The 288,358-nt window shown below is 45.2% G+C and overlaps 6 protein-coding genes across 8 annotated transcripts in view; 1 reads left to right on the top strand and 5 right to left on the bottom strand.

Moving 5' to 3' along the window:
• Positions 1-16,248: 16,248 nt before the first annotated feature.
• Positions 16,249-18,295, bottom strand: LOC311324278 (zinc finger protein 503-like; the record flags this gene model as incomplete). Its single annotated transcript, XM_084456712.1, has 2 exons — positions 16,249-17,676; positions 18,044-18,295. The coding sequence occupies 2 exons, from the start codon at positions 18,293-18,295 to the stop codon at positions 16,249-16,251; spliced, it is 1,680 nt and encodes a 559-aa protein (XP_084312838.1).
• A 109,633-nt stretch (positions 18,296-127,928) lies between these two features.
• LOC311324205 (calcium-activated potassium channel subunit alpha-1a-like) lies at positions 127,929-210,646 on the bottom strand (the record flags this gene model as incomplete). The annotated part of the gene is made up of 30 exons (XM_084456606.1): positions 127,929-128,074; positions 133,070-133,098; positions 134,667-134,888; positions 135,695-135,813; positions 136,510-136,704; positions 137,856-137,986; positions 138,940-139,032; positions 139,654-139,767; positions 140,696-140,888; positions 141,059-141,283; positions 142,556-142,679; positions 147,153-147,246; positions 154,644-154,720; positions 154,830-154,919; positions 156,737-156,805; positions 157,111-157,220; positions 157,371-157,526; positions 157,777-157,846; positions 157,927-158,009; positions 158,223-158,328; positions 158,602-158,712; positions 161,621-161,712; positions 162,985-163,155; positions 163,315-163,390; positions 164,485-164,560; positions 171,184-171,295; positions 171,413-171,506; positions 175,303-175,364; positions 197,577-197,720; positions 210,410-210,646. 30 exons carry the CDS (start codon positions 210,644-210,646, stop codon positions 127,929-127,931), a joined length of 3,621 nt encoding a protein of 1,206 aa, XP_084312732.1.
• Positions 210,647-212,660: 2,014 nt separating this feature from the next.
• On the bottom strand, positions 212,661-249,826 carry LOC311324010 (disks large homolog 5-like). Of its 3 annotated transcripts, XM_084456368.1 has the most exons (34): positions 249,143-249,826; positions 244,433-244,501; positions 242,785-242,950; positions 241,777-241,920; positions 239,393-239,576; positions 237,283-237,539; positions 236,069-236,381; positions 234,460-234,690; positions 232,301-232,485; positions 231,495-231,620; positions 231,085-231,217; positions 230,737-230,864; positions 230,478-230,653; positions 230,033-230,136; positions 229,578-229,670; positions 226,603-227,607; positions 225,710-225,836; positions 225,411-225,558; positions 225,099-225,214; positions 224,904-224,990; positions 224,657-224,798; positions 222,633-222,795; positions 222,387-222,520; positions 221,237-221,401; positions 220,192-220,372; positions 219,041-219,189; positions 218,765-218,935; positions 217,351-217,544; positions 216,807-216,950; positions 216,161-216,288; positions 215,811-215,920; positions 214,151-214,260; positions 213,772-213,921; positions 212,661-213,491 (listed from the first exon to the last, which is right to left on the bottom strand). In XM_084456368.1, the coding sequence occupies exons 1-33, from the start codon at positions 249,438-249,440 to the stop codon at positions 213,818-213,820; spliced, it is 5,985 nt and encodes a 1,994-aa protein (XP_084312494.1). In that variant the 5' UTR covers positions 249,441-249,826; the 3' UTR covers positions 212,661-213,491; positions 213,772-213,817. The 3 variants fall into 3 exon arrangements, with proteins under 3 accessions (XP_084312494.1, XP_084312493.1, XP_084312495.1); XM_084456367.1 differs by having other exon boundaries at positions 212,661-213,921; XM_084456369.1 differs by having other exon boundaries at positions 212,661-213,921; positions 225,099-225,211.
• Positions 249,827-254,071: 4,245 nt separating this feature from the next.
• Positions 254,072-260,830, bottom strand: anxa11b (annexin A11b). Its single transcript, XM_084456673.1, has 15 exons — positions 260,614-260,830; positions 259,030-259,390; positions 258,768-258,811; positions 258,485-258,625; positions 258,252-258,339; positions 257,911-258,005; positions 257,678-257,791; positions 257,286-257,376; positions 257,105-257,184; positions 256,298-256,354; positions 256,103-256,196; positions 255,699-255,794; positions 255,518-255,576; positions 255,237-255,359; positions 254,072-255,054 (listed from the first exon to the last, which is right to left on the bottom strand). The coding sequence occupies exons 2-15, from the start codon at positions 259,379-259,381 to the stop codon at positions 254,995-254,997; spliced, it is 1,494 nt and encodes a 497-aa protein (XP_084312799.1). The 5' UTR covers positions 259,382-259,390; positions 260,614-260,830; the 3' UTR covers positions 254,072-254,994.
• An 11,655-nt stretch (positions 260,831-272,485) lies between these two features.
• Positions 272,486-284,788, top strand: LOC311323552 (zinc finger CCHC domain-containing protein 24-like; the record flags this gene model as incomplete). Its single annotated transcript, XM_084455801.1, has 4 exons — positions 272,486-272,722; positions 274,271-274,471; positions 283,998-284,162; positions 284,675-284,788. 4 exons carry the CDS (start codon positions 272,486-272,488, stop codon positions 284,786-284,788), a joined length of 717 nt encoding a protein of 238 aa, XP_084311927.1.
• A 3,385-nt stretch (positions 284,789-288,173) lies between these two features.
• Positions 288,174-288,358, bottom strand: part of ppifb (peptidylprolyl isomerase Fb) — a 3,234-nt gene continuing 3,049 nt past the window's right edge. The window contains exon 6 of the mRNA XM_084455954.1: positions 288,174-288,358. This exon is cut by the window's right edge and continues 701 nt beyond it. The gene's annotated coding sequence lies outside the window, so the exon portion shown is untranslated.

The following is a 288,358-nucleotide window of genomic DNA, read 5'->3' as shown; positions in this document are numbered from 1 at the left end:
GGAATTGATTTCCTTTACTAATATATGAATCATTGCAGTCATTACTAAGCTGGACTCTTTCATTAAAATGAGTTATCTTCTTATTTTGCTACCAGGCCTTTGGGGAGCCCTGCACTAAGAATATACGTACATCCTACAGAGTAAACCCACTGCAGCCAGCAACATGCCCAGGTAAAGTATTACTTAATTTATCCCACTAATGTATAACATTGATTCTGGGTAAAGAAAATAGGGGACAACACATTCCCAGAGTCTACACCCTTAAGCTTTTAATAATTTAGATGTAGTCGGTGCGATGATAAATATACTGATGAAAGTTAAGTGGGCGTAGGTGACAAATGAAATTAAAAAACCTTGCACTTATCCGAAAGACTAATACAAGCAGCGCTGGGAATTCATTAATATATACATAATGCCATTCCCCACTGTGTTTCCCATAGAGTGCATAATATCTTTACCTTATGTTCGACAGGAGTACTTTCCAAAACACTTCTAATTGAACAGTTGATAACTGATTACCTTACCTAAGCTTGCTCTCACTAGAATATGTCTCTTAGACAGTATTGACTTTTCAAATGAAAATACATTAATGTAGATAACAGCCATTTTGAATCCTCATTAGTCACTGGCAATCTGGAGACATGAGCCATACATTAACAGTGGTGCTCACAGCTAGTCATTAAAGAAGAAATAAAATAGAAAATAAATCCCATCTTGAAGCCGGGATGCCTGCTATTAATCTTATTGGCCCCCATTGGTTGCCTGCTTAACAGTTTTATTTAGTCATTTACAGTATGTCTACTCATGGATAATGCATTTACTCTGAATAATGCCTCCCTTCATTTGCAGAGTGCTGACTTCACAGCATACTCTACTGCCATAAACACTATGAAAAGGAGCCTGACATGAGGCATCCTCTTTTCTACATACTGTACCAGCTGCCTCTCAGTTAACATCACATCTAGCTTTGTTTTGTTATCCACACAAGCAACATTTTACTTAAATTTGATCTCCTGTACTGTACTGTAGTAATCTTGTATTTCTGCCATGTGCAATACTGTATTTCTATGTAAATCATTGTTTCTTAAAAGAGGTTTGTGATGAATTTGACAACAGCAACTAAGGCTACTACACGCATAATGACTAAACAGCAGTTTGAGTCCCTGAAATAGCACACTATGTTGTTGGAGCATAACGTCATGAGATGTGGACATGGGGCCGATAAGCCATGATTAAGCTTTTCCATTGTACTACACCGGGAGGATCACACGCGCGGGCTGTGGAGCCTGTCGGCCTTCCGTGCAGCCGCCTGAAGTGGCTCTGACAGCCAGCCATCGGCACCTCTGGGAGCTGACAAGTGTGTCCCGAGAAGCCAACAGGAATGCCAGGGCCCAGGATTAGCTTCCGCTGTCTGCTCTGAAGAGGCCACAGTGCCACTGATAGGAGTGTCAAAATGCATTCGTTTACTGGGGGAAAGTTCTGGCAGATTTTTTTTACAGCACTTCTGTCAGCAACGTCCTTGCACCCCGTCTTAAGAGTGACTGCAATGAATCACTGATGACAAATGATGTTGACACTCTGGGCTCAGCTCACTGATTAATTGTGTGATAGGGCTTTGCTGAGGACTTGGGGCTTTGCCAAAACACACATAGGGAAATATTCCCGTCCAACACATAGTACAGTAGGGTACTCTATTCTCTATGAGCTACTCAGAAAAAAAGAGAAAAAAAGCAGAGCTGTGAGGCAATACACCCCATATAACTACAGTACCACGCTGTTTAAGAATAATTTACAGCTGGTAAGATTTTTTAAATATATGAATATCTTCCATCTCAGGTTAGCGGTATGCGGCTGTAAATCTAGATAGAGAGCTCACATATTTGTTGGTGAGCGTCTCGGACGACTGCAGTGAAGGTCGTGACTGAAACCTGGAGCCCCATTGCACCGGGCCTCGGTCGTGGCACCTGACCACGTAGAGTTTCTGCTGTCACTGTAAATCACAGATGCACTGAATACAGTACAATCATGCCGGTATCTTGTTTCAGCCTCTCTATTCATCATCTATCCAGCATTTTGGAGCACGCCCAACTGTGCATACAACACTGTGTGTTTGATGGTTGACTGGAGAGGAGTGAGGAATGGAAGGCACATAGACACAGGCTTGTTGCTTGTTTTGTACAGTATGTCTTCCATGTACTCCATGCTTGAAGCTTCAGTGCCAGTAACTCTCTTTGCCTCTTTCTGTGTGTGATCTTCAGTTGAAGTGCAATACCAAAGCATTTAAAAATAGTTTCTAGAATCCCTGTTTAGCCTCTACCTACGTCTTGGATCTGATGCACTGAGAGACACAGTTGCATTTGACAATGAGGATAACATTCAATATGATGCCACTCATCACACAGTACTGTAACAGTGTGTCAAACACATGTAGCCTACTGTATGCCTGTTCTTCAAAGGAAAACGAGCAAACCAGAGCAAAGTCACAAGAGGAAACTCCTGCCGTGCCTATATCTCAGACCCCTAACCTACACGCTGGATAATATTTACTAATTCTTTCAAATTACCCAAACACCATGTAGCCCTTACAATTCAGAGCCCTTTTTAATCTCTGTCTGGATTATTTGCTGTCATATCATGCGGCTAACACTCTTGGGCTCCAACAGCACATTGTCTTTTGATGGGCCATAAAAGGCTTAGTTTGATGGATGATAACTTGGGGCATCTCTCTTTGTTGTGGGATGTGATGACTGAACGGCTGTGCGACAGCGAGCAGAAGATGGCGTGAATGGAAGATGTCACGGATGTCTTGTGCTGCTGACATCAAGGCCCGTCGTGCTAGCTTTGATCACGCTGGGTGACACTGTAGCAAAGCAAACACAGATGAAAGATTCCAGTATATATTTCAATTGAAGAGTAGTAATGATTTGTCTTAAAGATGTTTCATACCAATGGACTTAATTGGAAGGAATGAATATGTAGATTTTTTAATGTCATGTGGAGATAGTTGTGGACTTACTGTAGGAAGAAGCCCCCACCCCCCTGCTCCCATTGTTCTGGACGGTTCGACAGTTAACATGCTGGAGTCATTCAAGTTCCTTGGCACCACGGTATCACAGGATATCAAGAGGAAGTTGAACATCAGCTCCATGACTAAAGAAGGCACAACAGAGCGTGTTCTTCATGCTCACCAGCTGAAGAAATTCGACTTGCCAGCGGTCATGTTCCAGCTCTGCACGTCCATCATTGAGTCCATCCTCACTTCAGCCTGCTTTGGTGCCTCTACCGCCTGTGATGAGCGCAAACTGCCGCACGTCGTTCAGTCAGCAGAGACGGTCATCAGATGCAACCTGCCCACGACCCCTGTATCACCAGGAAGTGAGCAGGAAAGATCATAGGTGACCCCCTCTCACCCTGGTCTCCACATCTTCCAAAATCTCTTGTCTGGCAAAAGGATTTAGATCTATCAAGGCCACATCCTCACACCACTTGGACAGCACAGAGGGCTTTTGCCTCTTGCCAAGTTATAATAAGAAGAATTTGTTCTAAACTAACTTACCTGGTAAAATAAAAGTTAAAAAAAATTGCGCACTCACTAATGTTGCTTGCACTGAATATCTACAGATATCTGGATTGATTATTAACACATTAGCCTTTTAATTCAGGTACTTCTTCTTCGTGTGGGTTTGATGTTATATCCTCTTCCCCCCAGGCTCGGGGCTATCCTTTTACCACCCCGAGCCTGGGTGAGGCTATATATCCAGGCACACCTCCAGGAGCCATGTCGCTAGCTGTGTTCGGAATCGCTCCCTCGTTCCCTCACTCCCTATTCCCTATATAGGGTTCACCATGTAGTGAGCTACCTAGGGAATGGAGAAAATGTAGGGTACATGCACTGTTCCCTGCAAATCAAGGTGAATTGTGGGTAATAAATAGTGGACTATATAGGGAACGAAAATTCCGTGGAGAATTCGGACACCACAAACAAAATGGCTGACGCCCTATATAGTGCACTATATAGTGAATAGGGAGCGATTCCGAACACAGCTGCTGTTTCATCATCCACAACTATCAGGCCATGCATTCCGTTGGGTGTCTGATATTAGGGCGTCATGCAACCCCAAAAAACGAGGGGGCACGAGATAGCGAAGCACGAGTTGTTAATAGCGCGCGCATCGCGCTCGAAATTTAAAATCAGGCCGAAGTTTAAAATCAGGACATAGCACACTACCAGTTGCCACTCAAGCGGTGTGAAATTAAACTTACGGGTAGCGTTCTTTAAAGGACTTTCAAAATAAAAGTAAGGGAAAACAAATCTACTTTTTTTTACTCACTTGGCATTGGTCCGAATGATATACTGTATACTAATGTATGAAGTATATTGAATCTGATATACTGAATAGCCTATTTGGAGGACCTGTTCATCAGTTAAGGACAACCTTAATCTAAATGTATGCAAGCAGACCATGAAAACGTGTTTATCTGAGACGAGGCGAGGGGGGGCTTCCAGGTCCAGTGTTAATTTGGAAGAAACCAAATCCACCAGGAAAGAGAATGTTCGGCTTTTTGAAAGAGGTTATGGTGGCTTTTCGAGGTGGTCTATGACATAATTAAAATAATACATTCAGCTCAGCAGAGAAAATAATCATAGCTCCGCATTGTAAAATGTAATGGTAAACAAACAATAACAGAAATGTAAAAAAATAAATAAAATAACACCCCCAAATCTGAGGGGGCACGTGCCCCCTCAAGTTCTATAGGCATGACGCCTCTGTCTGATATATCAGACAGTCCTGGATGTCTGCGGTGTGTTCCTCAGCGCCACACTCACACGCCGTACAGGATACCAAGACCCATCTGTGCATCGATGAGCGGAAGCATCCAACGCCGGTCCGGAGGCGATTAAGCCTCACCCACACCGGTCTGGGTAAGTCCATCCCGGGAGGGGGAGGACCAGCAGCCGGGATGAAATCACGGACTCTGGAGGCTTTTGCCTCTCACTCCGCACGCCAGATGTAGTCCACCCATCCTGCCTCGCTGATGTTAAGATCTCTGCATTGCTGCAGGATATCCCGTGTGGCAGGCACAAAAGGGTGTCTCGATTTAAGTTCGCTGTTGCGGTGAGCCTGTCGTGGAGCAAGTGGTTAAGCTCCACAGCCCGGCAGGCAAGATATGCTCTGGTTCCTGTGCGGCGGAGGCCAGCGGGCTGGATGCCTGCAAGGATGGGAAGGTTGTCCACAGGAGTGGGAAGCAGGCATCCTGTCACAATGCGCAAGGCTTCGTTGATAGGCGGGTCGATGAGGTGGGTGTGAGCACTGCGACACTGCGACACCAAACCTGTGCACAATATTGACTGGTCAAGTAGACCAGGGCTAGGGCTGCCATACACAGTGTTTTTGCACTGGCGCCCCAGCCTGATTGGACCAGTCGCCTCATCAACGCCACACGAGCTGTTAACTTCTTGAGCAGTGACTCGAGGTGTCTTCGGAACGTGAGCGACCTGTCCAATGTCACGCCGAGATAGGTTGGTTTGGCGCTACATGGCAGGAGTGTTCCAGCGATGTGCACTAGGAGCTCATGTTTGACTTCCTTGTTGTTAAGGTGGAAGGCCGCCGACACTGTCTTTGCCTTGCTGAGCTTCAGTCTCCATTTCCGGAGGTATGATACTAGTGTCTGCATGTCCTGACTCAAGGTCTCCTCCACGGCCTGCCAGTCTCCAGCTGAGTACACCAACACAAGGTCGTCTGCGTAGGCATACTTCCTGTAGACTGTGATTGGCAGGTCGTAGGTGTAGATGTTAGAAAGGAGGGGGGCCAGGACAGATCCGTGGGGGACGCCGTTCTTAAGGCGTCACAACCTGCTTCGCTGTGCGCTACCGGTGGTGAGGGTGAAGCTGCAGTTTCAGACAAGCTCCATGATCATGCTGACCATGTGCCAGGCATGGCGTTATGGGTGGGCCTGACGGTCCTAGGCCCACCCACTTTTCTACAAGCCCACCCTAAACCTTTCCTTAATAAAAGAAAAAATGTTTTTACATATTTTAATTTTGTCATGAATGATTAAAAATCAGCCAATAATCGCATGATTTTGTGGTAAGATCGTTTTTTAAACACGATTTTATATGTTTATGCTTCTATGCAAGCAAGTTCATGAGACACGTACGTGACGTGGGGTTCAGCGACGGCGGGATGAATGAATTTTACCAGTAGGCTAATTCTAGGCTAGCTCCAAGTGCCGCTGCCTGCACTGAAATATCAGCTGCTGCGATGGCGCAACAATCTTTGTTAAGATACCTTAAACCATGCATTAAACGTACACGAGCGGTCTCAGAATTGTCACTGCAACCAGGAGAGGTTGAGCTGGTATCCACAACTCCTTGCTCCTCTTCTCCGCCACCGCAGGATGCAGCAGCAGCGCCGATGCCAGTGCCTCCGACTCGTCGCGAGTGGAGGATTCAGCCCCAGGTCAGTGGTGCAAACATGTCACCTTTAGGTGAAAAGACATTTTTAATACAAAATAGGTAGTTTATTTGATTCGTGTATTGGATCTTTGGCACATTTTACCATGGATTTGCACCCCTGCCAGGAATATTCCTCATGTTATAGGCTACTGGGAAAGACTAGATTTGTTGCTTTTATTTAACCTGGTCAATGTGACCGCTTTTACAGGCCTGTAGGGCCTACTAAATGGAGAGCTGCACTGCGCAGCCTGATATGGTGCGTATTGCGTAATGAAGATTCCAGAGCGCTCCTCTTTGGTCAAAACCATGGAGAGCGACTGCGGGTACCCGGCCTGTTCCTGTGGGAGCAGCAGGTCGATGATTGGTTCAACGCCGGATGAACCAATCATAGATGAGACGCTCAAGGGTCTTGAAAGGGGTATACATAACAGAGAGATGGGGCGGTAACTCTTGGGTTCCCCTTCAGGCTTGTTCGGCTTAGGGATCGCGACAACTAGGGCTCTTCTCCAGATTTTGGGGATCTTGAGTTCCCGCAATCAGGAAGAGAGGAACGCTCTTAACCAGGAACTCAAGGTAGGCGCAGCATGGAGTATAAGCTCCGGGCAGATAGAATCAGGCCCCGGAGCTTTCTCTGGCTTTACATGCTGGAGGGCAGCAGCGAACTCCTCGCCGGAGATGTTACCGCCGCTAGGAGTTGTGGCCTTCCAGAGAAGGCACAGTAGAGACTCTCACACTCCGCATCCCAACATTGTTTGTAGCTATTGCGACGTCTGCGTGGGATGGATTTCTTGGCCGCTTTCACCAGTATGCCGCAAAGTTCCCAGTATGCCTCGGCCATGTTGTTGGTGTTAGGTGGAGGGAGGCACCTTGTGGATCTATGGGTAAGGAGGCGGCAGCATTTCCAGTTGGCCTTTCGGAAGTTCCATCGCTTCACCGGCTCGCTCGGGACAAGGTCCATGAGTTTAGGCATGGACCGCAGGAACTTTCCTAGCACGCGTCTATCATCTATCAACGCCGACACTCGCTAATGCCAAGTCAGGATTTGTCCCAGTTTTCCAGCGACCTGAGACAAAGCTAGCTGCGCCCTTGGGATTGTACAATAGGGCCAGGCTGTTGTTAGCTGCCCAAGCAGCCATGTTTTCTCCGTCGGATGTATTGGTGCTGTACCCCCAATCCTCGTGCTGGCAATTGAAGTCGACAGCATAGAGGCAGGGGTGGGGGAAGACTGGGAGATACGATGGTATGATTCGCGAGGGCGGAGGCTTGTAAATGTTTTTGTAACGATTTTAAAGCCGGCAATGTCCATGCACAACCACTCAATCTCCGAGCCAGTCGGGGATGAGTTGACGAGAGTCCAGTTCAACCTTTGATGGATGAACGTAGCAAGGCCATGCTTCCTGCTTAGGATAAACCCAGCTAGAGTGAAAGTTGGGAGAACTAGCTTATCTGCTGTTACGCAGTCGGTCTCCTGGAGGAGGATGACGAGGGCCTTGGTGGTGCAGGCCAGGTGCTCGATGACATCGATTTTACTGGGGGTGAGCCCTTCAGTGTTCAGCTGCAGAATTCTGGGTTAGGAGCCAGCAGAGCAAGTGGCAGCCGAACACCAGCCCGGGTGGTGGCCCTCAGTTGGCAGACTTACAGTGGTTAATCGCAGCTACTGACGGGGGGCACCATGAGAAGGTATCTTCCTTGCCCCCTGTAAAGTATATAGCCTCACATATAGGTTCAAATTTATTTATAACCATGTACAGCCTCATAATAGCCTCACTGCTTCACTTCTATTCTGTATCTATTTCACATTCTTGTTTCATTGTGCTATGCAAGTCCATCCACTGAATTAAATTCCTCATTTGTGAAAATGTACTTGGCAATTAAACTGGATTCTGATTATGTATGTCATGGCAAGCCCTTTGTTCCATTGGTCAGAGATTAAAATAGCACCTGACTAGTGCCCTGACTTCCTAATTGCTATAGGGTATTATAATACTGTAGTACAGTGGTGATCATGGAAAGATAACCATTGGTATCATTTTTCATAACTTCAGCTCCTTTCATTGATGGGTACTGCCTGGATACTACCAGAAACCTCAGTTCTAAGTTTCCTTAGTATGTATGTACTGTAATAACACTGGGGTGTTGAGAAAGATAAATTATTTGAGTGCAGTTGAGAAGGTTTATTGACAAAAGTTCCTTGGGTGAAACCTTCTTGGACTGGCACCACCGTTCACAGAGAGCCTACCTACACATCTAGAGAATGTGTTAGGTGATACATTAGGCATTTTTACAAAAACATGATTTATTGAGCAGATTGACAAATCTACTCACTGGTCTCTGATCTAGTCCTAACAATTACAGTATTGCATGAGAAGCAGCCGGTCATGTGCGCACAGCTCCCTGCTGCTTTCTCAGCATCTGCTTGGGCAGTTATGTAAGGGATAATCAACGAGGAGCTGTGCATTATACGGTTTTGATGCACGACGCGGAGGTGGATAACAACCCAACGTGAAGCGGGATGAATGGATGATTGGATGATTGGATGAATCTGCACCTTCCTAGGTTGCATTGTGAGCTAGCCATGAACTAATGCTAATGGTAAATGTGATTGGACAGTAGGCCTACAGTATGTTTGGCAAAAGGCTGGTTTGTAAACCAGGCACCTCAATCCCAGAATCAATAACCTCCATTTACATGTTATATGTGTTGTAACGTTAGCTGGCTTATCATTGCTACTTGCCAGACAGCCCGACGTTAACGTTAACGTTAATCGCATTGACCCCGTCTGTCACTCCCTTCACCACTGTAGCTCTCAACATTTTTTCTGTTTTGTGCCTCATGATACTGTCCCATGTGAGCCTGCAGATCTACGTTATACCCGGCAATCTGTATCTAAAGCCATCTGGTTTTCATTTCCTGCGAAGTACAAGATGGTGGGAGAGTTTAAAAAAGAGCCTCGTTTGAACTGGGGGGCTAATGTAGTCAGGATGGAATCTGTCACTCTGACCGTTGCATGTTGATGACTCAGGGCAGTTTCAGCTGTAAGCAGACTCTGATTTATAGTCACCATGTGAACTCTTGCAGGCAAAAGCCAACCAAGAGTTCAGAGCTCAGAGCGGCAACTGGGCCTTATTTTGGGGAGGGGGGGCGGGGGCAGTTTGCCCGCAATACATGCCAAAGTATTTCACACGGCAATTAGCTCTGTCCTCATTTAGTCTAGTCCCCAAGGGTTACGAAAGTCATTCATCATCCTCAGGGCCTCTAATTATGCAGCTCAGTTTCAGGTAGGTTTTGTAAATAGTCAGTGGCCGGCTGGCTTATTTTGCTTCACCAGTGAGTGGAAGATGCAGTGCTTTCCTGGGAGTCTGCCATCTATCCTCTTGTCACACAGCTTTATGCAAGTGTGAGGTAAAAAGGAAATGTAATTTCACATGACTCATTTGTCATACTGTAACAGAACAGTTGGTGTGTATGTTGACATCAGAGGCTGGTTTTTGTGTTTCTGTTGAGGGGGTGGGGTAACTTATTAAAATAATTAAAGTGGAAATACATTGTGGGTGATTTCTGTTTGTGAGATCATTGATAACAAGATTAATAAGAAACCTGGCAACTATCATACAGGTATGATATATAACATAATATAACCTTGTTAAAAGAACATTAAGGCCATTCCATATTTGAACTATGAGGAACCATGTGGCTTTCAAATACCTGAGGGGCATCATTAATGCACATATTTGTGCAGGCTGTAAATAATAAATATGCCTTTTACAGCTAAAAAAAGAGATCCACTGTACTGCTATTGTAAGGCTTATAGCATGGCATGTAATCCCTGGGTCATTCCACAACTTTGGGACTGGTATCCTTATTAATCTGAGATGCAGAATTAAATCACGTCCATTCGTTTTCCTTTCCGTTGCACCGTGAAGTCTCACTGCACTGCAAGCACATGGGCTACTGGGAGTATCTGAGGGGACTAATTGTCAAGGTTATGTCTCGGCACATGATTGATGTCGGACCAGGCTGTTTTTGTCAGCCTGTCAGGTGGCTGGAATGTTTAATGTTCTCATTATTGGTTGCTCTGTTGTGTATATTTCTCTGTCAGCGCCGCGGACCCATCTGAACTGCCAAGGCACTTCAAAGGCCTGCAGGTCGTCCGTCTTCCCTCCTGACGCCCTGAATGTTCAGCCTCAGCTGAGTGGCTGTGATTTGTTATGACTTGAGAGCCAGCTGACAGCCAGGTCTCCTATAAAAGAAGGACTCATTTCCCTTTTCGTCATGCGGTGGAAACATCACCGCTCCCGTGATGGGGTGACAACTGTCACGGTAGACTGGCACCTGACAGTTGTGTTGTCTCGCTAATTTACAGAGTGGATGACTAGAGTTATTTCTGTTGTGTTGAGTGTAGATTTTAAGTTATAGTGTCACGGACACATACAGGTCACCGTTTGCTGCGGAGCACCATGGGTAAGAGTGCTGAAGAAGGGGTCACCATGCCAAGGAACATTTTCATATTGTAGTGTATTCATCAACACAGCCCCAGGATGCCATCTATGTAGTGACACTAAGCAAAGAGAAACAGATGTTGATGGCCACAGTGCCAGGCTTGCTAGGACTCAGGAGTGTGTGTGTGTGTGTGTGTGTGTGTGTGTGTGTGTGTGTGTGTGTGTGAGAGAGAGAGAGAGAGAGAGAGAGAGAGAGAGAGAGGGAGAGGGCGAGGAGAGAGTTGACACTGAAACAAGAGGAAGAGAAATGGAATGTGAATCTAGATTCTTTTCCCAGGCCTTGACAAGATTGATTGTTTTCTGCCGATCTAATTTTGGAGCATGAGAAAATAGTCCATTTGTCTTGAAGAAAAATAATGTGCTGTACAGTGCAGATGGAAATTTCTGAAAGCTGAAAAAGATTAAAGAGAAACTCTCCTCCTTAGACCTAATCACGAGCCGTAGATTATTCTGTCGATGTAACCAGATGGCGGGCTTGGTTTTGCAGCCCCCCTCCTGTATATTAATGGATACCAGTCTGTTATATTTGACTTAGGTAAGTGAAATGTTCATCACCCATAATGGGCTGCCAGCTGGCATTATACAAGTTGTACCACGCTAGACCCAAGCAGCATTTTCCATTCATCAAATTATTGGACAACAGTTTTGTTGTTTACCATTTTCCATCTTTTATGGTAAGCTAAATATTCTTCACCTGGAAGACAGAGGCATGGTTGTGTCCACAGTTAATTCCCCTCTTCCCCCCCATATAGGTCAAGACCATAATTCTGGCACTAAAACCACCACCTTGGAAGGGGTACACGAGTTCGATAGTTACTTGATTAAGTTACGCCCGTCAACATAAGTGCAAACATGGCAGTATGTTAACAAACCTAATTATAGGAGAGGGGGTGATAAAGTGTGTGGGATAGCTACAGCGTCTGTGGTCAGACATGTCTGCAGCAGTAGCACCAGCTCTGTGAGAGAGAGAGGCCCTGATGGAGGAAGTCTGTTGCCCTCCATTCCAGTTATGAATACTGTTCATCTTAAGGTACTGTACTGTTGTGTTTGTGCCTAATAGCTTGTTATTTTTTGCTGTCTCAGACCTGAAGCTGGAAACTCATTTGTCGGTTATATCTGCTACGACCGACCAAGTGTTTGAGATGAATTGTGTGTTTTTAGATCTCAGAAATGTTATGGAGACCAATGCCTTTCCCAAGATATGTTTAAAAGAGTTGCTGAAAACTCCTAAAAGGCAAAAGAGAACACATGCTTGCCAGCCCGCAAGCCAGAACCACCGTGCAGGAATATGCCAAGCCTAATTTTAAAGCAACAGCAGGGGAACTTTGGCTGCAGTTCTAAACCAAGAGCACGAACAGTGAGAGAGCACAATGCCAGTATGTCATACTTTTAAGTACTGTTAAATTAGAGGCTGTTTACTGTTCTCTCAGACCATTCATCTTCCTCAATGTTGGTCTGCTTCTTGCAAATTTGTCAGTAAGAGCTTCCACATGCCAAGATTGTGCGGGAGGAAAGAGTTCAGGTTATCAGTGGAGGTTTTCATAGCGAGTCTTCAGTCAGGCTGCAGTTAATTAGCCGCCTCTGCACAATAAGGCCGTGAGTCATTAATCACTGGCCCTACGAGCAGTCAGCTTGCTGAGAGCAAGACGTTTTGAGACAAAAAGTTTGCTCTCCATGACGGACTTCAAAATGGGCGCTACCAGTAGTGTGTAAATTACAAGGCATGTTGAGTGCTGACAGACAAGGGCCCACTGTTCAACTCACTGTTGCTCTTTCCTTGGATTTCTGTGTTGACAGACTTTCTTCAAGGGAAAATTCCCTCACTGCGTTTACCTCTTGACTTTCAGATGCCTGAATAGACATACGCTTGTTTGCAAATGTGCAGACCACACACAAACACTCCCAACCCTGTTCCGTACCAAGTGATACACATATTATGTTAAGATATGCACAGTGTCATTAATCAAGTCCAAACTCTGTCCATTTTGTCTGAAAACAAATCTTAGATGCAGTGAATGAGGTCGACCTCTGTGGCGCAGAGGCCTGTGGTCCAGGCTCATGTTGGTGATGTAAAACACAGCTTAAACTTAGCATTATCTAAGGTTTACTTTACTTGTCAGGAGGAGGAAGTGATGGAGCAATGATAAATACGAAGCCTGTTTGGAGAAGTAAAGTCATTCTCCAGCAAAAATAAACCAGCGTTTCTTTGGATGATTGAGCACACACTTCTTAGTTGATTGAACATGCGAAAGGTCATCTATTTTTCTTTAGCTTTGTAAACAGTGATCCCGGTCCCTTTCCAGAGTACATAAACCTTGTGGTTTGAATAAACTTTTCACAACGGTTTAGTAACAACTGGGAAACATCTTGATTGGGTCATTAATATGCAGTGAACGGAACTGGAGAAGTGAAATTCATTTATTACTACAGTACCTCCAGTGTTCACAGAACTCACCTTGAATGTCTCCATTTTATAATCTATACACACATATAAAATAGGCCTACCCCCCCAAACCAACATACATACACACACACACATGCACACACTTTTTAAAGTCCAGTGACCTTAGTGTTTGACTCATTGTAGTGTTGCTGACATCCAGTGCCTTCAACAATAACAGGTCCCAGACACTGCAACATATGGCGCGCAGCTGTGCACAGAATTATGGGTATGCCGTAATGTATGAAGTGCACACCGTCCTTAATGTCAGCATTTGTCTGTGATCTGTCATGCTGCAGTGGCGTGCTCCCTCAGTCAAGGGGCCAGAAATCTTCCCCGTGCCGAAGTTCAAAGCAAAACAGGTGGCAGTTACAATGATTCAGCATGGAGTCAGTAACCCACCCACTCTCTCTTTGTCCAGACAATATTTTAGCTCGGAGCATCAGTTAAAACAGATTCTGTCAACGCGGGCGTGATTGAGAGTGCATAGCTTGTCCCTGTGTGAGGGGTGATTGAGGGGCCATAGCCTGTCCTTTGTGAGGGGTGGTGCAGAGGTCATAGAGGACACGGAGGCTGAGACGTCCCTCACGCTTCCCAACTCAGCATGGGGACATGCAGCTCTAGGTCTACTGTAGGTTTCACTTGTTCTTTGTTGTATTTTTTTGTTTTGTTTAGTTGTTTAACATACTATAGTAGTAGTAGTAGTAGAAGTAGTAGTAGTAGTAGTAGTAGTAGTAAAATTATAATGTTACCTTTAGTGTGTTTCAATGCATTATCATTGTGTTGGTGAACTGTTCTCATATTCAAATCCAGCAAATTTGAAGAAAGGAAAATTATTTTACAAATTGTATATTTTTTCCATAAAAATGTGTGATTGGAGAAAAAGAGACACACCATAAAAGTACATAAGAGTACATACTTAATGGCCGTGCAGTTGCAGTGGTGCATTGTGTGCTACAAGCATCATACATCATGGAGGCTATGGGAAGGATTCCTCAGTGAGAGGGGAGGTCAATTTGATAAATATGACATCTGACCATTAATGATGTTTATCCCTGGAGAACAGCATGATTTACTGCGGATGGATAATGAAGTTGTTTGCTTGATGCAGTAGATGTGTTTAAATGAGCTGATTAACTTGTTAGGCCTTGCTTCATTTCATGCCATTGGTTTACAGCTTCATTACTGCAATCACAAAAGCTGTGTGAAAGTGTCCCACATTCAGTGTCACCATAAATCATTGTTCTTTCATGTGTAACATTAGCCTATTCCTTTGTACAAAGTGTAGCCATATCATGACCTCATAATTGAAAATATATGAAGATTATTCTCTTTAAAATCCTGGAAGTAGTGCAGTTAGATCAGCTGGCTATAGCATTGTGTGCAATAATGTTGTAAGGAATATACAAATTCACCCATTTGATTTAAACAGACATCCAAAATATTGTACAGACAGAACGTGGACATACACACACACACACAAAGGCTGGCCTGTCTGTAAGTGTTATAAACATCATGAACTGCAATCTATCAAAATGGTTTGGTATGTAGATATAGGCTACTGTAATAGGTGTGCGCAAATAGGCACTGCTGCTATTGTGAGCTGCTGGAGTTCATGTTTCCAGAAGAAAGAGTCGACTTCCGATTACTGAGAATGGACAGTCATGTCGTTCATTTCGGGAAAACGGTCCAATATCACCTCCAGAATTTATGGATGACATTTATATACTTGCAACTAGGCTATATGAATTAGCTTTATTTTAGAAAATAACTGCACAGCTCAGCAATTTAAAAAGAATCCCCGCAGAAACTGTCTAGGCTCTCGCTAGCACTTTTTTCACACAGCAAAACACAATCAGATTTTCATTGACCACTCAGCTGCGCTTACATAGCCAAGGCTTACAGGTCTACACTGATCAGGTAGGTCCAAAATGATCTATAGAGCCTAGACGAAATATTTTTTTCTGCTTATTTTCTTACCAAGTGTGTCTTCTCCATCAGCACGTGGATGTCTTTAAGTGGAACTAGGAAATGATCGAATAATGAAAATGTATCCCCATTTACTGAATAAATTACCCCCCCCCCTCTTGCAGCCTAGGCTAGCCTACTGACTTGGACGAAAACACGTTTTATTTGAAGAGAGCACTAGGTAGCAATGTATCTGTCTTAGTCTGTAGACAGAGAGCTCCCTTGTGAAAGGGTAACATTATGGTTCAGGTTTTACCAACAGGCTATGGCTGCACATCGAATGCTCAGTAATGCTTAATAAGACAGACCCACGCTGAAGGCAAAAAATAACTTTTCGCAGTTTACTGACAATTCAATTCACTAAATCAATAAGTTCATGTTTTAGACTGTTTATTGGTCATTGGTTAATTAGTAAGCTATTTCCTGCCAAATTAAATAATTCAATTGAAATTATAGCATCCACAGAATATGCCTATGGGCTGTCAATTTAAAAATTTCAACACAAAGGTTTTTATTTGCAATAGGCCTAATAGCCTAATCCATAAAATAACGAATTAATAACAACAACAACAACAAAACAAACTTTAGACAGGGGACAATGAAAAACCTAGGTCTGGTAGGCTACAGTTAATCCGCAAACGAAAATACAGCCTACAGGCCTTGCAACGTGCATAACAGCATTCATGTCAAGCTAAATTGTGAAATAATGCACCTGAGCCTTTTGCAAATTATATTATAATTATTTTATTTTTCATCACGCTTGGAGCTATCGCAAATAAATACATTGAGCCCACATGGATCCCATCCTGCATGAAATACAACCAAATATAAAACTCATTAGGCCTAAAATCTCCTTTATAAATGCAACGTATATTTTTTGCTCTCTACTGATATCCTAACGCTGATGCCGTGGTAAGTCTCTGTCCATACAAAGCATATGGAGAATAATATGGGCCCGTGGCTGCGGGCACCGGCACCGGCGCGCCTGTGGGCAGGGGGCTCTTTGAGTAGGGGTGATAGCGAGTGCTCAGTCCTAGTGGATGGTGCGGACTCCTGAGTGACAGCGTGCCGGGGCTGCCTGGATTCCCGTTGTGGGGCATGTGCATATGACAGGCCATGGCGGCCGCAGCGGCGTTGGCTAGAGACGACGAACCCGGGTATCCTGATATCAACTTCTCCGTCCCCGCAAACGCAGTGTGAGTCCGCAAGTGATTGAGAAGTTCTTCGGAGGAACAAAAACGCTTATCGCAAGGTCCGTTCGCTGAAACCCAATTACAGATATGTGGCATCGGGTCATTTGGAAGCATAAAGCCATAGGGATATAACGGGTGTCCGGTAAAAGATGGCGGCGAAGTATGCACGCCGTGCAAAGGGTGCGTTGGGTACATCAGCTGGTATCCGGTCTTCAGGGCCGCGGCGGCAGCGGACTCGTGCGAACAAGTGACGCTGCCTGCACCGGATAAATGGCTCGCGCAATGGTAACTGAGGCAGTAAGGGTCTCGGCAAAGACTGGCGGACATTAAAGTTGGGGGAGAGGCTCCGGCCAGGGGGCTCGTCCCAGACTTACTGCATCCGAGTTGACTGGCAGCAGCAAATTGTGCGCTTAATAACTGACTGCTCGATTTCGTCGGGTCTAATGTCATTCCATGGGGGAGAAAGGGCTGGTGGTAGCCCGCGTACGCACCTGCTAAACTCCCAGGGTAGGACATGCCAGCAGGGGGTAGGGGGAAAACCGTGTGACCCGGTTTGTATGGCGAAACGGGCGCGACCAGTCCTGACCCTAGAACAGAGGATGCAGAGGTTACAGACGTCGAGTCTGACGTGATAGCCTTTGATCCGGACGTGGTGTCCTGGTGTTGGTTAACTTCGACAATAATCCCGCCACAGCCGACGTTTATCCTGCCGTGGCTGCCGTTACTCTCCGTCGTACTGTTTTTATTGCTATCAGATTCCTTCTTTTCCTCCTTGTCTCCCGGCTTGCCCTCTGATGGCAGAGGAGACACTGAGGTGATGGAGCGGGGGCTGCCTGTCGTTGGGGTGAACGGCTGGCAGGTGGCGCTAGGCACTCGGAAACTAGACTTATCTCCGTTGCTGGACGAGTCCTTCTTCTCCGACGATTTGGAGTAGGGTTTGAAACTAGATTTGTCTTCAGCCCCGATGTCACTCATCTTCAGTGGTCCCGACTTTGTCTCCTTATCGCTAGATCCATTTGATGTTCCAGAGGATAGTTTTGATGAAGAGGGAGGATCTGGTTTACCGATCTGAGAGCATGTTTGCGCCAAAAGAGCCAACGGGCTTTTCTTGGCATCCAACTGGAAAATAAAACAACAGTATTAAACATTTATATTTTTTACTCAATGTTTCACAATGGCATCGCCAAAACTCTTTAATTTGGATCATAATATACTTTAGTCTATAAATGCAACCAAAAGCTCAGTGAAGCTCAGTTTCTGCATGGATAAAACCGCGCTTTACGCACTGCGCTTGTAATAAAACCAGCACATCAAGTTGAAATCGGTGATCACACCAAAAGTGATACAACACAAACCAGATGAAGCAATGTTACTGAACATGTAAAGGCTAATCTAACAAACTAATAGGCTACACACAAAAATCATTTTGAGAATAACAGCCTAGGCTACTCCCGAGTCCGTAATGCGCTATAGGTGCGTAGCCTACCTCGATGGGACTGATGGGAGTTGACGGTAAAGGTTGAAGGTATTCCGGGTGCAAAATGTGTCCTCCTCGTGTGGTGAGCATTTTTAAAATCTTAATGGGAAGACGGTTAGCTTGTCGTGACGGGTCTGCGGGAGAGACGGGGTGGAGGAAAGGCTTGTTGATTTTAGCTGCGCCCTTCTCCCCTGAAGAGCTGCTCTCCCACACTGGATTCGTGCTATTTCTCAGGACAGAGACCGTGGGCGATGTGATCATGACCCAATTCTCATTGAAATGGAAGAAATTACATTTGTAGGCTATTAAGATAAAGAATCAAAGTGTATCTTGATCGCGCCGCTCTTTTAGATAGAAAGCAATAAATAAGATTGGTTTTAATCCTTAACAGAGGCGGTGAAGGCTTGAGCAATATCCGCACATATCGCAGCTGAGACTGTGTGGCTTCATCCTCCGTGTCGCTGTGAGAGTGTGTCTGGAGGTCCGTGCGCTAGCTCTCTCCACGTCGGCTGTAGTAGACAAACACACTCCCCTCAGCAGCGCCTGACTTGGTCCCGAGATTAAAGCCCTTGCCGCCTTCCAATCAAATGGGACCCCGAGGTGATTGGAGGGTCAAGGGAATGTGACGTTAGGCTGCTCCTCAGACGGGTGGATGTTTGTATGTTTTATTCACGCTCGCATATTCATCCATTTATCAGTTTCTTGGCTGACAAACGACATAGCTGTTAGCCTACACGTTTTAGAGAATGAGATCCTGGGGAATAATGTTTTAGTGTGTGAATCTGTTTTATTCGGGTTTTAGGGGATACAGATATAGGCTATTGAATAACTATCAGCATAGTCCAAAGTCCACTTATGTTTTTCAACCCAGTCTCTCACTATAGCCTAAGGGATTGTTTAGACTAGCCTACTTTACGTGTCCCATAAAATGTCAAACAAAAGATAGCCTAAACATTTCAGCAGTCTAGTTTATGGTTAGTGATCCCACTCAAACACAGACGCATCTACGTGCGGTATTCAGCGGCAGTGTGTGCGTGTGTGTGTGTGCGTGCGCGCGCGCGTGCGTGTGTAGTCCTTGATGAAATGTGATAAAACGTATTCCGCGCTCCATCATACACGCTGCATCTGTCAGTCGAGCCTCGCCGCTAGTTATTTGTCAGTTGCCTACGGATTCAGGTCAGCCACAGACAGCAAAGAGAGGAGATGAGAAATGCATGTCTGATGATTCAATGACTCAGTCTATAAAGTAGACGACGTCCCTTGTCGTCATTCACAGACCGGTCCTAACATTGAATGCTAACATGCATGCAGTTAGGCCGATTAGCTCGACAAGTAAAACATTTTTTCTTTCGTCTTAACAGCATTAATTAATAGCATAAATTAACTACGCTTTAGGCTTATATCAGACGTGTGTTTGTGTGTGTACTGAGTGCATAACCAAACATTTCTTATAAATAAAATTTAAACAGGCCTAAATAAATAAATTTTTGCTGAATTTATAAGGGGAATGAGTTGATAGTTGAGAGTTAATAGCCTACATTTACTGTCATATTTTCAAAAGTAGGCTATCCTAAACATGCTCAGCCATATGTTAGGTCTATACTTATGCTATAGGCCTACTTATGTCATTTTATAAACCTCTCAGAAGAAGCTGAAATTTGTTTTCCTTATGACTGAAATTCATTTTGAGTTTGGCCTAGACCCATAGCCTAGCCAAACTAAAACCTTAATAAACTAAACTTATATTTCAGTATCTTGCTGATCAGAGAGAACACATGCAAGGGATATTTTGTGATTGATAACCTGGGTGCTGTTTTCGGCAACGCCTGTCAAACCCTGACACAGCGCTTGAGTTATTAGGGCATAGAAGGGCGACCATAAATTTCTAACGTCAGGCAAAAACTCCCTTTATTGTCCACGTGATGGATGGCCTATTGCACCAGCCACCAGACACCAAATACTCTGCATTATCCTTAAATGGGAACACATTTTTTCGTTGCCATAATTCATGACATTTAAATAGAAAGTTTGAAATCCCTACCATATTTTACATGGTGACATGTTTATTAATCACTCCCTGGATAAAAATATAATTATTTAAAGCACAGTCTCGGTATATTATCGGATACCTTACACCAGTTGCCAGTGGAAGCTCCTGCGAGATCAACTTTGATTCACTGTGTCCTATAGACCTCCTTTTAAAAATAATCCTTTATTATAATTTTTTTAAGCTGCGCTTGACAATTATTGGTTCTATATCAAACTTCAACAAATGTTGATTCTTTCAAGTCTAAATTAGCCTGCTATGAAATTAAATGTTCATAAATATAGCCATCGAGTGAATTTTTGGATTCTCAATTAACAACCTGTTGCACTTAGGAGACATGGACAATTAACTTGTTCATTTACACACGATAGATTTCAACAATTCGTAACAACTGAGGCCATACAGTGGAGAACGAAATTGACAAGTGCTATTATAATGACTGTAGTCTTGCACATGACCCTGTAGACATATGTAGGATGTAGTAGCCTTCAGACTAATGCTTGATTTGTTCTTTAGTTAGCAAGTACCTCAATGTTCTCAATTAGCACCAAACATCTACAGCTGCACTTATGCACACAGGACAGTCAGCATATCACTGTGCTCTGTATTTCTGCTATTGCAATGTAGCCATTTCCTATTTTCTAACGTTTTATGTAGGCCTAATACATGATAATGCCTTTAGTTGATTTACCCCAGACAGTAATCTAACAAATAATAATTATAACTGCTCTTAACTTGTCGACTTTTCAAGGGGTTAGTTCCACACAGTCATTTCATGAGCTGTGGAAATAAGAGAAAAAACATCTCTCAAGCCATTTTATTAATGTAAACAGCGTTTTGCCTGCACTCCCTCCACAATAAAACACAGCTAATAGCCCACTAAAGGTCTTATCTAACATAACCCACTTTTTCCCTGAGAATACTACTTGGCACAATGTAACCATGTACTCAACATGATAGTATCTCACATAACCCATAACCATCACTCAGAAACAATTGTGTATGCATTAACTATGCTCCAGTGTAATGTTGGTGTAATTTGGCTGAAGGAGCTAGGCCATCAAAGAACTGAATGGAACAGAACAGCGGAGCCCCTGCTGGCTTCTGCATGAAGGGATCTGATTGCTAAATGTGACATCATAATGTGGAGCAAATGGAATAAGAAACGCCTTAGACATGACATGAAAATTCATCTTGAGGCATCTGGTACAGTTCACTTCAGCAGGGAGACGGGCACACCTGATCTGCAGGTGAAAAGGAGAGATGATGGTTTAGAAGTTGCTTTTTATTTACCGGTAAGGGCAGGGACAAGGCCCTCTTCGTTGTGTGAAAAACAGCCCTAAAAGGCAATTACTGCATCTGGAGTGGGATAGCGATTGCCATTGTTTAATCACAGAATGTGCTTTGCACTGAAGGCTCACGGGCCTTGTGTGTCACCCAGAATGGTGCGCTTATCAGAAAATTAAGAACCTTAACTAACTGATGTCTCTGGAGCCAGCATAGCACAATCTATCATGCTGCTGATTGCTATAATGTATCCATAACGGATAGAAGGCAGGTGATATAGCAAACCTTTTGCCATAGATGTAAAATAGAAGTTAATATATGAAGCCTTTTACATCTACCATCCATTATCTAGTGGCGTAATCTTGAGCACAATAGTCAGCTGACGAGTAAATGGTGTTGAGTGAACATTGGATTTAGATTGTTCTATCCATTCCTTACAAGACGAGATTGATGAAAATCTCTCTTTGCAGTGTCTCTGAGACTGACTGACTGACTGACTGACTGACTGACTGGCTGGCTAACTGTCTGAGGGACTGAGTAACTGACTGACTGACTGGCTGACTAACTGGCTGGCTGGCTGGCAGACAAAAATTGCCATGATGGTCTTGATGGCATGTTAATGCACTCTGCGGTAGGAATCACTGTCCTTAAGTACTGGAATTAGATTCCTAGTTGAGAGATGCCTTTCAGCTGAAATGACAAGGAAATAGACGGCTTTCTTCAGAACCCACAGAGAGGAAAAAAAAACTCACAGAAAGCTGTCAAGGAAAGGCTGGGAGTACTGTATGTGTCAGAAGGTATTACGGTTATTCGGTTATGCGTTTAGGACAGGACATTTCAGGTGCTTAAGTCATACCTATTCCATTGACCTTAACTACAGTGTACAGTTGTCTTTCTCTGCGAAATGGCAACAGATATGATTTATAAAAACACCAAGCTGACGTGAAGTGAGCCTCAGCGAGTTAGAGGGTGGAGGTGTAGCGTGTCTTCAGCAGAGTTAGAAAAGTTGAGGCGCCACCCAGATCATCCCAGTGAAGGGTCTTTTTCAAGGTGTCTCATCAATTAGCCAAAGCCATGGTCTTGAAAGACTCTGGTGCTAGGGAGTAAAGCCTGAGGAGATTAGGCTGTCGTCCATTTGCCACCAGGTGGGTGAGGAACCTGGCATGCTACAGTCACGCCGCGGAGCGGAGCTGACTTCACCTCCCCTCCCTGTTAGCACTGGAACCAATGGCTACCACAGCCGCCGCATCTCAGTATGACAGCTGCCACATTACAGCCCTCAGAACTTTATGGAAACTTCACGAAGCCTTTAAGACCTCTCTCTTCTCCCTAATAGCCTTAGGAGATGAGAAAATGGAATCAAGTTCTCCTTTAATGACATCAAAGCATGGCACTGGTTGGTTTAAGATGGGCTCCTCAAGGTCCCCAAGGACCGGTCCCCAAGGACATGGAGTCTGAAGGCCATACCGGATGATTCATGAATTTCATTAAACTGTGTAATAGGTGTTAAGAGTAACTGTAAAATGTAACTTCAAAATGTGTAGTTACGTACATCTCAGTGAGATTCAATGTCATATCACCGTGGACTACAAGCAGGCCTACAGTGAAAATGTAAAAAAGTACGGGTGCTAGGGGGCGGATGTGGCTCAGGAGGTAGAGCGGGTTGTCCAATGATCGTAGGGTCAGCGATTCGAATCCTGCCTCCTCCTGTCCACATGTCAAAGTATCCTTGGGCAAGACACTGAACTCCAAATTGCTCCCAAAGAGCAGGCTAATATCTTGCATGGCAGCTGCCGTCACTGATGTGTGAATGGGTGAATGAGAGGCCATAGTAAAGTGCTTTGGATAAAAGAGCTATATAAGTGCAGTCCATTTACCATTTTACCATTTACCATCCTTTACAGATCCGCAATATTTACTCATTTAGATTTAATTCATGAGGTTGAGCTCGGCCTGAAAATGTACAGGTAGCGTGTTATGACAGTGGAAGGAGTGTGCAGGTTGGGATGAATGTCTCTGATAGCTAGATTATTCAGCCTAAAGTAGTCCTAAAGAATGATCTTGTCACATTTCACACGCAGGATTAGGGATAACCAGGAGGAGTGCTTCAGTCAGGCATTAACGTCACCAAAAGCGGACAGGCATGCAAGGTATTTATGACTGCAGGCAGGCTGGGAAGCTTGCAGCAAGTTGTGGGGTTCTATTTTTCTTCCTTGTGATCAAATACCTTGGTCAGCAGTAATATCAGGTCATATTATTAAAATGCAGTATGTATTCAAAATGTATTTTAAATAGTTGAGTTGATGAATCCGTGACCATATCTTTAATATCCTTTGCTGATGAGCAAGTAGAATGTACCTGCATCAATCTATGATGTCTGCGGCCTTGCATTTTAATGAACATATCAAGTATGCTCTCTTGCATTTGAAATGAAAGTGTTTTGTAGGTTCCCGGGCTTCCAGAGAGAGATCTTACCGTCCTGCTAGTAAGAGAACAAACTAGAAGACAAACTAAGAGGTCTGACTGAAGTGACAAATGAAATAAAACCTCACATGACCTGCTATTGGTGTCGGTTGTATTCATATCTAAAATCCATTATGGCGTTGCAGCGCTGCTTGTAGCCTACTTGTCTGTCGTCTCTCGTTCATCTCTGTCTCGACTGTTTCTTTTGGTGTGAGGACTGAGGAGGAGCCTAATTTAACTGACAAATGAGTGACGGGTAGACATGGACCACCGCCGCCTTTATTTTAGTGACAAGAAGACTTGGCCTCAATTTTTAATGAGCTACCATTGGCAGACGCCAGCAGGAGATAGTGGTCTACCTGAGAATGGGAAGTGATGATACCATTGTGAAATCAGTCGTAGGTTCAACCAGGAAAGATTATGATTTTCCTCCAGATCATTCAGGTCCATTTCAAGGTGATTTCCTTTACATGATCAAGACACAGTGGAGTGTGTTCAGAGACCTCATCAGCTGAAACAGCCACATAGAGTATGGTCTGCAAGCCCCAACGACTGGAATTCTTAGAAGTTTATTTAAAAAGGGACAGTGCACATTGATAAACTCTAAAGTAAATGTGACAGATTTAGCCATAACATCTAATTTTCATTTGCAGTCCCTGGGCACGTTGATGGTAAGAAAAACAACTAATTCAACACAATAAACACATACATTCTTACCAGAATGTTGTGTCAATAATTTGTACTTGAAGACTGACTTGTCATTTTACTGTCATGAACATTAGGAAACAAGGCTACTGACAATAGGCTATGTAAGATTTTGTGACTGCAGTTTGCAGTTATTTGACCGTCACTGTTGCCAGATACTGACACCTTTTAGATAGACTGGTGCACTCAATCCACTTGATATTGTGGCCAGCACTCTGAGAATAGCACATTTGTCATTTATGTCAGGCTCACTGCAAATCAGTGGTTTGTCTGTAGCCTAAGATTCAATAGAAGCATTTCATAATCACTATGAATGAGCTTTTATACAGTAGCCCAGTCCAAACACACAGCCCTCACTCTCTAGTGCAGGACAATACAGCATATACTGTATATTGACACTCATGAACAACTAGTATTTACAATTGGAAACACATTTTCTCTATTTTCAGTCATCCTCGGCTCTGCTCAAACCTGATCAGTAGCATGAGAACGTCTGGTGTAGTGTGGTTGGGTTTATGAGACCATTACCGTTTTTTATTGTGTATCGCTGCACTAATGGCCTTCTCTAATCCCAGTGATTTACTGCCTGTCTGCTTTGTGGCTGTCCATTAGACAGGACGGCTGACGCCCAGCCAGTGGTGGGCACACCCACTGCTTGGAATACGGAAGTAAGGTTCCATACTTGGATGCAAACCTCCCCTCGGTGTTCCATGCCATTTTCATGACCAGCTTCTTTAATACTTTTTGGCTTGGTATCTGCCACCCTCTGGCTTCATGGGTGGTTTATTAGACATGTTGGGAAAGATCACAGCTTTCCCGTGGGAAATGATTGAACAGATTGACACTTGACACCAATTAGTATTCCTACAAAGTGGTAGCCTGAAGAAAGCTCTTGAATTTTAAACATGTATAGCCTACTAAGAATTGACATAGCTTCAAGATTTTATGTTTGGAAACAAGTACTCCTTCATAAGGAAATATTTTAATACTTAATCAGTGCTTTATTGCATACACTAAAATGGGTTTTTCTGTGCCTAATTGACTACTTAAACACCCAATTAATAACCTTTGTGTTCCATTAGGAATTTTATTTTCAGCACTCGTTTTGAGATGTGTTTTTACAGGACACCCTATGGCTACATGGTCGTTGCCTTTTCATAGACCAAAGTGATGGTGTGAAGATGTGGGTCTGGTGAGGAAAACAGGGTCGCACCTGGAAACAGGTTCGCACCTGGCCAGCGTCTTCCTCATCTCACAACAGGGGTCAAAAGACCATCCATGCATTCTTTCATGTGATTCTCCAGAGGGGAAGGAATATATTTTTGGACGGGGAACAAGAATAAATCATTTTTATTATGGAATATGTTACGCTGTAAAGTGTTTTGTCTCCCTTTCCCTCGTGTCCCGTCAGCTGAAGTGTCTTCAGAGCGTGAATGAAGTAGCATAGGCTACTGATCATGAACACAACTTCCAGCCAGCCTCCACAATATACAGTACCTGGTGACACATTAGTTTAGAGATTAGATTTGATGTATTCAGGACAGCAGACCATAGAGATCCCTCGACAAGACGTAAGAAAGACATTTTAACGTTGGATCACTCAGCATGCTAAACTGGACACTGAAACTTCAGTAATGTTTCTAACTGAATGGCATGAGCATACAGGAACAGGAAAGAATGTTAATTTAAAGGGGATCTTAAATGGATCAGGATACAAGCAAGGTACCAGAGACTTTTATCTCCGATGGCTTCTCTATGACCTTAAAAACTACATTTTTGCTATTTACAGCAGGACTAACTTGGCCTAAGGCTTGTGCCCTTATTATAGGTAATCTGTGCTTTGAGTTTCACATAAACCTTTCTTTATTAGCTCATACATGAGGATCATCCTTGTAGAATTAGGGCAAAGTTAACTGCAATCTTTTTGAGTTTGCTTTGAAATTCACACAAAGTATGTCCTCTGTCATACATACAGTAGTGATTTGGAATGGGAATTGGTAATGTGCTATCTCAAAGAGGCTATGTTGATGTTTTGGCCACAGCGTTCCTCTGACGTTGGCCACAGCGTCCTTCCTCTGTATGTATTCTTACTGTAGCGTTTTGGCAGAGCCACGGGCAGGCGTTAGCCAGGTGATCCCTGAAGAAGATGGAGCCGGTCCTGCTTCACACAAAATCAATTCTGGCCTTTGGTGTTGGCAAGCCAGCGGGACGGGGGGCGGTGGTGGGGTGGGACACGTGTCTGACACCTCCTGACTGTTTCATGAGGGCTGTTTGAAGTTTTAAAACCCCATAGAGAGTTCTTGGGGCGATGAATATAAAAAGGAGGGGGGGGGGGGGGGGGGTCTCTCGAAGAAATGTGCTACAACATTTGTTATTGGATATGAACAAAGAAAATAGAATGAAGCTATGATAATGGCCAGACATTTGTAATTATAAAAAAATAAAAAAATAAAATAAAGCTCCTTCACTATGTATTTGTCCGTTCTTTGTATAAAAATAAAAAAGTGATTCTTAATCTGTTCTTAAACTGAGAGGATCTACTTAGTTTTGGTTCTCGGGGTAACAGAGGCACCAATGCACAGGAGCATGACCTCAAAGCATCTTTTGTTGCTGAGGCAGCGGAGGGTGGTAGCTGCCTGGGGTCCATCAGCTGGGGAGGAGCCTTAGTGAGAGGGTGGGCTGATGATGACATGCTTGAGCACCAGTAGTCCTGGTGGTCTAGTCTCTCATCCCCTCTTCAAATATTCCCTAGTTCTATGCTGTCGTTATTATATCTGCAGTGTAGGCCTATTAACACTAACATATTCATATCTGTCAGTATTGGACAGTTTTACAATGATTATTTTTACATCTGAAGTCCTGACCGAGCAGAGAGGAAAGAGAGACCCAAAGACAAAGACTTAACTGTGGAGTGCAGGGGGCTTAAAAACCCCAACGATGTTCATTATATTTCTGGATTCGTATAGACTGTAGGGATCTGAGGATTTGGAGATAATACTGCATAGGCTGTTTCATCATAGCAGAAGACATTCCTTGTATGCACTGACAGTAGCTGACTTCCGTCAACAGATGCTGCAGGCCTCATGAAACCGTTATGTCCTGGATCTGGTGGCACACCCTTCTAACTGCTGTATAAATAGATTCCTATGACAGTGTAATTCATCTCCAGCCACCGACACATCAACTTTAAAAGACAGCTCTGCAAGACCCGTGTGCTTGTTAGGGCCAGATCAGCAGTCCAGATGCCTGGGATGTAAACTCATGAAGGGAAGATTAATTTATCTGTCATCTCTGCCTTTGACAGTAGTTATAAATCTGATTTAGCTGTGAGCAGGGGCCAGGGAGAAGGGCAGTCGGACATTAAGATTTCAAAGGAGCGATATGAAGAGGAGTAACTCATGACTCATGGCTCTGCCAGAAATGGGTCAAAAGTTCTTGCAGGATGTATGTGTTGTGTGTGCCGTGTTCGACGAAGAAAGAACCCAGTACCCACCCCCTATACTACCTAACCCCGATTCTACCCACTCTCCATCTCACCTCTTTCTCTGTATGTTATATTCAAAATGGTGGCGGCCATGTAAGGTGCCTTGGAAAGGGAGAACGCAGGGGTGTCAAAGGAGCTATTTACTGGTAGATTGATGGGAACAGCCGATATGAGGTGGGCACATCCCGTGACCTTCTGCAAGGGAGTAATGCTAGCTATTCAGATCGGCCACAGATGCCCCAGCGTAACAGCATATCTTCTGCTCGCTCACAGCTTCTATGCAGATATCCAAAAGCTCTCCAAGAGGTTTAACTGCTAGAGGCCATGGAATGTCAAGTGGCTTGTGATTCGACGGCCAGGAATCAGCATGTTTAGAGGTGCTAACACATTTGAGTAATTCAGCCTTTTTCTGGGACTTGTTAATGTACAGTATTTTTGACAACAGCCATAATGCCAATTTATTTTACCTACGTTTCTGGTCACCACAGGATTTTAGCCTCAAACCCCTTGACAAAAGGTGATTTTCTATATTTGACAATGTTTTATACATTCTTATGAAGGTTCAATGGCTCTGTGCATGACTAAACTGAGGGGTAGAGTCATGTTGCTTACACATTTGCAATAAAGGTTAATCAACATTCATTAATGCATTAGTAAACATTAAAAGTTAGTCAATGTATTTATTAAGCATTTACATCAACTGAGGCACCAATACAGTAGCAGAAACTATTTACTAATATATCAGTTCCTGCTAGTTGATATGTAAACCATTAAGTACACATTCAAACCATATCATTCACACACAAAGCTGTTGATTGTGTTACAGGTGAAGATGCTGTAATGCTAACCAAGCATATTTTTACCGGTACTTGATCATCATCCAAGGTGACATCATCCTATTGAAAAAGGTTTAGGAAGGAGGACAGCCTCCAATGTGTTCATCTTTGTGGGTTATTGTCTTGACACCTAGTACTACTACTGTAGCACTACTACACTGTAGCTATTAGCGCTACTAGGTAATTCATCGGTTAACATTGCTGTGCAACTCAGCATGATCTAACAGTTGTAAAATATTGAATGGAGGTATATCTGACCCTTTACTGTAAAGTGGAACCTATCTGGACAATAAGTAATGCATTATAACCACTTTAAGATAATCAACTGGAACCTATTCCAGAATGATACCTTTAGGGTTAAAAACGTGCCAGTCCTTAAGCACTAAAGAAGAGGTCAGAGGTCAGATGTTCTAAATGTTAAGATTGAAGGCTGTATTGTAAATTAAAATTGTATATTGTATGAATACTACTGAATGAGCAAGTAAAGATGTAAGTCTAGATAAGAAAATGGCTATTGGTCTGTAGGTTGTGTTGTAAAGACAAAGCAGTGAGGTGCAGCTAGAGGGGGACTTCAGATATAACTAACACAATCAACCTTGTACCTGCTTTGTGTGGGAATGAAACATGCCATATGTCAGGGTCAGCTTCTTGCTGGGAGGGAAAATACATATTACGAAGTTTTGAAGAACTCACTCAATATACTACTAATACTCTTCATATGTTAGCAAAGTAGCCTGCCTGTGAGAAGTGTGAACAGCTCTGAATCTTTGAAGCTCTTTTTCTCTGCTTAGCGATTTCACCTGTACCACCATTCACAGAAGCATATATCTTCTTGAAATATTTGCAGATGTCAATGCATGGCACATCATTTGAAAGCTTAGTTCCATAAACTGTAAAAAAAAAAAAACAATAATAATAATAATAATAATAAGGTCGGCATGGAACGTTTTACCAGCACCTGCCACATATGGTTTAAATATGGACTTAACGGTATACCTACAGTATTGACATTAATTAATGCATGAGTCCATTCTTTATTAATACATCTATAAATGGCTTTAGCTAACATTAATAACAGTAATACATTTTTTTGTGAAGACATTTACTGAATGAAAGTTAAGCTTAACCAATGCATTAAATAATGTTAATCAGTGTACCGTTATTGTAATGTTAGGGCCTTAGAGTGTGCTCCAAACATACTGCTTTAAGATTGTTAGGAAGAGGATGAGGTGCCTCTTGCAACATTAAACAGTTTGACATTACCTGACCAAAGGCATCTGTACAGTAGGCATCGGTGCAGATTGGAGGGAGGACATGTGATGATGATGAACCTGTGCCTTTGAAGCCAAGCCACGTCACTGTGTCCAGTTTCCCTTTGCTGAAGTGTAGGTGACCTCATTGTGGTGAAAACAATGTGTGTTCAGTGGTGAGCCGTAGAAGTAACAGGACCCTGGACTGTTCTTGATGCAGAATTGCGGATGCATTGCCATATACTGTATGTATGAATCACATGGAAGGACACTGAATACACTGGGAAGATCTCCCTTTCTTTACTCAGTCAAAGAGTAGTTAAACACCCTTTCTGTCTCCACTCATGACTGCAGTTGCACTTCCACTTCATTACGTTATACTCTCCCTCCTTCACTCTGAATGGTCATATCACTTTTATTAATACAGTATTATACTGCATTAATAAAGTAATTAATACAGTATCAGACTGTATTAATACAGTAACTAATACAGTATCCGACTAGTAATTAGACTGCTTGATGAGTGGTCCTAACTACCTTAACGATGGCCTGATGTAATCTAAAGGCGTGCGGTTTGGTCAACGAGGTGCATTCTCTCAGCACTGTGTAGCAGAGGACAGTGTTTGACATGTCAGAGTGTCTGAGGCCAGGCACTGAATTAATAGCCGGCTGCCTGTGTCCAAGGTCCTTCAGCAGTAATTGCGAGCAGAATCTGACTCTCTGATCTCTGCAGCGGTATGCGCTACGCCAAAACAGCCCGCCTTTGACAGATTGCCTTCCTGCGGTAATAACTTAAGCATGTTCCCTTTTCTCAAACGAGGCCATGCATCCCTCCCACACCACAAAATGGCAGCAATGATTTTTCCCCCATCTCCTACAAAATATATTACAGTATATATATTTTCCTCTTTTTTGACAGATTGCTGTGTTGAAATGATTTTTATTTCATAACACCTGCTTCCTGGCTGTAGTGCCTGAGCTCCGGCCACACAGTTCCAGGAAAGGACTGTATTTTTGCATATTTTTGGTGTCTTGACGAACACCTGGGCTTGATAGTTTCCAATAACTTCTTTAGAGTTCACCGTTTGTATTACAACATGACTCAACTCTGCTTTCTATAAAGCGTAAGTCTTAAGCTAAGCCTTTGAACAAGTGAACAGAGACACCATTTTAGGAGATGCTGTGCAGCCTTTACCCAACGGGAAGTTACCCTGCTGTGCCACTCTCATTCTCCCAGGTGATAGTCTGATCCGTCTCTGGACAGAGGGTCTCCTGTGTGCTGCTCTGTGGTGGTCTGTGTTCTCTGGACCAGGTTAAACCCTGGCAACTCCACCCCGAGACTGTCCAAACAAGGTTCACCCCAGGCGTCCACATCAAACAGAGCCCTACAAAGCCCATTGGAAATTGAACCACAGGGGTGTTGGGCTTATTTATTTATTTTCCACATATAAAAAATGTGTCAGGCAGCAGCTTTTTATTTCTTTTGCAGACATTTGCTCATTACCGGCAGTAATTTATGGGCCTAGGCAGTATTTCAAGGGCCGCTTTACATGGCACCCGTTTCTACTCTGCGTCGCTGTACCAGGCCGGCCCAGAGGTCGGTCTGGGAGGAATAAGGAGAAAAGACAAGCCAATGAAAGATCCTTTCAGTCTACCCTTCTGCAGCGCTCGCAACGGACATGTCAAGGAGCAGAATGAACCTTCCCAGTTATGTGTGTTTTAGAAAGCATGCGACGGGTCACTAATTCATCCCGCCTTGAAATACTTCAGCGTTGGGATGTTCAAGGGTGGACGCTATGTGAAAATGTAAATAAACTTTGGAGGAGCTTGGGGGTCAGCGTGGGATGAAATTTATAGTTCTGGCATTTGCTCTACAGCCATCATTCACCCGCCTGTCGTGGGCCGGGGGGCCTTGATCAGCAGAGCCTCCGTTGGCCCCCGGCTGACCTGCAGCCTATCTGACCAGCTGTGCTTCAGATGCCTCAACAGAGAGACTTTCACATTATGGTAATAACCAGTCTATTAACCCCTACATCACCGTTGACACACTCCACAAGACCTGGCAGGCTGCTTCTTGGCGTTTCATTCAAGCAAGTAAAAGTTTTGAGAAGGGAGAGGTATCGTGACCTTATCCATCCAAACTGAAGAGGAATTTGATATGAACAAGGAATGATGTGCTTAATGTTGCCTGGAATGTAATGGATTTGGCAGCCTTTCAAGAGTCTCTCCTGCTCTCTGCTGGGTATTATAGCGCGATATAACAGAATGTTAAAGCTAAATCAAAACCTAATAAAGGAAATTGTCTCCAAGCAAAGAGACATTTATGTAAAATTGCTCCTTTTAAAGGCAGCAATTACATAATTATGTCGTGTTAGCCTATCTACCATCTGAGCAGTACAAGAGGCAGTGCTACGTTGAACGCTGCTAGCTGTGGTCGTACCAACCCTGTTTTATATTAGGTGTCTGATTCTTTTCTTCTTTTTTTATTTTATTTTTTATTCTCTTTCATTCATACTTGGCTTATTTGGTTTAATACATGTGTTACATGCGATTTTTTGGCATCTTTCACCTCAAGTGATTTCAAAGTGATTTCCTGAAGTCTAGGTGATCTGCTAACTACAGCACCATCAGTCTTTAATGTAAGGAAGTCAGGCGTTTTCACACTTGGAAACCCTTTAATTGAGAGAACAAAGAACAGGAGTTGTTTCCCCTCTTTAACAGGTGAGCGCCCCAGCTATTCATTTGTATAGGGCCACCTGGTTTAATTGGTCTTAATCTGGAATGAGTAGCTTTGATCTCTGTGACAGTTTGACTGCATTAGCACGAGTGTGCTAGCTAATCCTTTGCGTAACTTGTTCTTTTGGCACAGCTAGGGGCCTGTCCAACGCTACTATGTCAGCAGAGGGATAAGCCCTCATCAAACAACCAGGTCTAAGCCTCTGTGAGCCTTGGGTTGAGGCGCCACCATTGGACTACAGCTTCAAGATAAGACGGAGGTGTAGGACTTCCCCAAGGCACTGGTTTGTTTTACATACAGTAGGCTATACATTACTAATGTAGCCTATGCTATATTAGCTTTAGGGGAGGTTATTTTAAGGGTTAGCTGTTGCATCTGCAGGGTTCATGACCCTTCAAAAATAATTGAATGTTCTTGTTTTGCATCATATGACTGCAGTGATCAAGTGTTAAATTGTTTGCTGTGTCCCAGGGTGTTAAAAGGAGTCATTTGTGTTCATCATGTTCTTACACTTAACCACATGTCTGAACAATGGCTTTATCTGTTCAGCATCATCTGATTAGGAAATAAGTGTTTCTGTGCAACGCAAACATCTGTTATGAACTTCAATTGAACTCCCATGAAATATGATAACTATCTCTCTACAACAGTATCTGCTTTCAGCAAAGATAGGAGATAGTGTTGAAAATGAAGGAACATATAGCGTCACTTCTCCAGAGATCATATCTATGAGCTTGTTGACTTACTCTCTCAGGGCTTGTCATGTTGTCTTAGGTTCAAATATTTCACGCTCAGTAGTACCTCTGTTTATGTTCTTTAAAATTTTAACTGTACTGAGCTATGCAAAGCTTGTTCTCTTTGCTGCTGTGTACTCGCGGTCCACAGAACAAAAGAGCACTTTGATCATGCAGCAGAGCTTCTCGTATAGAGAGGTTCATGCTAATCTCTCCATTGAAGATGTCAGGTTACAGTCTCCTGGCAACTGACCAGATATCCCCCACCTCGACGCCTCCATACCCTCAATGCCACCTTTAATTAGTCATGTGGTTTCATTTGTTTTCGAGGCCATTTAGCTGATCATCCATCAGAAAACAGTAAAAAAAAATAAAGAGGTGCTAGGGGATGCTATTGGAAGGTGACTCGCCAGTCACGAACACAAGGTAAAAATGAATCACATTTTCATAGTGCCATCACCAGCTGGCAGCATCGGCCCCTGAGCCTGGGAGTGGGGACGTCCGTAGAGAGGCCTGTGGCACAGCTGAGTTTGTCTTGTAAAAGTGCAGCTGTCCAAAACATGACAGCTACAGCATTAGCGGGGCCATTAAGAGGTGTAGAACATTTCCAGGGAAACGATTTGAAAAATGACAACCCTTGGCTCTGGTGAGATATTAATTATACTCAGCAGCCGTATCAAATAAGCGAAAACGGTCGGGGAGACAAAGAGTCCTTGTTTTCTCTCCGTTCCATCAACCATTTAATATGCAGGGGGGAAAAAACATACAGGAAGAATGTGCAGTGTGTTGCCACCACAGAGACGCTGGAGTGAGGAGGATTGGGAGGGTAGGGTAGTGAATATATGCATAACCAGGTTAGGTACAGGCCTATAGTGGTTCTGACTGAAGTTGTGGAGGCTGCTTCAGACAGCATGCTGTGTTTTACTTACAGGGATTAAATATAAGAGTGACCATGTTCATAGATGAAATAAAGAAAAAGCCTCTGTAATCATTTGTAATAATCAGATAGCACGTATTATCATAAGCATACATCAACTCCTAGTTTCAGGGCTGTTTATAATAAAAAAAACAAGTGCCTATAAGCTGTGCTTGCAGTGACCCAAGCTTCACAAGTAAAGCGTGGTTAAGTGAACCTGAGAACCACAAGAGGCAGACGGCTGGAGATTTACCGTTCACTTTCCAGTGTTCAGTCTGTCAGCTATTGATCCCTTCCTGGCTGCTAATTCCTCTCGCATTATTTGCTGTTCCAGTGTGTGTTAGAAGGCTGGCAGGCTAAATAAAAAGTGCCTGTCATATTTAATTGCTGAAAACTGTTCAGTTGTGCAGGTTGTAAAATTGACTTAGTGCCCAGCTCTGAAAGATGAGCCATCTTATTATAAATTTGCACCATAAAGCTGCCTCCAGAACTCTGTGGGGAGCTGTTAAGGGAGGGGTTGTGGAGGTCAGACCTAGGTTAGGCTAGTGGTAGCCTCGCGGGGGAAGGGTGGACAGGGCAAGCCTCTGCTCCCAACGAAGCCTCACCAGTAGTCCGTATACAAAAGGCCCCAGCCTGTCCCTGTGTGGCACTTTTTGACAGCCCTTTTTTTTTTTTTTAAATGTGCCAATGACTTAATCTCTTCATTAATCTCTTTTTTTAATTGGGAATTAATTTGCAGTGTTTTTATTAAGTCCTTTGTGCTAACTAGAACCCAGCTAGGCCTCTCCTAATTAAAATGGCAGGTTTTTAGAGTGCTATGATATGACCCCCTCCCCCCATGGATATGTGCTATTAATTGGTGAGAGCCAAACTCCATTTGGAGTTGTTTACTGTCACAGGGAGCCTGGTGAGAACAGCTAACACTCAGAGATGGCTGTAACAGAAGGATTGATTATCGTGCACCAGGCTTGTAGGAAGGGGGGAAAAGAAGCGATGATGGCCACATAACGTTTACGAGACTCATAAATAAGGAGTTGCCCCTCGGTGCAAACAGTGTTCATTACAGCGGCATGAACGTCGATGTCGGGCCCCCCCCTGAGTTACTTATGCAGATAAATTCAGCCCCATTTATCATTACCCCTGTTCATAAATACACATAACTCACCTGTCCGTATGGCGGATTAGACCTTGAAGATATGACTTTAGTGCTGGAAGTGCTCAGTTTGTGAAAAACATGAGCAATGACGCTGGTATCTCCACTTCCTCATTCTATCTTATTTTACATGTGATTTTCCTGCTCACCCATCATCTTTGGGGCCCATAAAGAATGTGTGAAGCAGCTTCTCGGCGGTACGCTGACTGGGAGCAGATGAGGTGGGTTTTTTCCTCCAGTAGTGTGCTGGTTTGCAGGGGAAGAGGCTGCGGAGGTGTGGAGACTGGTGAGAAGGGATGATGTATGTAGCGCCTGCGTCCCGGCTCTCCTCTGGCCCTTCGTCATTAATCACGGCCATTAGTCTGTTCTCCCTCCCTCCACCCCCCCCCCCCCCTGTCTGCGCCCGGCCATCAAATCCTCCCTTTTGTCTCATATCCACGAAGGGAAGGGCCTAATGCTCTCACCTCACCTCCCACAGAAGAGGCAGAGGGACACTAGAAAGGACCCTAGCATGTGTTTAGGGGAATTACAGTCGTAATTTATTCCATGATGGTGTGTGTTTGTAAGACCCCCTTTTCCTTCTCGCCTGAATGCAGAACAGCAAAGTTCATTACTAGTGTAAACGGGGTGGAGGGAGTATCATTTCAATGCACACTGTAACTTCCACTGACTCCATTCAGCAAAGGTTGGTCACAATGTGATGATTGAGTATGAACTAGACCCCAGAAGAGGAAAAACATGGTGCATTTCTTTCTGAGAAGTCAATTTTCACCTTATTAACTGGTTGTCTGAGCTCATCCATCCATCCTGTGGGGTACTAGTTAATCAGCAGTCACTACTCAACACTCTGTGCCTTGGTCCTTAGATCATTAACTCCCTCTCTCTTTCCCTTTCCCTCTCTCTCTCCCTCTCTCTCTCCCTCTCAGTCTCTCCCTCTCTCTCTCTCCCTCTCTTCTATGTCATCAAACCCGCGAGGTCTGATATGATAATATGTGCGAACTGAAATGTGAAAGCAATTCATATCACTTTCCGAGGGACTTTGAATGTTTGATTTGCATAACTAGAGAAAATGATATTAGATGGCCATATTGATTTAATTTCATCCTAGAGCGCTGTTAATTATACTATCATAAATGTGTCATCTCTTTATTACGGGTTTCATACTGGGGTTGATGGCTGTATTAGCGAGGTGCTCATGTTACGATGGGGAGGCTAACATAATATGATCACATTGGCTATGTCCAATGATTCTTAGAGATATTGAGTCATAATGTTAGGTACTGTATTAAGTTAGAAGGTTCTCTGGCTGGTGTTAGAATATCATGTGTATATTCTGTTCTCGATGCTAGTGCTCTCACCTGACAACAAGCCATATCTGTTTCTGCTTTAGAGCTGGCCGAGTTCTCAGATATTGGATGAATATTTCTCCTCTATGGCCGTTTATTAATGTTTTGGTTCTGCTATATTGCATGCGTTGTCTCTTGTGGGTCTTTGGCCAGCTTTACCTCAGAGCCTTTAAGAATATTGCATGTCTTACATCATGTGATTCGTATATGAGAATATTTCGCTCTGAACAGGTTGAAGTAAATCAGAAACACATGTCCTCATATAGGGTCTTTGTGAGGGTTTTTCATGTCATAAAGATGGCAACCTGCGTGGGATTATGGTGTATGCCTTTCACATGCACAGCTCTGAAACCAGATCCATTTTAATGAACCCACTTTGAGGATGCTGTGACACAAATGAAGTATCCTCTTATGCCTGCAGTCCAATCCAGATCTTTACAAATGGATTCCTCTAGTGCAATTTATCTAAATGAGCAGTGATCATTATTCCAGATCCCCCCCATCCTTAATGCCAGAGCAGCATTGAGCAGATATCTCTTTAAACGCAGCGAATAGGTGGTCTGAGCTGAAGGAGGACTGAGTGTATTCATTACCCCTTCCCCTCTCTCTTTTCTTCCTGGGAGAAGAACACAAAGCAGTGCATAATGTGCAGTCTGATAAGTGTTCTCGTGTGCGCCAGGGCCCCCCTACCCTGTCCTATACATCACTGCCCGGCTCAGCTGTGGTTTGCGAGAAGTGAACTCTGGGATCGGTGTGGCTGAAGTTGATTAATAGGCCTGCGGGGGTGAGAAACTCCAGGGCCAAGCTGCGGGTCCGTCCCCATGGCATGTGACGCTGATTGGCTTTGTCCTGTGCGGCCGGCTCCGGAGGAGCGGACATTAAGATTAAGTGATGCTGTCGTGTTGGGAAGCAGTGCACTGCATCATCCTAGGGAGGAGACAGCTGCGGTGGTTAATCCTTCATCACCGGGGGAGCTCCGCCAGAGCGCCAGATATACCGCCAAAGATAACCCTCCATAACTTCTGCTAAAGATCAGGAAACTTTGAGTTCGCATCCATCTGCTCCATCTTCACTTAAAAATGAGCAATGAGCCGAGATGTGCTGTAGACATGCCTAGAGAGAGAGAAAAAAAATGGAACAAATGATATCAAGATGAGGACAAATGTTTAGTCAGAGAGGTAATCCTGGTCTGACCGACAAGCGAGGGAGGGGCTGTGCTGCTCATCGGTCACGGCCTCTGTCTGGGACACGGGCAAACAAACACAACCCCATTTATGAAGCCTGCCTGTTTCTTTTGGTTGAACGTCTGAAAGACTGACCTGTACTTCATCACACGTTCTGTGCTGTGGGAATTCCTCCAAAGATGGAAAATCTAGTCGAGAGAGAGAGAGAGAGAGAGAGAGAGCGAGAGAGAGCGAGCAAGAGAGAAAAAAGGTTACAGAGCTGAAGTAGTCTGTATTCATGTGTGTGTAGCCTTCATGGCGTCAGCATATTTTAGACTGCTGGGCTTTGCATGTTTGCCACAGGTTTGATACAGCTGTCAGGGAGTGATGGATGAGCATCATCATGGGCAGCCTGGATGGAAAGGTCTCAGTGCTCGGTGAAAGCAGACATGTTGTCCTGCCATTGCCGGTCCAAGCAGACGTTAGCAGCAGTCTCTTTTCATCAATATCCCCCTCTTTAAACACACTTAAACAGAGACGTTAAAGCCAAGATCTTGAGGTTCTGAAATCCCTTCCACTGTCCATATTATGATCATTTCTCAGAGAGAGACCCAGCAGTGAACCTGGGGGATGATGTGTTTGGTATGGCTGGGGCACACCTGCATAGAGCATTTCTGACAGTGACGTATTAGTTATGGTGTCTCTTGGAATCAGACAACTTCAGATCTGCCATCTTGTTAAGTTTTGATTTATGTGATACCGTTTTCCTAAAGTAATTGGCCTGGCCTGCTGTATAAAAATAATCAGCCTTTCCACAGAACAAATGCCGGGCCGTGCTAACGAGGCAGCTGACATGTTGGGCTGATGGTGCAGAATGACAGTTATTAACGATTGTTATGATACACAGACGAGTGTGGATCAGACAAAAGTCTGGTAAAAAAAAAATGAAGTGACATAAAAAAAATACAGCATATTGAGAAGTACTAATGAAGTAATATAGTGTTATAAAAACAATCATATGGCGTTACAATCATATGCGTTGTCAAGGCTAAGTGTAATTACTGAGCCACCAGGGTTGGCAGGGAGACAGAGGCAGAGCTGAGGAACCTGCTAATGGATGGAACGCTGCTGGCGTGGGGCTGCCGGAGCCGGCCATGACAGAGGACGCCAGATTGATGAATTAATTGGGTCTTTCTTGGGGGACGTAAGGGGAACTGCTGCAGCATATGCTCAGCTTGTTACTTTTAGAGTGTCTGCTGACCCTGAAAGTGAAGTCATCCCATACAGTGAGCCCTGAGTTTTTGTGTGTGTGTGTGTGTGTGTGTGTGTGTGTGTGTGTGTGTGTGTGCGTGTGTGTGAGTGTGAGTGTGTGTGTGCATTATTGCATTGTGGGTATGTTTGTAGGATTTTTGCTATAAGGTGAAGTAGCCTTGTCTTCCTGTGTGATCTCAGCTCTTGAAGTGCCCTGGGACCCTAAAAGAAAGCTTTATAGTAGCTTGTCAGATCTGGGAGTCGACCTGTCAACTCATACATCTTTTAAGGCACGGTGCACCATTCACCTGATGTCTCAAGTCATTTACCAATCAAATAGTAATGCTGCCCACCAAAATGCATAATTATAATTTGCATTAACCTTTATTTAACCAGATTTAGACCCATTTAGATTAAAATATATTTTTTAAGAGTGACCTGGCCAAGAATGGTGGCAGTACAAACCATTTCATACAGTTCACACATTAAAAACAATAGATCAACTAAAAAGTGCCATTCAGTAAAAGTGCAGGGAAGCAATATAATCCTATTTTAATTAAAACAATTACAAGTATCAACGGAGTCAGTTTCTATATATTTCACCATGCCTTTAAATGAATTCAGAATGACTATATCCTGGAGTTTAAGTTATCTGCAGGTTATTCCATGCAGATGGTGCAGAAAACATAAACGCCTTTCCCAATTCAGTCTGAACACTAGAAACAGTCATACTGTAAGCATAGTGTCCTGAGACCATAACCCATAATTGTCATGTTTTCTGGTTAGAAAGACAGATAAATAACAGGGGAGTCTACCCAGAATGCCCTAAAAAAACATACCAATGACTAAGCTGACGTATTGGCAGAGCAGGCCAATTGACTTTGGAATAAAATATACAGTGATGAGTGAACTTCTCTCTCTAGGTCGTCCTCGGACGAGCCCTCCATCAACACTTCCAATGCTGATCCTCCATATATCTGTCTAGCTCGCTGGTACTTTCCGCTCCTGCATCTTTCTTGAGTACATCCACGTATGTTAGTGTGGGACACCCTCGTGATCGATGCCCATGTGTTGTTCAATTTAAACTTTTTCACCAGACTCTGTACAGTATATGAGGTTCAAAACAGAGGTGGTCATCAAGTATTTGCATGTGGATTCCTGTCTCAATTAGTTGATGTTGAGTAGTAACAATGCTATGATTTAACTATCTTCCTAGAGTTGGAAAAGTTTTTTTTTTCAGAGTTTCAGAGTTTGTTTTTTCAGCATTCAGTACAAGCCTCAGTTGCTACAGCTGAGCTTGGACTCTGTTAAAACGATTTTGCAGATACTCAAAAGCTATACAGAGGGTGGCTGCACAACAATAAATAAGTATAGATGCTGCGCAGCACTGACTCGGGGCTGGGCATTTTGAGGAAGAAGACAAAGGACAATTAAAATCTTTAAAATCATGTGTCTCGAATTCACAGCACAATGCCTGAGCAGGCATTAGCATGTTTATTCTACATTACAACTTTGGCAATTCATGATCTTGTTGGGCTACCTGCCAAGTGAGAAGCCATAGATGGCAATCACCAAGTTTGCATGTTGTGCCAACCGAAGGGACAGGGAAGATGACAAATACACATAATGGCAGCGGCACACAGGCAGAGACCAGGGAGACACCTGGCAGTTTGGCCTTTTAATAAAATTTAGGCCCAATCCCAATTCACCCCTTGGCCCTAGCCCTTGGCCCTAACGCTCGGAAATGTGCGTTCACGTTAGGGCTAGGGGTGTCCCAATTCTCTTTGCGTCTAGGGTTAGGGCGAAGTGTCAGGGCTAGATAGCCCTTGAAACAGAGATTTTCGGGACCCACACTTCAGAACGAGGGCTACCCAGAATGCTTTGCAAATCTCCTCTCAAAAATCTGTCGACAAGATGGCGGCGGCCACCGACCGAAAAAATGAAATCCACAAATCTTCGTTAATAGATGTAAACATTGCGATAACCACCGCATTATTATTGTTTTATGTTGTTTCAATGTAGTATATATATATTATTTATAACAAGCATGACACAAAAGATCGCTAGTCTCTAACTTTAACTAGCTAGCTCACCACGTAGTTTACATTACATTAGTCACAGCAGCTTTTTTACTAACGTTATAATATTTAGAACTATAATGTTATACGCAATGTATTTGAGCTAGCTATGTGAACATTGGCTTTGTGAATGTACAGTCTTACTGATGACGTAGCGGTCTTGAAGGGGTGTCCCATTTCTTAGGGACGATTTCTACCCCTTAACCCTTGACACTCCGTTTCGAAGGGCAAGGGCTAGGGCCAAGGGCTAGGGGAAGGCCTAGAAAAGAGAATTGGGATTTGGCCTTAACAGGTTGTACAAAAGAAAGTACTCAAACAAACTCAAATTACCCATGGAGCCACCAGCTGCCTCTTTCCCCGGAGTGGATTTAGCATTAGTATATCTATCTGTCTGTCTGTCTGTCTGTCTGTCTGTCTGTCTGTCTTGCTCCATAAGTGAAAAAAGATGCTCTATTTCCATTGACATCTTGAGCTGTCATGGCTGGGGTTTGAAATGTTTGCTAATTGCATATTAAGTGCAGGTGTGCTCTTCAGAGAAAATGCCAGTGTCAATTTGCAGGTAGTCGTCCTAGGGTTGGGGTTGGGTGGGGTTTTGGGCAGGGTTGCCAACAGCAACAGCTCACTGTAACCATGGAATGAGACATCACTGTTGCACTATACTGTATGATTGTGAGTAGTCTATTTTCTTCTCCATTTGAAAGCAATAGTTGAGGGGACAGAATGAGGACAGAATTCTAAATACTGAAATAAATTCAGTTTTTTAGATAAAATTCTGAAAAAATGTACACTACATTTACAGTACTATGTTATCAAATTGTTGACATTTTTCATGAGCATTGGACAGTTATTGAGTGAGAATGTATTGCATACAGTACTGTTTACAGTAAGACAGTTTACAGTCTGAAGATGCAGTGTAGTAAGTGTGGTGTCAACTGACCCAAAAATGTTGGAGGAGAAAGGTTTAATAGGTTTTACAGTTTTTGAGAAAAACAGAGTGATGGACTTCATAATTCCTGCCAGCTCGAAGCATACGGATGTTTCTGCTCACTTGGGCCTACATTTTGGTGGTGATTGCAAAGTGATAGCACGTACAGCTGATTTGTTATGATTTTCTTTTTGTTTTGAACTTTACACGGTTGCTGTAGCGCCACCATCAGGCCCATTATTGGCCCACAATGCCAGTTGAGGACATTTGGCATAGGACTGGACCTATGTGCTGAGCTGCCCAGCCCCTAAAAGTGACATTTTGAACATTTTCTCCCAAGCAGTTTATATAAATAGTAAATAAAAGTGGGCACAAAACTGAAACCTGAGGGACCCCCTTACACACTATTAGAACTTTAGATGTAAAACCCTCAAAATGGGTAGCCTGGGTCCTCTATAATGTGATTGATTATAGTAAAAAAACAAAATCATAATCATATCAGTATGATATCATATCAATCAGTCATAATCCTCAGATCAACAGACAGGCATGCTTATTACAAAATGCTGAGCTGAAATATGACGTGGGTTGTATGGGGGAACTCTTTGAGATGAGCATCAAAATTGGACCTTACCCTCTTGACTTGACTGAGTGGTTAATCAGTGACGGTTGCCCGAGACCCAGAGGCGAGGTGATACAGTAGGTCCGCACGTAGACGCCAGTTCATCACGGCATTGCGACGCTCCTCTGTCAAACCTCTCAAGTCCCGGGCCGCCACTTACTCCTCCTGACTCCTGCTGAAATTTCACACAGCTGCTGGCTGTCACTGTGGTCCTCCTCCAGCGGGCTCCCACCGGCCTGCGGACCTCTCCCTCTCGCCCATCGCCCGTCAGCCCTCTGCAGTAGGCAGGACTGCAGAGCGTATCAGCCAGCCTCCCCGACCCACAGCGAGTCCCGGGCCCATCAGGGGGAATTAAAGGAGAGGGTCGGTAGTGGCGCTGCTTTCAGTGCCACTGAGCATTAAACTGACACAAATGCTGAGGATCTTTGTCAGCTATTATTTCAATACATGACTGTATGGTGCCTTGTCTGTCCCGCTCCCTTTGAAGCCGGCATATCCTCCCGCTCGCCCCGACATGCCAAGCCTCCTCTCCATCTCCGCCTTTGAAGCGTCGCAACTCGCCCTCAGATCATGTTTGCTTATTTCCACAGTAAGGGACTTAATCTAAAACCTAAATGTGAAAAGAAAAAAATATATCTATGTAATCTACTGTTTATGCACTGTATATATTTACAAGGTGGTGGATAATTGTCATCTATCAATTTATCCTTGTAGCATATTCATTAGTGTTAGATATCCAGCTCCACTCGAAAATGATCTTGCTTATGTAATTAGGGTGTTTAACTAGCTTGTTATTGTTCCAAGCAGCATTGCTGATTTAAAATCTCAGTATCTGATGCCCCTATAGAGGCCCTTACTACTACAGCTCACCCACTTAGGATGGCACACCACAGTGCATCCCCTCCCTGCCCCATGTCCCTCTTTTTCTCTCCCTCTTCTCTGTCTCCCTCTTTGTCTCTCTCTCTCTCCCTCTCCCCCTCTCTCTGTTCCAGTTTTACATTCATCAGAAGAGACAGGTGTGTTAGTGCACGCTCAACTTCAAACCGGCGTAGTTGTTCTTCATACAGAGTCAGAGTCGTGGATAGATGTGGACTGTAGAGGAACAACAGGGCTGATTAGTGAGGGTAAGATTTGCTTGCTGGACCGTTTTGACACCTGTCTCCCTGCTTTCCCCGGAAGCCGGGTCTGATCCCTCTCAACTACCAGTCACACGGACGGAGGGAGCGAGGGAGACGAGAAGAGATAATGGATTGAAATGGAGGGAGGAATGGAAAACTTTACCTCAGACAAGACCTCCTCTTCACCTCTCAAGCTCTCCTCATTCATTGTGTATGCTACCGTGTGTCTGTGTGTGTGTGTGTGTGTGTGTGTGTGTGTGTGCGTGTGTGTGTGTGTGTGTGTGTGTGTGTTTGTGTGTGTGCGCGCGCGTGCGTGAGTGAGCGCATACAGGTAAGCATGTGTATATGGATAGAGATGTTATTGTACACATTTGGAATCTTGGAAGGATAATGTATACAATATTAACGCTGTGAATATGCAAACCATCTGGCTCTATGTTGTTTACAGAACACAGTGCCAGCTTGAGGTTATTAATCATGCGTACACAAGTGTCTTAATTACTCCCTGTGTAGCTGCAGTCTAGAAGTCTGAGGCCGACCTTTTTTTCCAACATTCTTTTTAACCATTAATCATATAAAAATCAACGCCATCCCAAATAACCCCACACACCCAGAGATTGCCTGAATGTCTCACAGAGTCTAGATGCCTAAACCCAGGCACATTTCTAGACACACCACCAAGAAGCCTCAACTTTTTTTGAGTGCAATCCACACCAAGTTACCAACGGCTCCTTTTTCAATATGTGTCATGCTGACTGGCTTGGTTTGCTGGAATTAATTTGCTTCGACGTAGCAGGCAAATAGTTCTCTCTTAAGTACAGGTTGCTGGCTATAAATATGACCTGCAGCAGAGTCATTGCTAAAGTTAACTTGACAGGTATGAGAGGTTAATGTGAGGTCTGTCTGTAGGCCTGGGTCTGGGCGTCCTCCACTGAAAGTCAGTACAATTCACTGAGAAATCCTAACCCAGGCGAAGACTTATTGTTGAGGAAAATGGAAATCTTTTCAGCCAGTTACCATTCACCGCCATGTCCTTGATTGTTTGAATAATGATACTATATGGCCATCTTCTCTGAACCAGAGATGAGGTAGCAACCTTCAGATATACATTAATGGCGAAATAGTAATGAGAGACTTGTGTATATCTGAAGGAATTGTTATGTGTTGAGATAGAAAAGATGATTTCAACTCACAGTGACACAGCAGGAATATTAACAAACTTCCCATGGGAATTAAGAGGAATTAATGGGAATAAATTGGAAAACAGAATTTATTCCTGTTAATTCCCATAAATCTCCAGTGAATTCACGTTAATTCCCATGATATCCCATTGGGAATATTAGGCTGAGTGTCCACCAACGAGCTGTATGTAGCTGAACAGCGCCAAGCTTACAGCTGCGTAGAGTGCACTACAGCTGGAGTTTAGAGCTGGCTAGGCTACCGATGTTTTACAGCTATGTTAGCAACGAGTGTTGTGTTTTTGCAGACTGCAGATTAACTAGCCAAGTTATCGTTACCGTTGTCATTGTCAGAACAGCTGTTTACAGCCTGCGCTCTAGCCCAAAAAGTTAAACTTTTTTCAACTGCAAAAAAGCCTAGAGCTCATGAAGCTGTAGCGCTAAAAAGCGCTTGGAACACAGCTCTTGTCTCTATAGCGCCCTAGAGATCATTACCCATTGTAAACAACGAGAAAACAGCGCCAGCTCTAAAATACAGCTCCCCGGTGGACACGCACCCTTATATATGTTTTTATCCTTATCCTTTTATGAAAAGCACTATGTGCTACATGAATTTGTATGAATGGCGCTATAAATAAAATGACATTGGCCGGGTTTCCCGAACGAGTTAAGAAGCACTTAACTCCAAAGTACTTCTTAACTCCCATGCAAAGGCAAAGGGTTGCTTAAGAAGGGTTCCTTAAGAAGGTTCTTTATCGGGGAAACCCGGCCATTGACATTGATATTGTTGGGAAGTTGTGAATATTCCCAGAATTTTGGAACCCTAATCACAAATGCATTATCAAACTTTAAAGGAACTGAATGGGCCGTCTCTAGGGTCATGTAAATTTTGTCCTCCGTGTTCTGCATGCATTCAAACACATCATTCATCATCACCAACCTTAAACCCAGCAAAGGCTATAGCATTCTACATGACACACATGCTTACCTCTAGTCCGTTATACAGATCAGCTGTAACAGGACTAGGCTGCTGCTGCCATAGCAGATCACACTATATGAGAGTGGAGCCTGACAGAGATTTTATCAGTACACCAATTAACATGATTTACGGTCGGGTGGGGATGGTGTGTGGGGTTGGGAGGGGAGGAAGCTGGTGGGGTGGGGGGTGGACAAGTCTGTCTAAAGGGAGATGATATCAGGTCCTGTTTGTAGCTTCTGCTGTGCTGGCAGAGTCAGCAGGCATTTGTAAATGCTGCTACTGTGCATGGAGGGACTGACCCCCTTCCATCAGCAGGTCAGTAGTTGAAAGACCAGCCTGGAGAGTAGAATTGAGGGGTGCAAACCACCCCCACCCACGTAATGTAAAGGGACAGGGCCTGGAAGACTAGCTCTTATCAGGCTTCTCCCACCCAGCTAGTGGCGTTGCGCCCCCCCAGCCCTGCCCTCTGGATGGGGTGAGGTGTCAGGGGAGTTTGAAGGCGCCGCCTGAGGTCACACAGGGAAATAACACTACAGAGATCTCTGTGGAATGGATGTGAGTTTCTGAATAAGGCCATGTCGCAGTCAAAATGCTGGTAAGCAGTTTTAAAGATACATTATTTCATAAATATGAGTCATGGTTGTCTGAGAAGTATGGGCTTCAGGTTGGACAAACTCCAAAGGTAGCCGTTCAGGTTGTGTGGAATTTTGTCCATTCTTGTTACCAAGGCAGAGATCGGGATGTTTGCCATGGACTCAAATTTACAGTTTGACAGAAACATGTTAATTGGCTGCTGTCTTTTTGCTGATATTTAGAATAATGCACTCAAAAGTACTTTCACATGTACTCTGGCTCAGAGACGTGTGAAGTAGTTGTGGTCCAAAGAACTGAAGAACTTGTCAGAAACTGACAAGAAACGCCATCCTTCAAGTAAATCCAAAATACCCTGTGTGGTTTAGAGTATATTCTCCTGTTATAGCCTATATATTGTTTGTTAAAGTGGATTTATTCTTATATCATTGGCTGTACATTAGCTTGTATATGTATATCATATACATTTGAGGGTGTTTGCTTATTTGCATTATTGAACCACAGCAGTGCTTAATTTGTAAATCAGGTCCTGAACACAGCCTATATATGTGCATGTGCACGTTCACGATCTTTGCGTGCACGCAAACTCCATGAAGCGCGAATCATGCCCACAACAATGTTTTCATGATAGCCACTCATCCATTCACCATTTCACAGGACAAACGTCCACTTGCTTAGCTGTGGGGCTTACAGTAATGGCCTGTACAGACTACATTACATTTTTACATTACAGTCATTTAGCAGACGCTTTTATCCAAAGCGACTAACAATAATTGCATTTAACGTAGGAAGAGCCAATGTACTACTACTTGCCAGAACTCACAAGTGCATCTTCTTTCTAAAACAAACAAGTGACTAAGAGCATAATCTAGTGCTGAAGCAAAGTGCAAGAATCACAATCTAAAGTACAGTGCAATATAATATAATAAGTGCTTAGGTGGGAGGATTGTTGTAGTACTTCTTGAAGAGATGAGTTTTGAGCCTGCGACGAAAGATGGGCAGCGACTCTGCTGTCCTGACATCAGTGGGCAGCTCATTCCACCACTGCGGGGCCAGGACAGAGAAGAGCCGTGACCGTGTCGATCGACCGCAGGAGCCTCGGAGTGACGGGGCAACCAGTCGCCCTGAGGTAGCAGAGCGTAGTGGTCGGGAGGGGTTGTAGGGTTTGACCATGGCCTGGAGGTAGGAGGGGGCTGTTCCTTTCATTGCCCTGTAGGTTAGCGCCAGAGTTTTAAACTGGATGCGAGCCGCTACAGGGAGCCAGTGTAGGGAACGGAGACTACACGAATTCAGGCAGATTTTAGTGTCCAGTGTCGGGCCCTATTATGAACGACGAAAAGCCTTGTAGTGTGACATGATTGAAGATCAGTGATTTGGCGTCTGGGATGCCCTACGACACCCTGACGAAAAATATAGCATGTCAGAATTTTTTGTATTTTCCTGCCTAGTCGGACATCTCCTGTGACCATGCCTACGATGTACCTTGACGTTGACCAATAGGACGACAGTGTTTTTACATGTTAACACATCCGTTACCGCTAGTTCTCCTTGAAGGATAGACAGCCCATACTGTCCTCTTCGAGACACCCAGGAATGGGTCCACAATCGTTTTTGCTTTATTTTATTTTTCTTCTTTGACTGAGCAGCACAGCTTGCACCGAATTCCGACTCTCTGGCAGAATCCCACTCCCCTTCGTGTTTTGTTCGACCTGCGCTCTTCTGACCAAACAAGTGTTTAACGTTTCTACCCCTCGGCAAAGACCAGGACATCACAAGAGGAGCAACTTGTCACAAAAAACGAGGCTATTTAGGTTTTAAGATGACCACATTCAATGCAAACCTATAGCTACCTATAGCTACCACTATAACATGTCCCTCTCGTATTATCCACGATAATACGAGAACATTTGGAATGGGAACGTACATAATAGTTTACAAGTAATAGGCCTACATTCATATTATTTATCCCTCCTCGCATTTATTGTGGTTAGCCTGCATCTCTAAGTCACTGTATGGTAGGCCTACTGAGTTGGTAGATACAAAGGGATGAATCCCAGACGAAAACATAATAATTCAACTGTATCAACTGTAGTTTTAATGAGGCAGATAGCCTAGTCATGGTAGCCTACATGGTAACACTTTACAATAAGTTTTGGCACTCTGTACCTTGAAGAAGGCCTTACATTCTTCAAGGTGCACTCTGCATCTTGAAGAAGGCCTTACAGCTGAAACGTTGTGCTAATAAAACTCACGTTGGGAGCTTTATACAGTGTGCAGACCGTCTTTATTTCTTCAGTCTATTCGTTTGGTCCAGCACCTGCACTTTTTTGATGTGCGCGCGTCTTTTGATCAGGTTACACAGACCTACCTTTGTCTCCGGGAGAAATTCCAGCTGCCTGCAAATCGAGGCTTCCCAGACAATATACCCACGCTACTCTACCTCTGATAGGTGGGATGTATTGGTTCAGATTTGACATGTCGAGGCATAAGATTTTTGTTGATGTAAGCTCAAGTCAATCAGACATGAGTAAATAATAACAATATAATATATAATTGTGTTGTTGTTTTTTTCAAATAAATACAGGCTATATGTGTAATTAATTACAGAATACAAATTACTTTTCAAATTTAAGCTAAATACAAATTACAAAATACTTTAAAGTAATTAAAATACATATTTTAAATACATTTAATTAAAATACTGCCCATCTCTGGCTAGGTGGTGCATTAGTGTGGTGCTAGCTAGGTGGTGCTTTAGCATGGTTCTAGCTAGGTGGTGCTTTAGCATGGTTCTAGCTAGGTGGTGCTTTAGCATTGTGCTAACTAGGTGGTACTTCAGCATGGTGCTAGCTAGGTGGTGCTAACTAGGTGGTGCTTTAGTGGGGTTCTAGCTAGGTGGTGCTTTAGATTGGTGCTAGCTAGGTGGTGCTTTGGCGTGATGCTAGCTAGATGGTGCTTTAGCATGGTGCTAGCTAGATGGTACTTCAGCATGGTGCTAGCTAGGTGGTGCTTTAGCATGGTTCTAGCTAGGTGGTGCTTTAGCATTGTGCTAACTAGGTGGTACTTCAGCATGGTGCTAGCTAGGTGGTGCTAACTAGGTGGAGCTTTAGTGGGGTTCTAGCTAGGTGGTGCTTTAGCGTGGTACTAGCTAGGTGGTGCTTTAGCGTGGTGCTAGCTAGATGGTGCTTTAGTGTGGTGCTAGCTACAGTAGGTGGTGCTTTAGCGTGGTGCTAGCTAGATGGTGCTAGCTAGGTGGTGCTTTACTGTGGTGCTAGCTAGGTTGTGCTATAGCGTGGTGCTTTAGTGTGGTACTGGCAAGGTGGTACTTTAGCGTGGTGCTAGCTAGGTGGTGCTTTAGCATGGTGCTAGCTACAGTAGGTCATGCTTTAGTGTGGTGCTAGCTAGGTGGTGCTTTACTGTGGTGGTAGCTAGGTTGTGCTTTAGCGTGGTGCTTTAGTGTAGTACTAGCAAGGTGGTGCTTTAGCGTGGTGCTACTGTAGCTCCCTACAATCTTGTCAGGCTATAAATGATCACTTTTCCCTGATAGAAATGTGCCTCAGGTGTGGAGGGATGGTTCAAATGGAGCGCCCAATGTTATGAGACAGCAATGATGAGTTTCCTTCTCCTTCACATGGATTGCTGTGATGTACAAATTACAATTAAGCATGGCCTTCTGATTCCATGATTAATGTTTATACAATTCCTAAAGGAATGGCCAGGATATACAATCACATTCCTCACCCTGTTTACAGCCCTCTGTCCATTACCGGGAAGATGGAAAGGACCATTTACAATTCAGTAACCTTTATGACAGTGGACTGTTTCATCAGCATTTTATTTCCTGTGTAACACTCTTAAGTCATCTACAAATGTCAGAATAAAATAGGGCCATGAAATATTCAGGATCATCTTGCAAAGAGACTGATGTCTGTAATTTATGTGACAGCGCTTTCCCTTGCGCACGTGTTTTTTTATGGGAGCTTTTAATTTTTATTGAAGGACAGTGCAAAGTAAATGGTTCCTCATCTAGGAAAGATTAAATAGTCTTACACAATTTACAGAAACATGAGGGGCGCCTTTCCCTGCCCTCTCTGTGCTGCGTTGGGAGGGTGTGGCGTGTTGGGAATGAAGAGGAGAGAGGGGGATGTGTTTCTCTGCAGACACATGTAAATCCATTTGTATTGATCTAAACAATACAGCCAACAGCTCTGCACCTCTATCGATTAAACAATTAGATGACTGCTGGAGCTATCCAAACAGAAAATGATATTTGATGTGGCTAAGGCCTGTCCGTCAGGCATTTTGGTTCTTTGATGTTTTATGGCCCCCAGCCTCTTTTTTAAAACCTTCAGAAGAGAGTGTGTGAGGGGAGGTCCTTCAGATACTCTGGACTACGCTGGAATACTGTCGGTGTTTATTGTTTGTCAAAATGAGGGCCTGATTATTGATTATCTGTGTTGCAGACTGGGCACACTGTGGCTCTTTGTTTACTAAGATCAGATTTAGTGCCCATTTCTGTCATTTGATTCACTGCTCTAGCACTGCCATCTTCTGTCATATCTCAGACATTTTGCTGTCTCTCCACTCCTCTCCCCCGTGCAAAGTTTCAGAGGGCCAGTAAACCGCAGCCTTCAATTCCCCCGCCGCAGTGTTTTCACTCAGCGGCAGGAGTGATGAGCTAAAGGTTTCAGACTCAATCCTTGAGCAAAGGGCTACGCTGACAGGGATTATTATTTATTTGTCATGGTGGATGTAATAAGCTGTAGATACAGGACGGAGGGCCTGTGATTTATTGCTCTGTCGACCGCCACTAGCAGGACGCCCGCTGTAGCGTGCAGGATGAATACCACACTGTCAGCTCTGTCCATCCGTCACCATCGCCCCTCCCTCGCTGCCTTCCTCACAGCACCCTCCCATCTCATGCCAGAATACATAAACAATCTTTCATTATTTTGATGCCTCTCTCTCTCATATTTGTTCTTGGCGTACCGTGGGGCCTGGTTTTTATGTCCTATTATTTTGATCTACCTCTAGGTTGTATTCCCGGAATTGCTGAATTGTGTGTGGGCTCCTATAGTGAACTGACATTAAAGAAATGGTATCCCTTTCCATTCATGTTTTGAAGCAATTTGTTTACACCTTTTATAGTGCAGACTACATTTCTTCACATTGTTTATGTACCTTTCTTATTTTATTAACTAATTCATATAAAATACAAAATAGCCTACATCTTGACAATATCAGAATATTACTTTTTTTCCTTCAAAAATCCCCACATTGCACATACATACATACTGAAGTGGTGAGGTGATGTTGTCATTTTGTAGGCTGAAAAGTTAGCATCGCCGCCATTTGGCTCTGAGTTCTAAATCTCTATGGGGAAAATTTATGGGATTCGCGAAAGATTCCGAGAGTACGGTATGTGTTTAATAGAGACTCCAAGATTAGAGTACATTTTGTTATAAAAGTTAAAATACATAATTGAAGATGGGTTTTGGGGAATTTCGAAGCCTTTAGTTGGCTCTGAGGTCGATGTTGTTGAGATATGCTAACCATTACTGAAATTGTTGAAATGGTTACCATTACTGAAATGGTACATTTGGACTACAGAAATCAAATGGCCGCCATGTTTTTCATAGCTTGAGTTAGCACTAGAGGATGTGAGATCACCCAAACTGAATAAATATCACATATATTAACTCAGAACTGCATTAGCTAGCTCAATCTTGTATCTCTGCTGAATGTTTTTTCCATGGACAGATTTAACTGCAATGAACACGAATGTCACATGCATTTTCAAAGCCCAGTAAAAATGGTGGCATCAGAAAGATATTCGACTCATGTAGTCCAGTTTCAAAAATGTTTAGCATATTTATTGAGAAGAAGAAGGCTTCAATATTCACAAAACCCATCTTCAATTGTGTGTTTTAACTTTTATAACAAAACATGCTCTTGTCTGTTAAACACATGCAGTACCTTTTACCAAATCCCATTCAGTTTTTCCGTGGGGATTTAGAACTCAAAACCATATGGCAGTGATGCTAACTTTTCAGCCTACAAAATTACATCAGACCTCACCACTCTATACACACATACTATACTGTACATCCACATACATACTCAACTATTGGCCAACTATTGTCCATACCAACAATCAATATCTGGTTAAAAACAATAGTATGGGGAACTGTATGAACCTGACCTAATGTAATAACATTTAGCATCTTGTTTTCCAAAGTTTCTCTACAGCCACATAATCCACTAAAACAATTCACTTTTTTTCTTTATCCATTCCTTCTGTAAAAAATGCCAATACATGATTTTACATAAACTTCAATGCCACATTGTTTACACTGTAGAATGGTAGAATAAGTGGCCTTGGAATTAGTTGAGAGCTTTGTTTGGGTCTTATTCAGTCATTCCCCAACCTGAAGAGATCCCCAGGTTTGTTTGGGTTCACTAGCTGCAGCTAAACAAGCACGTCGTCAGTTGTTGATGTTGAAAGGCATTGTGGTACTTGCGGGATGTTATCTTACTATTTGGCCATATTTAGGTTGGGTGGGTGTACCTGTAGCTTCAGCCTAATGTTTATTACCAGGTTCTCACAAGTAACACACAGTGTTCTTTCCCTAGGTCGTGTAATCTCGTTAAAAACAGGCATGCTTTGGGATTATGTTACTGAAGTGTAGCTTAATTGGATAAGCATTTTCTATGGCCAATAAACATACAGCGGCAGTCCTGTTGAGTCTGTGTTGATACTGTTTACATGGTGGGGATTTGCGTAAGTGGAACTGATTCTGTAAACAGGGAGTCGCGCAGGCGGACCTTCTGTGGAAAGCAGCCTGAAAGTGAGGCATCAGGGAAAAACACTTAGTCCACATATTAGGCCCAGCGGACGTGTGCTTGGCAATGGGGAGCAAGCACTGCGGTGACAGCGCTTAATTAATATGAGAGATTGCCTTTGTGTCCGGCTAAATGACTTTAGCATGGCCGCTTTGTTGTTAAAGCCCGCTCAGCTGAGTGTTTGATGGTTTTTTGGTGTTGCATAAACTGTAATCTGTGAATAACATTACACCCCTGCACGTACAGCACTGCACTGTACCACAGCACTGTACTGTAGCACCCCAACGCTCACGGCATGAGGAAAGTCTGATTACTATACACCAGACCTTCCTTTCTTCCCTCTGTCTCTCTCTCTCTGTCTCTCCTTCTCTCTCTCTCTCTCTCTCTCTCTCTCTCTCTCTCTCTCTCTCTCTCTCTCTCTCTCTCTCTCCCTCTCTCTTTACAAACAACAGCCTCTTCCCTATCTCTGCAGGGTCCCGCATGTCATTTGTTGCGGCCCAGCTGGGTATCTATCTCCATTATGGCTTCATTTTTTCCCCTGCAGATTGTTATTTATGGACTTTTGTTTGTTTTTGGCCATCATTACTAACAATACGGTTAATAGCAAACATTTGTTATCCGGCGCTGCCTCTGAAGGCCGGGGACGAGGGCAGCGGAGTGAGAATACTCATCTGGAGGCTGAGGAAAGCCTTGACAGGCCCCATTTATAACGAGATCATTCTGGAATGTCCAGCCTATTAATAACCCTCCATCGCAGTCTAATTAGTGTTCTCTGATGTAAACGACTCCGCCATGGTAGGGCCTATATGGATTTCTCCCTGGGAAATTATTGCTGGTGTCATTGTTGTTTTCTATTTAAGTGGAATTAGATTTTAGGTGCCTCGAAAACAAATTGGACGCAGCGCTCTGCATTACAGTGTATTTGTCTTTATCACTGTCTGTGGGCCAGGGCGTGTTTCATGTTCAGCCGTTAAGACTATTGTCTGAAGTGAGTGCTAAATCTTTAAGACACGCCATCTTGTTACTGCAACAGAAATAAGCCTAACAATATGGATATATTATTTACAGAACAAATGAGATGCTTTAAGGATCCTGAGAGAGCATGTGATTCATTCTCTCTCTCTCTCTCTCTCTCTCTCTCTCTCTCTCTCTCTCTCTCTCTTTCTCTCTCTTTCTCTTCTATCTAAAGTGCAGTTGACACAGAGCTTATCAACCCTTAATTAGTGATACATTTTCTCACTGTGATTTCTATTGATGTATGTGGTGGGAGAGAAGGCAAATTGAGCTGCAGCCTGACCAGTGAGAGAATGATTTTAGAAAATACTCTCCTCCTTACCCTCCTGCCTCCCTCAATCTCACCTCATTCTCTCTCTCTCTCTCTCTCTCTGTCTCTCTCTCTCTCTGTCTCCCTCTCCCCCTCTCCCCTTCCCTGGGCTGCAGAGCGAGAGCCTGGGAGTAGTCTGGAGAAATGAGGTGCAGCATTAGTGGTTTTTGCTTGCCTGTGCAATAGAAAACGCCGCGCGTCAGGGGCCCCGTCAGCAGATCGGGGAGATGCAGATGGGAGGTGAAAAAGCTCCCCAGTGACGGCCGGGCCCTGCTCGGATGTGATTGCAGCCGCCAGGATGAAGTCAGCACTGACAAAGTGCGCCCATTGATGGATGGACAAAGCCAGGAGCTGGATGTGAGAATGGATGGGGGCAGAGTGGGAATTTAACACAGACAAACAAAATGAAAGACAGAGAGGAATTACCTGCTAAAGCATTCCGGCAATACAAATCCCAGAGCAATCTACTTCCTGCTAAGTGAGCACGAGAGGGTTGTTTGCATCAGTACAAGCGGCCCTGACATGGGGAATGGCTTTCACTCAGCCGCCAGGGCAGCTTGATTTCACACTATTGTTTTATGATTGCCTGCTTTTCACATCCATTCACGTTAGGTTTCAGCAGGGCGCACACGCACATACAGTACACCCACGCACACACGCCACGACTGTACATCTAGGTTGTACAACAGAGCTTTAAATCGTCTTAAGTGTTTAAGCACAGGGTTAATTTGCAGTGGCTCAAAGCACACCATAAAACGCGGGATACTTTGGCTACCTGATGGCCGGCGAAGAACTAAGAACCCCCCTGGAACCGACGGCCCAATAACCTTCCCCAACCCCGGGCCTACGTGGGGGGGCACAGTCGACCTCTTCGTCGGAGAATGAATTCTCATTACCATTGCACTAGCACTACATTAAATGTCAGTGGTGGTGGTGGTGGTGGATGGGGTCTGGGAAGATTAAGACTAATGCTGTTGGCCTCAGGAACTCCGATTACAGCCGTTCTCATTAATCAGAGTCTGAGAGATGGAAGCAATTTAAAGCCCCGGTCCACTCAGAGCAAGGGGCAGGGCAGCGCCCTGTCACCGGGCAGGGGGGGAACACACTCACACCCATTCACTATCCCTTCATTACCGTCGCCAAGGACACGTGAAGGCCAGCCACCCCACGCTCCTCACTTCCAATTAATCGGACAGATAAAGTCTCATTGCGTGCTTGGGGGTACTGTCCGTCTTTCAACTTTCATCCTAGCTCATATTTTTCAGAATTGGCACTGAACAGGACTGCTCCTATCTATTCTCCCTCTTTCTATTGGTGTTCAAGGTTACATCCACACTCGAGGGTTAGGAGAGAGAGAGTCCACAGGTTTAAACTGGATGCAGCCAGTGTTTGTTTCTCAATTAGCACCTGTCACTTGAGACGAGTCAGCATGTGAAGTTTCACGGTGACACTCTACGGACATTTCCCACACACACACACACACACACACACACACCCCGATGGCCAGGGAGTGTCCCGGGATTCATCCAGAGTATTCTGTAAACAGAGAGGGAGATGGGGGGGGGGGGGGGGGGGGGGTTGTATCGACCATAAATCTTGGGCCTCACGGTATCATTTCCTTCCCTGGCTGACCTTGGCAAGGTTGCTGGCCGGGGTGTCAGTGGCGTCGGTGGGGAGAAGTGTGAGATGATATATGGGTGAGAGGAGCGGGGTGGGCCATGAATCAGACCAGCCGGTGATTAGCTGTGAAATCCTACACATGTGAACGTCTCTCTCTGCTGCTGGTCACCATCTGCCCTCTTTACCTTTCATCTCAGCAGGGTTTCTGGTGTTTTTTGGGCGGGCCTCATCCATGTATCAACGCCGCCGGCCCACATCTCCAATGGCAACTTAGAATCTGCTGACGGTTCCGTCTAAGAAGCGGGTCGTTCGTTCGTCGCAGTCTCGGTAAATTGATACTTTCTCAGTTTCTCAGTTACAGCTTCATGCTGAGAAAAATGTCTTTCTTTGGCATGTGGTCCATACCATCCACCAGGGTTTTCCTCTTTTCCTATTCTAACAAATAGTTAGCAACAGGCGGTGCAGTAATCAATGAGAATAATCAATCTCTCGGCCTGTCAATATGGTAATCACTCCGCCTCATCGCCATAGCTACACAACCATAAATCACTCCCTTTACCAGAACACTTAGCAGCTGTTGCAACAAACTCTGGGGCTGTTGGAGTAAAATAGGGCCTTCTGTGATTAATGCCCCAGAATTCTGTTGTGCTGCACCTTGATTGTTTTCAGATTTTCAAAAAAAAAGAAAAAAGAAAGCTGGATGGATTGTATATCAATAAAACTATAAGTCAGGGGGTGCGAACAAAAGGGAAGGTTAGGAGTAAATCATGGAGTTTCTACCTACAGTATTCAACGTCACGCTCGGATTATAGAGCAGGGGCTGATGATATGTTAAAGGTGCATTTCACAAGTTTATACTCTGACTAGTGTCTGAGTGATATCAGAAGAAAAAGAGACCCAGAGGAATACCAGTCAGGGCAGTATACTGTAGATGTGCTGCGGTCTGCCGACAGTATATGATGACAGTATAACCTAGCGGAGGTACAGCATGGGTCGGCTTGTGTAACATCTCCAGGGTTGCACGGCCCTGCTGCTTGAGGAGAGGAGTCAAGGCCAGGTTTCTGTTTTGAACATCGTTTGTTTTGGCCTCGTCGGGCCAAGAGGCAGGAAGGAGCAAGCGACTCGGGCTCAGTGAAGGACAATTAAAAACCCATAGCACCCGTCACAGGAGTGTCAACAGCCGCAAGGATGGAAGCAATTTATTGAACAAATTGTCCCGAGTACATGAATCGTGCCGGTGTGTGTGTGTGTGTGTGTGTGTGTGTGTTTGTGTCGCTGCAGTCGGATAGTGGAAATGTTGATAGTTGTTTCCTTCCAATGAATCACTTGAGGCAGCAGGACGCTCGCCAGACGCCCAAATGGATTGCTCAGTGTCCTGATAACAGTTCAGATCCTGTTATGGTTAATGCAGGGTAATGCTGTGGTCAAAATTGAACATGACACTCCAAGCCATTTTATTATCTCTTGTGTTCTTAACCTTGGATATCAGATTGTTTGTCGAACCGTATCCAGTTTTCTAGAAAGTGCACTGTTGATAAAAATCATGAATTTTTCATTATTATGGAGATTGTAGTTGTGTAGTGAGAGATGGAACAGAGTGGAGGGGACGGCGGGCCAATGACAGACGCCTCCACAACCAGAGATGCTTGTAAGCGTGTCGAATCTCTGCCCAGGCCTCTGGTTCCTCTATCAGGAGGATGTAATTTATTTAGTATTCCAGAGGTCATTCTGGGCTGGTGATTCCCTCTCACTAATGTATTATTGTGTTCAATAACACGTGTGCAACTCTGGGGCTTTTTGTCAGATTGAAAACTTGCTGCATTATGCACACGACTGCTAACTCTCTGTCCACACGGTTCCTTGGCCTGTAAGCGTATTGGTCGTGTTGCATTGAAGTGCATTGGAGCGCGCCTGGCTGTGAGACGGCCCCATGTGGACCATGACGCTCTGCAGCTACACTGTCACCGCAAAGTAGGATAAAATATTGTTTATAATCATCTGACCCTCCCTGGTCAAGCCATGCTGTTCTACAGATGTTCACTGCATGATGAGCTTGGCTGTTTACAGCGGATAGCATTCCCTGTTAGGCGGCCAGCACGTACAGTGGCCAAATCATTGTTTACAGTTTCTACTAGAATTGCTGGTGATTTGAAACAGCAAGTGTAGGAGCTACCATTGACAGCACATTAACATCTGATTGGGGATATATGAGCAAATACTCACAGTAGGAGATTAATGTTTTGCTATTGTGTTTTAGTGCTATTCATTTCAATCCAAACGGCTTGAAAGCATGCTGTGAAAGCGGTATATAGACAAAGAGAGGTGATTGTATCAGTGTTGTTGCTTTTATTGTTGCGGTGGTGCAGCACATTGAGCCATTATAATAAATTATAACCAATCAGACCAATTGAAAAACAATACCTTCTTTGATTGTTTGCAGCACCTTATTTTCATATTACACTCGTATTCTCATTACCAAAACTCAATATTTTCAAAGTGAGTGATCAAGAGGTTGCTGGGGCGTGTACATACTGTAAATAGTTTATGCACGTTGTCTAAAGCATTTCCAAATATAAATGGGTGTTGCTGAATCTACACACATTTGACCAGCACCGAGACACACACTCTTTTAACTTCAGAACCCCAACAGGAACAGTTGTGTGTGAGAATATCTTTGCTAACGAAGAGTTCACTGTTCCTCCCCCGTGACCTAGAACTATGTGCCCTCTATCCCTCCCTGCCTTGACCCCTGTACCTGCCCCCTTCAGTCCAGCTGCTGGTCCCAACCCAGCTGGTAATCCTGAGAAATCCAACAACAAATAACCCCAGTCTGTCTTCATTCATTGTTGGTGTTTTCAACCCCCTTCGCCCCCTGTAGAACCACTGACACCGGCCGTGGCCTTTGGTCAGATTTAAGACCCTGGCCTGCAGCTGACCCCAGCCTCCCCTCCTCTGTCTCTGGGTGGGCCTCTGTCTCCTGGCTTCACTGCTCCTCACCACCAGCCTGTGAGGAATGAAATGAACTGGCTAGAGAGGCTTATTCATAGCCTTTGAACAATGTACTATTTGTCATGAGTTTCTTTTTTCTTCTGTCAATCTTTATATTTTTATACTCGGCGTTGCATGAATTAAAATGGGATTTGAAACAAGACGACACGTGAGCAAGTCTGACGCGATTTAACGTGTTCCTTTCTCTGTTTCCGATGCGTTGGTGTGTGGCCGACCTGGGAGTCAGGTCAGCCAGCTGGCATCAGATGGTGCGTTTGATGATTTATGAGTCACCAAATGGACGTCATCAGTCTGGACAAACGAGCGCCCTTTGAGCTTACAACTCAGACATTGATAATAGCCTCTGAAGACAAAGATGTACAGTATGTAAATACATATATTATTTATGTGAGCTTAAGTAAGTGCTGTGGTTGCCTCGGCACATCCGACGGGCCGGGCTGGGGCCACTTCATCACGCCTTTCTCGCTCTCATGCATAATTAAAAACTGAAATTACTCGACATGTACAAAATTCTAATGCTGGGCAAAACTGACTACATGGAAACATATTTTCTTTTCCATGAGACTGACAGGAAATCAATTAATCCTGCTTATTTTATGCAGCATAGGGCTGCGTTATCCAGGAGAGGCAGTATGGAGATTGACTACAGCTGTTCTCATTGGAGAGGCCATATATTATGGCTGGCATGTCTGACAGTTTCTGAGCAAAATGGCTGGAGGGTATCATGCAGGTGACTCATTGTAAAAAATAAAGAAATAAAATATATATGTTTTATATATGTATATATAAACTTAAAGATACAAACTGCTCCCAGGGACTGAAACTTGTGGGGGAGAGGAAGAACAGGGTGGGCAAAGGCATTGCCAGGTTTTTTCATAGTACCTCTTCTCATTATTTATCATGTCTTCCGTGGTGGAACTCATTAGTTTGAGTACACGAGTACTGGCGGTTCCCTCTCTGAAACTCTCTTAAACTATATTGAGCATGATTACAAACCAACAAACCTCCACAGCTGATACAACAACCCTCTGAAGTCACTTTGAATAAGCACAACCCAAAGGTGGTACTGTATGAGCAAAGGCGCCTTTAAATATATTTTATATTCTTGTACCAATTAATTTATGTTGCCATTTTCAGAATATGGGTTTGTCACTAATTATGGCCCCTTCTGGCACTGTTTTCTCCAATGCTGCGCCATAAATTACACCCCATTTATGAACAGATTTCTCCGGTCACCAGGGCCGGTAATCAACAATCACTAAACATCTGTTACAAACTATTAATGAAGCTGAACAGTCAATTTATGGCGGGAACTTGTCTGCATATTAATACACAACCCAAATATTTTCAGCTCAGGGAGGCGGCTACAGCCTGGTGCCTCGTTCTGGAGCTCTTTATGAGGGAGAGGAATGGGGGGGGGGGGCAGCAGACAGCCAAATTAAAAAGGCAAATGACCCCCGCCAGATGGAACGGACCATAACAAATGTACCAAGGTGTTGGGTTGCCAGTTGCACAGCAGCAGATGATTGGTGGATCACATTCAGGGGATTGTTAATGGGTCACTTTTATGAATGAAGAGAGATGCAGCGTCTCCTTGATAGTCCTTGTTTATGGGCGATTGAAATGTGTATTTACTGGACTTTCCGTGTCATCTGCGGAGAAAACACGGCCGTAAATGTCATAGCACACAAGTATTTCAAAAGCAAGTATTGATTGCCTTGTTAGTACCAGTGACACTTTTATTAGTGGATGTGTGCAGCCAGAAATGCAAGCTTTGCATTTTAGCACACACAAAATTAAAGCAGAAATGATGGTGGTTTGAGGGGGCCCTCAACTATATAGGCTATTACGTACTGGCGCATGACAGATTTGGGTTTTTTGGGGGGGGGGGTTTGGGGGGGGGGGTTAGATCGAGCTAATAAATAGTTATCACACCACACTGTAATTTTAAAGTATTTACATTTATAGATGACATTTAATTAAAAGGTGCTTCCACAGTATTTTGTCAGTATATCTCAGTATTTCCGTATTTCTCATTGCCTGAGGTTAAACCCACCCACCAGGACTTCACATATACAATTTGTTGTGAAGATGACAGTCGAGGTGACGCATACTGGATGATAAAACGCAGCCCTGCAGAGGTCAGATAACACTTAGCCAGTGGACTAGACAACCCATAATACTCACAGCCACAATATCAGAGGGGATGAGCACAAAAAAGGAATTGTGAGCCAGTCTGGGAAACTGATGGCAGCTATGGTTGCCTCGGTCCCCCGCCCTCCCCAGGTTCATTCAGGAGATGAAACGGCATGGCATATGATGTGTCGTATATCACAGGCGGGGCATCAGTAATCTTTGCTCAAGGGCATGGATAACAGGCAGATAGACGTGTGACTGAGATGGAGGTGGGGTCTGGGAGCGACTCATCCCTTTCTGCTATCACCACAGAGAAGATAGAGGAAGATTTATGGTTGGGGGCCGGGACCACATACCAGCTTCCTGCCCATCCTCTATCTGCCCCCCCCCCCACACACACACACACCCTCGTTTCCAAAATACAACATATACTGGTGAGCAATCTGCTTGTCCATCAGAGATCTGGAGAGGGAATTGGGTTTCTCATGGCTTTTTTGCTCTGCGGTCGACTGCCCTCTTTATAGACCGTTTGTAATGGGAACCATAAATATGTGTAAAAATGTGTAGCGTTATCAAGGCTTTCATCACCAAAGGGGGCTTTATGCTTTGTGCAATTCCCTCCCACTCTCGAACTGCTGGGCTGCTGATCCCGCCCCTGCCGATGAGCGATTGGAGGCCTGCTATGTCTCGGTTCAATGATTGACACTGATAAGATAGGATGACTGGCTCCTTGTTCAGGCTACATACACCTCTCCCACGCTGGGTTGAGGAAATAAAGGGAGAGTAGTCTTTGAGTTCCTCCTTCTAAAATGAAATATCACAATATCACTTTTTTAAACAAAGAGCAAGCCTTTCAATGTACTGAGAGTACATGTCTGCCCTTCGACACGGCAAATACCATTGACCTTTTATAAACACAGATGGTGTGGACTCTGTCCAGTTTCCTAAGTGTACTGCATCATAATTAAGCATTGTTCGCGACCGCGCAGTCATCCGTTCATCAGTCACGCCGACCCCGCCCTTTCTCACATGCTGCAGTGCCGAGTTGTGGGAACGTCTACCGTTCCGAACATCAGCAAATGAGGATTATTCTGTCATCGTCTAGTCTAATTGTGACAGTGCTTGCCGTTGAAGTGGCATTGCTTTATGACCCGGCGTGACGATGGCGAGGGGCGTGTGAGATGAGTGATGACCCTTCCTCTGAGGACAGGGCCTCACGATACACGTCGCCGTCATGCGATAGCCCGTCATTAAGCCCTTCTTCTTTCTTTTTTTCGGAGGGGAGGAAGCGGAGGAACGAAGAGTCACATCTGCCTAACAGGGCATGGATCATTTCTGAGGAGCACAGCTGGGTCTCTCCCCCAGGAGGACTTTAATTCATTGTGTTCTATCATCAGTCATTTAAAAAGTCCTCGTAAATTACATGTTTAGAGCCCCTCCGGGTCCACGTCCCCCACTACACACTGCGCCGTAGGAACATCCTTCAAGCGAGGGAAGCCATGCTTGTTGGTGGAACTATTACCTTGAGTCTTTATGGCATTTTCAGCAGTAATAATGCTCCACAACTATTGGTATGGCTCTCCAGCCGGTGTACGGTAGTGTTCTCAATGATCCTGAGGTGGTGGGAAACCCTTCCCAGACTATTACCAGTAATGGAAAGCACCGGCACACACAGGCCTATCAGCTTACAGCTTACTGTTACTGTAACGGCTGCTTTCATCATACAGGTTGTGTGAAGATTTGGCCTTACAGTGCAGTTTACACTGAGGTCTCTACCCCTGAAGATATGGAAACGTGGCGTAAACCTTTATTTCGAGTTACAATTATAAGGAGGTGAAGAAGGAGCCAAGATATTTGCTAAACTTGATCTATGTCCTGTTGCATCGCGTGCCTGCCCGTCTGTCCGTCACAGCTGGGCTGCCCTCTGTTTGCCCCTCGTAGGCAGGAAGGGGTAGCTTTCATGTGACTCTGCTAATTGAGTGTGAGGGAACGACTTACAGCGTGAGTGAGGGGCTTGGAGGAATTATAGCATCGACACTAAACCCCAAAGTATTGCACAGCAGGGTTATCCTCAGCGGTGATAACAGGCTGAAATAGGCTCAGAACAAAGCGGAGAGCAGAGACCTGACGGGGATCCGACCGAGGCCCATTGTCGGGGTGTTGTGATCAATCCCGCGCCACATTCCACACTCGGCTGGTAATGTCTATAGCCTTGCGCTGTAAGATGGCAGTCGATAGAGCGCGCGCCCGGGAGGACAAGGAGCGGACGCCGCCTCCCCGCGTATCAGATTGCTTGCCGGGAACTATCGAACCACCCCGGTGGTCATGTGGAGCGCTACAACCGTGAAAGGGGACGGCGGGATCAACTTTTAAAAAGCCAAAACAGACGGTTTGGTCGAGGCTGTGAGACTTCCACATACCTGTCAGTAACTGCGGGGGGGGGGGGGGGAGCGGAGGCACCATGGGCCAGGAGGGGATATCCTCCCTCTCAGTGGCGGCGAGGGGAGACACCCTCCTCCACACAAAGGGCCGCCTCACTTCTTAGGGCTGTTTATTTTTAGTCGCAGAGTCCAGTACAATTGAAAGTGCGGGTCAAGGTGAGGCTAGGACACTTGCGAGCGGGAGGGCTCCTGAGGAACAACAAACAGATGTTCTTTGATGATAATTGCGGCGTGGGGAAAGGGAGTGTGGCGGCCCGAGCTCGTAAAGAGTTCACTTGTTGAGCCCCTCCCTCCCTCCCAAAACCCATCGGCGTTGTGTTGTTTAGCCCCAGGAGTCGGGGAGTACCTGCTGTTGCCATTACCCTTACTTGCCAGCGCCGACATCTGTTCACGGTAGCCGCTGTGAATTTGAATGCCAATATCCTCGCCTTGAACCGACCTGGCGGGGGGTGTGTGGGGGGTGGGGGGCGAGTACGTGTCACTCAGTGACAATCATTCTTCAGCTGAAAGGTTATGGAGCCACGGCCCTTAATCAAGTGTGGCTGTCAGCAGACGCCCTTTTAAAATGGAGCCGTAAAGACAGGCTGCCAGTGGCGCGGCCGATGACTTGAGTGATTGATTTGTGTAAATCATTTTCTCTCTTTTTTTTTTGTCCGGGGCGGGCGCCAGCGGGATGTCGGATGGTGAGGACACCATCATGGGATTAAGTGCGGCTCCTCTAGGCCCGTCCTGGTGATTAATGAGCTGCCACGGCGGTACCCCCCCCCCGCTGTCAGGCGCAGGAGCGCGGGGTTCAGGCCGCGTCTAGACTGCTGCCGCTGCGGTAAAGGAGAGGATAAAAAATGTGTTGTCATTGTGTCATTAGATGTCCTAGACAGAGGTATAATCACGATATAGCAAGTCACCAATCACCCTCAAGGAGGTTCGGTGGCATCGATACTGTGGCATCTCAACTGTACGTAAAGTAATCATTCCTGTATGATTCACGTCATACGCTGAGAAAGTAAGCGCAGGTATGTATATTCATGACTTCAGACCACCCCCTGATAACAACATAGGCATAGTCACTTCCTGGCTCACAACAAAGCCAGTTCAAGCTACGTACAGTGCAACCGTTTGCAGATACACTAGGTTCACATTCTCATTCGTCTCCATTTCCATAATGATCACTGAGGGTCCTTTTATATGATATTGATATACCGTGGATGTTCCTCTCTCCCAGTACTTGGCCGGCTGTCATGTCTGAGTCACTCACTACATCTTGTTCCAAAGATCGTCCGCTGTAATGTCCTGCGACCTTTCCCATTGAACGAGATGCCAGGGCCGCCAAGCTGTTAGCGGAGAGAGAGAGAAAGAAAGGGGGGGGGTGGTCGAGCTGTTCTACATCTATCTCTCCCCAAGGCGTGTCCTGTTTCTCTTTCCACCATTTATTTGAAAGCTATCATTTCCCCAGGATTCATAGCTGAAAAATGGCATTGATTGGGCGAATGATAGATGCTAAGTGTCCCTCTATCGACATGGCTATTGACAGACCTGTGTAAATTCTGCATCTTATTACCCTCCCCCCCCGGATAAGTGATACTGCCCGTAGCTGGGCAGGATGTAGCTGGTTGCTGGCCGTGTCTGTGCGGCCCCCACTGAGCCGGGTGTCACAGCCCAACAGGGTGATTAATGCCGTCAGAGAAGCCCTTATCAGCTCGCCTGTTGAATAATTAAACCTGCTAAGGAGAGCTTGAAGACGTCTGCACTGCTCTGGAGAAGCAGGGTTTGGGGGTATTTGTACACAGAAAGGATTGTATGGTACACTTTGGAAAAATGTAGCTCTGAAGGTGAAATGTTGGGGGTGTAATCTAAAGATGATTGTGAATGCATGACATCCTTATTTTAAAAGTTTGCTATAGCATTAAAATGACTTACGTGGAGCTTTAAAAGTACTGAATGTACCATGGAGGAACTCGTTTCTATTGCTTTGTTTACGGGTATTTTTCTTCGACTTGTTGTCGTTTATTGCATCTTAATCCAACCCTGTTGTACCACTGACTGCAATGACGTTAAATAATGCTCCACTGCCAACGGTTTCCACCATCTCAATTTGTTATATAGTAATACACAATTTAACCTTCAGAATAGCATTTGCAGGTTCATAACATTTGGAACAGGAGTAATTTTTCTAACAAACGGAGTTACAATGTGACCCAATTCATCTCTGTTTGTGGTAATGCATAGCATTAATCTTTGGGCCAGTCATGACCCATTATTCTAGCAGGCCCATAATTCACTCTTATTGTTTCAAATCACACCTGAGCAAAATGTTTCCAATCCAGTCGTACCGAGCGTTAAAGCCAGTCGACGGTGCAGTGAAACCGGAGAGGCTGTTACTCACGGTGGATTTCTTTACACGGGAGCATGTGAACCATCACAGGTTATGGAGAGTGAAATGGGCTTCTGGGCAGTTCGGCCGCCACTTGAACACGAGAGAATTTCCTGTCTTGATTACCCTCAATGGGGTGTGTTTAAGGTTGGTCTTCTGGCTGGTTTCTCTCTCCAGATAGGAAATGGCGGCCAACAATGTGCAGGGTAGAAGCCAGAGCAGTCTGGCGTTTTATCATAGTTAGTTCTGCTCTTCAGAATAACAAATGTTCAGTTAAAACACTGGCATGTGAACACTGCACGGTTTCCACTAACAGTGACCTAGTGTACATTTCTCAGCTATGCAAACAAACTCGGTATGATACTGGAGGTATGAACATGATTAGTCAACAGCGATATTGTTTATTCTTACACCTCTTCAATTAAATCCATCGTGATTTAGGAGTCCAGACAGCTACAGTAGCAGCTACAGAAGCTGTAGCTACAGTAGGCTACCTGTGAAAGTGTCACCTTATCTCACCCCGCTCTGAAACCACCACTCAGGCCTCGAAGCAATCAAGTGTGCCATTTCCAGACCTTGTTCCCAAGATAAATTAGCAGCTTCTAAATAATGCAGTGAACCCTAATTCTCTTTGATTAGTAGTGAGTTAGATGATAGCGACCCACTGAAATTGGTCATCAGCATAAATAATGAGTGAATGAACTGATAAAATGCAAACTCGCCGGCCGTCATAAATCAAACAGAATCCACTCGCCATGGAAGTCACTGGAATTAGAAGTCTGTGCTCCTATTAATTATGTTGCCTTGTGAAGGCGACAGAGTGATAAATCAGCCCTGAAAGGCCCTTCAGTGGCTGAGCCCGAGGAGTTAGACTGCCTGCAAATTGCTTTGTGTATGCTCCTAATTGTTTCTTAAATAACCCACCTTTTTGGAGGCAGATTGGAAAGGTAGACTACCAAGAAGGGTCAGAAATGTCACATCCAATCCTTAAGACAGCGTGATGAACCATCTCTCTTATTCTCTCTCTCTTTCTGCACCCCCCATCTCTCTTTTACTCTCTCTATCTTAATCATAACTTCTCTTCCTCTTGGTCTTTCTATGTCTCTCTTCTTTTCGCTAATTTTAGGAATCGACAAAGTCTACTAGTTTATTCATTGATCCAAAGATATTACGCTTTATGGGTGCAGAACATCTTCTGGTTTTATTCTCCATTCAGACCAAACAGACAGACTGACTGACTGACTGACTGACTGACTGACTGACTGTGTGTACTGTGTAGTATCATTCAGACCAAAACAGACTGACTGTGTGTACTGTGTGTACTTCTATATTCAGACCAAACAGACTGACTGTCTGACTGACTGCCTGTGTGTACTGTGTACTGTCATTCAGACCAAGCAGACTATGTGTACTGTGTGTACTGTGTGTACTACTACATTCAGACCAAACAGACGGACTACAGTGTACTGTGTACTGTCATTCAGACCAAGCAGACAGACTGACTGTGTGTACTGTGTAGTATCATTCAGACCAAACAGACTGACTGACTGTGTGTACTGTCTCGTCTATGGAGCGTGTTTCCCTAAGTGGCTGATTTATTCATTTGCTCTGATCATTACCCAGTTTTATATCTGCTTTTATTAAAGTCCAGTTCTCTGGAGCCGTGCTGCTATTTGCTGCCCTGGTGTGTAATATATCACTGCAATGATTCTTTACCCAAATGAAATAAAATGGGCCAAATTAAATCACTTAAACTTTTGAGGCATGTAATAATGATCAGACCTCTTCAGCAAGAAGTGCATCTAATTAATGAGAATACTGAAGCCGTCATGAGCTACTGCTCATTAAATTAGATTTCCAACTATTAAACTCCTTGGTTTTGGCACATGAACTTAATTTATATTTATTGAGCGGCGAGCATCACCTACCATGAAATGTGGTCTTTCGAGGGTATTTAACATGAATGCGCAGTTAAGTTTAATTTTTGGTGCTTCTTGAAAGGCAAGCGGTCAACAAATGTCAATACATGGCTTTGGGCCCTGGCGTCCTGTCAGCCCATGTGATGAAAGGCCTCTGTGCTGACGGCTTTGATCCATAGACAGCCCTGTGGTGTGGTGGAGGGGGGCTGGGGGGGGGGGCTGGGGGGGTGCGGCACTGCTGCTATTGCTGCTTTGGACAGCCCTGCGGAGAGGTGGGTGGGTAGGGGGAGGGGCACTGGTGCTGGAATGTGATGGGAAAGGTATGTTTATGTTTGTGCGTTTGTGTTTGTGTGTGTGCCTGAGCATGTGTGTGTGTGTGTGTGTGAGTGTGTGCCCTTCTGGTGACATTCAGCCCCCCCATAGATGTTTGACTTTAAGTAATGTTCCTGTGCGGTCTGAGGAGTAATGGTGTGGACTTTCATGACATTGCGTCAGAGCCAAGGTGACTGACTCAGGGACTGATTGCTCCTCTCTCCCTCTTTCTCGTCTTGTCAATAAGCTCCACTTGTCTGATGGAGTCACGTCAGGGCACCACAGCTGACACCGCTGTGTCTCTATTTCCTGCAGCAATCCTTTTAGAGCACACATCAATGGTGATTAATATACTGACAGGAGTGGGGAGGGGGGGGGGTTAACTCCCTACTGCCTCACACTGTTACCGGTGCTGACTACTGACACACACACACACACACACTCCTGTCACCTCTTACAAAACGGGGGTGGAGATCTAAGACGTTATCGACATGGGTGGTGGGTGGATAATGTAGACTCACGGCAAACCCTTAGCACTGCGAAGTACAAAATCAAAACGCTTACGAGAACAGACGATCGTTTTGTATTCCAGAAATAATTCTTTAAACATCTAAAGCAAACGGTGTCCCTGCTGCGCAGATGTAGACGCGGGGTTATTAAATCAGAGATCTAAATTTTATGCATCCATTACTCAAGAATTTACATGTCCAGGTGTTGCATCTGTTTGGTTTCAGCTAGGGGTCACTTTGATTTATTAATAAAGCCTCGATTCATCCCGGTGACAAATGTTGACACACTGTCACTTAGGGCGGCACGTCTCTGTGTTCAGCCTGAACAGCTGTGACATGCTGCACATTATTAGTTCCCTGGTTAAATATGGCAAAGTGCAGACCAAACAAACTATCAGCTGAAGAGCCAGAGATTACACTCAACACTCAGTGCTTATAATTACAAATAAGTAGCAAATCATACAGTCGGGATTCTGCTCGTTAAATCTGATCAACACCTGCTTAATCGTTGTTCGTCCTTAGCCATGCCGAGGCAGAGCATGTTTAGTTAACAGGCTCCAGGAATGCACCGACCATCTGCGTCATTCCCAACCATATGTTCACACTCTGTGGTCGAGATGATCCATGTAAACAGGGCTATGTTTCCATGTGATGGCTGTAGCATAAACAAGTGTCCTGAATGAACTTTGAACAAGCTTGTTTCCCCCCGCCCCCTCACATAAATGGGAGAGTATAGTTACTGTCCATCAAACAGTAGAACACTGTATCAACAGGAAGTAGTGGGCATTGAGTGCATGTGCAAGGTCGGAGACGGGACCGATTTGGCGGTCATCGACGCGGCCCGGCCGCTCACACCGCGCTCTGCCTCGGCGGCGAGGGGGACGTACAGGTGTGGCGCTCTGCCTCAGCGGCGAGGGGGACGTAGGTGTGGCGCTCTTCAGGACGGATGTCAACGTGGGAGATGGCGGCGTCCTACCCGGCCCTGCAGATGCTGCTGTCATTAACTCTCACGCCGTGACTTTAATTAGGGGCCCCTCGCGCCACAAGACAGACTCTGCATCAGGCCACATTTTCTAAGCTGTCATTCTAATTAGAAAGGGCAGGCCTGGATGGATCGGCCTGCCCCCATGTTGGTATCGATGCCGGCTAATGGCGGTGACCTGGCCGCCAGCCGCACGCCGCCTCCGTAGCGCCTCTGTCTGCCCACGCCGCGGCGGGCTCAGCGGGCTCTGTGATGGGCTCCGAGGGAGAGGACGACTGGCGTAGCTGTTCGCTGCTCATGGATCATAAACCGTTATTATACTGTGTGCAGAACTACAGTCAGATACTAGAAGTACATTTTCAAATCACACAAAGCCTGATAGCTCTCTCATTAACGTAAGAGGAACTGTCTCTAATCATTGTTTACTATGACATTCATCCATTGAAGCCCTCATTGTCTCACAGAAACACACAGCAGCTCATTCCAGTTTGACTTGAGGCCACGCCCCTCCAGTAAGCTGACAAATTGTAAAAAAAAATGTGGACTATGCAATTTAGGACACATTAATGAGATTTGACAAGGGCATATTAGGCACAACAAATATGCATAATTCACCAAAAACTTAACGTAAAATTGGAGACAAAGCCGGAGTAGTGAAGTGAATTTACAGGCTTGGCAAGCCTGAACGTCTGCTATCGTATTCTCCCTCAGTGGCTGCATGAAAAGGCACAGGAGTGAAACAACGGATATCAGTGGAAAGTGTTTTAAAGTTAAAGCTGATGGATGGCTTGTCAAAAAAAATAATTGCGCCGGTTCGGAAAGTGGGTCTGCGTACTTGGAGGGGGGAGCGGGACCTGCAGAGGAGCATGATGGGAAGTGACAGTGGTCTGTCAAGACGCAGTGGCTACCCAAAGTAGTGTGAAGCCCGAGCTAGAAGGTGGCAGGATGGAGCAGGCTGTCAGAGTGGGGAAGAGCCTTTAATACCCCGAAAAGAAAAGGAATCCGCCTGTCAAGGCCGCTCAGCCGTTGGAGACAGGATGAGAGAACATGGCGGAGTAGGTAGAGACAGTCAGAGCCGGGGCTGGGGGATGCTGGGATGTGCCTGGGTTGCTTACAGGTAGCCTACAGTACGAGTCCTTGAGGGAGACAGATCATCATCCAGTCATGTCTGATGCTACTAGCTAGAACGTGTTCCGTTTGCACAGAGGATCCATTAATCACTTTGGCGGATCTGGTCTTATGACTTGTAATATTTGACAGCCAAGGGATTGGAATGTCAACCGCCTCATGTTGTAAATGCAAGTTCAAGTGATTGTTTTCTCTCAGCATGTAATTCAGTGAAACCTGTTATCTTTTCAGAAGCATAGCTCTGACCCTCGCAGGAGGCACTCCCATTTTTGTAGTTCACCTTGTGGATACAGTAAACTACCGCATTTGTAGATTGACAAAATTAAGGCTGTGTTTGATATATGTGTCAGGCTTTGATTGGAGGGATGATGTATAGACTGACCTAACAAAGCCTGGTGTGTCCAGAGAGACGGACAGTTAATAGATAGAGAAGCCAGAGGGCCCTCATTTAGAAAGGCGCGGCTGCTGCGCCTGCCAATATGACAAAGGGGAATTCAACGGCCATTGATCCACGGTTACAGATGACAGCTTAAAAATTCAGCAATAATCATGACAAACGAGAAGAGGCACTTCAGGCAGAACATTATCAATAACCGGGAGCCTGAGGAAGAAATGCCAAGGTCACGGCCGGACTGCTCCTGGACTCGCGCGCAGTCTCCGTCGAGTGAGATATTGGTAAAGATAGAGGGAGCAGCTTCTTAAGGGGCGTAGGAGAAGTTATTAATTAAGTTAGGAGTCCCACAGGGCAGTGAATGTCCCGCAGTATGGATCCCCAGACGGAGCCTTCTGAATGCCAAGGGCAAAGTGACCGTTATGTAATACAACAGTTCCAAAAGGGCTTGATGCGCCCCTAGGGGCAAGGGGCCCGGTGCTTTGGCGCCGTATCAATTTTCAAGCTGTTCAAATGGCAACACGCATAGAAAGGAGCACATGAACGTTGAATTGCTTCTTCTACAACCACAAAAGAGAGAGAAAGAAGCACGCGGGGGTGGGTGCGTCACGTCACGTCAAACCTCCTCACATTGACAGAAAATCAACTGGGAATGTAAGCCGTGCTCAGCGCTGTTTTGTGAGCCGACGCCTTTTCAAAACGGATAATTAAGAGAGATAAACAGTGAGAAAACACTATATCTGTTATCCCGATTAACATGCCTGTAGTAGATTAGAATTTCTCCCTAACGATTAAGATGGCAGAGTGAATCAATCTGCTGCCTGATGGGCTATGATCTGTTCTGGCCCGTCTCCGCGAAGCGCCCGGCCACAGTGGGCTCCTGGGAAGCCTGCTCTCTGTAGACAAGCCTCCTTCTAATCGCCTTTATCGCTCATATCTGAATATATCTCATTCCTGGAAGATGCCAATACATTACACACGCCGCACGTGATACACAAGGTGACCCCTGACGCCTGTAATGGTATAATTCATTATCCGTAATGAAGTCAATATATTGTCTCAGGGATGCCTGTCTATTGGGCCAGTTAATTGTGGTGTCATTAGAGTTGGCTCTCTTCTCATTTGAGCTCGGCGCGTCTCTTAAAACGAATGTTCTTAGTTATCGGCGGCTGAAGTAGAATAGAAGAGGAGGAAATTGCAAAACGGTAAGGGGGGGTTCTGTCACAGCCCACATAGAGAGCTCTTTTTCAGTGAAACAGGCACAAACAGTGGCCCCTGAGAAGTCTGCATCGCTCTCTGGCCCCGGGGGCTGTTATGCAGTAAACACAGCAACGACAACAACGGCAACGACGCCTGGAGTGATTACAGCTTTTGCTTGGCTCAGGTAAACCGACGAATGGGCTTGGAAGTTGAACCGGTGTTCATTGGGCCAGGAGGTCAAGGAGACAGCCCAGTAATTTACCAGCCCTGTCACGTTCCCATGATTGACGCGTCATTCTGGCTTTGGGACCTGCCTTGTGACCTCAGTGTGAAAAGTGGCGTGTGGCTGCAGGTATGCACATTTCAGGGGAGGTGTGCTTTCTGGCGTCTCTCTTCCAAACTAGCACAGTCCCAATAACAACATGCTGGGTATTAATCCTCTCTGCTGAAAAGGGACATGGAGTGCAGAGGGAGGCTTGGAGGGGGAAGGGGGGGGGGGTGTGTGAGAGATCTAGTTCTCGTGTAAGTTCAGACCGCGTGCAGTACGGTATTCTTTTGAGAACTATTTGTAAGGAACCTCCCTTGCTGAGTCAACACATAACGCAAACTGAATGTTGTGATCTTAAGAAGTATATTTTTGGTTTCAATATAAAAAATATGATATACTATTTTTAGATTTCTTAGAGTATTTTATTTGCCTATTTGTGTTTTCTGATCCCTAGTATCATGATCTCATTGTCTTCGCACTAATAATAAACAACAGCATTTTATCCGTTTATTATCACAGAGGCGCTACTCGCACACTTCCTCTGCCTCTGCAGTCGGGCTAAAGCCTAGTTCCTGTTTTTCTGGGCCCATCTGGGAGGGAGGGAAACAGCCCAAGGTAAAAACGATGACTGCGACTTGGCAGAAGATTAAACGGGCCCTCCACAAGGCCCATTAATAATTCTCATATTTTGGAAACAGACCATACATACAGAATCTACGCTATTTAATCTTCTCTCATGGAGAGAAAAAAAGGTCAACTGGGAGAAGGAGGCTTTCCCCCCCCCCTGCCAGAGTGATGGGCCCAGCTTTTCCAAGGCACCACATTAGTCTGTCAGAGCTCGGAGAACGGCCGGTGATTTAGTTTCCATCACACCGAGCTCATGTCCAGTTGATGATACTGCCAGGCGGGGTGCGGGGGAAATTTGTCAGCTGGAGCTGTGACAGGGAGATAATTGCTGATAGTTAACACAATAATAGGATATGAGCATTACTCGTCGCGACGCGCAGGTTGGGGGGATATTTGTAGCGTGCACTTCAGTGGGAGATTTCACCCACACCTTTTTGAGGTTGGGATTTAACAAAAGAGAAGTTGTCTACGGTGATTCCGGCAGATTCCTCTGGCCTCTGCAGGCTGTAAGCTATAGTTTGTGCATGAATTGTACGAAATGTGAAAACTTCATATCAGTGATACATCTGTTTTATACAGTACTGTATGACAGCAAAGCATACTTCGTGTGTGTGTGTGTGTGTGTGTGTGTGAGTGTGTGTGTGTGTGTGTGTGTGTGTGTGTGTGTGCGTGCGTGCGTGCGTGCGTGCGTGCGTGCGTGTGTGTGTGTGTGTGTGTGTGTGTGTGTGTGTGTGTCCGTGCGGGAGGAATGTGGGAGGATAGTACTGTAGCCCCTGGCCGTCCAGCAGGCCTCACCCTTTCTTAACACTTCTGTGAACCAACATCCGCCAGCGCTGCCTGTGGCTGCTCTTCAGACCGAGGGGCCCCAGCCCTCCAGTGAGCAGCCTCTGAAGCTCCGATAAGAACGTGGGCCCCCTTGATGAGAGCCACAGGTCCTTTTCCCTCATTACTTCTTGGTGGATCATATCTGTGTGTGTTGAGCATTACTGTGTGTGTGTTTTTGCTTTCTTGTGTCTAGTGTACAGTTTGACCCCCGAGGCACAACAGTAGAACGCCTTTTTTTCTTTTTTTTTAACTGTACTTCTTAGTTTGACCTATGCTCTTTGTAGTACTACAATTTCTATATAATTGATATAGAAACTTCCAGGATCTTCACCTCACACAGCCCCAGCAGCTCTGAAAGGTCAACAACGCCGGCGTTCTCAGTCATCTGTCTTCAGGCCGATGTCTGATGTCTTAAAGGCTATTGGGACAAATTTATATTTGGGAAAAATACATTTTAATGTGTATTGATGCTTTACTTTTTTGTTCCAAGTGCTTACCGTTACTATCCTATGAATCATAGTTTTGGAAACCTGCAGATGAATGTTTTATTTCAGCTTTGAATGTGAAGCTAAGCTGACTGTTAATTCAACCCAAATGATGGCGAGGTCCAGCCCAGCTCCCCTCCACAGCATCCCAAAGAGAGACAGGTCACATTAGGCAGCCGTAATGGATGGACCAGCCGTGTGCTTGGAGATAAGGGAAACCTGCCAGCGAACTCAGCTGTGGGGTTTAGGGAATAATCTCTGTATAATAGCCAGTGCTGGGTCAGGGAGCTCTCCCAGCCCCTGCTCTCCCGTGTGTTAACTAAGGCTCAGCACTGTGCTGGCTGGATCCAGCCTGTCGGAGCCTGGCACAGGGAGGCGCCCTCTCAGCAGGCCCGGGGACCTCCGCCGACCCCGCCCACCAGCCCCCCGGCAGGACAGGAAACTGCAGGACAAGTCCTCAGAGTCTGACGAAACTGGAAGGATTCAGGCAGATTTACTTCAGCTATAAAATACGACTTTGAGAACAGAAACACAAATTATCTCCTCTGCCCCTGGACAATGTGAAGTATTTACTGCTGTTGTTCCAGTCGGCATGGCTTTATGTGCTGTTTCTGTATTGGATGTGTATAATGTAGTATTTTTCCAGCCGTGTGTTGTGTTCAAAAGAGGATGCATGAAAGGATAAATCACTTTGCTGAGTAATACAAAATACTTGGTTCAATATACTTTGTTTAGTTCAACTTTTCTTAGAGGAAAAGGATATCCTCTCTACTGTAGGCCATCCGAGGACAGGTTCTCTTCTTCCCGCTGGACTAGAGCTCCTAGTCTAGTACTTTCTTCAACAATGAGCAACGTTTCACCTCCCAAGCAGGGTCTATATCAGGCTTAAACTTTAGAGAGGAAAATAATAATAGCATTTGTGATCATAGGCTCCGGCTGCTGAAAGTTACCTTCATATGAGACATTACATTTTTACATTAAATTGCAGTCCTGTAGCAGACGCTTTTATCCAAAGTGACTTGCAATAATTGCATTTAATGTACAGTAGGAAGTCAGTGTACTACAACTTGCCAGAACTCACAAGTGCATCTCCATTCCAAACAAGTGGCTGAGAGTATAATCTAGTGCTAAAGTGCTTGTTGGTGTGCTAGCCGCCGCTAGACTGGGGCGTTGGGTCTGAGGCTGTGTGCCGCGGGCAGCCCCTCCACCTGGCCCTCAGCCCCAGGCCTGCCCGTGTGTAGCTACACCAGCGCTAATGAAGGAGCATGCAGCAACAACGCAGCCAGGCAGCACAGATTAGGTCACTGGAGCGGCCTCTGGGCTGAGCATGATGGATGACTGGTGGAATGAGTTTCTGCCTAGCGGTGTTGTGAAATCTTTTCATTGTCACCGACGGGGCCCATGAAGGCGACTGATGAATGAGGGAGCAAGTGTCAGAAATGCCCTTCCCTGCTCCGCGACGGCGTTAATATCACCCCCACCTACTGATGAAAGGGAAAGTTTTAAAAATAGCCCCAGTCCGAGGTGGAGTGAGGTGGGCCGGGGTGGAGATGATTAAACAGAGAGGCTGTTGTGCTAACCCAGGGTTCCTTGCTGTAAACAGCAGCCGAGGCCAGCGGGCATGCTGGGAAGAGAGAGCACCTTTTTATGGGGAGCGGGGTGTTGCCGCGGTGACAGAGCCCCGTGATGAATGTGTTACCTCCATCTGGTTGTGGCGCGTGTAATAAATATCTGGACTCTGCGCTTGACCTCTCCCACTTACCAGACGCATCTTTCACGAGGGGGGATGTCCAAGAGGCGACCAGTATTATCAACATGAGCGTTTCAGGTTTGAGAGAACGCATGTTAGTACACGCTGGTCGGAGAGCAGAGCCAGGCTGTAAATAAGCGTGCAGGTCCGTATTGATGCTTTATGCAACAATACAATGAAAACGGCGTTGAGCGGACCCATATTAACGAGCGGGAAGAGAAACGACCCCAGTAGAATAGTGCATGGGCATGGCATTTCTTCCAATCTCCTCTCTGCGGCTTCTGGTGTCCTGACCTTGTAGCTTGTGTGCCCCATCCATCTTGGGCTGCTTAGCCATTTCACTGGATTCATACTGCGCAGATTAACACAATTCATCACCACAATCATCCTCCATTCATCACAGTTCCCAATGAATGTTTTGACATCCAGTTAATTTTCTGCTGATGATTTATCAAATTATAATTACCATACTCTGAAGGAGCCATTCATTATGTTGATACATGATAATGATGCCAAAGTGGATTGAATTTTAACTAAGTTCTCTGTGATTATAACATATGCGTTATTGTGAGTAATGTTTTACAATTTGCTCCTTTACAGCCAGGAAACTCCAGGGACTCTACTAATGTTTTAATAATCAATGCAGAAAAAGGCAGGTTGGTAATTCAATTTTTTCTCCACCGAATTGTTTGGCCAGGGCACACAGAGCATGAAGAGGTTCAATTAGATGGCTGGTAATTAAAAGGTGCGCTAATTCAATCACAGTCCTGCTCCCAGTCTTGGAGAGCGAGGACTTGAGTTCAAAGTTCAAGGGTTATGTCCCGCTAACTACGCTCACGTATTTCATTAGCCCTTTGCTTAACTATTCATTGAGTTTTTATTTTCATGATCATCTTGGGCATGAGGGGAATCTAACCACTGAATGGTTCTTTTAACGGCAGTCATATACCTCACCTGAGGAGGGGTGAAATTTATTTTTTCTAAGTCGTCATAGTGTATAGCAGGTCTTGTGCAGTTAGTGTACAGCAGTCCTTGTGCAGTTAATTAGTTAGTTGGGCAATAGCACAACTTTGCTGGTTTAAGTACAGTCCAGTATACTGTATGATATCCTAATGTGTTGTACCCCTGTTCCACCCCGTCATCATGAGGCCGTCTCTGTCGTATGTGTCAGAATATGTTACTGTGATGGAACTATAGTCCCTTGGCCTGCGGTCTCCTGCTTCACTGGCTCATTGGAGAGGACTCAGGTTGAATTAATTGTCTGGGCAGCTATTAATGTGCAAAAAACATGAATATTTTGTTTTGTTTGAGTGGGGGGGGACCCACCACCGTCAGGGTATTAATTAGTACAGTGCTAGATGTACGAGGTGAAACGCCCACTCCCCTTTTAGGAGGTTAGGTGTCAGCTTGTTTTCTCATGTCAGACGATGACGGCAGACATTTTGCGAAGGCCTAATGGTGTTGTGGTACGGATCTTAATGTTTAACTCGACGTCCCATGCTGTAATTGACACAGCGACATGACAAATGTGTATTACTGTACAAGGCCCATATTCATTAAGAGCTTGTTGTCACCACACTTATTTAAACAGCTGCGGATTACTTTGTCTTCATCTCGGCAATGGATGTGTGTATTTAAAGGGAATATATTACGATGAACGTGGCCCCCTTTCTATAAAGATTGTGTCCCCAAAGAAGCCTTCTTCATTGAAGTGTTAAGCCTGCTGGACATCTGGCTCTGTTGGCCCTTAACGTCTCCCTGTCAGGGGAGTGATTTGGCTGTCGTCCTCCATGTTCCTCTTGTATCTCACTTCCACCAATCTTGGCAGGCTAAGTGCTCAAATTGAGCCATTTTGTTTCACTTTAAAATAAACCTAGACCTATTATGGTGATTTTTCATTCATGGCTTCTTTTCCTCCCCTCCTTCCATCCATCCCCCTTCTTCTCCGTCCCACTCCCCACCTCGGTTTCCCCAGCCCCAGAGATGCATGCTGGGTAACCTTGTGAGGGCCTGCATTTCCCACTACAGGCTTTTGTCAGTCTCAATCTGCGGCCACTTGGTGTGAAATGTGTGCCTTGGTGTGGCGGGGCTCTCAAGGTCAGGCTCTGGTAATTGATGTTGCTTATTCATCTGCTTCCTGTGTCTGTTCTGTCCCCTCGTGCACAGTGGCCTTTTGTTTGGTTAAATGGTTTGGAGACTTACTGTAGTTGTTGGGGGCCCCGAGGAGCGTCACCCTGCTGCCTGGGCTCAGTGTCCTCGCCGGAGGAGGGGGGCCCCGGTGTTGATGACACATCACTGCCCTCGGACAAAGGCCTGTTTTCTCAAGACAAGATGCAGGGGGCATCTCCTTGCATAACAATTAGGCCCCGGTTTTGGGGGCGTTTTATTTTTTTCACAACGGAAAGCCTCGCGTGTCCTAAATCAAGCCAAGGAATGTCGGGTCAGAGAAAGCCAGCTAATGCTGTGCAGCAGGCAGGCTGGGTAGTTCTGATCACTAATAATCACCCCTCTAATAACCCTCCCCACTCATACGTACAGCGCTGGACTCACCATGGCTATCGAGACCTGGTAGCGGCCATCTTGTCTCGCATGGCCTTTTAATACAATGTGAATATGTAAGGTACAGTATTTACCAGTACAGTATCCTCATCACACGCGCAGGGCAGCGTGAATTAACTTGAGACTGGAGGGTTTTTGAGAGTTTTTGTTGAGCATACATGGATTGCTTTTTAGCCAAGGTTGTGGAAACCCAACCCTTCACGCATACAGTAGTTAATCCCACTGATAAACGTTAACATTGATAATCATCTCAGGTTTCTATTTTGTGTTATGCCTCTGCAGTTCCACATGCCCTTGATGGCCGTCACCCAAGGTGCAGATAAACAATGGGCCTATTTGGAAACAAAGACATGATTATGGGGGAGAGTTTAATCCCCTGCTTGACATGTCAGCAGCCTGCTGGGGAGACAGCATTCAAGAGAGCCTTTGAAGTGGCAATCTTTTCAGTCTTGGCCCATTACACAGAAAAGAACGCTTCACATGTAACTGAAGTGGGCTGGGAAATGATGGCTAATGATGTTGACAGCACCTCAGAACTGCAACTGAATTTGACTAGACTTGCTCTTGCTTTGTGCCTTACTGTTTTCAACATAGTATTGAAACAGCAGATGCATAGTCTCAATATTATATACAAATCAAGATGTTTTGACTTTATTTTTTATAGAAGATTATACTAATTACAGTGGTACTGTGGACTCAAGCACTGCACATTTAGAGACAAGGTTATTAATACACTAACACAGCAACGTGCCATCCAATTTGCAACAGACAAATGGTGTTAAGGTCTTTATGGATGTTCAAGAGAGAACAGCTCCTTACATGTGAAAAGTATCAGTTTCTTGACCGCAAGTTTTTCAATGTTATACAGTCGATATCATCGAAAGTCACCAAGTGTCAACACTTCAGCTCCACTCTCAACTCCAGAGGTGCAACAACCATGGAGGTTGACAATTAGACTTGTTTCATTATCACATTTTTTGTCACCTGCAGGATATTCTGCATTTACTGATGCGTTTGCTCATCTAATGAGGTACAAAGCATGCCTGACAAATATGATTATCATAATATTTATCTATCAGACAAATAAGATTATTATAACATGTATCCATCAGAAAAAATATGATTATAACATTTATCCACTGACAAATATGATTACTAGAACATGTATCCATATCCACTTTTATCCAGAGATGTTTTCATCAACCTCACATTGGCCTCAGTTAGTTGGCCTCAGGCCTTAGTTGTAAAACACTTAACCACTTAACCACATGTGAGACGGTTGAGTAATGTTTTCCCATTGGCTACACATGAGCCATGTCACTCCTTTATCATCTCCTAGCAGTAGGTGGGCCTAATCCGCTTGATCGTGCTCTGTGAAGAAGAGAGCAGGAATGTGTATGACGTGCCCATGCATGGTCATCGTGGGAGAGGCACCTGTGAGGACAATATCTTGTGGAGGGAAAAAAAAAGCGCACACATGGCAGCTGGAAACCTTTTAATTAGTGCTAATTACTTTAGCAGAAGAACGTCGGGGTCTTGAAAGGGGTTGTGTCAGTGCGAGAGAGATCAAAGACGGAGGCGGACACGTTTCCCTCTGTTGAATGTAAAAACGAATAGGGAGAGTGATAATGGGACCCAAGAGAATGACTACCCAGGTGGGACCACTCTAATCCCCTGGCTAGCCCCAGGACAAGCTCCGCTTCAACAATTAGTTTAACTTTAAGTTATTTTGGGTAGGGCTCTTCGATGGTTCTTCAATGAATATCTTCAATGAATATCTGAGGAAAGCTTGTGGTTATGCTTTCACATCTTGCCTTTACAATGAATAACTATGCAGGACAAAGTGCTATTAATTTGTCCTAAAGACGTCCATCTTTAAAGCAGTTTAATGGTTCTGTCAAACATGAAACAGGATCATAATTTCATAGTAAATAAATGTTGATATGAATGTAAACACGCTGTCTAAACGGGGAATAACATTGTCGGAGGGACTGACATCCGGAGGGAAAGGCATCTCATTTTTATGATTGCATAAGCCAGAGGTGAAGCGAGCTGTTTTGTCAGAACCTATCAGACCAGGCAGAAAGATGCTATCTGCAAGTTTGGCAGGGGCCTAGGTCAAATCCAGCTTAAAAAGTCAGTCCCCTTCAAATCCAATCCACCGTCACATTCTTACCTACAGGCAACCTCTGCTGATCCGCGGCCATTAATCAAAGCAGAGCGCTGTCCTGACCTAGCCCCTTCCCTTTGAAGTGCCCTGTCCTCTGCAGCATGGGGGAATCATGTGCTGCCTTATTCAATGAGTCGTCAGCCGAGCCAGCAGCCTTAATGACATGTGAGAATATTAACCTCCTACCACCAAGAGCACTGCTTCCCAGGAAGTGATCTGTTGTTCAGCCAAGGTTCCAGAGGAACCCAGACCACATCCCCCTCAGGTCTGCCTCTCCAACAACCTTAGAAAGGGTCCTTAGAAAGGTCTTACTCGAGTGATCAAAATAAGTCACACAATATGCCAAAAAAAAGTATAAAAGTATATTTTTGTTGTTGCTGTTGTTTTTTTTTTTTTTACATAAATGAATGGATACAGTACTTGTCACGTTTTGGCTGCTTCAAGTGTGAGAAAATTTGTATTTAGTCAGTAAAACAAAACCAGCTGGTCAGGGAATGTGCCCCGCATCTTTTGTACTGCTCTGCACAAGAACATTCTCTTGGCGCGATGTCCGGCATTGTCTTTTAAATGATGTTAAAAAGCCTAATCTCTTTACAACCGCGCTCCTCCAAGCCATTCATTATGGTTTCTTATCTTGACAGGCAATCTGTACCACAAAGCATCCAGTCCATTACGTACATATGAGCCCCATCACTCTTGTGGTATTGGCAAATTCATCAGGCATTTCTCTGCCTCCCCCCCCCCCCCCAGCAGCATGCAATTTGCCTGCCGTCCACAGCTCTAAGGACCCTTGGTGGAATACAAACATCACTTCTCCTAACTGGAGATGGATGAAGGCCCTACTTTCACGATGCGTCACACGTCAGCTAGGAGAACAGGGCTTTGGGTTACACAGATTTTTCTAGTGCAGTACAATAAGCAGAGACAAAAAATATTGTTTTTTTGTAAAAAGTGAAACAAATAGAGATGTAGTTGAGGTTTTATTGTGCATTTGTGCTTCAGATGGAACATGACTGTTGTTCGTATGGAACATGACCATGTTGTTCGTAGCAGTACGTAGTATTTTTTTATTTTTTTTTATTTAACCTTTATTTAACCAGATAAAAGCATTGAGATAAAATCTCTTTTACAATACTGACCTGGCCAAGAAGGCAGCAAAGTTTCACATAGAAAGACACAAGGACATATAAAATACAGAGAACAACACAACTAAATATACAAAAGGCGTAGACCACGTGGGAACAATAAGAAATTAAGATATATTACTACATGAGCAGCTGGTGGTAAGGACTTCTGATAGTTTCAGTTTAAAGCTGGCTAAAGGAATAAGTGCCATCAGTTTGAGGCTTGACTGAAGGTCATTCCAAGACCAAGGACCAGAATAAAAAAGGCTCCTTTTTCCAGCCTCAGTCCGCACAGCAGGTACCTGGAACCGTATCCAGGCACTGGATCTGAGGTTGTAAGAGTCACAAACTGGTACAAAATTGGAACATATGTACCGAGGGAGCTTGCCTAAAATGGCCTTATACAATAAAATAAACCAGTGTTGCATCCTGCGCATAGTAAGTGAGGGCCACCCAGTTAGGCTATACAGTGTGCAATGATGAGTCCTATAAGGTGCATTTGATATATATCTCAGTGCAGCATGGTAGAGTGGGTCAAGTTTGGCCAAAACAGTGGGACAGGCAAATCTATAGATAGTATCGCCGTAATCAAGCTGGGACAGGAATAAGCCAGAGACCAACCTTTTACGAGAAGATGTTGAAAAACAAGCTTTAAGTCTGTAAAGGAAGCCAAGAGTAAACTTCAGTTTCTTAGTTAGGGCTTCAATATGATGTTTAAAGTTTAGATTTCTGTCCAGCCAAAAGCCCAGATATTTGTATGTGTCGACAAACTCAACAGAGATACCGTCAAGGGTGTCAATGAAGAGGCAGGAGGACACAGACTTAGGAGCAAAGAGCATTGCTTTGGTTTTCATACCGTTTAAAAGCAGCTTGGAATCAAGAAGTGCATGCTGCAGTGTGATAAAATCCAATTTTAGATTGGAAACGGCAATATCCAGAGAAGGAGCACATGAGTACACAATAGTGTCATCAGCATACATATGATAGGTTGAACATTGCATCTGATTACAAATATTGTTTACATATAATAAAAAGAGCAAGGGCCCCAAAATAGAACCCTGTGGAACTCCCTTCTCCAGGGTGACAGGGTCAGAGATGGTACTGCCCAACCTGACGCATTGAGTACGGTCGGCTAAATAACTCTGAAACCAACTAATGGCATTGTGTCCGAAACAAGACACCGACAAAACATTCAACAGAATGTGATGATCTACAGTGTCAAATGCTTTGGTTAAGTCAATAAACAGTGCAACACAAAAAGATTTCCTATCCAAAGCAGCCTTAATATCATCTAGGACTTTCAGACTGGCAGTCACAGTACTGTGCTTTGATCTGAATCCAGATTGCAAAGGGTTAAGGATGTTGTGTGAATTTAAAAAAAGCTTTAGCTGAGCAGAAACTAAGGACTCAAGAATCTTTGATAACACAGAAAGATTTGAGATGGGTCGATAGTTATTCAAATCAGTGGGATCACCAGCTTTCAAGAGGGGCGATACAAAAGCTTGCTTCCACACAACTGGCAGCGTATGAGTGGACAGGGACAGATTATAAATATCAGTAACTGGTTGTGCTATAATCTCTGCTGCAATTTTTAAAAAGAAAGGGTCAAGTCTGTCAGGCCCGGCTGACTTTTTAGGATCAATTGATTGCAAACCGTGTAAGACTTCAGAGACCGAGAAGGAAGCAAAATCAAAAACAGGGGAGGAGATCATCTCTTGACTATGACTCAGGGTACGACCATGCAGAGAGTCATGACTTTGCTCATCAAAAATGTGACCAGCCTTTTTGAAATGAGCATTAAAAGCATTAGACATATCATTTTTGTCAGAAATAAAAGCATCACTGACCTTCAGTTTTTGTGGAAGACTAGAAACCTTCTTGTTCTGAAGTGATTTAATTGTTTTCCAGAACTTGGAATGGTCGTTAAAACTATCAGTGGTTAAGCTCAGATAGTAATCAGCTTTAGCTTTTTTAATAAGAGCTGAACATTTATTTCTGAGGACACGAAAAAGAAGCCAGTCATCAGCAGTGTTTGACTTTCTGGCTAAAGACCATTGCTTATTTCGATCATGAATAAGATTGGTTAATTCTCTAGTAAACCATGGATTGTATCTATTCTTGACTCTAAATTTTCTAAGAGGGGCATGCTTATTAATAATCAATAAAAAGTGATCTGTAAAGAAATGGACAGCATCATCGACAGATGGAATTAACGCTGTAAGGTGCCATTTAACTTCCGCCAGGTCATGTAGGAAAGCCTGCTCAGAAAAATGTTTGAAGCAGCGCCTGAGCACAATAAGGCCCTTGGCTTTGGGCAACTTAGTGCTCCTAACGCAAGCAATGGTGCAGTGGTCGCTGATATCATTAGGAAAAACACCAACAGACACATATTTATGAACTGCATTTGTTAGAATGACATCTATAAGGGTGTCGCTGTTGGGTTTGGCAGGGTTTATTCTAGTAGGGCTTTCAATAAGCTGAGTTAAATTCAAAGAATCACAAACCTGCTTAAATTGTGAAGATTTATCACTCAGCCAGTCCCAGTTTAAATCACCCATTAAGATGATTTCAGAAGAAAACTTAGACAGCAATTCAGTAAGGCTTGTGGTTGCATCTTTGATGGCCGAGGGAGGCCTATAACAGCCAATAACCGTGAGAGGAGCATTTGCTATAGTTATTTGGACAGCTAGAAACTCAAGTTGCCTAGGTATTGAAATCGAGTGAAGGACAGAACACTGTAAATTCTCAGCAGTGTATATTGCAACACCACCAGCTCTGCCCTTACGGTCAGTTCTGAAAACATTATAACCATCAATGTGAATGACATTGTCAGTGACGGTCGGTTTTAACCAGGTTTCAGAAACTACTACAATATCAGGCTTAGCAACTAAAAACCAGGTCTTGAAAATATCTAATTTGGGCACTAGACTCCTAGCATTAACATGCAGAAAACCCAGCCCTTGCCTACAGCTAAACTCATACGGAGTTGGCAGAAGCTGCAAGGAAGCAGAAAAATGCTCTGGACCAGGGTTAATGTTAACATTGCCAGAGAGTAGAAGCAATAACAGTATTAACCGTCTGGAAGATGATTTTTTCACATGGGTTCTAGACGAATTGGTTTTCTGGGGGTCAGGGCCACTCCAGTCCTTCGAAATTAGCGAGTCAAGAGTCAAAAGGGCATATGGGAGAGCGCATTTTATGCCGTAGAACGTCAGCTTTTGGTAAAGTCTATCCGATGGGGTCAGCGCTCCAGAAGTTCCACCATCCGAATGTTCATTGTAAACAAAGACGTCACTGGTAGCCAGACCATCAGCTTTGCCGAGGTGCAGTCTGACAAATAATCCCAGAAGAAGAGCAAGCACGAGAGTAGCTTTAGACAACATAGTGCTGCAACACACCTAGTTTAGCTCAGCTCAGCTTAACCTAGCCCAGCCAGACCAGGAAAGCCAGGGGCAGGTGGAGGCAGGCCTCAGCTACAGCAGCAGGGCAGGGCAGGTGGAGGCAGGCCTCAGCTACAGCAGCAGGGCAGGGCAGGGCAGGTGGAAGCAGGCCTCAGTCAGCACAGCAGAGCAGAGCAGGACAGCTCCCCAGCAGTCAGGGGAAGAAATTCAGGCCATAGTCCACAGAGCCAGTAGAACTCCAAAAGGTCCACAAAACGGTAAAATGAGAAAATGCCAGGATCAAATAAAGACTACTACTTACTAAAATGGATGTTAAAAGTGCTAAAAACCAACAAAAAAGACCAAACACTAACAAACATTCAGCACACACAATGGGGATGCTGCCATCTTGGAAAAGGGGCGGGATGCTCTGTGATGTCACCAGCCAGTATACCAGCCAGTCATGCTAGCTGAATAGCTGCTCTTGTAGCATCATCCTTTTTGGATTGGCTATGTGTGAAAGGATGTAAAACAAAGTAAGTTTACCTGGTAAATGGTAAATGGACTGCACGTATATAGACCTTTACAATGGTCTCTCATCCACACATTTACATTCACACACTTATTCACACACCAATGGTGGCAGCTGCCATGCAAGGTGCCTGCCTGCTCATTGGAAGCAATTTGGGGTTCAGTGTCTTGCCTGATGACACTTCGACTTGTGGACAGGTGGAGCCGGGATTCGAACCGCCGACCCTGCGATCATAGGACGGCCCGCTCTACCTCCTGAGCCACAGCTGCCCCCCGGAGACATAGAGGAGACCTCTGAAACGATGCCAAGTGAAATCCAATTTGATGTGAGAAAAAAAGTGTTTTGGCCTGTCACAGGCCTCTCAGGCTGGCTTCAGTACTCTGTGGTCACAGGTTGAGGACATTGAACCTGAAATGCATGCAAACTGCCGCGGTGACTGACGTTTCCGCCAATAAGTCCAAAGTGTTCACCCGTCGTCAGCAGGAGTTTATCAATACGCATGTGTGCATATGCACTCTGATATTGATCCATCCATCTCTGTCCGCCCATGTCTGCATCACCGCGGCTGTCTCTTGTCATTCGAAGGACTTGCTTGGAAGAGAGCTTTCTCCAGGAGCTTCCGTTGCAATCTGCCCCTCTCCTTTGAAATTAGACTTGTGAGACAAGGTGATGTCCTATTGAAAAGACATCAACATTCAGTCATGTACGTATTTGTCAAGGCTAATAAGGAAAGCGTCTTCAGCTTGGATTTTTGCTGAGTCTCAGTTATCACCAAGTTTGCTTGTTAGATGGGTGCAGATTGGGACCCTCAGGTCTAGTTTGTGCCATTAGCCCAAGGAGACTGGTGCACTTATAGTATTATGGTAACGAGGCCCCTGGTTAATTGCAGAGAATAGCGGAGGTCTCCTGTCGAAGCAGGGGTGGTAGGGTGGAGATGCTCCATGATCAGAGGGAGACCTACGCTAGGGGAAAGGGGTGAGCAGCCAGCAGCCCGTGCCGTTCTCTCCAGGGGGGCGAGCTCCCGCAGGGAGAGAGAAACAAGATCCTACCTGCGGGGGAGATGGAGAGGGCCGCCCTCGGGTCATTAGTGCACTAAGAGGAGGAAGCAGAGTGCACACACAGCTCAGTGCTCATCAGTGTCCTCTCAATAATAAGGGTGACTATTTTCCCCTGATCTGTCAGCCCGTCCAACCGATCTGTCACGCCGTAAGGCGTGCTCATCTAGTGACGGGCGAGGGGCAGTCAGTGTAAATTGAGTACGCAGGATAAAACAGATAATGGGTTAAAATCACGTTGCGAAGAGCACATCTTGTAGCTATTCAGGACTATTTATTACATGATCTTAAAGGCAGTTTGGGAATTAAATGCAATAAGCACGAACTTAATGGTCACTATGTTATACGTACTGTATACTATCCAGAGTGCACACAAGCTGTTTTGGTCCCACTCCCTCGGTAGTGAATTTAGGTGATTAAATCACTGGGTGCACACAGCGGTGGTGACATGAAAACAACAATTAATAAGCAAAGCCCCAGCGCACGGCAGCTCTCTCCTTAACCAGCCAGCTAATAACATTACACGGCAAAAATATCCTAATCAGACAGGTGTAAAGGGATTTGGGAGCAATTTGATTTGCTTACAACCGAGGAAGAGAGAGCTATTGTGCTGGGTGTGGGACTCTTGAGCTGTGCATTATACAGTACATTGCGAGTGGTGTAGGTCCTACTGGGTTTTTCTATTTTTTTATTTAACCTATATTAATACTTTATACAACTTACTGAAAACATGTATTTACTCCTTATAATAAATGCTATATGTGACAGACCTCAGTAGAACAGATGTACAGTGTGCAAATCAATGTTTCACTCAAAGTACATGGATCGAGTCTATCTCTATGGGTAGGTATTTTGGCATTGTGACATGTGACTAATGGAACTGGGATTTGGGTGGTTTTGTAAGAAAAGTAACTTAGTTATATACGTTCAATGCAAACATGTTCCCATTAATGTTGCAAAAACTTAGAAACAGCATGTGGTGCATGTACATACTGTAAGAGGAATGAACAGATCTTGGTGCTGAGCATTTGAATAGGAGATGCAATGCTAAACAAGATGAGGTCAATCTACGCCTGTGCTGGAGACCAGGGCCTCTGCCTCATCAACAATGGGAATGATGGGAAACTGGACAAGAGCCACGCCCACTACCAGGGTCCAAAATTATATATAGTATAGTCCCATAAAGTTATCCCCACCGGGTCTTCAACCGGTCTCCAGGGTGGGAGTCCAATGCTCTCACCACTATACTTGTGCAGTGGAGATCAGCGGGTTGATTTTGGGGTCCTTCTTGATTTTGGTGTGGTGGGACTATTGCCTTTTGTGGTGCCAACAGAGAAATGCAGGCCAACATTGTCCGCAGTAACGGAGGGAGGGAGTGATAACTGGACGAACGCTACACTAGAAAAAAAACATCAATACATTAAGCTCATTCCTCCATCAGCACCTAAAGCTGTGCCAGTCAACAATCAGTCTAATCACCGAAAATAAACCACATGTAGGCGTAGTGCGACTGGTGCATCACATCCCATACAAAAATGAATTACTATAGGATTTGAAGTGTCCTACTCCTATTGTAATGAGGACTATCTGTCTATAATGCAGTAGCGTACCGTGGGGTCTTGCACAGGGTCTTCTCCGACATTGCTATTACTCCCAATGCTCCCCAACCAGTCCTCAGTCAATCTGAAATGCATAAAGCAGCAAAGCAGGACTCACCATTTCATTAGGTTTTGCTAGCCGTTAGCCATCTCTGACTCCGCATGTCTTCAGTTAGCTAGCTAACACTAGCTAGCGTGTTCGCTAGCACTAGCTAACATTAGCTAGCTATCATTAGGCTTCATTTTCTGAACTTAGTTTTAGCTTAGCGTGCAGCCAGGTTATGGTTTACTGTTTACTTCAGATATTACTCTACATTTCAACCAGACATTCCAGTGAAACCAGGTAGTCAAAATATCTGATATAAAATGGGCACCGCAAACGCTTAATGGCTTGTAGCCACAGGCGACTCCAGTTCTGAAAAGGCTGGTTTCCTCTTGAAACAAATTAAGTTTGCCACTAGAGCACCGATTTGTACACCCGTAGACGCAACGGCCAGACATATTGATGGTATATAAAATACTAGTCTTTCTCACAATCTTCGCGGTGCTAGGCAGAGCACTATCCACTCGGCCACCGCTGACCTGAGAAATCTGTGGAGTCTTTTTGTTTTGATGTTCTGGAACCACTGCCTCTTGTGGTAGCAACATAGAACTGCAGGTCAACAACGGACTGCAGGTCAACTTCTAGGTGCACTGGCTTACAGCCAATGCACAAAAACAAAATGCAATATAGAATGTGCAAATTTGTTCCATACTCAATGAAAGGAATTACAATCATCAGATAAAAACTCCCCAATCAGTCTATTTAAATGTCCCATAATGGCTCTAGTGCGTCCAACTTAAGAGTTCTGGAGTTTGTTCTAAAAGAAGACTTTCCTAGTTCAGATGTCATCAAGGAGACCTTGAGAGTTAACAAGTTCTGAGTTCCAGTGTTGTGAGCGGTGTGTCTAAAAGTTATCAAGGAGGTCAATGTCATTTTATTTATACAGCACCATTCATACAAATCAATGTAGTACATAGTGCTTTAAAATGAGAAGGATAAAATATAAATATAATATCTCCATAATCAAGAACCGGCGAGAAAGTGGACTGAAAATGTAGTTTTATGCTGCTCAAAGCATGATCTGTTTCTAAGAAGCCTAATTTTACTTTCAATGTCTTCACCAGCTCATCAACAGGCTTTTGAAAGAAAAGTGTATCATCTGTCCAATAGCCTACTTTGCAGGGAGATGTAAAATGTGAACAGCATACACCAGTGTCATCAGCAGAGGTGTAGATTACAATATATATATATATATATATATATATATATATAGTAATAATTCAATTCTTTAACCACAATGTATTAGTTTTTTGTAACATTTGTCTCTTTTGTGTAATATAGGCCAACAAATTCTCTCTTTCTTTCCTTGTACTGTACATTTCTTTCTCTATTTCAGTCTTTCTGTCTCTCCCTCTCTCTCACACACCCACAGCCATTCAAACACTCGCACACCCAATCAGTCACAAGAATGCACATTAAAAAGGATTTGTTCCCCAAAGAAGGTCGGCATTTGTAAGGCTACTGACAGATTTAAGCGTCAATTAACTTGATGTACAGTGGGCGCATTATCATACGGGCTTGTCAGCTGAGGCCATTTGAGGAAAACAAATCTCCCCTGCCTTGTGCTCCCTCCACGACTTGAACCTTGTATGGACCCTGGAGTTTCAATGAATGTCACAGTCAATCATTTATCCAGTTGGAAGGCTTTCTGGTCGAGTGTGAGATCAAGTCATTTTGTGTAACTAATAACCATAAAGAATCTGGATTCCAAACTGCTTTGTCATATCCACTGGAGGTGAGGCCTCTCCCTGGCCGGGTCTGAGGTCTTCAGCTCATTACTGCTGGGGGGGGGGGGGGGGGGGATTATACATCTGCGCAGGGATGATGGATGACAAGTTAAATTTGTGTCCAGGGACTGAAGGTGAATGGTGACAGAGGTATTTATCTTGAGAATGGAGGTTGGGGTCAGGCGAGGCTGGGTGCCTTAAGGCACGAGACATTGACAAATTCATCCAGAGGACCCCGACGCTGCGGCCTTTTCCTTTGTTTTGAATCCTGGCCACTCGCTAAGCGACCCGCATCGCTCATGCTGCCAGCGTGTGAGGAATGCCTCGCCATGCCAGGCATCGTCCTTCTGCTGACGCCTGTACCTCAGTTTTCTGTAAGTCTTGAACCTCTGACTCCTTAGGCTCCTGAAAGGTTGTGCAGATACATTACTGTCATTTAGCAGACAAAGCGGCTTACAATAATTGCTTTTCACGTAGGAAGTCAGTGTACTACTACTCGCCAGAACTCACAAATGCATCTCTTTTCTAAACAAGTGACTTAGAGCATAATCTAGTCTAGTGTCAAAGTCAAAGTGCAAGAGTAATATAGGTTAAAGGCTAAAGACTGGTTAAAGGAGAAAGGCTGATCATTGACCAACGTTAACCTATGTTTGTTTTTTTTTAACTCAAAATTATGGGTCAGGGTACATTTTGTACATAAATATGGACAACAAACAAATCTGCAAATTTAGATTTGGAAATATCCTTGTATTAGATATAGAATAGAATGAGATTCTCATTCTGTATCTTTTAAACAACGGGACAGTAGCTCAACAACTAGTCATTCGAGGTCTTGGGTTGAGCCCTGAGACAGAGGCCTGTGTAGACTCCTGAGGCAGAGGTCTGTGTTTACATCTCACTGTACTGAGGAGAGGAGGGCTGGAGGAGGAGGGGGGGGGGGGGGGGGCGAGCCAGAGAGACCTCTAGTGGAGGATGAAGATGCTATAGAGGAGCTACCACACACAGTACAGCTCAAGATATGATCTCATTCGAAGATACCATCATCAGTCACTGTCTTAGAGCCTAAAGCTTATCCAGAATAGATTGTGATGAAGTCCAACAACCAATAGCTAGGGTCTGTTCTGCATACAGTAAACTTTACCACTGGATAGATCAGGGACATGTGTTTTCATCCATTTGAAAGGGTTAGGTCAGTTTGTTAACATCACCTACATGGCTGAAGGGACTGAGGTGGCAGAGGCCCACGGTGAAGCTCAGAGGTGAATGATGTACTCTGGCTAAGGGGACATTGGTTCCACTGCTACATCGGCCGTCTTTGTGTTTTGACACCATAGGGCTCATTTTCCAATTAGGTGACTACTAGTGATGGATACAATGTGAAGTGGTCATTTGTTTCTGCTTTGGAAAAGTTCTCGAAGCCCCAGCAATCACTAACCACTCCACTGCGGTTCATCCATCATGTTGTCAACGCTGTAATGTCCTGGACATACACCACATAGGACATGAAGACAGAAACACGGACAAAGCAGCTGGCTCCTTTCATTACATGCCAACATTTTCAGCATAAATTTAGACCTCTTTTTTGTGGTTGTTAGTGACATCCGCTCTGACTGGATTGTTGAATGCTCAGGTTCATACAGTATGTCAGTGTACACAGTTCAACTTCCCAGAGGATAAATACGCAGGTCACATTCATTACAATATGTCTCCTACCTCCCCAAGAGCAGTCAGTGTAAACAACACATCCGTTGATGGCTAGTCTTTTCCAGTTAGATGACAGCTGGACAGCTCTGTATCATTGAAATCATTGCATGCTGTCAGTTTTAACAGAATATATTGATTAGTTGTATTATTGACTTTTTGACCCAGCCCTGTCAGCAGTTAAAACATACTATACCCATAATAATGTTACATTTTCTGTTTCCCACATGGCGAGGACTATTGATTGTCAATATGATTCAAAATGAAAATTATTATCGAAATCAAAATGATTGATTGTGGAGCGAGGCGCTGTAACAGTTATAAGAGACCTCCTTACGGCTTGGCTCCACTGGGTCCGTTTGCGTCAGCGTCAACCATCAACTATCAGACGCTAAGGAAATGAATCCTTTGTAATTAATGACAGTGGCTCCACTGCAGACTTTGCATCACATTCAACGCCAGCGTCGAACGTTAGACAATTGCCGAGGTATTTCTTGATTTTCAACGGTAGAATGTCGTAGAATGTCGATGCTGACGGTCGACGCTGGCGGCCACAGTGGAGCCAAGGGATTAGTCTCTTGAGTACATGCCAAAGTAAAGCATTTCACAGAACCTCCCATTAAGTAATCATCTGAACTGAGTACTCCTTTTGAAAGGCCACTTATTATTTCAAAGAGATTTCAGGTTCCAAACATAGACTTAATTAATTAACCTCTCAAAGGTTTTGATAAATGCCAGAGTCGATTTGTCTAAAAACTAGACACTTCCCTGCATCCTTTGTACCCATTAGCAACCCAGCACATTAATTATGCTTTCAGACCGTCCAGGATGGCGGGTAAAACTACCACGCTCTTTCACTAGGATTTATAAATACATTTACTTCTACCAGTTTCCCTTAAGTGCTTTTTTAACAATGCATGCTGTATGAATCATTTACCATACAGGAATACCTTAAAGGAATCATTTGCTTTGGAGAGGCTTTGTGGTTGGTTTGATGCTGTCGAAAGTCATTATCTCCTAACAGACAGCATCGGTGGTTTTTGTGATGCAGTATTGATGATGTGTCACATAGCCATGCATCAGTCCCAGAAAGCGCTGCTGTCTCTGTGTAATGTGCATGGGACTGACAAGGTTAGGGAAGTGATTGTGAGACCTGAGGGAAACCAACCATACTGTTTCCCTCTCTTAGTACAATTATCCTAGAAATTAGATTTAAACTGTTTCAAATCGTGAACAAAAGTGGTTGATTATTGACCCCTCCCAAAATAAAAAAAGAAGTCAACATGGTATTGTTATCTAAAATGGCACATGGTGATGTGTACGGAAACTACAAATACTTCTTGTTGATTCAAGCGTGTTTTCAAAACCTTAAACAAAGTTTTATTCAGACGTCAGCCAAGCTCATGTAACAACAAAGGCGTGGAGAAGGCCATGTGAGTAGACCAGGCGCACACTAACCCTGCCTTTCCTCCACAGCCAAATGATCCCTGTAACTTCTAACTCGTAATTGAGATGTGTAATAGCTGTGTAATGGATGTGTAATAGCTGTGACATTATCTGACCCCCATTTTCCTTTTATTCTCACATCACTTTGTTTATACATGCCTTCCTGTCATAATCCCTCACAGATCTCCAGAGCCAGTCCCCCTTTGAAGAAATTGCCTTTCATGGCGTGATCTCCACATAAAGGAGTTCTTTTTAATGACCAGGATCTGAAGCTCATTTCATTATGCATAAGCCCACATCAAAGTAGACGGCGTCTGTCCGGTCGCGGTGGCGTTGTTCCACATGACAGTCGTTCACATCAGAGCGACAGACCATATACACAGTGGTCATAATCGCTTAATTAGGCTCAGGCCTAGCCGTTCTACCTCAGATTTAGCAGCCGTACTCTCATCCTCAAAGACATTTTGTGAGTTACAGTAGATTTGTGTCACCATATTTTCTCCAATATTTTGATTTTAATTTTCAACAGACTTGTTAAAATCAGTAGCTTCAGAGAGCACTTTGGAGGACAAAAGTGATCTAACCACCTGAAATCACCCTGTAGCTAAAGACACAATGCCTGTCCTAATGACAGGCTGGGTTAAACATTTGCTCATTGTCTCAGTTAATATTTCCGTGCCAGATGGCAGGTGGTTGAGGGCCCAACCCAAACAACCGTGTTGATCTAGCCGCCAGTCCATGAGCGCAGGACAGGACGGCATTTCCATGCCATTTGTTTTGGTTGTGATAAGACTGATGATGTCAGCCAAGTTCAGCTCCACTGGGGCATAGCGTGCTCACCCCTGGGCCTAATACCTTCATCTTCATCATTATTATCATCATCATCATCATCATCATCCATCTCTGTTGTCCAGTCACTGTTAGACATTCTGTTAGAGCCTTCTCCACAATGCATATCTTGGACCACGGGTGGAACGGTATATTGTAAAGGCTTACACTGATGTAAAAGGTGTACACTAGTGTAAATATCATATACTGTACTATGTCTCAGAGCAGTCTTCTAAAGGATGATCTGGGTAATTTGCTGTAACATAGATGGAGTGGTTGTGTGGATTAGGCGTTAGTACAGGGGCTGGGGGCGGTCGGCGGCGGCTGTGAGCTCGCCACGCCAGTTCCTGAAGTGAAGCACCAGTGACACAGAGGTCAGAGGTCAGAACGGGGCCAGCCTTCACGAAAACAAGTGCAATTGGGTCGATGACTCATCTTGTTCTCATAATTCCCATGAAACCACGTCTCATAAAACAGACTGTAAAACTTAAAAGCGCAGGCGATTACTCATAATTGCTCCAGAATTGATTTATTAGGTTTGGGTGTGAGGGTGTGTGGAGCTGAATGCCATCTGACCCCCCCAGCTGAATGAATAACCAACAGGCTCCTCGACAAGCAGATGTTTGAAAGTGTTGCGGTTTTATCAGCCCTCTCATGTGAACAGGCACTGAACCAGATCCAATCAAATTAAGTGTGAACAGACAGCTGCGAATCATTTGGAATTTGCTCTTTTCATTTGTGTTAGTAGCACTAGACTTTTGGAAATGTAGTGAAGGGAAGTTGAAATTAACATGGTTGATTAATGGCGGCCATTAACCCGTCAGCGTTTGTGTGCATTAGTTGCTGCTTAGTTTGTTTTAACAGTTTCTACAGACGTTCAGCTAGCAAGACAGACCTCCCGGTCGGTTGGATCGATGTTCGCCGCTCTAAGCGGTGTGAGATTGGAACGCGTGTGAGGGGAGAAATGGGTCCGTCTCTGCAACGATACATTAACAGATGTTTTTCTCCGCTGATCACCTGAACAGCAGAGGCCTGCTGCTCCCAGGGACCGGCCGTCTTCAGGGAAGCCAGTCCCCTAGCCTCAGCCCTTACTGCCTAATTGCAATTTAATTTCTTGTTTTTCTCCGATGATTATAAGATGTTGCCGGTTTAATTAAACACAGATGGCATGTTTATATGAACGCGTGGTGCACTCCTTTGCTAGTGAGAAAACCACCCTGCGATTGAACTGTGAAACTGTGTAGTCCTAATGCATATTACAGTACTCACGTTCTGAAATATAATTGGTGTGTGACACTGATTATCCCTTTCTGTGGCTGTGTTCTTAGACCAAACTTTGCTGGAGGCTTTCTTGCTGTAGCTTGTTCCCACACATACTGTAGTGAAGCCCTGATGCCAGTGAATTTGGGTGTGTTTTTGTTTAGATGTTGGCAGTATTAGTTGTTGTTGTAGTTGTTGTTCTGTCTGCCCCGAAGAGCCAGTGTTGTTGACTGGAGGCGTTTTTCCAGGCCTGTCACACTTATCAGGAACCATTAGAGAAAAGAAGTCTACTGTTCCCAGGCACTTTGGATTCCAGTCCTCACGACATCTGTGGCCCAGTAGAAATGATAGATTCCTGCTTCATTAGCCAGGGGTGTGGGATTACTCAGGGAGAACGCATTAATCACCACCTCCGCTGGCAGTCTGAATGCATAGGGCTTTGTCTGAAAAAACTTTTCTGACATGTCACTCTCCACTAGTGACGGTACACAATCAATCATCTTGATTGACAGCCGTGATAGGTTACACTGTTTACACAATGTGTAATGAAGGATCATGTTACCCACTTCATTGTTGTTCCTGAGACAACTGCCAGTGAATAGAGAGGGTAGCAGACACTCACAACAGCCCTTTGGCTCAGGAGAAAAGCAAACAATGTTGTTTTCCAGAATTCTTCTCGCCTGTCGTAGTTAGAGAAACTCAGTCTACGTAGCAACCAAGTGCGGTTGAGCAACTGTGATTGGACAGATCCAGCATATTGTCATATCTCTGAATGTATTGGAGATCCATAACGTTATATTTATTGATGCACTCAGGCAGCAACCTCATCCGCCATATTCAATATGAACAACACAATTTAGTGTCCATCAATGTTTGGAATGTGCTTAATGCTTGAAGCTGTGGTCAATTACTCAAGAATGTGTCAACTGGGGAAGATGCACTTATGTCCTCCTGAATATTGAGTCATTGAGTCATTAAGCCACATTGTGATGTTGGATAAAGTGGCTGAAAGTTATTTATCCTTTTTTCAAGGTTAACCTCAAAAACATTGCGTGACACTGTCACTTCTTGAAAAGGCACCTCGATGCTCGACAGACAGCACGCTGATTGCTTTTCCACCCCTCACTAGAAAAGACACAAATTACCTTTAATCTGCCCGTGAGGCACTCAAAACAAGGACAAGGTTTCAAGTGGCTATGCTCTTGTCATCTTACATTTCAAGAGATGTTTTTTGCCTGGTTTCAGCATGAAGCGGTGAATGTAAAAGACAGGGGATCCCTTAGCAAACATCCCCATTAGAGAGAGACCTACAGTATGTATAATGCATCTGTGTGTGGCCTGGGGACGTCTTTGTTCAAGCTCATCACAGGCCATCTGGTACTTACTGTCAACAGCCCAGAGCTAACATGACCTATCCAACTATGGATGGACATCATGGCTAACTGATCCCCAAGCCTTCACACACACACACACACACACACATGCATGCACGCATGCATACACACACACACACACACACACACACATACCCACACATACACACACACAAGCACGCACGCACATACACACACACACACACACACACACACACACGTGCATAGAGTGAAAGTGTCAACAGACCGGTATCAGAGGCCTCTAAATGACACCATCATTGGGATTGGGGTTTCATTTAATTTACTGCACCCATCTTCAACCATCAAACTTGTCATGTTCTAATTAAGTAAGTAAGTAAGTAAGTAAACCTTTATTTATAAAGCACATTTTACACGACAGCAGTCGACCAAAGTGCTGAACAGTAGTAAAAAATAATAATTAATACAAACACAAAACCGGCGAATATGCAACAATACAAACATTGAAAACAGACACAGCTTGTGGTCAGGGTGAATGAAAATGGAGATTAACAGTGAGTGGTCTATTCCTAAACAGAAGTCACGTTTACAGTGGATTAAAGGTCAACAAAACCCAAAATGGCAGATAATTTAGTTGGGTTGAGACTGTAGAAAAGCTGTTATCTCTTAGGACATTCAGTTCAGCTTCAGGTTAGTGCTTGACAGACATCGTCACCCTTAGCATTCCTGTTCGTGACTAACATGCTGTCAGGACTTGGGCAGTCTGTGTCTGTGTCTCACTCTCATGCTGGTGGTGCTGTCCTGATGGGGTTGTCTGTCAAACGCAAAATGGCTTCCCGCATATGAATGAGGAGACACACAATATGAGGACTATTCAGCTATTATAGCCCTATGGTCTACCTAAATGAGCTCAGGCTGGACTATGAAGGCCTCTAAGCTTACGCTGGATGGATGAGCATGTTTTGGTTTTGAATGAACAGCAGAAGGACAGTCCTGTTGAATTACACACTGGAACGACGGCTGCCATTGTGCCACTCTGACCGGTGAATGGAGTATTGGGTTTTCCTTGTCGGACATCAGGGGTATATTCTGGAAGCCTTCCAGAATACCAACGGCTTCTTTTCTGCTTCCAGTGACAGACTCTATTCAGTGTCAAAAGAATTTTATCCCCTCCAAATAATTTGATATGGCGATGTAGGCGTCTGACCCAGATGAAGGTGTGATACAGTGTGTCCCTCCATTCATTCCAGGCAGAAATATGATGAGGAGACACAAACCCGCTGAACTCATCATCCGTCGCCTGCTACAGTGTTTTGTGTTGCCGTTCGTACATCCAATATGTTTTCCCTTGGTTGTTTTTCAGTGAGACTCTCAACCTGTCCAAGTACAATAACGTCTCTTCCTCCTGTGGTGTGTCTGGGGCTTCTATAAACACGCACTAAACATTTCTCCATGTCAGAAATGGCACACACACACACACTCGCACTCGCACACACACACTCACACTCACGCGCACAGACACACACACACACACACACACACACACACACACACACAAACAATTTCTCGCTTTCTCGTTTTGTAATCACCTCTCCTCTCATTCTTGCCTCAGCCTGTACTGTCTCTACTGTAGTTCTACCCCCTCACCACCTGTCTCTACTGTAGTTCTACCCCCTCACCACCTGTATCTACTGTAGTTCTACCCCCTCAACGCCTGTCTCTACTGTAGTTCTACCCCCTCAATGCCTGTATCTACTGTAGTTCTACTCCCTCACCACCTGTATCTACTGTAGTTCTACCCCCTCAACGCCTGTCTCTACTGTAGTTCTACTCCCTCACCACCTGTATCTACTGTAGTTCTACCCCCTCAACGCCTGTCTCTACTGTAGTTCTACCTCCTCCCCTCCTGTATCTACTGTAGTTCTACCCCCTCACCGCATGGATCTACTGTAGTTCTACCCCCTCAAAGCCTGGATCTACTGTAGTTCTACCCCCTCACCAACTGTTTCTACTGTAGTTCTACCTCCTCACCACCTGTATCTACTGTAGTTCTACCCCCTCACTGCTTGTATCTACTGTAGTTCTACCCCCTCACCAACTGTATCTACTGTAGTTCTACCCCCTCACTGCTTGTATCTACTGTAGTTCTACCCCCTCACCGCCTGTCTCTACTGTAGTTCTACCCCCTCACCGCCTGTCTCTACTGTAGTTCTACCCCCTCAAGGCCTGGATCTACTGTAGTTCTACCCCCTCACCTCTTGTATCTACTGTAGTTCTCTCCCCTCACTGCCTGTATCTGTAGTTCTACCCCATCAACACCTGTCTCTACTGTAGTTCTACCCCCTCACCTCCTGTATCTACTAGGGATGTTAACAGTTAATCGACTATCATTTAATTGACGATAAGAATTTACTCGAGTAAGATTTGGTTACTCGATTAATTGCTTCTTTTTTTTTTGAACGAACGTTATCTACGGGAGTTGCGTGAAATGTAATCATGATTTAAGGTCGTACTGCACATGAGGGCGCCACACCATGTAGTGAAGGCTAATTGGGATGCTGGGAAATTTCAAAGACAGCGGAAGAAAGACACAAAAATGAAGCGAGCAAAGCGCAGTCCAGAGCGGGACCTTCTTATCAATGAATCGACTATTGTTTGTTAAGGTTAATAGTTATCGATTAATGAAATTCCTTGAAATTTGCAACCCTAGTATCTACTGTAGTTCTACCCCCTCAACACCTGTATCTACTGTAGTTCTACCCCCTCAACGCCTGTATCTGCTGTAGTTCTACCCCCTCAACACCTGTATCTACTGTAGTTCTACCCCCTCAACGCCTGTATCTGCTGTAGTTCTACCCCCTCAACGCCTGTATCTACTGTAGTTCTACCACCTCAATAGCTAACAACAGTCATGTCACTTCGGGCCTCCTGCCTTAACCGCTACCCCGAAAAGCTCTCTAGGTTGGCCGTGACACATCCACCCGGGGAAGATTACAGTCCACCAGACAGGCAGCCTGGAAAGTCACTGGAACTGGAGGAGATAAGAGCGGTTGAAATGAACCCGGCTCCTTCCCACACGCGGCCGGCTGGCAGAACAGACATCGTTCTCGTCTGTCATCTCCAGCGGTCTCATTACGGTTATCTCCCGAACGCACACAGTGCATAAAAAGCCCTGGCCAATCAAGATCCACTTCCGTGCAGGTTGTGCTCTCTCTCCCCCGGCGTAATGGAATCCAGCGACGTTGAGTCGGGACTCCGCCTCTCTCTCTCTCTCTCTGTCTCTCTCTCTGGGCCGATCGTCTCATATGTTTGGGAGGTAGAAACAATCGCCCTTCGTTATCCGTTAAACAGTAGATCAGGGTGGCTAAAGTACAGTAATAATAAACTCAATCATGTGGAAAGGGAGCTGTAATCTGACAGGGTTTTTTTTTTCTTCCCCAACAATATTAACGTCCCTTTTCATAATCCTTTGTAGGTTAACTCCAAGGCTGACCCCCACATCACCCAGAGAGAGAGGGGGGGGGAGAGGGGGAGAGGGAGAGAGTGAGGGAGAGAGAGAGAGAGAAAGAGAGAAGGGGAGAGAGAGAGAAAGGGAGAGAAGGGGAGAGAGAGGGAGGGAGAGAAGGGGAGGGACAGGGAGAGAGAGAGGGAGGGAGAGAAGGAGAGAGAGAGGGAGAGAAGGTGAGAGAGAGGGAGGGAGAAAAGTAGAGAGAGGTTGGAGGGAGAGAAGGGGAGCGAGAAAGAGAGGGAGAAGGGGGGTTGGGGTAGAGGGACGGAAAGACAAAGAAAGAGAAATGCAAAAAGAGACTCCTCCCTAGCACTTAATGGGTGGTCTACCATCATCATTGGGCTGGGCACAGCTCAGTCCCTGTCTACCTTTGTCTGTGACCATTAGAGAACCTCACTTCACTGGAGCACATCATGGAAGTGAGGCTGAGGCCAACAAAACTCTCCACAGCCAGCTGCCATCGGTGTGTGTCCCCCCCCCCCCCCCTGCTCCTTTTAAAGAGACTGTTAAATATGACTCAGCTGTTGTGCTTGGGACTTGCGACAACAGCTTTAATTCCTCCGCCTGTCCCCTCCCCTCCATGAAAGGAGAGGAGAGGGGGGGCTCTGTGCCTGCAGGGCCCCCATCAGTTACCTGCTGACAGGCAGAGCATGACTGATGAGCTGCCCCGGGCGTCTCGGTACACTTTGTCAGCTGCTCATAATTTATACATCTTATCTCTGTCAGAACAAAAGAGAGCGCAGCGGCTTTATGGAAATGAAAACAGAGACTTGTTTAGGCTCCGGCGCGCAGAGTGAAGTGGAGTGATCCCGCTGATGGCTTTCCCGCTGCTGGCTGTGTAGCGCTAGCTAGCTCCGAGGCCCAGCCCAGCTGAAAGGCCCTCCACGCCCACGCCGCCATCTTACCCGCACCTTGCGGTGTGTTTCTCACCGGGCCCTCAGAGGCCTGGGCTCGGGTGAATCACTCTGGGCGGCAGCGGTGTGTGTGTGCGCAAGCGCGTGTGTGTGTCTGGTTCTCAGGGGGTAAGTGACAAAGACAGGGTACAGACTCACAGGGGTTCAGGTGGAGCAGTCTATGGAATAACACACAGGTCATTAATGTGTTGTTTTTAGTTTTTTCTACTCTCTACCTGTCTGGAAGATATATCCAATATAGCAACACCCAGTCCCCATGTGTATAATATAGAAGTCCTACTGTACCAGTGCCTACAACTGAATAGTGTCTACAACAGAAACATAGCTGTTCATAAAACTAATGTGGTTACCCGAGATGATTATTTAAAAAAATAAAAAATAAAAAAGGGAAAAGATAATAGGTATGATCCAGTGGGTACTTCCTTCACTGCGATTCTCACAGAGGGAGATGATTGGTGACCATGAGCTGGATCGTTTGGAAGTGCTCTGAAGGATGCATTAAGAGTACCTGTAATCAGAGTCAGTGCATTGTGATGAATGTACTATTGATGAGGACCATGTGGAGGGGGGCCTGGAGGAAAGCTATCGGTCACTGCCAGAGGAATGCTCTGCTGCTAGGAGAGCCGTGCTCTGGTCCAGGATATCCAGGACGACTCCCTTTTCTCAGGGTTTCGGTAGTCTCTCGCCAGACTCAAATATTACGTTGAATCGCTGCGCTCTGCATACTGCTGTACATAATACAGTCTGTGCCACATCGCCGCCCAAGTTGGTGGGCGGGGCATATCTATGGGTGGGAACGCCTGATTGCGAAAGTCGTTACTCATTGGTGTCGCCGGGATTCCGGCGCTACCAATGAATTGCTAGGATTTGAACACCTGATTTTTGCATGAAGTGTCCCAGACCCATAGAGCGATCTGCAGCATGTAGTAACGTAGTTAGTGTAGCTTATGTAGTGTATCAGCGAAAGAACTCGCATGGGTGTTGAGACTAGGGTCTCGGTAACATCAGTCGGGCCGCACGTCATCCCAAAACCAGAGGGCGACCGGCCGCTGAAACGCCGCCGTCGCCTCTCCTACTGGGAGGCTTTTGCATGCGAGTAACAAGGTAGCCTCGGCGAAACTCGACACCTTTGTTTTGTTTGGCTCGTGGTCCCGTGTGTGTCTGCTGATTTAACGTCCAGTATGTGCTTTCCTGTCCCGGGACAGGTACTGTAACAACGTGTCACCCCCGCAGGCTCCGAGCTATGCTGGCGTATCGCGTTGCCTATCCCCATTCCTTTTCTGAGGAAACTCGGCTGCCTCTCAAAACCAAAAGTTTGCTCACAGGGCCTGAGTGTAATCCACCCTTCATGTAATTGCAGATTCTGTCCTTTCTGAGTCAATGGGAGGCCAGTCTCAGGAAGAAAGACATGTCACCCCGAGCATACAAACACCGTGACACGGAGATCCCCGCAGAATGCAAAAGATAATCCTAAACAAACAGCCGCTTTGACAGGACCTCAACAGCAGCCCAGACAGGTGTGTCTGGAAAGGTGCTGATGGCTCCATATTATATGACTCTCCCTTCTCACTTGTTTCTCTCTGTGTCATGTTTAGGTTTATATCCTTCCTGTTCACATACAGCAACTGAAGCGTAATGCAAAGTAACTATTGAGAAAACGCCTGAATGTAACCTACATGCGTATTGATTTATTGATAAGCGTGTAACACCAGAGATGAGCCAGGTTGCCCTCCACCGCTGTGCTCCCCGGAGCGAGTTGGGGCAGGGGGGATCATTTGCGCCCCAACGACAAGCACATCATCGTGCGGCTGTAACCTTAGCTTTTGGGAGACGAGGCATGGCTTTGTTCTCTGCCAGGCTCACTCAGGGATGTTTGGCAGCGCGCTGAGAGATGTGATTATCCGTAATGCCGCCGCATAGCACCGTCCCCGATAACAGGACCTCTCGGTCCAGCACCGTCCCCGATAACAGGACCTCTCAGTCCAGGTCCGCCTCACTTATCTCCCCGCTGGGCTCTGCTTGGCCTCGCTCCACGTGGAGACACAACGCAGGCGCGCCGCTAGCTAGACCTGCGGCTACCCGCCACGCACTTCCTTAATGACTCTCAACCAATACATCCTCATTTTAGCTCACAAAAACAATTTTTATCTATTTATTTGGTTGTTCATATTTGTTACATTTTCCCACAATGTGAGACGGAAAGCTAAAAGGTGGATCAGATACAAGGTTTCGTGACAAAACAGAACTAAGGTCTTTTTCCGAGACAGTGAAGGCAGGTGGGGGGGGGGGGGCAGAGCTATAACTGAACAGCATGTGGCCGCGTCTGCAGGTGATGGCAGACTGACTGATTCACCTGACTGTCACTGGTGACCGGGGGGGGCGATGTGGGGGAGGGGGTGTGTGTGTGTGGGGGGTGGGGGGGGCGGTGGAGAGGGCCCTTCCAGCTCCACTCAGCAGCCCGGCGATGAGCGCTGAGGAGGGGCCGTGTCTGCAGATTACGGCCCGGAGATGAGACAGGACCGGGGGTGTGGGGGGGGGGGGGGGTGGATCCTCGGAGCGCCAGCTGCCAGACAGTTCACCACGTGCAACACATGTCTCTCAGCACCCACTGTGCCTTCATGCAAAGCCCCCCTCGCTATTCAGATGACAGAACCCTTCGCATCCCGCGCAGGGATGACAGATACGCCGTATCTCCTGAAACCCCCTGTTTGTCTAGCGCAGGTGTAGGAGCGCCCTTCTTCTCCCGACCAGCCTTTTCCACACTCTGCCCCCCCCCCCCCCCCACCCGCCCCCCTTCCCCCCGATAGTGATTTGGCATGCAGACGGTATCAAAGGGGAGATCTTTCCCATGCAATTACAGCAGAAAATAAAGGTGATGAGGTGTGAGTACAAAGGATGAAAAGGGCCAGAATGATGGCTGATTACAAATAAAGGGCAGCGACGCTCCAGCCCTGCTGAGTTCCACAGACAGTAGCAGGACGAGGCACGGAAACAGAGTAGTCATCCAGGTTTAACTTGGTTTTGTACTAATTGTTTAATGATTCCTCTGTGGGGTATTTGTCTTTATAAGGCATCTATCCCAGCATTGTAGTAGCTCAGTGGCCTTGTTGTCCGCCCTGAGATTGGGAGGTTGAGGGTTCGATCCCCGGCTGAGTCATACCAAACTCAATACCTCACTCAGCATCAATGGCTGGATTGGGGGTAAGTCCCTGCAACATACTAGCGTCATGTCCAGGAGGTGTACTTGTACATCAAGATGCCTCACGCTAAGGAATCAGAAGATGCCCTATGGGCCACTAGGCTCGAGAACCATTGGTTCTCAAGGCTACTTACTTACTACTTACCCCAGCATTGGCCTGCCTGTCTCTATGACAAAATGCCTCCGGACATGTTGAGGCTTAAAGGGGTAGGACCTAACTAGAGGACTGGTATGGTCTACCTGGCTGTCAGAAAATGTGACTCATTGGTAATGATTGACCTCTCAGAAAGCCGATTCTGTGTCCTTTCTTTCCTGATAATGCACGATTGTTCTCCCTAATCCAAGCTGCCACTTCTTCTTTCATGTGGATGCCGAGACACAAAAAAGCGAAGTTTGTAGGCCGGGCAGCCCCATGTCATACTTAGCGAGCTCAGCTTTCTCGGACGGACTTACTCGCTATTACGACTAATTCTCTGCGGATTACAAGTTAGTGAAAGGTCACCGATCGTTTCTGTTTCCCGCGAGTGAACCCGACAAAGACTCGGAAGATATTCTCCCTTCCTCCTCTATTCTCTCAGAGGGTCGTTTGTCACGGTCGTGACTGACGGCGGGGGTCGTTGGCATGTTATCCCACTGCACATAGCGAATAAATCAGCCTCGCTCCAGGTTTTTATTTCTTTGAACCAAATTCCAGCATGTCTCTTCCTGTAAGCCGTAGCAGGAAACTAGAGCCAGAGAAATAATGAATCAGGTTGATGGACAGAATTACAACCTGCCGACTTCCTGCCCTCCTATGACGCACGCCCAGCCCCGGCACCGCTGAATAGCGCCAGTGATTTAGCAGCACATCGCGCGGTGGATGGAGGCTGGATTTATTCACTGGAAGGTGGCAGCGAATACTGACTCAGAGCCTTAATGCACTAGAGCCGGTCCCAATTCATCACCGAGCCTGTCCTCTCCCAGAAAGGACACGGAGGAGCCCGGATTACACACAGTCTTTCATTTATTAACAAGCTAAGAAAAGGCGTCCATGAACACTGATTGACTACGGGGTGACAATGAACTCCACCTAAAATGTTTCCTCTCCAGGCGAGATTGAGACAACAGTCATTGGCCTATTCAGTGCCATGTTGTGAATAATCCTCCCCGTGGCTCAGAAGTGACTACAGTATAACTCAGGGCAACTCAAAGTGTTTCCTTTTTTTGTCAAAAGTTAGGCCAACAGTTTCAATCTAATCATCATGAATACTCAGAGCCGTTTCTGCCCTCCCGTGCCCCTCTTGCCCCCCCCCCCCCCTGCTGCAGAGAAAAGTCCTCCAGGGCCTGATAGGATGTGGACTGATGCTTAGCAACGACATTCCTCTGCCTTAAGTAGCAGTAAGCTCCTCACCGCACCCTTTGATGTGGCTGTCAAGGCAGATTTATTTCGTTTTAGCACATTGTCTTCTTGTCCAAATGTATAAGGGATAAAAGAAAGTGGTGTTTACACTTTTGCCAGTTCTAATTAAATCGTGTGTCTGATGATCCCTCAGATGGTGCAAGACGTGGGAGATCGTCTGGGGAGGTCTGGATAAGCTACTTAGTGTGATTTTACCTCTGGACTTTTGAAGACTTGTCTTCTTTACTGAGTGTTTCTCCTTGACTGACATCCACGTCTGCTCCAACCAACAACAACCATGTCTGCTCAAACCAACATCATCCACATCTGTTCAAACCAACAACATCCATTTCTGTTTAATCCAACATCATCCACATCTGTTCAAACCAACAAGATCCACGTCTGTTCAAACCAACAAGATCCACGTTTGTTCAAACCAACAACATCCACGTCTGTTCAAACCAACAACATCCACATCTGTTCAAACCAACAAGATCCACGTCTGTTCAAACCAACAAGATCCACGTCTGTTCAAACCAACAACATCCAAGTCTGCTTAAACTAACGACATCCACGTCTGCTCCAACCAACATCCACGTCTGCTCCAACCAACATCCAAGTCTGCTCCAACCAACATCCACGTCTGCTCCAACCAACATCCACGTCTGCTCCAACCAACATCCACGTCTGCTCAAACCAACAACATCCATGTCAGTTCAAACCAACAAGTGATGGTTGGTAATGGTCTCCAACACTATGACAAGATGGAATTCTTTTAAGTTCTCATTTGACATATTGAACACTGAATACTGAAATAGTTGCTATGTATATTACAGTGTACCATTGTTTCACATATCACATTACTGACAAGATAACTCATTATCCCAGCATGCATTGTGGTACAGTATAAACACTCACATGTTGGGGCCGATGTAGCTCAGGAGGTAGAGCAGGTCGTCCAATGATCGTAGGGTCGGCAGTTCGAATCCCGGCTCCTCCTGATGACCTGTCGAAGTCGAAGACACTGAACCCCAACTTGCTCCCAATGAGCAGGCTAGCACCTTGCATGGTAGCTGCCAACATTGGTGTGTGTATGTGTGTGTGAATGGGTGAATGAGAGGCCTTCATTGTAAAGCGCTTTGGATAAAAGTGCTATAAAAGTACAGTCCATTTACCATGTTTGCCTCAGCGATGGTGTTTGAAAACAGCTTGATCATGTGAGTGAGTAACATGGACACCAGTGTCACAGCTCCCTGGTCTGCTCCATGAAGGAACTGTGAACGCAAAATACAAGTAGGACACTGAAAATTAGGCATATTTTGTTGTTAAACAATGACATGTTTTTGTCTGTACCCATAAAGTAAGTCCTATGGTAGTGCAACTCAATGCCAATATGGGTGTATTAAAGAACTGTTGTTCCAAGGTTTAAAGGCCTAGTTTTAGTTTGTTCATCCCCTGGTCTCAGTGCTAGCACAGCTCCCGCTTGCCTTGTGTCCTGAGTAGGCCCTAAGCTTTTCAGATTTAGATCTGAGGCCTTATTTGAAAGTGCTACTCATGCATGTGAACAAGGAGCTTCTATGAAAACCGTGGTCTTTGAAATGCTATTGTGTTTCCCACAATAGCATTTCAACCACTGGAGATTAGCTTAGATCTCCATACAACCGGCAGTGCTTTTTATCAAGTACCATTAGCCAATGGAGTGACAAACTTTCAGAAAAACAACGTTCAGAACTTGAATAGACCCTTTTCATCTTCAGAAAAAATATTAAAACATTACCTCATTTTTTAATATTGAGTTAGACATCATTACTTCAATAGGAAGGGCATTTCTATGTCCAGTGTTGTGGATTTGCATGCTCATAGAGGAAATTGAAACCCGGCAGAACAGAGTCCAAAAGATAACTAATTACCTGTCTACAAAGACAACAAAGCGACAATGGGAGCCAGCTGAATGAATCTCTGTTATATATCACAGAGCTCCTTTGTCATGAGTGTTTACACAGCAAACGAATGCACCGACGATGCCCAAAACAAACTAGCTTGTTAAATTATGTTTGTGTTAAATCTTATGGGTTGGATTCAAAGCAGTAGTTTTTGGACTTGCCATTCTTTCATCTAGCTTCCGAGACAACGCCCTCCCCCCCCCCCCCCCCCCCCCCCCCCCATTACGGCCAATAACCTCCTGGTCTGGTAGACGGCCGTAGGGGGAGGAACTACAGAGGAAGGGGAGCAGGAGGGGCCCTGGGATTAACCCTCGGAGGGCAGATTGTTTGATCAGCAGACAGAGGGGGGAGGAAAGGCCCTTGATGCTGACAGCGGGCAACAGTCTGAGGCCCCGTGTGACTGACACCCCTGCCGCTCTGCTGAGAGCCCAGGGCGGACAGAGGGGCCAGTGTCCAGTTGTGCGTTTGCATCCTCTGCCCCGTGGGTGGTAGTGTTAATAATGTGGCAACCGGGAAGATTAATTGTGGACAAGCAGCAGGATTACCAGGGTCTTTGTGGGACCAGAAGGAGCGCTGGGTGGGAAAGGCCCTGTGATCTGTGAGGCTGAGAGGACATTAGTCAGGGCAGACTGGAGTCGCCTTTTAATAGGCTACTCAGGAGCTGAAAGGCCAACGCAAAGGGGATATTAAAATAAGTAACCAGAAAATTGTTGACATTCTTAAGGAGCCGGTATCAAAAAAACACAAAACGAAGCTTTCTATCAAGAGTTATAAAAACTAGGGAGGTAATCCACACAGGTGGTAGAGAGTAAATGATTGACACATCTCTCCCACTCCTATTTTCTTTAAGCCTACGCAGAGAGCAGATAAAATGGCTCCAGCTTATTTTGTCAACACGGGCAGGGCCAAGTGGGGCTCACTCACCAAGCTCTTTTTGTCCGCTAGCTAATTAAGCAGACTAACTCCACCAGGACAACAACAACCAGACAGGCCCAGCTGCGTGTGCTGCCTCACAACTCTCTGGTGGTAGGAGAACCATGCCACCTGTTGGAGTGTCCTTTCATAGCAGCATGGCCTGGGAGAGGCTCTCAACTGTTTGCTGACCTTCTCCTGAACCCTCCAGCTCTGTAATTATCATGCTAAAATGGACCTGACTTACAGAGGTATGGTAGACATGTTATGATAGTGGACGTACAGTTCCAGACTTGGTTGCAGCTGACGAGCAGAGCATCTTCAAGAGATATCGGGGGCTCACATGAGGGGCTTTAAGAACAACTTCAGATCTTATATTTTAAAACATTATTTTGCAGGATTTTTATTCAAGGCATTATTTCAAGACATTGTTGGTATGTTGTTATGGCATCATGTTAGCCTATATATACGCTGTTGAGATTCCTGGAGATGTTTCCTGCTGCATTTAATAATGTTTAGAAGATAGCACCTACTGTAACAAGGGCACACCGCCACAGGAGCAAGGGTGCCCTCAGACGTCAGTGTTCATCAGGCACCCACAGGAGAGTTCTTACTTTCCACATTGTTTACCTTCATTGACGTTTGGCTGCTTTTCACAAGCCTCGCTCTATCGGTAATCCATTTGATACAAATAAGCAAGCATCTGGACATTCAGGCCTTTTCAATTAAAACCTGGTGTTTTTCCAACACCAGAGAAATCATGATGAATGGCCTGTCACACAGGACCTCAAAGCGCCAGGAGACAAAGCTGTGCTAGCTTCGACAAGCTCCATGGTGAATTGTGAAATACACACTGATGATTATATGTCTTTTTCTTCAGGGATTCTTTCGCGAGGGCCTACTCCCTTCGTAATAGAGTTTGTTTGTAGGCATATATTTCCTCCTCCTCTGTCAGAGAGCTGATAAATTACAGAGGCACTGATAAAACATCCATGGCAATATAGTTTTGGGTTGTTTTGGCTCAAACGCCATGTGAACCTCACCAGATTCCCAGTCTCGCTAGCCAATATCTGGGAAATCTTAGAGTAAAATTGCAAACGTGTGTGTGTGTGTGTTATAATCGGCTTTGAAAATGATTCCTAATGCACTGAAACCATAACTCTTGCGCCTGAGTGATTTGTAGCTGTGGAGTTGTCCATCTGAGATGTTGTCTTGTATTTCAAATATGTTTCTAGCTGTGCCAAGATGTTGCAGCAGCCATTATTTTCCGCTGACTTTTGAAGCTCCACCATACATCAAGCAGATTTACGGGCAGACAGAGCTCCAGATGTTTTGGGGATCTTCGAGCTGGATTCTGGACCCTGAACGACTGGTTGTCAGCGCAGCACGAGCAAGATGGTTGTTCTTTGCTCTGTGTGAGTTTTTTTTTTTTTTAAGCTTTAAAAGATCAGTGTTATTTCATAAAATCCAGACATGCGTCATATCACCCAAACTTAATAGTCTAAAGTCACCTTCTCACCTGTCAAGGCGATTGTTTGTTTACCAGGTGGAGAAATGTTTCTCTGACTATTACTCTAATGCAACGAGACAACTCATCTCACTGTCAGAACTTGAAAGGCTGATCCTTTCTGACATCACATGTCGCTTCTAGATGATTCAGTTGAAGTGAGTCGTGGAGGTCACGTTTAAACATCTGACTCCAAGGGTGTAATCTCAGCCAATGGTCCTCCCAGATCAAGTATAGACATGACCCATTATGCAAATGTAAGTCTTTAACATCACTTTAAAGCCAACTCTGGTTATCAAACTAACAATTTACTGGTGATCCTTTTCCTTATGACCATAACTCTCATCTCAAAGAGTCAAATCAAACAGTAAAACTCAACTTGGGGGTTTTTGAGCCTTAGCAGTAGTAACAGCCGTGAAAATAACTCCATGCATTTTATATTTGACAGGCTCTTCTTACGCAATGCATCACTGCAAAATGAGTGGGAAGTCCCCGTATCCTCTGCATGACACTATTAAACGAGGGCTAACTCCTGACCCCCGGGACCTCGGCACATCGCAGCTTTCCCGTCACTTATCTTCACGCTCTGGATCAGACCGTCGTCACGCCACAGAGGCTGGACTCTGGGGAGCAGGGCTGCAGAGAGGCGGAAGAGTCCCGCCACCAATACCAGGCGCAGTGCTGAGGAGGAAGGTAATGGTTTACAAAGCCTCGTCAGTGGCCTATGGAGTCATTCAATTTGACCATTGGACTGTTTTTATATGACGGTACTTCTGTTCTGCGATAGCAAGCCAACAGTACAGCAACGCAGTTAAAGGGAACGATGTCCCATCATGTAGTCTACAGGTAAACAGTAGTAGATGAAAAATGCAGAATGTAAACAGTGGTGGTCTGGATGTTGATATTGAGATAACCTTGAGAAAAGATTAAAAAGCTACAGGGATGCTCCCTAGTCACTAACTAAATGTGACATTTTGACAGTAGAGCAATTTCAAGTCACATGTCCATAAGAAATTGATATTTCTGAAACAACAAATTCAGCCTTGCTCTTACTGTACTGTTACAGTGCAGTCCACATTCTTTATGGGACCAGTCAGAATATTTAGAGTCGATGCATCAATAAATTCATCCCACTTCTTGGCGCCCGGTTCACATTGAGTTTCCTCTGGTGTTCCCAGACCCCGTCCTATCCTCCGGGCCTCAGCTGGGACTCTGTCACGCAGCCAAGCACATAATCTGCTCCGAGCTCTGTATCATGTCCAATTATAATTAGCTTTGTCAGGCCTGAGCCCTACAACTCTCATGCAGATAATATGATAATATGTCTTCATAACCGAGTGACCTTACACGCGCAATATTTCTCTCTCTTCTGAAAATTGCATGTCAATAACGTAATGGAGTCTGGTGGTGTGCAGGCAAAGGAAGTGTTAGATGATTGGGCTCTCAGGTGCAGTGATGTATGGCCGTTATTATTCTGCCTGTCAGAGTTGTATACACAGCTGAGCGCAGCAGTCTTTCAGGGGAGGGAGGGGGCCCTTGTTAATCAGCGTTTTACCCTTAGTTAGGGCAGTGGTATACAGTAGGGACACTGGCTGAATTCAGCTGCATTTAGAAGGGACTCTTGGGTATTATAAAAGAACAGAGCCTATTAACGTGCCAAGCATTAGCGATGATGTATTTCACATCATGTTGGATCTTGACCTCAGTTGTTAGCATGAACAGCAGAGGGGATCTAACTAGCCTCTGGTTGTGGGGATGTACCCTTTGTCGGAGAGATTAGCTTCGGGGTCCAGCCGAAGCTACGGTGACTTACTGTTGACATCATCCTGCTCTCCTGTTAGTTTGTTTTGGGGGGGTGGGGGAGGGGGCGGGGGGGTTGTGAGTAATAACTGAGAAATGCTGCTGCACCGTCACCGGTCATCACCTCATTAGAAATCCTTTGACAGGGAACGACTGGACACAGGAAGCTGCCGAGACGAAGACGGCGGTCTGGCTGTTGACAGGAAGCCAGGGAGCCGCCGGAGGCGTGGCCTCTTCTCTCTCGTCGCGTCGGGAAGGATCAGCCTGACTGATTGATGTATTCCAGTCAAATGAAGCCCCAGTCTGAGTGATATGACACGTGTCTGGCCATGACACCCCCGTTCACAGCTAACGCTCATCGGTGTTGACGGGCGCCACTCCGCAACGCCAGCCTGGCACAGTTATTTTGACCCCCCCTCCCCCCTCCCCTCTTGTTCTTTTATTTCTGTCCCCTCTCCCTGTTTCCTGTCGCCGTGCCACATCTCATCATGGCTGCGGATCAGACTCGGCAGCCCCAGGTAGCGGCACACGGAGCACTAGGGCCCTAGGAGGGATGACGGTAAGAACAGGGACCGACCGAGACGGTATAGCGCTGGGGAGCGGCAGTGGCAATGCCGGGGTAGAACTAGTAACACCAGCGATCTGTTTGAAGCAGTGCATTCTGGGTAGCCTGTACAGGTGCATCATACCTAACTTGTAAAGTGCTGCAGAATTGACGTTCTCTCTCTCGCTCTGTCTCTCTCATTCTCTCAAATGGGACATTCATTCTCATTCAAGATTCAAGATCTGTTTATTTGCCATGTATATGGTTTACACATACTAGGAATTTGACTAGGGTAATAGCATACAGTACACTGATGGCGATGACATACGACAGGGTGCACGACAGGACAGGACAGTGCAAAGATTTGACAGTGCAAAAGTCAATCATTCTCATAATCTCATTAACCAGACTGATTGTGATTTGAAATTGTATCTTGTAAAGTTGGATTTTTATTCAGTCATCAGAATTCAACGTTCTTAAGACCACTAGGTCTCTCTCTTCACTGACTCTGGAACTGTGTCAGACAGTAGTAATCAGAGCTGAGGCAGGCCCATCGTGATGATTATCTCACAATAGTACTTCAGGAGGATTAAAGCAGACCGTTTTATCAGTTAATGGATTCATTACTGAAGTGTCTAAGTGGCAGTTTTCGATATAGTTTAGAGACACCCTTGTGCTAAGTGTTATATACTTAATTTTCAATGTTCAGAGAGACTCAAATATGTTTTTTTATCAGAGCCCTTTGTTTCACAGGCTATAAATCGAACACCAAAAACACGTGATTGACTAGGTGATTGCACAAAGATGGGATATTACTCTAGATTCTGCTGTCCTTATGTAGTGCAGACTGTCACCGAGGAGGACACCTTAAGGTTTTCTGTCAGATGTGGTAGACAGTTCCAGTGGTCACAAGATGGCCGCCATCAAACAGCACTAGTGTCTAGCCCCAGTGACAGGTCTCATTATCACAGACCACGGGATAGTTACATACTGATAAAGTCGGAGGGGGGAGGAAATTGAATTCTGGAGGACATAAATTCTGACAGCTAGAGATCATAGTCAGAAGCTAAATTAAGGAAGATTCATTTAATTTCCAATGACATCCATTCTATCCAAAGGAAGGCGGTACATACAGTAGCACACTGTAGCTCTGTTGCCATGAGATAAGGTCACGTCAGACTGGGCCCACTACTAGCGGAGGATCAAGGCTTAATCCCATTGGTGCAACCTCTTTACTGAACACATCACAGAGGATGTGGAATGCCTGACAACTATTATTCAGCAAAGGGGATTTGTAGTCTTTCAATTTAGCATGATAATTTAATAGACTGCTGACCCGAGGCCTGAGGATCCACAATGGCACACATGCTTGGCTTAGTTCCCGTACCCAGCAAGACGAGGAGTCTTTTCCATCTCATGTTGGAATAAAATATTAAAGGCAGCCTAATACAGTATGTAGACCACAGGAATTACACAACTTGACAAAGTACTAAGCTCTGCTGTAACACTGTTCTGAGCAGTGAATCAATTCTCATTATTTCAAGATACTGTACAGAAGGAATCGTGCGCGTACTGTACTGTATGTGCGGTATCGGAGCGTAATGGAATGCCCGTTTTCCAGAACGTGGTCCTGCTAGAATATGTTCAAATAGTATTTCCTTGTTATTAATACGTGGTGTGTTTGCCAAGCTACAGAGAGTGAAAAATGGCCAGCTCTAGACTGCCCAGCCCATGTGGCCATGCAGCATGAATGGCTAATGAATTACAGATGAACATCGACGCAAATTAATCTCCCAGAAGTCCCTGGGTAATATGCCAGCCATTTAAAACTTTAATCAATACTGGAGCTGGAAACATGCAGGCATTGCACTTGTTTGGTCACAATAAACATACAGTAAGAGGAATCTGAGACACTCTAAATCAAAATGACAGGCTCTTCTGCACTAAATATTTTCATTGGAAGCAAAGAATAAATGTCTACACAACTTTATCAGCTGTGTATCCACCTATCCTTTCAGAGGAGAGACTGATGGCTGGCTGAACACACTATAAGAATGAGTGAGTGATACAGCAGTCTTTAACCTTCTCTCTCTTTCTCTATTTCTCTCTCTCTCTCTCTCTCTCTCTCTCACACACACACACACACACACACACTCTCCTTCTCTCCCTCTCTCGTTCTACCTTCCATCATCAATGGCCAGCCCAGATACATGATGAAGCCACGAGAAAGCAACGTTTTATTTTGAGTTATGACACAAAAAGATATGTGTGGTGTCTAACTCCCACACAAGTTAGTACAATTCATCTGTCCCTCTGGAAAATCCTGTGCCAGCAATACACATCATTTGAAAGGTTCACATGATTGATGATCTCCATATGTACAGTGTGAAGTCAGTGTGAATACCCTTTGCTTTTCCAACTGAAATGATGAGTATACATTTGAACACAATACATTTTGCTGTATTCATATATTCATACAATATGGAGTATTTCATCTCACTTGTGGTTAGTAGATAGTGACAGCACATTGAAGTTGATATTGACATCTAATGGCGCTGATGATGAAATGTACGTAACAGATCAAGCATAGTGGCAGAATGCTGCCAAGAACATGGCTGAATGCATCTAAATAACCTCATAATTCACCTCCTGGTTCAGTTTATGGGAAGCCAGTATATCCGTCTTTCCCGGGGGCATTGGTTAAGCAACTAGAGATGATAAGGAAGTTTTAATTGTGTTGTTAATTGATTTTTGAACACCATTATGACCGTCGTCGGTGGTTGACTCAATGGAAATTTTCCGCGCACACGTCACAGAAAGAGACACCTTTCAGAAGTGAAGTGGTGCACAGAACAGATAACCTTGATACTAGGAGCTACACACCCCTTGGCTACGTCGTCCCATGACATATCGATGGCCCTTGAGCATCTCAGAGCTGATTGTATGCATAATGCAACCATTAAAGTACACTTGGGCTCGCAATTATTTTCTCAGGCGGACAGATCTGCGGGGCTTGTTAGGCCTGGTGACAACTTTACCCTCGCTCCCCGCAACATCCTGTCAGTTTATATACGAAACGCAGTCTAACCACCAGTGTAAAATTACTGTATACCCAGTGACTGCAGAGTTTTTATAAGGTGCAATCACATGGGATAAGCATGAGCGTAAACCATAGAGCTGTAGTAATGAAGGGCTCATACGGCATCCGGAATATAAATCCATCTGCAATGACTGAAAATCACTGTGGTTTGCGGAACCTGTACAATGTTAGCGTATCTGGAATATGACTTCACATTAAAATGCTGAAAGATATTATAGCCGGTAAATAAGACGGCCATTACTCCCCAAACCATCTCCATGCTGTCAGCGTAATGGCTCTTTAATCGTACGCAGACCCTCACAGGAGTGTCGACGCCAAACGGCCCTGGTAGTCTCTTCTGCGCGGCCTGTATATGAGCGTCTCGGAAGCGTCCGTCTCCCGACGCCATGGCGTTTTATGAACCTCGTCTCGTCTCCCCTCCTCCCTCCCAGGGTCCTCTGTTCACCTCAGACGGATGATGTGTGGGGGCGAGGTATGCGTTTCCCTCATCCCTCTTATCCTCCCTCCATCGCTTTCCTGTGCTCCATCTTTCAAGCTGTAACTCGGGTCACCAGCTGTGCCGGGAGCCCCAGAGTGTATTTATGGCGAGCTGCACTTCATCACACAGCGGCGGAGTGGCTGCCAGCGTGCCGGCGTGCTCCAGCCTCCTGGCCTCTGGCCACGTCTTTTGCGGCGTGATGACGGTTCTCTGGTCGCCGTCGCCCAACCCCGCCCCCGGCCGGAGCCGCCTCCCTGCCGGAGATGGCGTGGTTAGCTGTTAACTTCCAGCCGTGTACTGTACACACGCACTGGTGCCCCCTGCCGCTGGGCATCTCACATACACACGCACACGAAAACACACATGTTCCAAACTTGGGTTGCTAAAACAAAGGCCTCCAATAAATGTGGCTGTTCTACGCTGTTCTTGACCTTGGTCCTATCTCTCTCGTGCTGTCTGCTGGCTTGATGTAGCTGTTGTTTCTCTCGAGTCTGTCCTGTTGAGCTGCCCGCCCACCCCCCTGGACCTCCTGTCTTCAGGCCAATGGCAGCAGCTGGGATTCATTTCCCCCTCTCTGATAGGCTAGGAGGAGACGGGGGACCCTATCAGGACCTGGGCATCAAACCCCCCCCAAGCCACGTCCCCCATGCCCACAGCACCCAGGCGCAGAGCTTTATGGGAGACGACAGCTCCTCGCACTTCGGTGTTCGGATCACCTCAAGTGCTGTAGCTCGGATATCAGGAGAAAATGAGCACCCTTCCCAGCGCCGAGACCAAATGTAGACTGACCGAGGGTATCCGCAGGCCGCCGCTGCGCTCGCCTTCCTGACAGGACGGGCCTGGCGGTAAACTCCCCACGCAAGGGAGGCCGGCGTCTGGAGACACATCTGAGACGAACGCTGGCTGGAGACCGACAGGAGGGAGGGGAGGGGGAAGGGGGGGGTTGAACACTTTGAAGCGATTGGAGGTGATGTCAGGTTTGTTTAGACTCAAGGGCGACTTTTGCATATGTTGGCCACTAATACTGCACCACCAGTATCACCGTGCTTGTCTCTGCCTTCTGTCACCGTGTACCGTCCCGTCCTGTCTGCCGGGCTCTGACAAGGTCCTTTCACATGGTGTTATTGCAGACTCCGAGCCGCAGTCAGCAAGCCATCACTCAGCCTCTTTGTCCGAGGCCCGGCCCGTTCTTGCCATTAATGCACCGTGCGTCTGTTTCGGTGATGGGGGGGAGGGGGGGTGTGCTATCTGTTTCCCTGCCAGGAGATCATTGACAATAGTAATAGCACTCAACGTCCGCCTCATTGACGTCGAGACCTCGCCGCAGTCTCAAGTATCTGACAAGTGACTCACCTCTCAGAAATCAGGACAATGAACATTTTTTGACGTTATAGGGCAGATGTGCAATCTGAATCGCTTTAGGATTTCTACAGAGAGACCTCTGAGATTGATATACTACAAACAGGACTAATGTATACATGATCCACACCACACTATAGCAGGGCTGCCTGAGGCAAAATTCACACATCCACTAAATATTCAGATTTGTGTCTCCATGGGGTTTGTGGTGTTGTATTACCTCAGGTGTAAAGTCTGATCACCTTTATTCTGGATCATACATTGTAAACATGGACGTCATTCTCATTTTACATCACAATGAAGTAGATTTAGACGTTTTAGAATTATGACTAATTCTAAAATGGTCTGATTTCTTTAGGAAAGACAGTCTGCAGATGCTTATTGATTTGCTGTCCAACTTTGTTTGTGAAGTTTGAAGTTGTGAAGTATCCATTGTACAATGTATTGTGCTCAACTTGTGGCTGTCTAGACATTGTCCTTAGGCAAGAAATGTTTTCAAGGTTTTTGAAGCCCAGACTCAAAGTACACACCAATCCTTTTGCAACCTTTTACCCAAAGGAGTTAGTTGGCAAACACTGGCTAGGCTTTGCTTTCATTGCGGGTATGGAATGAAGATATTGCCAGTCAACAATGATTCATTTTCAAATGAGCATCCCTAGACGACATTGTGCATGAGTGAAAAATGAGTCTAGTTAACGCTAAGAAAAATAGACTGCGGAATGCAAGGCCAAACAAAGCAAAAAGAGGATTCCCAGGCTGTGCAACACCACAGTACATATTATCCACATCTACCATTAGTCTGTGGCTCACTTAATCCTCCATGACCATAAGAAATCAATACACAGACACTTCATAACATAAATGCTATATATTCACCATTAGCTACAAATAACACAAAAAAACAGTTTGGGCTGTATTGTGTTGAATTCCTGCGATATTTTGTGTTTAGCTAGGTGGTTACGATATTCTCCGCGGAGGGTGTAATCGGCCATTATTCCTTCCCAGTGTAGGGAGTGATAAAACACAATCCCTCTGGCGTCTTCAGCGGACTCCTCTGGCCCTGTCAAGTCCTCCCTCAATCTGAGTCGCGTGGCGGCTGACATGATTGCCTTTAAGCAGCCCGTCTTAGCAGGCGACACACAGCTGCAGCCAGGCACCTCCTCTGACAGTAAGAGCACCGTGATGGATTGCCTTGCCAAAACTGCTGATCAAAGGGGGTTCAAAGGTCAGATCTGCGGCTGGCCACGCGAGGCATCTGCAATCATCAGAGATGGGTCCTCCTGTCCAAACATCACGATGGGAGTCGGAATCTCTGCTCCCCAGTTAACAGGACGCAGTGCAGTGTTTCCTGGGTTCCAGTGAAGATCAGATTGTGCTCTGTGGAGCTGGAAACGTTGGTACAGTACGTGGTACGTGGTTATGTGACGTGGTTCAGAACTATATAGTGATTTATTGTTCTGTCTATGAGTGTGGGTTTAGTTCTCATCTGATTGGTGAACAGATACTGTATTGTGGCCCTCTGCCAATACAGTATGTTCGGAGACATAGATGCACCCATCTCCTATATTAACACATACAGTATTCACACACACTTGAATACACACTAATACACATCAACATAAAATTTAATATTTCCCCTGGTTGGGCTGCAGACGCGCTCTGCTGAAAAGAGCAGACGTTTAAAAGTTTCTGCAAGCCGCACTGCCATTGAGACACTGGCGCTGACGTAGGTGGACCTGACAGCACCCCGGCCCGCTGGAGATGGCTCTGGGACATACCGGGTTTGGTACGTGTCAGCTCCCATCGCCGTCAGGATCTTTACAAGAGCCAGAATATAACGTAAACAGAATCATCAGAATAGTCTCTGTCTCTCTTGGGACTATGTTTTTGGTTGAAAAACCTGAATAGGGAGGGGTCGTTGGCTGTATGCGGAGACAGATGGTTCCTTGTCTTGTTTATTTAACCTCATTGAGAGAGCAGAGAGATGTCAGCCAAAGCTTGAATACAGTAGGCCCAGTGGAGGGGAGTTCTGCTCCATAGAGACTGTGAAGGTAAGTAAATGTATCTAATGATGTTCTTCACCTGATGGTGTTGGACGGAGCTGACTTCGGAGGTCTGAAGCCTGAGGAATCGCATTGCAGGGTCTGGTTACAGATTAGCGACATTTATCATTGAGAGGGAAGATGGTATAATTAGCTTGTCAGTCTACTGGAGGCAGAGCTGGCGTTCACTGGGAGAAAGGATGGACGGCGCGCCAAGAAGGAGCTGACAGCCAGTCCATAATGTGGCAATTAATGTCATAAATAATTCTAAAGCCAATTATATCAAAATGTACCCGGTGCTCTAAAAAAGCACTGCACTCCCTCTCCTTTCCTCTGAACAGCGGGAGATGATTGTATTCTTTTTATGTTGATCACTCATATGGTACAAAACCATCAAAGTCATCCATTCTTTTTTAATGTATTTTGGTTTTAAATGTGTGTTCTGACTACGTTTATTTATGAAAACAAAACAAGCCAAATATACAGTGTGTACTGTAAAACCGTTTTTAATCAAAATGACATTGCTCTCGTGCCCGGCCATATAATGGCTTCAGCTCTAAAGAATGTGAGTAATTGAATAGGAACAGTCATATATGTATCTTCAGGCTTTGGGGGGGGTCATGTCCAGTGTAATATATAGAGTTGACTGTGATGGCTGAAGGTCGTGTCAGCTTCCTCTACATAATGCATGAATCCTGTAACTCTTCCTGACTCCAATCTTCTCCGCCGGAACCTTGGGATGAGAATTTTACTAAGTAAATCAGCGAGCATGCTGGCACTTCTATTAACATCCAATGTGCAACAGACAGAAACATGAATCACTGTAAATAATATCTTCCAAACGGTAAATCATGTTTACTACTGGAGCAGTGGGGTATGTTGTTGAACACTACTGCCATCTGTTTGTAGTTATGGTTAATTTCTTAGCACAGTACTGTATTAACAGTGCATTGCTATAATTTTCCTATAATTCCAGGACCGCTCTCTCCACTCTGTCTGCGCCTCTCTCAACCTCCGTGTTTCTGTTTGTCTGTACAGTATGTTTAAAAATTAAAATCAAATAAAATGTCGGTGTTTCAATTTTCTCGAGAAGTCCCCACTGTATGAAGTTAACATTCAGCAGGAGTATTTTTCAGGACCCAGTGAAGTGGTGTCAAGTGTGAAGTTGTTTGGATGGGCGGTTCTCAAGAAGGCAATTAATGGGGATGAAAGTCTCTAGTCTGTTTTTATATGAAGTGTGAAATGTTTAGATTTAGCGTGACAACGTACTGTAGGACCATGACTATTAGCTAGGGACGTTAGCTAGGGAAACAGAACCAGTTTAGCTATAGCCAAGGCTAGCGTTCTACCTAGCTAGCCCACCGCTAACCTCCTAGCTAGCTAGGCACTAGGTAGACATGGGTTCATGGGTGTACTGTATTAAACTCTGAATAAGGCATCCAAAGATGCGGCCCATTCATTCCAATGAAAGTTGCTCTTCCAGCACGTACGCAAAAAAAGTTTCTATGAATCCTACTTCTGGAGTCCACAGCACATTAGTGTTTTTCTTGGCCTGGCCTATCCCTTTTTCCAATAGACATACATTGTGGTAATGTATGTACATTGTGGTAAATAGTATTTTTGGGTCCCATGGCGTCACGTGACTTGCAATACCGAGTTCGGCCACTATGCCAAAATCGCCTCTCAGCCCAGAGCTCTTCATGTGGGCTTGGTTCATGTGGCGGAAGATTGGTTTTGCAAGCTAGGCCTCCCGGCAGGGGTACATGTATTACTCAGGACACAAGGACATGCCGTCTCGAGGGTGAAGCTGTTTGGATGAGCGCTTCTTGAGAAAGCTGCAAATGGCAATACCGGAGGCCAAGCAATCGGCCCGTTCCAAACAGCACGTTTTGAATAGGCACTGCACTAGTAATAATGAACAGGAGAGAACAGTGTGCAGTAAGAAGCCTAGTGCCCTGAGGGCTCCTGACACAATACTGATGCAACTACTTCCATTTCAGAATCTTGAATGTACTGTAGCCTCGTACATCTGTGAAACATATTCTTTTTCAAGGTTCCTTCTCTTTGTTTGCAGAATCCAGTTCATAGTCACCAGGTCAAACTATAACATACATGTATTCAATATCCGCAGATCAATATCTGAATGTAGTCCCATATCCTGTGTAATTTTCTCTCTCATATTGCCCCTGATGAATGATACTGAATATGTATTTTTGGGTAGGCCCGTTTCTTGAAGTTATACTCTGTTGGATTGCTATTTAGTCTTTGATGTGAGGCATACACCCTAGGATAAGGTCCCATCCATGCCTCAGAGGCAGACGTCCTCCATGCCTCAGAGGCAGACTTCCTCCATGCCTCAGAGGCAGATTTCCTCCATGCCTCAGAGGCAGACTTCCTCCCAGTGCAGAGGAGCACACATTTCACTCTTTGTATCATGTATGTGAAATGCTCTAAACTATATTTCCACAATGTAACTTGGTCACAATGGGGGGCAAGGGTCCAAATTAGAAAATGTAGCATTAGCACTAGTGAAAATGACTTTTTCTTTTTTTTTCTTTCTTTTTTTTTCTTCGTTGGAATGATTGCACCATTGCCCACCTGCTGTTCATCCACCTATGTGCAGCTCCTCGGACTACCCTACTCTCTCTCACCCAGCTTTCTGTCAAACAGTAAACTAATGCAAAATGTATGTGGCCCCTGGCACAAAGGATGGTGGTGTAGCCTGGCACTGAAGACATGCGTTCTAAAAGCTTGCAACATCTGTGTAAACACATGGATTTTTTCTAACGATGTAGGCAATGTTCTCATAGTGTGGAGATGTCCAAGGCAATATACCTTGCCCTCTGGCCATAGGCTTTGAAGAAGCCAGTGCACATGCAATATCCACATACTATAGGCAAGCATTACAGTGGGGCAAAGAGGGTTTAGATAAGGTTTTTCATTTAGAGTCTCTGTTTTTACAAATAAAGTATGACCCCCTCAGATTGTAAATCTGTCTATTTATAGAAAACGCTCAGTTATTGAAAGGGCTAGAGAAATCGTGTATCTGAGATGTTTTGGGGCTATCTTTGCTGGTGCTTTGCTCTCTTCGTGGTAAAAGTAAGCCTCTATGATGAGAGAGCTACCAGGATATGAGGAGCATGTGTTTTTTCGGTATTCAAAAGAGATTATGGAGTTCGGAGAGACATGGCGGTTTGATAAAGGTCGTATTAGCAGGCTTTCATAAATCGAATGGGACAACAACAAAAAGAGCAAAAATAACAGCAAAAATAACGGACCCGTTCCTTTGTTGTGTTGTTCTTTAATTCTGTTAATAGCCCACGGTAAAGATTTATCTTCTCTTGTCAATTTACCTTAGCTTCAAATAAAGCACCAAGGTCACTTTTTCCTTTCCCAGCCCACAGGATTAAATTGTCATGTCGCCCTAATAGGCAGCACAGGGAATCATTAGTCCAGCTCAGCTGCCTGACTGATAGGCATTTCAGTCCAATCATGGTGGTGTGCAAGCCACAGGCCAGCCGGTATTGACACTGTGTCAGGACAGAGAGGGAACGCCTTAATCAGGCCGGACACTCTCAACATTGATTTGACAAGCTGCCGTAATGACCCCCTTGTTTTGGTAAAGGATCTCTGTTTATCTGGGAGGGCATTGATGCACTGGTGGCGCCGCATTGTCATGGAAACTATTATCACCAGGCCAGCCTGCACAGCTCTGGAGGTGATCTTTCCAGAAGGGGGGATGCGAGTGCACGTGCGCATGTGTGTGTGTGTGTGTGTGTGTGTGTGTGTGTGTGTGTGTGTGTGTGTGTGTGTGTGTGTGTGTGTGTGTGAGAGAGAGAGAGACACGTCCAGCCAACTGGGACTGTCCAGGACTCCTGATCAACACTGACAACACTGTCTTTGCTTCTGCCCATGCTTTGTAGTTACTCTGCTCTTTGTTAATAATACATGTGTTTCTGAGGAAAACACTGTTGCTTTTTTTTGCGTCATTGTGATCATCCCAATGGTGTCACGGTACACTAACCATGATAAAGTAAACACATCACCGTTTCAGAATCTTCTACCCAACCTTAACACAAAAAGCATCCATAACCAAAAGTCAGGTAGTGGGTAACACTTTGCAATAAGGTCTATTATATAGTTATGGATTCAGAGTTAATCAGGAACTCATTAACAGATCGTTCGTTCCTCACTCGTTCCTTAGTAACTACTACAGTATTTCCCAGTCTGTTCTGTAGTAACTCGTCATTATTGTGTGTGTGTGTGTGTGTGTGTGTGTGTGAGTGTGTGTGTATGTGTGTGTGAGTGTGTGTGTGTGTGTGTGTATGTGTGTGTGTGTGTGTGTGTGTATGTGTCTGTGTGTGTGTGTGTGTGTGTGTGTATGTGTGTGTGTGAGTGTGTGTGTGTGTGTGTGTGTGTGTGTATGTGTGTGTGTATGTGTGTGTGTGAGTGTGAGTGTGTGTGTGTGTGTGTGTGTGTGTGTGTGTGTGTGTGTGTGTGTGTTGTGTTCAGTATGGTGGGGCTGGGGCCGCTGCCAGGCGGATCAGTGCAATCAACAGCCCTCTGGTCGTCTCTGTAGTGCCAAGGTGTCAGACAGTAAATATTATTGGCAAGCTGACAGTCCCCTGCCGCGTTGCGCCGTGTAAAATCGTTAATAAGCAACATGACGGCCGACTCCATCCCAAGGTGAGAATGTGGAGTGTTTTCATCACGCATTATCTGGAGGGGGCACCGAGGTGTCCCCTGTCACATGATTTGTCTGGCAATCGCAAAGTGCCTTGTGTCAACCTGGGAGGAGGTCTTTATATAGTACAGGCTTGTCCCACTGTGTCTTGTGTTAGAAGATAAACAGATATCACATTAAAGTGTGTGGCTGTGGTTTAAAGCTACAGCACTGACGTGAAGTGAAGCTGATATGTTTTGTCCCTTGTAATGTAAAATGATAAATAACCATTATGCCAGTAGAAACAACGTAACATGACATAAAACACAATACATCAGCTTTAATTTGTGAAAATACAAAATGAAACCATATACAAGTTATTTACAGACCTTTTGTACAGTACAAGACAATATACTGTGTTTATCATTGAGTATCATGTGACATAGTCAGAAATATAAACTTAGCACGGCCATCATCTCCACAAATCAACGTGCTAAAATATACAAACAAAACAATGTAGACTGCAGTGCCAAACACCTCCCCGCACACAGCTACAGTACTGTCGGAGAAGCACACGCAGGGATCATTTCATGAAGCTCTTAACAGATTTCCTAAAAAGACACAAATCGAAACAAGAAATCAAAATAGACTTGAACTAGAATAAACACATCTTGCTAATTCTAATTGCCTCATTAGAATGATAATTTAAGACTTGTTCACTGAATAATTAATCGCTACAATTCTTATCTCCAGGGAATATGTCCCCTGTAGGTCTAATAACCTTTACAGCATGTTTATGTTTGATGGGATAGAAAACATCACAGAGAGAAAAAGTACGTCTGGAGTTACATACTGTACTGATCAGCCAAAATGGAAATTGGAGATTCTCTATGCATAATGTGAAACACCTAAGCAAGCCCTGTTACACTAACTGTTACACTAACTGTTACACTACTGTTACACTACCCTCTGGCAAGCCTCTTTTCGCAAAATGGGGCTTTCAGGAGCCCTCCTTTGGCCTAAACACTGCCTGGTACATTACTGGCACGGAGGCACGGATATAGCTTGGATGTTCTCTGTGCCAGCAAGAATGCCACCCCCTAGAGACCTATCACCCTTTGGGTCAGTTACTATGGTACTTAAGACTTTACTGTAGACTAAACGTCTGGTAATAATGTCCATGCTCTGTGCTCAGTGAGTTATATTCATCATAGTATTCACTTTAAAGATAAAGCTGACAATAACAGTGACACCAGTAAGTAATTTAATCATGTGGCTTGTAACTGTCCTTGGCTGTGTATTACACTGGCATGAATGTAGCTCGACCTCTACGAATGACCATGTGCTTTAACAGGTGCAGGAAACATGGGGTGTCTGTACATGTTGATTTATATGGACATGACTGATTGATGACCTTGAGAACTGGTGAATATCTGGAACTAGTTTGCTCTGGAACTGGACATTTGGTTCTCCATCTATGATTGAGCTGTTTCAGGAGTTCCTGCAGTTGGATTGGTCATGGAGAACATCCAAGCAGCCACGTGCCTCCAGACCAATCCCGTGTCAGGCAGTGTTTACAACCAGAGGAGGACTCTTTTGATGCCCACGTCATGCGATATGTGGCAGTCTCATTCTTCAAGCCCACCCACAGCAAGGCCATTCTGAAGTGTTTTCTACAATGCGTCTATGCATTCCTTGCCTCTAGGCGGGTTATGCTCTACAAGGTATACATGTCACTTGGTATCCTGCTTAGTCTCCTTCAAAACAGCTCTATCATATTTGGGCTATTGAGAGGTCAATTAAAGGCCCTCATCAGTTCAGTTTTTACTTTAAAACCAGAACTGCTGATAGTCACGCAAAGTTTACTTTACTTGGAAATTGTTGTTGAAGCTTTAAAAGAGTACTAATGATTGGGGACGGGGGGAAATGATACATGGAAAAAGGCAAAAATAATAATAAGAAATAGCATACATGTTCAAAAGACGTAAGGCAGAAGCCAATACCACATATAACATTCTGACATGATCATTGGCCATCTAAACAATCACAAATGTTGTGAACTGATCTCGAATGGCAAAGCATCTGAGTGATTATGTTTCAATAACAGTGTTATTCTGGTAAGATTGTATTAGACTACACCAATGCACCAATATTCCTGGCAATGTTGATTATGAATCTCAAATACACACCGTTACTGAGTGATTCACCAACAGTGATGTACTGTAAATATCTGCTATTAAATACCACTGTAAAGTGAAAGCAATGGTCCAATTACGGTGTAACCAATCATAATATCTTGTTCTTGTCATTGAAATGACCTTCATTCTCCAAAGTGAAAAAACAAAAATCATGGAGTCTGGTCACTAATAAGAAGCTAATGGCTGAGAGGCAGTGACATTTGAATATGATTGTCTGTAGGTATGTTACATCATTATATATAATGATAAATATCTATACTGTATGCATTATCTAGAAAACATATCCCAAATCATGTAATCATTAGCAACTGTACATATGAATAAGAAAATGAGTGTGTTTTTCTCTGTTTTTATCATGGATGGATATCTGAGGAGAGCGCTGCGTATCCACGGCCAGAGCCGTTTGCTGGCCAGGTGTCTTCTGGGAGTCCAGGTGTCTTCTGGGAGCCCAGGTGTCTTCTGGGAGTCCAGGTGTCTTCTGGGAGTCCAGGTGTGGGCGTGGCTCCGGGGCTCAACACTCGTCCTCCACCTCTCGGATGGGCTGGATCAGGTTGCTCGTAGACTTGTACTGGTTGACTTGGTTGACCGCATTCGCAGGCTTGATGTGAATGTTCCTCAGGCAGGCATTCTCTGGTTCATCTGTAAACCATATCTTTTCTGGGGAAATGGCCAGGATCCATAGAGAGGAGAAGGAGGAAAATAAGATAGTTAGTGGTTCCTGGATCATAGAGAGACCAGCATTTCAGTGTTTGCAGCATTCTAAACCTACTAGTTGGTCTCTTTTTCCACTGGTTATTGGACACAGATCGCAGAGAACACAATTGCATATTATTCCGTAACCCTGTCTTTAGGGCTGCATTATATTGGAAAAAAATGACATTGCAATGTTTTTTCTCCAATATACACTATATGGACAAAGGTATTGGGACACCTACACAGTACACACACAATGTTAATGCTTCAGCTTACCAAGACATTATGGACAACTCTATGCTTCCAACTTTGTGGGAACAGTTTTGGGAAGGCCATGGTTGGGTGAGCTTGGTGTGGAAGAACTTGACTGGCCCGCACAGAGCCCTGACCTCAACCCCATCGAACACCTTTGGGATGAACTAAAGTAGAATCGAGATTGCGAGATAGGCCCTCTTGTCCAACATCAGTGTCTGATCTCACAAATGCTCTTCTGGATGAATTGGCAAAAATTCCCACAGACACACTCCAAAATCTTGTACATGAGTGGAAGCTGTTATAGCTGCAGAGGGGGGACCAACTCCATATTAATATCTATGTATTTAGAATGGGATGTCATAAAAGCTAATGTAGGTGTCATGTGTAGGTGTCCCAATACTTTTGTCCATATAGTATATATATATATATACTGTATAGCGATATTAAAAAATACATGACTTTTCACCAGATCACTGAATAATGAAGAATGATTGTGATTGGTGGTTCGCTGTGCATGCAGAGCGTGCATGTCACTCACTAGCAACACACTCTGTATATCCAAGAACATTTAAATCAGAGATGATTGTTATATCAGACTTCTCTTGTAGATTGGTCATGGACAATTAGAATTGTGCAAATTTTCCTTTTGTATCAAGCAGCAAAAAAAGTTGGAGCATGTTTGATTTGACATTGCACATCCTTAAAAAAAGTGCACGTCCTGCGATGTGACTATTGAACATGCGTACAGTATATCGCAATGATGATGCTGAAACTATATATTGTGCAACCCTACCTGAAATTCAATATAGAAAGAACAGTATTCTGACACTGAATTTCATGTTTAGCCCTATTCCTGGCTTCCCTGGCATGTATCTGACTAGTACAGGTTAAAATATTTCTGTTTTGTGCAGTACAGTGTTCTGTGTCAATAACGTTGGCGCGCGCACCCTGGCTCGTTGCTAGCTATGGGCACACTCGAAAAACCCTAAAAAGTATGATATATGTGGTTTTCAAGTTCAGGAATTACATGGTTTATGCGTACCAAGCTCTGACGTCGTCCTGTAAACACCATAGGTCCTTTCGCCTCTGCATTTCGAAACAACAGTAACTTGTAAACAGTACTAATTTCACAGAACACACAACAGCCATCCCTTCATGCTGTAAACATCTGCGAAATTCATCCAAATCCGAATTCCGCAGAGGTTTACAGCGTGAAGGGATGGCTGTTGTATGTTCAGTGACATTAGTACTGTATCGTATATCATACTTTTTCAAGTTTTTCGAGTGTGCCTATAGCTAGCAATGAGCCAGGATCCGCACGCCATTATTGACACAAAACTCTGTACTGCACAAAACAGAAATATTTAACCTGTACTGATACATGCCAGGGAAGCCAGGAATAGGGCTAAACATGAAATTCAGTGTACTTATCCTAACAGATTTGAGAGAACAGCATTTACAGTCAAGCCGGAAAGTCTGAACACCCCTTTCACCTTCTCCACGTTTTATTCCGTTAAAGACTTATTCTACAATAGATTTGATTCATTTTTTGGGTCACACTTTACAATAAGGGTCACAAAAAACATTAGTTATTAGTTTAGGTTAGGTTACTAATGTTAATTAATAAATTAGTTAAGGTTAGGGTTAGAGTTACTGTAGGTGAGTTAACCTCAGTTAACATAAATAACATTAGTAAATGGTTAATAGAGATATTAGTTAACTGTTACTTAATGCTTAATAATGCATTAACTAATGCTTATTAATGTACCCTTATTGTAAAGTGTTACCATTTTTTGTCTCAAAACTCCACACAAAAGATTCTATAGTGACAAAGACAAAACAGGTTTTTAGACATTTGTGCTAATTTATAAAAAATCTAAATGTAAATATAGTATATATTAATATACACACCCTTTGATATGACACCCACAAGTGAGCTGAGGTGTATTTTGTTTCCACTGATACTACTTAAGATGTTTCTGCAACTTAATAGGAGTCAACACGTGGTGAATTCAATTGATTGGACATGATTGGGGATTGCCAACACCTGCCTATACAGTATAAGGTCCCACAGTTGACAGTGCATGTCAGAGCAAACTCCAAGCCATGGGGTAAAATTAATTATCTGCAGACCTCAGGAACAGGATTGTGTCAAGGCATACATCTGGAGACGGGTACGGAAATATTTCTGCAGCTTTACAGGTACCAAAGAGCACAGTAACCACCATCATTTGATGGTTGTGGATGTTGTAGTATCTAGTTAACACACACACACACGTACACACAGACACACATCAGTCCACATCCGGCTTAGGCCTGGATCTGATGCTCTTAGCCTTTCTTGCTCTGAAAATGTAATTTAATGTAATTTATTGCTCTATAAATGTTCTTAGCCGTTAGACAAATCTATTCCAGGAGCTTGCTCCAGGTTGCCTGTTTTAATATCTGTGTTGCTTTTATGACTGTGTGCTACTAACCCTGTTCTGCCTTCCCTCTCCCTAGTGCCTCTCTCTCTCCCTCCTATCTTCTAACCAGGTCCATGGGTGCCCCACTGTCACCAGCAGACCACCCTGAGTCCGATAGATACCACTGTGTCTGCTGTGGATGTCGTAGCATTTAGTTAACACAAGGCAAGGCAAGTTTATTTATATAGCACATTTCAGCCACAGGGCAATTCAAGGCGTACACACAGACATACACCAGCCCACTTCTGGCTTTAGGCCTGGGCCATGGCAAACACACAAAAGTATTTGACGTATATGTCTCTCCCATGATGTTTTTAGCCTCTCTTACTCTGAAAATGTAATTTAATGTAATTTATTGCTTTATAAATGTTCTTAGCCGGTAGACAAACATACTCCAGGAGCTTGCTCGATCGCCTTGTTGAGAGGGGTCAGGGAAGACTTTTTACAGTTCACTTATCTGGCCCCCGGGTGATACTGGTTTTTTGCTTCCCTCTGGAATATGTAGGGGTGGGTCGTATGCCCACCTCCCTTGTTCTCTGTAAAGCGCATTGTGTTGCCTCTGGGTATGAAATGCGCTATACAAATAAAGCTTTGATTGATTGATTGATTGATTTGTAAATGGAAGACGTTTTGAACCACAAAGACTCTTCCTAGACCCGGCCACCCGGCCACACTGAGCAATCGGGGAAGACGGGCCTTGGTGAGGGAGGTGAGCAGGAACCCGAGGGTCACTCTGACAGAGCTCCAGCGTATCCTTGTGGAGATGGGAGAACCTTTCAGAAGATCAACCATCCAGGCAGCACTCCAATCAGGCCTTTATGGTAGAGTAGCCAGACGAAAGCCCCTCCTTAGTAAACGGCACATGACAGCCCGCTTGGAGTTTGAGAAAAGGCACCTAGAGGACTCTCAAACCATGAGAATCAAGATTCTTTGGTCTGATGAAACCAAATTTGAACTTTTTGGTGTGAATATCAAGCGTCATGCCTGGAGGAAATCAGGCACCGCTCATCAACGGGCTAATACCATCCCTACAGTGAAGCATGGTGGTGGCAGCATCATGATGTGGGGATGATGTGGGGAACAGGGTGACTAGACCCGATAGAGGGAAAGATGAATGCAGCTAAGTACACCTTGTCCTTCCAACCTGACAGAACTTGCAAGGATATGCCAAGAGGAATGGGCAAACATCTCCAGAAACCCATCTCCAGAAAGTGTGCCAAGCTCGTAGCTTCTTTCATAAGACACTTTGAATCTGTAACCACTGCCAAGGGTGCATCAACCAAGTATTAGGCTAAGGGTGTGTACAAATATGTAACCCCTAAATAACCTATTTTTGTCAGTAAAATAAAATTGCATATTTTCTAAAAACGTTTTTCACTTCGTCATTATTGGCTATTGTGTGTAGATGTTTGAGACAAAAAATGAACTCAATCTATTGTAGAATAAGTCTATTAACGTAATAAAATGAGGAGAAGGTAAAAGGAGTGAGTAGACTTTCCGGCTTGACAGTAATTAAATTAGTCCTATAACAGTATATTATTTGGCATACACTCACGGTTCCGACGTTGCAATTATTCATTGCACAGTGCACACCTCTTGCAAAGCATTCTAGGTCCAAACACAAGTTTCAAGATGAAGAGCTTGTACCCATGCTGTATAGTAAGTCTGTAGGCATGCACTATTACCGTACTCTACTACACTGCACTGTATCAGCTAGATACAGAGTCAGGCCTTGGCTTGATGCAACTGGCTGTTGTGTTACAGGACCCTTGATAATCAACATGGCAATCACAAATAATTCAATGGCATGGCTTTTCCACAGATGTGGATATGAATTACAATATTGTGTAGATGGTTTATAAAACATTAGGCAACAAAGGTGTCTAGATACAAGTCTAGACCCACGATGGCCAAAATCATTTGATTGAGAATGAGTGGCATCAAACCAACAAGTGAGGTCAGTTCCTACTTGATGAACCAAGCCCATAGTGTCATACTGAATGGCCAAGCCCACACCCATACAGTCCTGGGATGTGTCATACTGAACAGCCCACACCCATGCAGTCCTGGGATGTGTCATACTAAACAGCCCACACCCATGCAGTCCTGGGATGCAGCCCTGACGTTTGGAGACGATACTTTGCTTTCGTTTACGTAGAAAGCAAAAAGTCAACAAGGACATGACTTTTTTTATGATCCATATTTCACATCATGCATATCCATTCACTTTCACTTTTACCTTGGCTCACTCTATTCATCCTGGTTGCACTTTAGAGAGAAAATGCAGTGTATACTAGTTGTAAGTTCAGAACATACGTATGCATCAATAGTGCAAATTGTGTCTTAAGATGATCAGAGGAAGAACAAAAAAGATTGACAAATATTTTAGAGAAAATATGTAAAGTAGGTTAAATGGCTATTAATGTGCACGATATGGGTCATGTAGGGACATGTTAGGTTATGGATTGTAGTATGTACTGTAAAGTATGCACTGAAGCAGCCGTAGTGTCTATGCTTTTTCCATGCTGTGAATGTTCCTCGTTTCCTCAGACCTTGATGAATAGCATGCATCTTCTTGCATAACAAATATATCTAACATTGTCTAAAATCAGCACATATGGTAACAAAAATCAAAGCCGTGTCATGTGGTGAAAGGATACAGTATAAACAAGCTTCGACGATGTATTTGTTGATAACTTACTAAGCATACGTTTAGGTATTCACTCAGCAACTGGTAAAGATACAGTGTATAACATTCATAATTTATACACAGTTCCTTTGTAATATTTACTCAGACTTTACCTACAGTATACGCTGACAATTGCCGTATAATCAAGGGGACGTTAACTGTAAGATATTCTCATGTTCATAACAGGCAGAATTGTTGACATGACACCATCTAAAGAGATGAGGCAACATCTAGCAAAGATGTTACAGCCAGAAATGTCATCCTTTAGTCATATCACAACCACACAGCATTACTGCCTGGGCTTGGAGATCACACTCTACAGACAATGAGTCCTCAATCATTTCATTGAGCTTTATTAGTGTTTCCCACTGTGGATTTCAGAGATTAGAACAAAAATGTTATATAACACAAAAAATATTTAAGATATCTGTTTGCTTTATGTAATGTGATGTTTTCCAAAAATCTTAAAGGCATATAGAGTTAATTATGTTTGATGTTCAATAAAAGTTTTGTAGTTTTATAGATTAATAAGTTAAGAGAAGTATACTACAGCATGTTAAAAACAAGTCTTCATGTAATAATAGTACATATCAAAGTGCAATTTAAGTGCAACATAGTACAACAACATGGTCAAGTTAATTTGAACAAAACATTGTAACAGCCTGCCAATATACGCTGAAATGGCAAAACATAATATTAGAAACAGACTGACCACTACAACAGAAGAGACATACAGTAACTGTTTCAACAAAAAGCAAGTACATAGGCTAAGTAAAAAATGAGATCAAATAAGAGATTTCAAAGGAGAAATAAGTATTTGACCATTTTACCCACATTAGTGTTGTGTTGCTTCCCTAACCCGCTGTTAACCAGTGCATGCTGTATCTTCTTCAAGTAAAAGAAGTGTCTGTTGTGACAAGTTATATTTACGATAGTCAGAGCGAAGTCTCCATGCAAGAGGAGTGGGGCTCAAACTAACAGAAAATGTCAATATCGGTGACATACATATACTGTACACAAACACACACACACACACACACACGCACACGCACACACACGCACACACTCTCTGGACACCGGGACTGTAGACGCGGGACGACGGCGCTTCAAAAACACAGAGGGTCAGACACACGAGAGCGGCACATACTTCTGTTTGTCCCGCGGGTCCCGGCTCTTGGCGCGGTTGGAGCGGTTGGCGGCGGGGATGGAGTGGACAGACGAGCTCTTTTTGCTGGAGGAATGGGAGGAGTAGGAGGAGTGGGACAGGCTGGTCCTGGACTGGCCTGCATTGTGGTCGAACTGCATCAGGCAGAATATGAGGTCGGAGGGCACCAGCTCGAACGCGTAGGGCGGGTTGGTTATCACATACCTAGAGAGGGGAAGGCAGGGTTGTGTGATTACATACCTAGAGAGAGGCAGGGAGCGGTGGTTATCACTAGGGCTGGGTATCGGTACTCAATACCTTTAAGGTATTGACTGAAATAGCCCAGTACCAAGTAATAGCGAAACTTCTCCAGTCAAGCGATGGAAATAAGTCCTGGACTTTTCGCTTTTATCCCTGACATATATACTGATTGTAATTGCTTTTGTCAAATAAATCAAATCAAATCAAAAACGATACCTGAAAAACGATACCTGTCTTCAAACAGTATAAGGTATTTGTCCACTAAATGCTAGTTAGCTAGCTAGTTTAGCTTGTGTCTGCCCTGCTTTATATGAATCAGTTAACGTTAGCTAGATTGAGAATGTTGGTTTTGATGTATAAAATTACACTGCCCAAATAATACGTCCTTGTATAGTTTGTACAGTTAGTTAATACATATTTCAATTATTTGAACACTTTCAAAATGCATTTGTGTAAAAACTAATTTGGATGGGGAGGAGTGGTGCCATTTTACGCAACTGAATCCATTCACTTGATGGGTACTGAATGAAGTAGAGAGAAAAAAAGGTATCGAATGAAGTGTTAGTATCAGTATCAGTTTAAGGGTACTGGTATTGGTACTGGTATCGTAATTTTTAAACGATACCCAGCCCTAGTTATCACATACATACCTAGAGTGGGAGGGTGGTTTGGTTGTCACATACCTAGAGAGGGAGGGTGGATTGAGCAAACAGTATTGTGTGATTCACACGTTGGGAGTGTTTCAATGCTAGGACGTTGGGTAGACTCACCGTTTAGTGCACTGGCTCTGAGTGTTGAGATGTGCATCTCTTAATCGGTAGATTCCAAAGCACAACATGTTGTATGTTTTTAGTGCCTTGCAAAATAAGTCACCGTAGCAGCCGCCATCCTGAAACACAAAAGACACCCAGACACTCCTCAGATAATATACAGTAGATAATCCAAACAGCCGACACATAACAATATACATGTTTTTTTTTGTTTTTTTCAGACATGCACATACTGTACATACAACTGTTATACAATCCATTATACAATCCATGAAGCTTTTTCACTATTTTATGTTTCACCGAATCTGGTGGGACACTGAATTTCCTGAGATGCCTAAGATGGTACAGTCTATGACGTGCTTTCCTCACCACAGTGTCTATGTGTGTTGACCATGACAGGTCCTTGCTGATCTGGACGCCAAGGTATTTGAAACTGTCCACTCTCTCTACAGGAGTCCCGTTGATGATTAAGGGGGTGTAGTTCCTCTGAAAGTCCACCAACATCTCCTTTGTCTTCCTGACATTCTGATGGAGGTTGTTTTCCTGACACCACTGGGCCAGGAGCCTCACCTCCTCCAGGTAGGCCCTCTCATCCTTATTGGAGATCAGGTTGTGTCGTCGGCAAACTTAACAATGGAACTGGATTCAAAGGTGGCCGCGCAATCGTGCACTACAGGGAGCACAGAAGCGGGGACAGGACACAGCCCTGGGGCGCTCCCGTGTTGAGGAGGGCGAGGGAGGATGAGGTGCGGTTGCCCACCTTCACCACCTAACTCTAATGCTCTAACCATGAGGCGACCAGACCGGTCACTCACCCCCAAGTCGGCGAAGGGCCCGTCGTAGAGTGCCAGCTGTGCCACGCGACACCGGTCCCTGTTGGCCAGGGTCTGCGGGGTGCTGTAGCCGCCGCGGAGCGCGTTCTCCTCGGCCAGCAGGCCCTCCAGCTCCGGGGTGGCCCCGCCGGTCACCAGCGTCCGGATCAGGGTGAGGATGTTGTCGTTGAAGTACGTCTGAGAGGATGAAGGAGAACGGGGGGGGGGGGTTCCTTAAGCAAACACCGGCAAAGTCACAACCGAATCCACTCAAAAGTGCCCGCCGATCCAAGTGGAGCTGTCTAGCCCGGGCCTGTCCGATACTTCGCCCTGCACCTGGAGTGAGCAGACAGATTCCAATAACTGCGTCCCCCTGCCGCCCCATCAGCTGCAGACGGCGACTCCCCTGCGCATGGTGTTCAGGTACTAGTATACCTGGTGTTCAGGTACTAGTATACCATGGTGTTCAGGTACTAGTATACCATGGTGTTCAGGTACTAGTATACCATGGTGTTCAGGTACTAGTATACCTGGTGTTCAGGTACTAGTATACCTGGTGTTCAGGTACTAGTATACCATGGTGTTCAGGTACTAGTATACCTGGTGTTCAGGTACTAGTATACCATGGTGTCCAGGTACTAGTATACCTGGTGTTCAGGTACTAGTATACCATGGTGTTCAGGTACTAGTATACCTGGTGTTCAGGTACTAGTATACCATGGTGTTCAGGTACTAGTATACCTGGTGTTCAGGTACTAGTATACCATGGTGTTCAGGTACTAGTATACCTGGTGTTCAGGTACTAGTATAACATGGTGTTCAGGTACTAGTATACCTGGCTGAAATACAGAGATGACAGGCTGATATGACGGAACACCGGGACAATACAACGCTGTGCTTTACAACTCAACCCTGGTTAGCCACGGTACCGTACTTAGCCAGGTCCACGCTAGCGTCTGTTCCCCCCCTGTTAGCGACATGCATGCTTTAGTTACTGCTTTGCTTCCATTAGCCAGCAAGGGCATGTCTGCCTTTATTTTAAGTGGCAGAGAAGCTCCGTCTCTTCTTGCTCGTAAGCGCGTGGTGACATCTCCCTCGACTGCTGGCAGCACTATAGACACGGATGATGGACGAGGGCTGTCTATTAGGCAGCATTACCTCTGTCTACGCTGACGGACGCTTGAAGGAAGCTTTGTTCTAACTTCACTCAAACCGAGAGGCAGACAGATGAATCCGTCATACCAAGCACCACTCCCAGTCTTGTCTGCCCAGTTGCTTTTATTGGGACATGAAGTACAATTGCAGGAATTCCACCCTCCACCCTTCGCTGTCAACGAAGGCGGCCTTACCGCGCTCATTAGGGAGTCCAGCACGCTGACGGCGAAGGCAGTCCCGCAGGCGAACGGCTGGGTCAGGTACAGCTCTGTGTCCGGGTCATCGTCATCATCCTGGTCCAGGAACTGAACGTTGGAGTCGTTCACTAGAGAGAAACACGAGACGCAGCATGCACGGATGGGCGCACACACACACACACACACACACACACCTTGTTGACGACTCAGAAACTACTGGGTATACAGTATTCACCCAGCGTGAGTTAAAGAAACAGCATGCTGGTACTTCAGAAAACTCTATTTCTGGCGCTACATTTTGAAACATTGTTCCCACAGGGTCTGAGAGCAGAGAGTGATTGATTCAGTCAGTGCTAGAGGATATATATTGTTTTAGGGGATTCATTATTCAATATTCCAAATAGTCATGATATCCCAATGTTTTATTCATATTCAGTCGAATTTAACATAAATATGAGAATATGTTGCTTCTGTTAGGCTGTGTGGCTAGCTATCCACTCATGCCCTCAAGACGACACCATGCATATTCAAAGCCTTGATCCAAGAAGTCCACTGGAGATTATAGATAAGCAACACCATGAAGTCAATGCTTGTCATGTATTCGTGTATTACTGTACATTCCAAAGACATATGTTTAAAATGTATATCAAATATATTTCTCACTGCTTTGGGAGTTGTATCAAGGATTCATGTTTGGGAAATAATGTATTTGAGCAAACAAACGGGAGCTTGAATGTGTGTTGAGTTTTGTTTCTGAAGCGCTACTATCAGCACATTCAGCCAGTGGCCAAAATAAACGTCAGTCATATTGACAAGAGCCAGATGAACGGCCGGAGAATGAGATCTATGAAGGAGATGCTATGGAAACAGCCACAAGGACTTCTGGGCAATCAAAGGCCTCTTGATTCTCAGAGAAAGACTGGAGGACGGAACAAAGACCAGACTTCAGATAAGGGCAGAAACAACACGGTCGATGTCAACCACAACTAACGCTAGAATGCGCTCAGAGTGATGCCATGGGGAAGGACTGGGCCTCTGGAGCCAACGTTGCGTTAGAAGCCACAGAGGAGCTGTTGCTTACCCAACTCAGTTATCATCTGGAGGTTGTTCCCGCTGCTTTTATCCTGACTCAGAGAGATCACGGGCAGCACTTTGCCTGCTTTGGCCAGTGGCGCTGGACCCATGTCGGGGAGGGAAAAAGAGTTACTGAAACATGTTCCAGAAGTTCACAATGCAAGAGGATATTTTAGAGATTCAACTCTTCATCCCCCCATGAAGTTTTGTTGCTTTTTTCACTTGACCGCTCAAACATCAAAATAAGACTTCCACTGCTATCCGTTTCTCTCGAAGGATAAATCAAGACTGACGTTTTTATCGGGAGCTTGCAACAGCGCGTCTGACGTACCTAGTTCATTTAAGATGGGTATGTTTGCGCTGACGTACCTAGTTCATTTAAGATGGGTATGTTTGCGCTGACGTACCTAGTTCATTTAAGATGGGTATGTTTGCGCTGACGTACCTAGTTCATTTAAGATGGGTATGTTTGCGCTGACGTACCTAGTTCATTTAAGATGGGTATGTTTGCGCTGACGTACCTAGTTCAGTTAAGATGGGTATGTTTGCGCTGACGTACCTAGTTCAGTTATGATGGGTATGTTTGCGCTGACGTACCTACAGTAGTTCAGTTATGATGGGTATGTTTGCGCTGACGTACCTAGTTCAGTTATGATGGGTATGTTTGCGCTGACGTACAGTACCTAGTTCAGTTATGATGGGTATGTTTGCGCTGACGTACCTAGTTCAGTTATGATGGGTATGTTTGCGCCGGTCGTGATGGAGCTCTGTCGAACTAATCCGTGGACCGGACTGTTCTCAGGAGAAGACCTGTCCATTCCAGGAGGAGTGAAGCCTGGAGACACACACACACACACACACACATACGGACCGGGAATATCAATAACATCCAATATCTGAAGAGAGTATGTCAGCACTAAGGGGGAAAACAGGTAGGATTTAATAATGTGTTGACCCACTTTTCAGCCATTCCTAGCCATTTGAAATAGAAAGAAGTGCTCCATATTTAGCACGACACAGCAGTATTTGAGAGGTTTGTCTTTGTCCACTGTGAGGAAATGTATAATAGATGTTACACGCTGCTCATTTTGTTCCAGTAAAAAGCATCTGAGGAGCTTTTATGTGATAGAGTGTTATACACAGCCATAAAATACACTATGTGTGACACGAGATTGAATTCAAATTGACCTGACATTTCTGCTGTCCTCAGAGTGACAAGTAAACACATTAAACCAGTGATGCTGTATGCATTATACATATGCTGTGTTGACATCCATCACGTGCTGCTGACTAAGGCCAACTGTAGGTCATGCGAATATTAGAATGACCCAAAAAAAAATAAGCGCCACCATTTTCTTTTCTCTTGGGTCTAAAGGTTTCTAAAAGCATCACACTCAATGGTAGGAGATGGTGGAAGGTCATCATACTAATCGACACCTCCTTAGTACACGAATCATCATTTAATTCAATATTCATAAATCACCCTATGTAATTATTTTACATTCTAAAACATGTAATTTTAGAATATAAAATAAGGTATTTATTGATTATTAGGTAGAATGACCAATTAAGGCATCATGCTAATATCATGCACGTTAGCCCCAGTTAAGCATGTGAGGGAAGTGTTTGCTTGAATCACTGGGGTTTACTGTCACACACAGTGACACCAGCTCGGCCACATGCCACCCAGTGAGGGACATTCTCCCGGCCAGGGCGCTGTCCCCCCGGGACGGTGCGCCAAACTACGACATGGCGTTCCTTACCTTGGGAGTTAGCCTGCAAGACCCCAATGCTGTCATCGAACTGCATGGACTTGATGTTGAGCGACGCCAAGATGCATTCTTTGTCCTGCAGTGACGCATCGTCAATATTGTTCTGATTGGCCGACAGGATGACACACATGTCACAGAGGTTGATGTTGACAGCCCTCAGATCTGCCCGGCTTAATGGTGTGCCCTTTTAGAGGACAGGGGAGACAAAAAAGAACAAATGGGATGTTTTTCTGACCTGTATGACACTGTGGACAGAACGATCACAGAAGAAAACGATTGAATGTTGTTAGAACACGTCTCTATGAGGGGAAGCGTACACGCACGCTCTCTAGAGGGGCTGTTCTCTGTACTCACAGGCAGGATGGACACCTTGGGGAAGTTGTGGAGGGTCTCCCACTCCCTCTTCAGGTATTCCAGCGAGCCCACGAACACGATGGGCTTCAGCTCGTGGTAGTGAAAGTTGCTGGCTCTCAGGGGCATCACCAGGTTTCTGAGACCCACCAGCGCCGCCTTCACATCCCCAAATATACACACCACCACGTGGCCACTGAGCACCGTCATTGCGGCTTCGCTCCGCGTCTGGGGGGAGGAACCAAGAGACAGGAAGGCAGTATAAGTCGATCTACTGTACAGAGGCAAATTGCTTTTGGACTTCTATAACGTTAAAGCAACAATAAACGATTTCCTACCGCTAGATGGCAGTAAGAGACTTGTTTACAAACGAAAGGCCTAAAACGTATAATATGTACGTTTAAGGAACGGGGGCAGAGCAAAGTTACCGGCCGTAATTTGACAACACTGGCAGAAATGCTGGAATAACAAGACGTGGCGACAGGTAGGGGTGAATCATTGAAGTTGGACGTCATTAGGACGCTATCAGTTATTGCAGCTTTAAAGGGGAACGCCACTGTCATCGCAAGTTTAGCTCAAATGTCGCTTTGTCCTCAATGAAACCGATCCGTACACACCAACATTTAATCGATCTGTGCAGTAGTAAGCTAGCTCCTTTTTCCTCTGTGCGCGCACCCCCTTTATAATGGAGGTCTATGGGCCTCTGCTAAAAACTATGATAAACATGCATTTTCAAGGCAGGAAGTGCAGGGTGTGATCTTACCGGTGTCATTATGCTGTCATGTGAAATACATCGCATTCTCAAACCGAATATTGAAACAAAAGCTCCATTTGGGCCAGAACTATTTCGCCGAACGCACTACACCATACCTTTCGCACTGTAAACCTCCGCCGTGGTAAAGCTAGATGATTGTTTACATCCTCCTAGCCATGCCTAACACGTCAACACATGGGGATGGCGATTCCTTTCACAAGACAACATTCTACTGAGACCGGTAAGGGGCTTCCTGGCGCTTTCTGTATTGAAAATGCATGTTTATCATAGTTTTTAGGAGAGGCCCATTAGACCTCCATTATAAAGGGGGTGCGCGCACAGAGGAAAAAGGAGCTAGCTGACTACTGCACGGATCGATTAAATGTTGGTGTGTACGGATCAGTTTCATTGAGGACAAAGCGACATTTGAGCTAAACTTGCTATGACAGCGGCGTTCCCCTTTAAGGTTTATGTAAGATAAAATGGCAGCATATATTCTAATTCAGTCATTTTGTATATTTCAAAATGCTGAGGTAACTTATCCCCGACTTAAACGGGCTCTATGGTGATTTGCAGTCGAGCGTACATACTGTATATGTTCCACACACAGGCAGACAGCTCATTATGAAGTGTTTAACTGCCCTGTCCAAGTCTACTGGTGCTTTGTGACGTGATGTATCTGTTGGGGGGAGGGAGGTCCGTGAAAGAGACAAATGACACCGTGGGTCGGATGGAGTGGGACCCACCAAGACGACCTTCTCGATGTCTTTGGACGGGCACCAGTGGAACATCCCGGTGGAGTCGTATTTCTTCACGTTCATGTCCATGTTCTCAATCTGCTCGCTCCCAGGGATGAGTAAGGGGTCATGCCTAATCAAACAAAAGGAGGTGGAGAGAGATGGGAGACCTTGAGTGCCGTCATGTCCCTTTAAACTAAATGAACTGGGGCTCAATATTGGAACGTCAAGGTGAGGATTATTACGTGATAAATCAGAGAACATAATTCCTGTGTAGTAATAATACTGCTGGTGAGTGCATGTTTATCCGGTTTAATATACCTGATCTGGGTTCTGTATTCTATATCATGCATAAAACCCAATATCAAAGACAGGAGGGTTAAAGGACATTATTTTCTATGCCCAGGTTTTATTTAAGGACACAGCCTAGCAGAGCTGCCCACTAAATACCATTTTCATCTTCAAATACACTCACCAATAAAACATTGACCCATTTGGCCCGGAAGTCACATTCCTGTACTTCTCTGTCTGCGCATTCCTGTCAGAGGCCATCTGCAGACCTGCCTCGTCATCGGCGTGAGCGACACGGACAGAAGGATGGATGGAGGCAGCGGCGCAGAAGGAGATGGCAGCGACGTGACACTGACTGGCGGGAGCGGCTCTGAGAAGTGACCACGCCCCCTGGCTGCAGGCGGATTCCCGCCGCCGCTCCCCGTGGTAAAAAGCTTTAACAGGCCGCACTTTAAATATTTCAACGATTTGCCCAGTCATATTTGCTTTTCCAAACCGAAGGCCATTAATGTTTCAGAGGAGTGTTGGGGACCGCAGAGCTAACTGGACGTAGCTGAGCGCAGCCGGGACATCGTGAGCCTGATTCCACCCAACACGGACTGGGCAGAGCGGTCTGTCCGCAGGCGTAGCTGTGGTTGGACATGCTGGGGGAGGGACAGTATGATCTGCTCACGCTTCTGACATCACATTCTAATAGGCTACTACTTACTGACTAGGAGTGAAAGGCAAGGTAAAGAAAAGGCCTACTGTAGCATCTTATTCATACAATATTTAGTGCTGGAGATGTACAAATCCATAAATATACTGTATCTGTCATTATATTATTACAACTACAGTAAGCGCAAAAGTGCATATGTAACCTGGATGTGCACTAGCTTGACCCCCCAAAGACACATGCCCCTTCCAGAGTGCCCTCCCATGTACCCCTAAAACCAGTCCCTCAGTAGCCTAATGTCAAAATAAATCGACCAATTAAAATAAATAGGCGAACAGAAGCAGACCGAGAGAAAGAAATAATAGCAAAACTACACAAAAAGGCTATATTAATCCTGTTACACTCATACATGCTTGCAATCCCTATTTCACTTTGAAAATGCTTTTAGACCTAATAATTGCCTTTGAAACAACATTACTTTGCCACAATCATCTGAAGAATGAATAGCCTAGTATCCTAAAAAGACCTTCTGTTTTCATCCCTAACCCTTTAAATTGTTCATATCTTTTATCCACAAGAAAGATAGAATGGAACATGGCTTTGATCCACATGGGCATTTTAGAAGAATGCCATCAAAGTTTTAACTATGCATGAAAGTGTCAACAGAAGCTACCATACCTTGGGCTCCAAGAGACAGTAGCCAAAACATCTGCCTTTAGGCATTTACCCCAAGGCTAGACTAGGATGTACTTTAAGAAAAGTACAGTAGTTCGATAAGGCAGATGTCTTCCTTAAAATGCTTTCTACTTTTCAAGCTTCAGTCTGTCTGGAAAGTTTAGATTCAATGTGACCTGGATATCTACAGTAAGTACAGTACTTATATGTACTACATCTGGCGTGCGGAGTGGGAGGCAAACACCTCCAGACTCCGTGATTTCATCCCGGCCGCCGGTCCTTCCCCTCCCGGGATGGACATAGCCAGACCGGCGTGGTGAGGCTTAATCGCCTCCGGACCGGCGTCGGATGCTTCTGCTTATCGATGCACGGATGGGGCTTGGTATCCTGTGCGGCGTGCGAGTGTGGTGCTGAGGAACAAACTGCAGACCACGTCATCCAGGACTGTCCGATATATTGAACACCCAAGGGAATGCATGACCTGACGGCTGTGGATGACGAAACGGTGACATGGCTCCTGGAGGTGTGCTCGGATATATAGCCCGGGTGACCCCTCACCCAGGGTGGTAAAAGGATAGCCCCTCGGCCCCGAGCCTGGGGGGGAGAGGATGTACATCAAACCCCCACGAAGAAGAAGTACTTGTATGTGAGAGACGGGTTCAAATGGGACTAGTTGAGAAGGAGACCCATGTTTTAGAGTGAATTATGTTACTTGGAGCTCACTTCCTACACCGTTGTTATCCAGTACTGACACGAAAATATGAAGATATTTTATTTTAATGAGCATAACACATTTCTCAAGTAACGCAGAAATGATGTTTCTCTGTATATAAGCATCTAGAGTGCAACCTTGCAGAATTACGCCTGTATTTCTCTGTACTTCGCAGATACTGTCAACTAGCACACATCCTCCCTACGACATGAAGAACAGGCGCTAATAAGAGTGAAAGCATTTAGTGCTTTTACACCCCGGCTTAATATTTCATGATGAGCCGGATGTTTCACCAGTCACTCCGCTGAGCGCTGTCACTTCCATCTCCCCTGGCTGAGATGACTGGTGAGCCTGAGCTCTAGATAGCTATCTCTCACCGACTGTCAGCCATGACACCTGTCACCACCATGTCGCCACCGCACGCCGCCTCAGCTCGGCCCCTCTCCACCCAACATGACGCGCGTGTCACCGTGTGGACGGATGGGAGCAAACGCAGTGTGACTCTCCACAATTAGACGTGTCTCATGACCCATCAAGAGGTCTGGGGGAGATGGTGTTAATTCCAGCGATGGGGGCTCGTCGAGGAGGAGGGGGCGAAATGGCGACGCATCACATCCGCGAGGCGGGAGGCGGTTACGTCTCCACAGCTGACTGCCTTCATCGCTTCTGTGCTTCATTATTTACAGCGTGAAGCAGGACGGGTTGTGAATGTCATCTTTGATCTGTGATCAAATGTCTTTTTTGACATACCAGGTAATTAGCGGTACTTCTCCAGCCTGCTGTATATGGAGTGATGGGTATATTTAGATTCACTTTCAACTCGTAGATATTTGTTTAGATTTCATGAATTTAAGTGCAAATGAGTGACAATTTAGGTCTGAAAGGATTTTCTGAGAGTATCTGTGCATTTGTTCTCTGTATTGTAGAGACAGTGTAGTTGCTTGTGTACTGGTGTTGTGTGAACACTCTGCCCCGCACCAGCAAGCAACAAGAGCAGCTGAGAGCTTTGAAAATCCTCCCCCATCATGCAAACTGACAAAGGCATGCTTTTCAAAAACCCACAGCCAATCTGTTGATCATTACTTATTTACAAAGGCCTTGAGGCCAGGTCCTATAAAAAACACATTTGACATAGTATACTGTACGCCCAGATGTTTGTTGTTTTTTTTCCCCTGCGACTGTGTGTTGAAATACAGTATCCCTTAGGCTAAACCAAAGACTAACCTTCCTCTATGGAGTCAATGCACCATGCAGCTAAGTATTTTATAAAGAACTACGGTATTTTATCCACTTGTGCATGGCTCATAAAGGAGTCTGTTTGGTGAGATGTTTATCTGAGGGTTTCGACATAAATGAGTGTTTATAATGTTTATACTGTAGCCTACCCCACAGCCCAGGGAATGCATATTGCAGTGCATAAAACTGTACACTACTTTGACAAAGCTAACAAGGACAAACCAGGTCTCTGAAGAAAAATAGGAGCCAGAGATCAACAATAGGAAGCATGAATTTTCTGCCAAACTGACCAATTTTCAAAATCAAGGATGTGTTACAAATTTCACTACAGTCAAAAAGAGGACAGGGATTAAGAATACTGCAATATCTAATGTCTACTGTATGTGTCTACTGGATGTCTATATCCAATGTCTAAATATCACAACATAACTGTACTTACAGTTTATCTATGCAATGTTTACCTAATGCTTTATGACTTGACCGTGACCTGGTTCCTCTCCAGAATCACCACCCTATTAATTATTATTTCCCCTTTAATGGCATCCCACTGAAAAGCATTGCTATCATCGTTAGTCAACATCAATAAACACATATTTAATTCCATTGGACAAGATAAAAGCAAGGTAGCACTTGACTTCAATTGTGATTGCGACGGTGCACATCATCCACGGTCTCACGTACCAGAAATAGAACTGAAAGGGATTCTGACAACAGAGAGATAGCCCTGGGCTATCTGGAAGCAAGGGTAGCCCTGATTGGTTGGTGCTGTCGTTAGTGCCAGTGCTGTTTTAGAAGCATGGTTCGTGTGGATGACACTGGGATTGGGGGAGGGGGGGGGAGATAGAGCCAGAGTACTTTTCAAACAGCTTCTTGTTCTCCTCGCCCCAAAGAAATATTGAGGATCACACAGCGATAGAACCATGTTAAAACGGTTGTCCTACCAAGACACATCACACAGCGATAGAACCATGTTAAAACGGTTGTCCTACCAAGACACATCACACAGCGATAGAACCATGTTAAAGCAGTTGTCCTACCTCATCATTTTGGGCGAAGAGTTGGGTGAGTTCCTCATGCCTCCATTGCGGTGTTTTTTTTTAGGCGACAGTGCCGACTGCTGCTCCTCTTCGACTGAAATCAAGGGTTGAGAGTGTGAGCAAAGGAATAGCCTAGTTGAGAAGAACACACAAGGCTTACAAGATTTTTTTTTAAATCAATAATACTGAAACAGTAAGTAGAAACAGGCCACACAAGAATGTCAGTGCAAAGTAGGAGAAGGCCCAAAGCAGAGAGGAGAAGGTACAGGAGTGACAAAGACAGAGAGAGTACAGCGGGTGAGGTAAGGTTAAGAAGACACGTGGAATGCAGGGCGACCTGACACACAGTCTGCCAATTGTAAGTGCAACTTTATCAAAAATGCATTTGGACATCATCTCCATTGGTCTTGATAAGGATGCAACATGCTGCAGTGTGTCAAGGCCATGCAGCCTATTTTAAACACGTTGTGCTACCACAGTCTGAACGTTAAAGCTAGGACCCCGAAATGGGGGTCTTTGTTTAAAATATCTTAAATCACTCTCATTCTGTTAAAATGCAACAACACAGCAAATTACAGTAGTACCTCTTTGAGTCTGAGGCATGCATGACCTACAGTTCTGTACTTACAGTACAACAAGCCTCGCACAACCATGTGCTTCTCTGCTGGGTGTGCCAACCGTTCACAAGTTCACCTCATTAAGATAATAAACCGTAAATATGGAGAACGTGACGTTGTAAATGTGGGCCCTGTGTGCCAGTGTGGGCATGTTGTAAACGTGGGCCCACTGGGTGTCAGAGTGGGCATGTACAGTATCCGGGACTGCTGGTCTCAAGGCCTAGAATCAGGCTGGTCAGGGCGCCAGTACGCACAGCTCAGCGCCTCCTTGGACGTTGTCTTTATCACTATGTGAAGCTACACAGCTGGAGATCGGTTTGCCCTGGTGTAAGGATTACATGCATTACATGTAAATAAGCTACATTTGCTCTAGCTGATTTGAGTTAGCGTAGGTACTGTAAAAAGACAAACAAAGACTGCTATAAGAAGTTGACAGATAAACAAAAAAAAGGTCAAAAGCCTCTCATTGGACGTTCATTAAAAGTTCCCCTTTTAATCCACGACTGGCCTGTAAGCAGCCCTGTTCCTGCTGGACACTTAGAGTACGACAGCATGACCCAGAGCGCTGGGAAACGATGGTTCAGGCCACCGATGTGCCTTTTCACCGGGGCGTCCTCACAAAGGACCTAAAAAGAGCTTCCATTAAAATGAATACCGTCGCAAAGACCCCTCGCCACTGGAGCTGCGGTTTAACCATTTCAGAGCCAGTAGCAAGTCTGCATATGCTGCCGCAATGGAACGCGGCGGAGGGGCTTTCAGGAGAGAGGGATGCTCCCACCCACACATACTACCGATCCTCCTCCTCAGCCCGCTCAATATTTAATGTCTCACAGCTGACAGCTGCACACTCGGGGTCATTAGTGAGGAATGCTACACATGCAGCCACTCCAGCCTCACAAACACATGCGCTGTGCTGTCGGGAAGGCCGGCGGCTCGCGGGGCCCGAGGGGCCTTACAGTGCCTGTGATTGAGCGTGGCGTTGCTGGAGTGACTGGGGAGGTATCTGTATTTCACGGGCAGGCTTCGCGCCCGCTGGAGCCGGCCGGCCTCCTCCAGGGTCGCCCCCGGCGCGCGGCCCACCTGGCCCGGTTCCCTAGTGCCCGTCAGGGGCAGCAGGCTGCCCTTGCGGTTGTTCACCAGCGGGACAGAGTCGGCCGCTGCACCGCGGCGGGTCTCGTTGGCGGAGTTGTGGTTGGTTTTAACGGACCGGTCGTGAAAAGTCGGCCTGTTGATAACGGAGTGCTCCTTTACTGCTGAACGGGGGAAGAGGCAGAATCAGCGAAGGTGACGTTGACGCTTTAAGACACTGTTGTCCTTTTAAAGACAATATGGAATTACTCTCCTCCGTTGTTTAATCGGAGATGGCTGTGCAGTGTGATCAAATGTTTATGGGACAAGAATAGTTAAATAATTAAGGAGCTCATTTCTATTAAACACCACTTAACCACTTGGCATACACTCTTATGAAATGCTGAATATTACATTTACTTTGATATTAATAAAACACATGAATTAATAAACAGGCTTTCAGGTGTTACAGCAATTGTTGTACAGTAAGAACAAGAGGCTGACAATACAAAGTTCCGGCCCCTGTGAGGGGGAGTGTGTGCTGAATAAGGTTGAACTGGTTCAGCTTGTTAGTGTGTGTGTTAGGCTATTATTTAGCAAATGTTCCGCAATGCAATTCTGCAAACATTCCTAAAAAGAACGTCTTACTTATCTTCAGACCTCTTTAGTTTATCAAAGTTAGAGAAACTGAAAAAAAAAAAGTGAGAAAAACCCAACCATCAGTAGAACAGAAAAAATCCATCTCTCCAACAACTAGAGCTGGGAGCTACAGCTAGTGTACAGAGATGATTATTTCCAGTGTCAGCTGCCCAGCAGATTACCAGCCGTGCTCCAGAGCCCCTGCCTTCATCTGTCCCATGTCAAACATGCCCAGTGTTCCTCCACAGGGACACACAGTGACAGTTTCTCATCAGGTCTATATGTGACCATCAGTCTACTGTGCACTTCCTCATCCACGGCCTGTGTGGGTGGGGAACATGTCTCTCATAAAAAATGCTTTTAACAAAAACATTTTTATCCGTGTAAGGGCGGATTATCTCCATATCAAATCAATACCAAACAGCTTTTAAGCTTTGATGTTTGTTTTGTATGGTGTCCTTTGTCTTTACAAACAGAGAAATGACTGTGATACTGTGATCTGAGAACTAATGCTTTGCTTCGCAGCAGTAAATCACTTGAACAAGAGACACTGTGAAGCAGCAGCACCCTCTACTGCTCACAACTGAACTGGAATTATTCTAAGATCATTTCACCTCAATACAACTCTATTAGAAAACAAGAAGTCTCCTGATTCCTTGTGTAACATCTGTTACTTGAGAACACACAGTTGCATTTTACAACAGACCGTTGTCCCTGATGTATTTTCAAATGTCATTGTGATTGAGAATGTGAGATTAGCAGATTAACAGTGCCACTATGAGCAAACAGGAAAATATGGAGGATTAGAAACAGTAAGAAAGATGGCAGCTGAGAATGCACAGCGGGGGGAAGGGGGGGGACAAAACAAATGAAAATCAAAACTTACTTGATTTGATATATCCGTTATAGCTACTTTTAGCTGAGAAAATGAAAAGACAATGAGAGGTTACAGGGAAGAACAGGTTGCAATGAGAGCAAATGATATGGCATGACCATCGGTAACTGAGGTTTGAGATGATTAAAGTGCTGCTGGCGTTGGGGGGGTTTGGCAGAATCTCTTGAAGGCACTTCCGGTTCAGTGCCTTGAAGACCACGGGTATAGCAATGGAGAACAAAAATGCTAGAAATTAATAGGATGATTGCAAGAATGCTGTTGGTAGGTTTAAATTATGAATTGTAGACCTAAAACAGGAATTGTCAGACACGGCCACCTGCTACAGTTGAGTAATACCCAGATAGCAAGCGGATCTGGGCCATATACTGTATGGACCGGAACTAAGCCACAAGGGCCAGATCTGGCCTGTATATGGCCCAGATCTGCTTGCTATCTGGGTATGATGTTACTATATTCTAAATGACGACACAGACAAGACCTCAAGCTGAATAGCAGGATTTTCGATTATATTGTTTGATTTAAAAATAATATAAAAAAAAAAATATTGTTTGATTTTTATAAAATACTGTGTGCATATATAAACATAAAAAAATAAAAATTTGCACAGAAAAAATTACTGCAAAAATGTGATACTGTGCATAAGGGAAGGTCAATGTCTAACTCTGTTTTGGACACTTCCTCTGACTTCCTATGAGTCAACTGTGGGTACCTCCTGAGTCACATGTTCAGTAGGCTAGCTCATTTCATCCTCCATTCTTACAGTAAAGGTCATGAGTGGAGCTTAAGGCGGGACGGTGACAGCGACGTTCAAACCAGGACCTTGGCTGGGCCTGGCACCTGTCGCCTGTGATTGGTGGGCGCCAGCAGAGTCGCAGGACTAGCAGCCTAGCATCTGCCCCGCTACGAGAGGGAGCTGCCTGCTAGTTAGGAACTGTCAGGCCCAATTTCATGACAACCAGGAGCACTCCGACAATGAAAATGCAAACATAATTTCCATGTCAGCCCGCATAAGGCCTTAGTCTCAGTGCGGCCCACGCTGTGTGGACAGGCTCTCATCCAGCCTAGCGCCAGTCACATCTGTGTACTGTAGTCCTGGTGAATATGCTGTGGGCCTCAGATAGTCTGGGACATTCAATAAGGTGCTAATCTGCTTTTTGAAGAGGTATGCTAAAATTGTTCGTTTTTCTCAAAATATCCAAGTGAATTGAAACAACACAATCTCAAGCAGGCTATTTTGCCCTCTAAACCCTTCAGTTTGATGATCTCTAAAGCCTCAGGTTATATGAACTGTAGTCCCTCTCTGGCTGCGAAGGCAGGGTCTGTCTGTGGGGGGTTCTTTTGACGCTGTTGTGTCTGATATTACGACCTCTGCATGTAGACTAAGAGAGATTCAAGTCACTGAAGGTCATTCAGGTCACACACAAAAAGAGAATGTCTTATGCATGCTCTTATTTAACGACAAAAGATTATCGAGGCAAGCTGCATTCTTGTACCAATACCTTAATATCACATAAAACAAATGTAAGTAGGTACCAGAAAACAGTTGAGCAGCAGCATCCAATTCACATTAGCAGTCTTTGAATTAATAATGAAACTGGATAGACTTAAACACTGAGGTAAATACAAACTATGACAAAACACCAGCGGTACAAACACCATAGCCTACTACTATAGCATGCTCAGCTACAACACAGCTTATCTCTAAGAGCAGTGAGACAAAGGCACACCAGAGAACGTAAATTATAAATATTTAAACATCAAATGTCTAACAAAATATATTATCTGTGACACAGTGCCATTAAAACTAGTATGCTACATAAGCAACGCACACTACAGGAGGCAGACACTGCACTGTGAGCACAGACTACATAGATACGACACAAACGAGGAAGAGCAAGTGTCATGTGGACAACTTACAGGCACGTAAAGTTGTCGAGCAATCATTAACAGAGACGGGAGAGAGCGGGATGTCTCGCTGGTCCGTGTTACTATGCACAGTAGCCGACATGCAAGAGCAGTCACGCTCAGTACGGCCGCAATCAAAACAACATGCCAGTTTTATTCTCTTGTAGGCGGACATCTTGGCTATATTCATGGTGGGGGATGAGAGGAAAGGAAAAGCAGCAGGTTAATGGTGAAGTCATCCTGTACCTGGCGGGGTGCTAGGCTACTGTACCAGAGACGACTAGGTAAACTAGGGCCCTACGTCAACTGAAAGTTTCAAGTTTATTTCATTTTTGAGTGCAAAATCACACCAAAATGTCCCAATACACTTTACCATAAAATTATACAAAAACAAACTACCCTCATTTGTGACTGGTAGTGTACTTTGATTTCACTCTGAACTAACATCAACATACAGGGAGACCTCCAGTCGAGCTGGTCTAAACCTGGTCTAAATCTGGTCTAAATCTGGTCTAAACCTGGTGAGGTAAATACCAAGGGGTTTAAGGTCACTGTAACTGGGTGAGGCAGAGGGAAGGTCATTCAAGGTTACGGATGGGAGACGTCTTCAGCACAAGGAGTGACCTTTCTCAAGAGCTCTCCTGTGCATTTACTTGTACATGCATCATACACGGACAGTACTGTATAACGCAACATTAAAAAAAAAAAAAAACATCGTCATTGCTACTGAATGATAAATAGGATGATATTGTGAGCTCTAAACATTATGACAAACAGTACGGCGGTTTGCAGAAGAGGTGCTTATCAACAGGTATGTGGTTTGATGGTGGAAATGTACTGTACATGGACACAAGCGTTTAGCAGACCAAACAGAGCCATGGTGGGACATTTCAGCCTCATGCTGGAAGCCATGGGACCGTCTTTCTCGTTTGACATTCCTGAAGTGCAGATGATGTAGCCACATGATGAAATGTTAGCCACACGAATGTACCGTATGAGAGAAGGCACGCAACTCTGACATGTCACCTACTGTATGAAAGTGGACTGGATTTTATAGATCCCACTATATTTATTTTCCCTATGAATCATGGAATAAAACCCTTTGGGTTAGGACAATTGAAGATGCTAAATTAAAACAAAACATGAAGCAATTTAAGCTTCTTTTCTTTTCTTTACATTTCCTTCTTGCTTCGTCTTCAAACATCAAGCATGTAATGACATCTAGTGGTACCATAGAGTACTAATGACTCAATACTGGGTTTTCACTGCACTTGTTTCTATAGCTTCCAAGCGATTTGCTTGATGAGTAGTACCGTAAAGTATGTCTTGCATGCTCAACTATGGTTGTTCTTTGAAATGTTGGCATGGTCGTGAGAGCGATGTGCAGATGACATGAGGGGAGGATGCAGGACCTAGGATTGCACATGCAACATCTACAGGGCAGTCAAATCAAAACATATCTCTATCAATGGAGGCAGGCTGTGGAATGGGAACCCACATTACTCACAATATATCACTATAAAGTGAAGCGTTAAAACATTGTTTCATGTTCCAAGGCAGCAGGGGGAAAATGCATCAAACAGTTGGTTAACAGTTGTGGGTCAAAACAGTTCCTCTTGACAGAATTCAGATTTGCCCACGACAGTACGGCCAGCCAGACTTTTTTTTTTAAACTTCTTGAAGAAAAAGGGGAAGAACATTCAACATCAAAATGCACTGAATCATAACACCTATGTATGTATTAAACATTAAATATGAATATTCTTGTGTGGGTTGTTTGACATTCCCACATGCACAGGTTACATGGTTTTATCATGGTAATTAGAGGTTTTATCAGCGTTAATTACTACTGAACATAACTGGTTTAGACAAGCAGCTACAGTATGCAGGTCATCTAATGACAATGTGAGACTGTTATGCTAATGTTAGTTAAACTTTCAATATGACTAAAGATAATACCTGTTCACATAGATAGATAGATAGATAGATAGATAGATAGATAGATAGATAGATAGATAGATAGATAGATAGATAGACAAATAGACAAATAGACAGATAGACAGAAAAATAGACAGATAGATAGATAGATAGATAGATAGATAGATAGATAGATAGATAGATAGATAGACACACAGACAGACAGACAGACAGATAGATAGATAGATAGATAGATCTTGATATTTTATACCATTCTAAGGCACTCTGGCTAACAGTTATACTGTTAACAAATACATTGTTGTTATACGGTTAAATGCATAGTAATGTTATACTGTTAACAACATATTACTTAATGTTATACTGTTACCTACATACAGTAGTACACATGTATATGTTATACTGTAGCAGGACAGTCAAGTAAACACTTACATCTTTTGCATCCACATTTCTTTATCCTTTTGGGATCTGTGATGTCATCATGGCAAGCTTTGCAGTAAAACAATGCCCTAGAAAAACAGTGACCAAATTCATCATGACTGTATTCACATATAGTTACAGCATGGCTTTGTCTGTCTGAGAACCATGGTTGAAAATAGGAACACGGGTCAACTGCACCTCTTCACTTCTTTAGCGTCGCTGGCGATGAAGAAGCCCAGGGTTCCCTCCTGCATCTTGACGTGGTTCCCAGGGTTGATGAGGGTACTGCTCAAAAGCAAACACAATCATCAGACAAGCCAATCATGTTGTTAAGTTCACATTGCAACACAAATTATCCTGTGGAATGGTACACAGAAAGCAATGTGGTTTGGCAACACATAAATACAGCACAGACTGGCGAGGTTACTGTGGCTCCTGGCGATGTGTTCAAACTGAAAATGAAGGCCGCTGCCTGCATCACCACATGAAGACAGGTTGATGGCACTGTCAGAAATATACAACTGCCGTAGATCAAAATGAATGTTGATGTTTCTAGAGACGGGACAATGGTTGCCGCCAAGAAGCACAGAGGGACAGAGATGCTGTATCATTCCTCATTGATTAGTTTAAATAATGACTAAAAAGCATTTAAGTTCCATCATACTTTCCTAAGCTCTCACTCCATGCTATAAGCAGAATGGTTGATTGGCACACGCAAAGCAGCAGCCTCTGTAGTTGGATGGTTGGAAAACATCAAACTAACAGGAAATGATCAATATAGTTGCTCATGCTGGAACTGTCCAGCAGTATGCATCACTGTGATGTTGGGCTATTATCATAGAGTGATTGAGAAAGACTTTCAACACCAAGATGTCTTGATGGAACTTGAGAATTAAAAATCTAAAACATACAAAATCACAATGTTTGTTCAAATGACCAAATCAATATAGTACATTTTAAACATTTGAGAACAATGTGTTCATTTCATTTCCTTGACTTTCTTAAGAGTGCAAATGAATAAAGGTGGAGAATAAAATTAGATAGATATGCAGAGGTGAAGAAAGGTACGCTGAAAGTGAGCACGCCAAGACAAGACAAACACATTCTCAAATGCAAAAACAGGTATGTGGCATATATTTTCAGTGGTGGGCTTGTTAAAAAGGGCAGAAGAAGAAAGTGGAACAGTATACTCTCGTATACTCAGATATACTGTATCAACAGGCGTAAGAGACAGGCACACCTGTCTCTATCCACCTACAACAAATATATTGGCACTGTTGACAGGGAAGAAAACAGTCGACAGCATCCTACAAAGTAAGCAAGGGCTGAAAGAGCAATTTAGGATACAATAAGTAATGTGAGAATGGGGTGCATACCACTTTTTCAGTCTGTAAACAAAAAAGAGACAGCCCATAATGTATTTGTGTTAGAATGGTATAGTTAAAAGTTTAGACTAAAAGTATAGTTATTTTTTATTTATTTAAAGCAGCTACAAGGAGTTTTCAGTTTGTGTTGATTTTAGCAGTGTTTTCCCGGAAAGACGACTGCATTTCCCATGAGCACCACCGCTGCCTGTCGTAAATATATCCTGCCTAGCCCAGCATTCGTTTTGGAAGCCAGCAAAAAGACGCTACGACGCTACGACCCGACCAGCCGGCCAGATATCTAGCCTATAGAAACAGACAATCTTCTCGCTAATGGCCGCATTTCCTAATGTAGGTAATGTAGACGCATCAGTATTAAAATGAGAGCAATGTTTTATAACCAGTCAAAAACTCCTCATAATTGCTTTAACCTTTATTTAGACAGGTAAATCTCATTGAGACACATGGTCTCATTCTCAAGACAGACTGGTTACAACCATGGTCGATGAAGTCATGTTATCAAGTGGATACCGTTTGTTGTATACAGTACCACTGACTTCAAAATCACTTTTAAATTCATATCGCAATGTTTATATGTCATGGACTCTGCAATGTAATACACATGGTGCTTGATATGAAGGCCATTTTTAATAATTCTTAACACACACATGCAATCTCTAACAGGCTATTGACCATGAGTGAACCAGGAGTAACACATAAGACAGCAGTAACAGTGCTCACCTGCTCTCTCTCTGGTCGGACTTGTACTCAATAGCTATCAGCAGCAACTTCAGCTTCACATAGCACAGTCTAGGAGAGAATCAGAAACATGTACTGTAGTAAATGGGAAAGTGTGTGTGTGTGTGTATGTGTGTGTGTGTGAGAGAAAGAGTAGGGAGTGTAAGAAAGTAAGTAAGTACTGCAAGTAAGTTACTGTAGTAGCCTTGAGAACCAATGGTTCTGGAGCCTAGTGGCCCATAGGGCAGGAGCCTATCTCCTGATTCCTTAGCATGAGGCAGCTTGATGTACAAGTACACTTCCTGGACATGACGCTAGTATGTCACAGGGACTTACCCCCAATCCAACCCTTGAGTGTAAGAAAAAACAATACGTACTCGCACACCATGGGGAAGGACAGGCCTACAAAGGCACTGGACAGGTACTCAGTATACATCTCATTGGCTACTCCTTCCAGGTAGTATTTCTGCCAAGTATCCTCTTCAATCTAGAACAACAATTACAACTAGGTTATTGGCTGAGACAGAAAAAATCTAACAATATGAGTATGCGTACATCTGAAGTGTACAAATAATCAGAGCATCCATTTCAAGTCATTTCTGTGACTCTTGCCAGCAGGCTGACAGGGTGGCGGTACCTTGATGAAGGACCTCATGGAGAACAGGTTGGCCAGCATGGTGGAGAGGCCCTGAGCCAGACAGCTCTGGGCAATGAAACCCAGCTTCAACTCGGCAAGGCAAATGGCATCATCTCCCTCCTTCCAGTTCCAACTTGGAATGTTTAAAAGATGGGCCTTAGGAGAAACCAAAAATGTTTGTCCACGTCACACATTTCGGACCTTGAGTGAACTGTTCTTTTACTTCCCTCAAGAAAATGTAGGGGTAGGATCTATGTCCATCCCCCCATTGCTCTCTGTAAAGCTCATTGTGTTGCCTCTGTGTATGAAGTGCGCTATTCAAATAAAGTTTGATTTGATTTAACTGGATTCCTCAATATTGCTAAGGGAGTTCCATACGTTTTTTTGGTCAAAGACTTAGACCTACCTTGTTGTGGTACTGCAACATCTGGGTGATTATTCGGATCTTCGGATGGTAATTCTTGATGGATATCACCCTGAAATACATACCACCAAGAACACAAATGAAGACCGGTCTCCTGTTGAATGCTTCCCTTGCTTTGAAGACGAGTCTGACCTCATAATGTTGGACGCGTCCTCAGCGTCTGGGTCCGGGCAGTATTTATTGGCCAGGATCAAACAGGCATCGGCCGATTCAATCTGAGGACAGATTACGAGGCAGATAAGACCGGACTGTTCAAATATACAACACAAGACAGGTGAAAACAACCTAAAACCACATGAGGGGGAAAATACACCATCAAAGAGCACATGCTGTATGACCAAGGTAAAGTTCATACCATAGGTGCATTTCTAACTTCTATGCCACACAACAACGAGGTTGCATTTCTGTATGACAGAGGAGCCATTTACCTTGACTCTGGCCAGGTCGTGTGGGTTGAGAACAGACCCTTGGTAAAACTCCACTTGCGTGAAGTGACGCTTGAACAAGGCTTCCAGCTCAAGATTAGGGGAAATACTGAGACAGAGAGGAGAGGAGAGGAGAGGAGAGGAGAGGAGAGGAGAGGAGAGGAGAGGAGAGGAGAGGAGAGGAGAGGAGAGGAGAGGAGAGGAGAGGAGAGGAGAGGAGAGGAGAGGAGAGGAGAGGAGAGGAGAGGAGAGGAGAGGAGAGGAGAGGAGGTGTTACTGCCAGGGAAGAGGTCCTTTCTTCATTTATTCCAACTTTACTGCGTTACATTTATTCTGACTTTACTGTTTCGAGTCTTGAGGTTAGGGGAAGATGTGTACTTACTTATGGAGAAAAACAATTTCTACATTGACATCATCCCTGTCCTTGTGCAGGAAGTCTTTTAGGAAGTTGGACACACTCTCCAGAGTTATATGACCACAGACCACGATGTGCCTGGAAAATGAGATTCAGAATTGATCAAAAAAAGAATATTCCATCAAAGCTTCAAAAAAAAAAGAAAAAAAGAATGATGACTCCCTCCTTGGATCTGAAATCAAAATGAAGTCTGAATCCTCAGAGTGAGTGTGTGGGGAGGAATATTCCTTTAGATAATACTGTTTCCCTATGATCAACTTTTAAATACTACCTGAATGTGAGGTAGAGGTCAAAGAGCATTAAGCAGTAATAGATTAAAATGGGATTATTTATTTAGTTTGATATTATGGAATTGCTACCTCTATTGAAGAGCTTATCTCTGAGATCTTTCATCAATGTAAGGGAAGGGTTACATCCCACTGTGACCTTGATGTTGTATGGAAAAGTATACACATATGGGATTTAATGCCATTTCTCCTTCATTGTGAGATAAACCTTAGATGGAGGACAGCAATTTAGCAATGGTCAGTTCAATTCCATACTGAATCTAATACTACTCACTCAACCTATTTACCATGGATAGCCAACAGATAGAGTGGACTACAACCTTCTAGTTGGGGTTGGTGTGACACATGTGGCCCCTAATCCCTCTTTTTATTCACTTTAAATTAGTGTATTGTTATTATTATTATTATCATTATTATTATTATCATCATTATTATTATTGTTATTATTATTATTATTATTGTTGTTGTTATTATTATTGGTATTATTATTATTGGTATTATTACATTAATGTATGTATAAACAGCTACAATAATAAAGTAGATGATTTCTGTTATGTGAGAGGCTCATGTGTAAAGCTTTACAAGTCTTTAAACGGTAGAGAAAGACCTTGGAAGAGAAAAACCTTGGACGGTGTGGCTGAGAGGTGCTGTAAGAGTTTTGAGCCATATGAAACAGGAACAAAAGACACGGAGCATGCAGAAAGAAGCAAGAAAGAAAAACAGCCGGAAACCAACAACTTGAACATCAATAACCTTACCTCAACCGCCTGTATTTTCCTGATAAAACAGCCAGAACTATAAAACAACAGCTTTAACATCAATAACCTTACTGTACATCAACCACCGGTACTTTCCTGATAAAACAGCCAGAACTATAAAACAACTTGAACAAAAATAACTTTCCTCAACCATCTCTACTTTCCCGAGTATACTGCCTTATTGATGCAATGCTCAGTAAACCAAACTCAAGCAAACCAGGAATCTGAAGAATTTAGCCTAATTTCCGAAGCAAAATAGCATTGTAATATAGAGTACAGTAAACCAGAAAAAACGGTCAACTTGTCCAAACATCCTGGGACTGGAGTTAGAGCATGTGATAATAATGTAAGGTCATCTTTAATATACTCTTCATCTGAACTATGTCCATGAGTATTACATTTAAAATATTGTAACAAATATTTATTGATATGATCAATTTGACTAAGATCAGTGAATTGCTCATGATCAGAAAAAAAACATTTGTAGATGCTACAATATAAGGTTTGTGAGTAGATATAATTGAAAGTACTGAGTTTCGCATCCAAAAGTGAATTAGACAGTAGTAGTATTTTGATTAGGAAGCCTGCCAAAATCAATCCGGAATCTTTCACAACTAAGTAAATAACAAAAATGCTAAACGTGAGCCAAGAAAAAATAGCTTGATCAGAAGGAGGAGGCTCTGTAATCTGATGCATGCCAGACAGCGTGAGATCAGGGCGGTCTCACGAGGCTCGAGGCACTGAGGGATACAGAACAGAATCTTATTGCGCCTGAAGAAACACAACTTCCACGGTGCTTAAACCATGCATCCAGATATGCATGCTCATCCCAAGGTTGTTTTGGGCACGTACGGTGTGGCTCTGACTGAAGATTAAGGCCAGGAATATAGCAGGGCTCGCAACATGACCAGACATACTGCAGGTGTTGTTTTTCCAGTGAGGAAAAACAAGGAAATCCATGCAAAATAAAAAGGTAAGCGATGACATGCAGGAGCTCAGTGAACAAAGCAGATGTGGGAGGTTGATATCTTAATTAGCATGGATCCGGGAATCGGAAATAGATCCAGTAATCATAAATTATGATATCTTAATGAGCATGGATCCAGTTATCAGAAATGATGAAACGTCATATTCCCTACACCTCAGAATTGGTGTCTAGTGAGTATGTGTCATCACTGTGCTTGAGTACCTAGTGAGTATGTTTCTTTGCCAAAACAGATCAGAGTAATCACTTTTTTGTGTTGTGTTTGCTGGGGGTGCCATGATAACTTTGTTATCCAAATAGACAACAATATGTTCCAAAATGGCACATTGATACTGCACATGCAATGCATTGTCTCTGTAGCTTATCCTGTCCAGTGTGTTTTGGAGGCATGGGGGTAGGGGTGGCATGGAGCTTGGTACACAGACACAATACACAATACACACACAAACATGTAATATGCAACATCTTAATATGCACAGGTAACACAGCTAACGGTCAAGCCTATAGTGAATAATATACATCTGATCACACAACATCTATAAAGCAAATATGTATTTCTATTTACAGTAGCAGCAATGGCAGCTGGCACACATATACAAAAAAAGCAATAGCGTAAGCTTTTCATGGCCAAGCTCTCCAGTCACAAGTGTGACTTTAGATCATTGTTCATTACTTTAATCTGAGATTCATACCAGAATGCCTCTTTATGAGAGAAAACTTGAGTCACACAAAACCACACCTTTTAGCATTTTTTTGGGTTGTTTTATTTGTTTGACTTACTTTCTGCCTCTGGTCGAGTTATAACTCCCTCCGTATTTCTTCCGATTAAGGATGAGAGCAGCAATTTCTGGCACGTAGCGAGCAAACATGGCCTACATGCGTGGAACAGAAAGAGAAAAAGCATGCAGAGAAGGTTCTACTGCCACAGAGGCAGCAGAGCCTCCTGGAATACTTACTTTCTCCCATTAACCGCACTATAGGAACCACCATATTTCTTGCGGTTTCCTATTAACTCTATGATTTCAGGGACGTAGCTGGCAAACATGGCCTAAGGAGAAGATAGGAGACAGAAGAAGAGACTAAAAAAGGGATAGGCAAAAGAGGAGCAGGGCTTCTATGTCTGCTGAGAAGATATCCGTCAAATCAGAAAAATGAATAGGAGAAAAACCAGTTAATAAGAAAAAAAAGTTAATAGGATATAAACGAGGAGCAAAAACAGAAATTGACTGACAAGTTAGTTGAAATTCCATAAATGTTATCTTTATAGATTCAGAAAAATAAGTATGAGAAAGGGAAAAAGTAAGGAATTTAGTTGTTTTTTAAACAGCTTACGGATATTTTTGTATATTTTAAAAAAGAAAAAAAGAACAGAACAAAGGACACAGCTGTGACATCGGTATGTCAATCTGTGATAGGAAAAAGTAATAAAAAGGGAGAGAAAAAAACCTATGTGCCATGTTTAGTCCAACAAACACTGTTAGGTTGATTTGAATAGTAGTCTGATGGAGCACAGCTGCAAAACACTTCCTAAGTTCCTGAACAATGTCCTTCAGTGCATTATATAGCCTATACTGTACTGACTGTATGTACTGTATCTGTGTATATATATATACATTGTGTATACATGTATATTATATATGACTGTGTGTGTACTGTGTGTGTATATATATATAAATATATATATATATATATATATATATACAGTACATACAGTCAGTACAGTATACTGTATATAATGCACAGTATGCTCAAATATCACTTTTTCTTACATGTTGCTTGTTAAGTCTTTATTAATAGTCTGGGAAAATGTCTAGTCATGAAGGGTCTCTATGACCCTCAGCTACTATAAAAGAGGCTGTCAGGCCATGTTCAACATCAAGCTGCTCTACAGATCAGAGCCCAGACTGTGTTTGTTGGAAGGTGGGTAGGAAGCAGGACGATGGTGCTACCTGAAACCGCAGTACTATTTACAGCAACAGCAACAGCTAGCATTATACTCTATACACATCTACAACATGTTCAGCTATGCAACAGGATCCTCAGCTATGTCTATTCTTGTAGCACAACCATTGGAATATACAATTATTATGCCTGTGAAGTATGATTCTCTGTATCTGTGTTCAGATACAGTGAAACAGACCATGACTACACTGCCATGGGAGAGGGGGGCCACAGACACAGAGCATACAAAACAACTGGGAGCTTCTGTTTCAACAGTCATTGAAGTGCGAAGGCTTCCCAGCATTCAGCAACACCGGTGTCATGATGGTGGGAGTCGGCAGCTGTATGAAGGGTTTAACGTAAGAAGTGGGATTTTTACCAAACCACCGAGGATGAAGAAGACCATGAAAAGGCGACCCAGGGTGGTTTTTGCATAAACGTCTCCATACCCCACGGTGGACATAGTGACCATGAGTAAGTAGACACATTCCCAGTAGGAAAGAGACTGGGAATTTTGGAAGTTTTCCCAAGGATCTCCTGAGTTTTCCACCTGGAACAGAAGTAAAAAAAAAAAAAAAAAACGTTATAATATTCAAGAACAGAACTGTTAGAGGTGATGGAGAAAAACACTATTGTATGTGCTCAATCTTGCATTGCAATACCATTATACTTAGCTCCTGTGTTGCCCGTATGGCTCCAATTAACTCACCAAGTGAATGAAGCCTGCAGCTGTTAGCCATGTGCTTATGAAGATTGAGCATAAGTTCACCAGTTTTATGGAGTTGCTTGAAAACAAAGATCCAGACAACATCAGTCAACATCAATACTGTAATAATTCAACACTTCATCTGGCTTATGTCAATTTCAGAAGAGGTGTGTCTTAAATTGATCCACCTGCATGATATGGCATGCAGTAGATGTATTGAATACTACATGGAGAGTCTCTCCATTCTCCAGTCATCTCTATAGAGTACATGTGACAAACCTTTGCAGAGGCGTTTTTGTAACAGGGCCTAAACATGATTTCTCTAGATGAATATCTCATGGGATAGCAAACAAATGCTGGCCACACTCTTCAGCAGCTCATACCAGAACGTTATGCAATACAAACAGGCATTATGCTCTGAAAGTATTCAGCTTCAGTGGATTTATGGCATGAGACACCAACATCCAAAGATGGAGGACAGACTGTAACTGTGCAGTATACTGCAGGGATACATGAGTCATCGAGAGACACATTAATTTATATTGGATTTTATATTGATTTGTTCTAGTCAGTCTTAGCCTGGCTTCTGTCCACTCATACTATGTGATTCCTGGCCTTACCTTCATCTGAGTGAATGAGTGAAGGGATTATTCTGAAACATTTTGTTGAGCTATAAGCTCTTCCTGACATCTGTGCAATAAGCTTTAATTCTAAGCAGTGTGGACACTGAATCCTGCTTCATGATGTCTGGTGTACAGTGTAGAATAGCATTGCGACCACACAGTTGTTTTGAATGGAGAAAAGTGATACATACTGAACAACACAGTACTAGTTTTATACAACAATTAATCTCCAGTGTTGGCTTAGTGGTCCGCAGTTATACAATGCAAAATGTATTTCCTCTAAAATGTCATATTGACAGAAACTTTAAATTCCACGTATCCTTGCAGACTGCAGGCGTTGCAGCTAGTTTCTTTCAAATAAATATTTTCTTTGATATAATATGTTACAGCACCAGTAGCCTATTGAAGAGCCAATGAGAGCACCTTATAACTGTATCAAACACCATAGAAAGTGTTACACGACACTAATGTACATGCACATGTTACAAATAGCTGAAATATAGTGTGCTTAAATTACTGCATACACAAGACAACATAACGATGCACTTACCTTGTTTTTAATATATTCAAAAACTGTAATATTTCTGAAAACTGTATCAATCTTAAGGCCCTCAAAAACCTCAAGCCTGTGTGAGAGAAAAGCAGAACAGAAATGACTCAGTTTGAATTATTTATTCAAATAATAATTATTAATTATTATTTACACGATACAAGACATTATGATTCACCTGCATTCTGCATAGCAATGACAAATATCCTACCTCTGAAGCGATCATCCATTTTAAGCAGTTTCATTTGATTCAGAGCTCTGAGAAATTCTACACGGCCAACTGGCCTCTCAAAAACACTTACTGTCACAAAGCAATAGAGATGGAACTGAGATTTAAACCAAAATTAACAACTAGCAGCTCTCTAAAAGCAAACAGATCCAAGAATCCTCTGACTACAGTAGGTACACAAGTCATTGGCTTTAATCTCAGGAGATTCAGGAAGACATGAAACAGTGGCGTCTACTAGATACGTTTTTCTAAAGACTAAACGACCCACAGGGAGATAGATGAAAACCTGGATTAGAGAAAAGACAGGTGACAGTGCCATCTGAATGGGTGAACAGACATGACGTCAAATCCCAAACTTGTGGTAATCAGAACACCCCCAGTTGTGCCTGTAATGTCTGAGAAAGTACCTCCAAAGGCCAGCCACGCACAGTACTGTCATCACTACATCACCCACACCAGCATAAACTGGTCATCTACTTGGATGAATTCTTGACAGATTCCTACCCTGTGGTAGGGCACATCTCAGTCGTCTTGCAGATGGCTGAACATTGGACAGACCCATCACAGACACTGTACTGTACATACCACACATCTCCTCTGTCAGCAATGCTTAAGTGAACCAAAACAGCCATGCACTATGACAAGGCTACTAGACTAGGCCATTCTGCCTGCATATTATGCAGACTACTACCAAATACAGTAATGAAAGGATCCAAACCAGCGACATCAAGAAGCTGTTGTGCAGTGGAAGCTGTGCGCCACTGTGACCCACTTATCTAGACAGTCACGGTGTAAACAACAATCTTTTGCCACAGGGTAAACAAGCCAGTGAAATCCATCTGCATGGACATTGAAATTCCGTGCAAAAACACAAATGAAACATGCTACAGCAAATCACACTGAAAAACCCCTTCAGTGACTTCATCCAGGTTTGTTTTGCATTCAAGGTAGCTTTGGCCAGATGGCAAACACTGACGACATTGTGGAGTTTTGGGCAAGGCGAGACCGAGCTCTGGGTTTCTAGGACAGCCTGTCTAGCCTCCACGGTCATCACAGCGCAGGTCTTACCCCAGTAAGAGATCGCATGGAGGCAGGAGGTCAAGCTGTTGCACGGATTGTTCCGGTCGTCTTTCTCGCTGGCCTGTCCATGGTCGACCTTGACCTTGTGGCCATTCTGAAAGAGGTCGCCGCAGGACTTCTTGCGCCTCCGCGTGTTCAGGGAGGTCTCCGGACGAGAACCCCCGTCGGGCCCTCTGTACACCAGCATCTTGGTGGGGATCATGTAACGACTGACAAAAGTGCTTCTATGGGACGGCAAAGCTCCGCTAGTCAAGCTGCCCAGGGCTCCTCAGCGTCCACACGTCCCTTCTGCTCCTGGCTTCACAAGCTACAACGGAATGAAGCACTCCTCTCCGCCCTCTTAATACACAAACAAATCAAAAGCTCCGTCCACAGCCGGTGAAGAGACAAACAGGTGGGAGCTGCGTGACGACGCCCGCGGGGCAGAGGGTCCTGTGTTCCGGGAGATGCGTCAAGATCAGATTTTACCACACGCACACACTCATAGAATCCTGGTTGTGATGTGTGGCGTGCAGCGAGCTTAAAACGCACCCGTTCCCATCAGGATATTACAGCATAAGCTCCTTTAGGACCCACCCGGGGAAAGACCAGGGCCAGGCGGCCAGGCTGCTCATCACCCCAGACTACGTACAGCGCAGGACAGAACGCCTCGAGGCTGAACCATTCTGCTCCGGACAGACGCCATGTTTGACAGTCATCTGAGGGGTTTGGGGTTCCCCCTTATTTTTACCAATAAAATTTCAAAATATTTTCATGATTTTTCGATAACTTCTTCACAAAATCCATGACTATATTTATGCATTTTAATAGGTAATTAAGTAGCCTTACAACTACTATAATAATTTAAGCTTGAGATGTTTGTGGAATTGAGAGCATAAATGTGGACTACACCTTGAAGAATGACAAATATACATGAATGTGATGAGTTTACAAACAAAATGAACAAATTAAATTAGTAAAAAATTATGAAATTTGGCGATATGTTTCATTTTTCAGAACATTTCCAGGCCTGGAAAATTAAAATTAAAATTCTGCTCCACAGAATGCAGTAGATGAGGTGGTTCGTCACTGTCCAGTGGAGCTCTGTGTATGTAGCGCTAAAAGGCTCTGGCTGTCATGAATTCCTTTCTGGATTTAGAAAATGAATAATCCTGAATTAATAACATCTGATGTCACAAAGGCTCTCAGTTTATGTACAGTACAGCTAAATGGGCGACATGACACACACCCATTCAACACAACACCTGTGGAATGAATCTAGAGTTCTGGAAAAAATGATATGGTGTTGCTGTTTATCTTTTATTAACTTCAGTAAACAATGACACAGTATCCCATCCTCAGAGGTGTATATCCACCGATGAACCTAGCGTAGTTTTATGTTCTTCACCTGCTGTCTTTAACATATCATTTCAACCAGAATTTTCTTTTTCCCAGAATGTGCAGGTTAATGCCTGCCTAGTGTCAGTAAGGCAAGGCAAGTTTATGTGTATAGCACATTTCAGCAACAAGGCAATTCAAAGTGCTTTACATGAGACATCAAGCATCAAGACAAAGTACAAGAAACACATAAAAGGTCAAATAAAACGAAATATAAAAAAAGACATTTAAAACAAAATGCAGGAAAAATTAAATATAGGAATAAAAGTTACAGTGCAGTGTATGAATGAATAATTATTTGAATTAATAAAAAGCAGCGGCAAAAAGAAAAATCTTCAGTCTTGATTTAAAAGAACTGAGAGTTGCAGCAGACCTGCAGTTCTCTGGAAGTTTGTTCCAGATATGTGGAGCATAAAAACTGAACGCTTCTTCTCCATGTTTTGTTTTAACTCTGGGTACAGAAAGCAGGCCTGTGCCAGACGATCTGAGTGGTCTGGATGGTTCATAACGTAGCAGCAGATCAGAAATATATTTTGGCCCTAAGCCATTCAGTGCTTTATAAACCAACAGCAAAGTCAATTCTTTGACAGACAGGAAGCCAGTGTAAAGACCTCATAACTGGAGTGATGTGATCTACTTTCTTAGTCTTAGTGAGGACTCGAGCAGCAGTTTTCTGAATCAGCTGCAGCTGTCTGATCGTTTTTTTAGACAGACCTGTAAACACACCATTACAATAGTCAAGCCTACTGAAGATAAACGCATGGACAGATTTTTCCAGATCCTGCTGAGACATAAACCTTTTAATCCTTGATATATTCTTCAGGTGATAGTAGGATGATTTTGTAATTGTCTTAAATGTGACTGTTGAAATTCAGTTCTGAGACAATGACTACTCCAAGATTTCTGGCTTCGTTTGTGGTTTTTAGCATTACTGATTGGAGCTGAGCTTTTTTTGAATTTTTGTTTAGTTGAAGAAAGTTCTGGCACATCCAATCGTTGATTTGTTCAATGCACTAACTTAGCACTTAGGGGATTATAGTCCCCTGGTGATATGGTGATATAAATGTGTGTGTCGTCTGCGTAGCTATGGTGACATATTTTGTTGTTTTCTATAATTTGAGTTAGTGGAAGCATGTAAATGTTGAACGGAAGAGGCCCCAGAATGGAACCTTGGGGAACTCCACAGGTCATTTTTGTCTGCTCAGATTTATAATTGCCTATAGACACAAAGTAGTCCCTGTCCTTCAAGTACGATTCAAACCTACTGAGGATTTCAGATATTGTATAATGTCCTCAAGGGTTTTATGGTTGATCGGATAAAATCGTGTCATGGTATTAATTTTAAGTGGACACTGGGACAACACATATCCTGTACCTGATATCGAGGCACTGACTGCTTTTCTAATTTTCTGAATTTTGTCAGTGAAGAATGAGGCAAATTCGTTGCAGTCCTTGGTCAATTGAAGTTCAGAGGCTACTTACACAGGTTAGCCTATTGACAGTGGCAAACAAAGCATGTGCATTATTATTGTTTTTGGAGACGTCAGAAAAGAAGGGCTGCCGTGCATTTCTCAGATCCAAATTATAAATGCAAAGCATCTCAGTAGGCAGCTTAGTGCTAAAAGCCTCTTTCTGGGTTTGCATTTCAGCTCACATGTAAAAAGCTGGAGCGCTTGGTGGCACTGGAGACCATACTGTATCTCCATTCACATAAACACTGACATTACCACTCCTGCACTAGATTATGCTATTAATCTCTTGTTTAGAAAGGAGATGCTCTTGGACATTCTGGCGGGTAGTAGTACACTGACTTCCTACATTAAATGCAATTATTTGCTTAAATAAGTTGCTTTGGATAAAAGCATCTGCTAAATGACTCTAATGTTACAGTATGTGCAGGAACCAGCTCCCATGGTCATCTTATCGTGGCCTGTTGTCATCACACTCAAACTACTCTCACAAAGCAACTAAACTTGCACATTATCTAAACTCAAGCTGACCATGATGACCCTCCGGCTGAGGGAAAACATAAAAGATAACTCCACTTCAACATCACTCAGCAGAATTAATTGGTTTATCGCCAGGGGTATAAGCAGTCGGTGACGGTTGTAATTTGGCAGCTGAACTTGTTTTTCCCTATCAGAGGTCTGAGTTACTTGAGTGTGTGTGCATGTGTGTGCATGTGTGTGCATGTGTGTGCGTGTGTGTGCGTGTGTGTGTGTGTGTGTGTGTGTGTGTGCGTGTGTGTGTGTGTGTGTGTGTGTGTGTGTGTGTGTGTGTGTGTGTGTGTGTGTGCGTGCATGTGCGTGTCTGTATTTTGTGAGTGTAACGTGTGTCTGTGTTAAAATGTTCAGACAGAAGATTGGTGAGATGGCTCTGGACCGGCGGCTAAGCTACTCCCCTCTACGACCCAGGGTTACGCCAGGAGTCACATGGACCAGCCACACAAGCTCTGCAATCCCCTTAGCCACAGAGAACGAGGGATACAATGTCCACATTTACCAACATCATTGTGCCATAAAATATCTGAACAGATTTAAGCCTGTCATTTGAATTACATGCCTGACGAATTTGACAACATTCTGGGAAATGTCCCCCTCATAATGGATTATACTGTGAGTTTATGCATTTGAAAGCTTAACCACAACCATCTATTGTATGTACTACTGTAAGTCAGTCTAAAAAGCCAGTCTTGGTTTGTAAGAGGATTAGACCACCAGATGGCACTGTTTGAACAAACATTTACTCTTCATAATCAATAGCATCATTCAACTGATTCAGCAGTTTCAGGAACACATTAAGGCCTTGGCTCATGAGTGAGAAATACTATTAGCTGTCAAGTAGCCTGATCAAGGAACCTTACATCCTCCTAGGGTCATTTTTGTGTGGCCAAAAAGCAGGGTGTTTAGAGTGAGGACTGAAACATCTGCGTGGTGTGCCACAGGCATGTGGACAGGGGCCAGGCTGGGTGCGGGGGGGGGTCCTTCCTGACTGACAGGTGATAGAGTCATCCCCCCCACACCTGTGTCGGAGCAGGAAACCACCTTTCTAAAGCCTTAGAAGACTCTTCGGTGATGAGCTTTGCAAATTTAGCATTGACTTCTATCTCGACACCGGGGCTACAGTACTAACAAAGCCTGTGAGTAATGTCAATTCATGGACTTCCGATCATCGACCAATATCAATCAGGCATTACAACAGGTAGCTAAGCTCTGTCCAACAGGTGAAGGATCTTAATTAATTTGTTTATGTACAGTAAATAAGTAGCCTTGGGAACCAATGGTTCTCGAGCCTAGTGGCCTATAGGGCAGGAGCCTATCTCCTGATTCCTTAGTGTGAGGCAGCTTGATGTACAAGTACACCCGCTGGACATGATGTTAGTATCTCGCAGGGACTTACCCCCAATCCAATCCTTTATGCTGAGTGCCAAGCAGGGAGGCATTGGGTACCATTTTTAGTCTTTGGGATGACTCTGCCCGGGATCAAACCCACAGCCTCCCAATCTCAGGGCGAACACTCTAACCACAAGGCCACTGAGTTGGTTCATGTACAGTTAGTGTCGTGCCTAAATCCATGTTGGAAATATGCTGTAGCTGTCCTTCCACAAGCAGTTCCGATCAATTAATAATAATAGGGTAAGTATGACTCTGATGAAGATGCACTAACATCGAAACGATAGTCATTCTATGTACTAGCACCCAATAAAAGGCTTCAATCGCCCGCTGTGCTCCAGTGAGAACTTTCTTTATCAGTGACTCCAGTCCTATACTCCTGAGACGCACCGGCCAGCCTACACAGCAGAAGCGCGAGGAGGACTCCTTCATCATCTAATAATAGGGTGATCCTGCACTCATTGGAATAACAGTATCCAGTAACTTTCCAAACCTCTCACTCTGTTAAAGACATGATTTCCACTGGGGGGCGCTGCAGACCATATTTCCATTCACATAAACACTGATATCTACTCAGCCACACTGGCCAACACAAAGACCAACAAATGTATGAGAACCTACCAAGCCAGCTTCTGTTCAGATACACGGACACGAACACCGGAGGAACCGTGAAGAAGTCCACCACAGAGTTCACCTCCAGCCAAAACCACAGCTTGTCATTGGCCGCAATGAACTGTGAGAGAAAGGAAACAACGTTTGTTTTTACAATTCACCCTGATCTTCCCCCCACAAAATAGTCAATTCATTTTTGTAATCTGTGTTAAGCTGTCATAACACTGTCTTTACTTACACGTAGACCAAAGTACAGCAGGAAGAAAATGTTGAATGCCATGTCGATCTGTAAAGTGAAGTCTTGGTAGAAATTCTGACAGGACTCGATTGGGCTGGAAACAACAGAACAGGGGGTCAGTTGTCTCATTCATTGTAGTAAAATTCAAAAACGAGAAAATAATGATAAGAGATGTTGTAAAAGTTGATGTTAAAATGCAATTTCATAAAAACAACATAAGAACACAAAGATGCACTCTCTCCTGGAAATGCATTTAAAATTCTCAACAGAAGAGAAAAACAAATTTTCAAGCGCAAAAGGAGTTTCCCAATAGGTTGTCTGTAGAGAAAAGAACATGCATTCTGTCACACAAGCAAGTAATCATATATGTTGGTTTCCCTGATTGACCCTTAAATAACTGCATACCCCTCTCAGATTCTCGTTGATTTACTCTCTTTGAAGTTACAGGGAAGTGTGCAGATATATTCCACATAATATAACACGTTCAGTTGTTCCAGGTGTTCAGTGAATATGTCAGCATTTTGTCCCGACAGTTGTGTTTCAGATGAACAGGGGGTTAGGGCCAGGGAAGTGTGGAGCCATAGCAGTAGTTTAAGGGTTAACTGCATGCAGGCGTGGGTGTATTTTCTCACGTAATCAAGCAGCCATGGCAAATGTTAGCAATGTTACTGTACATGTAATGGAGTCTCACCCTCCAAAAGCGTGTATCTCGCACTAAGAATTCAAGGGAGATAAATATATGACCGAGTGAATGTGAGGACTTGGTAGTTTCTGTCACCGCAGCCACATTCAGAACCCGTGAACAGGAACAACACACTCTGGACGGGACCAGGCTACTGTCAACTGTCCTGTAATGATTGTAAACTGTTGACAGTGCCAGGCTAAACAGCAGAGCCTCACCTGAGTATACACTGGAGCCACTCAATCACAGACGAGTAAGCCCTCTGAAACCCCTCAGGTATCAAAAACAACACTGTTGCGGAGGTCTAAATTTAGCATAAAAAAGAGCTGTCACACAGGATGCCCGTTGTTCCAGATGAAACTGAATAATGATCAGCTATACAGGCAGAGCTCAGCAGCTGTGGAGAATATACTTCACTAGTGCATTCTTGTTCTGATTGGAGGACAGGTGAGAATGAGGCGATGGAGGAAAATGTTAATATCTGAAGCACGCACAGCATACGTTAGCCAATCAATGTGCAGGACATTCTCTCTCTCTTCACAGAGGACAAGCAGGCCGATCAGTCATGACAGAGTCGTAAGGATTTGGTGTTTGGTGTCATGTGTTTGGGTTGCAAAATTCTGGGAATATTCACAAACATTCTATGGTAATTAATGGGGATTGATGGGAATTAATGGGAATAAACTGGAAAACAGAATTTATTCTCATTAATTACCATAAATTTCCAGTTTATTCCTGTTACTTCCCATTAATTCCGGTTGGTAATTTGGGGAAGTTTGTGAATATTCCCGGAATTTTACAAGCTTATATGCGTTACATGTGGGGTCATGCAGGACGACCTGCAGCAGTGAGCCTTTGACCTGGGCCTGGGGTCATATCCTGCTCCCATCTAGACCAGGAAGCTAGCGTTATGTCAAAAAATAATTATTTCCCCTCATAAAATGTACTCTTCTCAAACAGAACATAGAGACAGACATTTAAAATCACCCAGGGGATTATTCCAAGCAGATGTCATTCTGTTCCCGTAACACAGCTGATCAGATGCAGTGGGGAGAACAGGATTGAATCTCTGTCATGCAAGTCTCTGGAACCAACATTTCTACTTGTCTCCCTGGTACTTCGTTCTATCACACTTTCTTTGCACGGTCGAAATCATAAAAGCTTACTCGGAAAGGCAATTTCATAGAAACATGAGTCTTGCATGTCATTTAATACATCATTTACAACGAACCGGTTCCTCTGAGAAAAGTTAGATCATGCTGCATACTGTAGTCCAAGCCTCACTCTCTCAAATGAGGTGTCCACTACAGTAGAGTCCCTGGTGGGTAGAGCACACAGTAGAGTAACATACTGGGGTGTGATCTATTGTGTCTGGTCAGGAAGTGACTTCGGTGCCCATTATGGAGAACATAACCCCTCCCCCTCTCTCTTTCCCCCCTGGGATCAATAAAGTATCTGTCTATCTATCTTTCCCTCTCTCTCTCTCTCTCTCTCTCTCTCTCTCTCTCTCCGCAGACTACTCTGCTGTGTTAAAGCTGGGCTGTGCCACGACTGCCAGGGCCGGACTTTGGATGGGATTGGACCAGATTCATTTGAATTTCACCTCACCCAAATCAACGCATGCATGGTTCAAATTAGATATTTCCGAGGCTATAAATTCACTCCAGCAGGTATCCAACCAAAGCAGAGATTAGGGACAAAAAAAAAGAATTTGGAGAAGAAAAATAAAGAGATTATTGAATGAATAAGAAACATTCTGAACAGCATGAACAGAATAAAGAGTACAGCGTGGGTAGTATAATATTGTGATATTATCACTAGATTTCCCAGAACACCCCCATCTAGGTTCTTCTAGGACCTAGAATCCAGGTCAACAGGAAGAACTGCCTGGCTTGACGCCTCCACTTCCGTTTATCGGAGTTCCTTATCGGGAGTGCAGAGTGCCTCGCCCACAGGCTTCTCTCCATTTCCTGGTGTCGCTTGCAGTCACGGCCGCAGTTCTCTCCATCCTGGGGCCGCCTCAGTGGGCACGCTAGGCTAATTACAGGATATCTATTACACAGTCACAGCCTGCTGTCACTTCAGCACCGTCAGGAGCAGCCCTCTGGCGACTAGTGACACGTATTCTCAGGACAAAGGTCAGAAGAGAGGTCAACGGAGAGGTCAAAGGGCATTGTTGATCAGGTGCAAAAGGTCGTCCCTTTGACTCTGTAGCCATGGTGACAGGGTGGATGGACACAGATGGTATTGCAGAAGACGTAACTCTACTCTGTGCTTGTTAGGATAATGAAATGAGACCATGTCAACACTGCACGCCGAAACCAGGGTTGTCCCACCTTACCAAGGTACTCAAGATGACTGTTGCAATAGAAATGGATGCGCCTCCCCCAAAAAATAGACTTGTTGTGGTGCTAAACCAAAAATATGAACATCAAAAAGGACAAAGATGCATGGTAGCACTCACCAATAAAAGATTCATGGACAGATCCTCTATTTCACCGGTTTATTTTTGCCGTCAATGAAACATGCTAACATTTCGGCCAGAGGCCTTCCTCAGAGCATGCTCTGGTTTTAAGGCTCATTTTCTCCATCTGAGAACCACCACTCTGCTCTGGGCTCTGCGTATATTTTCATCGCCATGTTTTGCTCCGCTGCAGAGCAGTGCTTCCTGCCCACAACGTCAACAGCTCACATTATAGCCTTTCAGTGCGGCGCCGGGAGCAACAGAAAGGGGTGTTCCTCTTCCTCGGACCTAGCGAGTGATGGTGATTGCTCTGGGCCAGGAACTTCCTGGGGCGAGAGAGGGTCTGATCCTGGCATTACAGAGATTTAGCAATTTCATCGGTGAGAAAGGATTGTTGGTGGTGGTAGTGGGAGGGGGGTGGGACTAACAGTAAGCCGGGCAAGGACAATGACCTGGAAGGGATTTAACCATCAGACACAGGAGGGACAGGGTGTGCGTTTAGATCCACCCCGGTTTATGACAGTATATCGCTACTGTGTGTGATGGATATCGACTCAGACGAAGGTGACAGTTGAAACTAACTTGAGAATATCAGCATAACTGATAGAGTACAGTGTGGCTTTCCATATAGTATTACTTCACTCTTTCTGGTGATTTATAGTGTAGCAGTAGCAGATGATAGAACTCCACCAACAAGACGGGGGAGAAGACAGATTGCAACACGAAGCAGAGGGGAATACTTACTCAGAGGAATCGATGAAGTAGATCACCAGGGCTCCGATGCTGAGGGCAAACACTAGCACCACCTGGAAAAAGAGATGGGGGTTAGAGTCATTCCTTCAATACCAGGGTCCTTTTCAAAATGGGCTCCTACATTGTTCAATGATTGTATATATATAAGAAATGCCATAGAATCCATTCAACCACAAATAAAGACAAATTGGGGACACTCAAAACACTGCCGGCGTAACTGAGAAAGAACGATGTTCAGCCTGCGAGGTTTGGACATTTGGAACAGCCGGGAGACAGAATTAGGCCCTAGAGAGGTGAGCTACGTCTTCTCATAGATCTGGATATGGTTATTAAGGCCAAGGATAAATAATTCATAACAGCTGTCAGAGAAGACACATCAGCTGATTCTATTTTGAAGTGAACACACATACACACACACCTGTAAACAACAGCTCAGCTCATTATGTAAATTGGCACTGATGTGTAGCAAGGTCACAGAATGTGGCTTCAGTTACACACAAACAGAGCTTTGACATGGAGACAACACAATGACTAAACCAGGGCATGCCCCTCCCTCTCTCTCTCTCTCTCTCTCTCTCTCTCTCTCTCTCTCTTTCTCTCTCTCTTTCTCCGTCTGTCTGTCTGAGAGGGATGTCTAGGGGATAGAACACAGAAGTCTACACACCGTGTGAGCAGATTGGGAGAGACTCTAGTTTTAATAAGCAGTTGCGGTGGAGATGTTGTGGAAGTAAGCAGGCGTTGTCAGGTGAAGGCTCTCACACCAGTAGGGACGGCTGAAACATAATCAGAGTGCTGTGAGTGCCACAGGAAACTGGGTTAAACTGCACACGGCCCCAGCTGGTACCACTTGACTTATTAACTTATCAGTCACGTAAAGACATGGCTTTGGCTGCTTCAAGTTTCTCCCAAGTTTTCCAGAGCCTACTGAAGACAGCGACAGAGGACACCAATTTGCTATATCCACAAGCGGAGGTTGGATTTACCAGAGGGCAAAGCCTGTCACTGAACTGGGCCATTTTGTTTCCTAACTAGGCTGCACAGACTGCCAAGCAGGAAACTTTGGAGAGATTTATATTGTCTGCAACCTTTTTTTTTCCTCAAAACTTGAAATGGACCATCGGGCACATTGTTAAAAAAGCCCAAAAGAAATGTGGGTTACACCGCAATGCTGTATACCAGGAAACGAGACAGACCTCTGAATTCATTTTTTTCTTCTTTTTTCTTCTTTTACTAACAGAACAGAAAAGAATGAACGTGTGACAGTGAACTGGCTCTCTTTGCCACGAAAAAGACCATTTGCAACAATACTGAGCATGCTATTACTGTTACAAAATGAGCGGCCTAAATTTTGATATTAAAAAAGCGAGTGCTAATGTGGTTGCGGTCTAATCCAGAGAGGCAGAGATAAGAGCAGTGAGGTCAGTGCCAGAGAGCACAGTACATGTTTTACATAATGCACTCAGAGGTTCCCCACGACCCTACCTGGCTTTGTCTACTTATAGATGACACAATAGACATCCTTTGCACGCAGCCCTTGTCATCCATAATGTATGAACTCCAGCCCAATTCATTTCCATGATGTGAAATGTTATTGTCCCGTGCTATTGATGTCCCCATAATGAGAAAACACCCCTATGCATTTTTAATCCTGCGTCCCCGCACTCAAAGCTTGGGATTTCTCTGTGTGCCACTGGCCACCCTCCTTTTAGAAACTAGTCACAATGATTTAGGCGTCGCAAAAAAGGTGGACCTAAAAATAAACACAAATCAAAACCACACACCAGGGTTAACTATAGTACATATAACTAACTAACTAACTAACTAACTAACTAACTAACTTACTAACTAACCAACTAACCAACTAACCAACCAACCAACCAACTAAATAAATAAATAAATAACCAACCATGTATCAAGGTTAACTTAATAACTAACCACATACCAGGGTTAACTATACATATAACTAATTAACTGACTAACTAATTAACTAACTAACTAACCAAATATCAGGATTAAGTATACATATAACTAACTAACCATGTATCAGGGTTAACTATAAATACTGTATAACTAACTAGCCACATATCAAGGTTAACTATACATATAACTAACTAACCAGGTATCAGGGTTAACTATACATACAGTATAACTAACTAGCCATGTATCAGGGTTAACTAAAGACCTCAATCGTTCAGTATCTGTGACCAGGATGAGAATATAGACCAGGGCTGTCAACAAGCCAATGATGTGATAGCCTGTACCATACATCTTGGTCTTTGCAGGAGCTGTCACAAATACCTGAATAGCCAACGGGCGACCATTAGCTGACAGATGGGAGTCTCCACCTCCACAAGGCAGCATGGCTACTGTAGATCTGAGGATGCTGAAAGATTCCCTTTGATAACCAACTTTAGATTATGGACTCATCTGAAAGGTTATGCAGTCTAAAGTATGTGCAAATGAAAGGTAACTATGTGTTGGAGTATCACCTTAACTTCTAGACTTGAAACATCTGTACAATGTTGTGAACAGGCTACTAAAAGGCCCCAAAACAAGGATTATACAGCTGGGTGGGAATGGATGAAAAAATCCCAGACATACAGTAGAACACAGATCTGGATCCCCATATTCCAAAACCCCTGCTTGGCCTTGTGGTCCCACTAAGACTTCACACCCACACTGCCCTCATGCCCTGCCTGCAGTGTCAAAAATCACTTAACACACCCAACACCTTGCTCAGAAGCACTCTGACATGACAAGCAGCACAGGCAACAAACACAATCCTCACACAACGCCTGGCTACCACTCCCTGCGTACTCCGACATGACTCAGAACCTGACTGAGTACGAAGCAGCAGCCACGCATTCATGAAAGGCCACGCAGAGAGCCTTTCCCCCGAATCCACCCCCAGGGTAGGTCTGCTTAGCACATCTGAAACGATCCAGCTGGTGATAATGTCTCCCACAACAGGGCCCAGAGAAGAGCACTAACACAGTAGGTCCTGCCATTCAGAAATCCACTCGCACACATCAGAGAGGGCCCACTCATTCTTCCTCTGGGCCCGAGCTGAACTGACTCACCGGCGCTCCGGATGAATTCGCATGCGCTCGCTAGCGGTGATGGGGAGCTGAAGGAGTGGGGCGGCGGCGGTTCCACCGCTAGCATTATAATTCTGCTCAAACAGGCCCATCTTTCTCTTTGCATCTGACTGAATCCGACGCAAAGACACAGTTCAGACTCTAGTAGCTCACTTATTAGTGCCCTCTGATACGTGGAGAGATCTGTTTTCTGCTCAGCGTTCATCTCTCCAGAGCAAACTCAAGCGTGTTTTCCCAATTAGCCTACACCATTTCCCAACCCACAGCTAAATGTAATACCATTTTTGGAGAGATATCATCTCCTACAGTAGGAATATGAAAAAAAAGACACACTAGCCTATGCAGGCCGCAAATGACATCATGCTACTACTGCAAGACAATGTTTTTGTCAGACCTTGCTAAAACTATTAAAGATACAATCCTTCATTTCAGCAGGTAGCCTCTGCACTTTGTTTGGGGTCAGGACATGTAATCTTGCTCAAATGAACATTGAGCAACGCGTGCCTTGTTACAGCACCCCGGTAGCAGACATACCGTACCTAGCAGCTATCATTTTACTCTGAGAAAAGATCAAGGTGATCTCTAAAAACAAAAGGCACGTGACACTCCGGGGTCACCTTGTTCCGTATTCCCCCAATGCCAGCGGTCGCAGAGGGGTCCAGTCTAGCATTGGTGGGATGCCAGAGATGTGTAAGGGCTAAACGCTGCCATTGTGTGACCAGGGGGGTACGTCCCTTCTGTGTGCTTCTGCCCATTCTACACATCCCTCCAGGGTTGCTTCCGATGAATGAACCTCTCAGGCCGACTGTATACAATGTATCTCAGCGGTCCATTGAACATATAAATCAACAGGCGGTTGTTCCTCCGAGGTGAGCATGTAGCCTAGATTCCCAGGAGCCTTGTCTTCTGGCCCAAAATAAAACACAAGCAGAGGGTTTCCTGGGAAACGCCAAGCCTGGGTGATGAAATCATCGTAGCTTATACAGTAACGGCAGTGTTGAAACAATAATATGTCATAGCAACAACACAGTGTTAAGACAATATGTGAATATGTAAAACACAAAATAACAAATCTTAAACAGATACAGTAAGTGGATGATTTTATTTTGAGTGGGTGGTGCTTCTGCAGAAGTTATTTGTTTATACAGTATATCAGGTTTTCAACGGTTTAAAAAGCCCCACACCATCATTATCGTCCTCACTAACAAGCATGGAAAAGTAGAGAGCTACAATGTTTACAAGGCAATTCTGAGGTATACTCTACTGCCAGCTTTAAACTGTGAGTGATAACAGCAGGTTAGTGTCTTTATGACTAAACGCACAGACATGATAAACAGTAGCCATGGGAGACACTGACAGGCATCCAGTGAACCCTTTAGAGATTTGGAACGCCATTAACTTGGAACTCAAAGATAGCAATAAGTCATTTGAAACTGACGGCATAAATGTTATTGGAAATGCCAGACATGTGATGCATCACCAGGTCAGCCCTCATAGTGCTGTTGTCACGTTTGGCCAAGTAGAGAAGACAGACCATGATGGTGGCCAAGACAGACAAGTGTACCTTCGGGTAAAAGGCTCTTTGATGTTTTCTCCATCCAAGTCCATCTAGAGCTCTTACATGCCATGTTTGTATAGCCTCCTGAGACCATCCTGATCAATTTCGAACGATTACGCTAGTGCATACAGTAGCTCTTATGCTGTGTTCACACCGGGCGCAAATTTTTCCTGCGGCGCGGCGAGTTTACATAGAAAGTCAATACAATTTGCGCGAACTGGGCGGCGGGCGGCGCGAACCGCCGAACTCGGCGGCCAGGAACTTTCTGCGGCGGATTCGCGCGGCGACCCATTGATCCCGCGGCGAGACTGGCCGAACTGGGCGGCACGAATTTTCTCGGCGCGCCCAGTGTGAACACAGCATTATAGGCCATGTTTGTAGATCCAAGAAGATGATCATTGTTGTCATAGGGACGCATCTGCACCTCCCCCTTCTCCGCCCCCAGAATTAAGCTTCTGTTCAGAGTGAGGTCATCAGCGATCTAACCGGATATTGGGACATTATTAAAGACAAAGAGATAACCAAACAAGCACAGTGGCCCACAGCTTAGCCTCAGAGGCCAGGCAGGTCACTCTGGCTTGTGTAGCCGGAGCATCAGCTGTATCTGTCTGGTCGGAGAGCTAGCCCTGACAGACCTAGACTGTGGAAAAAAATATGAACAATTTGGTAAATGGTAAATGGACTGCACTTAAATAGCGCTTTTATCTAAAGCCCTTTACAATGAAGGCCTCTCATTCACCCATTCACACACAAATACACACACCAATGGCAGCAGCTGCCAAGCAAGGTGCCAGCCTGGTCATTGGGATCATAATTTGCTCCCCCTCTTGATTATTTTGTTGGCACAGTCAATCAAACAGAACAATCAGGCTCAACTTCCCCCCTCAAAAGAGGCTTTTGTTGATCAAACACCGTTCATTACTGTGTTCATGGAAATAGTACTTCAGTTGAGATCACTTTAGTCAAAATTGACCCATTTATTAGCATGCAATAATATATACGGCATATTCCCAAAAAAATTACGCATATGAATTTTATCGGTTTGATCTGTTCGGGGGGCCCCCTGCCTTCCACGCATGTGGAAAGCAGCAATCTAGATGTTCCCCCCCTCTGGGCCGCTTGGCCCAGAGTGCCGGGCCGGAAGAGGGAACGGCATCTAGCCCCCTGCCTCTATGACGATCAGAGTGGGCCGCGATCGGGAAGACGCTCGGAGGTAACTCAGCCCACTAAGACCGTCAAAGAGCGCCACAGGAGGACTGCTGTACATTATAGTCCCTGGCCTCCACGGGCCAGCGCTTCGTGGAGTCCGAAGGTGATACAGCCTAGTGTCTCTGCCTCCATGGTGACCGGAGGGACCGCTGGATGGCCCTTCTGAGATGTTTCGGCCCACGATCACCACAGAGTGCCACAGAGACTAAGCTAGTGTAATTCCCCGGCTTCCACTAGCCGACGCATAGTGGAATACCAGAAGAAAGCAGCAATACCCCCGGAACAGAGAGCAATGACGACAACAGAGACGACATCGACAGAATACAGGCGGAGCAGGGGAGGAGGTGGGGCGAGCGCGCAGATACAAGCAATCAGCAGTAATGGCAGAGCGGACGCAAGAGCAGAGAACGCGGAAGCAGTGAGCGCGCAGATGCGAGCGATCAGCAGTAATGGCAAGAGCGAACAATGACATGTTTTGACAGCTTAAATACATGCGCTCTAACCAATCTGAACCAATGCTATAACAGCTGACAGTCAGCTGGTGGGTTGCGTCATACGGGGTGTGACTGATTAGCCTCTGCCGATTAGCCCGGTGTTGACATCCGTGCCTCGCCTGAAGTACGTCGGAGACTTCATTTTCAGCACTTTGAGATTTTCTCACAATGAAAAGTGCTTTATAAATAAAATACTTAAAATATTTTTTTTATTAGTAGTAGTATTACTATTATTATAATTATTGTTATTATTATTAGTAGTAGTAGTAGTAGTAGTAGTAGTAGTATTATTAATAGTGTTTCCGGTTGGGGAACAGAATCTCATTGTAATCTTGTCATTGTTCTCCTACACTCCGGCTCATCAGGATTCCCCCCGGTGTAGAGACCTGCAGCGGACTCCGTCTGGGGAGACAGCTGCCTGCCTGGCCTGGCTCCACACCAGTATTTACTGTCTGGTCTGCCACTGCCCCGCGCCGGCTCTGACAGCTCCACACACAGCACGCATACTAATCAGAGCCGGGACGGCACCTCTCTGGCTCGCCGTCCTCAGGCGGACTCTTAATATAACCTGTGTTTCATAAACACCTATTCCACAAGGGACGTCTTGACAGTAAGGAAATCAATGAGGAAACGGGTTGGCTGGCCATCGAGGTGGTTCCTCCTACCTTCATTGACTCAAACAAGAACTAGAATCAAAACAGGTACTCATGAGGGGTCGGTGGAAACACTTTGCCCGAAGATATAGTTGACGCAGTGGGCGCAGATCAAAGCGATATACTCCAGTGCTTTTCCTGCTTGGAAGGAACAACGTCATGCTGGGCTAACCCAAGTACCTCTGATGTAAAGGTGCAATAACCATAAAACCTAACACACCATGTAACGTCAGTGGAACTCCATCTTGCTCATCAAGAGCAATGTGCTGTTCACCAATACATTATCGTCTCCAATGCACTGGCATCCCTCCTAATGAGAAAACTGTCAGTTTGATGCATGCCGCCCACCTCCCCAATCCATTCTCCACATCCAGATGACAATGGGGCCAAGCCAATGACAGAGGGGCCAGCATTCACTGGATTTGTCAATCACTGGATATAGATATATGAAACAGACAAGGACCATGAAGGGAAACTTTAAACCTTCTCTGCAGACAGAATCTGATCAAATCAGTTCAGGGTAAGATTCTGATGATCACATACTGTAACACACCCAGGTCAGTAGGTAAAAGGAGTCTACCGAGAGATTTTTTTTATTTTTTTTTTATAGTCCGAGCTCCATTGTAAGGAGAGTCCCTCTTGACAGGGAGAGGACTAAAGGATACTGGATTTGATGCACCCTTGTCAAAGCAGCCTGGAAGTGTCATGGGATTGTGACAGGGGCAGGTCGTCAGGTTGTGACATGGCTGAACCTGTCAACGAGGCTCCTGAACTCCTGTTGAGCCTCAGGCCCCGAATATGGAAGCACACAAACACTGACGCTATCGTCAAAGGCTATTGGCAGTAGGCAAATGCAATAGGCACAATGGTCAAATTTGGGTTATTCTTATCCAGAAGTCAGTGGAGTTGCGTCCAGTGAAGGGGTTGCACAGGTGTGCCTTTCCCAAGCCAATCGGGTGTGTCACAGTATAAAAAACAAGTGTGAGAATGGATGAATGAGCATGGAGCTGGAGCGGAAAAGAAATGAATCCCTTAGGCTATGCAGGAGGAGATCTATATCCTTTTATGTGCAAATTACAGAGCCAAACAATTATATGAAATGTTAGAGTTGGGAGGACATAGCCAGTACTTAATGAAATTAATTTGAGAAAGACGTGGTTGTATATTATGTTTCGTATGTCAATAAAGTACTACCTGAATTGAATGCATTTAATTTCGAGTCGTTGTCTATTGATTTATTGAATTTGTTGAATTTATTGAGTTTGTAGGCAGCTATTACCAAAATTAAAACTATGGCAACTGGTGTAAGCCAGCTTTTAGCCAATGGGACATGTTGGCAGACAGACCTCACATTTTTTTATGGACTGTAGCCTACTGTAGTGCTCCCCATGACTTTATCCAAACATTAGTAATACATTTTCAGGTGACCAAATGCTCGCACTCCTCAATCAAATGAATGCTGTGTTGCTGAAGAGGAGGCCGTGTGGTGTAACAAGCCATGTCTTAATGGATAACCATCACACTCTCCCACACACAACCCCTGCCTCTACCTGGACCCAGGCACACTCACGCACACACAACCCCTGCCTCTACCTGGACCCAGGCACACTCTCCCACACACAACCCCTGCCTCTACCTGGACCCAGACACACTCTCCCATACACAACCCCTGCCTCTACCTGGACCCAGGCACACTCACACAACCCCTGCCTCTACCTGGACCCAGGCACACTCACGCACACACAACCCCTGCCTCTACCTGGACCCAGGCACACTCTCCCACACACAACCCCTGCCTCTACCTGGACCCAGGCACACTCTCCCACACACAACCCCTGCCTCTACCTGGACCCAGGCACACTCACGCACACACAACCCCTGCCTCTACCTGGACCCAGGCACACTCACACAACCCCTGCCTCTACCTGGACCCAGGCACACTCTCCCACACACAACCCCTGCCTCTACCTGGACCCAGGCACACTCACGCACACACAACCCCTGCCTCTACCTGGACCCAGGCACACTCACGCACACACAACCCCTGCCTCTCCCTGGACCCAGGCACACTCACACACACACAACCCCTGCCTCTACCTGGACCCAGGCACACTCACGCACACACAACCCCTGCCTCTACCTGGACCCAGGCACACTCACACAACCCCTGCCTCTCCCTGGACCCAGGCACACTCACGCACACACAGACATACACCAGTCCTGGGCTCAGATCCCCTCACCCTAACCTGGGTCCGTATCCTTTTCCTACCCCCACCCTACCCCAACCCCTGCCTCTATCTGGGCCCAGGCACATTCATACTCACGCGCACACACAGACATACACCAGTGTTTGTCTCTTCCATGATGTTCTTACCCCTTCTTGCTCTGACATGTAATTTAATGTAATTTATTGCTCTATAAATGTTCTTAGCTGTTAGACAAACATACCCCAGGAGCTTGCTCCAGGTAGCCCTACAACGGGAACGTTCTGTTCTAATATCTGTGGTGCCTCTCTCTCCCTCCTATCTTCTAACCAGGTCCAGTGGATGCCCCACTGTCACCAGCAGACCACCCTGAGACCGTGATACCCGTGTCTGCTGTGGATGTCGTAGCATTTAGTTAACACACACGTACACACAGACATACACCAGTCCAGGTTCCGGCTTTAGGCCTGGACCTGGGCCCAGTCCCCCTTCCCCTCACCCTAACCCGGGTCCGAATCCTTTTCCTACCCCCACCCTACCCAACCCCTGCCTCTATCTGGGCCCAGGCACACTCACGCACACACAGACACACACCAGTGTTCGCCATGTCTCTCCTATGATGTTTTTAGACCTTCTTACTCTGAAAATGTAATTTAATGTAATGTATTGCTTTATAAATGTTCTTACCCGTTAGACAAACATACTCCAGGAGCTTGCTCGATTGCCTCGTTGAGAGGGGTCAGGGAAGAATTTTTACAGCTCACTTTTCTGGCCCCTGGGTGATACTGTTTTTTTTCTTAATTCTGGAATATGTAGGGGTGGGACCTATGCCCACCTCCCTTGTTCTCTGTAAAGTGCATTGTGTTGCCTCTGTGTATGAAATGCACTATACAAATAAAGCTTTGATTTGATTTGATTTGAAGGCTCGGCACGTGATTTGTTAAGATGAGAGAATTCTTCTTGTCCAACTGTCTTACAGAGTGACGCTGTGGACGGGTGTCATATAAATTAGAAGATAATAGTTATGCATTGAAGACGTGGCTGATACATACATTTCCCCCTCGTCCCCAAGACTCACTTGCATGGCAGAAGCTTCATTTTTGCTGTTACTTATGCACAATAATAATGCAGGACAAAGCTTTGATTCCCATGTGGAAAAAGGAACTCTCTCTACATTATTAAATCTGTGCAACAACAACCAACAACCAAAACAGAACATAACTGAGCTCAGTTGAATTAATGTCTTCAACCTCTAAACTGACCACTTAACTGACCAAACTACAGAACAATGCCCTGTCCAGTTGACATGATTGTGTGTAATGTTATCTCAAGCAATTTGCTTCTATATTACATGGCTTAACAAGTATGACAGTGACAACATGATTCAGACGGCATAATAACCTACTATAATCAGGCTTTATGGGGGGTTTTCTGCTTTGTCTGTGACATCGGAACACGTGGGGTGAAAATCGTTGTGAGGGCAGAGGATTTCTCCCTCATCTTGTCAATGACAGAAGATTATCTTCCTGTCTGCTGCGTTTCCCAGGCAGCTGGAACCTCTCCTTCGTCATGGCCCGGCTGTGTTAGCATGTTTACACCAGAGAGAGATCCAATATTCAGAGATGACTGTTGATGAAGTAGCCGCTGCATTGGACTGGTTTATGGAGTCGATGGACGAAATGGATCTGGGATGTTAATGTGATACAAATACTTGGCCACGACCACTGCAATCGCTGTGGCACTTTCTTCTCTCACAATTCAGCTAAAGGTATTTTCAAAGTCAAGTAGGCGTGACTGTCCATTATAGGGAAGCGCACACCACTCCACAGTGTCCCGTTCTGTGGTTCATTAGGAGAGCCACAGGAGGAGGGTCTCCATGGCTCGTTAGAGCACTCATCCCCGCTAGGAGACATCCTGCCTGGCTATAATTGCCGCTCTGCTGCCTCGCATCCTTTCAGCTGTGGTTCGCAGAGCGAAGCCAAGCGCCCCAGGTGACCGCCAGGGTGACGTCACCTGGAGAGGCCCGCGCCGCAGAGGAGGGAGCGCGAGACACACAGGGCGCTAAATGGAGTGCCAGCATCTTTTTGTTTTCTCCACAAGGACTTGTTTGACCCCATCCTCTGCCATGTTTTTCCTCTAACTCCCCCCACCCGCTCAGATTTTTCATGAATCTAAACCAAAACATTATCATAAACTCAGACATTGTTTTTAAAGCAAACTAACTCATTAATGTCTAACTGTAAAATTAATGTTGTGTTTATGTTTATGTTTACATAGTATTTAATTTGTTTAATAAAGAATAGTGCTGAAATTATGCACTTGCTGGTGGTATTAGTAATCATTTTGTATGTTATTTAGTTAGAAATACTGATGAATGAATTAATGAATTAATGAATGAATGAATGAGAAACAGTGCCGTGTCAGGTAATTCTGTCACTCACAACCCTTTTCTTCTAAATGACAAGACCTAAACACAACTCCACTAAGCTGCTTTCATGAAGTCGGGATGTATACTGCACATTACCTGAAACTATTTTTAGACAGTTATTATATGCTGCACTAATATAGTTTACACAGATAACTGACAAATTGTTGCTGTCGCTGAAAAACAATCTCCAAAATGTTCAAAATTCCAATTTCTGTTTTTGAACATACAATCACATATGAGGAGCTGTTTAGAATACATTTAATTGGTCCAAGGGCTGGGAGGTGTTTATAGGTTGTAAAGGGTAGTCCCAGCTTTCAATTGAGGAGGAAAAAAATCTCAAAAATGGAGATGGTTTTCATCTGACAGAGACGAAATTCAGGTAAGGTTTAGAGGTGGCGCTATCCTCAGGTGTACCAAGACAGCCACGGGGCTTGCTAGCTCAGAGGGACTCCATAGCCACTGGCTCTCTCTCTCTCTCTGACTCACTCACTCTGCAGCCATGCTGTTCCAGCACACATCCCACACAGCAGACAGCCTGTGGTAACAGACTCCTCCATATTTCAAAGGAGGGGGTGGGGGGGGGGGGGGCGTCCTCCATGTCCTAAAAAAAAAACAAGAGTGATTGCGCTCTGCCAAGTGAGCTGACGGCTTATGTGTTTTTATGTCATCAGAAAAAGGAGATGCTGCCCCACAAATGCTCTTATGCCGATGAATCTTGTTTTGGAAAATTCTCCTTTCAAAACCTAACCAACTCTAATCCTATCCCTAACCCTAACCATAACCCTAACTCTAACCCAGGTATTTAAAATGGCTAAATGCTTGAAACCGTAACTTCTGGCTGCCATAAATATATTCACTGCCTTAATTATTTTGTTCTGTGATGTCCTGTGAGGCTAAAGTAACAGCAGTGTCACTGTGAAAGACATACCACTTAGTTTACAGCACACTTTTCACTGATAAAATATATGTCTGGCATCCCAACACTTTGCAGCATTACTTGATTGGTCTTTTGTCCGAGATGGTGAACGGAAGAAGCCAATACACTGTTCAGCCATTAGACTAAGGATATATGGGGCCGTGTTGCAATATATTCTTCTCAGCAGCAGTTCAATATCTGGCTCAAAATCATTAGCTTGCAGTGATGGCGAATGTGCCGGAGTTTAAAGCACTTAGGAACTGGACACTCCGCCAAAGCCTTGGCAGATATCTCCACCTGCGGTTGTATTTCACGTGCATGTAGTGTGTATGTACACTGTAACTACTCACAGCTTGAAACCCGACTCTGTGTTTGCTTGACCCGGGGCAGGAGGTAAAGTGAATGATCTACCCACGACCGGTGACAACATTTCAGCTCGGGGAAGAACATGGGCGTGGACGCCATGTTGAACTACAAACTGTTTACACAGCCCACTGAGGGTTTTGTAAGGTTAACATAAAACAGGGCTTGCTTTGGCATTATAATGAATATTAGTAGGCCAACTAAGTGTTGAGGTGTTGATATAACTACACAATAGAGATGCACGGAAGAGCGCCTCAGTAGAGACCTAAAGCTCAGGATACAGTACAGTATACAGCCCCTGAATGCCAGATTGTCTGAGCCATGGTTTCAACCCCCCCAGAAGGTTTCCAAGCGCTCTTTCACAGTGGAGTATGAAGAGCTGGGGCGGTGTGAGAGGAGCAGACGTGGTTCCCCAGACATCCAGTATAATGTCCTGATACGCTCACTACCTGAAGAAAACGAGGCGTCTCACAAACTGCGGCCCCGCCCCCCGCCGCTGAGTGGGAGACGGCGTGAAGAACGCCCCAGAACGAAAATGGAGGGTGGTTCTGTTTACCAAAAAATGTTGTCTTTGGTGGATCGATGAACAAGGGAGTTCTCGAGAGCACCATGAGCCTGACAAAAGAGGACAGCAGACGAGTCACCAGTCGCCACTAGCTTTTCATCAGGGAAAGGTCTGTCACACAGACAGAGAGAGAGAGAGAGAGGGCTTGTGAGCCCCCAGCTAACAATGGAGCTGTAAATACACCTCTGTGATACATTTGTAAACTTCTGCTGGAACTGGCCACAAATATAGAAACCACATGCATTTTCAGGGGACAAAGCAACCAGCCGTGCATTGACACAGGCCCAGCTAAAGCCTGGGTAAAAGTGGCAAGAGACTGCGGTGATGGTAGAGGTGAATCAGACAAGCGCTAAAAATAACACAAGTGAAAACAATACGCCAACTTAACGCTGATTTCAATGGTAGTCGTATGCCTGATGTGATGCTATTGTACACTGTCATAGTTGAACACTCTGAAGAGGTGACTACAATTAACCAGAGCGAGTGACAACCTCAACTGAACTTTCGCCATCCATAAACCTCTAGACCTTCATTTTGAGAAAGTGGCAGTGGTGTTCATTAATTAAATCAAACTTTCCTTGGGAAAGCAGGTGCAGAGCCAAGGTGGGCGGAAGGAGGTCGCCAAACGCTTACTCAGGAGTGAGCTCATTAACGCCTCTTACTCTTAGTCTGAGGGAGGCTGCCGTGCCCAACACAAAATGGAGGCGACATTTAAAGACTGAAGGAAAATAAGTAGTGAGGCTTAGTTGAGGAAATATAGCTTTCCTTTGCTCGCTCCGGCTTTGAGAGGGCAGTGCTTTCCGTTCCGTACATAGATGGACACGGACGGGTTCTGTGAGCATGCACATTATCAAGCAGTCCCAACGATGGTTCTGTCATTTTCCCCGTAGCGTGCCTCTCTGTTGCACTAATTACGTTCCCTGGGCTGTTGGCGCCACATTCTGCTGAAAAACGTGGATGCCCGAAGCGGATAAGTTCCAAATTAGAAATGCCCCCAACCTAACCCCCCCCCCACCTGTGCTTCCAGGGACAGCGTAATTATCCCACCAGACCACCCGCAGCCTTCCAGACGAATATACCAGCACGACACTCCGTCCCCACCGTGCGCTCGCCTCGGAGAGAGAGGTGACTCTATCTGTAGAGTCTGTAGGTACAGATGGGGAATTGAGTTCTGGCTCTCCTAGAGGTGTCAGGAGAACGCCCCTGTCTCCTTCGGCGTCGGCCTACAGCGTCTGCCTCTGCGCATCCCCCTCTGCACGTCTCCCTCTGCGCGTCTCCCTCTGCGCGTCTCCCTCTGCGCGTCTCCCTCTACGCGTCTGCCTGCGCGCTGCGGCCCGAGAGCCGAGCCACGGCAGGACTCCGGACAAACAACACAATAGTTTAAATATGGATGAGCAATACAAGCATGTCAATAGTCTGCAGGCCTTATCCAGACAGCTAGCGTCTCAGTGGACCCACAACAGGCAGGCCTGAAGACCTCTGAACAATCCCGCGGTTTCCTTTCTAGTCCACTGAGCTGCTTTCATACACAGTAATATTAATAGTTAGGCCGTATAAATAGAACTCGACTGTGGATAAAACGTTATTATCCGAGTGTATTTACACAGCTTCAAGACCAAGGGGGATGGCGCAGCCAACCGAGGGACAGAGTCCTGCATGGCAGCGTTTCCCTCTGCAGGCCCAGAGAAAACAGGCCAGCCAGCTGCCGCGGACCCAAAATAGCCACGTGGGCGGACGAGAGGGGCTGGTGGCGCTGCCCGCCTGGAAGTTTATTTACTGTGCGGGGCGGGAGCAGCGGGAGAGGTGAAAGTCACATGCAGACGCACAGACACACACACACACACACACACACTCCCAGTCGCACTAGTACCGTAAGCCAAAGGTGGCACAAGGTCCCATAGACCGCTGCCGAAGGACCCCGGGCATGCTGACGATGTGACGCTTCGCTCCGAGTGGCGGCGGCGGCTAACCCCCCAGCCGAAGAAGCAACCGGGCGTGTTTCAGGCCCTGGTGGCGTCCTGCTAAAGGACTCGGGGTTATGTTTACTTTGAAGTGTGTCACTCTACTGTGATACTAAGCAGAGTATCCCCCGGGCTTCTGTTCTGAACCGAGTCTCAAAAGCTGATCACTCCATCAGGATCAGAAAACACCCAGGACGCTTGGCTCTGCACTGCAGCACTGTATTCAACTCTGACAGAGCAAAGTGCCTGCTCTCTCTCTCTCTCTCTCTCTCTCTCTCTCTCCCTCTCTCTCTCGCTCTCTCTGCCTCTCTCTCTTTCTCTCCCTCTCCCTCTCTCTCTCTCCCTCTCTCTCTCTCTCCCTCTCTCTCTCATCACACAAAAAGCTTTTTCTTGTAGTGCTGCTGCCGCCACTGCCTCTCGTCCTGGACGACAGAGGAAGAGGAGAGTTTGTCCTGTTGATGAAAGCCCTTCTGCTCCTCCTATAGTCTAGCCGTGCTGGTCAGGCTTCGCTAGCAACAGGACTACAGCGGCATGACATCAAACCCGGCGGACTCCGGACACGCAGAAGCGGCTTGGCGGTTCATATCATCCCATTCGGCTTTTGTGTTTTGATCCCCATTACAGGAAGTCTATGAATATGATCACCATTCGTTTCAAGGGCTATGATCTCAGTGATAAGCCAAGTCCAATTTTCATTTTTCTTTGCAGTGTCATAACAAAAACACAGCCTACAGCCAAAACAAAGCAATGCTCAACAGTTAGAGGTCATATAGATATGATTTCTGTATAGACTAATCATTTATATAAAAAAAAAAAAAAAAAAAAAACATCCACAGAGCTTTTAGAAAGGTGCAGAATAAAAGTATTACTATACACCCCCCAAAAAATATAGTCTGAATTGATTCATTTAAGAAATTTTGACGGGTTTGACAAGAACGTCCTGTTAACCTCTGTCTGGTTTGGTACCCGTCTAACAAGGCTGAGCCAATAGTATTACGACGTTGGCACCGTCGGGAGGCGTGAGCGATCAGAAGTCCTAATACTATTGGCTCACAAGCCTAGTTAGAGTTGTTATTGTTTTTTAACTGACTAGCCTACATCGAAATCGTGACTATTGCACCTTTAATGAGAGTCCCTCGATCTCCAGACGTCAAGACGGACTTCCTCTGCTATGACACGCTCTCCGTCTGGGGTTGGGCGTGAGAGGTCATAGGTCATGTAGGCACTCTGTCATACAGCGCCAAAGGTGGTTAACGGAACCGTGGTTCCGTTAATGGAACACTGTTCCCTCGGTGCCGCAGTACCCACGTGACACAGCCGTCCCCCGAGGCTGGCCGCACTCCCGCCGAAGCGGGCTAAATGTCACTCAGCGGGGGGGGGGGGCTGTCACATCAGAGGAAATACGACTGACTGAGACACGGAGCGTCGAGCATCGAGTCTCCAATCCAGAGTCACAACAAGCTGGTTTAAAATAACACGCCGCATTAACGCCGTATCCACAATATATCTGAATAGGTGTCGATCGAAGCAGGAGGGGGGTCGCAGCTACGTGATTACAGGAGGTGTGTGTGCGGCGGAGCTTTGCGTCGTGCGGGGGGGGGGGCGACAGAAGCCACCTGTCACCGGGCCTGTTTGGTTTTGACGCCTTTCACAACCAGGTGATGACACCATCGCTGACTCCCCCCCGCCCCCCCTCCCCGCCGCCACCATGGTGATCAAGCCCAGGACTGGAGAGGGGGATAACAAGGTAAAGACTGACAGATGGAGTCTTCCATATTCCAGACGGGGGAGGGGGGATTCCTGTCTTCACATCCCCGCCCACCCCCAACCTGCTGTCGTTAGAAAGTAAACAAGCAGCCCAGGACCGTTTCCGCCTTATCAGTGAACACAGGAGGGGAAGCCCTGATCTGAGGCAGATAAGCTCATGGAGACAGAAGGGCTTATGGACAAGAGGAGGTGGTGGTGGGAGAGGGGGGGGGGTAGTAATCAAATAACCTAAAGCCAACATTATATCTTTTACAATCTAAAAAGATGCCCGGGCAGCTCTGCAAATGAACAATTAGTGTGTGGTGGCCTAGTCTAGCACAGTGGGACAGCTGTCCCTCTCCTCCCAGGGCACGCTGGTGTCAACATTAACTCTGCTGTCTGTTTGTCTCATAAATGCTATTCTCTTAACCCCCACCCCGAGATGCCCCCTCAGATGGCCCAGGAATAGGCTTTAGTTTGGCCGCCCGAAAGCTGACATGGAACACACACATCTGCAGCGCTTAGGTGAGCTGCTGTTGCCATGGTTACAGGCCGGGCTTGCTAAACAGTGGTGCCGTATCAAGCAGCAGTGGCTATGTGACAACAAACAGACACACACACACACACGCACGCACACACACACACACACACGTACACACACACAAACAGACACACGAACACACACACACACACACACACAGACATACGTACGTACACACACTTACACACAGACACATACGCAAAAAAGAAGCCAAACATAAACATGGCAACCCCTCCTCCACATGTAGAAACCAGGAACAGCAGCATTAGTCACTGTGATGTTTGGATCAGAGCTCTCTATCAGTGGATATCGCATCATCTCATACTGCACTGTCCTTGTCAAAGAGGGCAGCCAGGAAGCAGCTGGCCAAATCCTCTAGTTTCCAGCTCCTACCTGGAGTCCCAGCTAACCTAAGGCTTCAAACACCACATGACCCAAGACATAAAAATGAAAAAGAACACCATCTATAAATACATTAAGTGTTACTAAACATAGGTAAGATCTCTACTATTTAACTTTTTATCTACTCTACTGATAGTCATATTTCTTATCATTAAGTGTTTATTCCATGTTTAGTGCTCTGTAAAATCTTTCTGTTTTCCAGGAGCTTGCTTGCGCCTCGGTGAGAGAGGTCATGGAAGATTTTCTTTCCAGCTCATCTACAGTATATTGGCCCAAATGGGTGAACTGTTTTTTTGGTTCCCTCTGTTAAATTAAGGGTAGGAAATCTGTACACCCCCCCCCCCCCCCACACACACACACACTTTTCTCTCTGTAAAGCACATCCTGGTTACCTCTGTGTATGAAATGCGCTATATAAATAAAGTTTGATTTGATTCAAGAGTTTAAAACTTGAGTTACTGAACCACCAATAACGTACATGAAAGCAGTGGGTAAACTGAAACGTGTCAAAGTGAAACTGCACCATTTTGACCACGGCTGCTCCGGCACCGCGGCCCTGTTATTGACAGCCTCCATGCAGCGGGCCAGCAGGGGGGACTGCAGTCTGCGCTGGGATGGCGGGCGGGGCCGGCTGGTGGAGCGGGTCATACTGCAGTGAGCCTTGGCACACAAACGCGCTCACGCCACTCATTTCATTCCGCCTCGCCCCCTAAATTAGCTTGGCTAAGCACTTACGGCAGAATCGCCGGCCTCCGATCCACTCCGCTGCCAAGGCGCTCCAGCCTGGCGGGAGAGCTGCACCTTTCAGAGGGGTTGTCCTTGACTGGACGGGCGCCACGCGCACAGCGGCTCTGATCTGTTGTGCTTAAGTCTCCTCTTAATCCCGCCGTGGAATATAATGAGGATAAATCAGCATGTGCCATGGCAACCCCTTCTGGCTATAGCCAACGGAATGGTGTTAACGGTGAGCTGTCCAAGGCTAAGGGTATTATGGGGTGTATGGCCTTAATACGCTCTTCAAAATCTCCTCTTTGTAAAAAGTCATCCCTGCTTTTGTTTTGGCAGCTGAGCTCCAGCATCTGAGCCTTCCTAGTGTACTGTATTACGCTCTGTTAAAGGGTTAGCCCTTTAACAGAGGGTAGTACACTAACCCTTTAACAGAGCGTAGTACAGTACACTAATCCTTTAACAGATCATAGTACACTAACCCTTTAACAGAGCATAGTACACTAGCCCTTTAACAAAGCATAGTACACTAACCCTTTAACAGAGGGTAGAACACTAACTCTTTAACATATGGTAATACACTAACCCTTTAACAGAGGTTAGTACAGTACACTAACCCTTTAACAGAGGGTAGTACTCTAGCCCTTTAACAGAGGGTAATACAGTACACTTACCCTTTAACAGAGGGTAATACACTAACCCTTTAACAGAGGGTAGTACAGTACACTAACCCTTTAACAGAGGGTAATACAGTACACTAACCCTTTAACAGAGGGTAATACACTAACCCTTTAACAGAGGGTAGTACAGTGCACTAATCATTTAAAAGAGCATAGTACACTAACCCTTTAACAGAGCATAGTACACTAGCCCTTTAACAGAGTGTAGTACACTAGAGGATAGTACACTAACCCTTTAACAGAGCATAGTACACTAACCCTTTAACAGAGGGTAGTACATTAACCCTTTAACAGAGCGTAGTACACTAACCCTTTAACAGAGTGTAGTACACTAACCCTTTAACAGAGTGTAGTACACTAACCCTTTAACAGAGCGTAGTACACTAACCCTTTAACAGAGCGCAGTACACTAACCCTTTAACAGAGCGTAGTACACTAACCCTTTAACAGAGTGTAGTACACTAACCCTTTAACAGAGTGTAGTACACTAACCCTTTAACAGAGCGTAGTACACTAACCCTTTAACAGAGTGTAGTACACTAACCCTTTAACAGAGCGCAGTACACTAACCCTTTAACAGAGTGTAGTACACTAACCCTTTAACAGAGCGTAGTACATTAAAAGAGGGCAGTACTCTAACCCTTTAACAGAGCGTAGTACATTAATATTAGGGACTGCAAGCTGCACTACCCTCTGTTAAATGGGTACTCCACGGTTTTGAACATGTTGCTTGTTTTTGCACTTACAGAGAGTGTATTAGAAGGATGCAGTTTCTGACTGTACAGGCACTTCGAAGAAACAGTGCTATCTCTCGTAACACCTGGCCTTGTCACCTTGCTAGTTGAAAGTATGGGAAGAGCATAGCATCCACAACTCCCCAAAACTGCTCGAAACATGATTTCTGCAGTGTAACTGGCTGTTGGCAACTGTTGGAATTCGAAAACACTGCAAATTAAAAAAAAAAAATCTATTGTAAATTTACTGCTGCTGTGTAATCAGGAAAAACGGTGGCCCATTTGCGAACGACACAGAACCACCTGCAGTTTTACTATAATTTAAACAATGTTCAATGATTGGCAGTGCTTTCTGATTCCAACAATTGATTCACCGCCCAGCTAGACTACCTACATTAAAGAAGTAGTAAAGGGAAAATGCATGTTTAGCCCTGTTTTAAGGTTACTTATGATCATATACAATGGTTCAGATCAAAACGTTGACAAAACTAGCACTTTTGAGAAAGTCTGATAATTGCTCTACCACCATTTTGGTCATACAATGGATGTGGGTGGGCACCGTGAAAAATCATTCAAAAAACATGTTAAACTCTCAATTTCAAAGACAAGAATCTCACCGAGGTGTTAGTTGGCATTCTGACATATAATTCGCCAAAAAATAAGATTCTAGTTCATCTGGAAAGGCTTTTTTAAATATTTAGCATATAACTATTTAATCGCAGCACATACGTGTGTAAACTTCCGCAAACTAGGTAGCCTAGCAACATAAACAATAACAATAGCTATCGTAAGTAGTTCCGCTTCCTGAATCCCCTCTGCGGATTGATCTACACATCTAGAACGGTCGCGTCAATACAAGTCAATGGATCTCATAAAATGATCAATAAAACCCTACAGGATTCATACTTTGCTGCGAATTTGATGTCAGAACACCAACGGACACCAATTACCCCCTCGGTGAGCTTCTTGTCTTGGAAATCGAGAGTTTAACATGTTTTTGAAAGATTTTTCAAGGTGCCCACCCACATCCATTGTATGACCAAAACAGTGGTAGAGCAATTATCAGACTCGCTCAAAAGTGCTAGTTTTGTCAACGTTTTGATCTGAACCATTGTATATGATCATAAGTAACCTTAAAACAGGGCTAAATATGCATTTTCCCTTTACTACTCCTTTAAGTCATGTTGTTAGTATTACAAACAATGTACATGTCCTTTTGGGGAGTTTTGGATGGTGCAGTTTGCTCTAACTCTCCACACTTTCCACTAGAAAGAAGGCTAATGCTAACCATAGCTATAATCCGATTTAGATTTAGATATAATCCGATATGAATTATATTCTGAAATCTCTACATCCTCCTACTACACTACCGGGAAGTGCAAAAACAAGCTAAATGTTTAAAAGAGTGCCCCCTTTTAAAGTGTTAGGGTCTGCATACTTATGCTTGGTAGATATTCCTTTTGAACAAAATCTGATATTAATGTCTGGATGATGGTGCTTTATGATTTTGTGTTCAATGTCACTCAGTCGTTAGCTATCTACAGTAATATCCAGGACATAAACATCTCACAACAAGCCAACAGTGTACTGTACCTAGAGGGAATCCAATCAATGTAACATGTCACATTAGCTGACAGGCCATTCAGATGCACACTCAGGGCCCTATTTTCAATCGGGGTTAGTGTTAAGGTGCTAAGGGCTAAGGGCTAAGGGCTAAGTGCTAAAGGCTAAGGTGCTAAGGGCTATGTTTTGTCCGTCGTAAGCTCAATACTTCTACCATCAAGTTTGGTGTGCAATGAAGACTCACCAAACTTGCAATTTTCAAACGTGTTCATTGCGCACCAAGCTCAGCAGAGCCGAGAAATATTGACTTTGCGATGGACAAAACGTAGCCCTTAGCACTTAGCCACGGCATGAAAATAGGGCCCTCGGTGGCACATCCTGTCCAACGTAGGACCAACCGTGGTCCAGGAGGGTGTGAACTCACCAGGACTCTGCCCGTCAGGGTCTGGGCAGAGATCATGACCCCGGCCCAGTCTTTCACAGAGGTCATCCAGCCCACCTCGCTGGCAGCCTCCGTCACCTTGTCGCCGACTCGCTTGATGCCATCTCCCATGGGATGGTGGAACCGCTGAACGTCCGTACCCAGAAAGGGAGGGAGAGGGGAGTGAGAGAGAGAGATAGATAGAAAGAGAAGTGGGACGGTGAGGGAGACAAAGAGGACAGAATTAGACATCAGGAATCAGAATCGTGAATCATTTGTGATCAAATCTCTTTAACGACAGTGCAATCTCGCTCTGGTTGACCCGAGGTCTCTTATCGACATCCAGACAAGACTGCAGCAAACAGCCCTGGCATAGAGTAGGCCTATGTCCAGGAGGAGGAAGAGAGCACAGCAAACACACAGGGAGCCAGCCGGGGCCCTGGGAGCCTCTCCGGGAGTGTCTCCATGGCAGCCGTAGAGCTCCTTGTGTTTCTGCCTCAGCGAGTGGGCTGCCGTGATTCACAGAGCGGGAAATCTAGACAGGACGCGGGGGTTAGCTGCGCTCCCTCGACGAAAAGCCCCCGCGGCTGCTGCGGCCTGGCCTCGTCCGCCATAGGCTAGTTCGCACGCGCACACACACACACACACACACACACACACACACACACACACTGAAACATTCATACTCACGTACGCTGTACACAGGCACAGATATAGGTGCGTGCACACATACTGTACAGGCACATATGTACCACACAAGTACTAACACACAATGTTGCGAAGAAGCACATACACACAAACACACACTGACACACACACAAACACACAGTACAAACACAAACTCCAACCTGATGGTGACCTCAGTCTGTCAGATGTACAGTGGAAAATCTTATTGGAATAACTTGATGTAATTTCAATGGGTTCTGGAGAGCTTAAAAGGGCCAAAATGCACTGACGGGGGATGGTTTGAAAAAAACACACACAAAAAAACTGCTGTGACGAAGGTCTAGTCTCCAACCGAGACATTCTCATATTGAGCATTGAATACTGTGCTTCTTCACTACAGTGTGTCCAGTGCAGTATATCATCTTTCAACAGCTGCTTTGACAATGTGCACTTTCCTGCAGCACTACGTTCTCTTGGTGGCGGTGTTCATGCCCGGGACTGCGGTGTGGCCCGGCCCTTGGCCAGCACGGGGGGGTGGGGGGTGGTGCGTCCCCTCTGACTGGGCAGTGGGCTTCAAAGAGCTCTCGGCATGTGACTGTGCAGCATGTGCTTGTTGCCTCCACTGCACCATAAATCTTTGGGGAGCTGAGGGGCCTGGCGACACCGAGAGGGCAGTCACGCAACCCAGAGGACGGGTGAATGAACGCCGATGGCGTCCCACACAGCAAGACAACGGGGGGTGTTCACACAAAAACAAGAACATGCTCTCGGCTGCAGAGGAGTCGCCTTCGAAAGGATGTCTTTAAACGAAGGAAAAAATTGACGATGTAATGACATTTTTGTGTGGTTAATTTGAGTTCCGTCTGATTTGCTTCACCTGATTCTGAACTCACACAATTGAGTAAACTGTGTAAAAGAAGATGTCCGCCCCCTAGATTCCTACTGTAGTATAGGAGATCAATAGTTATTACAGTGATAAGGCCAACCAGGTCGGGGCAGTCTCCTGGCTAGGGCTGGGGGGTGTAGTACTGTACGCTACATTAGCAGCTACAGCCCACCTGGTCTAGCCTTATGTAATGACGTGTCTCCATGACAACCAGGCTCATGCTGAGTAATGAGATGACGAAAGGGTCTGTTACCCAGAACAAAGCCAGGCCTCCTCCACCGGTCAGGGCCTGGCCCCCAAACCCAATAACGCTGAGATAACAGGATGAGCCCCAGACTGGATTAAAGCCACACTGTTGTGTGCAGGAACTGGAGTACAGTGCTGCTCACTGTCGTTGAGTCAGGAGGCAGACGAGAGCAGGTGCTAACAAAGTGCCCATCACTCGCTTTTCTTTGCAACTCTCTTCTATCTTTCTGCACTTCAGAAAAAAGGTGTTGAGACGAGTCGCGAATCTCAGACAGGAACCTCTCAGACAACAATCTTGCAGCACCTGCAGGTGCCTGCGTGGTAACGTTAAATACTGTGTAAGCCAACAACTCAGGCAACGACGACACTTCCCTCCGTCAGTTCCCTTGCAGTGAAGACAGAACACGGTAAACATGCTGTTCCTCACCAACGACGTATCGCCACTTTGTGTCAATACACCTCTCAAGACCGGTGCCCCTCTGTAGTGCAAAATGGGCCCAAATAAAGATTCAAGTTTTTGTCTCAATTAGGAAAAATTACAGCATTTTTTCTAAAGGCTTAATGATGGGTTACGGCCTACAAAGTGAAGACAGCGCTTAAGAGGTCTGTCTATGAAGCAATGGGAGCAAGTGTAATCATTTCAGAATTGAAAAGGTTGGCCATGGGTAATCATAAAAGGAATTGACATCGGGCAGAACGTCTATCTGGATGAATCCTGTGTTACCCACAGACCTTGGTAGGGACTGTTGACTTCCAGAAGAAATAAAGATTTTCTAAAGGATGCTGTGACACAATCCTTCACGCTCATTCATGCATGGAGAGAAGAACAAGGGTGCGATATCAGGTCTCTGACTAGCTCTGCTCCCCTTCTGTTCAATTACACACCATACACATTGTTACAAAATCACATCTGGTCACTATTATCTTTTAAGGCACCAGTAAGACTGTACTCCGATATTCCCAGTGAAAGCTTTGAGGTCAAAATATCTCTTCTTTCTCAGGCCTACACTAGACAGGCCATATATATCAAAACTCCCTTAAACAAAACACAATATGGTCTTAAAGATAAGGAAAGCGCACATTAATTTTCCCTATTTGGGCATTGTGTGTGATGTCAGACTTTAGTACTCTATCTATGGGAACATAGAGTTACGTTACACACCCACAGACTTATAGTGATTACAAACATTTTGCCAACACTAGTGTACTCTTATCCATCCAACATTATCTACAGTACCATCTGATCCTGTGAAATACAATAACTATAACCAATAATATCTGTACCCACAATTCAATGCAATGCACCTACTGTAACCTCTAATGCCACCTCACAGCAAGAAGGTCTCTGGGCCTTTCTGTGCAGAGTTTGCATGTTCTCCCTGTGTTCACAAGGGTTTCCTCCCAAAGAACCCAATATGAAAACCATGCAGAAGAACAGATGCTCTTCAGTCCGGTCCCTGACCAAGACCTGGACTGAACACTTGGAACGATGGCTGCCCACTGCTCCTGGCTGCCCCTGGAGGAGGACGGCTTGGGATGGGAGAAATGCAGGGAACAATTTCCACCGGGCAAACCCCGAAAATTGCATGTGTGTCTGTGCTGTGTGCCGTGTCGCTGCTCACTGTGTGTAATGTGTGTGTCACTGTGTGGCCGAATAACGGGTCCTGTAAGAACAAGGGCCAGACAAGGCAGGAAGCTCATCAAGCTTTGAACTCGGAACTTTGGAAAGGAGAGGGTCACTGAGTAGAAAGGACCATCCTTTTACTAAGACACAAAGTATCGTTTTTTTGTGTAGAAATAAATATGTTTTTGCAATGCGGAAAAAAATAACTGTGGCTAGCACCCCCTGTGTTGGGCTCTGGTACATCTTGTGGGAATGACAAACAAACATTTTAATAGCCCCCTCCGATTTCATAGGGTGGAGGAGATCTAGTAGGAAGTAAAATACATAAGCGTGCACGAAAGCAACTCATCTTAAACTGATGCTGTTGTACTGATGATGGAAAGGCTGAGAAAGCCATCAATTGGTTTTGAGAGGCCATTCTCATCTGCGTGGCTTAGCTGCTGTGAGGGAGCGTTTAAGTTGATTCTCGGTTGTGTTTCAGGTTAAGAAGATCAGGGTAAGTGGATCTGGTCAAGGGTGAGAGGAGAGAGGAGCATGCATCAGTCCCATCTGACTCTGTAGCAGAATGACTGCTGTTCAGGGAACAGTTGGGTCTGGAGTGAATGAGTCAACAATGACATGAGATGACATTTATAAAATGCACCTTTATTGTCATACAGCTTATTATTGACACACACACGTACATGCCCGCAGGGAGCGACGACACAGGGAAACACACACAACACACACATACATGCCGGAGCGTTCAGCCGACTACATTTGTAACCCATCCGTGCTGCCCTTCCTCCAGGGCCAGCCAGAGGCAGCAGGCAGCCCTCACTGCGCCCGGGGACCAGCTTTGGTCAGGGATGGACAGGAGAGCGAACTGTTCTTCTGCATGTTTTTATATTGGGCTTCTTTATGGAGGAAACCCTTGTGAACATGGAGAGAGCATGCGAACTCCACACAGAGAGGCCCGGGAGATACCCCACCTGAGTAACCTGAGTACCAACAGCCCTGGCAAGAACATTCCCCCAGTGCCAACAGAGTGGGAATCTAACCCAGGACCTTCTTGCTGTGAGGCGACAGTGCAAAGAACCAATTAAGGTCATATTAATGGTCATACATGGAATCTATGGAAGTGAATATGGTAATATATGGAAGTTAATATGGTAATATATGGAAGTTAATATAGTAATATATGGAAGTGAATATGGTGATATATGGAAGTGAATATGGTAATATATGGAAGTTAATATAGTAATATATGGAAGTGAATATGGTGATATATGGAAGTGAATATGGTAATATATGGAAGTTAATATGGTAATATATGGAAGCTAATATAGTAATATATGGAAGTGAATATGGTGATATATGGAAGTGAATATGGTAATATATGGGATTGTATGGTGATATATGGAAGTGAGTGAATATGTGGAATATGTTAATATATGGGAGTAATGGGGAATTAAAAAAGTCTAATTGGCACCTGACTGCTATCCTAAAGCAGTTAATGACGATGTCTAAAAATGTATCTAGAAAAACCCGTCCTCGATGAATGTTTAATGTTAGAAAAGACATAGTTCAAAGATAAATGGCCGGCGGTGATATAACATCCCTCAGCCCAATTAGTCCTGAAGAGCTTCCCTCATGAATCAAATATGACCGGTTTTATCTCAAAGGCACACAATACACCTCCAAGGCAAGGAACTGCCTTTTTAACTTCTCATAACTGCCTCATAACTTCAAATACAGGTCTGGCATTCATGCTTTCTGGTCTGTGAAATATGCATCTGGAATAAGGTGAACTTCCATGTCTGTGTTACACTGTGACTATCAGAAGGCAACTACAGATTGGATGGGGTATACTGATGGGGTATACACTTTATTTGAAAATAACTGTTATTTTCAAAGTTGGATTATTATTTTTCAAATCACGCAAAACATCTTATGACAGAGAACTGCAGTGTGCAGAGGAATAAATACTCAATAGAACAGGCTTTGCAGTTGATCTCTTCTCTGACAAATTGATGGATTGTATTCTAAATAAAGATTATACTTTCATCCAGGCTTAATCTATTACATCTGATATAGAGTCCATTGATCAAGATTACACACATTTTTGGGTCCCACACAATAATTCCTCACAAGGAAAGTACATTACATAAGAATAGAACATGTGGCCCATGACAATTCCTGCAGAAGTCTTTGCATTATTCAAAAAATGTATTAATACACATGCCAAGACCTCAATTATGAATTAACCTGTCTCAGAAATGAATGATAATATAAAGGTCAGCAATCTCAAGACTGGTGCTCTAGTGTCTGTTTGATTATCTGACAGTGGGCGTAGCAGCATTTAGGCTTATGGATCAATTTTAAATCATTACTCAATTTGCTGAATGAACAGTCTAATTAAATGCACATACTGCACTGTATTGACCTGCTTCATTAAATAGAAATAATCTAACCATGCATCAGCTACAGCTTGATCTGTTCATGTGGATCGATGGTGAAGAGATGTTGTGTTTTTGTGAGTGGCTGTAAACCAGCGCACCAATGATAGCAAATGTCCGGTTGTCACTCCCTCCTTCCCTCCCTCCCTGGCTTCCTCCGTCATGTTTTTGACCTGCAGCTCTATGTTGCTACAACAAGAGGCAGTGGTCCCAGAACCTGCAGTTCTATGTTGCTACCACAAGAGGCAGTGGTCCCAGAACATCAAAATAAAATCACTATGACACCGCACATTTTCCAGATCCTCGGTGGTCTAGTTATGACTACTGCTCAGCGGGCTACACTGTCCCCGACTGGCTCTGACCCGAGGGGGCGGAGTCTCGCCACCACGCCATGCACCCCACAACTCAGCCCCTAAGAGGGCTAAAGACACACTTGTCTTCACCGGTGGAGGCAGGTGGGTAGCCCAGAGAGGGGTCCACAGCCCCCGACCCAATATGACGCGAGGGGGCGGAGTCTTGCCACCACGCCACTGTCCACGCCACGGACCCCACAAATCAGCCCCTGAGAGGGCTAGAGAAACACAGTCTTCACCGGTGGGGGCAGGTGGGTAGCCTGGAGAGGGCTCCACTGCCCCGACCCAATATGAACCGAGGGGGCGGAGTCTCGCTACCACGCCACGGACCCCACAACTCAGCCCTTGAGTGTGCTAGAGACACAGGGTCTTCACTGGTGGGGGCAGGTGCGTGGCCCGGAGAGAGGTACACTGTCCACGACCAGCTCTGACCTGAGGGGGCGGAGTCTCGCCATCACGGCACTATCCACACAACAGATCACACAACTCAGCCCCTGAGTGGGCTAGAGACCCACGGTCTTCGCCAGTGGGTGCATGGAGATTGCCCAGAGGTCACTGTACTGCGCTCAATCAGCTCTGACCCAAGCGGGCGGAGTCTTGCCACCACGCCACTATCCATGTCATGAACTCCACAACTCAGCCCCTGAGCGGGCTAGAGACACACGGTTTTCACCAGTGGGTGTATGGAGATTGCCCAGAAGTAACTGCACTACACCCGAACTGCTCTGACCCGGGGGGCGGAGTCTTGCCACCACACCACTATCCATGCTATGGACCCTACAACTCAGCCCCTGAGTGGGCTAGAGACACACAGTTTTCACCAGTGGGTGCATGGAGATTGCCCAGAAGTAACTGGACTAACCCTGAACTGCTCTTACCCGAGGGGGTGGAGACTCGCCACCACGCCACTATCCATGCTACAGACCCCACAACTCAGCCCCTGAGTGGTCTGGTGGGTGCATGGAGATTGCCCGGAGGGCTCTGCACTGCCCCTGACCCATTCTGTCTCAAGGGGGCGGAGTCTCACCTCCACTCCTCACAGGAAACCTGTGTACTCCTACCTCTCCTATGTGATGGATTAGCATTGAAAGCATTGGAAATGATGTGTCCAGACGACAAGACCTATCTTCATTTATCAGACATTATTTCATATCATTTCAATTCACAGCTATTTCAGTGGCATGACTAGACTTTGACTTCCGTCCTACCAGTCCTGAATAGAAACAAGCCAGCCATGCACATAAGCTAGGCTGGACCTGGCCTGGTTTTCTTTATATGATATGGTCAACTGTATGGCTTTGACCAATAATTCAGAGCCACATATCAAAGTATCAATTTGGGCCCATGTTGAATGTAGTCTGAACTTTGGTTGTACTTTGCACAGGACGCCAGAAGGTTTGCAAACACCACTGTCTGTCCTGGGATGCTTTGACCTGTCGCGACAGGTCATCTGTGATGCATCTTTGTAACTCTGTATCGCCCCAATCTTTTTAATGAATGAATAGTTTGTTTCATCTTAAATTCTTCCACAGAGACATGCATGGCCTGAGAAGACAGACCCTGCAGGAAACGGTTCATGTTACAATAAATGGCTCACCTGTTGATTCCTTAATTGGTCATATTTTACACAGTTTGTGCAGTTGTTATGATGGTGTTGGGGTTGCTTGGACAGGATAATTACTTTCATGGTAGTCTGGAATAAACCACTACAAAACATGGGCATAGGGCTGGAGCCAGCGCCTACCTTTCAAACCCAGCTGCATTAGAACATATTTCATTGGGAGAGGATAATCAGGACTAAATGAAAAACGCATTAAAGGAGAAAACTGTACCTAGCCAACTCTGTGAAGAAAGTTAACGTGGAAAGTCCAAGTAGCCTAAATCACACTTTATGTGCCAAATATGTCGACAGCTCACACGAATGCAGGAGTTGTTAGAAAAGTGGAAAGCTGTGGTCAATGACCAATCAGAGGACAAATCAAGTCTTTTGATTGGTGTCCACGAATATCAAGGTTTTTATTTCATTTCATATTACTTTCTTGGTGGTCAATGTACCTGTCAGAATCAGCCTTGATATACAGGTTAAATGATTCATCAGCTAGATGTGTATCATGTTTCATGTGACCCCTTCTGTCACCCTTATCAACATTATCTGCAGTAAAAATGTATTCTTACAGGGAACGAGAGAGAGGATTTTGTGAGTGGCTAACTGTCAGTTAAGGGAAATCTACACTACCAACGGTCACAACGTGTCAATCAATACATTATGTCTGTGACTGCATGCTTATGATTCTGGATCCGATTTCTAGTCCAGACAATGACACAAGGCAGACAGAACCCCTCCCCCAACACACACACACACCCCTCTGCTCATCTCGAGACAGACTGAGTCATCCTACAGGATGTGTACATTGATTAGTGGAGGCCATGGGGCCATGGAGGTGCATCACTCAAGGTACTGTACAACCAGAGCCCTCTGAATGGCTCCCTGGAGGAAAAGGACAATGTGGCTAGGGTTGCAGAATTCTGGGAATATTCACAAACTTCCCATGGGAATTAACAGGAATTTCTGATAAATAAAGGGAATTAATGGGAATAAACTGGAAATGTTGTTTATTCCCATTCATTCCAATTAATTCCTGTTAATTCCCATGGGAGGTTTGAACGTGTAGTTGTTCTACTATCTTTTATCATTAAATGTGTCGCGACATTTCTTATTAGCGGGCTATAATCAGCAAGCGTTGTCCTCACACAATGGATCGCGTCCCCCTCGTATCCATGGTATCCACCAACACCGTTGTACAGTAGCCTACACACCAGCCAGAGAAGAGCCTGTTCTACAGTGAGCCTGCCACCATTTGCATCTCAAAACTGGCAGGGCTTACTAAAGTATCTGGCTCCCATCTTGGTACAGTAGTCATGCTTACGGGTGGATAATGGCCCTTCATTAGCTCACTCATCTCACAACAAATAAGTTTCATCGATTGTCACCAGAAAGCTCGAGGGAAACCGCCTGCGGTGAGGACTCAATTCGGAGAGGGACGGACGGACGGACGGATGGACGCAGCGACGGAGCACGACCGACACCCCCGGCGGCCCGCTCAGCGCCAGGAGGACTCCCCCCCCCCCCCCCCCCCCCCCCCCCTGTTTCGGGACGCTCAGGTTTGCGCCGGGCTACTGGCTGCAAACAATGTGGAGGAAACAGACTGTCCGCCACCCATCTACGAACGCTAAAAGCCCCATGTTTGCAGTGGGGGGGGGGGGGGGGGGGGAGGGCAGTGGGAGCGGGAGGTGTTCCTCCCCGCCGGCAGAGCCTAGACAGTTGCATGAGGGAGGTTTTCTCTCATAATGAAATACTTTGCTAGTTGCTTAGCAACAACAACAAAAAAAAACACATTCACATGATATGTACGTCCACGTGCGCCCACCCACCCTCCCACCCACCCACCTGCCTGCCTGCCTGCCTGCCTGATACGCCGCTTCTGTGGGGGTGTGATTCAGGATGGGACCTGAGTAAGAGAGAGAAATGCAAAAGAGGAGAGCAGAAGGGAAAGCTGGAAGAGATGGAGCAATGAGAGAGAGAGAGAGAGAAAGAGAGAGAGAGAGAGAGAGAGAGTGTGTGTGTGTGTGTTTGTGCATGCTTGTGCGTGCGTGCGTGTGTGTATTAGGCCTACAGAGGTGTAGCCGAGCGCATTCACTCCTCTGAGTCACTCTAATGGCTGCCTGCCTATCTGGTCAGACAGCAGGTTGATAGATGTAACTGTAGATGATGTAACTCCTCCCCCTCTCTATGTCCCTCAACAGAACACAGATGAGGGTGGGACTGAGATATGCAGATGACCAGCGCAGGAGAGCAGAAGTAATCAGTGGGGTAATGACTGACTGTAGGGTTCAAAGGGAAGCGCTACTTACCACCAGTATGGGCAAACTGAGCACTGCTGTATTGTGCTGTCATGTGGGGGCACACTCATCCATTGGCGGTTCTAGGGGGTGGCAGCCGCCACCCCTGATAAAGGCCTTGTCACCCCAGTAGCCATCCTATTTGTATGGGGAGATGACCTCTGTCCCCCCCAGCTGGAACCCATGCCACCCGTAGCCATCCCAGGTAAAACTGTCTAGAACCGCTACTGCACTCATCTCATTATGGTCTAGATCTCCTTGTCTGGTTTATTGTAGTCATAGTAAAAATCTAAATGAGAAATACACAATTCATATTTTAATAGTTACACTACATCTACGCCATCAGATAAATAGTAGACTAGTTTGGTGTAGTTGAATGAGATTGAGTGGTCGAACCAGACGGGGCTGATAGGAGTGGTATGACATCTGAGGTCATTAGAGATATGACTGGAGGTCAACAGAGATATTATAACTGCAAGTCATTAGAGATATGACTGGAGGTCATTAGAGATATGACTGGAGGTTGTCAGAGATATGACTGGAGATCAACAGAGATATGACTGGAGGTCATTAGAGATATGACTGGAGGTCAACAGAGATATGACGAGGTCAGGACAACAGAGATATGACTGGAGGTCCACAGAGATTATGACTAAAGGTCAACAGAGATATGACTGGAGGTCAACAGAGATATGACTGGAGGTCAGGACAACAGAGATATGACTGGAGGTCATTAGAGATATGACTGGAGGTCATTAGAGATATGACTGGAGGTCAACAGAGATATGACTGAAGGTCAACAGAGATATGACTGGAGGTCATTAGAGATATGATTGGAGGTCATTAGAGATATGACTGGAGGTCATTAGAGATATGACTGGAGATCAACAGAGATATGACTGGAGGTCAACAGAGATATAACTGGAGGTCATTAGAGATATGACTGGAGGTTGTCAGAGATATGACTGGAGATCAACAGATATGACTGGAGGTCAACAGAGATATGACGAGGTCAGGACAACAGAGATATGACTGGAGGTCATTAGAGATATGACTGGAGGTCATTAGAGATATGACTGGAGGTCATTAGAGATATGACTGGAGGTCATTAGAGATATGAATGGAGGTCATTAGAGATATGGCTGGAGGTCAACAGAGATATGACTGGAGGATGTCAGAGATATGACTGGAGGTCAACAGAGATTTGACTGGAAGTCAGGGCTCTGTTCTTCACACAGCCTTTGGCAGTCTTTCTCCTGCTTCGTGTCTCAGAGATGGATGCACCTTCAGTAGCGTAGGAGATTACTAAGCAGGTGTGCTCCATATCTCGGGTGGTGGTGTCACAGTTTTTCCTCTGTTGCCCCAAGAAAGAGGAAAAGAAAATGCACTTTGCTTCGAATAGGACTTCACCTTCAGTGACAAACCATTGGAATCTGACAAGCCATTAGGATGTATCACACAATATCAGAGGAGATAAACAAACTCAGCAAACAGCAATGCAACCTTCATCCATTAGATTTTCTGACTGGTGAGATGCCACAGTCTTTTTTAGGTTCTGGTTTGAACTGACATTTTAGATTCTGGTTTTATTGTTTTCTTCTGTACTTAACTCAAGTGTTGATCGTGTCTTGTAATGCTCTTGTTTATGCCCTTGTGTCTCTTACTGTTTTTTTGCTGCTGTATTTATGTGCTGCAAGGGAATTTCCCTCATTGGGGATTAATAAAGTATCTATATGTCTAATCTAGATGACTGTTGATAAGTAGATAGGCCAGAGCCGGAATTTGGAAATTAAGAGTTAACTTTGATTAAAACCGTTTATAAAAATAAGTGATGAACACTATTCTGTCCAGACATGGCATACACAGTCCTGAGACACTCCCTACTGTGTGGAGTGTTTCCATATTGGAATACGTGTAATTGATCCACACAGTACAGTACGTATCATTCTGGCATGTGATGATGCTTTTGAAGAATGCCTCATTGACATCCAACAATGTCTGACGTGTGTGTCGGGGCAGCAGCTGTGAGTGTGTCCTGGGCTGGGTGAAACTATTCCTGACTGTTGGACGCCTGTCAACTCAAGGCGTTAAAGCGACTATGCTATTATTTAATGTTACAAACAATCAGCAGAAAATTAGAAAATATCCCTTTAAATATATCACATTTCTGTTGGCCCAACACTAGCACAGCAGGCACAAGGTTGGTCAAGTAAAAATATAACTTCTTCTGAAAGCAAACTATTAAAACTCAGTGATTGTCTATGTGCTTATCATATCCAATAGCAGCATGTTGATTAAGAGCTCTTCTACAGTCCATGGCGCAGACCTAGGCTAGCACAGACTATCCCTGACAAGTTGGTCTGAGAAATACAACAGAAGAAACAGCCAGCTGAGTTAGTTACACAACAGGTGTCGTGAGCAGCAGTGCTATGCTGGGTCTCTCCAAGTGCCACAGCATGTCTGTGGGCTACATGTGCTCCACGTGTGCTCAATACTGTTAGCCTACTTATTAGTACACGATAATTTATGAGTACAAAGATTAAAATGGTAATGGACAGATAGCTCTGTTGTTTCTAATCAGACCTCCTGCAATAAGGCAATACGATAATGGACCCCAGTTATGAATTCAATTAAGCACCCAAGTACTAGGCTACATAACTAAGAAATCTAATTTCTGCAACTAATAGTTAACAATTATGGACGCATAACGAGCGGCGGCATACCTTCTTTTTGCCGTTGCAGTGGCAGCATACGGTCCACATGTATTTGAGAGTTCTCCATAGAAGTATGATAAACAGACCCCCAAAGAAAGTGACCATGGAGGAGGCGAGGAATGCCCACCACATGCGCTGACCGTGGCTGTCACAGGGCACATCTGGGGAGAACGGGATGGTTACATGCATCTTGGATATATGGATAGAGGACGAGTCCGGATTGAAATTATTTCGGTTTTTCGGCATTATTCTGCTGCTACCGATGTCCAGGGAGCTGTTGCCGTTGTCGGTAGCTAGCATCCAGAGGCTTTGGGTAGCTCCAGCCTGCGCCCCCTGCCCAGACGCTCAGCCATATTGCTTCAACTACCTCCTCCTGCGCGTCTTCATGCGTGTTTTGTCGGTAGAACGCGGTTGTTCCCAGCGACGCACAAACTTCACTTTGAGAGAATAGAGACTTGGACAGGGACCCGTTACACCACTCATTCACACCAGTGACAAAATGACACCTTCGTCCCTGTGAATTCTTCGCACAATTACATAGGCTACTGGAAAAAAGATTATGCAGATATTATTTTCCTTTTCCTTTATGTTGGAGTAATTGTTCAGCAGGCTATTACCAGGAAATGTATAGCCTAATTAACTACAAAATGTGGACGTTTTCTTATTTGGTGACCGAAAGAACCGTTTCCGTACGGTCTATGTTGCGCGCACTGTTGAATAGCCCTACTTCTGTCTTTACGGCCGCAGTTTGATTCTTTTCCTTTACAGAAGCGCCTCGGTTATACTTGTAGCCTAGTCATTTGGAGGAACTATGCAATAATGTTCAGCACGATCTTCTTGCTTCCCCGGCGGCGGCCAGCTGATAGCGGCTGTCAGATGTGTCTGGGAGATGAAGATGGCACGGCAGATACACAGGTAGCGGGGGTGGAGCCATCAACTATCAGACCGACGGTTGCGTCTCGAGGTCCGTAATAATAATAATAATAATAATAATAATAATAATAATAGACAGGTGGATAGGAATGGTCATGAGTACACTTGTGGCGTCATTCTATCAACTAGGCTATAGGACACCTGTTACAGTCAAAAAATAATAATATCTCACTTGGATATGAGCTCAAGCTGTCTCATTCCCAAGCTACCAGGTGTCCAAGTAGAACAATATGATGAAACGGTTGTAAGAGTTACGGTTAGGCTCATTAAACGAAATTGCCATGAAATAATGAAGCTATAGTGCCCCCCACCCCCCAATAATGAATCTAACATTCCAAGGTAAATAGCAAAGTGCATTGTCATTATTACAAAAGTGTTTTTAATGTAGGCTTACTTCAACGGATTATGGTTTGTCGGATATGGCATGGCAAACGCATCCGCTAAGAGTCATGTGTAACTTTAACTATGGAGCATTTCAACTCTTTACTGTGGTGATTTACTCTCCCTGGTGGCCGAACATTGTATTGATTGCCACTTTCTGTGAGCAGAGAATGAGGGGCCAACTAGAGACTCCCTATAGCCTACTGACCACACCCACCATGTACAGCATAGCCTACAGTAGCCTAGCCTACATACTGTATTGTGTATGCGACCCCTTATAAGGACGGTTACTTCTGCCGAGGTCCGGAGGAGGAGGAGGTGTTGTTTTCGGTGCTGTGTGTGTGTGTTAGTTTGTCTGCTTGTCAGCAGGTTTACGAAAAAAACTACTTGACCGATTTTCATGAAACTTGGTGGAGGGGTGTAGCACGGGCCAAGGAAGAACCCATTACATTTTGGAAGGGATCCAAATCATAGGGCGTATCCATTTTTTTTATTTTTTATTTCTACTTTCATTAACATTGCTAGGGTATTTGGCCTTGTTATATTATGCACCATTTTTTATATTGCGAGAAGCCCACTCACTTACATATTGAACGACTAGCCTACATCAGGGGTCCCCAACCTTTCTTCCCCGGAGCCCCCCTAACTTACACCTGATGGAATTTTGCGCCCCCCCCCAGTTTATATGGTATTGTAGTGCCGTAAATACAATGCTTTTTGGCCCTTCATCAGATATGATCATGTATTTTGTTAAAATTGCTGTGTGACATGTCAATAACATGATTCTATGAATATGGCATAAGGCATCAATAGGAGACCTGAGAAAACAAAGCAGGTAGGCTTAACACTCACTGAACACCTCTGAGCATTATGTAACTGTTGCTACTGACAATACAGTATAACTCCATTACACACCGACCACTTTCACCAGTCACTGTATTTATTTCTCCATATCATTTGATACAAATAAGTCTGAAGCAAGGTTGAACCGAACTTTAGAATACCTCTCAGTTTTAACCAGCATGAGACGATGAAATACTGTCATTCTAAAAACCCAATCTTAGTGCCAACAGGACACCATAACACTCTAAATGAGTTCATGTTTACCGTTTGTAATTGACAGACAATATTCTACAACTGAGAGACAGTAATAATGAAAGATCCCTTTTTAAATCAGAGGAAGAGGCCCGTTAGGAAAAAATAAATGAAATGTTGGGAATATCAGTACAGATACACGTCTAGATGTTCTTGTAAGGTAGGTGAAACTGAAGTACCTGTAACATAGATTGATTGGTGTCACGAACATTCAAAGGTTGACACCGCACATAGAACATGTTTGGCACAATAGCCTATAGTAAGGAAAGACTGCAGACTGAAATGGCGTTACCAGGAACTAACTGTGCTTCATTCATACATTGCAGAACAAAAAGGCATGTGGGTTGCTTCTAACAACAAAAAATGAATTAAATCATGCAAATTTGCCCGAGATTCTTGTCTATAAATAGTATATCATATGACAAACCGAGGAAAACAAAAAATCATTCCTATTCACTAAACTGCTACATTGTTATCATAACAAAAAGGTTCATAACCAACGTCATTGATTTGGTTAGATAAATTAAATGACAGGAAGTTATAAACTAAAGAGAGGAACACAGTGGTCCATTCTATTAAGTCTTGTCCCCATGGTAACCCTGTAGCTTAAACGCCTCCAGTACGTCATCACAGTCAGCCTGTTCTGACATGTGGAGTACAGGACACAGGGAGTATAGGAGTGCTGAGAGTTAAGGGAAAAAACATTCAAGTAAGCATTACATTAAATACTAGTGTAAACAAATCTCTATCTGAAGTTCAGCATCACTATCGTAGTGGGATTATGTCCAGGAAGCGTGCGGTGAGGAAAACGACAGTGCTGTCACAATCCTGATCTTGCACATATAAGTGTTGCGTTGAAACAGTATGTAGAGTTAACTTTGTCGCCCACTTTGAACACGTACCGATACATAGTTAAGTACGTTATAACATACCGATACATAGATAAGTACATTATAACATACATGGTAACCTTTCCTAAAGTTGGAGCGTTGGGCAGGGAGGACACGTCTACAGAGTTCCGTCTGGAATCCACAGGACTTTGCTCTGTTCTTGGTCGACAATGGTCGTGATCTGAGTGCAAATGTAGTTCAGGCTCCCTCCCTGGACAATACCTGGAACACAGACAAAGCATTTCCCAATCAGAAACAGAGGCGGTGTCAACGCCATGTCATTCCTCGCTCCATCACAGTCTCCTGACCCTCCCCCGTGAAAGCTGGAGTGTGGTAAGCATTGCAGCCTCACCCCAAGGTCCAAGTCATTGTTGTGGAAAGGGGTGAGTTATCCCTCACAAATATGTGAAAGAGCCCCAGGCACCCTTAAAAACAAGGTTAAGCAGCGCACCTGTAAAGAACTTGCTGTAATCCTGTTCCGTTTTCTGTGCAATCTCAAACTGCTCCTTGGAATGTTTCTGTGAGACTTTATCCCGCAGGTACTGAGGATCCTTCTGCTCTCTGAGTGGAGAGAGGGACAGTTGTAAACATAATACTGTAGAATATCTGATATTTCAGTTCATTGGAAAGAAGTGACACAGAGTATATCTCACTTGGGAGGTTTAGGAGGTTCAATGTGACCTCCCTCTTCCCCTTGAGGGAACAGAGCCTGGTTTCCATTCACAAGGGCTGCGTTCTGAATCGCATACTTCCATACTATATAGTATGCCAAAAAGGGATGTACTGTAGTATGTCCCAATACATAGTATGTCACATGCAGTATGGCAAAAATACCAGGATGTCCAACTACATCCGGTCGTATTTTGCAATGTGCAAGCAAGCCAGCTTTTCTGGCTATTCTGACCCACAATACATTGCCTTCGATCGGATCTAAAATGCAAAGCGAAGCCCCAGACTAGTTCCGTGAAGTCCCCATGATGCCAAACCAGCAAGCCCTGTATGCATACACCAGGGACGGCCAAAGACTGATGATCTCTACCGTGAGAGCCCCTGACCTGACACCAGAATGACACCTCCCTCTGGGTCCTTCTCTCTCTCCCTCTCTCTCATCCACCCCTTTCTCTCAACCCCCCTTCTCTCTCCCCAAGCCCTCGCCCCCCCCCCCCTCCCTCTCTCCCCCACTCCCCCCCTCCTCCCTCTCCCCCCCTCTCCCCCCCTCCTCCCTCTCCCCCCCACTCCCCCCCTCCTCCCCTCTCCCCCCCTCCTCCCCTCTCCCCCCCTCTCCCCCACTCCCCCCTCTCTCTCCCTGGCCTGAGAACCAGTCCACATGCTGTGTTTAGTGGATGACAGCAGGAGGGGGGTCAGCGCTGTCAGCCGCCCACGCCGCTGCTGAGCGGAAGCCCCGCCCTGCGCCGGACAGCTGGCACTCAGCTGATGACGGAGGGGCTTAGCACTGACCAGACCCCGCTCTCACACGGCCTGGGTGTGTATGTGTGCGTGTGTTTGTCTGTCACTTTGTGTGTTGTGTGTGTCTTTGTATGTGTGTGTGTGTGTGTGTGTGGGTGTGTGTGCGCGTGTGTGCATGTGTGTGTCTGTCTCTTTGTACATGTGTACTCTGTGTGTGTGTGTTTCTGTGTACGTGCCTGTCTGTCTCTTTGTACATGTGTGTGTGTACGTACTCTGTGTGTACTCTATGTGTACTCTGTGTGTGTGTCTATGACCATGAGCTTACATGACCTCATTGTGGGTTGAGCAGACTTAACCTTCCCTGAGTTCACAGATGAAAGAACCCAGAGATGATCCCGTCAGAGCGACGGCAGGCTGACAGGGCAGTGTTGGCTTCCGGATGTTTTACACTGATTAAACTGTGGTCAATTTGATTAATTTGCTTTTGATGCGTCTGTGATAGAAATCAGAGGTAGTGAACCGGTGATCTCTTCTGAAATGTTAAATTGATGAGAGTGCACCGAAAGACAATGAAAATACATAAGAGCAGGTGGAGCGCCATGTTGAAACAAGCAGACAGAGCAGGAGGGAATAAAGAAACAGCAACAGCACTCAAAAAAGGACAAACAAAAACATCCTCTCCCAAAAATCATATAACTACTCACTTTATCTGCTTGGCGTTTTTGTAGCGAATGAAAATGACGATTGGGTAGATATGAACACTGTGCAGCCGTTCGATGGCGTGAGGCGCAATGTCAAGCAAACAGTGACAGTCCTATGAGAGAGAGTAACAAACAAAAGAGCAATTCGGTTTGTATGAGTAATGGGTGGTGGCGCGAAGCCGAAAAAACACACATTATGAAACAGCCTCAGAAATCCCACTGTTATATTTTTGAATAGGTAATAGCCAGACACACCAACTCCGGGCAAAATGAGCGCTTGATTAAGATGATCACTAGGGCAATGCAAATAAACCCCACTTTAAAAATGAAAAAAGGCATAGTATGACACCCACCCGCTCTGTGATTTCCTTGATTGACGCGACGGTTGTCACGTCAAAATGGCCGCTCCTTCGCTTGTAGTCTATGAACACGCAGTCCTTCACCCCGCGCTCAATGGCCTGCTGAGACGCCTTCATCACCTCTGAAAACGCAGAGACCCGAGCCCGTGAGCTTGTCAGAACTCAACATGATTAACTAGTGAGCAGAAACCTGGTTCTCGTGAGCGGCCGTTTCTCTTCTCACTGTGAGCGTACTACGGAAGCACCGATGCATCGGCCGATGTTGTCCTTGTTGACTGCCATTGGCCCATCGGCAAATAAAATGACATTCACCGATGGTAGTGGCCGATGTTATGTTGCAATAATTACGGCTTTTTTTGTTGCAAAACGTAGCCTACCAAGCTGCAGATTCAGAGAAGATCTGTGACGTAACGCGGCAAACACACATGGTTTTCAAATTAAAGTGAAGTAAAAATCTGCGTTTTGGAACCAAACACTTAATTTCCCTGGCACAAAAGGGGGAATTAAAATAAAATAAACATCGGCATCCGCCATCGGCCCAGAATTTTGCAATCGGTGCATCCCTAGAGCGTACGTCGTTGTGTACGTTAACGGAAGCAGACGTGTTGAGAAGCGGACAGGGACGGAGCGGTCGGCTCACCAGGCAGGCAGCGGCAGAACCTCCCAGGGGCCAGCGTCACCAGCATGTCCTTACTGGCCTCCACCAGCGGCCCCAGGACCAGCACCGGCCGCGGGGACGAGCTCTCCACCTTCTGGACCCTCTGATAGGCCAGGCTCACGCCGTCTGCAAGCACACACACAACAGTAACCTTTAGTACACCTGAAATCACTAAGCAGAGAAAAAGGGCTTCAAAGATTCAGAGCTGTTCACATTTCTCACAGAACATGGAATTTGATGACAAAATGACAAATTTAGTGATCCTAAAACTGCTGTTTGTTATATTGAGTGGGTCCTTCGCAACTTTCATTTTCATAATATGAAGGAAAAAAAAGAAAACGGGGAAAAAACAAAACAAGATGTATTTTTCCCTCTAGCACATTTTGAGGATTGCAGACATCAGGGCCAAACCTCCAGTGGCGGTCACATTTCTGTAAATCATTCCGGGCAAAACCTTTTTTTCTCTGACTTCCAGGCTCTGTTTTACAATCAGAAAGGCCGCTGTGTGATGCGGTGAGCTCCTGACCGTCCAGGATGGGCAGGGAGTCGGTGCTGATGGCGTCCAGAGCCAGCAGGTCCCTCCCGTCCCTGGAGCCGCTGCGTTTGTGCTTCTGCTTCCTCCTGAAGAAGGAGCGGCGTGCGGCGGCTGACAGCGTCTTGCCGTTGCTGTCGTCCTTCATGTCGGGCGCGCTGTGGCGCCGGCAGAACTCCTGGTCCATCCTGGGAGGGGGGGAGATGGACAACGAGGGGGGGGGTCAGCGTCAGAACGCCACGGAGCTCGGAGAAAAGCCAGGTCAAAAAAAGACCTACACTATAGCTCCGATCTAGACTGGAAAGATGCTCTTTTACAGAGTGAACAGAGAAACTGGGTATTCTGGAGTCCTTCTGATTTAAATGGTAAAATGGTAAATGGACTGCACTTATATAGCGCTTTTCCACCTTAGTGGCATTCAAAGCGTTTTATAATGGCCTCTCATTCACCCATTCACACACACATTCACACACCAATGGCGGCAGCTGCCATGCAAGGCGCAAACCTGCTCATTGGGAGCAATTTGGGGTTAGGTGTCTTGCTCAAGGACACTTCGACACGTGGACAGTCGGAGCCGGGATTCGAACCGCTGACCCTTCGATCATTGAACGACCCACTCTACCAACTGAGCTACAGCCCCACAGGTACAGCTATAGATAGAGGGGATGTTTGGACAGAGGGGATTTTTGAAAAGAGGGTACAGCTATATACAGAAGGTACAGCTATAGACAGAGGGTACAGCTATAGACAGAGAGTACAGGTATAGACAGAGGGTACAGCTATAGACAGAGAGTACAGCTATAGACAGAGAGTACAGCTATAGACAGAGGGTACAGCTATAGACAGAGAGTACAGCTATAGACAGAGGGTACAGCTATAGACAGAGGGTACAGCTATAGACAAGAGTACAGCTATAGACAGAGGGTACAGCTATAGACAAGAGTACAGCTATAGACAGAGAGTACAGCTATAGACAGAGTACAGCTATAGACAGAGAGTACAGCTATAGACAGAGAGTACAGCTATAGACAGAGGGTACAGCTATAGACAGAGAGTACAGCTATAGACAGAGGGTACAGCTATGCAGGGTGTGTCAGGACAGAGGGTGTGTCAGGACAGAGGGTTTGTCTGGACAGAGGGTGTGTCAGGACAGAGGGTGTGTCAGGACAGAGGGTGTGTCAGGACAGAGGGTGTGTCAGGACAGAGGGTGTGTCAGGACAGAGGGTGTGTCAGGACAGAGGGTGTGTCAGGACAGAGGGTGCGTCAGGACAGAGGGTGTGTCAGGACAGAGGGTGTGTCAGGACAGAGGGTGTGTCAGGACAGAGGGTGTGTCAGGACAGAGGGTGTGTCAGGACAGAGGGTGTGTCAGGACAGAGGGTGCGTCAGGACAGAGGGTGTGATGACTCACATGTATTTACTGGGGATCTGTCCTCTTTCCAGCTTGCGGGCGTTCTCGTCCAGCTGCCAGGCCATCCAGTAACCAAAGTTGCCCTTGGGCAGCGTGTCCTCGATGTAGAGGATGTCGTCTTTCTTAAAGCTCAGCTCCGGCTCCACCTCTGCCACCCTCTCATAAAGTGCTCTGGAAAGAGAAGAAAAAATACAGATACAACAGTTGTTTTTTTTTTTAAACAACGAGAAGCAAAATTAAGTGGAACACAACAGGCTAATAATCCCATCAAGCTACCGTATAAAAAATCCATCTCCGGGCGTGTCTTTCAGCATGGTCAGTTCATCCGGACAGTGCTGGACTTTGAACGTGGCAGTTTCGGCTGGTTTCAGCATCTCCAGGTAGGCCTCCTCAGTGGTCTTGTGCTTCATGTTGACACCGTTGTACTACAAGGAGATAGGAAGGCCACAGCGAGCTGAGTGACAGGCGGACATGTGATACACATGACATGATGCATGAACAGAAGGCTTTGTGTTTTTAAGGTCTGGTCATCTGATGTTCACCAGAGGACCAAATAAGTAAGTTTTTGAACGTTTCATCCTCAAAATATCAGGAATCTTGTCTTTTATTTTTATTATGCCTCCGCCAGGCGATAGCATTATGGTTTTGGGTTGTCCGTCTGTCCGTCCGTCCGATGTTTGTTAATGCAATATCTCGGGAACGCATTGACGGAATTTCTTCCCCTTTGGTACAAATGTTCACTGGCACTCAAGGATGAACTGTTTCGATCGTGGGGGTCAAAGGTCAAAGTTCAAGGTTACTGTGACCTCACAAAATGTGTTTTTGGCCTGATGAACACAATATCTCAAAGGCTTAACAGAATTTGTTCATATTTGGGTAAAATGTCCAGTTGGACTCAAGGATTAACTGATTACATTGTGGGGGTCAAAGGTCAAGGGTCACTGACCTCACAAAAGGTGTTTTCGGCCTGCTGAACACGATTTCTCAAGAACGGCTTGACAGAATTTGTACATATTTGGCCAAATGTTCAGTTGGACTTAATTAGATTAATTGGATTCGATTTTGGTATTCAAATGTCAAAGTTCAAGGTCACCGTGACATCACAAAAGGCACTTTCGAACGCTAACGCTAGCTAACGCTAATCCTAATGATAATGCTAGCTAGCTAATGCTAATTCTAACACTAATGCTAATACTAATGCTTTAGCTAGCTAGCATTAGCATTAGCATTAGCATTAGCATTAGCATTAGCATTAGCATTAGCTAGCTAACATTAGGGTTAGGTTTGGTAAGCAGTTAGTTAGGGTTAGGGTTAGTTAGGTTAACTTCAACTGGCATTGTTGGGTGGAGGCATTTAGCCACTATGCGGTTTTTCTAGTTCTTAAATAAAAAAATTAATCAATCAATCAATCATAGAATAAGTGGTACCTCCAGTATCATGTCTCCAGGCACCAGCCCGTCAGGACCCTTGGCTGGGCTGTCGTCGTCCAGACTCTGCACATAGATACCGTACAGGTTCCCTCCACAGATCTGGACGCCCAGATCCGCCCCCGTCCTCTTCAAGCTGACCAGCCCCGCCTCCTGGGGCCTGCGTGGACCTGCGGACAGCCTGGGGGACACCTCGCACTGTCAGAGCCCCGACAGCCTGGGGGACGCCTTGCACTGTCAGGGCCCCGACAGCCTGGGGGACGCCTCGCACTGTCAGAGCCCCGACAGCCTGGGGGACGCCTCGCACTGTCAGAGCCCCGACAGCCTGGGGGACGCCTCGCACTGTCAGAGCCCCGACAGCCTGGGGGACACCTCGCACTGTCAGAGCCCCGACAGCCTGGGGGACGCCTCGCACTGTCAGAGCCCCGACAGCCTGGGGGACGCCTCGCACTGTCAGAGCCCCGACAGCCTGGGGGACGCCTCGCACTGTCAGAGCCCCGACAGCCTGGGGGACGCCTCGCACTGTCAGAGCCCCGACAGCCTGGGGGACGCCTCGCACTGTCAGGGCCCCGACAGCCTGGGGGACGCCTCGCACTGTCAGAGCCCCGACAGCCTGGGGGACGCCTCGCACTGTCAGAGCCCCGACAGCCTGGGGGACGCCTCGCACTGTCAGAGCCCCGACAGCCTGGGGGACGCCTCGCACTGTCAGAGCCCCGACAGCCTGGGGGACGCCTCGCACTGTCAGGGCCCCGACTACCTCATATCACCGCTTCAGGCTCTGCTCAGGAGTATTCCTTCTATGAACCTCCATATCCATCACACCCCTTTCCGCTCAGCTACGCTTTGATCACCCGCTTCCTGTTCAGCTACGCTTTGAACACCTGCTTCCTGTTTATACTGGTCAGGTCCACATTCACTCTGCTGAAACTTCAACTAGGAATCACTGACGAACAGAGCTTTTGGTTTCGGATGTGTTTATTGTTGGATACGATGGATATTAGAGCCCCCTCCCCCTCCCTCTCCCAGGGGCGCAGACCAGACCTACCTCAGCGAGCTGCACGGGCTGGTGGCGGGGGTGGTCTGTCTGGACGGGGGTGTCATGGTGCCCTCGTCCGCCTCACTCAGAGTGTCGATGGTGGAGTGGTTGTCTGGGGTGGAGGCTCCGCTAGCCCGGGGCGTGGCCTGGCTGCTGACGGACTCCATACGAGAACTGAGGAGGCAGATCAAACTGCTTACTGGCCGTTTCATCAACGGACAGGTCACCTGTTTATTTTCACATCCGGTATCTAGCAGCATTCCTGGTAATCTAAGTGTTCCAGGTACTGCACAGCAGCGGGTTTCAAACGGTGAGTCACTGTGTTCCAAAAATGGGTCTGCAAAACCCTAATTGATCCATCAATTTTTTTGTATGATCAGACGTTCAGAACAAGCAGAAATGGACTTGCTGTAGATATAGAATAAGCTTCGCTGGCCCACTGGAGTGAAAACGGTGAGCTTGACTGTGTATGATGTATCTAATCTCTAGCTTTGTACATTAATCAATTTTTACTGCAGTTCTAAACATGCACATTTCCCACGTTTCGCTGCCTAATTTCTATGCTAACTGCCACACGTTCGTAAGCGCAGAGTGCAATTCATACCTAATTGCCTACCTAATCTCAACGCTGATTTTTTTCAGGCATTGTGAACAGATATCCCCTTTCCAAAAGTCACTGAAGCTATGGAAAGCACATCTTAAAATCCAAAGCAGCCACTAAATGTTTCTGACTGAGACATATTGAAGAGCATGCTGTAGATTAGGTAGCCCATGTATCCCGTGGTATTTCTAAGGCTTACACAAATGTTGGCGGATTGCACATGGACTGCACTTATATAGTGCTTTTATCCAAAGCGCTTTACAACGGAGTGGCCTCTCATTCACCCATTCACACACACATACACACACCAAGGGCGGCCAGCTGCCATGCAGGTGCTAGCCTGCTCATTGGGAGCAATTTGGGGTTCAGTGTCCTGCCCAAGGGCACTTCCACATGTGGTCAGGAGGAGCCGGGATTCAAACCAGCGACCCTGCGATCATCAGACGACCCTCTCTACAGCCGCCCCCGCCCCAAATAGGAGTATTTTGGGTTGGATTGAAATTCTATGGGGGGAAAAAAAGGGTCACTTGAAAAAACAGGAGTCGTGCTCCACAGCACCTGGAGCGTGAGTGGTTGCCCAGCTGGAACATGTGGGGGTTGTACTGCGCCAGGATGGTGATGCTGTCACACTGCTGCCCGATGACCAGGCGCGCCTGCTGCTCGGTGGCGTTACGCAGGTTGATCCCGTTGAACTGAAATGCAAAACCACAGCAACAACAACAGGGTGGAAGTTCAGAGGTCACACTTCAACAGCTTCCGTCTTAGTCTTCGTAAGCCGGTGCGGCCGGCCGGACGCTAGCGTACCTCCAGGAGCTGGTCCCCGAACTCCAGACAGGCCTGGTGGGCGATGCTGCCGGTGGTCACCTTGGACACGAACACGCCCCCGCTCTCTCCGCTTACGATGGAGATGCCCAAAGGCTCCGCCCCCTTCTGGAGAATCACATTGCGAGGCTCCTCCAGGTACGGCCTTCCGGGAGGAAAAGACAGACTTGAACTGCACTAGACTAGGACTAGGACAGAGAGACTTGTAGAACTATACTAGACTAGGACAGAGAGACTGGTAGAACTATACTAGACTAGGACAGAGAGACTGGTAGAACTATACTAGACTAGGACAGAGAGACTGGTAGAACTATACTAGACTAGGACAGAGAGACTGGTAGAACTATACTAGACTAGGACAGAGAGACTGGTAGAACTATACTAGACTAGGACAGAGAGACTGGTAGAACTATACTAGACTAGGACAGAGAGACTGGTAGAACTATACTAGACTAGGACAGAGAGACTGGTAGAACTATACTAGACTAGGACAGAGAGACTTGTAGAACTATACTAGACTAGGACAGAGAGACTTGTAGAACTATACTAGACTAGGACAGAGAGACTTGTAGAACTATACTAGACTGGGACAGAGAGACTTGTAGAACTATACTAGACTAGGACAGAGAGACTTGTAGAACTATACTAGACTGGGACAGAGAGACTGGTAGAACTATACTAGACTAGGACAGAGAGACTGGTAGAACTATACTAGACTAGGACAGAGAGACTTGTAGAACTATACTAGACTGGGACAGAGAGACTGGTAGAACTATACTAGACTAGGACAGAGAGACTGGTAGAACTATACTAGACTAGGACAGAGAGACTGGTAGAACTATACTAGACTAGGACAGAGAGACTAGTAGAACTATACTAGGACAGAGAGACTGGTAGAACTATACTAGACTAGGAAAGAGACTGGTAGAACTATACTAGACTAGGAAAGAGACTGGTAGAACTATACTAGACTAGGACAGAGAGACTGGTAGAACTATACTAGACTAGGACAGAGACACAGCAGATAATATCCTCAGGATCATCACTCTCAGTCCTACTTTACAATGGAGCATGCTCATGCAGAATACGGTTCATGATATAACCTCTTCAAATATAAAAAGGTTCTTCACCTCCTAGAAGATGAGTTGGCAGCTAATTAATGATTAACGATAGGAGCAGCTGCTGGAGAGCCTCTCTTCCTAGACCTCTTTCAATAAATAATATTACATGGGGTGAGATGTTTGATAGAGAATCTGGCCAAACCAAAGTTATTCCACAGACATATCCCTGTATTCAGTGTAAAGGTCTCAATAGAGAGCAAGGATATGTTCAGGCAAAGCATAATCATGTTCAAAGCATTCATGCTCAAACTCATGCACTCAAAAATTCTACAAAATTCAACAGCATCAAGCAAGCTTCCGTGTGAATGGATAATGTACAGACAAGCTTTACATCAAAATCGAACAAATATTTCAAGAAATGATAGTAAACTCTGGTGGTGGATGATGTGTACAGAGGATTTTGAAAACAGAGTAGAACCGTGGCCTAGCTGCCAGATAAGAGCCTGAGAACAGAGCAGAACCTTGGCCTAGCTGCCAGACAGAGTCTAGAAAACAAAGTAGAACCGTGGCTTAGATAGTCTACAGAGCAGAACCTTGGCCTAGCCGCCAGAGTCAGAGGACAGATCTGTTATGGAACAGACACGTGGAGAGGAGGTGAGGGAGGTGAGGGGGAACAGACAGAGATGAAGAACAGGCTGAGGAGAGGCGACAGGTCGCACCGCGCCGAGAGATGGATGAAGATAAAATAATGATAGATGGCCGTCGGGGCCCGGCCTGTTTACAACGTCACGGACACTTTATCAGCATCGGTGCTGGGGGGAAGGGGGGAGGGGGGACACCGAGGCCAGACAGATGCGCCGGGAACCCGCCACGCCACGTGCCTCCGCCGACCGATGACGACGTGAGTTTCCATGGTGATGGCGACACCCAAGGGGGACGGCCTACCTGTCCTTCCGCCTGTCGCCGAGCGGAGCGGGGCTGATGGATACCCGGGACTGGGTGGAGATGGAGCTCTGCGATTGGCTGCTGGCGTAGGACGCCGTGTCCAGGTTGACTGGGCTGCTGCACTCTGACTGGGACAAGGACCCTGTATATACAGTAAACATTACAGTAAACAATCAAAACGGACCATTCCAGTTTATTCTGCCATTAACAAACACACACGGTACAAAAACCAACAGAGCGACAGTACCTCTGTCGGAGCCGGCCGCGTGGCGCGGATATCTGGTCGGCGGGATCTTGATGCGCTCGGCCCGGAACTGTAAGTTACCCGAGGAACCTGCCGGAGACCACAAACAGAGCGTTAAGTGCGGGAGCCTCCTAGGTGGGGGGGGCATTTCAAACATTACAAAACCCGGCGGAAGAGGAAGGTGGGCTCGGTACCGACCCAGTCTGGCGCTGGAGGGCAGCGAGTTGGTGCTGTGGGGGGTCTGGCTCCGGGACGGGTCCAGGGAGGGCTTGTGACTGAGGTCCAGGCTCAGACGACCTTGGTGCTGGGGACTGCTGGACGGAGGGGGACAAGCAAACGACAACCCGGTCAAGAACTGTGCTAAGAAATGAGAGCTTGTCATATAACCAACATGCTACGAAGACAAGAGAAGACGGCCGGTGTTCTGTAGGAGGGGTGGTTGGGTGGTCTTTTTGGGGGTTTTATGCCCAGTGTTCTGTAGGCGGCGCAGGGGTTGGGGTCTGGGTGTACCTGGGGAGGGGGTGTGGCAGGCTGCCAGGGCTGGGGGGCGGAGGAGGACAGTTGCCGGGGTGGATCTCGTGGCTCCAGGCCGTGTAGACGGGGTTCCTCATGACGGCCGTGACAGCGGGGCAGGGGGCCAGGCCACGGTGGGCGGGGTCTGGACCGGACCGGACAAATGCGACAAGCAGAGGACACACAATATCAATATCATGCCAGAATACAGATCTAGGCAATAAAGATGTCCGACACGCTGAAAGAGTCTAATAGACTAGTACTGATGTGGTAGGCGGGGGCGCGGGCAGACGTACGGGCGGCCATGGCGGTGCTGTAGGCCGGGGGTACGAACGGCATGCTGTAGCGATGCGAGCGCATGGGAGAGAAGCGCACCATGTCCACGGGCTCGGGGGACTGCTCGTCGTTGGAAAAACTCTGGACCTGCAGGACGGACGGAAACGCAACAGCTGTTGGAAAACACAGGGGAATAACGCCTAGGAGAACACAACACAAGACCATAGCTTCATATACTACGGTCAGGGTGCGAATCAACAAAATGCTTGTTAAAGGAGTTTGGTATTTGGCGTCATAACCCCTGTTGTAAGGTTATTTACGTGTGTATATATATATATATATATATATATATATATATATATATATATATATATATACATACAACGGTCCATTTAAACTTTTTGACAGACTGTGCACTCTTCTTGAGATATTCGTGCTCATTGCTCATGTCACATTTAAGTGCACAAGGATCGCTATGGGCATATACTGTACAGTATATGCTCATAAATGCCCATAGAGATCCATTATATGATTAGCTGTGGCATGAGCAACGAACACGAATGCTGTGTTCACACCGGGCGCGAATCAGGCGAACCCGGTGGTGCGCCACGCGGCGACATTCGCACACGCAAAATTTTTTAACTTTCTGCGGCGGATTCGCGCGGCAACCCATTGGATCCCGCGGTGAGATTAGGGCAAACTTGGCGGCGCAAATTTTCTCGCCGCGCCTGGTGTGAACGCAGCATAATATCTCAAGATACACAGTTTGTCAAGTTTTTAAATGGGCCGTTGTACTGTATATGCTAGTAAATATCCTTATAACAGGGCTTATGATGCTAAATACCAAACTACTCCTTTAAATCTAACAGGTTTTCATTCTATTGAGTAGAGGCAGTGTGAGAGTTGTCCTTACCCTCATGGGGATGGGGATGTGCAGTGGGGTCATATGTCTCCGTAGCGCGGGGGCCGACTTGGGCCGGTACCTCCTCCCATCCTGCTCTTCACCCCTCTGCACACTCGCATCCTCGTCACACCACTTCCTGGAAGCGGGCTGGCCGTCGCCGGGCGTGTCCGCGTAGTAGCCGTGCTTCCCCGCGTCCCCCCAGCCCTCCGCGGCGGCCGTCTCCTGCTGCTGGGCGGGGCCCGGGGCCAGGGCCGGGGGCGTGGCCGGCGGCGTGCCCGTGGTGATGGTGGAGTCGGAGGCGGAGCTGTTCTGCTGGCGGTGCTTGAACCTGAAGGAGTCGCTGCGGGCGGGCGGGGTGGGAGGGGCCTGCCCCGCCGCATCGGACTTGGAGCCCTGGGGGGCGTGTCTGGGCAGCTGGGAGAGAGAGAGGTAGTCCAGCTTGGGCGGAGCCTCAGGCCGCTTGAACGTGTCCGCGTCGAAGATGGACTTCCTCTGCTTGGGCCTCTTGTAGATGGACAGCTGGGCGCACTCGGGCGCAGCGGTGCCCACGATGACCTTGGGCCAGGTGCCGCCGCTGGGCCTCTCCGGCGCCGGCGGGGGTCCCTGGTCCAGGGCGGTCTGGAGGACCCCGCAGTCCGACGCCACGGGGGTGAAGGCGAGGGGTCGTCTGTGGTGGTCCGGCTTCCGGTAGCAGAACTCCTGCTGGGGGGCCTCCGACGGGCAGAGCTGGGGGCACCCCCGGTGGGAGAGACAGCGGGGGTGGAGGGAGCTGCCGGAAAAGGGCTTGTGCGGGCAGACGGGGCCGCCGTCGACGACATCGCTCCGGTCTTCGCGCCCCGTGCCCTCCCCGCCCGCGTCCGGGCTGTAGATGTCCGTCTGGGTGGAGCTGTTGTGCTTTGAGTTGCGGCAGTTCCTGGCGTGGAGCTCGCAGGGGTGGTGCCGGCAGTTGGAGTTCTTCTCGGAGTCCCTCAGGTTCTCAAACAGACTCAACCCGGAGCAACTCTGTGGGAGGAACTGTGGCAGGAAAAACAAGTGCAGTAATAACAACGCTTGTTATTTACATTCCTGGAAGCAACATGAACAAACTGTGAATATTAAACCGCAGGAGTCAGGGCTAGTTTAGTCTCGCGATGGCAGACATTCGAGTCTCCGCGTCTGAAGGTCTGGAGACTTCTCCATCGAAAGTCTTCGCTAGAACAGCACCAAATACCGACGCTACCGATTAGAACCACTGCCTACATCTCCAATAGGGTGAAAAACCCGCCTTACCGGAAATTATATCCTCCAAACAAACTGGAGTAGAGAATCAAAACAAAACATTCACTGCCCCATTAGGAAGGACCGCCCTAAAGCTAGATTGGTTCTACAATGCAATTGGGTTTTTTTATCTCTCAAATTGTTTTGACCCACTTTTAAAGAAGAAATCTGAACGAATCTTCAGTCTCTAGTTGAGCGCAGCATCCATACCTAGATTAAAGGTGCAGTATGTGGTTTAGCTAAGAAGCACGTATTGTTACGATTTTTTGCAATTCTCATCCCAACAGCAATGCATAAAAAAGTGTTCTGACCACTAAAATGAAATGGCTGTGGAAGTCGCAAGACTGTATTAAATGCGCCCAATCATTTTGAGCTGCCAACGATGATTGGGTGGCTCACCTGCCTGTCAACCTACCTACTGTACCTGCCTAAGGAGAGTAATTTGTTTTCCCTCAGTTTGGAGTTGTGACTTTGGAGGGAGGCCTGAAGGAAGGGGCAGGGATTTTGTCGGTTGCATTTTTCAAAATCCTTCAAAAAAGAGTTTCCTAAGTCTAACAGGAAATCACAAACCCCATAATGCACCTTTAAGCTTAATCCTCCCTACAACAGTTATCGCCAATGGAATTTTTTTGTTGAAAGTGTGATTTAGTCCAGAGCCAGTCTGTATTAGGGATGGGAATTGATAAGATTTTTGATTCTGCTTGTCGATCCGATTCCTTATTGATTCTCTTATCAATTCTCATTGGGCAAAAAAAAAGTACAAACAGGTTTATTAACATTAATTTTCTTTTATATGTACTACTTTGAACATGCCAATTACAGTGCTGTTTTTAGGTGTATTCACCTTGAACTAAGAATAAAACTGACAAACAAATCAGTATTTTTTCAGACCGACTACCACTAGCCTGATCTGAACGTTATCATCTAGAGTAAATTACATGGATGGAAATGTAGATTATTCATATAGTGAAAGCTGGTTTACACAATTAAACAAATGGCACTAACACAATAGACAGGGACTCTGGAGGAGTTTACCTTCGACTAAACTAATGTTAACTGCGCTGCTGTCGTCACTCTAGAGCGCATCAAAAATGTGACATTCCTGCAAAGTTATCGCATGCTGTGTGGCCAAATGTTTTTGCATATTTGTAGTATTTCCCCCCTTTTGATGATATAGGTTTTTGCAAGCATTGCAAGTGGCCATGTTGTCATCTTGTCACGTGAAATGTAACCACACTTTCGAATGTTTATGCCTAGACGACATGTTGCTGGCTTCTTCTACCGACGACATTGCGCATGCGCAGCAACGACACGAATCGATAGCGGAATCGTTAAGGATTTTGGCTTACGATTCCAAGGAATCCATTCACTGGGAACCGGTTCTCAACAAGAACCGGTTTTCGATTCCCATCCCTAGTCTGTATGCACAGTATATACGGGAAAGCTGCCCTGAGGAGTGAAACCTGAAACCTCAACTAATAAACTTAATAAAAATCTCTTCTCACAGGGGCTTATTGTAATTCTTCTCACCCAACCAGTTCTAATATATGTAACTGCTTCGAATTTGATCTTCTATTACCAGACAAAGCTCATCCACAGCTCTGGGACTGGAGGCTAGAGGCACTACCGTAACCATGGCAGCAAACCAAGATGTCAACTTCAGTAGAGAGACACTCGGAGACACTGCAGCCCTTCATTAAAGCTTCACATTCAAAAGAGGACTTCACCTTGAGTAGAGAGACACTCAGAGAGTCTCTGCAGCCCCTCAGCAAAGCTTCACATTCCCTCACTGATTTGTTATCGAGTGCGATTCCATTTATCTGTGGAACGAAATTAAGGTCAGTGCTTCAGGGGGTCAGGCCTTCACTTCAGTACGGAAATATGATTTATACATCAATAGCTTACACCAGTGTGCATGGAAAATTGAGGATCATCAATGAGTCATGGAATTAAATTAAGACACGGTGATATTAAATGGCTGCAGATTCTGGAGGGTTATTATTATTAATGTAATTTCCAAGAACTGATTTCAACAATTGTGTCCGTTAACACTAGAGGGCACTAGTGGTCAGTGTTGGTTGTCTTCTCTGAAGTCAAATGGCAGCCTACTTCAACTGTGTTTATAAATGAATATTTACTCTGCTCATGGGTAAAAATGGGCTGGCTTTTATGCTACACTTACAGCAATTAGCCTATCGCCGACTGCAAGGGAGCAATCCTTGGCAGCTGGACTGCCTAAGGCAATGGCGGCCACGAACACGCCACTTTCCAGGCCGATGCCACTGTCTGGGACAGAGAGAGAGAGAGAGAGACAGATCCTCATCAACACACCCGGCCAGGCCAACACACATCACTACCACCTAGTCTTCACAAACAAGGAACATGGAAAGAAGGGAGCTTCAGGGACGTCATGAAAGTTAAAATTGTATCTGCAGCTGCAGCTGATATTCAATGAAGGTGACTCCCGTGTACGGAGAGGCAGAAGGTGTGACCTATCGGCGCTTCCTGCTTTTCATGTTGCTTGATCGTGATTAAACACAGCTTCCTCCTCCTGTCCGCACTCCTCGCTAAGATGGCGAAAGCGTTTGTGTGTTTATGTGGAGAGTATTTAGCCTGAGGCGGCCGACCTTGGTGTCCTCCGAGGTTTAACTGGATGGGAGTGAGCAGTCGCCCGCCCAGGGACTTCCTTCTGCGGACCACCATATTGATCACCCCCTCTCCGCTCAGCACTGCCTTGATCACCTGCTTCCTGTCCTTATTGGTCAGGTCCACATCGTTAATCTTCAACAGCCAATCGTTCACTCTGTGGAGAGAGGGGCAACCAATCAAGAAGTGTGCTGTGCAGTCAATATCTCAAAAGCAAGGTGAACGTCGGCCAAAATTTACCGTAATCTTCCTTCAGCGATACTTCCTTTGTCCACCTTACTCACAAATATCCCACAGTCTCCAGGTAAATACGAATCATTCAGTCCCTCGGCAACATCAAACCCAAGGGCTTTCAAATCCATGTCCTCCTGAAACGAGACCATAACTCATTACATTAGTCACTTGCCAGAACTCACAAGTGCATCTCCTTTCTAAAACAAGTGACTAAGAGCATAATCTAGTGCTGAAGGCAAAGTGCAAGAAAATAACAACCCATGACTACGTTTGACCTCCTAACCTCCTCGTCAGAACCCGCCCTCTGTCCTGTGTGTGCAGAATGAAGAGGTATAGCCAGGTAGGCTCACATACCCGGTCCTTCTCAAACTCCACCACTTCTGTCTCCCACTCCAGAGAATCTGTGTCGATAGCTGAATCGTGCGAATTGTGAGCCATCAACTGACGAAACCTCGCCTCCTTCTCCAGCTGGTCCTCCATCTTCTCTCTGAAAGAAACAAATGCTCTGTGAACCACACGGTAATCAGTGTTTCCTAAAACACATGGTAATCAGTGTTTCTTTGAGAAGTACAAAACAACTTCCTGAAGTGTCCCTTCAGTATGCACTGATTGGTTCGCCACAAGGTGGCATCAAAGGCCTAGTGCCGAACCACACTGCCACCTTCTCAAAGCCACCACTCGATTCTGCATAAAACTATACACAGGACTCCATTTTGAAACAAAAAAATAGCTTGAAAAGGCTCGATTCTGGAGGGATGACTCACTTCAGCTCCTTGAGCTCCCGCGACGCGTCGTTCTTCTGCTTCCTCATGTCATCCAGGTTCCTCAGCGCATCTGCCAGATCGCTCACCGCCCTGTCCCTCTCTCGCCGCAGGTTGTCACACAGTGTCCTGACGGGAGCACACAAGCATTTGGGATCATCTAAGACGTCCTTGTCTCTGTTTTCGAGCACGTCAAGCTGGTTCTGAGCAGTGTCAAGCACTGCGAATACAAAACCGTCACCTCGGAATATCCTGTGGCTTTCCAAGACTTTATTTTGTAATCATCGTGAAATTCAGGGGAGAAACTTTTAATGGTAAAGCTGTTGTATATCATGTTGCTTTCCAAAATTTTAATTTGTTATCTTGAAATTCAGGGGTAAAACAGCAAAATGTTTGATTTCTACCAGTCATCAGTCCTTAAATGTGCAGTTTGTGATCTGTGTTCTGAATTCCGTAAAACATAGTAAAAATTTCGACCACCTAAACAAAATAAAGTTTGCCTCTGCATTCAGGTCTCCCTCCAAAGCCACTCCTCCAAACTGGAGGAAAACAAATGGCACTCGCCAAGCAGCTAGGTAGGTTGACAGGCAGGTAAGCCATCCAATCATTTCAATTTGGCAATTCAAAATGAATGGTTGCACTTATTATAGTTCTGCGACTTCCACAGATTACAGATTGATTTTGTTTTAGTGCCAGAGCACTTTATTTATTGATTGTTTTTGGGATGTAATGAGAGTTGCAAAATATATAACAAAAAGTGCTTCTAAGCCCAAAAGCACACTGTTCCTTTATTGTGTGTGTGGGTGTACCGTATGCTCTCCCTCTCCGCCACCATCTTGTCCCTCTCCTGGAAGGCCCAGTCTCGCCGGCACTTGGCCACCTCGGCCTCCTGGGCGGTCTCCTTCAGCTCCTGGGAGACGGCCTCGTACTGCTTCCTCAGCACCTCCATCTCCTTGACGGCCCGCTCCATGTCCAGGGTGGCCGAGTCTTGTTTCTGGTAGAGGAGAGGGTGCGATAGGTACAATGATGGTACAATGACATGTTATAGCCTATGATACTGTAGGTGCGATAGGTACGATGATGACACGCTATAGCCCAATTCAGTTAGAACACCTGTACATGGAATATTGTGTTTTTTCAGCCATGGTGCTACAGTAAATGGCTGATACCCTACAGATACTGTATGTGAAAGAGCTCCAGAGTAAACTATCCATTAAATACAGTAAGTAAATGGTAATGGTAATGGACTGAACTTATATAGCGCTTTTATCCAAAGCCCTTTACAATGGAGTGGTCTCTCATTCACACACACACACATACATACTCCAATGGCGGCAGCTGCCATGCAAGGTGCTAGCCTGCTCATTGGGAGCATTTTGTGGTTCAGTGTCAGAGGACACTTCGACATGTGGAACAGGAGCCAGGATTCGAACCGCCGACCCTACGATCATTGGACGACCCGTTCTACCTCCTGAGCCCACAGCCGCCCCTGTTGCGTGCGCACGCCCTACAGATATGTGGAAGAGCTCCAGAGTAAACCATCCATCCCCCACAGTCAGTGCTTCCCCGTACCCAAGCCCGCCAAAGGGCAAGCAGAGGAAGGAAACGCAACGAAGGCAAAAACATGATGATATGTAACAAGGACAGCACTTTAGACCTGAGCGCCAGCTCCCCTTAGTGTACTGGGGAGAGTTGTGGGTATTTGGGAGAGCGAACGTTGTGGGTTTACAGGCCGGGCTGTGAAGTGGGGCCAAGGCTGGAGCGCTCTGGATTCGACTCCAACTGCAGCGCCACCCGGGCGGTGCCACTCCAGCGCTGCCAGGCCGATGCCACCCACGCGGGACGTACGGCTGGGAGGATTAGCCATGGAGGGGGAGGCAGGGGAACCGGACCGCTTTGAAAACAGACACCGCTTATTAGCAGCGTGAACTTCGGACTTCAGTACCTGACAGTGAGCTGTGGGGAGGGCTTGATTTACTGGACGTCCAGAGTAAATCCATCCCATTAGATGTCCTGCTCTATCATGCCTCCTGGAGGAATACATTTTAATACCATCGATAAGTCAGCTTTTCACTTTAATCGCTGGTCATTTCCTGAGGTGGGGAACTGCATAAAATCACTTCTTTCAGATAGAAGGCTTCCCTACAGGTATGTGATGGACAGCTAAGAGAGCATCTCCTTTAGCTATGTAACTGTGGGCCTTCCGAATGTCTGCACTGTGAAGAAATGTAGTCTTAGCATAGCAACGAGAATTCAAACACAGTATGAGATGGAACGATGGGAGTTCTGATTATGGGTAGAACAAACTAAATCTCCCAGAATCCTCAGCTCAAGTAGGTGCGAAGAATTCTTGCGAGCAGCCATATGCAAATGAATAAAGTGTCACAGCGATTCTTAGCTCCAGAAATCATTCATAAATACACATATTATGTCTGTGAGAGCCATCTACTAGAAGCTCAGAACAGCCAGTGCAGGTCTTTTTTCAATCTCTCAAATTGTTTCCACCCACTTTTAGCGATGGAACCTGGACGAATGTCTTCAGTCTCTAGTTGAGCGCAGGGTTTAGAGACTGACTCGTGAGTCTAGTTGGGCGTGGCCTAGTCTTTCCCTTCAATAATACACTACCTGGGCGGTCTAACCTGTCTGCCCTGGTAGTATGGTCTCACCTGTCTGGCCAGGTAGAATGGTCTCACCTGTCTGGCCAGCTAGAATGGTCTCACCTGTCTGGCCTGGTAGTGCAGTCTCACCTGTCTGGCCAGGCCAGCTAGAATGGTCTCACCTGTCTGGCCAGCTAGAATGGTCTCACCTGTCTGGCCTGGTAGTGCAGTCTCACCTGTCTGGCCAGCTAGAATGGTCTCACCTGTCTGGCCAGCTAGAATGGTCTCACCTGTCTGGCCAGCTAGAATTGTCTCACCTGTCTGGCCAGCTAGAATGGTCTCACCCGTCTGGCCTGGTAGTGCGGTCTCACCTGTCTGGCCTGGTAGTACTCTCTGAGCAGCTGGTCTCTCTGGATGATGGCCTCGGTCCTCTCGGTGCGGGCCACGTCTCTCTCCTCGCGGGCGGTCTCCGCGTCCCTGCAGGCCTGGCTCAGCTCCTTGCGGGCCTCCGTCCGGTCCTGCACCTCGTGGCAGATCTTGTCCAGGAGCTCGCTCTTCTCACAGATGGCCCGGTCGCGCTCCACCAGCGCCGAGCCCAGCTCCTTTATCACACACACGCACACACACACACACACACACGCACGCATGAACACACACACACACAAACGCACGCGCACGCACGAACACACGCATACAGCCACGCACACACAGCCATGCACACACACATGCACACACGCACACACACACACACAGTTGTTAGCTAAAGCATAAAACTCAGAAACTCAATCTCACTTTAGTCATGAGGATGAAGACTCATTCATTGAGTCATAAGTTGAAAAGTGCACACACATCACATACTGCACACTCACTATACTGTACATACACTGACTGCACTCTTTTGCACTGTCCTGTCTTTGCACTGTCCTGTCTCGTCCCCATACCCTGTCTGATGTTGTGTCCATGTTATTGTTGAGATATCATCGTCTGAGTAGTCGCAATACCACTATTGACATCGTCACTCTGTAACACACAAGGGGCCACGTACAACAACACAGAAGGTTGATGCTCCAATGTATGCAAATATTGTGTGTGTGTGTGTGTGTGTGTGTGTGTGTGTGTGTGTGTGTGTGTGTGTGTGGGTGTGTGTGTGTGTGTGTGTGTGTGTCGTAAAAGCGGCCTAACCATCATATCATCCATGTCCCTCCAGATGTAACCTAGCTGTTGAGTCCTTCAGGCTCAGCAGATGCTACTCTTAGTTAAGTACTACTGCAATCTATTGAGTGATATTTGTCTGATAAAGGATATTTTGGCTGTATAGTCTGATTGTCTTGGCACAGCGCTAATAAAAAGTCAGTTCATTTAATCATTTTCTTTTCAGTTATAACCCCGTAAATCTTGATAATCATGTTTCAGTTACGAGGCATGGCTATTTTACTGCGACATCGAATGCTTTATTGTTTTGCAGGCACACGTGCCCTGAGGTTGGAACCACCTGTTAATCCACCTATTGAACTAACTGACAGACATATTTGTTAGAATCATATATGTTTGGAAAAGGTTGCACCTGTCAAAAGGTTGAGAATACAGTTCAGCCCGTTCACTGGAGATGTTTTATGCTGACAGTGTCTTCTCTCCCCAGCAACTTGAACAATTGTCTATGATTCAGTGATTTATTGGTTAAGAGTCCTGTGGTCCTGATTGGCTTAAAGCCTCGATAGTACTTGCTTTGGAAGATTCCCGTCTTCTGACTGACTGACGTCAAGCTCTGAACCAGATCTGTACCGTATCAGCCCTCCTTATTCTGCAACTTCACATTTTAACATTTTGACCATTTAAACATTCTGAATCTTATTACCGTGTTTGTAGTTTTGTGAACAGAGAAAGAGCACCTGACATCATGCACCATCGGCAGAAACGGATTCCCAGCACGTTATAACACGAACACGGCAATAAAGCGTTTGTGATTGTGCCCTTGCGTACCTGTCTGAGCGCCTCCAGCTCCTCGCTGGCCACGCGGCGCTCCGTCGATGTGTTCTTCAGCTTGGCCTCTGCCGCCTCCAGGCCCGTGGTCAGCTTGTCCACCTCCTTGATCACCTGGTCGCGCTCGCTCATGATCAGCCGGTACTCGCTGAACACCGAGTCGCGCTCCTCCCGGTACTTCTCGCAGTCCTTGGCCGCCTTCAGCTGCTGGGTCTTGAGGCGCGTGGACTCCGCCTGCAGGCGCTCCGTCTCGCGCTGCAGCTCCTTGTTCTGCGCCGCCGCCTTGGCCAGCTCCTGCTGGGTCGAGTCGAACCTGCGACACGACAAAGACGGACTTTCATCTATGAAAATAACTGCTGCTGGTTGTGGATAATGGGTGTGTGTGTGTGTTACCTCCTCATGGAGTTGGAGTACTGCTGCTGGTAGTGTATGGTGTGTGTGTGTGTGTGTGTGTGTGTGTGTGTGTGTGTGTGTGTGTGTGTGTGTGTGTGTGTGTGTGTGTGTGTGTGTGTCTGTGTGTCTGTGTGTGTGTTACCTCCTCATGGAGTTGGAGTACTGCTGCTGGTAGTGGATGGTGTGTGTGTGTGTGTGTGTGTGTGTGTGTGTGTGTTACCTCCTCATGGAGTTGGAGTACTGCTGCTGGTAGTGGATGGTGTGTGTGTGGGGGTGTGTGTGTGTGTGTGTGTGTGTGTGTGTGTGTGTGTGTGTGTGTGTGTGTGTGTGTGTGTGTGTGTGTGTGTGTGTGTGTGAGTGTGGTGTGTGTGTGTGTGTGTGTGAGTGTGGTGTTTGTGTGTGTGTGTGTGTGAGTGTGTGTGTGTGTGTGTGTGTGTGTGTGTGTGTTACCTCCTCATGGAGTTGGAGTACTTCTGCTGGTAGTGGATGGTGTGTGCGTGTGTGTGTGAGTGTGGTGTGTGTGTGTGTGTGTGTGTGTGAGTGTGTGTGTGTGTGTTACCTCCTCATGGAGTTGGAGTACTGCTGCTGGTAGTGGATGGTGTGTGTGTGTGTGTGTGTGTGTGTGTGTGTGTGTGTGTGTGTGTGTGTGTGTGTGTGTGTGTTACCTCCTCATGGAGTTGGAGTACTGCTGCTGGTAGTGGATGGTGTGTGTGTGTGTGTGTGTGTGTTACCTCCTCATGGAGTTGGAGTACTGCTGCTGGTAGTGGATGGTGTGTGTGTGTGTGTGTGTGTGTGTGTGTGTGTGTGTGTGTGTGTGTTACCTCCTCATGGAGTTGGAGTACTGCTGCTGGTAGTGGATGGCTGCGTCTCTCTGCTTCAGCAGGACGTCTGTCTGCTTCTGCAGCCGGTGGTTCTCCTCCTCGGTCTGCTCCAGGCGGCTCAGGTCTGTGTTGTGGGTGGCCGTCTTCTCGTTGTACCTCTTCCTCAGGGCCTCGTAGTCCCTCTTCAGGCCCTCCAGCTTGTCCATGGCCGTGTCGTACAGCTTGTTCAGGATCTCCGACGAGCCCTCCCTCATCACCTGCAGGGGGAAGGAGAGGAGGCTCGACCACAACTACAGCTATGAGGGCGTAGCTTACTAGGGATGTACGACGTATCGCCAATCATATCTGTATCGGCCGATATTGGACGTTTTTTAATATAGCAATATTGGTCCGATGTCCAAAACTGGGCAGGTATGAAACCGATAATTATTTCTGTCTAGCTGCTGTCGTGTGTTGTTTTTGAGAGGAAACAATGTAGTAAATCTATGATTTATCGGCTTTTCCAAATGTTTTGGAAATGGAGACAGTGTTCAGTATGCATAACATTTGATTTTCAAAGAAACTTACTTAACATTTATACAGATCATATCTACATCGCTAAATAATGGTTATCGGCAATTACAGTAATATTAATATCTGTTACTTGAAAAAAAAAATCATATCGGTGCAGACTTCAAAAGTCTTGTGGGTTTATGTCTCGACCTCTCACACCTCCATGACGGGTCGACTCTTCAGTACCACCACAGAGACGCCACAGACAAAATAACTGAATATGACATCAACTACTCTCCACACTCAACTAAATGAGGTGGACTAAAATGAGCTGCTTCCACAGCACTGAGTTTAGAAAGGACAAAACTGCAACTCTTTCTCAGCACGCCAGATCAAAAGGGGAAACATTCCAAATTAAATCCAATGTTGGAACAGTTTGTCAAATTATTCTCATGACATAAGCTATTTAGCTAACTGAGGTCAAGGTCAAAGGCTAAATTAAGTAACTCAATCTCTCAGTTAAACCATGCAAACAATTTACACAATTTCCACCATAATGACTTTTTTCCATTTTCTGTAAAATGGATAAACCAAAAGCCATTATAGGGAGAATAAAAACGTATTTTCTGTATTTTGTATGCCATCCATGAAATATTTTCTACCATCCATGAAATATTTTCTGTCATTCATAAAGTCTTTTCTGTCATTCATGAGGTCTTTTCTGTCATTCATGAGGTCTTTTCTGTCATTCATACTGTATCTGCACCGCCACATGCCTCTGGCTCCAACATCTTTGTCATAACTCACAGCGGACGCCTAATTTGAACTGACATCATCGGGCTAATTTGATTCTTCATTTGAATGTAGCTCCATGCTAGTTTACCTAATGATGGCATGAGCTCACGAGCCCTGCCAGTATGTAAACAATGAGGCGCTTCTCCTGCCAGGCCGACAGACTGGCATAGAGGACATTCCCTATGACCGTGCTAGGAATGACGGCCACAGAACCCTGCCACCGATTGGCTCAGTAACGAGGGCAGAAATACGTCACGCAGCAGCAACGGTAGAAACGGTTACCGGCTGGGTCATTTGTCTAATCTGAACGGATTTCAGATAAATATGATGGTGAAATGAGCTTGTCTGGCCCTATTCAGTGTGAATGATGTGCTACTCTGTGAACTAATGTTTGTAGAGGGGTCAGGAATCCTGAGAGAAAGAGCGTGACCCTGACACCCCCACACTAAGCCCTTTGCTGCAGACTGTTTGGACAATAGGGATCCCCTAATCGACCCATCACCACCCCGGGGACCTTTAGCCAATCCCAGTCAACGCTCAGCGCATCTCCCTCCCACTGAATAAGCACCTGGGGAGACGTGAGAGGGTGTGAGACGGCGCTCCGGCCGGCCTCCCACCCGCAGGGCTGACGGAACGGCCTCCTCATTAGATTACTATACTTCAAGTCACCGCTCCATCAGTGGTAATCCTCAAAAGCTCCATAATCCGCAGATCTCCATCGGTACATCGGGGCCGTGGCGGGGGCAGGGGGTCGACCGGGGGGGCGGTGTGTGTGTGTGTGTGTGTGTGTGTAGGGGGAGGGGGGGCTTCCGGAGCTCCGTACCTGCTGGTGCAGCAGCCTCATGTCGGCCGCCTCGCGCTGGTCCTCCTGGCGCAGGCGGTGCAGCTCCTCGCGGGCCTGGGTCACGTGGCCGTGCTCCCGCACCAGCTGCATGTTGTCCTGCCGCAGCGCCTCCAGCTCCTCCTTCAGCTGGGCCTGCTCGCTCGCCAGACGCCCGTGCAGCGTGCTGCGGACACCCCGCCGCCGGAGAGAGGCAGACCGTCTGAGGCGCATTCAAAATTCCGGCGAACGAGGCGCGAACGTTTTTTTTGGGTGTTCGCCGCAAACGTTTGCAAACATAAGCGAACATGGGCGCTGGACTGAGGGATGTGTGAATTGTATGAATGAATGAATGAATGAATGAATGAATGAATGAATGAATTCTGAAGGTCCGTTCACTTGCAACTAGGGTTGCAAAACTCCAGGAATATTCACAAACTTTGGGAATTTATGGGAATTAACGGGAATAAACTAGAAATGTATGGCAATTAACGGGAATAAATTCAGTTTTTCTGCATTCCATTTTCCTGTTAATTCCCATAAATGCTGTAAATTCCCATGGGGAGTTTGTGAACATTAGAAAATCAGAAAAATAGAAGATCCACACACTGTAGCTCCTCTGCATGTATGCATGTCTGAAGAAGAGCAGTGGCTCGAAACGTCACCAGAATACATTTATGAGAAAGGAGCTACAGTGTGTGGATCTTCTATTTTGCTGATATCCTACTTGTCTTTTGGATCCAGCACCTGCCTGAAAAGGTTTGAGTTGCGTGCCCGACTTTTTATCTTATATGAGTTTGTGAATATTCCCAGAATTTTGCAACCATACTTGCAAATAGCATCAAGTTAGGTTGCAGCACACTATGTACTAGCGGGACAAAAATATGATCTTTCAGAAAATCATGGTTGATCACAGAAGCGTGTCTCTGTGAGTACAAGCGCTCCCATCGCCATGTCTGTTAATGTTCAATGGAAACAATTTGGAATGTTCTGAAAAAGCTATTCAAATTTAACCACTCAAAAAAAACACATTCGCCACAGACGTTCGCACACCCGTAGCCTCTGCCATGTTATACAGGTCTACTGAAGAGCACTACTACTGATACAGTACACTGTCATCACAGGGACATGCCAGGGTTTTTTCAGGATTTAAGAGGAGTGCCTATAAGACAGACCATGCTTTTTGATCCTAATGCAGGACCTGTTAGCCCACAGACGTAATAAAGAAAGACATTTTGTGTTGTGCAAACATGGATCTGGAGGGAGCGGCTTAAGCACAGCTGTAATCCTTCATGTGTCTGTTTGCTCTGCAGCCAGCTGTTGGTTCTGGCCCGCTATAGAGACACTGTGCCATCCTTAGACCAGACTAATGGACCGAGCCTTGGTGGGCGTGGCCAGTACTTCAGATCAGGTGGTTGTTGCTCGGTGGAACGAGCTGCGCAGACGGTGTTGTGCTGAAAAACTGCCTGCCGAAAAATGACTGCACCCCCCTTCCTCAGGATAGCAAAGTCTGACATTGAACCAATTTGCTATACTTGCACTTGATGACCTTTATTCTATGTCCTGAAAAGTTTGTCATCGTGACCCTTCACAATCCTGAATTGGAGGGGGGGGGCTTATTTTGGCAGGGGCTTGCCGAAATATGACTGCCACCCACCAAATCATGACTGTGTTCTGTCAGAGTGGAATAATTATACACTATATAAAACAATAAAAAAATTATTCTTAGTGAGATGCTATATTATCATCAGGGCCGCAGGTTTAATGTACAGTGAATATCATATTCGAGTCACAGGCACACAATCAAAATATACAGTAGCAAGTTAGCAATTACCAGCTGACACTTGAGAGAATAATATCACTTGACTCTTAAATGTATTCATGTTTGTATCCTCAATAATAATATAGCCTACATTTAAGGCAGATTCAGCGATATTTTCGGCAGGCAGACGTTTTTCGACACAACACCGGAATGTCTGCGCAGCTCGTTCCACCGAGCAACAAACGCCTGATCTGAAGTACTGTAAGGATGGCACAGACGCCAGGGCAGGGCACGCCCACGGGACAGGACACACACCAAGATCACGGTGCCTGCCTCCACTCCTTGGACTGACTGTATTGTTTCTTATTGCCCGAAAGCCTCACTTTGATGTAGCCAAACGTATGGTAAGAATTAACATTAAAATGACTGCGCGGGCTTTAGCCGGGCAGCTTTTGGAACGGTACAAAGGCTTACTGCAGGGAATCAGTTCCCTGCCATCTGCCCATGTCTCCGGGGAGAGGGAGGAGTCTGGGTTAAAACACCCCGCGGCCGGAGCGAGAGCGTGCGACGCAAATGGACCGGCGGCTGAAATATTGATGAGCCGGCGGTTACAGGCGCCACTTACTGGTAGAAGTCGGCTTTCTTCACGGCCTCCTCGCACCTCTTCAGCGTGCCGCTGTGCTGGTTCTGCAGAGACTGCAGGTCGGCCATGGCCTTCATGCACTGCAGCTTCAGGCGCTCGTAGTCGTGACCTGTTTTGGAATTGGGCCTGCTCCGCACGCAGCAGCAGGCCGCCCCGGAGACAAAGAGAATGATGGCGTCAAAATCTAGACGCCATAAACACAGAAGCATGGCCGAAATGACGAAGAGAATACTGTGGTTGTACTCATGGGGATAGCGCGGAAGATTCGAGCGTGATTAAAGCATCAGCCAGCCTCTTGTTTTACACAGTTACCTGTCTGACTATTTTACTACACAGAGCTCCTAGCTGCTGGAGTTACTTTTAACAAGGTGTGACAATTTCAGTAAAGGACACTCCCTCCCTGTTGGTCTAGCCCAGTCCGGTTCGGTGACTAACGTCTGCATCCTGATCTTGTAAGTTCACATTCAGTTTCTCTCCGCAGATCAGTTTGGACTTCCCCCTATCTCGAATGATTATTACTTGATTATTATTATTAGTCGGTTACGTTGTGACCCGGGCCAATTAGGGACTGTGTTCTGACTGCTGTCTCCCAAATACAGGCCATTGGCAAAACAGTAGGTAAATGGCATCTCCCGAAGTTACTAACGGTAATGCTAATAGAATAAACACAACCATATGTGCAGTTATTGCAGAAATAGACTCAATAACAACAATTATACAAGAACAAGAGTATGCACTAGCGGCGTTTCTCAGAGGAAAAGACGTTTTCACCTGACTGGATTTCAAAAGTTTAGTTTTGTTCCACTGATTGGCTGAAATTGTCAAGGCAAGTACTCCCGCCCACAATAACCGTTGGGAGATTGGGGGAGTTCCACACTGATCTGCAGAGAGAAGCTGAATGTGAACTCGGAAGATCGGGATGGTCTCACGAGGCTAGACTGAACGCTGTATGATCACAGTTGGGGGGGGGGGGTACCAGTAACGGTGTACCTGCAGTCGTCGAAGGTGGTTCCGGGCGAGGAGAGGGCCAGGCGTTTCCTCAGCTCGTCCCTCTCGCGGGTCACCTGCCTCAGCTGGAACAGCACCGCCTCCATCTTCTCGCTCGCTTGGCGTCCCTCCGTGGCGGGTGGCGGGGATGAGGCTTGGGAGGGCGACCCTGCGGGCGTCAGCACGTCATTGGTGGGCCAGGCTCCCCGGCAGACATACGGACACATATCTCAGCAGGACTACTGGTACCTTACCTTTACAACTTCAATATTTTCATTTTAGTATATTTATTGTACGCTGCTCGTATGCTTGTACCGCAATGCAGGGTCACTTGACTTTGTATCAATGTGACTCACCGTTAAAATAAAGGAACGGCAACATAGCAGGGGAACTCTCAGTGCAATTTTAACACACTGCACTTTTTATACTTCACTGCATAACCAAAACCTAGCATGGCGTCTGGAGTTTCTCCTCAGAGCAACTAGCGAAGCCCCACACAAGAGTTACACCTCGAACAGAGGGGAGGCATCTAAAGGCAGAGATATCACTGATTGGATTTCTGGCTGTCGAGTACAGAAGCGTTGCAGCAATCCTTTTTTATTATTGAATGTGCAAGCTAAGACAGTGTGCAGGGGGCTTTTTTCATTTCATGACTTGCATTTCTCTCCTACGCGACTGTCCACAAAACAACTCAGGTGGGCTCTTCACTAAGGTAAAGGTCAAGTTAAAGGTCAAGTTGCCAGTGTAGTCGCTGGTGGAATGTGTCCTCTGCATGACCCATCCAAGCTAGAGGCAGTGGGCAGCCTCACCAGCTGCAAAGCCCGGGGAGCAGTTTGGGGTTCGGCGTCTTGCTCAAGCACACTTCCACAGTTGTAATGATTGAGTTGGAATCGAACCAGGGACCTTCCGATCCCCAGGCGGCTGCTCAGCCTCCTGAGCTACTGCCGCCAGTATATCTTGCTTCATATTTTTGCATTGATGACATAAATTTCCTCTTTAGGGAAATGATGCTGTTATCCCAGACTTCATTTTTAAGATGCCTGCCACTCTACTCTAGGTATTACGGGTGTTTTTAGGTGCCTGCCCTTGTATTATAGGCATTACGGGTGTTTTTACAGGGTTGCTCATTGTTTATATCAGGAAAAAATTACCCATAATAGCATATTCTCTTAAAGAAAAGTTTACTTTCCACTTCATTGTGAACCTTGGGATGCTGAATCTGATTTTTTCCACACACTCAAACCACTGCTTGTTCTATTGTTCTTATCAAAGGGCCCATGAATCATTGGGAGTAAAACACTGTAGCAGCAATGTTTTGTTTCTGGGCCACTGCACCGACTACTCCCCCCACAGACGACAACAGCCCGGCCCCGCTCCCCTCTAAGAAGCCCACACCAGCGGAGAAATCCCCCTCCCTCAGAGAACAGCTAAATAAAACCATTCTGGGAGGGCTGTTTCTCTAAACCCTTTCACATCTGTGTAATCGCTTGCATGTGCTCCTGAGTCTAAACAGGAACAGAAAAGAGACGGTGTAAATATCGAGCCAGCGGGCTGGACGGCACGCATCGCCTCAGCCTCCCAGACATCTCAGAGAGTCTGTTTTAAGTCCTTTCCAGGATATCATTCCCCAGGACGGGGTATTCTGACTTACCTAAGCTGCTGAGGGAACTGCTGCTTTCAGAGTCAGACGGCATCGTGGACAAGACGCTGTAGGTGGAACCTGGGAGAAACAAACACTCACGTCAGAGGCTACTTCTTTTTTTTTTTACCTTTATTTAACCAGGTTGGTCCCACTGAGACTGAAAGGAAGAAGAGAGACCCGGCCAAGATAAAACGCAGCACACATGCCGCTATCCATAGAATGTTATGATTAGGCCTGAAATAACTGTGGCATTGTACAGTACATCGATGATGTGTGTGACTGAGTGTCTACACACGCTGGAGTTTATGGGGTTTATTCACAGAGAGGAGAGCCCGTGGGGCTGACAGAAGAGTGGGGCTAATTATCCCAGGGACGGACAGCCCTATGAGGCAGGCTAAACAAGGCCTGCTGAACACAGGGCCCCACTGAGGCTCAGAGCAGCTCCTTTCATCTCCTCTGACACACTGCAGAACAATCCCCTCTGCACAGCCAATACCGGGACTTTCCCTCTGGCATTCACAAATGACAACCCCCCCCCCAAAAAAAACCCATAGGTAATGAGCTTACTGTATCTATAGGACCAGATCTCTAGGACATTAACTGCCTAATCCTGAGAGGAAAAACTCATATTGTGCAATCTTTTTTGTGCAAAAAAAATAAAATAATGCATTGACTTCTTCTGCCATTTGATCATTGAGTGAATCCCGATGCCCTTCCTCAGACCTCCAACCCTGGTGTCTAAAGCACTCCTGTGAGGATCCCACCAGCCCGTTATACCTGGGCAGGCTCCCGTGTCATCTCAAAGCGCCAAACATCCATAACCCCCGGCCCACAGAGTCTCGGCACATTCATTAAGGTCTAGCTTGGCTCCGGGTCGACCAGCTGATAGAACAGTTATGTCAGCAACTTCTGCCCCTGGTGCAAGGTCTACTACTCAAGTAAAAGAAGGAGTGTGACAAACGGTTCTATTTACCCACATCCCAGCACGCTAAATCAATCCCTCCCTGGCAGCGCTCCCGCCGGCCGAGGGAGACGGTGGTTTGATTAAAGCTGGAGGAGAGAGAGGGCCAGCTTACACGGCACGGCCCTCTCTTTCCCAGCAGAGGAGTGAAAGAAAGACTGATGTGCCCGAGGAGCCGTGGCGTCCCATGGATCAAGCGGCCTTTGTTCCCCCTAGCTTAGGTTTCCCATTGGTCTGTTTGGGCAGAGAGAGAGAGCATCACAATGGGCAAGGTTCACGGTGGAATCGCTCGCTCCCTTTTCTGCTTTCCTGGAAGTCATGTGACCCGGGCTCTGCTGCGGCCCGCTCCGGCGCGGCGCTCATGTGTGCGTCTCGCTTGGCTTGACGCGTTCGCGACAGCGGCGACATACGGTTTGTGCTCTTCCAGATCCGGTCGAAATGTAAAATGTCCAAATGACTGAGGTGACGACCATTCTCAAAGGTAAAACAATATATTTGTCTATTCTGCAATGCTAATTACAGTGCAATGACTTTGTTCTAATAACAAAGTAACCATAGACAGTATTAGGATATTGGAGCAAATGATTAAAAGGGTTCTATAGCAGGAAGCAGGGTTTAGGAAGAGACACTGTTCCTTCTCCCAACAGACACATACAAAAACTACAGAAAAGGAGCACTTAAACCCGCCCCCACACTAGGAGATGTTTCAAGTGAGGCAGAAAACAAGGATGTCATGCCATGAGAGAGACATCACACACAACCCTGTAATATTCTTCTGTCGTTCAGTTGTCCTCGGGAGACAAGGAGAACATTCTGCAGACAAAGGCTTACAGCTGGCGGGCCTGGAGCGAGGGTTATATAAAAGTATAGAGTGTCTCTAGTTATTAACAATAAGACCCGCGGGCTCCTCGACACCCCAAACAAATAAAGCTAACTGAATTTACATTATGGCAAAACAATAAGCTACTGTTTGGGGATGTCCAGCTCAAATGTACACATTTCTCTCACTCAAGGACTTCAGAACTCTTGGGGGGAGGGGGACAAATCTGCAGCTGCATTCCACCCAAGGAGTGATGGGTAAAAAAGCTTGGGCACTTCTTTCATTTCAGGGCACTTCATCTCGCCAGGGCCTGATCAGGGTCTATCTAGATCACACCCTCTGGGATGCAGGTTGACTTGAGTCTGTGGAGACAACAGGGTTCTGCTGACGCTGCACGTCGGCCGCCTGTAACCAGCCGCTGTTGTCCTGGGACGGGCAGGCAGGCCCTGCACACTGGTGGAACCAGTCCAGCCAGTAGTGAGCAGCATAGTGTAACACCAGCTCTGCCTATTGTGACCTGTGTGACTGGCGATTACCTGACAGTTACAGAACCACAACACTTCTGATTACCTGACAGTTACAGAACCACAACACTTCTGATTACCTGACTGTTACAGAACCACAACATTTCTGATTACCTGACAGTTACAGAACCACAACACTTCTGATTACCTGACTGTTACAGAACCACAACATTTCTGATTACCTGACAGTTACAGAACCACAACACTTCCGATTACCTGACAGTTACAGAACCACAACACTTCTGATTACCTGACTGTTACAGAACCAGAACACCTGACTGTTACAGAACCAGAACACTTCTGATTACCTGACAGTTACAGAACCACAACACTTCTGATTACCTGACAGTTACAGAACCACAACACTTCTGATTACCTGACAGTTACAGAACCACAACACTTCAGATTACCTGCTGTTACAGAACCAGAACACTTCTGATTACCTGACAGTTACAGAACCAGAACACTTCTGATTACCTGACTGTTACAGAACCAGAACACCTGACTGTTACAGAACCAGAACACTTCTGATTACCTGCTTTTACAGAACCAGAACACTTCTGATTACCTGACTGTTACAGAACCAGAACACTTCTGATTACCTGACAGTTACAGAACCACAACACTTCTGATTACCTGACAGTTACAGAACCACAACACTTCTGATTACCTGCTGTTACAGAACCAGAACACACCACTTCTGATTATCCCACTTCACTGGAAATGTATTATACTTATCTGAGTGTGTAGACAAATGTGTGATGCAAATATTGCTTTTGAAATGCAAAGAGAAGTGCTGAGTCAGGGCCATGAGCACAGTATTGCTGTACCAGATATGCTTTGCATTAGGCTATATAGGAAAGATTAACATTATCATGTTCATTAAAATTGTCCAAATGTTGTTGGAAAAAGTGTTTCTAAAAGAGTAGCAATAAAACGACACAATACAGACGAGAGACAGAAGTAATATTATATTTCTTGAAAACAAGGCTAACCAGTTTGATGAATGTATTCGCATCTTAAATCACAACTGCTGGAAACTTTCCACCAGCGTTGGGATCAGGCAGTGTGGGGAACTAACTTCCTGAGCCTCAGGAGAGAGGATGGGAAGAGACAACTTCATAAACACAAAAGAGAAAATTACACCCAATCAGTCTGAAGACAAGGAAACAGTAAATAAACCCCAAAAAAGATGAATGCTGGAGGCTGAGATTTGTACCACTGTGTCCACTTGGCCTTAAAACCACCATCTACAAAAGATTGGTCTTTGTTAAAAGCAACAAAACATTGCTTGAGCTGATAGCAATTATTAGTGTTTTGTGAGACACGCAGCAATATAAAACAAAGACAGTAGGCTGTCTGAGCACTTTGTCATCATAACTACATGTTTCTGTAGTGCCTTGTGGTGCCTAGCCCATTCCAGTACCATATCAGGTTGAATTGCACATTATTTTTGGACCTGCTTTGCACTGGAAAACTCATTCATCTGATATTTCTGACGGAGCAGAGCAATATGCTCTGACCTTACAGTGAATATTGCTCTGTAAGGTCGTGCTCTGTGACAATTTGCTCTTCATAGACACTGAAACATAGCAATTACACTTTTAGGACAAATCATGTATTTCACTTTGAGAGAAAAAAATCCTAGCAAGCTGAAGGATGCATTCCTTTAATGAAGCTCTGTTAGGGAATGAAATCAACTATACAGCAGGATCAAACTGAGGATATATCTGACTTACCTTTTCTCTGTAATACTGCATGCTCTAGTCTATTGGTTCCAGCGGAGCCTACAATGGAAGACCTATGCTCTCAGAAGAGGACACTACACAACTACCCTCACCACAGAGTGTACTATTTCCTTGACACTGTCAAGTATTTACCACATAGGGTTATTGATTGTATCGATTGTATCCCTTTCCACTGAAAGCATGGGTGCCTCGATTATCGCAAAATTGATCGTTCTGGCCATTTAATTCCATTAAATACTCTCCCAAACAGCTACCCAACTATGCTTTTAGTGAGAGAGAACAGGGGACAAACACAGCAGCTAGTGTGAGTGCAGAGGGGGCATTAAGTCACATGATGTCACAGCTCTCTCGGTATTATTTTTTTCCCAAAGGAAAGTCCTGTCCCTCGCGTAGCCATGCTGTCAACGTCTTCCCCCCTACTGTTAATGCAGAGAACCAACACAACTACACAGACCAGAGTTCCAGATGCTGCAGATTAAAACCTGGTCAGGCGGTTTGAGTTGTTAACATCTGCTAATTGTAGGCTATTCATCATTTCTGATAACAGTTATTTATGGGGCATGCTCCGTTACATAAACTATAAATAAATGCATTAGTACAATAATTATGTGTTTGCTGCTGAATGTATTTACAGTGGGCTACACTGCAAGCCAAATTATGTCTCACCAGATGAATGGTCCAATGGTCCAATGTTCAACAGAAGGGCAGAATTAAGGTGAGGGTGCGTATTTTCCAGGGCCGAGCAAAGGTCTTGGAAATGATCGCTGTCCTTACTTATCAGCATCTTCAAAAGAAGGTCGACTTTTTCGGAGTTGGACGTGCAGTTGTGGCCCAGTTCATAGTGCTCAGATTGACTGAGGGTACCAGATTTGGCCAACACATCCACAACTCTGTCTGCGTCCGTGATCGACTCCAGTAAGTTCTGGTAGCATTTGTCCAACAACTCTTTGTGCTTCGACTCCATCTCAACTCGCTTCGCACAAGACCCTCGTATCAGCTGACAACGTCAAGACCCGAAACAGTCCGGCTACAACTTCTAACGGATGGTCACTTGAAAGAGTTGAGCGTCCCCGAAATGTTCGTGCATAGCCAAGTTGAGTCGCTTTTCAGCCCAAATCGCAAGAGACACAAGTAGCCATATTTGTTGCCCAAGGCTGTTGACTGCACTAAGAAAGAGCGATACATTTTCCCAGAGCGCTCAGGGTCCGTGACTTCGCCGTTCTCGGGAACACATTGTGCTGAAAGCGGTCCCGGCTGCATTCGCTTAGAAAATAAGGTCTTCCGAACTGAAGTTGTTATTCCCACATGCTAGAAAGTACTCCAACTCTTGCAGAGCCTTGTCCGGGACCGACTCCGCCATGGCTCCGGAGCAGCAGCTGTAGCGCAGTCTGCCAATCACATTCTAATGCAATGGCCATGTAAGGTAAGAGTGGGCGGGGCCTTGCCCCAGACGCACCTGGCTGAGAGACTGAAACTTTTATTACAGCAGCGTCTGTATAGTTGCTGTACAATGTCTGTACTCTTTATAGCTTCTGTGTATTCCTAGACATATCTATATAGCCTGGATGTATGTATATATGTGTATTCCTAGACATACCTATCTATTTATAGCTTACAGTTGTATGTATGTACATATTATATTCTATAGGCTACTATACTATAGGCCCTACTCTACTCATGCTGTACGTATGGATAGTCCTTGTTCGTATTTGTGTATTTTTTTCCATTGCTGAAACGCCAAATTTCCCCAGGGGGATCATTAAAGTATCTATCTATATCTCTATCGTCTGTATAGAGTCTGTACTCTGTATAGTGTCTGTGCTCTGTATAGCGTCGGTATAGTGTCTGTATAACATATGTACAGCGTATGTATGTATGTATGTATGTATGTATGTATGTATGTATGTATGTATGTATGTATGTATGTATGTATGTATGTATGTATGTATGTAGGTCAAAGGACCTGAGCCTCCTAAGGAAGAACAGTCTGCTCTTTCCTTTTCTATAGAGGGCCTCAGTGTTGTCAGTCCAGTCCAGTTTGTTGTTCAGGTGCACTCTCAGGAACTTGTATGAGTCCAGCATCTCAATCCCCCCCCCTGGATGGTAATAGGGGTCGGGGGCCTCTTGTTCCTTCTGAAATCCACAACCAGCTCCTTGGTTTTAATGATGTTGAGTTGGAGTTGATTCTCCTCACACCATCTGACAAATCTCCTGACCACATCCCTGTACTCCTCCTCTTCGTCTTCACTGATGCAGCCCACGATAGAGGGGTTGGCATTTCTGGAGGTGGCACTCCCCAGAGTTTTATAGCGTCTGTATAGTGTCTGTATTGTTACTTGCATCCAATCCCAGGTTAGTTATGATTTCAAATCCCATACTATGTATATATATGTTTATCAGTGGATCTGTAGCTGAGGTGTGCCTGAGTGGGAGTGGCCTGGTACTGAGGTGCCATCTGAAAAGTCACGTCACCTGGTGACCCTGAGAGAGACGCAAGGTAGCGTCAGCGGAAGCAGCCACCATGGGTGTGCTGCTCAGACCCACGAGGATGCGGTTGTTTGGACCTCTTACTACAACGGAGAGGGTGCTGGAGCTGATTTCTGCCCTGAGATTGTAATATAGATCTTTCAGAACTGAGCTGCGTTTAACCCAACCTAAACAGACCGAGACGGGGCTGGCCCAAGACACGCTGAGCCGGTGGACTCCAAGGAAGACGGCTAAGGTGAGGGGCACCTCTCTTTCCGTTCTCACTGGTTGGGTTGGCCGGCTATAATAGGCTTTTATGTACAGTAATTGTGCTTCGTGTTGATGTAGGAGGTCAGTAGCTTGTCATCATACTCTAGACAAACTGAGGCGGTTCTATTGAAAGGTGGTAGATAGATAGAAGTAGATAGCCGGATAGAAGTAGATAGCCGGCAGGCCCTGCCTGTCACAGGGTGCGGTTTGAGTACAGTGTCTGTAGGCCTAACACTGGAGCTCAAATGAAGGCAATGACTCTCCAAAATGTAGTTTAAACATTTGACTTTTCTCACATAGCCTACATACTGTGCATAGCCTAAAACTGGTCTGCATTCAGAGATATAGCCTAAAGTGTTCATGTAATGTGATTATTGTAAATCACTTTGAATAAAAGCGTCTGGTAAATGACTGTAATGTAATGTAAAATGTACTGTAATATTTCAAAATAATGTATATTTTTATAATTTGATCAAAATATTAAAGTTCACATGATAGGCTACAGACTGAATTCTTATCTGTCCCCTGCCACATGTGTACTGTAAGCTGTCTTCTGCTCCACATAATCCCTCTCATAAGCAAGGAGGATTCTCACTGGAGGCAGAAGTCACATCTGCTGAGCTCGAGGTTCTTAGGGAACAAACATTGACTGAGACCAAAGAGGCAAAATATGAAGGACACTGAGAAATTCCTGAGGAGCAATCTGGAGATCATTCAGCAACAGTGATATTAATAGACAGCTTAAGATTCAACACAAATTGAATCTCAAGAAACCCCACTCAGAACCAACTGCTCGCTATATTGTGGTAGGAGAATGCAGCTGCAGCACTTAAAACAAGCCTGTTTTGCAGGACTGTTACGGTTAATTCTGCATCCTGTGCCCATACACTGTCCTACTCAGGTTTTAAACAGCTTTTACAATTCAACCGATTATGTAACCACTGAGTTATTACATCTTCCAACAGTGAAAATCCATGAGGCTCTCACTGAGCAAAACCTGATTGGAATGCTCTAGAATTATGTAAATTCCCTAACATTGTGTATAATACTGTACCAATGGATATTTCCCCATTAGTCTAGACATTTAGCTATAATTGAATCAAGACCACAGAGCAAGCAGATAATGCCTTGTGCTATTTATAAAGCATCTTTTTTGGGTTCTCTTCTCTATATGTAGTAGCCTCCATTTGAATAAATGTGTATATACACACACACACACACACTGACACACACACACACACACACACACACACACACACCAATGAGATATTACACACACACACACACACACACACACACACACACACACACACACACACACACATCCTGGGAAATCAAATAAATTGTTTGTTGTATCCAAACTGTAATCCATCATGCCTTTCTTTATCAGATTGTGCATACTATACATGATTACTCTAGTGAGCTTGCATTGGAGTCTGATATACAGTAGAGTTATTTCTGCCATCTCGTTATGAGTTATTCATCTAATCTTTAGTTTATAATTTTCTTATATGCATTCATGAAGGTCAAAGGGAGATTACATCCATGGCAACCAAATGTCACCCAGGCAGTCTGTCCATGTCAACTGCCTGGGAAAATTCCACTGTAATCAACCTGCATGAGTTCTCACTCAGTGTCCATTACTACACATTAATAACATATTATGGGATAGACTGAATCCCTGCAAACTGCAAAAAGTATGATGTGTCATTAGTCAGATGATCTAGCCCCCACCCTCTAGCAATCAGCTCAGGTTTTTAATTTCCCTTTTCTATGGCCGAGATACTGTATGGTGTAACACCGTCACCACCTGACCCCCAAGAGGATAACCATCATCCATTAACTGGAGAGTGACGGTCCCTGGAGGCCAGAGGAACCAAGCGGTACGCTGTCTGTGACCTTGACAGCTCCTGCCTGACACCAGCACCGGTCACACAAGAGGACATTATTGATCCACATGACTTCATGTGCACATGAGATTGACAGTTCCAACGGGTCACTGGGAAACAGCTCTGTAACCCCTCAGTGTATGTGTGTGAGTGTGTATGTGTGTGTGTTTTGTGTGTGTGTGTGTGTGTGTGTGTGTGTGTGTGTGTGTGTGTGGGGTGGTCAGTCTGTGTGTATGTGTCTGTGTTCAAGTTTCATATAGGCCATAGCCCCAAAGAAATGTATTGCTTCCACTGAATCCATGTGTTAATAATTAAGTGTCATTCTGTTCTGAAATGTAACAAGGAAGTGGTCTGTTTTTCCCTCTCTGGAAAAGAAAGAATGAACCACACGAGGTTTGGTTTCTCTTCGACCTATTGAGCACAGCAAAGTTGTCATGCTGATTAACAAAAACAGAGATCACCAATGACAATGTAATGTTGCCTCCGCTCTCATGCCAGTATCAGTGGTTTGGTTGTTGTGGTAGAAGACGTGTATATTGCGAGAATGATTTCAGCTGCAAGACAACTACAGTATGACATCGATCACATTCTCCCTGAAGCCAACTCAAAGCCAGAACAGTGGGGAGTCTTCGGGATATTGCTGGTGAATAAATGTTCTCTTGGAAAACTATTTTTAGCAGCCAACAAAGCTCCCTCTGAAGTGCCATTCCACCACTGTGTGGCAATGAACTGTGAAAGAAACGTAACATTTTCATAGAAGAGCATAGCACCCACAGGAGTCACGTAAAAAACAGATTATTTCCCCTTTCTGACAGAAGGTGAGGCTTCTGCCTCTGAAGAGGAACTTTCAGTTTGATTTGCTGAATGCATTAATAATCTAGGTCAAAGAAATGAACCTGCCTTTGAAATGCAAATAGCCATTATGTTCTAGCTCTCAATAGAGAAATGATTATCATGGTTCACACAGACATCCAGTCAGTCGAAATGTCTTTATTTGCATGAAGGTATTTGGATAGCGAATATTAGTAAATGACTAAGGCATCATCTTTGACCATTGTAATAATGAACAGTAATAAACACTATTAGTGCGACATTAGTACAATATTCATACTGTAATAAATCCAGTTAGCTTTTGAACATTCTCACTTCTCATCCTTGAGCAATTTCACTTTGTGTGAACTAAAGCGCTCTCTAGTGGCAAGGACATGCAAATAAAAATCCTTTGATAATATTGACAATAATTTACTGTTGCTTCAAGCCAAGGATTCCACAATCATTGACATCTGGACACTGAATGATCAACAAGTTGGAACAAGATAAAACTGATGTATGACAGGGTCACAAGCTGTGGGTTTTGGCTTTTCAGCATTCTGTAAAAGGCAACATTGTGTCTATAGTACAACAATGGATAGAAAATGTCATACGCAAAGGGAATTTATTTGAGAAGGGAATGAGACAAGGTAGGAATTGTCCTCTTAAGCCTTCATTCTAAAGCTAAAGCTACTTTGCATAGAATAGTCAGCCAGCTATGTTAACTTGACACAGATACTTCCCAGATACATATTCACTATTTGGCAGTAAGCTAATACATTGAAATGATACAGTCCTTTATACTAATATAAAATGATTGCCGTCTGAGAATATGATTAAAAACAAAATGCTGAAAACAGAACACCGCACTATCACAATCGTACAGCACTGACTGTCACATTCTCACTCTGCAAAAGTTAGTGGGGTGTGTGCATGTTGTTAGTATCGTGAAGTGCAGCGTTGACAGGTGTGGCTAGAATAACTACATGCATCACAGGCTGATATAGGGTACTGGCACCTTCATATAATCAGGTGGACCACTGGTAGTGGTATACGAGTGGTTTGTTCCTGTGGAATACTGCTCTAGTCACTGCCTCCACACAGCTTCAACAGCAGCTTCTTGTAGTCACCGGAGGTATCGCCCTGCCACACAGGAAATCACAACATCCAATCACCACAAACTCAAATTAACCAGTGAAACTAAACTGCTAAGGATACTGTAGCTACTGACGCATTACAGGAAATAAAAATTGTAACGAAGCAGATTATTGGTTCGAACGTTCTCCGGTTTAACTGGGCACAGAGGGATAGTTGGGGGTACTCACAGAGATGTGCGTGTACAGAGATTTGCCGTAGGTCTGCACGTACACCTGTCTGATGTCCAGCATGTCCTCCTCGGAACGGGACACCATGATACGGATCAGGGTTTTGTCCTTGGTCCCGGCCCCCTGGGACAACACAGTACACACAGGTTGAGTACTCAGCAGAATGATAGTCTATCTCATATTCTCACTGCAGAACACCAGAGAGAGAACATGCTATACCTGCAGAACACCATAGAGAACACAAGCTATACCTGCAGAACACCATAGAGAACATGCTATACCTGCATGGCTTTGTGGAGTCTCTCTGCAAAGTAGGCCGGAGTGTTCTTGATGCACTTCACTGGAAAACAAGAGACAGACTTCATAATTCACATTGATCTCAAATCAACATGATAGTCTGATGAACGGTGAAGAACTGGAACCCAGGAACACAGCTACAGTAAGTGGATGACATGAACTCACCGACAGCCACCATGCCAGTCTCCACATCGCCAGACATCTCCCTGCAGATGCTCTTCTCGATGTCCCGGCCACACATCTGCTGGTACTCATGGAAGACTGCCAGGAACAAGAGCCATGGGCGGGACCGTTAGAACCATAGAACAGGTAATCATCACAAAGGCTTATTGCTTAGACCTTAGGTCCAATCCAATTCAGTAAAAACAATAGCCCTTAGGAGAATAGCCCCTAAAGTCCAAAATAGTGAACTAATCTTTGAACCCATTCAGAACTAAGGAACACATATGAGCAAAGGGGAAAGAAGGGGTTGAGAACAGTGAAATGAAGCAGAAGTGCTATAAGGAACTACGATCATTTGAGGAACAATGAGCATTTTGATTTGCTAGTGTTGTGTTGAGATAGCTCACCTGCTCTCAGATGCGGCTTGCTGCGGGCACACAGGATGGCATTGAACTGAGACTCATCCGTCCCCACTTTGTTCTCTCCAGCCGCATACAGTTTCTATCACGCACAAAGACGACAAATGAACATCGCAAAGAACAAGGATAACTCTCCCGTTACAAGGAATGTAGATCAAATGACTTCACAGAGCCGGTCTTCACCTGAGCGTCCTGCTTGGCCAAGGAGACGTCCACGTTTTCCCTCTCGTCACGGTTTCCCTGGGAACAGGTCAAGTCAAATATATAATAATAATAATAATAATAATAGTCGTCTTCGTTTAAAAATATATTATAGAGGCGGCAAAAACCCTACACACTGGTACAAATTACATGTATTGTGCCACGAAAATCTAAACAGAGTTCAGAGACTTCAGCTTCCATTGTCAGGGAATCATTCTAGAACTTCCTGCAACAAACAGAGAAGTGGACAGACTGACAGACACATGTATATCTTGTGATGAAGGCAATAATAATTTCTTTACTACATCTTTTTAGCCTTCACTGTGGAAAAGAAAACTTAACGATGCTGGAGATGAGAAACGGTTTTAATATTAATAAACTATATTTAATACATATTTTCAGCATTAAATAAAGAATCAATCAATGAGGATTATGAAAGTGGGTGATAAGCAGATTGAACAACCCTTAAGGGGCGATCACACCTGGAAAAGACACTAGAAACGCGGATGCTTCAAAGACGCTTGAACGCTTGAAACGCCTGGGCCAAACGACGATGACGAAATGTCGCTTCTCGCGTGTGACGCTCAAAAAGTTGGAAAAAAACTTTTTTTTTTATTCAGCATCTACAAACGCGCGTCAAAACTGACGTGCCTGCAAGAAAAGACGCTTCAAAGACGCCCATCGAAAAAGAAGCCGGAACGCCAGTCAGACGCGCCGTATCATAGGAAATCAATGGTTTTACTAGCGTCTCTTTTCTAGCGTCTTTTCCAGGTGTGATCGCCCCCTTACCTGGCAGAGTGAGACCAGGAGCCTGCGGAAGTGTCCTGACGTATCGTTGCTGATGGCGTCCTCCAGGGTCTTCCCGTACTCTGAAACAAAAAGCATTCCAGCTCCTCACAAATGTTCATAGGACTTGCTTGCCACCCCCCCCCACCCCCCCTCCCATGACAGAAAAGGGACGGACACTTACCAGACTTGTAAATTTGATTGATCTCTTTGATTTCAGCATTGTTGCGGGATGACAGGATCTCAATCAGACAGGCTTCATCAGTTCCTGCACCCTAATAGAACAACAATCTGTAATTATATTATCAGTATATATATATGTATATATATATGTATGTATATATGTCTCTTACTATATTACTAAAAACTAGTAATGAGAAATCAACCACAACTTGCAAGACACAATTTTTATTCTACATTGAAACGTCAGAAAGAAAGAGTGCCGTTCTCCATTTCATGTCTAAGCTTGTAGCAACCTTCCTCTTTCTTTCTAATGTGGAAGATGAGTCACAGAAATGGTTGGAGGTGGGACTGAGGAGTAAGAAAGAACACATGACAGAAGATCCTCTTACTAACCTGGATGGCATCTCTCAGTTCACGTGCGGCAAACTGCACAGGCGTCAACAACATGGCCAGAACCAATTCCTCAAAGTGCCCAGTGAGCTCAGACTTCAAATCATGGAATAAATCCTTAACGAAACAAGCAAGAAATCAGAGAAACATCATTCAAGGTGTTAACTTCCACATTGTGCTCATCAGCAGCAGCAATGGTTCAGCAAAGCACACAGACACACGCTGGTGAATCTTACCTTGCCATACGTGGTTTTGTAGGCTGCTACCATTGGCACTCTTTGCTTCATGGTACGGCTTCCAAGCAGTTCAGTGATGGCTGCCTCATCAGTACCTGTAAAGAACAATGTACTTCTAGGAGGCTGCTCATCAGGAAAAGCACATCTACAGTATACGTCAATGTACTACATGTATATATGCCTAAACAATGTACTCTTAGAGATGTATACTTTTTTCTGACTGCATGCATACTTCTATTTACCATTAAATAGTAGGTAGGTTATTAGGTTCTTATTCGATTAAGAACAAAAATTCATACAAAACTCACTAACGAGTGAAACCGACATAAAGCAACACTGACCGAAACCCTTCATGGCCTTCCGGAGCACCTCGACGTCCCTCAGTGGATCAGCCCCAGGGTAGTCCTTGATTGAGCCCCGGTATCCCCTCTAATCGTCACAAGGAAAACCACAAATACAATTGCATGAAATTATTCATTGTGATCATTGTAATAATCTCACATTTTTAATCAATGTGACACTACAATGATGAAGCATTTTGGATATATATATACATATTTATATATATACTCACATTGACAGGAGGCCCCTGAGGAGGGGCCCCACCTCCATACCCGGGCATGGAGGGGCTGGGGGCCGGGCCACCTGGGTAGTTTGGTGTGGGTTGACCTGGGGCAGGGCCCCCCTGGTATCCCTGGGACATACCCTGCCCTGGCTGGGGGGGGGGGGGGGGCAGCCGTTAATAATAATGATTGGGGGGAAATAAACAGCCACTCACAGAACTAGTAGATAAGATTAGTGTGTTAATGCTTTATCCGTTACTAGTAATATGCTACAAGATAGTAAGTTATAGGTACCATTCCATAGCTCGGAGCAGGAGCTCCACCCCAGCCACCACCGCCTGGAGGAAATTGAACATCAGAATCATAATCTATGATAACAGAATCAGAAACATGATAGTAATTTCATTCAAAAAGGTTGAAAATGTAGGTAAAAAAAAAAGCTAATGGTCAAGTTCTGTGTCAAATTCAAAGACGAGGATTTGGGATGCAAAATGACAAAAAAGTAGACTTAGCCAGGTCTTGCAAACACAACACTACTCAGTAGTAACAGCCTTACCTGCGGGGGGCCCAGAGGGGTACCCTCCTGCCTGAGGGGGGAACCCTCCTGCTGGGGCTGGATAGCCACCGCCCTGGGCCGGGTAGCCCCCCGCTTGTGCTGGGTAGCCCCCAGCTTGTTGAGGATAACCCCCGGCTTGTTGAGGATAACCGCCTGCTTGGGGAGGATAGCCCCCAGCTTGGGGAGGATACCCCCCAGCTTGGGGAGGATATCCCCCGGCTTGTGGAGGGTAGCCCCCAGCTTGTGGAGGGTAGCCCCCAGCTTGAGGGGGATACGTCCCTTGTTGTGGTGGGTAGCCGCCCCCTTGCGGTGGGTAACCACCAGACTGAGGGGGGTATCCAGGATAGCTCATCTTCAGGACCTGGAAAAAAAACTGTGGAGGTCAACAGAGGACAAGAGATGGCTGTCCTGAATACTGGAGTTTGTTATGCAAGATAAACAGACTGAGTAACTCTCATGTTTGTTTTTTTGTTTTTGTTTTTTTAACCGTGTTAGCAGTTTCAGGCCTGCTATATGCATCTTCATCTTCAATTTGAACTATGATGAGACTGACAGCCTATTATTTCCCATGTTTCCACTTTCCATGCAAAGAATGATTGCATAAGCTCTTACTCATTGTTTGGCTCCAACATCACCCTCCCTTCTACGCTTCCTTCCTTTCCTGAACACACTGGGTCTTTTTTGCGTGTGACTTTGAAGTCCTAACTAACTGAACGAATTAAACTATTATGGCAATTTTCGCTAGCTGATTTTTTTTTCTGTTGATTAACAAAACAGTATCGTAGCCAAACCTAAGTGGGCCTTTTTCAAAGTGTGCGTTTGCTTTCTGAATTTGTCACCCAGCCAAGCCCAAGGACGAGGACGCAGCTCGCCCGTCCCGGGATTCACCATGGGATCTGCCCTAAACACAGTATCAGCAGCAGTGTCCGGTAGCTCCCTGAATAAACAGGCCTCTCCAAATATTCAGCAAATCAGACCCCACCCCATGGAGAAATACCAGCCTACGTAATAGCCTCTTTCCAGAGGTTCACTTTACACGATCTCGACATTATGGATACATGTATGCATGCGATTAACAGTCGACCAATCAGATCTAGGCTACAGCAGGGCTCTTCAGGTGTTTTTCGCTGGAATGGTTTTGCAACACTGCTCATTACATTGGTCTAAATCTGTTCGTGCACAGTGTAGCCTGCAGCACCAATAGCATCATGCCATGTTTGATTAGCCAGCAAGAGTATCGTCATTTCGAAGTGTCGCATAGGCCTACAATAGGTTATGTAGGCTAGACTATACGGAATACAAGGTCAAATGTGGAATTTCCCACTGAAGTTTAGACTGCTAGGAGTAGACTACCGCCGCCATCTCAGCTCAGAAACGTTCCTATCGCATCATCGATGGGCCGAGCAAATGAGCAGCTGTGGATTAGCCTACTTACAAACCGAAGAGAAAAATAAACTCGACATGTTTACACAACAACAAACCATATCTAAATATTTATGAGAATTGACTATGGAATGTTATTCTAATCTTGGTTAGGCTATATTCTAAAACCATTGGCCGTGTAAACAAAAAGTAGTATCTTACTGTGTTTCCGACGACCGATGGATGTTTCACAAGAGAGATTCAGGAAGAGACACGCAATTCCCCGTTCAGCCTAGTGGTTCTGCGTACGGCGAGGTGTGCGTTCGAATGAACTACTCGGGCGAGAGGTGTGCACTCGAATTAAGACTTTGCTCAGGGCGAGGTGGTGCGCTCGTAGCAGCTAACGATTAAAGTGTGATGGCCTGTCACGTGAAGGTGCAATTTGTTTGTTTGTTTTTCCCCTCAAAGAAGGGAAATGTAGAAGCTTACATCACAGGAAGATGAATGTATAAGGGGTGGGGCTACAGTTATTAAGCTCGTTTCTGAAGCTCTTGGCAGTTGGCACGCTGAGTGGCTGTAGTCTCCTTGAAATGATAGAATGATGACATTCGGAAAGTCTCTCATCTCATTCAGAAAGTAATTTACCTTAATAATAAGTCTTGTTGTGCGACTAAATATTGGTTCCTTCCATTTTTGGTTCACCATTCATATACAAGGGTGTTTATTCACAGTGAGCTTCTCTCTCAGGTGCTCCAATGGGCCTGCTGAGAGGTGGAAGAAGATGGAAAGCATGTAGCCTACTGTAGGGGACACTGGGGTAAGTCGAGCCACTTTTCATATTCAAGATCACTAGCCTACATGAAGGCAATTATAGTTTTTTTTGCTAACAAATATAATATTTATATATAGTTATAATATATCAGCATATATTTCACAATGTTGTGCATCCCTACAAACAATCAGAATCAGTTTGAACATAACAGTTTTGATATTATAGCATGTCCCCCAAAAAGTGGTCTCATGGCACAACTTACCCCGTGTATGGGGTAAATTGAGCATAGGAGTGGTGTAAGTTGAGCCATTTCCCTCCTTCCCTCCCTACTTCCTACCTGAATAACTGATGTATACAACACATTTAAAATATATATATTTTGGTCTTGGACAATCCTCATGAAACTTAGTAAATTCACTTTCATGAGTGAAAAATGTTTTTGACATAAATGTCTAACCACTTTACTCATGTGGCTCTTACCTTCACAGACTTCATGAAATGGTGCATCGTCGTCCGCTTATCCGGGGTCGGGTCGCGGAGGCAGCAGTTCCAGCAGTGGGCCCTAGACATCCCTTTCCCTAGCAGCATAAACCAGCTCTGCCTGGAGAATCTTTAGCCGATCACAGGCCAGTGCGGAGATGTAGTCCCGCCACCTGGTCCTGGGTCTGCCCTGCGGCCTCCTCCCAGCTGGACACGCCTGGAACACCTCCCTAGGGAAACATCCAGGAGGCATTCTCACTAGATGCCCGAACCACCTCAACTGGCTCCTTTCGACGCAAAGGAGCTGCGGCTGTACTCTGAATCTCTCCCGGATGACTGAACTTCCCACCCGATCTCTCAGGGAGACCCCAGCCACCCTCCGTGATCTCGTTCTTTCGGTCATGACCCATCCTTCATGACCATAGGTGAGGGTGGGGACAAAGATAGACCGGTAGATCGAGAGCTTTGCCTTATGGCTCAGCTCCCTTTTTGTTACAACAGTGCGGTAGAGCGACTGCAGAACCACACCAGCTGCTCCGATTCTCCGTCCAAACTCCCTCTCCATGGTTCCCTCACTCATGAACAAGACCCCCAGATACTTGAACTCCTTCACTTGGGGTACGGACTCATTTCCTACTCGGAGCGGACACGCCTCCGGTTTCCTGCTGAGAACCATGGCCTCAGATTTAGAGGTGCTGATTCTCATCCTAGCCGCTTCACACTCAGCTGCGAACCTATCCAGAGAGTACTGGAGGTTGCAGGCCGATGATGCCATCAGGACCACATCATCTGAAAAAAGCAGTGATGCGATCCCCAGCTCACCAAACTGCAAACCCACCTCCCCACGGCTACGCCTCAATATCCTGTCCATGAAAATCACAAACAGGATTGGTGACAAAGCGCAGCCCTGGTGGAGGCCAACCCCCACGGAAAGGACATCGACTTACTGCCAAGGACATGGACACAGCTCTCGCTCTGGGTGTACAGGGATTGGATGGCCCTAAGTAGGCACCCTCTCACCCCATACTCCTGCATAACCCTCCACAAGACCTCTCGAGGGACCCGGTCGTAAGCCTTCTCCAAATCCACAAAACACATGTAGACAGGTTGGGCAAACTCCCAAGCCCCCTCCAAGATCTTTGCGAGAGTGAAGAGCTGGTCGGTGGTTCCACCACCAGGACGAAATCCGCATTGTTCCTCTTCAATCTGAGGTTCGACTATCGGCTGGACCCTCCTTTACAGCACCTTAGAGTACACTTTCCCTGGGAGGCTGAGTAATTTGATGCCTCTGTAATTGGCACACACCCTCTGGTCCCCTTTTTTGAATATTGGGACCACCACCCCAGTCTGTCACTCCTTTGGCACTGACCTGGACTCCCACGCAAATTTAAAGAGGTGTGTCAGCCAAGACAGCCCCTCAACACCCAGCGCCTTCAGCATTTCTGGACGGATCTCATCAGTCCCTGGGGCTTTGCCACTGTGGAGTTGTTTGACTACCTCAGTGATCTCCTCCAGGGAAATTGACGATGACTCCCCATCATCTTTCGGCTCTGCCTCAATCGTAGAGGGTGGGTTAGTCGGGTTCAGGAGTTCCTCAAAGTGCTCCTTCCAACGCTCAACGACCTCCTCAGTTGAGGTCAGCAGTGTCCCATCCTTGCTGTACACAGCTTGGTGTACATGTCCTGGAAGGCCTCCTTCTTCAGTCGGACGGCTTCCCTGACCACCGTTGTCCACCACGGTGTCTGAGGGTTACCGACCCTTGAGGTACCTATGGCCCTCAGGCCACAGCCCCCAGCCACAGCTTCAGCAATGGAGGCTTTGAACACCGACCACTCATGTTCGATGTCCCTAACTTCCACAGGGATGCCTGAGAAGCTCCGCCAGAGGTTGCAGTTGAAATCTCTCCGGACAGGCTCTTCCTCCAGACGTTCCCAGTTCACCCTCACTACACACTTGTGTTTCCCAGGTCTGTCCAGAGGCTTCCCCCGCCATCGAATCCAGCTCACCACCAGATGGTGATCAGTGGACAGCTCTGCCCCTCTCTTCACCTGAGTGTCCAAAACACATGGCCTCAGATCAGATGATATGATAACAAAATCGATCATTGACCTTCGGCCTAAGGTGTTCTGATGCCAGGTGTACTTGTGGGCATCCTTGTGTTTGAACATGGTGTTTGTTATGGACAAACTGTGACTAGCACAGAAGTCCAACAACAAAACACCACTCGGGTTCAGATCGTGGTGGCCATGCCTCCCAATCACACCCCTCCAAGTTTCTCCATCATTGCCCACATGTGCATTGAAGTCCCCCAATAGGACAGTGGAGTCCCCTGCAGGAGCCCCAAATAGGACTCCACACGTCTGCAGGAAGGCTGAATACTCCAAACTGCTGTTTGGTGCATAAGCACAAACAACAGTCAGAGTTTTCACCCACACAGTCCTAAGGCGCAGGGAGGCAACCCTCTCGTCCACTGGGGTGAACTCCAGCACAGAGGCGCTCAGCTGGGGGCTAGCTAGTATAGCCACACCTGCCTACGCTTCATACGATGAGCAACTCCGGAGAAGAACAGGGTCCAACCCCTATCCAGGAGTTTGGTTCCGGTACCGGTGCTGTGCGTGGAGGTTAGCCCCACCAGGTGTAATTGATATCGCTCCACCTCCCTCACAAGCTCCGGCTCCTTCCCCCCCAGCGAGGTCACGTTCCATGTCCCCAGAGCCAGCCTTTGACGTTGGTGCCCACCGCCTTCACTGCCACCTAGTTGGCCGCGCACCCGACCCTGACAGTTCCTCCCACAGGTGGTGGGTCCACGGGTTGGACAAGATGGAGATGTTGCTCCCACGTAGCTCTTTGTGGGCTTGGCCCAGCCGGGCTCTGTGGAAAGCCAGACTAGCAGGCACTCACAGACGGGCCCTCCGTCCGGGCCAGGCTCCAGACGGGAGCCCCGGGCTTCCACCGGGCTGGGTACCTCTCTTTCTCTGGTGTTCTTCCGTCAGGGTGTTTGCTAGTTAAGGACTGTGGGGCGCAACTCCTCACAGCCCTACTCTGGTCTTGCTCCACACCTCCAGATGGTATACGGCACGGGGCCAGGCGCGAGCAGGGTATGGGTAGCCTACCAGGGCTATGAGCCCCATCTGCCCATAAATATTTGGTCCATTTTTTTTTATGGTTTCCTAGAAACAAGGGGTGGCTCAACTTCCCCCTATGCTCAATTTACCCCACTCTCCCCTTTCATGTTATGAAAATGGTGGGGCAATAGCAATAGGCTGTCTTTGTGTACGAATTTCTAGGTTATTCTCACATGTAAGAACTGTCAACAATGAGTTAATATGTTGGGCCTAGATTTGGAAGCATGTGTTTGTGTACAAGTATAGCTAGAAGGTAGTCGAGATAGTCTCAATTTGCCCTAAGACAGATCATCTGACTGGAAAGAAAGCGTAGCCTAGATCATTTATTAAATTGACTGCCAAAATAACTATGAACATAACTTACAGTGAGTCTTATCTTCCTCTACTGGAGTAATTTATCAATTTGTCCTCCCTGGACTCCCTTCAATCTTAAGGGAGAGGTGGAAAAATGAAATGGTCACTATGTGTCATGTGAACTTTCCCTTTCCCACTGTTTCCACAGAGACCAGGGTCTAAATTAAGTTCTGGGGAGATTAAGCCAGCCTGCTCTGGAATTATTTTGCAGTTGCTCAGCTTTGTCCCACATTAGTGTGTTCTGTTTCTCTTATACTGTAGATTTTTTTACCTCTCTATATTGCTTAATGTGTGTACAATCTAGGAGGTAGGACATTTCACAACTCGTTGTACCTGTATGATAGGCCCTACAGTATGTGACAAATAAACTTGACTTTCCGAATCGCATACTTCTACTTCTTACTACCAATACCTACTACAGCTGCCCTTAGAAAGTACGTACTTTGCAAGCAGTAGGCATTCAATTGGGACATACTACCTTGTCATAACATTGCGCCTTGAAATTTGCCCACATCCGTCGCTGTCCATAACGCGACATTCGTTTACAGCTATCACAACTCGCACATGTGACGCACATTTCCGCTGCGCACAGGATTGTGGGTCAGAATAGCCAGAAAAGCCTACTGGCTTGCAAACTGCAAAATACGACTGGATGTAGTAGGACATCCTGGTATTTTTGCCATACTGCATGTGGCATACTATGTATTGGGACATACTACATCCTGTTTTGGCATACTATATAGTAGGGTAGTATGCGATTCGGAACTCAGCCCTTGACCTTTGGCAAGGACATGGGTTGGTGGAACAGCAGGGGGAGTAAGGGGGGGGGGGGGTTGGTGGAACAGCAGCAGGGGGAGTAAGGGGATGTGCTTCCTGTTCTCTTATCTCCCTATCCCTAATGCATCATCCCTAGAGAACAGTGTTTGTTGTGTTTGTAATGTCAGCAACATTTGAAACTGCAGCCTCCCCACTTTCTCATTCGCCACATTACTGTAGTCTACTGGACAGAGATGCATGGTGTTTTTAAGGTCAGTTTAACTACTTGTGACGCACACTAAATATGTGTTCACATTTATAATTTAATTTACTTCTTATTTGCTTCTTTTCGCATAATTTGTGCGTCCGCCAATTCTTCTATTGGGATATGTTAATATCCGTTGCTACCAGCAGGGGGAGTGGTGTGAGACTACGAGGGGGTATTGTTTGTCGTTGACTCTCTTCCAGCATTCATCTGCATGGCTGCTAAAGAGAAGGACAACTTCAGTCTGTCTCATCACTATTATCTATTTATTATTATATTATATATTCCTTCTAATAGGTTGTTATAAGTTCACCAAGCATGGGTAGAATATAAGAAGAGACTATCACAACTAGAAAGTACATTTCCTAGAGAACCCTACTACTATAGACCGGGCAATTTTCATGCACCCACCGGCGAAGACCGTGTGTCTCTAGCCCACTCAGGGGCTAAATTGAGTGGTCTGTGGCGTGGACAGTGGCGTGGTGGCGAGACTTCGCCCCCTCAGGACAGAGCCGGTTGGGTACAGTGTACCCCTCTCTGGGCCACCTATCCACCCCCACTGGTGAAGACCGTGTGTCTCTAGCCCACTCAGGGGCTGAGTTGTGGGGCCCGTGGCGTGGATAGTAGCATGGTGGTGAGACTCCGCCCCCTCGGATCACACTGGGTCTAAGGCATTTCAGTGACCTCTGGGCAATTTCTGTTCACCCACCGGCTCAGACCTTGTGTCTCTAGCTCACTCAGAGGCTGAGTTGAGGGGTCCGTGGCGTGGTTAGTGGGGTGATGGCGAGACTCCGCCCTCTCATGTCATAGCAGGTCATGGACAGTGTACCCCAATCCAGGCCACCCACCTGCCTTCACCAGCGAAGACCGTGTGTCAGTAGCCCACTCAGGGGCAATCTCCATGCACCCACCTTTAAGATACCTTTCAGCTCTCGTTTGTGAAGTGTCACCATAGCAACCACAGCGCAGCAGCAGCTCTACAGCACCAAAGCACAACACAGAATTCACTGACTCACTCGCCATACGTTTCAGTGGGGAGCGCAGTTGCCGAACAAATCGTCACACAGCGACAACTATAAGTCACACGGCTTTGATACTTACATTGTACGAATCAGCACAATTGTGTGAACATTTCGATATATAATATGTGTATGACCTGTTAAAACTGTAGGCATAGCGACAAGTTAGAAAAAGGGTAAAAATGCAAAATTAGCAGCTCAAAAGCTAGAGTGCATCGCCATACGTTTCAATGGGGAGCGCAGTTGCCGAACAAATCGTCATATAGAGAAAACTGTAAGTCACACAGCTTAGATACTGACATTGTACGAATCAGCACAGTTGTGTGAACATTTTTATATATAATATGTGTGTGAGCTGTCAAAACTGTAGGAGTGCCAGCAGTTTACAAAATGAGAATATTTTCAAAGCAACTGCTGCCACCACTCTAAAAACATAAAGTTTCTGAACATTCCAAAAGAAGTTTCAAGCAGTTTCAATGGGACAAAAAATAGTTTTAAAAGTTAAATTTCTAAAAAAAAAAAAACTATAAAAAAAAGAATCAAAAATCGGAATGGATCGGTTAAAGAGCTAAACATTATGAACATTTTAAAGTTTGAATGAAGTTTCTAGCACAAAGTATGAAGATGTAGTTAAGGAGAGAAAAAACGGGGAGAATAATAATAAAGAAAGAAATAGTGGGAATATCACAAGTTGGGCTAGCTTCTGCAAGCTAGCCCACCTTATTATTCTGTGAGTGTGTAATCATTTGTAAGTGTGAAGATGCATGGTTAAAGATGTTCTGAAATAACCACTAGCTAGCAAGATGGCGAACCCTGTAGCTGTGAATCGAAGTAGCACACATCATTCAAGCTCCTATAGCTCTGTTTTATAATCTGGCTCCAAATACCATTCCTATGTTATTTCGTTTGTATTTCATGACTGTTAAAGCGTTTTAAGGTGCCATTGTGTGCGCTAGTAGCTAGCTAACCCTACTAGAGTTTATCCTGTTAGCAATAGTAGCTTGCCATTAATCATTATGGGGTCAGCTTAGCTGTATGTAACTGGTAGCGTCGGTACAAGGTTCTATAAGATGAGGTTCTGTAAAATGATATCTGAATAGGAGTTAGTTACTTATGTCCATGTTGACTATTGAATGATTTATGTACTTATTCTTTCTTTAGTTTAGCATTTATCCTGTTCTCAGTAGTATTTGGTCTAGTTTCACCTGATGTGTCACATGACTATCAGACAACATGTCTATAGGGATCTATTGAATGTGACTACAGTAAGCTTTAAGTGAGAGATTATTAGTTTTATAGAGGTGGATTATTCATTTTGGGAATATTTTTGTGAATTCTGAGGGAACAAAGTAAAGTCATATTTTATTACTGTGTCAGATTATACATTACACTGTTTCTTGAGGAAAGAAAAGAACATGAGATCTGTCTGCTGAGGATTCATCTGCATGGCTGCTAAAGAGAAGGACAACTGCAGTCTGTCTCATCACTATTATCTATTTCCATCCTTCTTATAGGATTGAACTGTTGCATGTCACCCCTGAGCCATGGGGACGTGTAACATACTGTTGGCCTTGAGTTCTGAGAGAAGTATTCCATCCAATGTAGTACATTACCATTATCCAATGTAGTAACATTAAGCATGCACTGTATAGTAGCTGTAATGTGAATAGACTTTGTAGGCAAGGAAGTGGCTCACTTCTTCTCTATTTTCATCCACCATTACCACTCTGCTATGTACATTAACTTATGCTGCTTAGTTGTCCTGGTTTGAGGGGAGGGGAAAGTATCCATCAATCATTCACACAGCGATACAGTAAATGTAATGTCACTATACTGTATGAGTGAACAAACTTCAGCTCTTATCAGCAAGTGCTCAGTAAACATGATCCCCACCCATGATGCATGTTTCTTTGCGATAATGAAGTGAAGTGAAACACGTGCGACTCCTTTTCTGAATGAATATCAAAATAGGGTCAAGTATTGTACTGTAAGTGTGCATCACCATACCTCAATGTGTGAAAACATTTAGCAAGAATCCATTCTAATGGTGTGAATGTGTAGATTTCATTTTCAAATCTGTAACGAGATCTGTAGCTATGCAAGACATTTTGTGAACAAATGAAAAATATTTGCACAAAATAATGTCCAATGTGTGAGTGTGTAACCGAGTAAGTCCCGAATAGGTAGTGAGTCATTGGTTAAACTCACTCAGTATAAATATCGTCCACTCACACTGACGAAGAGCTAGCTTTTAATCGGCGTAGCTAGTTAAAACGGTGTCTGTCCTGCAGGAGACCTGGGTTCGTATCCCACTCTGGGCGTGCTGAAAAGTATGGGTTACACTGGTGTCGTGACCAGATGCCCTGTGGATGTGGAGTGAGTGTAGGGGGGTGAGTGTAACCGAGTGAAACTGAGTCCTTGTGAGTCCCGAATAGGTATAGCGAGTTGTATTGGTTACATTAAGGGTTGCAAAAATCTGGGAAGTTCAGGAGAAGGCCGTACCTCTCACACCAGCTGCTGAAGGCTCCCACAAGGTCCCTGTACTCCGCCTCCTGTTCTTTCCTCACACACGCCACAATAGCCGTGTCATCAGAGTACTTCTGGATGTGGCAGGACTCTGAGTTGTACTTGAAGTCCGATGTGTACAAGGTGAACAGGTACGGAGCCAGCACAGTCCCCTGCGGAGCACCAGTGCTACTCACCACCCTTCCAGAGACACAGCTCCGCCATTCACTCTAACAGTGGCTGGCAGAACTAGCAGTTCATACACACAATATAAACATAAAAATAGCCTTTTGCACTGTGGCCCACCTTCAAATATCTAAGTGATGTCATTTATCGTTTTTGAAATATTCAGTGTTGTTTGAAAACCATGTTTCCCATTCACAAAAATGGTGGAATGTTCAGAACTCTAGCAGCAGTTGGTAATTTCAAATTCATACCCATTTTCTAACTTGTGACTACTCCTACAGTTTTTAAACTACACGGACATACAAATGTTCATCTGGTTCCCTGTGGTGTGAATATCAAAGCTGTGACAATTATACTTCTTGAGATAGAGTAGTCTGATGCCGGCCATGCTTTCCTCATGCCTGAGTCTAGTGCTGGTGTGCAAGGTATTGGCGACTCCTGATTGGCCTAAATCTCATGCTATGAATGGGCACACGCACACACACACGTACCGTACAGTACAGAAGAAAAACTATGCTTGATATCTCAGTAAAAGTATAGTCTATTCTACACAGGAGGCCGTCTTCTTTCTAAATCCACAGACTTGAGAGCTTGAGGTTTTCAGTAACTCTTGGTGCTTGTTCTTACATCCTGTACAATACAGCATTGAGCTGCATGCATAGGCTATCCCCATGGTGGCAGTAATATTAATCAGACAGCAGAGGGAGACATAGACCAGCTGAAATGAAGTGTGTCAGGGACACATTTTAAATTAGCAGTAGGCCTATATTATCATACTATTTTATTGCCTTTTATTTCTAACAAAAAAAAACAAAAAAACATTTTCATTACAGATTTTTGATCCTACAGAAACTTAAAATCGCTTGAGGTTCTTTTTATATTAACTTTATTAAACACTGATATTTTAATTCACTACATTCGAATAAATGCGTAGCCTACATTTTACACCAAACAAAAAAATATGATGGCTCTATATGCCAGCTCTATAGAAAAATCTAAACTAGAAAAGTCCACTCCACTCACACATTCAGCAACTGTAGCCTACATGCTGACCATAGGCATCATTTATCTGCTTTAGCCTACAGTTTAATCATAGTTTGACAGAGCAGGGCGAATGTAACACAATTGTCAGAACAGAAGTTACATATCTATCATACTAAGCCTACAGTAGCCTACACTGAATCCTTTCCTTTAGCTGCATCTTCTATGTTTTCCCCGGCTACTCTGGTAGTAAATAGAGTGTCAAATGGAAAATGTAGAAGAAGATGGTTGGCTGTTCGATGCTATTTAAATGCAAAAAAGTGCTTTTTATACAAAAGGTGGGGGGTTTCAAGGTACCTTGGAGAAAAGGCTTTCATTTTTCAAAAACCGTCTTCACTTCGGTGCGTAACGAAAGTAGGCCTACAGTATATTATCTCTATAGACTGAAGTGTAGATAGAGTGAAAAGCGCTAATGGAGAAATGTCTGGTCCCTGACAGGGAGTAGCCAAGGACCAGAGTTAACGACACACTAAACTAACAGCTGCAAGCGCGAACTGCAGACAGAAGGGGGGCAGAAGAACAGTGTTCACTGTCCGTAGGCCTACTCTGAGCCTTTTACACACTTCAGACGCAATGAGGATCTCTGAACACCTGGATGTTCTGGAGATCCACGATCATTAGCTGAGAATTTGCTTTTAACATTTCATTCAACTGTGTATGCTGACTACATACATCATGGGTGGGGGGCGACAGGTTCACTGTGCACCTGTTTTACATGTTAGGATTATCTCATAGGTTAATGTATCATATTCATTAAAAAAGAAACTCAATGTTTCCACTTCATCATTGACACAAAGGAACACGCATCTTGGGTGGGGGACGTGCATCTAACTGTGCACTTGTTTTAATCCCACACCATCAACAGCAACTATATAGCCTACCACCGGATGGCGATATTTCCACGAGTTGAAGAGATTTGTGCATGCCTCGTACAGCCAGAAGTTGAGGGAGGAATAGGACAACTGAACCGTAGGCTACAATGAAACATATCATTCTTTCGATGTATCTGAACACTATGAAGTAGTTGTTTCACTGAAGTGCGAAGGCGTTTTTTATTTGATATTAGCATAAAGTAAGTGTAGGCTAACTTGCCAGAACTCACAAGTGCATCTCCTTTCTAAAACAAGTGAGAGCATATCTAATGCTGAGGGCAAAGTGCAAGAATAGCAAACTAAAAATACAATAGGTGCAATAAGTAATATAAAAACATTTGATTCAGGAAAAGGCATGGAATATGGGTCACAGTGTTGCAGCACTTCATCTGAACGGACCAACATCGCACCTCCTATGCGTAATGACGCACTCCAATGACCGGGAGAATATGCAATGAGCTCATCACATCTGCGAGTAGAGCCAACACATTTTTGACTGGTACAAACTTTTCGCCCTGTCATGCCTTCACCACGGATCTCTCGTGAACATAATCCAGGGATTGGGGTCCCCTAGGACTCCATTGGGGTGAATGCAAGAGTATATCATAGTGCGTTGTTGTTGAAGAGGTAAAATCTGGAATGATACGGAGGACAAGTTGGTGATTTGATAACTTCAGCAGCGATAACGGTGGCGCTGCGAGAGGCGCATTCTTGCCAAGATGAGCCTGATGTCTGCCATAGAGACGAGTACCTCTGTGTACCAACCAGCGCAGTTGCTGAACTGGGTCTATATGTCTTTACAAGACACCCATCAGACCAACGCCTTCGATGCGTTCAAGCCCGAGTCTGAAAGCTCTCACCCGGACTTGAACTACACCAAGCGCTCCCCTGCTGACTTGAGCTCAGCGCTCAATTCCAACTATCTCAACAACTTTCTGCAACTTCAGAGGACTGAGGTAGAGTATTGATGATATCGAATGTGATATGCATGCAATAAGCAAATCAATTAGTCATGCTTATGCAACGAAGAGGTTACTGTAACACTGGTTGACATACTGAAGCACAGGGAGGGTCGCTGTGGGCGTGATATGAATTATAATAATCATCTAACTTGTTCTATACCTTTTCAAGCATAGTATAAATGTCACACTCACATTCACATCAGATTTCAGATTGAGCAAACCAGGCTGTTTGTGTTTACATAGCCCAAACCCCAGCAATGTTCCTCCATTGGGATGTGGTGATCAGCTGTGAACGATATGAATATGTGTCTTGTGTCCTGATATAGTGCCTGTGTGTGCTCAGACTGTTCTGATGTTAGTGGGCAGGCCGGGAGGTATGGCAGGTTGAAAAGGGGCCCCTCACAGGTTTTTAAAAACATGAATGCGAGGGTTCACCCAGGACTACGGGTTCCTCCTGGTCAGGGGAACGTGTGGCCGTTCCCTGACTGACTGCAGGGGCCTGGCGCTCGGCTCCATTACCGTCCGTCCGTCCCAAGGAGAGACTAGCACAGTATCCCAAATAGAACAGAACATTCATCTGACCCGATGAGAAAGATGCCAGTACAAATCTATACGTGAGATATGCAATAGAAAACCGAGCAGAGAACACTGTCACCAGTCTTCTACAAATACCTTACTTCTATAGGCTACTGTATAACATTATCTACAGTATACCCACCATTGGTACACTCAAATATTGCATGATCTATTTTCAATAGACGCTTTGATTTTTTGACAATATTGGCAAAACCCAAAGGGCATTTCCGGCGTTCCAAGTTCTAGTTTCAACAGGAACTCAACTAGTGTTGGGTTGGTTGTTACCACTCCCTGCGTGGCCGCATAACCCAGGTGATGGATGCGTTATAGAAGTCACCTCAGACACGACGTTTCCCACTGAAACGGAGACGACTCTGCTCCTGGCGCTCTAAGCACGGAGGGTAAACATCCAGCTTCCTCTGCCAGTTACTTCACACCCTCTCTGTGGTAACCATAGTGCCCATCCCCATACATACAATGGTGTTGATTGTGTCGTACCCTCTAGGAGGAATGGGAAACATGCTTGACAAAGGCATTTTGTTCCTCCAAGGAAATGGACACTATCTGTTCACAGAGTGAATGGAACACATCTGTGCGAATCAAAGAAACCCTACTGTCTTCTGTTTTGCAGGGGGTACTGAGAGAGACTAGCAAACAACCCAATCAATCAAAACGTGATGCACTGGTGGGCAGTGATGGCATATATGAGCCAGAAACGTCTCAGTTGCAATGCCACTGTGTCTTCATGGTCCGACTGTCGTGTTCTGGTCTTTAATGGTGCTCTAAAGACAAGTGATGTACAGTTCTGCACTTGTTACTGCAGAGTTGCTCTGTCCAAGATATCTCACCAGAGGAGTTGTGAAATTGAAAAGACTGGCTCATGTCTTGTTTTTTTTTATTTTATTTTATTGACATTCTTGTCATCAGCTGTAATTCATGCAGGTGTTTTTAATCTCTGTTGGTCAGGCCTTGAACAACAACTTCTACAAGAGCTCGTCTCCCTATGGTTCCCTCAACAATATCGTGGAGGGCCTCAGCACCCTGACGGACCACTTCTCGGACCTGTCCCTCTCCTCGGAGACGCGCAAGCCCAGCAAACGGCCTCCGCCCAACTACCTGTGCCACCTCTGCTTCAACAAAGGACACTACATCAAAGACTGTCCCCAGGTGAGACACATGGCCTCTGTCTGCCCCTCTCCCCTGCCAAACTACAGTCATACAGCATATACATCAAAGTCTGCCCTCAGGTGATCCACACATGGCATCTGCAGGTCAACCCCTCTCCACTGACAAACTACAGTCATACATACAGTATATACATATATATGTCATCATAGAACAGCCACTATGGCCTGCTTTAAAACAGATGGCTTATCAGTGCTTTGCCACTTCAATCAATCAATCAAAGCTTTATTTGTATAGCGCTTTGATTGATCCTGTATGACACTTGTATACTGTCCATGTAATGTAAACGTCTTAGACAATAATATTCAACCATAGCATAACTAGTCTTGAATGGCCAGATCAGCAGTAATGGGTTTGACAGTATGTCTTCGCTTTCCCAGGCTTCATGACTTCGAACTGTATCAGAAAACAAAGTTTTAATTGTGAATGCTGACATTCCTTTTTGACAAGGTGATGGAGATTTCTGTGCACATTATTCCAGCAGAGTTTGTACCACAGGACGGTGATGCGGACCAGATGTGTGATTAGATCTGTTAGCCGGCCTTAATGAAAGATGATAGGGTGCGGTGTTGAGCCGTGCAAGGGAAAGGGATCAAACATTACCACAACTCTGCGTGCCGCCGTATTTTTTACGAGGAAATATCCAACATTAGTCTCGTTTAACGCAACGGGATCAAATGATTGACTGACAGGACAGAAGTGCTATGCAGTGTAGATAGTTAGAAGACTGACGCAGTTCAAAGTAAAGCGTAGATTTAAAAGTTAAAAGCCATGGTCAAATTATGAACATCCAATCAAACAAAGTGACCCATAAAGGCATAAAGGGGAAACAGATAATTCGCTTCATTTATGTCTCAAGACAGAGGATGTTGGACATGAATATAGTATAAAAAGGAAGGGTCGCGCACACTGTTCTAGCTGGCAAAAAACAACTTTATTAGCTCTAATAGGAAAAAAAAAAAAAATCGGTCCACAAGACCTTCTTCTTAGGACATGAATAAGATGTTATGACATGAATATAGCGACTGAAACCAATCGCGAGGCAACTCTCGACACATAACCGTGACACATATATCAAAGACTACCTTTAATGTGGCACAATCTTAACCACATCTTGTGTTGATTATCCAAATCACAGAGTGACTTTGGTCTTCAGGTAATTTATGACGTCGCTGTGCTGTAAGTGGCTCCTCGTGTCATTTTGAGTTCCAGGCCTTGACCCCCGGTATCCTCCACTCAGATTGAACCTCTCAGATATGCAGGCTGACTGATGCATAAGCCCTACATCGGGGGCAGGGATACTCTACATTCACTAATGATGGGTATAGTATGTTGTAGACAAGAGTCTTCTTTTGCTGATATTACTTGGTGAATGTGCAACTACCTACTACAGCTACCTTTCTGCCATTCTTCAGGGTAGCTAAGCTCCAGAAGGGTACTTGAGTCCTGGAATGTCTATCCCGGGCTTCCATAGCAGAGTGGTTCTGATTGGAGCAGCGATGGATAGGAATCAGAGAACATTACAGCTCGGTGGGAGGGCAGAGGAGACACACAGACAGTAAGTGGGTGTGTACTGTACGGCTCGCTTAACAGCCAGAGAGGCAGGGGGGATCGGGATCCCTACCAGAGTATTGCTGGCTCTCTGGCTCTTTGATGATGCATGATAAGGCACACTATTGACCTATTATAATGATGTTTAGTGGATCATGGCTAGTCAGGTTATACTGGGTATAACCAGGCCCTAAGGTTATTGTAGCCTACTCAGGAAGACAAACTATTCAGTCGATGGGTTTGGAGAATGTTAATGGCTTTCTAAGGTGTAGTTTACACAAATTCAGTGTACTTGTATGCATTCCATGCTTGGCATCCAGTTGGAGTGGAAGATATGTTTTCAACAACATTGTCGGGATGTTATACTTTCACAACTGGAGTGAGATGTCACAGGGATTGCCGGGGAGATATTTATGATTCTTCCAACAGTCACACCCTTTTAAATGTGCAATGTCTGGAAACCATTTCTGTCGGATTCCTCCTCCATGCTCTTGTTGTAGGAGGATGATGTCAGATTTTATCATTTTGTTGCAGAATTTCAAACCCAAAGCAATGATTAAGGAGCAGTCGTTCTGACAAAGGCCTCTTTGGTCCTTGAAGAGCTGAGCATAGCTGCAACTAACAAACAAACCACTGTTTGTTCTTGGGTTTTGGAATCTGTGGCATGTATAGTACAATCAAGTGTGAAGGCAGTATGGATTTGCTGACTGTACATTTGTTGATATGAAACACTCCCTACATACATACATACATACATACAACACATAGCCTACATAGTGCCTACTGTACAACAGTCATGGTCAAGCGCAAGGTCACCCAAACTGTCTCATTGGAGCAGTGCACTAAAATATCCCATAAAATCACACCCGCAAATACAGTCAAATTGTTTTTTATGCTATTTTAATCCTGTGCGCTACCAATGAACGCCCGATTATGATATGTATCCAATCATTCCACATGTTGTAATAAACATGTCACCACACATCAGCCGCGTACTCCACCCCTGCCGTCATCACCGCGCCGGTGACCCCACAGCCAATTAACCCGCTCAACTCTGTTACTGTACAGTGAATAGACCAGTGACAGCCTGCCGGCTGTACATGGCCCTGTGGTGGGAAGGGCCGGGGACGAATAAGGAGCTGATTGTTCCTCTGAAGGCTCTGCGGACGGAAAGGTCAGGAAGTCAGGCGGTATTGTTCCCTCAGTGGGGAGCTGCCCAGCGTCTCTGGTTGGCTGCGACCGTGAAGTCATCCCTGTCTGTGTTCCGAGGGGCCTGCCACATAGGGCAACGGCCAGCCAGACATGTCTGTATCCAAAACAAGGATGAGATGTTTGGGATAAAAACATGGCGTCAGACAGGAAGGGTACTGCTCTTGACGTACGCTGTAGACTAGAGAGACTGGGAAGGGCAGCGTGTCATGTCGATTTCTACGCAGGGGTTTAATAAAGTCGGAATGCGCTGGACATGACAAGTTTGATTAATGACTGAGGAGGGAGAATCCTTGGACAGTTTTCGGGGGTTAGAGGTCTGCCTGGACGCTTTGAAGTACGGTCCTCCGGAGGAGATGCGCCTGTGAAGTGGAGCGGGCCGGGCTAGTTTACCGCTATGATAAACACACAACCGGCCTCAGTTTTATAACAGTGTGCAAGATGTGCAGGACCCCCCTAGGGTACACCTGTTTTAGCTTATTCTACTGTATTTACTTGCTTTTTTTTACAGAGCGACCATTGTTGTTTCATTTGAACAGAGTAGGCCAGCTCGGTTGGGAGTGTAACTGGGAACCCTCAAGCAGCTCTGGCGCTGATTACGCTTGCTTTGTTCCCTTTTAGTTTTTTTGCGGCGCTGATAAATGTGTTATCTGGATAATGTATGTTCTCTGTGGGTCTTGGCTGGAGCGTCCGCAGAGGAGAGGAGGACGAGCAAGATAGAGGAGACGCTGGAATGTGGGTAGACCACTTCTGATAACCGATGGCTGCCCGCATCCAACCAGAAGAACGACAGAACGCATGGAAAGTCTGTTATAGAATCACAACCTGCTTTGGGTGCTGTATTTACATAGTGGCTCAATGGCAATCACACAGCTTTCAAAAGAGCACCGCTCACAACGTAGCCGTCTCGGCAGCACACTGCGATGGTAGCGCTCCATGTCGGAAGGTATGACTCATGGATGGTCGCCTGGTTCAGGACTGTCAGAGAGGTGCGTTGTGGGATTTCTGTACTGTCCAGCCTGAGTGCGGAGAGCAGGAAGGGGAAATGAGAGGAAGAGAGTGTGAAATCTCCACAGATAAGCCTTATCTCTGGCACAGAGGGCTCTGGTGTACGTACACATCCTATTTCAGGATTCCATGGCCCTGTTGTCCATTTATTTGCAATTTGAGAAGGTGCAATATAACTCTGTGGAAACCATGTTTTGACGTCGCCCTAAGGAAACAAGCAAAATACTGTTGTCAGGGAATAAGTTTATTGACTTCACATCTGGCGCAACCAACTCTGGACCTGTGAAGAATAACTTTCCCTCCCCACCTCAGCCATAAAATGTTGATAACCCCATCTTGAGTCTCACTCACTGCCATGTTTTGAAATAAACCAGGGATATTTTGCTGCTCCATATTGTCTGCTTGCCAGCCCACCTGCCCTTGTCCTTCAGCCAGTGTGAAATGTAATGCTTGAGCACAGCTGTAAAAGTCATCAACTTTATCAATGGTGAGGAGAGGTGGGAGTTTCAGTTGGACTGTGAACCAAGAAAGCAGCGTGTGATACGTATAAGCCAATTCACTTTGATAAACTATCCTCTTATGAAGGCAAAACTGTCAGATATCCAAGCTTCCTGTCACAGTTCACAGGAGCAGCTCCAGGAAACAAGGAGCATTTAAGGGGACACTAATCTAATTTAAAAAGGGCCATCCCCCATATCCTACGCTGATTTAAAAGACACGCCCATTTAATATCTATCAAGAGTTCCAATAAAGAACTCATTAAAACATCTTCGGACTAATCTAGACAAACAAAGAAGCAATAGTCTTTCGATGCCCCCCCCCCCCCAACCTTTATTACTATAACTACATTGGGGTAATGCAAGTTCATCTTGGCAGTTTTGCTGAGCAGGGAGTTGTGGTGAAGGGGAGTGTAGCAATAAGCTGAACACTGCATCCTTGTGTGTTGTGTGGTTTCCTCTTGTGGGCCGCACTGATACCATTATGGAGAAAGGGGGAAATGCCATTGTGTAAGACAGGACAGGACATTGGGAGCATCTCATGTGTCCTCCTTCGTCCCGGGGGCCGGGCTGATATCGGGGTTCGTACCAGGGGTCATTTTGTTGACAGAGAGGACAGGAGCTCTGTGATTTAGGCGTGAGTGACCATCCTGTTGAAGAGTGTGTATCAGTTTGGTACTGCACCTGTACCGTAGGCACAGAAGAGCGAAGAGAACCAGCAAGGTTTGTGGGGGGGGGTAGCTGGGTGTACACTGGGGGGTATCTCGATGTATGCCATATCTGCATGTATGTGCAGTGCAGAAATGCTGAGCTCAGCACTCTGGCGCACAGTGTGAACAGCTGTGCGTGGACAAAAGAAGGGCATGTCCGCACAGCATTATATTAGACATGGGGGCTATTGAGACTGAACAAACAAGTTCAGGGTTACCTTGTAGTTGAACAAAGACCATCATGATTAGCTAGCAGAGAAAACGACTACATATTTGTGGCTCTGTATGTCAAGTGGTTGAGCTGAGGTGACAAAGGTTACTCTGTCTGTTTCTCAGGAAGGTGTTCGGTAGTCTGCCGAGTTGTTGAAGTATTTGAAATGCACACAGTGTACGACCACAAACCATCAGAACAGTTCCAGGTCTTCCATTGAATCTGGCTCCAGCGTACGCTGCAGGCGATATGTCCCAGCATGCATTTCCACTGAGGGAGAGGACTTTACTACAACTATCAACATAAATCTTCTAAAGCAATTTGGCTAGCGGGCTGTTATTTCAAACATTCAACCGTATGCACGGATAATTCAGTTACTGGTTAATTACTAAATATCTCAAGTAAATAACCCAAGTAGATCCAAATCTTCAAAGACAACTGCAGTATTGCACTGATTAGCAAAGACCTGTTTTGGCAAAGTACAGTTGTGGATGATGTCACAAAACATGGCGGAAACATTGGCATATAGTCAGGCGTACGGAGGGCATGACGTTTTGAACCCCCCCTCCCTTATGTAAGACCTCATGTAAGCAATTATATACAGTACATTACTCAAAACAGAATAAGGAGTATAGCACCTATCTATCTACTGTATCTATCTATCTATCTGTCTATCTATCTATCTATCTATCTATCTATCTATCTATCTATCTATCTATCTATCTATCTATCTATCTATCTATCTATCTATCTATCTATCTACGATCGATCGATCGTAACCGTAACCTGGCCATCACCATTGATGACATAGTAGTGACGTGAAATCGAACCGTGAGGAATCTGGGAGTGATCTTGGGTGATATATATATGTATATATATATATATATATATATATATATATATATATATATATATATATATATATAACCAGCTCAGTGGCCTTGTGGTTATGTTATGTTTTGTTATTTTTATTTATAATGCACCGCCCAACCAACTGTTACATCAGCCCGGGGCGCAGCCCGGGTACAAAAAGAGACAAACAAAAACAAAGGACTGGTTAGAGTGTCCGCCCTGAGATTGGGAGGTTGGGGGTTGATCCATCATACCAAAGACTATAAAAAATGTTACCCAATGCCTCCCTGCTTGACACTCAGCATAAAGGTTTGGATTGGGGGTAAGTCCATGCAACATACTAGGAGGTGTACTTTTACATCAAGCTGCCTCATGCTAAGGAACCAGGTGATAGGCTCCTGCCCTATGGGCCACTAGGTTTGAGAACCATCTCTTCTTCTTCTTGTATCTCTTAGGATGTCAATCCCATCTATTTATCTAGTGTTTTTCTTCGCAAACAGCCGGGCCCCTCCGCGAGTCTGGGGGTCCGGCCAAAGCCAAACAGCGAGAGGGAAGGGCCTCTGGGTTTGTTAGTGTGGGGTAATTGACCACATGGTATCCGATAGGTTTAGCGTTCTCATGTTCTCTGGGATGGATGTCCCAGGGGGGTTGGGGGTGGGGGGGAGGAAGGTTCCAGCTCTGGCGAACTCCATTGTTTATCCTGATGGTTTCCAGATGCTGGCGGGGGGAGGCGGCCACGGCCGATCCCGCAGAGGCCCTCTCACCAGGAACTAGGAAGCATACCAGGCTCCAGTTGGAAGAGCTGGGGGAGCCAGGCTTTACCTTGTCAGGATCCAGCATCAGGGGGAAGAGGCTCCAGGTCTGAGCGTGGAGCATGTGCTTAGTTGTGTTATTAGTGCTAGTGTGTTTGAGACCAGATGGAGAGACGTGGCTGTAATGCAGCCTAGCCAGAGCTGCGCAGCACAAAATGGCTAAGCAATCTGTGAGAAGCTTTCACCCAACCCAGGACCACTTGCAACATCAATTATTTTTGTCGTATCATGAAACCTTCCCATTTATACAGTACCAAAAGTCCATGAAAATCCAAGTGTTAGAACATTGTCAAAATTGGCATAATTTGTGCATAGGTCAAAAAAACTGAAAACTGATTTGTTCTGGTCATATTAATAAAGATTGTATATGACAAAAGAATTTGAGCTCCAAGTCATGTTTATTGTATTATAAGGAAAGCTGAAACCTGAAATAATATATTTATTATGAATCTGCAGTTTAAATCGGTCAGTGGAAAGTACAGCATGCTTTTAATTCAGACAGATGTGGTTTCAGTCACCTTGAATCTGTTAAACAGATTCTCTACGCTTATACATACTGTACAGTATTGCTAAATAATACAGTGGTTGCCTGAATAGAAGTCATAATGCCATGGAATACATATTGTAATACAATAATACAAGCTTAGTTCAAATTGGCAGTGGTGGATTTTCCCTCAGTTCTCGACAGTCTGTCCTTGGCTGTCGGATCATGGACCGTCGTTCTGTCAGTCCATCCCTGGCAGTTGGATAACGGATAGTGGTTGTGTTGCGTGTCAGCTCATTGTTTTCAGCTGTCGGTGCCACTGCTTGGTGTGGGACCGGTGGAAACTCTGAAGCGCGCCGTGCCCTTTGGCATCCTCAACGCAACTCGCTTTGTTTTGCTTGTTCTGCGGAGTGAAAGCTGCTTCCTCCGGCAGGAAGACGATGCTCAGCCTGTCCGTCCTCCACGGGAGTTGGCTGAGGGGAGAGAGGTCAGATGAGCACCACTCACTAACCCCCATGTGGCGCCTCACTATGGTCAAATATTGCAACTGCACCCCCAAGAATCAGACTCACCAGAGCAGAGATAATGACCAGATGACAGTCATAGAAGTTCATACTGTGTTTGTCATCATTACACCACAGATCCAGGTCAGGTACAGAACCTGTCTTAATGCCACCTAGACCTATGCCACTGTACCCTAGCTCAGCAAGGTCATATATCTGAGCATTTAAGTGATGATCTGACTACATCAAAGGACATCAATGCTGGATGCCCTTAACAGTGGTTCGCCCTGGTTTCTGAGCTATGGTGCTGTTCATTTTTAAACAGTCCCACTGAGATGATTTCTGTATGATGGGTTTAGGAGTCTCTCATGTTATACAAGTGTAGAGTTCATCTGGGTTTCATTTCCTCCCTCTCCCCCTCCACTTCTCTGTGCCCTGATTGGTGGATGGTGGCCAGCTGGGAGGGATGACTGAGGGGCTGAGGTATTTGTCCTGTAGAGGAGAGCCTTCTCTGATTGGTCCGTCGTCAGGCCTGGGCCTCCGTTGCCGTCCCCGGGGAGCACAGCTGGAGGGAGGCAACTCTGTTCTGATGGGAAGACTTCTCTCCGCAGAAACCGTTTTTTTTTTTTTTCTTTCTTTCTCTCCTTACAAATAAACTCGGTTTGCAATTACCAAGGTTTTCCTGCTTTATAGCCTATCACTCACTGAAGGTATATCTTTGTCCTCAGGGGAGGCACTGGCCATACTTTTAAGATTGCATCTGGAATCTGGGGGAGATGCCTGAAAAACATAACTTCTCATCAAGACAAAGAAGCTGGTATTCAGTGAAGGCTTGTTTCACTATGACCAACAAGAGAGACCGAGAATTTAAATCAACATTCCATTATGATTATGAATGGCTATAGCAACACTTTCCTCTTGACCACCAGCAAAGCTGTTATCAAATCTGCTCATAATTCTGCAGCACTTTCACTTGGCCGGCGTCCAAAGAAACCAAATGTGGCTCCCCTCCAGTTTAAGTGATGAGAAGCGAGAGCCAAAATGTGTTCAGAGCCCAATGAAAAATTTGCACAATGAAAACATAATATTGCCTCATATACTGGATCACCCTCAATTGAGTAGTTAGCCTCAGCATTGTTTTCATATGTGGGGCTAAAACCAGCGCCTCAAGAGCTGAAAGTGTCAGCTACTTACTATGTATGCTGCCTATACAATGACTGATGCTATGTATGTATGTATGTATGTATGTATGTATGTATGTATGTATGTATGTATGTATGTATGTATGTGTGTATGCATGCGTGTATGCGTGTATGCGTGTATGCATGTATGTATGTATGTATGTATGTATGTATGCATGCGTGTATGCGTGTATGCGTGTATGCATGTATGTATGTATGTATGTATGTATGTATGTATGTATGTATGTATGTATGTATGTATGTATGTATGTATGTATGCATGCATGCATGCATGCTCCCTATACAATGACTGATACTATGTATGTATGCTCCCTATGGAATGATACTATGTCTGTGTATGTATGTATGTATGTATGTATGTATGTATGTATGTATGTATGTATGTATGCATGTACGCATGCATGCGTGCTCGCTCCCTATACAATAACTGACTGAAATCTTTCTTGTGGTTTTGTGATTCTTTTCATAGGCTCGACCAAAAGGAGAAGGCCTGACGCCCTACCAGGGGAAGAAGAGGTGCTTCGGAGAGTACAAATGCCCCAAATGCAAGAGGAAGTGGATGAGCGGGAACTCCTGGGCCAACATGGGGCAAGAATGTATCAAGTGCCACATCAACGTTTATCCTCACAAACAAGTAATAACCGGACAAACATTACTTTGATTGTAATTGTCTGCTTATCACAAGCTGTATGACATGAAGCAATTCCGCACATTCTCACTCTCTCATCAATCTCGTTACATACAACACTTCGCTGCAGCGTGAGCAGCTTTATGCTTGGGAAATGTTTGGCATATGTTTTATTGCCTAGCGGTTTGACCCTGGGGTCTTTTTAACCAATACAAGAGCTCCTCAGTCCGTTCCATGTGGCCCATCGTAGCCTATATGTTCATGGAGACGATAAACAACTGGAACAACAACAGGAGCTTATGTCTAGCTGAGAGACAAAGACAGGGTTGTAGTGGGACTCCCATGTTTGTCCATGTGTGTCTCACCCTGAACTGTCCTCCGGTGTCTTATCTGTGTCATCTGTTCCAGCTAGCTGTCAGATTTAAGGACCCACTGCTTTTTTGAGAGATGCCTCCAAGCGACTATCTAAGTTGATGATCTCTCTGTGTCTCTGTCTGTCTGTCCGTCCGTCCGTCCAGAGACCCCTGGAGAAACCCGATGGTCTGGATGTGTCGGACCAGAGTAAGGAGCACCCTCAGCACCTGTGTGAGAAATGCAAAGTCCTGGGCTACTACTGTCGCCGCGTGCAATAGTCCCTCTCCCTGGCCTTCCCCTACTCCCTGGGCTTCCAATAGTCCCCCTCCCTGAGTCCCCCCTCCTCAGCTTCCAATAGTCCCCCTCCCTGAGTCCCCCCTCCTGGGCTTCCAATAGTCCCCCTCCCTGAGTCCTCCCTCCTGGGCTTCCAATAGTCCCCCTCCCTGAGTCCTCCCTCCTGGGCTTCCAATAGTCCCCCTCCCTGAGTCCCCCCTCCTGGGCTTCCAATAGTCCCCCTCCCTGAGTCCCCCCTCCTGGGCTTCCAATAGTCCCCCTCCCTGAGTCCTCCCTCCTGGGCTTCCAATAGTCCCCCTCCCTGAGTCCTCTCCCTGAGTCCTCTTTCCTGGGCTTCAAATAGTCCCCTCTCCTGGCCTTGCGCTCCCTCAACACCCCAAACATTCACCAAGAAGTGACTTTGTTTGTTATGTTATATTTCAGTCACTTAACCGGCCTTATCATCGTGATGAACTGTGATGCATTGAACTGTTTCTGTGTCCCAGTAATGTGTATTTTTAATGACAGTATCACTGCCAGTATTCAAGCCTCTACCTAGTTGCAATGTTTTACCTCTCAGTGATGTCTGCTTTGTGTTTACGGAAGTCTTTGAGATACTCATGTAGCCTATATCCTGATAAGAAATGCGTATTCGTTTGAAATCTTGCCAGTTGTATAGCACCAGATATAAGGCGTCATAACTGTGAATTGTGGAATTATGAACCGGTTAGCCATGCCTATCATGATGTCTGATGCATGCATTTCAGGTCAAATGTATTTCATTTGAAAATATGTGGCGTTTATACTATACAATGTTATCAGATTGTAATTTTTATATTCATGTTTCTTTAGAAAGTGCTATGGATCAGAATAATAGGCATCGATAGCCTTTGAAGGCAGTGATAATAGTTTACATTGAAAATGTAGGCCTACATGTAGCTGTAGGCATGGAATATGCTACAGTACATATGAAGTCTGTATGTGTAGCATATTATTTCATTGGCATACATGCATATTTGTGCAGTGACTTTATAATCAAATAATCAGTAAACATAATTGCTATTTTCTGGTAAATTTCTGTATCAAACTCCACATTTTCTCATGTTCAACATTCTTTAAAAAAGTGCATTTCCAGCTGAAGCATTTGATGTTAAGACTTGCATTGGACTTATTGTGTTTTTAATTGTCTCACTGAAAGAATATATGGAAAATATGTTTCCTTTACTATGATATTGTCTGTATAAAATATGCAACAAGTTTTTACTAAGAAGGACATATTAATGTGTATTATTATCAAAGGATGGTACATTATTTTGAATATATTTGAAAAGCCATTACTTATCATTTATTAAGTGGATGAATATATTAGTATTAACAATTATTTGTTGTAAACCAACTTACAGTATCTGTGAAAATCTGTGCTCGTTTTGGAGGGTACCAGGTATGATGCCATTCCAAAAACGTTTGTTAATGATGATTTTAACAGTAATGAAGCACTTTTGTTTTCCTTGACTTTGGGAGTTTGGGGAGCAGAATGTATTGCACCCACTAGAAACACCCAGTGCTCTATGACAGGGCCTGACTTTGTCAAGAAAAACGCCTGTTGTTTATAAGACCTAGATGTCTGGCGATACTGTACTGTATGTAGTTGAATAGGTTGCATGTGCATGCTTTATTTTCTGCTTTCTTTGGAATGATGTGTTCTTTCAATGTGCTCAAGATATGTGAAGCTCAAATGTATTGATTACGGAAGATGTGTTAACTGAAATGTCTGTTAGCGCTCTGAACAGCATTCCCAACGTGCCTTGCTTGTAAAACCTAAGAAATTATTTTGCTATAGTACTATGTGATGAGGGATATTTGTAATAAAACCTATTAAATCTGCATGATTGCCTCTTTTTAATTGAGGTGTAGGCTACATCACAACAATGAGTGAATGCACTGTAGTCTAATTCTCTTTTGAACAGAACAGCCAGTTGATCCCACAAAAGATCTCTTTTCCAACACCAACTCTATCTGGTTTTCTCACCAAAGATGAACAAATTCACTTTTTGTCCAGACAGCAATGGGCAGTTCTCTTATCTTGCATACAAGCAGCCAAAGTAAATGGTGGGCTGATTTAGCGCCACCATTGGTCAAATAAAAGCTCCAACTAAAACAGGAAGGGGGAGCAAGAAAACCTCAGACCACAGACAAGTTCATTCATCTCCACATGGAAAATTACAATTTTAATCTCATAAATGACGGATGTCTGACTGATCCCTTTTTTACAGTAGTACAAATAGGTACCATTTTCATGTCAGATTTTTCTGCTTCACCAATGGCCACTACCCTCATACTGTAAGGTTGAAAATGGGAGGTATGAAAATGAACACGTAATGCAAAACAGAATTTCAGTCGAGATCACTTTAGTCAAAAGTGACCCAATTATTAGCATGCAATAATATATACAGCATATTCATTTTTTACGAATATGAATTTTGGCGGGGTGATCTGTGGGGCGAGCGCGCAGATACGAGCGATCAGCAGTAATGGCAATACGAACAATGACGTATTTTGACAGCTTAAATACATGCGCTCTAGCGAGCTGAACCAATGCTATGACAGCTGACAGTCAGCTGGTGGGTTGCGTCATACGGGGTGTGACTGATTAGCCTCTGCCGATTAGCCTGGCGTTGACATCCGTGCCTCGCCTGAAGTACGTCAGAGACTTCATTTCAGTCGAGATCACTTTAGTCAAAATTTACCCATTTATTAGCATACAATAATATATACAGCATATACATTTTTGGGCGGTGTGATCTGATCCGGGGGCCCCCTACCTACCACGCATGTGGAAAGCGGCAATCTAGATGGCTCAGAGTGCCGGGCCGGAAGAGGGAACGGCATCTAGCCCCCTGCCTCTATGACGATCAGAGTGGGCCGCGATCGGGAAGACGCTCGGAGGTAACTCAGCCCACTAAGACCGTCAAAGAGCGCCACAGGAGGACTGCTGTACATTATAGTCCCTGGCCTCCACGGGCCAGCGCTTCGTGGGTTCCGAGGGAGATACAGCCTAGTGTCTCTGCCGCCATGGTGACCGGAGGGACCGCTGGATGGCCCTTCGGAGATGTTTCGGCCCACGATCACCACAGAGCGCCACAGACTAAGCTAGTGTAATTCCCCGGCTTCCACTAGCCGACGCATAGTGGAATACCAGAAGAAAGCAGCAATACCCCCTGAACAGAGAGCAACGACGACAACAGAGACGACATCGACAGAACACAGGCGGAGCAGGGGAGGAGTAAATGAATAAAATGTATTTATTTCAGAAGTGATTGTTCTCCCCTTTCAAAACAAGTTGTATTTCAAGTTTGTTTTATTACTGAATCACATCATATGCACACAGTTCTGAGGTTAGTTCACATTAATTGAGTTAATGCATGTTTGATACCAGTGAAGTGCTTGTTAGAAATGAATGACCAGTTTAAAGGGCAATGCTCGTTTTTGACAACCTGGACCTTATTTACGACATATTATAAGAAGTTTGACTCACCGAGATCACTTTTGTGTAGTTCGGAGGCCTGTAGAAGAAA

This window comes from Borostomias antarcticus (genome assembly GCF_949987555.1).
Source record: "Borostomias antarcticus genome assembly, chromosome: 22".
NCBI classification, from domain to species: domain Eukaryota; kingdom Metazoa; phylum Chordata; class Actinopteri; order Stomiiformes; family Stomiidae; genus Borostomias; species Borostomias antarcticus.
Note: the sequence above shows the minus strand (reverse complement) of the source record. Positions and strands in the feature narration are given on the sequence as shown.

Excerpts from the sequence above, each read along its gene's own strand:
- LOC311324010 (XM_084456367.1), bottom strand. The coding sequence starts at position 249,440 with ATGGAGTCGAAGCACAAAGAGTTGTTGGACAAATGCTACCAGAACTTA. Across the intron at positions 239,577-241,776 it reads AAGAAAGCCGACTTCTACCA|CACGCTGCACGGGCGTCTGG; the intron begins GTAAGTGGCGCC and ends GGGTGTCCGCAG. Across the intron at positions 222,796-224,656 it reads GGCGACAGGCGGAAGGACAG|GCCGTACCTGGAGGAGCCTC; the intron begins GTAGGCCGTCCC and ends TCCTCCCGGAAG.
- anxa11b (XM_084456673.1), bottom strand. The coding sequence starts at position 259,381 with ATGAGCTATCCTGGATACCCCCCTCAGTCTGGTGGTTACCCACCGCAA. Across the intron at positions 257,377-257,677 it reads AACTGAGAGATGCCATCCAG|GGTGCAGGAACTGATGAAGC; the intron begins GTTAGTAAGAGG and ends TTGTTCTATTAG. Across the intron at positions 255,360-255,517 it reads GACTCCACAAAGCCATGCAG|GGGGCCGGGACCAAGGACAA; the intron begins GTATAGCATGTT and ends GTGTTGTCCCAG.